The sequence below is a fragment of the Drosophila nasuta genome, chromosome 3, assembly GCF_023558535.2.
Source record: "Drosophila nasuta strain 15112-1781.00 chromosome 3, ASM2355853v1, whole genome shotgun sequence".
NCBI classification, from domain to species: domain Eukaryota; kingdom Metazoa; phylum Arthropoda; class Insecta; order Diptera; family Drosophilidae; genus Drosophila; species Drosophila nasuta.
Genome location: NC_083457.1, coordinates 44,181,970 through 44,466,022, shown reverse-complemented (window position 1 = coordinate 44,466,022; position 284,053 = coordinate 44,181,970). Strand labels below are relative to the sequence as shown.

Genomic DNA, 284,053 nt, shown 5'->3' with positions numbered 1-284,053 from the left:
TATTCGTTGATGAAGAACTCTTAGTGGTGTTTTCAGTAGTTGAGGAGGAGGGCCCTTTGGTGGAGCTATTCGTTGATGAAGAACTCTCAGTGGTGCTTTCTGTGGTTGAGGAGGAGGGACTCTTAGTGGAGTTCTTCGTTGATGAAGAACTCTCAGTGGTGCTTTCTGTGGTTGAGGAGGAGGGACTCTTAGTGGAGCTCTTCGTTGATGAAGAACTCTTAGTGGTGCTTTCAGTAGTTGAGGAGGAGGGGCCTTTGGTGGAGCTATTTGTTGATGAAGAACTCTCAGTGGTGCTTCCAGTAGTTGAGGAGGAGGGACTCTTAGTGGAGCTCTTCGTTGATGAAGAACTCTCAGTGGTGCTTTCTATGGTTGAGGAGGAGGGGCCTTTGGTGGAGCTATTCGTTGATGAAGAACTCTTAGTGGTGCTTTCGGTAGTTGAGGAGGAGGGCCCTTTGGTGGAGCTATTCGTTGATGAAGAGCTCTTTGTGGTGCTTTCGGTAGTTGAGGAGGAGGGACTTTTAGTGGAGCTATTCGTTGATCGACAACTCTCAGTGGTGCCTTCAGAAGTTGTGGAGGACGAGTTTTCAGTGGAGCTATCCGTTGATGGAGAACTCTCAGTGCTGCTTTCAGAAGTTGTGGAGGACGAGTTTTCAGTAGAGCTATCCGTTGATGGAGAACTCTCAGTGGTGCCTTCAGAAGTTGAGGAGGACGAGTTTTCAGTGGAGCTATCCGATGATGGAGAACTCTCAGTGGTGCCTTCAGAAGTTGTGGAGGACGAGTTTTCAGTAGAGCTATCCGTTGATGGAGAACTCTCAGTGGTGCCTTCAGAAGTTGAGGAGGACGAGTTTTCTGTGGAGCTATCCGATGATGGAGAACTCTCAGTGGTGCCTTCAGAAGTTGTGGAGGACGAGTTTTCAGTGGAGCTATCCGTTGATGGAGAACTCTCAGTGGTGCCTTCAGAAGTTGAGGAGGACGAGTTTTCAGTGGAGCTATCCGATGATGGAGAACTCTCAGTGGTGCCTTCAGAAGTTGTGGAGGACGAGTTTTCAGTAGAGCTATCCGTTGATGGAGAACTCTCAGTGGTGCCTTCAGAAGTTGAGGAGGACGAGTTTTCTGTGGAGCTATCCGATGATGGAGAACTCTCAGTGGTGCCTTCAGAAGTTGAGGAGGACGAGTTTTCAGTGGAGCTATCCGTTGATGATGAGCTCTCAGTGGTGCCTTCAGAAGTTGAGGAGGACGAGTTTTCTGTGGAGCTATCCGATGATGGAGAACTCTCAGTGGTGCCTTCAGAAGTTGTGGAGGACGAGTTTTCAGTAGAGCTATCCGTTGATGGAGAACTCTCAGTGGTGCCTTCAGAAGTTGAGGAGGACGAGTTTTCAGTGGAGCTATCCGTTGATGGAGAACTCTCAGTGGGGCGTTCAGAAGTTGAGGAGGACGAGTTTTCAGTGGAGCTATCCGTTGATGGAGAACTCTCAGTGGTGCTTTCTGTAATGATATCGACATCTGTTGTACTAGTTTGCGAACTCGTTTCCGTTGTATTATCAGTTGCTCACGCAGTTGTAGAAGCGGAAAATTGATTCATTATTGTTCAATTTAATTACCTGTGGTTGTATATGAAGGAGGTGGCGGTGATGGTGAATATGGTGTTGGTGACGGAGAAAGTGAACACGGTGTTGTAGTCGGTGTTGGCGGCGGAGGAGATGGCGGAGAAAGTGAACAAGGTGTTGTAGTCGGTGTTGGCGGCGGAGGAGATGGCGGAGAAAGTGGACACGGTGTTGTAGTAGGTGGAGGTCTGGGGTTCCAAAGGTTTCCAAAGATATTGAATATAAGCGGTTTATACATGGAAGTGCTTTGATTGATGTTGAACTCATTTTTGGTGCCACCATTCACACACTTTTGTTGTGCTTCACTAAATTTAAATCCTTCATCGCAAGAGCTTTTGAACTTGCCCAAGACACCGAAGCATACGTAATATGAATTAGGATTCGTTGAGTCGATTGCTTTATAGCCAATTTGTCGATTCGTGCAGAGATCCAGTCCATCGGCGAAGACGATGGTCAACAGACCAATCCATATGATGCTAACTGAAAATTAAATATAATATTGTTTTATGGATGTTAGAAGAGTTGATAAATGAACTTACCCAGCTGCATTTCTCTAGTTTATGGTCAGTTACAGTTTGCGCATCTCGTATTTATAGCTAACTTTCTTAAGTATAAACAATTAACTGAAAGCTCTCAACTAAACATTTTTTCGTAGACAGAAATACATTTTACAAATTGCAAACTACCAACAAGTAAAACTTATGTAATGTTTACAATGTTTACAAATTTTAGTTTATAGATAGACTTACAAATTCTCTTGAAGTCTTAGAATCTTTGTTTTTATGTACAATAACAAAATGTGACACAAAATGTATTTCGTAGTAAATAATGTAAATTAATAAAATTTATTTTGGTATTAGTTTGGAAATAAAAGTATATTGATAAACTTAATATGTATAGTATATTAATTTCGTATATTTTTAGAATACTTGATATTTTATTTTAGTTAGTTTGATAATTTATTAAATGTAAATATAGACCTTAAAATATAATTATATAAAAATTGTAATATATTTCATATTATTTATCTAAAATATAAATAAGCAGAAAACTTTAGTAAGAGAATTGAAGTAGAAAAATACTTAAAATAATTACTACAATATTCTGTTTAAGCGACACATCAAAGATACACGTTTTTTTCCCCCAGATATATAAGTTCTTTAATATTTATGCTTTCAACATTGTTTAAGGAACTTTATCGTAGATCACACAAAAGATCACAGCGGGCAGTCTCAAGTCAAGTTGTATAGTTAAATTAATTTAAATACTCGTAGCGCGCTGTGCCAAAGCATAATCTTATAACATTTTTATACTCTTATAAATGCATCATTACAACCAAATTTTATTGGCAATCAAACAATGGCCACAAACTGGCCACTTGACGTGGGCTGAGAACCCGGGGAGATCGACCATCTGAGCGTATATAGTATAAATATATACTATATACTTGACTTGTACCATATACATTACTGATTTATGACACACCGACGCGATTCATTAAACACACAGCAGAAAAAAAAGAGGAGGGGAAATTCTTAGGGTAAAACATTGATTTTATTTGATTTTAATAGCGCCGACCCGAAAGCCGTGGCCAACTATAAAGCGGTTATAAAACGCTGCAGCTGATAGCATGGACAAAAGAACCGCTAACGCCATCATCAGTTTGACTATATAGCCAAGCGCACAGCATCCAGTTCCAGTTACAGTTCGAGTCTCTCTCTCGGGGTCTCTCAGTTAGGTCATAAATTTGTACAATTAAAAATTATGGTGAGTTTTTACAGTTCATATCACAAGAAGTGGGTATGGAAAATTTATGTGGCGTCGTCGTTGGGAAAAATAAATCAAAGAATGGGCCAAAATATCAAAATCAAAGTTAAACGTTTTTCTCCAGAGACCCTAAACCCAAAGACTAAAACTAGGCTGTAAACCTTCACGGGTCGCACCTAGAGCTGGGCAGCTCGTAAAAAATGCAAGTGTCAGACAGGTGAAGCTTGCCTCTTGACTCGCGTCCATCTCCCGTGGCGTTGTCTTAAATGCCACACATATTTATATTTTTATATTTTCTGTTCAATAAATCAAAACACTATTTATTCATTTTGAAATTTTAATTAGGCAGAGACACACCGCGACACACCCCGTTTTCTTGTTGTCCCCCCTCTTCAGTCCAGTGACAAGTTCGTAATAAAATAATTAGACCGCACGCAGCGCTGCCAACGCAGCTCAGCGTTGAATTGAATTCAAATCGATGTGGAAATGCAGTTGAGCCAAAGCACTGGCACAGCGATAAGCCTATTAAATCGTGACATTCCTCATAACTCAATCGTAAATCATACCGCATACGAGTAATGCAGCGAATACGCCCCTTAGTCCAAAAGTCCCGCTGTCCGGCCATAGATCAATGTGACTCGATAGCTCGATTGTTCGAGTGCGTGTTCGATTTTTAACGACCCAAACGACGTGCGCTGCATATTTTCGGAATGCACTACTCGCTGAAGTCGTAGTCACTGGAGTTGCTGTTAAAATCATGCATAATTATGAGCGAGTGTGGAGTACATTACAATTGTTACTCGGTTTGTAACAGTTTTAACAAGTAAGAAAGCTACAGTCGAGTGTACTCGACTGTGAGATACCCGCTACCCATTTTGAATAAAAGCAATATATTTTGCGGTATATTTCTCAAAATATACCAAATATACTACTAAAAACCAAAAGAAAAAATACCAAATGGTATATTTGGTATATCGATATAGTACCGCATTCAAAATATACCATAGACAGCACAATATACCAGACTGTCGGCCAAAGCAAATTAGACCCCTAGTAAGTAGGCGTTTTTACCCATACAAAAGTATTTCTTTAATAACTTCGACAATTTTTATCTGATCGTAACCAAATTTTTAGGAATCATAACTACTATAGTAATTATTATATATACCAAAATTCGTAACTCTAGCTTTAAAATTACGCTTGTTATTCGATTTTTTTTATTTGCGGGGGCGGAAGGGGGCGTGGCAAAAATTTGAAACAAACTTGATCTGCGTGCAAACATAACAAATGTTGTCGAAAAAAAATTATAGCTCTATCTCTTATAGTCTCTGAGATCTAGGTGTTCATACGGACAGACGGACGGACACACAGACGGACAGACACACAGACGGACAGACGGACATGGCTAGATCGTCTCGGCTGTTGAAGCTGATCAAGAATATATATACTTTATAGGGTCGGAGATGCCTCCTTCTGCCTGTTACATACATTTCCTGCCGGCACAAAGTTATAATACCCTTCTACCCTATGGGTAGCGGGTATAAAAAGTGTGGCTAAAGTTAATGTGTATTAATATCTATCTAGAGTTTTTTGTGTCAAATAAGTTCAATAAATTGGTTATATTATAAAATAAGATAGAGTAGTATAAGATACGATAGGATAGGATAGGATAGGATTGGATAGGATAGGATAGGATAGGATAGGATAGGATAGGATAGGATAGGATAGGATAGGATAGGATAGGATAGGATAGGATAGGATAGGATAGGATAGGATAGGATAGGATAGGATAGGATAGGATAGGATAGGATAGGATAGGATAGGATAGGATAGAATAGGTTAGGTTAGGATAGGATACGATAGGATACGATAGGATAGGATAGGATAGGATAGGATAGGATAGGATAGGATAGGATAGGATAGGATAGGATAGAATAGGATAGGATAGGATAGAATAGGTTAGGTTAGGTTAGGATAGGATAGGATAGGATAGGATAGGATAGGATAGGATAGAATAGGATAGGGTAGGATATTTATATGTAAAGCGCTATTAAATTTACTTTTTTACTTTTCAGCTTTTAATTTTAACCTTTGGGGGTATTTTGAGCAAAAAAGATGATGAAAAGATGATTTGAAGGCATCCCTGATTAAATGTAACATAAAATATGTTCTTAAGTTAAAATACAACATTTGAAGCGCTGTAAAGAAGTTCATATTTATAATAGGTGAAAAAGTATTATAACTCTGTTTGCTCAGCTTGCATCTACGTATATGATTCTTTGCCTTTACTTTATGGTTAATCTAATGTTTTTAAAGATAGGGTGTTCATTAGTCTCAAGCATTGTAATGCTTTGTTCATTCCTTAAATGACGAGCATGCATTATGAATAAAAGAGCATTGCAATCAGTCACATTTTCTCTAACTTCCTCCCTCAACAATTTTTTGGCTATCTTAACGCCTTGACAACTCGGAGGCAGTGTTGTGTAGGGTTAAGAGGTTTGTGTACTTCTATCGCTTTGTCTCGTTAAGTATCTAATAATCTAGCAATCCCTATGACATGCAGGGGAAAGAGGGGAGTAACTGTCTGTCGACTCTCACGCACTTATCCAAAGAAAAGAATCTTGCATGCCCAATTTCAAGTGTCACATCGCTGACATCGTTTGCTCGCCTGATGGCTGATGGCTAATGCCGTCCACTTGACAGCTAACAACCACACGATAAATCGATTGAATATTGCCCCCGCTTTCTCTCCCAATAGCTGGCAACAATAACAATACAGAGAAGAGGATTAATTTTTTTGGGGGGACACAAAAAAAAGAAGTCTTGAAAGAATAAATAAACACGATGCGCATTAAGATCAAATTACGTGATAGCCGAGCAAATGCCCATAGGGCAACAGAGACAGCAAAAGGCGTGCCTCGGAATGTGGTGGCAATGTTTGTCAATGCGGCATCAAGTTGCCGTCCAAAGATGATCGGACGAACGATCTCTTCTAGGGGCAAACAAATTGTATGCGTAGGAGCAGACAACAGATCAACACCCGGAAAAAAATGCGCGCGCGACGTGCAGTGAAAAACGATTATTAATAATGTCGAGGTACGAGGGAGGAAGGGGAAAGGGGAAGGAGGCGAGTGAGACCTGAACGAGATGAGATCAAGAGGCCAAATATGAGCTGAGGCAATGAAAAATAACGAGCTTGGCTAAAATATAACTAAACATAAAATCGAAATGGCAAACCGTTAATAAAAATGCAGCAGCATCAGCAGCAGCGACCACAAAACAGGACGAGGAGTCAACAATCTAAAGTTGGAGTTGCAGTTGGAGTTGGAGTTGGGAGAGAAGTGCGAGTGGCCGTTGTGTTGTCGACACCAGCAACATATGGCCATGGATATGTGAAAATGTTGGCGATTGAAATCAAACGCCCACTGGAACTTGAGCTGCAGCTAAGCCACTGCTCATGGTCATGGTTAGTCGCTGTTGCTGCTGCAATTTGCATAAACCCTGGCCACAACTGACAATTGACAACAAGCAGCAGCAGCAGCAGCAGCAACGAGAAGCTTTGCAGCCTGCGCATGCGCAGCGAAATTGTCAATTCGGCAACATGTTTTGTGGCAGAGAGTGGAGCATGGTCAAGTGCAGAAACAGGTTGCCACGCGGTGGCAGCCACTTCCTAGTGCTGCTGCTGGCTGCTGCTGTTGCTGTTAGATTTTCAAGTGCAGATTGCTGTCGTGGCTGCCTTTTTGTGCGACGTTGAAATTTGTAGCAGTCAGCAATCACACACACACACACACACACAGAAACTAGGAAAACTGTCGCACAACAAAAACGTTCTGTGTTTGGGGCCTTGGCTCTGGGGGTAATTGTTGCCCAACGCCAACGTGCCATGTCTTGGCAACATGTTGCTGCCGTAGCAGCAACAGCAACAGCAGCTGCTGCTGTTTGTTTTGTCGATTGTTTGATAGGCAGAGACTGATGATGACCATCAGAATGATGCATTTGTACACCCAAGAGTTTTGACGTGAAATCTGCACTCGTCGTCGTCGTCGTCGTCGTCGCCACTTGGCATAAATTTCGTCTGCCTTTTCCCACAACAGCAACACACGAGCACTCGTAGTCGAAGTCTGAGTCTAGCGCCAAGATTAATGCGCAACTCAATTGAATAGCAGAGCAGACTCCTTTTATTTTGTTTTCTTTTTTTTTTTGTGGCCGGAAGCGATGATCTTGTTAATTTGATAGTCTTGTTGGCCATGTTGCTGCCTCGGTTGAAGCAATATATCATCATTAGAAATTTGTGAGCTTTCGACGCATTCGAACACGTAACTTCATAATTGCAAAACTCGAAGTCTCTTCGCCTGCTGAGTGTGTGTGAAACGCCCACTCGTAACTCCAGTGCCCCACATAGCAGACAAGAGAATGCAGTCGCCATGCACCTGTGAGACAGACAGAGAGTGTGGCTGTTGTTGTTGCTGCTGCAGTTGCAGTTACAGTTAGTTCATGTCCACACGACTCGATGAGTGCACTCCTGATTCGGCTTGGCCTAGTCGTCGTGGCCTGGCAATTAACACTAAAGCAGCAACAAATCAATTTGGCGCGCTGTTGTTCGCTCAAGCTGTTTCCGCAACATGTTGCAGGAAGATGCGTACCAAATCGATTTGAATGCGGTTTGCGGGTTGTCGACGTCGAGTAGGAGGCCATGCCCCATGCGAGTCGAGTATGTTGATGCATTTGCCCCACACACAAACGCCAAAAAAAAAAACGAAACGAAACGAGCTGAAGAAAAATACTTTCAACAAACGGCAACTGCAGCAATAATTGCTCCACTTGAAGCAGCAACAAATCGTCAGGCACTGCCCAGGCTTAAGCTGCGGAATGTTCCCCCCTCTTTTCCACCGTCTTCCCTTTTGCCTTGGCAAACGCTTCGCGCATACGAAATGAGACAGCAATCGGAGACGGACGACTTGAATGAAGAGGTTTTCCGTTGCCATTTCGCTAGCCATTTTTTTCCTTGTTGTTGTTTACTCCTTTTGCTGTCTTCGTCTTCTGTGACTGCTGCGGCTTCTTCGACTTCTTCTTCTTCTTCTTGCCTTGCGTTCATTTCCATGCTCAATTTTCCAATGTTTCCTGTGCCCAGCTAACAGCAACAATAACAACAGCAACAGCAACAACATCGACGACAGCAACAACGTAGACGCCGGAATGCGTTGAGGCTGCACAAGCTGCAAACAATTGTGATTATCGAACGTGGCTGTGGCTCCTTTCAATACACTAACTTTGGGTGCATATGTTGAACTATTAAGCAGGCATAACTAGTAAACTTAGATTATAAATAATGTGTGGAAATAAGTCTTAGACTTTTGAAGTAAATATGAGAAAATACTGCAAACGTAAAACAATACATTTTGAAATAAATGTTTCAACAACTTTGCTGGAATTCAAGTGGCAACTGCCATAATAGCAGCCTAATTTAAACATTTTAGATTTTAATGAACGTAACCATGATAACGATACTCCCATCTTATCAATTAAATATCGTACCAAGTAAGCAAATTTGAGTGACCAACTAAGAAGAATAAATTGAAGTAAAATGTGTTCTTCCAAATAAACTGGAACTAAGTAAATAAATAAAAAAAAAACAGTAAATAAAATAAATAAAAACATATATTAAACAAATATATAAATACAGAAGAAAATAAACAAGTTACAAGTTGTTAACCAATAAAAATAATTAGGAGACATTTAGTCTGTTTTTAGCAAATTGTACTTTGTAGTTACTATTTCGCCTGAATTGTAATTTAAGTGAAGCTTAGGCAAAAGCTTAAAACATAATTTAACTCTAGATAATTTAAAACATTTTGTAGAATAATAAGCAGAAGAATATCCCTCCTTAATCTAAATGTTCACCTTTAGATGTGCCTAGAAATTGTAAAATAATAATATGAAGAAAATCTGTTTTCACCGCTATTTTGCTGTCTTTGTGCCAGCTAATAAGTAAATATCTTGAAAGCTACATTAAAGTAAAATATTTAACCTAAGGGTATTCAAAATTCATTGTATTATTTTGACCTGACATTTTGGCTTGTTTCTTGAGAGGATCGCCTGGTACGCCGGTGGCAGTTGGGGCAGTTCAAGCAGTCGATGCTTAGGATAGCAATCGTATTTGTGTTGCTCTCAACTTGGGCTGGTCGCTGGCTCGCTTACTTGCTTGGTTGCTTGCTTGGTTGCTGTTGCTCTTGTTGCTGTTGTTGTTATTGCTGTTGTTGATGTTGCTGTGGCCATTGTTGTTGTTTGTGTGGGGCAGCATCGCAGCAATATAAATTGCAGATTTCTAACGCAATTTTCATAGTTGCATCCTCGCAGCGACTTTGACATTGCCATTGTTGTTGCAGCAGCTGTTGTTGCTGTTGCTGCTATTGTTATTGTTGTTGCTATTGCTATTGGTATTGCTGTTGCTGTTGCTGTTGCCGTTGATGTTGATATCGTTGTGTGTGTGTGCAATTGGCGCTGGCTTGTTGCAAATTTCCAACATTTTTACTCAATTGAATATCTGCGCGTTTCTCAGCGAGTTCACAATAATTTTTAGTTATGATAATTTTCGGTTACTGCCACAACAATTGCAGATGCTTGCCTATCGCAGATCTAACCCACTTTTCAGTTAAGGAAGACTGTGAGAACTGAAAGCACAAAGAGCTGATATTGCGACACACATACACCATGCATAACATATATTCATGTGTATGGTTATTATTTTGGGGCGGAATAATATTTCTTTTCACCATTCAGTTGGTTCAGATAGACCACATAATAAATTTGTTACAATAGTCAAAAATGGGGTAAAGTAGTTTAGAATATCTATTTCATTTATTTTTCCATTAAACGTTAACTACAAAAAGTTGACTCCTATATTTTACATTAAGAACTTAACAAGTTAAGTTACAGATAAAGCTTGAAACTCAAATCTAAGTATGTATTTATAAATTGTATTAAAAAACACTTTTTTCAAAATTTATTTTGACCTAAGATTTCTAATCACAATCTGTGTTGACTTTAGTTGACGACTTATGTATTATATTATATATAGTGTGTTGTATCAGCTATACATATATATGTATGTACTTATTTTCTGTTTATGTACATAAAAAATTAGTCTGTTTTCCATATGATGTAATTGATGAATAGCGAAATTCAAGAAATAAGAGCCAATAGGGATTATAACAACGGGATCATTAAAGAATTATGAAATCAGACTGAGTTTAAAAACGTAATTATTTAAAAGCTTAAGCTTATGCTCGACTGTGGGATACCCACTACTTATTTTCAATCAAAACAAAATATTGCTGTTTTATTCGTACGAAATACCAAATAAATATACCAAAAAAATACTACAAATAAACCAACGGTCGTTTAAAATATACCATAAAGTACAAAAAGTTTAACTTCATTAAAATAGTAGTTTTAAATTAACAGTTAGATAGCTGTTTTATTTCAGTAATAATCTTTAACTAAAATTTAGTTATAGAATGATTGAATATGTTGAAATGCTCTTGAAAATACCGTCGACCAATTCCATTAATACTTAAATTAAATAGTGAATATATAATATAACATAAAACACATAAATCAACTAATAGCTAGTTTTTCCAATAGTTTGTAATCTATATAATCTCTTCAAGCACATGTTTTTAATGTAATAATAGCTAGGCATTTAAAGTATTTCAACTGCACAAGCAAAATACCTTTACATCGAAGTTTTCTCATAACTGTCAAAGATAACATAATAGTGCATTAGCATATATTGCTTGTGATTCTTTCCAGGACACCAACTAACCACATAATTTAGCAAATTTGCAATACGTGCATGTCTTGCATAACATTTCCTTGATCAGGGCGTATTCTGGCTTTGGCTCTGGTTGGACTGAGGGAGAGAGATACAGTAAGTCAAAGTAACTCAAGATATATTCAAGATACGCGCACTCAACTCAACTCAACTCAAGTTTATAGCATACGCTTTCAGCTGTGGTGCTGGGCGGCACACGCCCACGATAATATTAATTGGCCATTTGCTATGCAAAGCGCAGGCGATGCAATAAGAGACCGCAAGACAGGCGACAAGACACAATGACAAAATACACCAACAACAATAGCAAGAGTAACAGCAACAGCAACAGCAACAACAATAGCAACAACAACGACAGCAACAACAATAGCAACAGCAATATTCAATAAACGACAATTGCCATTCGCTGTTCGCATTGTTTGGCTCTGGGTTCTGCTTTCCCCTCTCTCCTCGCCCCTCTCTAGCTCTGGCCATGTCTATAACTCTGTGTCCTGAGTCTCCGTCTCGACTGCGACTCGTGCCCGGCAAGCAAAGTTGTCGCTGAATGGCAAACAATATTTGACGGCGTCTGACAGCAACTGTCATTTTATTAAATATGGTTTTTTTTGTGCTTTGCTTTTTGCCTTCTTGATTTACCGAACGACCAAGCGACAGACCGCCCACTCACCACACCCCCACCTCTCTCTCTCTCTCCCTTCGTTTGCCATATTCCATTACCAGACTTTTTATCAGCGCTCAAATCCCGTTGTCGTTGTCAGCGTTAACAAGTTATGCGACGCGGCGCAGCGATTAACGGCTGTGGTGAAAAAGGAGACTTGAGGGGGAGTTTTTCGTTGCAGTCAACGGTAGCCAAACAGATAGCAACAGGTGTTGCTCACCCCCTCTTACTACCTCCCTCTCTCCTTTCTTGCAGACTTGCGTTGCGTCACGTAGCAGCAGAATCATCAACATTGAACGTCAGTCAGGAGGAGCAGCAGCTGGTAATTGAGGTGGCAACTGGCTGGAGTACAACGGTATTGCTATTGCCTTTTGATATTCATTCAAGCTGGCGATTATTATAATGATGTCTCCCTCTCACTCCCGCCTCCCCGCATCAATCGAGGCGATTGATAAAAATACTTGCTGCACTTGCTGCTGCTGCTGCTGTTGCTGTTGGTGGCAGCTGCGTTTGAACAAGTGTCCGATTAGACATAACCCACGCAGCGCTTGAAGAGATTCTTTTACGAACGGAGGACATCAGGTGTATTTTTAGAATAATGCTAGATAGATTCATGTTAATATTTACAATGTATATGAGGTGTCTTTTACACACACTATAAATATAATCTTGCAGAGCGGAAAGCTTATTAAATAGCAGTGGCTTCATTTGATTATCACATAAGTTGTGTTATCTAAAAAGAACGAATTTAAATTATAGTTGTCAGTGGACAATTATTATTTGGTTATGCTTAAGGATTTTAAATTAAAATGAGAGAACAACTCTATCCCATAAAACACACTTAGCTATCCATCAGATCAATTTGAAATGCGATGCGTTCAATAATAACACAAATAATAGTTTGATGTCAAAAAAAATAGCAGACTGTTTTCAAATATGAATTATGATCATTTTTATATTTGTAGCAAACTATTTAAATTGTAAAAGAAGCATAATGTGTCAGCTAGTGAACCGATTTTGAGTGTTTCAAATTAATTGTATTGTTTTTAAATTATTAACATCTATTAATAAGGTTGTTCAAGTTCAAATAAATAAGAAATAGAATTGATGAATTATTGTATTTTGAATATTGTTAAAAGGGAGTCATAAATAAGAATTGTAGAAGGCTTATAACTAGATTTAAAATTTATTCATCGTTTCTTCAGCTTCAACTCAAATTCGTTTAAGAGTAAGCATAACTCCTTCGACTTCCTCCATATGTTGTTTGCTCATTTGAATAACGCTTCTACTATTGGTAGAATCGCATTCTTTTGTGCGTTCTCATGCATCCCACGCCAACTTTCCATCAAATGCTCAATTTATTCCCAGCTTTTGAAGCACAAATTTGTTGTGGTATTCTTTTTGTGGTATTCAATAACACCTTGACGATGGCTTTATGCAGCCAATCAGTGCTAAGTACATTTTTTTTTTTTTGGGTTGACTATTCAAGGTCTAACAATGGGAGCAAGAAGCATTACTCGTATATGCTGCCGCATAGTTGCATGCCCCGGCGGTTGCACTAATTGCGCTAATAATGGGGATTACCAGCAACCAGTGAAACCAGAAACCAGAAAAGAAGCCTGGCCAAAAGACGAGAACGAGACTGAGAATGAGACTGAGAACCCGAGTGCGACAAACGCCAACGCACTAATGGACGCTTTTGTGGTGCATTGCTAACGATGACAACAGCAGCGGCAGCAGCTGAGGTTGTGCAACCACTTTGGAGTCGACGACGACGTCCACTTCACTTCACATCACCCACTTGCCCCATGTTGATTGCGTTGAACGACGGCGGCTGCTTTTGGCCGCTTTTTTGCATGCGACGAGTGTGTGTGTGCGTTTATTGTAATTTCATTAAATGCGAAATGCTCGCAAAAATAGTCAAAACCACAATCGCAGCTTGCCACACAGTGCTGCACGCTGCTGCTGGACTCTGTCGTGGTGTGCAATTAGAGCTCAAAAATTATTACAGCATGTGGCGATTGGGTTTCTCTTCGCGCGCCGCTTAAATAGGTTACAATTTATGAGTGGCACTCGCGTTGTGGTTGCCACAAACTCTCTGTGTGTGTGTGGGCGACTGTGTGGCTACTGTTTTGTTGCCACACCCATGTGCCACCAGGTGACACTCGACTGCGCACTAGACTGGACTCGACTACCGAGTGAAAGTGCCGTGTCGAATCTTTAATTCGACCGATCTTTTGGTCATTTTGTGGTCAACTCTTTGACAAGCGACTCTGCGCAATTTATCAATTTATCACCGACGTAGTTAACCGCAGCAGCAGCAACAGCCAACAGCCTCATGCTCATGCTCAGTGACTTTCCCACTCTATCATCATAACAAATTAAAGTGCAATTTATTTTCAATTAGCAATTTGCGTGCGCTTGGCCAAAAAGAGAGTCGAAGCAAGCAAAAGTCCGCAAGCCCTTCAACTCTGCGTCATTTTTGATGCAGTGACAAACTAATGTCATTTCCCCCCCTTCCCCATGATTACCCCAAACTCTTCTCCAGCTGTCGTTGAAGTTGTCGGTTCTTCTGTAATGCCAAAGTCGCATGCAAATTGCGCAGCAAAACCGCAGCAAATTCATTAAAACAATTAGGGGCGGACGCAGCTGTTGCACACGGACACACGCCTCTGCCACAGCTTTTGCAGCCTATGCAGAACAGGTCCCACACTCTTCTCTGTCTTCAGTCTTCACTTCTACAGTGGGCTGTCACAAACTATAACTGCACTTCAATTAATTGGCATAACTACCCTGCAAAAAGATGTTTTGCTGTCTTCAAGGGGTTGTCCAACTTGGACTTGAACTTTCGCAATTGCTCATGCAAAACATTCAAGTCAAAGACTCCAGACAACAGCAGAAGAATTGCAAAAGCAAAAGCTGACGTGTCGAGTTGGGGAGTTACTCACAGACAGACGACCGATCATTTGATTGGTTGGGAAACTAGTCGAGTCAAGCGAATGAAGACTGCACTCATCACCATATCCCATCACAAGGGCGGAGCTTCCACTCATAATTATGGCAGGAAAATTTAAGACACTACTCAATACATGAGCTTTTCTCATGCGTGACTCAGGTAACATCCACTTTATTTGAAATAAAGAGCAACCTATTACATACAACCAATAAATTAAGGTAATTCATTATATTAGATGATAAGTAGAGAAACGTACTTCTCAGAAGCAATAAATTGCAACATAACTTACATTGCATTAAAAAAGCTATTACTTACAAGAAGACACTAGCTTTTGAATATTTTCATACTTTTCAAGGAATAATTTCATTAAAACATAATATGAAAAAGATAAAAATGTTATGAAGAATATACACATATTAGTGCATAAATATATTTATACAATGAGTACTTTAATATCTACTTAATATCGGAAGAGTTGTATTACATTCGTATATTTCAGAATAGTCCACTCTTACTATAATTAGAAACTTATACTACACTTTATACCAGGTCTACTTACAATAAAAGGTATACAGCAACTTAGTATGGGGTTCATGATATTTGCAAACGGAACAGTTTGTTTTTTAGCCATAGCTCTGCAAAATCCTTAAGGATCTAGCAAGGATGCACATTTTTGTAATCACAACAAACAGGACTATCGATTGGCATTCAAAGATTTTAAGGATAATACCAAAAAATGCACTTGAAATTTTTTCAAGGGGTAGGTGTAGAAAAATTGGCAAAACTTCAGAAAATCCGCCGTATCTCGGCCATTTGAAGGACGATCGGGATGTCCTTGGGCAGAAGGATAGCCCCTTTAAATACAAACCGATTGACATACCAAAAAGGACGAATGTCCTGTAAGCAACAAAGTTACAAGCTTAAAAATTCTGATTTACGATTATTATTATAATTATTTCTGATACAAGTAAGATAGCTACTATCGACTCGTAAGTATCGAGAAGATTGATAACTGTGAGATACACGTTACCCATTTTGAATAAAAGCAAAATAGTGTGGTATTAAGTTTAAAATATACCAATTTAATATACTATAAAATACTAAAAATATACCAAAGTACATTTTAGGTATATTAATACAGTATTAAATTCATAATTTTTTCAAAAAGGGCAAAATATATACATATATAACAAATCACAAATCTATAAAAATGTTCCACATTTATGATAAAGCTACTGTTCAGAATCTTATGATATGACGAACATTTTGTACGAGATCACTAAAGATTTCTAAGGTACTGACTGATAATAAAAAGTTTGAACTTGAACTTGACTCTTGAGATTTGCAAAACAGAAGTATTTTTCGGTACAACATTTAAAAATGACTTTGTATCCTATCACCATTTTCTTTTAAATAATATAATATAAATATTACTTAAATCTCTTAAATTGCTTCATTTTTAAAACGTTTTCTTTAACGTCATAAAAACACAACATTCTCTTTAAATCATATTTTAAACATCATTCCTGCAATTGCATTTATGTAAATAGAATTTCCCATTTAAATTTAATTTTCAACTCTTTATTCTCAGTGAAATATGTTTTCCTTTTTTAAATTCCTTTAAAACAAACAGTTGCAGATGCAACATTCATTTGTTTTTCTTTAAAATTGTAATTAGCAGTTATGACTTTTTTTGCACATTATATTCATTCGAATGTTTGAACAATTGAATTTTATAGTTAATTTTTAAATGCTCATTATTTAAGGTAAGCAATAAATGACACTTAGCCTTTATATTCCTTTCTAATTTTGAAAGCAGACTTATGTGTTATATAATGTGCATGTGATATTTATTGTTTTCACAATTGCTTCGTAAAATCTTTGGCTCTCTTGACATCATAAAAATCGCACATTTTCTTTTGGCCTTTGCTTAGTTTTAGGATTATGTGATATTTTTCTTTTTTAATATTTTCTTTTTTTTTGCAAGTTGCGAATATCTGCGAGAAACCATCGATTGCCGCGTTTTATGGTTTGATTAGGCAACGGATTTTAAGTGCTTGCTTCAGCTGCTGCTGGCACTTTCGGGTGGCCTATTGCTGAAGGAGTTGAAAAGGGGGAGTTATGGGAGTTGAGAAGTTGCTGCCGCTGGCAGTTGTCTCAGTTGTTGTTGCATCCAATAAATGTCAAGGCGTCTAGTTTATGTGACTATTAAAGAGCCGCACTGCAAAGCCGCTGCTGAAGATAATCCCAGTCCGATGACTTAATGACAATGCCTGACCACGTTGATGCTGACGATGCTGGTGCTGCGACGCGTGCGAAAAATCAACAACAAAGTTGAGTCTCGGGTTTGTTACGGTTCGGTTTTGGTTTGCTCGCTGCTCGCTGCTCGCTGCTCGACGGGGAGTTGTAAAATGCTGCAATTAAAAGCAGCAGCAGCAACAGAATGAAGTGAAGTGAAGTTGAAGTTGCAGAAGCGCCGCTTGAAATGTTAACAAAAAAGGCAGCCACAGCTGTCAATTATTTCGAGTACTTTTCACCAACGCCTCACGCAGTGCAGTGAAGAGTCGGAAGACTGAAGAATTGCAATGCAGCAGCAGCAGAGTCCGGAGACAGCCGGAGACCGAAGACTGCAGACAACCGACAGGCAGCAGCATCATTTGACAGCACAGCTCACAAAAAGGAAACCGAAAAAAACGTAAAAAAAAAAAATACCTGCCACAGCAACATTGAAGCGAGAGCGAGGTAAACATAAATATTGCCAACATACTCGCATGTTGCCCCAAACTGTCAAATTATTTCGATTCATGAATATTAACGCCCATCTGCCAAATGGGGCAAGGGCCAAGCCACGGAGGCAGCTTGGGAATACAGAATTCGCGGCTTCCACAACTTCCACAGCTTCCCATCTTCCATCTCTCAACCAAGCCAAGGAAGGAGCTATCCGTTGCTGTCCTCGTAATTGACAGCCGCACTTCTTCCTCTTCTGCCATCGCATTTTTTTTTTTGTTTTGTGGCGTTGCATTGCTTTGTGTTTGTTGCCATCCATCTCCCGGTGTGTGTGTGTATGTGTGTGTTTGTTGTGCTCTTTACCGAATTTATCAATTAATTAAAATTCGTGCATTTTATATGAAAATGAAAAAAATGAATATATATACATATATACGTATATTCATGGCAGGACATTCTGCCGCTGTTGCACTCGTAAATGACATTTTATTGCCAAGCTCCTCGCTCCTCACTCCTCACTCCTCTCTCCTCACTCTGATTTCTCCATTTCTTTCACAGCGCTGTCTTTCTGCAGTCGACGTCACACAAATTATGCAATTTTTTCGCCACAATTTTAACTCGTTTTCGGTGTTGGTAATAAACCGCATGCCAATTTAAATGCCCTGTAATCGCCATCGATGGGCGAAGGGTTACTTCAAATAGGCAAATAAAAATTGCAGAAATAAATTGTGAAATCTTTTAATTCAACACTTTTTGAAATAAATTTATGGATACAAGCCAAACGAACGATTTTCTATTTTACAATTGTATCGAAAATAATATGAAATTCAAAATAAAATAAATTATATTACTTATATTGCTTTATACCATATTTTTACATATAAGATTAATGAACCGAAAGCATTTGCAGTCAGTGCTTTAGCAAAAAATTTCTGTTAATTTTAATTATATCATACCCTTTTAAATAAAAATAAAATTCATGCAAAATCCGATAATAAATTTATAAATTTTGCAAAACATTAGCTCAACTATAAAACAATTTAAAAACTTACTTTTAGGGTATATTTGTAGTTGAGCAATCTCTCTTTTGTTATTTAACCTTTTTTTTTATCTGTTTGTCCTTTTGCTGCCAGTCGCTTTATATGGCCAACTGTCAAGTGAATGCGGTTATTGAACTTTATCGAAGTTATTAAACGGCCCAAATCTTGTAATTGTCGCAGTGGGACTTATGCCATTGTCCTATGGGTCAGATAGTGCGGTCATCAAGTCATATACACACTTATAAGTATGAACTTAATTATGGTGAGAATTTTATAAAATCATTGCGAATAATCTGGCATCTTTAAGTAGGCTTCAAGGGTATGAATGCGAAAGCGTGTCAGCTTCAATATGAATTTTAAACAAACAAAATGTTGTAATATAATGGAAATATATATTCAACTTTTTAATGTATACAAAATATAGTATTCATTTATCGTAAAAAAATGTTTAAAACAAATTAAAATTTTGAATAAAAAGATAGTATTAATTTATCGCAAATAAATGAGAATCAAAAATTAAATGCATCTTCTTGTTTCATTTCAAAAGTGTAATTTCATAATAAATATCAAATTTTGAAGTAAAGGATAAATCGAATAAAATATAATTCAAATATTATAATTTGAACTTATTAATATTCTTGTTGTATTCGTATGATATATAATCATTAATAAATAATTTGCTGCAAAATATTTTACGACATTAATCGAGAATATAATGCTTTGGCTGACAATTTGGTATATTTTGCACTCTATGGTATTTTTTGAATATAGTACTATATCATTATCCCAAATGTAGTGTTTGGTATATTTTTTTTTATTTTGAGATATGTTAACTTAGAATATTTTTTAAATAATATCGCAATGTTTCGTGCTCTATATAATAAAATAGTATATCAATATATCAAATATAGTCCTTGGTATATTCAACTATTTTTCAGTATATTAATTTAGTTTAATAATATATATGTATATATAATAAATATTTGTCTGATATTTTCTAAGAAAATTTGCTAAAATATTATGGAAATATTTAAGCCCAAACTTCTTAGTTCTTAAGGAAAATTGGCAGAAGTTCAATGCCATCTGACAAGCGTCTGAATTTTAGAAAGTGACAACTGCTTCTTGTAGTAAGTTGCAAGGTTCATTGACTTCCAGACTGGCAGTTGCTTGAGGTGAATGTGGCAAGCAAAGGGAAAGGAAAGGCAAGGAAAGGGAGGAGCTGTTACCAAACAAGGCATTGCCTAATTTTCCATGAGTTCATAAATCAATGTCAGGAGCAGGCGCATTGATTGTCTTCAATTTCGATGCAGCGTGGCAGCAGCTTTTGCTGTTGACCCAAAGCGAAAGCATGCGGCACCACCTAAGGATGCAACTGCAACTTTTAGTTGCACGAGTCGGCTACGTGTGGCAATTATGTTTGGTTCGCGCCGTGTTAATGTTGTTGCAACTGCCACAGCACTGAAATCGCTGCTGACGGCAACGAAAACTACGAACAACTTGCACCTCGTATCGGCATTAGACTCATTAGCATATTTGGCCATTTGCATTAACACCTTCGCTGGGATTATGTAATTCCATTTTGGCCAGATTCAAAGTTTTCCTTCTTCTTGTTTTTTTTTTGCGGTTGCGGTGTCTAATGTCCACGGCCATGTCGAAGCGTGACTCTCAGCGCTCTCGGCTTTCCCAAACATTTATTGTCCTTGTCTGCGACAGGGCGACACATGCTGCATGCCCCAATACGATGCTGCATGCTGCATGCTCCATAGTTAGCTGAATTATTACAACGCTGAACGTTGTTCGCCCCTCGACGATTTCGTGAGTGCATCTTATAATGCTATTAATTATTTGCATGTTGCACCTTAGAATGTCAGCGAGAACTCGCTCGACAACTGAGTCTGCCAAAATGCGTACTTCCCGCCAGTTGCCACAGCAACGCGAAATTTATGCCGGCAACACGAAGAAATTGTAACAACATGGCAATTTATTCCGCGCTCAAGATGTTGCTAAAGTTGCCAGCTCTCTTGATTATCTTTTATTGTCGAGAGAGAACTGGAGAAGCGACTACAGCGGGCGAGACTTAAAGTGCCCCAGTGACAAGTCCCTGTCCCAAGGTATTCGCCTGGGAGCTGGCATAACATTTTCAAGACTATTCCAACAGCCAGCCAGGCAGCAACCAGCAACAGTTGCAGCACCTTTTTGGCCAGGCCAAGCCATAGTATCAAGCAAGCTTTTAGCTCTCGACTCTACGAGAATGTTGCGAGGGAGGAGGGAAAGTGGTAGGAGGAGTGCAACCTCTGTTGCCGCATATTTCCCGACTCTCATTACAATTGCATTGAGAATTTGAATCACAAGTGTGAGTGTGTTTCCTCTACTCTTACATATATTAACATGAATATGTAGAAGCATGTTAGCGAGCGTTTACTTTACGGAAACGCTCCTTGCTAAAAGCTTTCAATTTGGAAAAGTGCTTTAAGATACCCAACACAAAATCCCAGTTGGCAGATTTAATAAGAATCTTGTTTAAAGAGGAGTTTGTAGATAATGTTGAATTCAAAAGTTGTTAATTCTTAATTCTGCAATTGTTGCTGCATTGGCTAGCGGTTGAAAAAGTCTGGAGAATGTCATACTGCAATGAAATATATTAAAATCAACTAGAATATTTGTTAAGTCATTTTATATGCGTAAATTAAGTTCTGAAATTAAAGTCATTAAAATATAACATATACAATGAATGGAATAACAGCAAAATTAATATTCAAACACTTTGCAGAAATGAAATGTAAATCATGTTTTTGTTAGTTTCAAACAAAAATGAGACGAAGCAAATAAAATTAGTGTATTATATAAAGAAGAAAATATATGTATTTTAAGAGTTATGATAAAATATTGGTACGTAATAATAATAATGAAATACAAAGTAGAAATGTGACTCCAGAACTTCACAAGTCTATGAGTATAAATAATAAAAAAAAACATTAAATTTATTTAAAGAGTTATGAGAAAACATTTTTGTTAGTGTGGAATACTTTCTGCTCGCAATATTAGTTGTTATAATTATGAGACATTTATTGAACAAAAAAAATGTTGTATAGAAAAATCTGATTTTAAAAAGTTGACAAACTAAGAATTATAAATACTGAATACAAATATTCAATGTTTTTTATAAGTTATTGAAAAATAATTTTATTTAATGGCTGAATAGTTACCTCTCCACTTATTTAATGTAATATTATTAAAACATTTGTTAAACAAAAAGGATGTTGATAATAGAATGATTCGACTCTGAAAAGTTGACAAATCTAGAAGTATACATTCTAATCAAAATAATGCAAGTAAATAAAAATGTTAACAAATTTATTTGAGGAAACATTTTTATGTAATAGCCAAATATTTTCTTCTCGCACTATTAAATGTGAAACCAGAAATAAAATCGACTCTAAAAAGTTTACATGTTCAGAAGTGGAAATATGGGAAAGCATTTGATGTAGAAGACCTTCCTTTCCCAATATTGCATGTGTTAATATATTCCTTAAACAGAAAGAGGCGTTGATTACTTACAGTTGCGACTTCACAAAGTTGATAAGCTTCGAAGTAGGCTAACCATATTCAGTATTTATTTACATTACGCTGAAAATAGGCTGCAAAAAACATGTTCTAATTAATGCAAATTCCCTTTGCTCATAATGTGGTTGCTAAGCCAGATTTTGGCTGCGTCAGCTTCTGACAACGGTGCTTGCTACAAGTTGATTAAATGAAAATACCAAAAGTGTGGGCAACAACAAAAACGAAGGCAACACTAACAACAGCAACGTGAGTGCAAGCGAAAAACCAAAGCAACGAGCATTCATCTTTGCCAATTTGCATTTCGCAGTTTACTTTTGCCATTGCAGTTGCAGAGATGCAGTTGAAGTTGCCGTTGTAGCTGCGGTTGCAGCCAGTCAAATTGCCTTATATGCCGCCTCCGCTGCAACTACAACTGCAACAGCAACAGCAACCACAACCGCACACAAGCAACATGCATGGGTTGGCGGGTTTTTGGTTAGCTCCTGTTCCTGTTGTTCCTCTTGTTCCTGGGGCACACTTTCCTAATTAGCTGTAGGCTGTCTGTTGGCGCGTCAAATTTGGGTTAACAATCGTTGGCAACAACTGAAACTGCAACTGCAAGGCAAACATTGTCAGGGCAACACGTTGCTGTAGTTGTTGTTGTTTGCACTTTGCCATCAAATTAATTAAGACGGAAGAATGTTGGAAACGTGGCCAACCAAAAAGTGTCCATATAAAGTCAAAAATTGGCCAAGGAAATGCGAATGGCTTGTAGACTAATTAGTCGATTATGATGCAACTAATTGTGGACCACACACAGACACTCTCCACACTCGAGTAGGACAACAAATTGACCTGCAACATGTTCAACAACAGCCATAAAGACCAACAACAACAACAACAGAAAGCAATGGGCAACCACTTGAACCGCCGAAAAAGAAACATGTTGATTGCTCTATCCAAAAAATTAATTGGACCACACACGACGACGACGACGAGTTGGACGTTGAACCACACAGCGCAGAAAGAGGCAGCAACAGCCACTTGATGCTTGAGTGAGAGCGAAAGATAGTGCGAAGCAGACAGAGAGAGAGGGAGAGAGAGAGGGAAACGAAAGGGTCACATGCAGCGCAGCGTCTAATTAGTGTGAACGAGAGAGAGCGACAGAGAGCGAGAGCTGGGATTGGATCGTGGTTCTGTGGGTGTCATATATATTTTAATGACCGCTGCGGGCCCACATCGATGGGTTCTTGATAACCACAGGCAGCCAGCGAGACGACCAAATGAAATGGCAAAATAAAAAAAAAAAATACTCAAACCGAAAAGCGGCGCGAATGACTGCATAAATCCATGTGAAATGCAACCGACTGACTTCCAGACTCCCTGACTGACTAACTGACTAACTGACTGACTGACTAACTGAGGGCCTGCTCAACTGGTCTATCTCCAAAAGATTTGCCTCGCCCCAGCCCATGTTGCCACTCGAGTGAGTGGCATGCAACCTGGCTCGAGCTGCGGCTCTGCAGCGAGATCTGCAACTTGCAAGTCGAGTCGTTAGGTTTGCAAATGCAAATGAGATATCGCCATATGTAGGTCTCCTGGGTGTCACTCTTAACCTTATTTCCAGTCCTCATAAATGGGAGCAACCTCGCTGTGGCAACAATGGGTGGCCCACAGACAGCACAAACACAGTCAGAGCAGTGTTGCCAAAATCGAAGCAGCTAAAAATAGCGTCAATTTAACGCGGAATGCGCCACATTCACTCGATTTGCCGATTATTTGCTCAGAGTTAACCCTCTAAGCCCCAAGAGTGCCTTGAGGCACTCATTTACATTGCGTTTTTGTGGAAAGTGGCATTAGAGGGTTAAGAGTTCACATCGCCAAGTGTCAATAATTCAATTTGTAGTGTTAACTATTCCAATAGAAATTAAAAATAAATTGGAAAATTGTTTGTAAAATATGTTATACACCCACAACGAATATTTATTATTTCAATTTATTTAGATAAATGAAGAAATGAAGAAAATGTAATACATGTATGAAAGATTTATTTATATTTTAATTTAAAGCATCTTGCTTGGATTTTTTCTATTGGTGTGTATACCAAACATAAATGCAAAATACAACTTTTCTACTGAAAGTATAACTTCTAAAGTAATTAATATTGAAACTAAGGGAAATCTATAAAAAAGAGCAGATTTAACAAAATATTCAGGAAATACAAATAATTGTTAAGGAAAGTCAATAAAAAGAACAGATTAAACAAAATATTTAAGAAATACAAAGTTTTCTACTCAAAATTCCAACCCAAAAATAAAGTTTGTTTTTTTATTCTTTTAATTTTTAATTATAATTTTGTAAGCGTTAGATTTTTACATATGTTCTATCTATATTAGAATGACGAATTATCAACAATTTTAATGAAAATATATTTAATATATAAAGAACAGTTGACATCGGAAGAGGCGGACGGACGGACAGACGGATAAGATTATAACCTCTAAGCAAGTTGTATTCCATAAGTGAGGTCTTTGGCACTTCTTTTTTGAATATCAAATGTAAATACCCTAAGTAAACATTACAATTTTATGTAGTTCACTTTAATTGTCAGCCTGACAATCCTGGCCGCAACCCTGAACTCAAGATCAAGCTGAAGCAGCGCTGTCACACCCAAAGCTAATGCCGTCCGCCTAATTAAACAGTTTTTTTTTTCGCTAGAGCTTATTTATGGGTTTATTACAACCGAGCCGAACATAACAGAGCACTGAATAAACTGGTAAGAAATGTATGCTGCTGCATGCCACAAATAGCCAGCGGTTGCATGCAGCACTGATGTTGCACGCATGTGCAGAAACATGTGTAAAGTTTATACAAATGTAAATAGAATGCAGGATCGTCGTCGTCGACTTGGTTGGTAGAGCGGTGCCTCTATTGTCGAGAGTCGCGAGTCGCGAGTCGCCTTGTAACAGAATACGCCCACTTTGGCAAACGCTTTGGCCGGTTGGCGGTTACGCCCCCAAGCGTCCCATAGACTCGCTCAGTTCTGGCTAGAAGAACAGAAAGAGCAGCAGCAGCAGCAGCAGCATCGTAAACTCAGCACGTAAATTATGATCAGCCAACGGCGTTGAATATTAATTGCGCCGCATCGAAATGAACAAAAGGCTGCAGCCACATTCCACCTAGACGCTGAAGTTGCACATGTGGCAGCGGTGGCAGTGGCAACATCAGCTCCATACATGGTGGCCAGCTCTCTCATGTGGACGCGCGCATCTGTAACGGTGCCTTTGATAAGCGTCGATAATTATTGAGCAGTCGCTGCTGCAGTCGCTGTCTTTGGTCTTCGCAAAAGATCTGCTCGCTCAGTTAGAGCTTTAATTAATTTCCAGGAAGTTTTGATCGCGCCATCCACGGCTGCTCACTGAACAGTTGACCACGTTGTCTGTAGCTTTCGTTTTCGCCATTGTCGCGGTCATCACTCAGCTGGAGAGTTGAAACTGAAGACGCAGTTAAAAGTTACTCCTCTCTCTCTCTCTCTCTCTCTCTATCTCTGTCAGTGTCAACACAGCGGCGACCCCCGTTGCTGCAATGCTGTCTTGCTGTTTAATGTATTGTCGCCAGTTCGAGATAGCTTCAGACAAGGTGTGGTCCACATCCAGCTACAGTTTGAGGTCCTTTAACGTGCTGTCATAGTTGTTTGCTTCTAACTTGAAATATTCGTTGCGGATGCGCCTCTTGACTGAGTGCCAATGAGCAACAGCAGCAGCAACTCTTAAATCGTTGACTCAACAACAGCAGCAACTGAGTTTTGCGACCTGGTTGTGGCCTGGCATTTTGTCCTGCGGCCACCAAAGCAGAGAATGCACTAAAAAAAAAACAAAAAGAAACAGAGACAAACATACAATACACACCACTTGCTGAAAACGAAACCTGAAAATTGTTTGTGTATTTATCATGGCCGACAAAGCGGCGCAAATCTCACAGCAACGAAATCACAAGGCTATCAAGAGAGCTACTACCAACACACACACAAAAGCAGCAACAAGACAATAATAAAAATGCCAAGCACAGTTGTTGCTTGTTCGCTTGTTGTTGGCTAAAATACAACCGAAACCGAAACACGAGTCTACACAAATCCATAAAAGAAACAACAACAACAACAAAATACTCTTTAAAAAAGGCTACAAAACAAAAAAAAGCCCGGAAGCAAGTTCGAAAAAAAAGTTCAGTTTATTGAATTCTTGCTTCGATCGCTGGCCAACAACAACAAAATAGTTTCTGCAGAACTTCGAGTATGTTGTATAAAATCTAGTATTGTAGCAACAATGTAACCACAGTGTTTGCTAAAAGTCGGCGTACACACTAAATCTGTAGCTTTAATTGTCATGCAAGAAAAAAGGGGCTTACAAGACAATTTTATTGAGTTGTTGAAACATTGCAGTCTGTGTAGTATTTAGTAGACATTTAAGCTGGATAAATGATATTAATGATCTGTAGGCAAACCAGGCAATGGGTAGAGCAACACTTTGTAGAGAGAAAACATTTAGATATATCAATAAATTTAGTTAACATGAAATTATTTTGATCGAAAACTCTTTGCGAAAATGTTGACAATATGTTAATAAGTATTTTCACGAAAATTTATTAAGAATAATTGTTGGAGTAAATTAAAAAAAAAAAATTGCTAAATTTAAGAACATTTTCAACAAATATTAAAAACCCACTCAAATATAATTGACTGTGAAATACTCGCTTCACATTTTCAAAAACGGGGAAAACAATGCGGTATTATTCTAATATGCCAAAAAAATATACCGAAGGTTATATCGATATTCAAAATATATCTTTGAGTGCAAAATACACCATATTGCGTATAATGTATTTTCATTTAATACTTATTTAATTATTAACTATCCAAAACAAAAGTACATTTATTATCTTATAGTTCTTATTTTCAATACATAATATAATGAAAATATGATTAGAAAACTATGGAACTATGATTAGAAACCTATCAGAAAAGTATTCAAATCTTATATTTATTTAGGAAATCAAAAGGAACAAAACTATGCAAATCTTATATTTATTATTAACTCTCTTTCTAAAAGAGATATTTTTTCCAAAGATATTTATGGCAAAATCAATACATAATACTATAATTAACAAGCTACCATATAAGTTAATTTGTAGCTCTATTCTATATACATTATGCTGATACTCACTGTCTGTTCACTATCTTAAATATCTCTACCTTGAGTAATTAGGCACGATTTCAAGAATAATTACCACCTGGTCGAGAGGCCCACATGTTTTCCGTTACAAATTGCCGCCGCATATTGTGATGTTGGTTCGATTGTTACTCGACTTTATCAAGCAACAATGTGCAGTACTTTATATTCAATAAAGAAGAATGAAAAAAAAAATCGTATATTGTATGGCGCCCCGAGCGGGTCATAAGCAATAAGCGTTCGTAGTTCGGAAGCGAATTAAGCGGCAAATAATAAATAATTTGAGCTCATAAAATGCAATAAAAAAGCCGCTCATAGCGCTGCGATTTATTTCATAAGATAATTTCAGACTAATTTGGTAGCATTTAAACTGGAGAATTATCGGCCACCCCACGTTTTCAATGTGGCCAGCACAGCGGGTTGCTGCACCACTCCAAACAGTGGCACCAACACCAGCACCACCAGAAACCACAGCTGAGTAATGGCATTGAAAACTGCATAAATTTTCGCAGCCATGTGGCACGCCCATTTCAAATCACTCAAACGACAACGGACAGCAAATAAAATATGCAGACATATGGCGAAAAATTGCAATGAAAAGAACCCACAAAAAAAAAATTAGAATATATTATGGGCATAGATGGATGTAGAGTGCTCCTGCTCCAGCTAAAAAAAAAAAATAGATAAATATTGGATAAAAAAGTTGCCAACAAGGAAGAACTTTAAGTTTGCTAAAGTTTCAAATTGATGCACACAGAACGCAGATAGATTGTGACAGCAATAGATAATGTTCAGTTTCAATTTGAATATAAATAAGATTGAACAAATCTATAAGTAAATTATATATTTTGAGGGAAAGTATTTAAATATTTCAGTGCTGCGGTTAAATTTAAATTGGAAAAGAGTTTCAATATTAAGTTGATATAAACTCAAAATTAAATTTGTTATGACAATGATGAACTAAACCATCATTTTTATCACAACTTTTTTATAAACACATACTACAGTTTGTATGATTTATGTTTCTTGCGATAATATAAAAATTGTATATTATTTAAGAAATACTTTTTTGGAGGCTATGGTTGACAATTTGGTATACTTTGAATATAATACTAATAATTTTTGTATTTTGTAGCATACCAATTCGGTATATTTTAAGAATCATACGGTACTATTTTGCTTTTATTCAAAATGCTTAGCAAGTATCTCATAGCCCAGCACACTCGTCTGTAGCTTTCTTAATTTGTTTCGTAATAAATGTACTTGTTTCCTACATTTTAATAAATTTTTTTGCTAATATGTTTAGAAAATTATATTATAGGTAAGAAATCATCTGTTGCTTAGTCTATTTGACCCTTTAACTAATGGTAACATATTACTTCTGTTTAACAGCTTAACAAAATTTAATCACAATCTCTTAAGCTTTACTATAAAAATTCTTTTGATAAGTTCCAGGACATTTTGCATAGGTACTTCTTATACCCAACTAGATCAACTACATAGTTGTAGTTATTCTGTTGACAACAGAACCTTTTGCACATGTTATAAATGACTTGCATTTTTGGTAACGCCTAGCTGTCAATCTCAAATATAATCAGAAATTCACAGGCTGCGCGACTTATATAATTTCTAGCCAAAACAAATATTAAATATCAATTGCTAGAGCTGTCAAATGTTGAGAACGAAAGCAACTGCAACCTCTAAAAGTGCAGTTCAATTTGGAAAAATTCCCATATCAAATTACTATAAAAAGAATCTAAAACACTTAAGATTGTACAGTTCTAATTCAAACATCAGAGAGTCATAAACAAAAGTGTAAAAATGGGCTTTAAATATTTGCAAGAATCAACTGCAGGAGAATTATTTCCGTCCCGTTATGCCTACAAATATCTGGAGCGAGGCATGAAGTTCGTTGGCTGGTTGCAACCTTCAAGAAGCAGTGGATTCTATTGGATCTATAAGCTGTGGAGTGTGATAATATTATTTACCATGGCCATCTATCTGCCAATTGCGTTCTTCGGCAGTTACTTTATTGATTTCGAAGGTTTCACACCTGGAGATTTTCTGACCTCGGTGCAAGTGGCATTCAATGCCGCATGCCTCGCGCTCAAGATCTTTTTGCTGGTGCCGCACATGGATCGCTTTGAGGAGGCCAAGAAAATGCTCGATGTGATTGACGAACGTTGCGTGCGGCAAGAAGATCGCGTTGAGGTTCATCGCTGTGTGGCACGTTGCAACTTCATCTACATGATTTATCAGGGTGTCTACTCCTCGTATGCAACATTGACCTATCTCAGCTCAGCGATTACGGGCTCAACTCCTTGGGGATTCTATTTGCCATTTGTCGATTATCGTGATGGCGTCAAGAGCTTTTGGATTGCAGCCACTGTTGAATATATCATTGGCTCAGCTGCTGTTTACTCCGATCAAATGATTGACATTTATCCGGTGATATTTGGTGTATTGCTACGCACCCATTTGAAGCTGTTAAGAGGGCGAGTTCGAAGACTGCGCACAACTCCCGGAGAGACGGATGAGCAGAGCTACAAGGAGCTAGTCAGCTGCATCAAGGATCATAAGTTATTGTTACAGTGAGTATAGAATATATTTTATTTTTTTTCTGATTATTTGTAAGACTACTTGAATTGATTTTGATTTTCTTATTAATTTATTTTTTAAGATAATGTGTATTTTATATTTACACATTAAGAAAACTGGAGTAGTATTAACTAAGAATGTGGAACTCAATAATAGCTAATTTGGGGTTTCTTTATATATTGATTTTATATATTTGGAACTATAATTATATTTTCATCTTATTAGAAAGATTACAATCTATAACCAATTTATGTTTATAACTTGTCTTAAGATCCATAGCTGCAGAATATTGTAATCTAAGATAGTTATTTCCAACAAAAGATTTGTCAACATTAAGATTTGTCAAGTCATTCGCAAAATATAGTTAAAAGCTGAAAAGCTATTTACTACATTTACTGCTCATATAAAAAGAACAAATCGTCATAAACTTTTGCCTTCTTTCATTAATGAGGTTGTTGTACATATTTTTACTTCTACAAATTCTATATTATGCTTATCACATTCAGCTATCAATAAGTAGAACGGACCAAATTACTCTATTTTACCCATTCCTTTTTCATTTTCCAATACATTGTTAATTCCCCATTCACTTGCAGATTTTGTGATGTGTTTCGATCCGTCATTTCGGGCACAATATTCGCACAGTTTCTGGTCATCGGCTTAGGCCTAGGATTGTCCATGATGAACCTGCTGTTCTTCTCGAATCTGCTAACGGGTCTGGCCACCTCTGCGTTTATCGTTGTGCTAATGATTGAAACATTCCCCTTCTGCTATATCTGCGAATTGATTGAAGAGGATTGCCATAAGCTGACCTCAGTCATATTCCATTCGAATTGGATTGATGCCAATCGGCGCTATAAATCAACTCTCGTCTATTTTTTGCATCAGACGCAGCAGTCGATTAATTTCATAGCTGGCGGCATTTTTCCCATATCGATGAAAACTAACATCGAAGTAAGTCGAAAAGGTTTTTTTGATAGTAAGTCTACAAAGTATTGTAACAAAAACTTGTTTCAGGTCGCTAAATTGGCTTTTACCGTGGTAACTGTTGTCAAGCAGATGAATATTGTGGAGAAACTGATGAAAGACTAAAAGAAGTCAAAGAACTACAATTCTAACATATAAGAACTATAATCTTTGCGAGCACAGCTGTAGATCACAAGTTCACGTTAAAATTTATGCTTAAAGGTTTGCAGATTTGACAAGAATCTTCTGCGGACAATGCGAATTTCGAATCGATCCCTAATCGCACATTTTGTGGCTTGTAGAAGAATTGCGCGTTGAGTGACTCATGGCAATGGCCATGGCAATTGCATTGTCCCAACGGGAATATGCTGCTTGATCGTTGAACTTTTTCGTTGGGCTGGCAATAAAACAAGCATTACGTATACGCACCGCAAGCACACACCAACAACAACAAAAAAGCAAATAAAAAAGTAGAACAGCAAATTGAATGTTAAGACGAACACGTACAAAAAGCAAATGCGGCATTAGCAACAGACTCTGATTTGGAGCCCCAGATACAGATAGAGAGCCACAGCAATAGCAACAGCAACAGCAACAGCTTCAGATACTTTGAGATAGAGATAGAAACGAACACGCACACTCGCATAAATCTATCTTTAAGATTTATGGCCCAACAGCGCCACGTTAATAGGCAAATGAGAGAGAATGAGAATGCTGAAATCTGTGTGTCTAAATGTGTGTGTGTGTGTGTGTGTGTGTGTGTGTGTGTGTGTGTGTGTGTGTGTTTGTTGGCCAGGTTAACTGTTAACAGTATGTGCAGTCTAGGCCAACTTGTGGAAATGGTAATAAAACTTTTTATGCACATTTATGGACGCTCTTTTTTGTTGTTTCTGTAGTATACGAGGTTGTCTTCAAAATGAATTATGAAATATTTGGCAATGCCTGAATGGATGTGGCATCGGCGTGGATACAAAAAAATATGTAAGAAAGCTACAGTCGAGGCTGCTCGACTGTGAGATATCCGCTTTTCATTTTTAATTCAAGCAAAACCTTGTGGTTTCAATTTTAAAATATACTAAATTAATATGGCGAAAAATACTAGAATAATACTAGCATTCGATATATATCTAGTATTTTTCGTTATATTTGGTATATTTATACGGTGTTACATTCAAAATATACCATGGGAAAAAATATTGTGGCATTATATAACAAAATGCTTAATTAATATACCAAAAAATACAAAAATATACCAAAAACTATATTTGGTATCTTGATATACTACTATATTATACAAAGTACAAGAGATTGCGGTATTATTTTAAAAAGACACTAAATTAATATATATAAAAAATACTAAAATATATACCAAAGACCAAACTTGGTATTTCAGTATAGTTTTATATTGAAAATATCATAGACTACAAAATATGACAGATTTTCATCCAACGTAGCCCCGGCACAAAGCTAAAATACCCTTTTACCCTATGAGCTTCGGGTATGAAAACTCTCTCCTTGACTCAGTGCGGCTCACGGCATGCATTAATCACGGCCATGTCGGTAAAAGGACATGGCCAGAAAGCTGTGCTCCGCTCTGCTATGCTTCGCTATGCTCTGCTCTGCGCTATCTGCGTATGGATAAATAAATAACCGCAGCTAAAAACCTGTAGCCCAGGCCCATAAAAATTGAGTTATTAAAATAGCCAGCTGCGACAGGTGCCGCCGAAAGATAGACCATAAAGCGAGACAGAGCTAGCGAGAGCAAAAATAGAAAGAGAAAGAGAGAGAGAGCGTGAGCGCGCTTAAAGTTGGCAATCAAAGCCAATGCAGGTCAATTGCGGCCAGCTACTGTTAACACACATATTCATTCGCATGTATTTTCATTTCAGTTTACAAATGTTACCAATTTTCAAACATACAACAAAAGCGTGCCAAGTGGCGCAATACAATAACAATGGCCAACTCTTCTACACTGGTTAACAAGCAGCACTTGTGTTCCCCAAGCTTTCACTTTAACAAATTTATCGACAGCGCAAAAACTTTGTGCTGTGATTCTGTGTGTTAACTAGTGTAATTTTCGAGAATGCAACAGCAAAACAATTACAGCTGCCAGTCGCTGAATGTTGGTCCAATTACGAATGCGGTTCAACGGGAAGGCACTTAGCCTGGCCCAAATCGTCAGATGACAGCGTCAGAGAGCCAACAGTCGACAGTCAGAGTCATGGAGGCGTCGCGCTGTCGAATATTTTCCTGGCGCAAAAAAAAAAAATACCGTCGAGAAAGCGCGATAACATTTTAACACACAAGGCAAATTTCATGCACACACCCAGCAAGCAACACACAACACACAGCACAACACAATATCCATGATAGAGTCGGAGCCAAAAATTGAAGCTGCCGCGTTCTCAGCTTTTTCTCTTTTCATTTTTATCATCAACGAGTTGCAGCTGAAGCTGTTGCTGTTGCTGTTGCTGGCGAGCAGCACAATATGACCCTTGGGTCTGTGTTGTGGATAAGATAAATGAAATGAAGTTTCAGTCAGCAAATATGTGCTCACATGTATGTGCAGCTGATAATGCCCTTAAGTGCTATACTCGATAGCACAATTGTGCTGCTAAGTGAAGGAAACTCTTCTCTACTTCTCTGTTTTCTGCTAACCCTATCGAGCAGAACACTGGCTAATCATATCCCATATCCCATAACCATGCCATAACTGTCTTCGCATCCTCAACTCTGTCATGTAAATAGAATCATGCATGCCACATGACCCAGCTGACCCATTTACCATTTACCATTTTTACCATTTCACAGCGCCACAATGCCAATAAATTAGCATATAAGAAGAGACAGGTAAGCAACTCCAAAACTCCAAGATTGAAAGAACAACAACTAAAAAAAAACACACACTAGAGCGAAGGCAAATAAAAACAGGAAAAACGAAACGGTGCACAAACATAAAATCTGCACATGAAAGGATTTTGGCACAAATGAAAACATAAACAAATACATTTTTAGAGTCTGTGTCACACACAAAAATATTCTCAGCCAGATGCCAGGCTCCACCCACACACACACAAAAGCACTCAATGAGAACTACTAGTTGCATGGCTTCCTAAAAGTAGACTACGATTTCTATGCTTACGAAAGCTAAAGCAAGTGGGTGGATAGATTTCATTATTATATGTATTATGTGTGGTTAAGTGATAATATAAAATTACTCACTTTACTTTTGGAGTTTTGTAGATAGATTAGTGTATAATTTCATTGCATTTATATAATGTCACCCTCATAATTTTTATGATAAATACATTTTTTTTTATATTATATCATTATTGAATATTATATAAATAACTGCATTGCCATTTAATTATTGTTCTTTATTGTATTCATCGACACACTATTAGTCATCTTGAAATATTTAATTATTCTAAATATTATATTTAAAGTATTTGAGTTGGTTCATTGAATCAATGAATCAATGCTACACATTATTTAAGCAGTTGACATGAATTTAAAGAATTTTGATTTTATTAATAATTTTAGATAATAAATGATAAATGTTTAGTAAATCTTAAAATTTAAGTTAAAGTTAATTTCACAAGTCTCATATATAAAATATATTTACAAAAGTCCAACTCTAACTTAAATCTTCTATTAAATTCTACAAACTTTTGTTACGCCTTAAATGCTGCCATCTGCATTAGAATTTCCGGCTACAGGGTATAAAAATGTAAAATTTATTTAATTTGAAATATTCGTTGTGTTTTTCCTTGTGCCGTTTTATGATGCATACACAATTTGCCAAAAGGATTTGCTTGCGAAAAATCCGCAATACATGAATACAAAAATACAAAACACACAAAAGATACAAAGTAACAAAACGAAAGAGAAGAGAAATTGTTAACTAAGCATTAAGTAAAACGAAGTCTAGATACGCTTGCATTAAACATATTACAAATTGAATGTTTTATATATGCAGCATGTCAGATATTAAATTAATGCAGCTGAGATACGCATCTGTAGATTAGCAGCTGCCACAATTTAATCGCATGCCACACATAACTGCACTTGGTGAGAGCATAAAAAAATACACATTTCTTTTTACACATGCAGCAAAATCAACTGAATTTACAATTACATACACACAGAGATAAAACAACAACAGCAAAGAGACAATGTACAACGAAATTTACAAATAACTTAACAATTTGCTTTTGGCCCTGTTGACGTGGTGCCATGTGGGCCAAGGGTGAAGGGCGAGCGACCGAGTCATCACGACGATGATGATGATGACGACAGCAACAGCAGCAACAACAACAACAGCAACTGCAACAACAAAGTCAACAGCAGGGAACAGAGAACAACAACTGCTGGTGAAAGTTAAGGCCAATCATTGCAGCCAATGCCAACAGAGTGACATCAACAACAACAACAACATCTCAAACAACAACAAGAGCAGCAGCAGGAATTGCTAACAGAGACATGAATTTCAATACGTACGAGTTTAAGCTCAAGTTAGTTGGCATTGGGTACCATATGTGATACACGAACCCATTGATAATCATCATACCAAAAGTCAATTCTCAACCTGAGTTTTTTTCGCTGGACACAATGCTAATTTTTTGTATTTTTTTGTACATATTTTTGTTTGTTAGCATTCTCTGAAATTTTGATCAACCTGCCATAAAAGGACATTGCTCTGTTTGCATAACAACAGTTAACAGAAGGTTTTCTCTTGATTACTTGTCCGATATCTATTCTTATCTTTCGGTTTGTTAAAATCATTCTCATACTTTCATATCTCTGATATCTGCCATTTTTGTTTAATTTAAAGTTGCATTTTGGCTTATCCATAAGCGATTCATCATGAAATCCACCCCAGATCTAGAAATAAGCCAGCTCCCATAAATTATATAGTTGCAGCTTATATTTTTACCCATCTTTGTTGGTCAAAAAGGGTTGCTTAAGTTTTAACATTCGTTACATATGGAAGCACCTTCTCGTCTGATGCTTTAGTCATATTTATTTTCCTGAAATATTTTCTTCCTTGTAAATTTTCTTATCTGAAAAAAATTGAATAAGAGATAGGTCATTCAGACAACTTTATAGTTATATTCCTTTTCTCATCTGCTCCTATCTATTATCTTTCCTTACTTTATAATCTATTTATTTAAAATCTATTTATTGTTAAGCAAAATTAACATAATATTCGTTTTGTCTAATCAATTACCTCCTTTGCACTCTACTTTACTAATTTCATAGAGTATCTTTACGTCTTCTAGTTGAGCAACTTTTCCTTCCCTGTAATATTTCCTTCGTTGTGAATTTTCTCATCCGCTCCTATCTCTCAATCCATCGCCCATTTTCGACTTGAACTCGTCATAAATTTTAATACACATTTTGGTTTGCAAATTGCTCAAAAGATGCATTTCTCGCGGTCTTCCCCGCAGCCCTTTATCTCTCTCCCTCTCTCTCCTCTTCATTTCTGCCCACTTTGTATCTTTGCCTACAGTTGTCTTTGCTGTTGCTGCCGCTGCTGCTGTTGTCCTTTTGCAGCGACAACTGTGACGAGCCCGTCAACTTTTGATTGACTGGCTAAGTTCTACCGTTGTGGCTCTTAGCTTGTACACTCGTTGGCTTTTGGCTCCTTCTATATCCCAAGCCTTCTTCTTCTCCACTCTGAATCCCTTTAATCCTCTCCCCCTTTCGTAGCCACTCACAACGCACTGGGATAGAACGGCAGCAAATTGCATAATTTTTACATAAATATGCTGACGTGCATTCATAATCATAAAAAGGGTTAAAATTCCATTCTTTTGCTTCTCCTTGTGTTCCAACCATTCTTTTGTTATCCCTCAGCTCTTAGCTCTCAGCTTGTTGCTTGTTGCCCAGTTATTTATTTGGCCGCCTCATACTCTCGACTACGACTATAGTAAAGACAGACATACAATATTCCATATAATATGCAGCCTAATAGGCATTCGCTATAAGGTCTTCCATCTCCTCACTCGCCAGTTTCCAATTGACAAAATGTATGCAAAGCTAAAACAACAACAACGAAAACAACAAGCAGATCGGAGTGCATAAAATATTTATGATATCGTATTGTATTGGCATTATTTTCAGCTTGAATGCCAACTTATAAGTCCGAAACTACTCTACATGAATTACCAATGCGTAAAAGTGCAGACATTTCTTATGGATAATACAGCCAAACATATTCCTTGCTCTACAGGTGCAGTCAGCATTTGGCAAATCCACAAATTCTTTGCCTGAAATCGACTCTTTTATTTAGCCGCTGCTTTTCCTTTGAATATTATAATTACTTTTTTTCGATGATGAAGCTGTAGAAAGAGAATTTGCAAAATTCTTGGAAAATATGCGGAATATTTGGGAATTCGATTAGTGAAAAGCTTATTGTTAAGTATCAAAAAGTGTAAAAGGTTGAGAAGATATTAGTTGGTTAATTATTGGAAGCAACTTTATTTCGCTTTTTAATATTTCTGTATTTTATTAGGCTCTAAAATAGATCAGTAATGAATAAAAATTTGTGTTTTAGCATAAATAATGAAACGTTAAAAACAAGAATAAACTGTATGAATCATAGACATCTGATGGTCAACCTTTTGTTTAGATTATAATCTATTTAAAATTGGGATCGATGAAAATCGAAAAACAAGTGTAATTTTGAAGCGATACAATACAATAACATCTAAAATCTTTATATCTCCTAAAAATCAGATACAAATTCTTGAAGTTCTTTTAAGAAATACTTTTGTATGGGCAAAATTTATGAAAAATAAGCACCTGATTAACTAGTTTGAATTTCGATTGTAAACTGCATTGAATTGAGTCCATAAATTTATAAATAAATTTATTACAAAATTATATTTATTTTATAAGTTAAATCTATAAATAAAATAAATAATTAAGAGTAACAACAGCTAGTGTCTTTGATTCTAAACAACTTCTTTGCTAATAACTAATAGTTACAATCTTTCCAATATCAAAGCATCTAGTCACTTTCACTATTTTCTTTAAAGAATTCTTTAATTCTCTTGTTCCTACTTTAACCACGCAACTTTAACATGTTTTCCTTCTGCAGTCGTGTGAAATATATGGGTAAGCTATGTGACTCTAAGGGTCGGCCATAAGTTTAAAGTTGCCAGCAGTCTCCAATACTCGTAGCAATATTCTTTGGTGCCAAGGCTGTGGATGTGTGTGCTTCGTATCCTTCCTACTGCCCATCCATAACGCACATTTGGACAGTTAAAAGCAACGAGCTGTGAGAGTCAATTGCATGCAAAACTGTGCCATTGTCAGTACGATGTTGTTGCTGCTGCTGCTGCTGTTGCTGCTGTGACAAAGGCCTGGCCATGACTATGTGACGACCTAGGGATAAGAATGGCGCGATGAGCGTTGGCGGACAAACAAGGGCAACCACAAAATGGCCACCGCAACTACAACAACAGCAAGCGTTGGCCATAAACGACATGTGCGGGTCAAAAAGGACGCCCCCACAACGGAGCAACAACCAAACAGCTGCAGCAGGAGAAACATCAACAGCAGCAGTAGCAACAGCAGCAGGATGATGATGATGGCGACAACTACAAGCAGCCAGGCCAATGAGGCAACCAATGAAGCCGCACTAAAGGCGCGCCCTCTAGGACCCTTGTCGTCTGCCGCCTGCCAACAACGAAAGAGAGCTCGTGTTGTTGCAGCAACAGCAGCAGTAACAGCAACAGCAGCAGTAACAGCAACAGCAATTGTCGTTATAAATGGCAGTCATAATAAGTGGGTTAAATGCCCAAGCGAACATGCCTGGCCAGAGACTGGGTCTCTGTGTCAGCTGGAAAGTGTGGAAAATGTGTGGCACAGGAAAAACAGAGGCAAGCGAAGAGGAGTGTTGATTCGTTGTTGATTTTGTGTCTTGTGGTTGCGGTTGTGGTTGAGAGTGTGTGAGGGGCACAAAACTAATTACCGATAGTTCAAGGGGTCACTTGTTGTCCATCGACAAACTCTTTAAATTGCAATTAAATGCCACTTGGCAGCCAAGGCGACGGCGGCGTCTTGGCAAGCACAAGCAAAATTGAGCTCGAATTCGACCCGAACTGAGGCGATTATAAAGCAATCAAGCACTTGGCTTGCCTTGCCCCCGGTTGCCATCTTGCCACAACCACTGGGAGCACATTCACAGCATTCACATCATTTGCAAAATCATAATTCGCGTGTTAAGCGCGCATTAGTCTCACGTTGATTTATCACAGCAGGTACAACACAGCTCTCTAGAAACTGGGTCTGCGTCTTGAGTCGAAGTCTGGATCTGGATCTGGCACTGGCTTTGACTCTGATTCTTAGTCTGGATCTGGGTCCTGGCAATCGCTGCCTGCCTGCCTTCATCTCTCTATTCACCTCTCTCCTGCTCTCTGGCATGCGGTTTTAATAACCGAATTCGCAGCTAATTTGAAGCAGAAAGTTCAGAGCCAAAGGCATGTGGGTGCATGCGATGATGCCTTAGAGATGACAGCGTGATTTGTTGCGTGAGGTAGGAATCTAGGTGTTAAGTATATAAATTCTAAAATAGTTGTAAAATAATTATATAGTAATTTTCTAGTCGAAGCCTTTTTAGTCTTTACTATGCAATACAAATTCAAAAGAATAAAAACTAAACAAAGTATGTTATGTTCAAGCAAAAGCATCATTTTTTATTAGCCGTCGATAATAAAATACTACAAAAAAGTTTTACAAGTTAGAAAATATATAAATATAAAAATATTTATGATGTATGCTATGAATTCAAAGCTCCGTTGAAATTGTAAATTTGTAAAAATTTATTTTATTTATTTATCTATCCTGACTATTTCATTTTCTATTGTTATAAAAAGCAATTATAACAATATAAAATATTTTATCTACTACAAAATGGAAACAAATTTAATCTGGTATATTGCGCACTATTGTATTTTGAAATGTAGATTACCTAAAATTGCCTTTTTTAGTATTTTTGAGGAAAACTAATTTAGTATATTTGAAAATATCAAGTCAAAGTCAAATAATGTATATTTAATTTTAAATTGATGCAATAATTACTAATACTTTGTAAATAAGATTGAATAAATATAAATAGGTCTCTTTCAATTTAAGGTATGGTTCTTAATAAGAATGTCATTAAAATTAAATGAATGTAAACATTACTAATACGTTGTAAATGTGATGTATTTGAAGATTACATTGAACAGTAATCTGTTAAGATAAATATCTTCGAATACAATCCCAGTTAGTGGCTGTATCTGTGATCTAGTATATCGATGCTTGACTGTATTGTAATACCCATATGACTGCTGCATTTTAGTTAAAATGCAAAGTCAATTGGCTGCGTGGCACTTTATTTTTGCCTGCCACATGGCTCATCTCTAAGGGGCATACATCAAGGCAGCGCCTGATGCTCGGTGTCCCTGCCCCTGTCTCTGGCTCTGTATCTGTATCTGTGTCTCTTTGGCTTTGCCAGCTGCGCATTCGTTAAGCCAACGACTTACTTTTTCGGCTGCTTCACAGCGGTGCCTCTTCCTCTCCCATCTGCTCCCTCTGTCCCCCCTCTTTATGAGTTTTGGCTGCAAAGTGGAGCAAATTTATGCCCAATTTCATGCGAGTGGCAAATGATTTATGCGACAGGCCGTTGCAATTGCCAAAAAGGATATGTGCGTTGATTTCGCCTGGCCCCAGGACAAATAACTTCATTACGTTTCTCTCTCTCTGTGAGAGCTTCTCCGGCTTCGTCTGCCTTTGTTTCTGCCACGGCAAAAGGTTGCCCCCTGTCTCCGCTTTGGGTAATGATGTGCCATGTTGTTGTTGTTGCTGTTGTCGATGTCGTTGCTGTTTGGAATTGGGTTTGGATTTGGTATTGGTATTGGGATTGGTATTGGGATTGGGATTGGGTTTTTTGGGATTGTAAAATATATGCAAGGCAAATCGCACGATTCTCGTGATGTTGCTCATATTTGGGCACCGTAACAAGCGATGCAACACGCGACAACAACAACGGCAATAGCTTGTGAAGAGCAACAACAACAGCAACAATTGCTGCGGCAACTAGCAGCAACAACAACGCGCGAAAATCACATTCTACTTATGGCGTGAATTTCGCGATCGTCTGTTGAGTATTTTTTCTGCATTTTTTTCAGTTTTTTTTTGTTTTGACTTTGGCACTTGGCACAAACGAAATTCGATTCAAATTCCCAAATTCAAATTTAAATGCAACTTCGACGACAGCAGCAACAGCAACAACAACGACATTGAGGCAAGAAATTGGCAGGAAGTCACGCCATTTGAACCATTTGTTTGTTAACAATAAACCGTTAGCAACATGACGCTGATTACACATGCATCCATGCTAAATGACAACATTTATCATTAGGAGGACAGCAGCAATTCCAACATCAACATCAACGGCAATAGTAATAGCAATATCAACTTGCAACAGCCACAGAAATGTGGCACCAACGATTTGCCGATAATTGCGCAGCAACTGCATCGCAGTTTCAAACTCATTGGCAACTGTCGGCTTAAGGGATTCAATTGACAGGCATTGCCAATGCCCCGATCAAAATGCCCCTAAATCCGTTGCATGCCACAGGGCAGCAGTGGTTGTGGTTGCTCTTGTTGCTGTTGTTGCCACGCACTTAATTAAGACGACAAGTGAACGACCTTAGCTGTCAGTGCGATGCATGTGGCAAGCTGTGAATTGCGCTCAAAATTGCTGTGGATCAGCGTCTTAACTTATTAAATATGTGGTTTAAAGTGCAGCGGGATATCAGCTCAAAAGGCAGCTTTGCTGAGCGGAGCTAAGGCATGAGATACATTTCGAAGAGGTGTCTCAGAGGGTTCCACGAAAGTCCAAGCATACTGCAGTAATTTCTTAATTGAGTATCATTCTTTTCTGAAAAATATAGAATGAAAAGAGTGAGGGAGAAAGATACGGAATGATGCAATGCGTAAGATAGATTTCAGAATTGAAAATGAGTAAATAATATGGGCAAGAGAGATGTATCTTTAATATTGCATTACTTCTTAAATTTGGTGATTGTCCTATTTAAATACAACAAGAAAGATATAAGTTAAGTGTGCGCGACTATGAGATACTCGCTACCTATAGTGAATAATCCAAGGCGATATTTATTTTAAAATATCTCATATTAATATAATACCATAAGATCTCTTCATTTATGAATATTAATAATTTCAAAGTAATTCCTGCAACATAATTCTCTGAAGCGAGAGTGAGAGCAGAAAAGAAAAAAAAGGAAAGACAAACAGATATTTCAAGCAATACGCTTCTACTTCATCTGGTTCAACCCTCTTTTTGCTTTATCAATTCCTCATGAACAACTCCGCCGTCGTTTTGACAAACTGATGCGAAAGCCAACCATTGATTAGCCCCATAAAAAGCACACAAATCTTCAGAACTGCAGATGAAGTTGAAGTTGAAGCTGGCCTCTCTTTCATGGCTTTGGCTTTGGCTTTCATGTCGAATCGATCAGCAACTGGTAAAAGAGAACAAGAACAACAAATAAAATATGTTTTGTGTATTAATAAAAGGCCAGCCACAACGATTGCACTTCACACCTCATTGAGATTGGCCATAAAGATGCCTTAATAACTCAGCTAAGCTGGACAACGATCCAAAGACGACGACGCCACGAAAAGGATGCCCCAAATGGAGGCATGCCTCTTCCCTCTCGACTCCTTGGTCTGCTGTCAGTATCGTTTATGGCTGCCCATATTTAATTTGCCGCTTCGCGTCGATGGCCAATTGAAGCGTTTCGATAAGGGGCCAAATTCATAAATATGAAAATGGCTTCATTTCGTGCTCGATTCAAACTGAAATCGTGTGTTGTTGCGATGCCTTTTGGACTGTGCTGCGTTGGACTTTGTGGACTGTGTCGGTTCGCCCTTGTTCATATCGCTTAAATTAAAACTTAAATTTCAACACGCTACTCACTGCATTGGCGATACGGGGCCATATTTTACGGCCAAAGCAAACACAATAACAATAACAGTAACAGTAAGAGCAGCAACAACTGAGGCAGCAACAACTGAGGCAACAGTCAACTCAGTGGCAAGCTGACAATGGGAAAGGCGTTGCAGCTTTATCTGACAAATGCGCGTATATCTCGAAAGTTGTTGTTGATGTTGCTGCTGCCGCCGCTGCTGCTGCTGTTGCTGTTGCTGTCGCTGTGCTGAAATGTGGCAGCAACATTCAAAGCCAAAACGAAAACTGACCCTCACATTCATTTATCAATGCGTCTGAATATGTCGCCGTTGCAACGCGTTGGCCAGGAAGAAAGTGCTAGCTGCTAGCCGCACCTCTAACTAACAACAACGGTTGCTGCTTCATGTTGCTGTCGTCTCCAACAGCAGCAACAGCCAACAACGATCGTCGTCATAGAACCGAAGCCGGCTTGTCTTGATCTACTGCCGTCCAGTTGCAGTTTGCTGTGGCAGAGCGTCGGCTACTTCATCATCATCTAAAATGTGCGGCGCGTAGTCAAGGCCTGACATTTTTGAGTCGTTGTTGGGCGCTGCCATAGACAACAGCAGCAGCGACAGCAGCAGCAGCAAAAAGGTAGCAACATCAACAAGAGCAACAATAACAAACAAACTGGGCGAGCGAAGCAAACGAAGCAAGCGAAGCCTCTCACAATGATTAATTGACTTTCAAAATTGCTGAAATTTTTAATTTATTATACGCGCCAAAGTGATTAATCAGTAGACAAAGCTGCGACCAAGGGAGCGACCAACAGAGAGCTGGGCTCAGACTGGCCCAAGTAAAAAGGTAAACAGCAGCAGCAGCAGCAGCAGCAACCACAGCAACAGCAGCAATCAGAGTCAACGGCAATGCACGTAGGCAGCAAGCTGCGGCGACGAGATTGAAAGTGCTGGACAGCAGCAACAACCACAGCAACAACAACAACAACCACAAGTGGTTTGCTTGTTTTTTATGATGTCGCTGGCAATTCTTTTGCTGCGCATCAGTCAGCGTCAAAGACGTTTAAAGCTTTTAATTGCCGCCACTGTAGTGATGTTGTTGCTATTGCTGTCGATGTTTCTGCTGCTCGTCTGCTCGTCTGCAACATGTTGTTGGCTTAGCTTAGATTATTCAAAGCACTTTGATTGAGTTTAAAGCTACACACACACGGTTCTCTTGGGGGCGTGTCTGAAGGAGAAAACCCTCAATATGTGTATTAATTAAAGTGAGTGCAACAACAAAGGAAACATAAATTTACCAATAAGACACTTTCATTGTGTCGAAGCATACAAAACTTCAAAACCGTTAGTTTTCGGCTGCGTTCCGTTTCTCATTTCTTTAAGGCTTTTGATGTTTGGCGCACAGACACATTAACATAAATATGAGCTTGAGATAAGTGCGCAAACACACCCAAAGCGCCTCCTTCTCCTCCTCGAACAGATTGAGGAGAAGATGGAGGAGGAGGCAAGGCGGCACATCTGCATCTGGAGGCCAAGACTCCTTGGCTCGCATTGACATGCGTTAGACAGCCAACTCGCGAGTCGCAGAGTTGAGAGTCGAGAGTCGAGGGGCGTGACCTGTTGCAGCGCGATGGCAAAAAATAAAACAGCAACAACATAACAAGTAAGAAAGCTGCAGAGAAATGTGATCGACTGAGAGATACTCACATTTTATAGGATCGATAACAGACTGGGTCTTCAACTAATTTCCTAACTCCAGCTTTAAAATTTCGCGAGTTTTCTCGCGAAGACGAATCTACACAATTATTGTCACCAACTTTGGTGTCTAGTTCAGAAGAATATTTACATATTCTATGGTCTTAATATTTCGTTAAATTTCTTCCGATTTTGAATCAGAAAGAAGCTTTGTTCAATTCTGAAATAAATCTCCATAAAATCTATTCAATTATTGTCACTAACTTTGATGTCTAGTTCTGAAGAATATTTACATATTCTCTGATCGGAGATCTATCAACATTTTTCTTTAACACACAATCATAATTCCCTTTCTTACACTTCAAGCTAGCGGGTATCGAAAAGAGAAAAGTGCGCTGCACTTTGGAATCTCAATAGATAGATCGTAAACACAATTACGTTTTGCGGTCAGAGCAACATAAAAGTGGGTGTGGCACAAGCGCTGTGGCACAAACGCCGGCCACATATTTGACGCATCGCTGCAGCAACATTCAAATGTTTTGGTGCATCGCAGCTAAGCTAAAGATGTGCCAAGGCACTAGACGAGGCAATCAAATGAAGCAGCTTCATTGCCATGATCAGCCTGTTGCTGTTGGTGTTGCTGTGGATGATGATGTGGTTGCTGTTGCTGTTGCAGTTGTTGCTGCTGCTGATGAGTAGGACAATATCAAGGCTTGTTGCCGTTGTTGATGGGGCCCAATGTTTCGGTCAGTTGCCATAACGAATCGCACAACACATTAAGGGTTGTCTGCTCCCATGCTCTCTCTCCCTCTTAGTATGAGCAAGTCAAGAGGCGGCGGCAAACAACGCGCAATTTATAAAATGTCTTAATTTTGTACGTTGCCATTGCCACAGCAACATTGGCAACAGCAACATTCGGGCGGGCGTCAAGCGAAAAACGCCGCAGGAAGGCGCAACTTGTAGAGAGTCCAGTCCGGTGAAGTTCGGATCGTTGCCAGTTGGCTAAAATGACTGACGCTGATGCCTGTCAGTTGGTCAGACAGCCGGCAACTTGTTGCTGTTGCTCTCACTGTATTTTGCTGTGTGTGTGTTGCTGCTGTCGCCTTCATCAATTGTGTTGGTGCTGTGTTGTTGCTGGCGATAAATTGCATTTTAAGCGCATTTTCCCTGGCATTATTATGACTTTATAAACTCTGCGGGCTTTATGCCATCGCGCACAATGGGCACTTTGCATTCGCCGTTGTTGTTGTTGTTGTCGATGTTGCTGTTGCTGTTGTTGTTGCTTTCTCACCGCCCCATGCAACGCCTATTGCAAGCAAGGTGTGAGCTATTTTTATATATATAAAAAAGATATATATATTTAGTGAATATCCCTTTGATTGCCTCTGTGGAGAGTCAGGGAAGTAGAGAAGAGCGTTGGGCTGGTCCAATCGCTTGGCCACTTGATGTGCTGCTGCCATGTTGCCTCGTCTGTGCTCGTAACAAGATAATTGCTTAATTTGATTAGCAATTGTTGCTGCTGCTGCTGTTGTTAGTATCGCTGTTGTTGCAGCCGCCTGCTGCAGCTGTTGCTGTTGTTGTTGTTGTTGTTGTTGTTGTTGCTGCTGGCGGCCAACGCACCGCTGGGCGTGCAAATTGCTAACAATTTTGATATTTAAATTATTGAGCCTCTTACCAAGTCGAAACGCAACACAACGCAACGCAGCTCAAGCTGAACATCAACAGCTAAGGCAACAGCAACAACATGACAGCTCAATAAACATTCCATCAAGAATGGAGTGTAAAAATCCAATTTTCATAAGTGGCCGCCAGCCAACCATTCGACCAGCCAAGCCAACTGATGACCACTGACTACTGTCCACAGTTTTGTCCTCTCTTCCTCTCCCTCTCTCCTCTCTCACTCTCTGTGTCCCCACTGTCCTCGTCCTTGTCCTCGTCCTTTGCTTTGCATTGGCATTGAGCAAAATGGCATAAATTAGCAACTGTTGCTATCCCGCGAGCAGCAGCAGCAGAGGCAGCAACAACTGCAGCACGCTGACAACCAGTTCCTAATTATGAAATGCACTTTTTATAAGTGCACTTAATTTGTCAATTATTCCAAAGGGGGAAATATACTACACACACATACAAACATACAGACAGAGCGACCTTTACCAAGCATAAGGTAAAAATATAATCAAGGAAAAATGAAAAAGTCAATGGGTAAATGTACTTTGTGTGTACGAATTATTAACTAAAATTAAATAAGTAGCTGAAGAGCACACTTAAAAATTAATTAGTTCTATTTTAAGTACATTTAATGTGTAGAAAAGTATGTAGACTATATATATTTATATGATAAGTATGCATTTAAAAGATATTTTTTAAAAACATAGACTAATTTATGAAATCAAAATAAACAATTACGCCAAAAAAGTAATTCTTTCAAATATTTCGATAATCCGATAATTACAAGTTTTTGGTCTGACCCACTTCCAACTTCCGGCTATTGATAAATCTAATATATTTTTAATGATTATTGACAACGTTTCAAAATAATCCGTTCATTAGTTTTCATATGACACTGATATCTATGCCGCTTCTTAGACTGATTTGGAAGCAATGAACTAAAATAAATTTCTAGTATTGACTAAACATTGTCTTTTTTAAATAGAAAACAAATGTTTAAGAAAAGTATGTTACATTCGTTTTTTAAGTCTGAAAGCTTCTTAACTCAAGAATAATAATCTACTCTATATTTATATTACATTATATAAGTTATTTAATTTGAATCGCTAAAAAGTTTTTTAGTTTTCTTTAGTATATTTTAAATGTTATATTATATCAATATACCAAATAAAGCCTTCGATATATTGTTACTATATTTGTAGACTATCTCGCAGATGTGAAAACTCCACTGTAGTTTTCTTAACTGTTAAATATTAAATAGACTATGTTTTTAAATAATTTATGAAGTTAATGAAAAAGTACAATGAATTCTCTTTTTGTGAATTAAATTCTCATTTTTAACATGACAGTAAAACATTATAATATAATAGTTTTGTTAATATTATTTAGCTAATATTTCTAACATACTTTCTTCCTTTTGTTAAGCTGCTTGTATTTAATCACTTGATGAAAAATAGTTTCAGAAGCATAATGAAATTACCCACTAATCAGGTGAGTAAGATGATAGCTCTACTTTCATAAACTCAATGGTTGGCCATTTCTCAATTTGCCGCTGCAATTGCAAGACTTTTTCGATAAATTTTGTGGGTAGCCGCAAGAGATGTGCTAAAATTTGATATTTTAATAAATTAAGCGCAACGAAACTAATGCAACCAACACCAGCCGTGACGGCTATTCGGGAATTCAAGAGGCCTCCAGCGGAGGAATCCACCTCCCCTCTCCTGATTTAGTGACCATGGAGATTGGAAGATCAACGATCCAGTAGCTAAAGTTGGGGCGCTGGCCACAGATGCCTGCCAACTGATTGCAATTTGAAATATTCAACGAGCGCTGAACAAGTAACAGGAACAAACGACAAGAACTTCTGTTTGGTCGGACAGATGGGCGGACAACTCGAGCAGCCGGTAGAGAAAGAGGAAGAGAGAGGAGTAAGGAAGCTATCTGGTGGTAAGGCGACCCAAAACATGATTGGCATTCGCCCAGGCTTAGAGACCCAATCCCAGTCGCTAGCTTGACCAGCTTAGTCGCCAGTCAGTGTAATGAGCACCTCTCTCTCTCCTCTCTTTCCTCTCTCCCACACACCTCCCGCTCGTGTCTCTCTCTCTCTCTCTCTGTATTTGGGTATGCGAACCCACAGCAACGAACTTGTACCTACCTACCAGCACGATCAGCGATAAGTTGAGCCTCTGCTCATATACGAAATGGTTTTAAATTTTTCGTCTAGTGTTTGATTCTTATTAAAAGATTGGCGAAAGCATCTTACAAGCGAATGTCGTTTAGCTCTTCTCCTAGAGACAAAAACTAGATACGATGCGCTCTTGCCTCAGCCAGCAGGCAAACCTAACTCAACCCAACCCAAAATCCAAATCACACTCCATTCTCCCCATTCAGCGTAAAGGAGAGACTCCTGCATACAATTAGCCCACAACAATTTGGAGGCACAGAAATGCAAAATGTGCTTGTAATTTATTTAAATCTCGCAACGAAGCATCAACAGGTCCATTTCCACTTCCACTTCAAATACTCTCTCGGCTCTTATGAGCCATAAGTCCAATCAGCAAAATAATCAGCAAAAAACAGCTAAACGACAAACAGCACAAGCTGATGCTGAAGCTTAAGCTCTAAGCTGAAGCTGAGACTGAGACTGAGGCTGAATCAAGGCTTGGCAAGGCCTCTTCCATTCATGCACTCTTGCCACTTGACATTGCCAACAGGCAACACAGACAACAGACAACAGGCACAACTCGCAACACTGGCAACCGAAAGATGAAAGTCATGAGGCTTATATGTACTTTCCAAAGTGTACTGCCATTGAGTGGATAGTTTAGTTTTGTGTGCAATTCAATAATGACCAATTGAAGTTGAGTTTATGATCATTATTATCACATCGTAAAAACAGACTTTATTTCAGCCTATCAAAGAGAAAAAAGCAATAGTTTATGTACAAATGATTACAATCGCTTTTATAAGTACTGAAATTGTACATGAGTATTATAAACTCATAACAAGAAAAATTAGTAGAATTGTTGAATATTTGCAATTATGGTAAAAGTGGCGTTAATTATATTTTTAAAAAGAGAAGTTGGAGTCTGAATGTTTGCACCTGTTTTATGAAAAGTGTTAAATAAATAAATTAGTTTAATTCTTTAAGTATTAATATGGATAGCGATGGATAAATAAACCAAACAAAATAAGAACATACAAACTTTATATAATTCTTTCTTAGCGATGAGTTTGGAATGCTCTATTAGAAATAATCTTTTCATACAGATTATAAGATAATTATATAAGATTATATACGTATAATTATAGTATATAGTATAGTTATAGTATATAGTATATAATTATATTTATGCTGAACTTTTCGTAGAGATACTTAATATTTCTAAAATTATCTCGTTAATATTAAACAAGGATCCACAGACCCTTAAGTAACACCTTATTGTTATTTTGTCAGGCGACTATTAAACTCGAACTTCTTCTATGCTTCCAGATATGTAAATTAGCTAGAATATGAAATGTTTCGAGATAATCAATAGGATTTTGAAGGTACCTAATGTTACTTATTAGCAAATTAGATACATTTGTATTTATTTCCAGATGATCAATAAGATTTTTGAGGCACTTTTTGTTATTCATTAATACATAAAGTGTACTTTAGCTGAACAATTTAAGAAGATCCCAGAATCAGGGGATCTTTAGCTTTTAAATGTTACTATAAATGAGAGAATCACTACTAATTGTTATTTATTATTACGACTACGAAACTCTAATTATTTGTACACTTTTATCTTTGCAAATAAAGTAAATTTTTTAAATACTTCAATAGGATCTTTAAACGAGCAGAAACTTGCTCTTCGTCAACTTGTTAGTTATTTATAGCTTCTAACAGTTTACAAATTGCTTCTCACGTGAACTAGACTTTTAATAACAAGAAACAGTCAATGCCATCAAGATGATACACGTACTCGTATCTTTTGCAAATTTATGTGGTCGACTCCAACTGTTGTGGGGCCAAATCATGAATGAAGCCTGCCCCAAATCGTCGTATATGAGTATGTGTGTGTGTGTGAGTGTGGAACGCAATGCAATTACTTATCACAGTTGGAGTTGGAGTTGAATCCGAAGTTAGCAGCTAGAGAGAACTGAGAGACTGGCATTGAAATTACTCCACAGTACTTCACAGGCTAACCGAATAGACCAGACCACGAGAGTTAAGTTTGAGTCAACGTATGCAAATGGCAAATGGGAAATGGCAAATGCCATGTGTCTCTCGCTCTCTAGGTGCTATGCTGTGCCGTGGACACGACTATTACCTGTCACATTGTCAGGTGATTGCGAAATTGTTGCGTTACGCCAGTGCCCAATGCCCATTGCAACAACACCAACACCAACGACAACGAAGACAACAGACAACAGACAACAGAGCACATCGCACACATTGGCCCAATGGGCGCGACGGCCTTTAAATTTGTGGGAAACATCAACTGCAGCTAAGTGCCGGCCCATTGATGAGGGGCCCCCAGTTGGAAACGTGACTCGAACGTGACGTTTGTGCAAACAGGAAGATTCAACTGACAGCGGCAATAGTCCGCGGCAGCAACAGCAACAGCACCGGCAACAGCAACAGTTGGCGCTCTTGGGACTCTTAGTCCCAAGTCCAAGTCCAACTCACTGTCACAGTTACAGACAGACAGACAAGAGTTAATACAGTTCAACTCAAGATGGAGCTGCAGTTCGAGTTGCAGTTGAAGTTGCAGTTCGAGGTGAAGCTGATCTGTAGTTGAGTTGATTGCCAGCGTCGCACAGTGGGATCGAGCCTCAAAATCTTATAGAATATTGCCAAGCTCATAAAATGTTAAGATAGTTAAGTCAAAAATGATGTGAAAAGATTATTATTATTTATACATAATGTATAGTGAATTAATAATATAAAATATGACTATATAGGTCTTTACGTCGTGGAAATAAACTTATAAGGAAAACATATTAATCTTACCAATAGTTCAGAAAAGTTTATTTATATTACCATGTCGTACTTTCTATCACTATGAATATAAATAATACTTATAAACTAATGCAAAAGTGTCTACATCACTTAAATTCCACTAAAATATATTAATTCTAATGTTGTATAATAACTAAGATTTTTTGAATCTTTTGTTTTGAAAAAGTTTGTCTCAATTTTCTCGTATTATATTATTATATTTTATCTGAAAATCATATATTGAATGAAATATTATTTGGTGTTATTAAACTTACGGCCATAAAAATTCAACATAATATTAGAAAATCTTTAAAAGCTTTACATATATGGTAGATTGGAATAATTAAAATTATTATTGAATATTCTATATTACTTTGAAAAGGTTTTTTCGTTATCCATTTAGCACTCGTAAATTAAGATTGTAAAGTTTTATAAACATCATCATTTTCAAAATTTATAAAAATGATATCAACTCTTAAGGTCACATTACATCTATGTGACCCACTGTGCCAACGTTGCTGGTGGTCAAGGCAAAAGGCAACTGCGAAACCCAAATCCAAAACGGTATTCGCAAAATTACTCGTACTTAAACGTTTGTTATTGTTGTCGGTTGTTGGCCAACGACTTTGAATGCGTTCAAGCTTCAACTGAGACTGAGACAGCGGCTGAGACTCAGGCAGCGACTTCGACTGCGACTGCGACTGAAGTTAATGTTGATGTTGGTGATGTTTGGCAGAAAGCCGCAATGTCTGGGCCAAGGCGTTTTCGCCAAGTTTTCGACTTTATCAGGGCGCTTACATCATCTGTGGCGAACAGAGAGCAATGCTCAGGCTTTCAAATCATTTGCATTGTAATATTTTACAATTTGCCGAACCGCAGACTCAATGCGTAGGCCGAGATCAAATGGGCACCATGTCGAATGGAGTGAGCTCGGCTTGGTGTGTGTGTGTTTGTGTAATTGATGAAAGTCTCAAATCGCTATTAATGTCATCGATAACAACATGCTGAATGCGGACTGCTGAAAGCAGACTGTCCGAGGAGAGAAGAAGAGGGAGGGAACAACTGTTGCATCTGCATGTGGTGGGTCCGTTTCTGGTGACGACCCAAGCTAGACGTTAGCACAGCGACTTGAGGCTCATAAACATTGGCGACACAAATCAAAACATGTCACAAACAGTTGCTACGCCTCAAAAATTCTTGGAAAGCGTTTTTCTTCGTTTACTTCCTGGTGCCAACTGTCAACATGTCTCGCTTTGAGCCCGACTAGGTTAAGTTCTTGTTCCCGTTCGCAGTCTCAGCCCTTTGGCTGATTTATGAGCCGCGTCAATCGCGCTCAAGCCTAAGTAGCTAGCCAAACAATTACCAAGTCATAAACGTTGCCCATAAACCGTCTCTCTCTGCAAACAATGTAACTGCATTTCTGCAACTCCGTTTCCCCTTCTGTCTTCTCTCCCTTGTCTCATGGGAAAGCGAGACACACACTCAGTCAGTGATCAGATGTCCTGCTTTCTGCTCACAGCCACAGCCAACGCCTTTATTTCGGCTGTTGAACAAACACTCAAGCCCTAAATGACGGCCCATTGTATTAACGTGGCTTATCGCCACGAAGAAAGCCTTTTAATAAACCATATACGTGCATTTAATGTGCAGACCGTGAAGATTCGTCGACGCATTCTTCAACAACAACTAAATAATCACTAAAGCAAAACTTTAGACATGAGTAATATGAAAATTGAAAAACATTTTAGCGCAGCAGAAAAATATATGAATGCGTCTTTTTTGACGGATTCCAAGAAACAGCCGAAAGCCAAAAGAATTCCCAAAATGAAAAGAACGAAGAGTAGTTACACTTCTTTTTTATTTTAATTCACATTTTCTGTAAAGATCTTAAAAATATTAATAAAATGTTAAATCATTTAGGTCCGGGTAAAGTCTTCTTTACTATATTATGCCGATCCCCAGCTGCTTCGCTTGGTGTTAACTGCAGCAACATTGTGAAGCCCAGCAATAACATTGGTAGAAAAGCCTTTATCCCTAGCATAATGTAAAACACTTTAGCTCTTTAAAACTGCGTTTTATTAACTGAGTTGTCATTCTTTCCCTAACACAAAATAGAGTTTTTAACAAAATATAATCAGATACATCAAACGGAACCAATTAAATTAGCTCTGTAGTAGAGTGAAGCCAACACTATGCCCACATAATGTCATTACCTCTTTATACAATCAAAAAAAAAAAGGATTTAAACAAATAAGCAAACAACAAATTAAATCGAAACCAAAATACTTGAATTTTGTAATACAATTACCAGTATTTATTTCTATATATTTGACATCGTTACAAGCTTCTTTTTCAAATTATAAATCATTCACGCCGGACGACGACAACGACCTGCATGCACCTCAAAGCCACTTGGACACTGGGGCTCCCTGGGTAAGCTCCTTTTTAACACCCGATCTGGAAAACAATCCTCATTGCTCAATGTAAACGGTAACCGCAGCAAAGTTGTAAAGCCCAGCAATAACATTGCTAGAAAGAACTGCAATCTTAACATATTTTAAAAAAAAACACCTCTTATTCAATCTAAGTTCTCAAGACTGACTACAAATGATTGCCAAGTTTTCTCCGCTTGAAATATTAAAGTATATTTGCAAATATAAACAAACACACATCTAATCCGCATCTAATTTAATTAGTTATATTCCATTTATAACAGATTGAAGCCGATCTGTGTCCATATAATGTCATTACGCCTTCTCAAGAATGCAGATCAAATTATAAAGAGTGTAAACAAATAAATGAAAAATAAAATACTTACCTTTTTTTACTATAATTACAAGAATATATTCTTAAACATCTCTGAGATCGTTACAAGCTACTCCAGCAAATTGTAACAACTCTGTAGTGTATTAAAAATGATGTGATGCGATATCTGTAAAGAGAGCCTGACGTGGAGACGTGCAACCGAAATGGCCCAAAGCGCGATACTCAACACTTCAAACAAGTTTTTGACACCGCAAACTGATTTGCTCAGTCAAAGAAAAGAACAGAAAAAAAAAAAACAAGATTCTTTTGAGCAATACATAAAATGAAAAAGGAAAACTTTTTATATTGGCCATTTCAATTATCTTAATGCACTTTAATATGAACAGGCAGAAACGACGTGAACTGTAGAACTGAAAGAAACCCTTTTTTACCGTTTGCTGTTGGCTCTCTGACGCACCTTTTAGCCAGTGTCTGGCAGTCTTCTTCTCTACGTATGTGATTGTGATTATCAGCTAATAAGGCATCAATAAATTTTGGTAAGCAGCGAACTCTGCAGCGGCAGCAGCCGAAAATGCCATGAGGTCTCGGGATCGCCTCGAGATGATGCCGCAGATTGCGCCAGGCAGATTGCAATTAATTTGCAATAACTTTTGATAAATGCTCAAGTGTTGCCTTTTGTTGTTGTTGTAGTTGTTTTAGTTGTTGTTGCTGTTCTTATTATTATTCTTCTTTCCCTCAGCTGGGTGTGTGTCTGTCTTTGTAAGCAGGAAAGTGGAATTACCGTCGCCCGATAAAGAGTTGACGCGATTAAATGCCAAAGATTGCATAAAGGGGCCCCATAATAACTACCGTTAACAATGTGAGCCACAAAAAACTTAAGCAACTTGGCTGAAAAGTTAACAATTCTTACAAATTTAACAATTTTATCAACAGGATAAACTTTTATGTACAGAGGGTAAAGGATGTACTATTTAAATTTTAGTTAAAAAACTAAGATCAAATAAAAATAATGAAAACAAATTTGTTGAAAATAAATACGATATTGAAAATTAATAATCTCGCAAGCGATATATTATTATAATAGCAAAATATAATTTGTTTCTGTTTTAGTAAGAAGACTACCGTCAAAAGTGCTCGACTAAGAAATACGCACTATTCATTAAAAAAAAAACACATGGTATTCATTTTAAAATATACCAAGTTAATACACCAAAAATACTAAAATATACCAAATGTTATATATGACATATTGACATAGTACTTCAACAAAATATACCATAAAATGAAAAATATACCATATACCAAAAATACTAAAATATACCAAATGTTATATTACATATGATATATTGATATAGTACTTCATAAAAAAAAATATACCATTGAATGAAAAATATACCAGATTGTCAGAAGTAATAAAATCATTATTCAACAACTTTTCAATAATCTATTTCAATTGGTCTCCCACAATTGCTACACTGCGTAGAAATAAAATGTTTTTCAAATTTGTTGTCAAGCAATTGCACAATTTATGGATTATTTATTGATTTCATTAACAGCTGCTAAGTTTATAAGAGTATGATGTAAAAAGAAATATCTGTGCATTCCGTAATTCCCTTTTTTTTGCAGCATACAAAAAAAATCTCAAAAAAAAAGGTAAGAAAAAACGATGCCAAAGGCTATATCATTTTATTAACTTGCCATCAAATTTTATATGCAGCCGCTAAGAAAAATACCAAACGATCAGCATAAAAATCGCATGCGACAAATTTGCCAATGCCGTTGCAGCAATGCAGCAAATGTTGCAATGTGGCAAGCAACGTTGCACAGTTTTCTGCTTGAATTGTGAGAGAGTACGAGAGTATGCTGGAAATTTGAAAAATGTCATCAATAAGCGAAAAGTTAATAAAAAAATAATTAATTTAAGCGAGCAGCAACTGTTGCTGACTGGTCTGGGCGGGTCGCAGTCTATTCATCCGCATGTGGATGTAGCTGCAAGCGCATTTAAATTGAATAAAAGTCGCTGAAAAGCCAAACCAACTGACAACGCCTCAAAAACATTGGGGCAACGGCAATGGCAACTGTTGCTGCGGCAACAGCAACTGCTGTTGCTGCTGCTGCTGTTGTTGCTGCCGTTATGCGCTTAACATCTTGGCATCCAATCAATTAGTTTTTATGCGCTTCATTGCCAAGCGCTGGCTGTTCCTGTCCCAGGCCAAAGAGCTGGCCAAACCCAGAGAGCTCCCTTGCCCCCGCTCCTCGGACGAAGCTATGGCTAAGTCGTCAGCAGTGTCAGCAACAAATTGGCGAAGGGACAACGACAACTACAACGACGACGATGATGACGACGACGTCGACGACAACTCGCAGCTGGCAACCAGCAGCTTTTGCCGCCAGCTTCTACTAAAACGTAATGCGCCATACTTTCTCAAAAAAAGCAACAAAAAAAAGTATAAAATTGAGGAAAAAAAAAAGAAAGAAAACATCAAGAGCTACAGCTACATTCGATGTGAACCCAGAGTTTGGAACAAGTCAAGAGTGAGAGAGATATTCAAATGGCTTTCAAATGCCAACGAAATGTGCGCAACTTTTGCGGTTTTCAACGATTAACAAATCAATTTGGTTGCTTGCTGCCTCCTTTCGACTCGAGGTTTGGGGTTTCGAAGCTTTTGTTTGCACAAAATGCAACACCTGCTGGTCGTTGTTGTTGTTGCTGTTGTTGTTGGTTATGTTGATTTTACTCGTAGCTTAGCTGAAGGCCAAGAATACCCGCTAGCTGACACCTAAGCAAACGAAAGACGAGTCGAGGGGAGAGAGAGAGGCTGGGCAGATCGACGACAAGCTGCATAAATGCATGAGGATGGGCTCAAGAATCGCATCTGCATTTTGTGGCCAAAACGAACTCGATGCCAATGATGGCATGCCATTTTGGCCATGTCATTGCCGCCTGTTGTTGCCATTTGTTGCATTTGCCATTGTTGCTGTTGTCCAAACACAACTGAAGTGTTAAAAACATTCCCATGTCAGGTATTAGCAATTTAAGTTAACCTCCGTCCCGCCAACGTTCTTGATATTGTATTTGGATTGACGTCAAGCTAACTCAACATATTTTTATCGCTACAAAGCATTGCAACAAAGTTTTCAATGCATCGAAACTAATTTACCGGGTGTACCAATCATTCTTATCGCATACATAACTCTCTTAAAGATGTTGAAGTGCTATAAATTAACTTGTTGCAGTTCGTTGAATTTGACATTTTTGTGTTTGTCCAAAAACAACATTCCCATGTTGTTAATTTTTCCCATTTAAGTTAATCTCTAATGTTGATAATGCAATTGAGCTGTCGCCAAACTAATTCAACATTTCATTATTCTGCAAAGTTATGTTACACTTTCAAGTTGCGTCATCATTCTTAAGGTGTCCGAAACTCAAATAAATAAAACTTGGATTTCTTGAGTTTGCCAATTCTTCGCAAGTTCTACAAAATGATGCAGCTTCAGTTCCTGTTTGTCGGTCTGACTTCTCTTCTGTATCACGGAAGTGTCCAGGCTCAATATTCACATAGCAAACTAATTATAAATGGTGCCAATGCAGCTCCTAAACTAATTCCGAATCAAGTCTTTGTTGACCAACGGCTATCGGATTCAATGTAAGTGAATTTGAGCAAGTTAATCATTTATACCGCTAATATTTCATTTATCCCTACAAAAAAAACATTAAGCAAAACAATAAAGGACACAAATGATTTCAAGACTCAGCTGGCGAATGCAGGCGAGAAGCTGCCACTTGGTGTTCACCCTGCAAGAAGATTGAACCCAAGCTTAAGGAACTCGCCCAACAATATGCTGACAAGCTTATTATACTCAAGGTTGATGTTAACAAGTGTGAAGACATTGCTATGGAAAACAATGTATCCACCATCCCCACGTTCCTGTTCCTAAAGAACTCCGAGAAAGTGGATCAGTTTTCCGGAGCAAATGCCGCTAAACTGGCAGATACTATTGCGAAGCACATTTAAACAACGCATGAAATGTCTATTAATGGATTCTATATAACAAATACACTAACAACAAATTCAAGAATACCTCTAAAACACAATTCACTTAACGTAAGAGTTGTTAAAATTATTTTTACGAAAAAGTAACATTCAAAATTAAATTAAATGCCCTTTATTTTATATTACGCTCAACACATAGCGCAGAATATGGTTTTTAAAGTAATAACAATTAACGTAAAGTTCGCCTAATAAATAACAATTTAAAAATTAATACTAAATCGAAAAACATTGTAAAAGACAACAAATGGAAACAGCAAGCCGAAACAATAAAATACAAATTATAATGTGACAATGTCAGGAGATGCCATACATATGACATTATTATATGTCCGTCCAATAAGCCAGACAGTTTTACCATTTCTTTACCCTTAAGTTAACCTCTATACCGTTAATATTCCATTCGAGTCAACGCCAGTTTAACTCAACTCTATTTAAAAGAGACATACAACATTTTTTACTCTACTATTAATTATTATTAATCTATTAATTTTTTGTTTTCAACAAAGTACTTACCTAAGCTTCAAAGTTAATTTGCTAAAATAAATGTGTCCCAACTCCATATAAAAGAACTTGAATTACTTGCACATGCCAGTTATTCGCAAGTTCTACAACATGGTTAAACTTCAGTTACTGTTAATCTTTCTAACTTCTCTTCTCTTTCAAGGAAGTGCGCAGGATCAATATTCACCCACCAATCGGATAATAAATGGAGAAAATGCAGTTCCCAAACAATTTCCGTATCAAGTCTATTTTGAAGAACATATTAATTACGATTGGGAAGGTAATTGTGGGGGGGTTATAATATCGAATAGAACCGTCCTCACAGCAGCTCATTGTATATCGGATTCAATGTGAGTCAAATCATTAATGTTATCTGGCCAATTTAATAAAATTTTCAATCTATATTCAATTACATCAAGGGATGCTTTTAAAATCTACTTTGGAACTGTCGACAGAACCAATATTTATGAAACGGGACAACAACGTTTGATAGTAAAGCGAAAGAATATTATCGTTCATCAAGAGTATGATCCACACGAATTTCCCAATGATATAGCTCTGATCAGATTACCAGCCGAAATTCTATTTGATGAGTATATTCAGCCTGCTAAGTTGCCTAATCCAGACAAACTATATGATAACGAAGTTGGAGTTGTTTCCGGTTGGGGAGAATTTGATAGTAAGTTTATACAATGTTCCTCATTTTCAAAATTTTCTAGATATACACATTCTTTATTGTAAGGAAATTCCGGGAATACGCCAAACTATCTACAGTACGTTACTGCAACCATATTCCCTTATGAAGAATGCAAACCACTTGTACACAAATACGAGGGATTACACGCATCATTCCATCCAACATCGTATATTTGTTCGAAGCCCAGTCAAGGCTGTACATGTAATGGCGACTCTGGTGGCCCATTGGCAATTCGGAATGAAGATGGAACGAGTACTATAGTGGGCCTCACATCGTTCGGTATGGATGGCAATTGTGACCCCAATACGCCTACCATTTTTACAAGAGTCTCATCGTTTTTGCAATGGATAAAAGAAAATGAATGAAAAATATAAGAAAATAAGAAAAATTAGTAAATAATAAATCAACAAAAATGTAAATCATTTTGTAATGAGCTTATGTGTAAAAAAATTTAAAATAAAAAAAATTACCGAAGGTTATATTTTGTTTATCGATGAAATTCAAAATATACCATAGAGGTTCACATTGGAAGCCAAAGCAGCAAAGACCCTGTTGCCTCCTTCTGCCTATTACATATGTACATACATTATATAATATGATTATGGGTAGCAGTATGCAGGTAAAAATTTAAAGTCGATTAACAGAAACAAAAATTTATTTGTTCTTCTCGTTCCTTCCAATCTTAAGTCCACTTCCATACAGCGAAAGTTGATACTATATTTGGATTGACACCAAGTTAACTCAACTCTATTAAAAAGATAACAAACAGACTATTGTCTGTATCTACTCTAGAAAATTTTAATTTTCCGCTTTCAACAAAGTTTACCTAAGCTTCAAAGTTAATTTGCTAAAATAGCCATCGTTCTTATCGCACATATAACTTTTCTAAATGTGTCCCAAACTATGTATATATAAATGAACTTGAATTACTTGCGCGTACCAGTTCTTCGCAAGTTCTACAACATGGTTCAACTCCAGTTGCTGTTAGTCTTTCTAACTTCTCTTCTATTTCAAGGAAGTGAACAGGCTCAAAATTCACCTTCCAATCGGATAATAAATGGAGAAAATGCAGCTCCCAGACAGTTTCCTTATTAAAATCTACTTTGGAACTGTCGACAGAACCAATATTTATGAAACGGGACAACAACGTTTGATAGTAAAGCGAAAGAATATTATCGGTCATCCAGAGTATGATCCGCACGAATTGCTGAATGATATAGCTCTTATCAGATTACCCGCCGAAATTCTGTTTGATGAGTATATTCAGTCTGCTAAGTTGCCTGATCCAGACAAACTATATGATAACAAAGTTGGAGTTGTTTCCGGTTGGGGCATATCTGATAGTTTTCAAAGGTCATACACTAAACTAGATATTCTTTATTTTAAGAAGATTCCTGGTATGCGAGAAACAACCTACAGTACCTTAATGTAACTATATTCCCTTATGAAGACTGCAAAGCACTTGTGCACAAATACAATTACGCAAAGTTCTTTCCATCATCGTTTGTTTGTTTGAAATCCAGTCAAGGCAGTCCATGTAAAGGCGACTCTGGTGGCCCATTGGCAATCCGGAATGAAGATGGAACCAGTACTATAGTGGGCCTCACATCGTTCGGTGTAAGCGAAACTTGTGAGCCCAATACGCCTGTTATTTATACAAGAGTCTCATCGTTTTTGCAATGGATAAAAGAAAATGAATGAAAAGTATGAGAAAATTTGAAAAATAAATAAATTATAATCATCAAAAATGTAAATAATTTTTTAATGAGATTCTGTTTAAAAAATTTAAAAATTAAAAAAAATACGGATTTTTTTACCCACCTCTTTACGTTTGAGGCACGATAAACAAGTAAAAAATCTAAAGTCGAGTGTGTTTGCATTTTGAGATACACGTTACCCCCATTGAATATGGTATACTAAATAATATACCACAAAAGACTAAAAAATACCCCGGACCATATTTGGTATATCGATGAAGTACTACATTCGAAATATACCATAGAGGTCATATACCAGATTGTCAACCAAAGCGGCAAAGACCCCATTTCCAGTAGACGTAATTTAACATACAAAAGTGTTTCTTTAATAATATGTTATCTTCAACTTTTATCCGATCTGAATCAAACGCTTTTTATTTAGCTTTTGTCGATTTGCGGAGCGAAAGTGGTCGTGTCAAAAATTTGAAACAAATTTGATCATTATAAGCGCTGTCGAAAATAAAATTATATTTCTGTCTCTTATAGTCTATGAGATATATGTATATGTTCTATGTTCATATAGACGGATTGACAAAAAGACAAATGGACAGACGGACATGGCTATATCGTCTCGGCTTTTGACGCTGATCAAGAATATATATACCTAGTGAGGTCGGAGATAGCTCCTTCTGCCTGTTTGTTATATGATTATGGGTAATAGGTATAAAAAATTATACAATTTTGAAAAAAATTTACTGGAAATACATTGAACGTTATGGAGCTATTCTTAAACGCATCATCTATAAAATTAATACGAACAAAAATTAATTTTTTCTTGTCGTTCCTTCCAATCTTAAGTTAACCTCCATACCGCGATTTTTCAATTTGAGCTTCAAAGTTTGCTTAAATGGCAATAGTTCTTATCGCACACATAACTCTTCTAAATGTGTCCCAACTCCATATAAATGAACTTGAATTACTTGCGCGTGCCAGTTATTCGCAAGTTCTACAACATGGTTCAACTTCAGTTGCTGTTAGTCTTTCTAACTTCTCTTCTCTTTCAAGGAAGTGAGCAGGATCAATATTCACCTTCCAATCGGATAATAAATGGAGAAAATGCAGCTCCCAAACAATTTCCTTATCAAGTTCTTACTGAAAAACTTGTAAATTATAATTGGGAACGTAGCTGTGGAGGTGTTATAATATCGAATAGAACCATCCTCACAGCAGCTCATTGTATAAGGGATTCAATGTGAGTCAAATCTATATATGTATTATATCTTATCACTTTAAAAGATATTCCACTCTTTCATCAAGGTATGCCCGTAAAATATACTTTGGAACTGTCGACAAAACCAATATTTATGAAACGGGACAACAACGTTTGATAGTCAAGAGGAAGAATATTATCGTTCATCCAGAGTATGATTCAATCCAATTTCTCAATGATATAGCTCTGATCAGATTACCAACCGAAATTCTATTTGATGAGTATATTCAGCCTGCTAAGTTGCCTGATCCAGACAAATTATATGATAACCAAATTGGAGTTGTTTCCGGTTGGGGAATATTTGATAGTAAGTATACACAATGTTCCACATTTTCAAAGTACATATACTAAACTAGATATTCTTTTTTTTAAGGAGATTCCCAGAATACGCCAAATAATCTACAGTACCTTAATGTAACCATATTTCCTTATGAAGAATGCAAACCACTTGTGCACAAATACGAGGGATTCCACGCAAAATTCTTTCCAGCATCGTATATTTGTTTGAAGCCCAGTCAAGGCAGTCCTTGTCATGGCGACTCTGGTGGCCCATTGGCAATTCGGAATGAAGATGGAACGAGTACTATAGTGGGCCTCACATCGTTCGGTATGGATGGCACTTGTAACCCCAATACGCCTACCATTTTTACAAGAGTCTCATCGTTTTTGCAATGGATAAAAGAAAATGAATGAAAAATATAAGAAAATAAGAAAAATTAGTATATAATAAATCAACAAAAATGTAAACCATTTTGTAATGAGCTTATGTGTAAAAAAATTTAAAATAAAAAAAATTACCGAAGGTTATATTTTGTTTATCGATGAAATTCAAAATATACCATAGAGGTTCACATTGGAAGCCAAAGCAGCAAAGACCCTGTTGCCTCCTTCTGCCTATTACATATGTACATACATTATATAATATGATTATGGGTAGCCTATTACATATGTACATACATTATATAATATGATTATGGGTAGCAGTATGCAGGTAAAAATTTAAAGTCGATTAACAGAAACAAAAATTTATTTGTTCTTCTCGTTCCTTCCAATCTTAAGTCCACTTCCATACAGCGAAAGTTGATACTATATTTGGATTGACACCAAGTTAACTCAACTCTATTTAAAAGATAACAAACAGACTATTGTCTGTATCTACTCTAGAAAATTTTAATTTTCCGCTTTCAACAAAGTTTTTACCTAAGCTTCAAAGTTAATTTGCTAAAATAGCCATCGTTTTTATCGCACACATAACTTTTCTAAATGTGTCCCAACTCCATATAAATGAACTTGAATTACTTGCACATGCCAGTTCTTCGCAAGTTCTACAACATGGTTAAACTTCAGTTGCTGTTAATCTTTCTAACTCATCTTCTCTTTCAAGGAAGTGTGCAGGCTCAATATTCAGCTTCCAATCGGATAATAAATGGAGAAAATGCAGTTCCCAAACAATTTCCGTATCAAGTCTTTTTAGAAGGACGTATAAATTGTAATTGGATAACAAATTGTGGTGGTGTTATAATATCAAATAGAACCATTCTCACAGCAGCTCATTGTATATCGGATTCAATGTGAGTCAAATCATTAAAAATATCTGCACATTTTAATAAAATTTTCAATCTTTATTCAATTATATTAAGAGATGCCCTGAAAATCTACTTTGGAGCTGTCGACAGAACCAATATTTATGAAACGGGACAACAACGTTTGATAGTCAAGAGGAAGAATATAATCGTTCATCCAGAATTTGACCTAAAACAATTAATTAACGACATAGCTCTTATCAGATTACCTGTCGAAATTCGATTTGATGAATATATTCAGCCTGCTAGGTTGCCAGCTCCAGACAAATTATATGATGACGAAATTGGAGTTGTTTCCGGTTGGGGAATATTTGATAGTAAGTATATACAATGTTCCTCATTTTCAAAATATTCTAGATATACACATTCTTTATTGTAAGGAAATTCCGGGAATGCGCCAAACTATCTACAGCACCTTAATGTAACCATATTCCCTTATGAAGAATGCAAACCACTTGTGCACAAATACGAGGGATTCCACGCAAAATTCTTTCCAGCATCGTATATTTGTTTGAAGCCCAGTCAAGGCATAACATGTAATGGCGACTCTGGTGGCCCCTTGGCAATTCGGAATGAAGATGGAACCAGTACTATAGTGGGCCTCACATCGTTCGGTTTAGAGACCACTTGCAAGCCCAATATGCCTGACATTTTTACAAGAGTCTCATCGTTTTTACAATGGATAAAGGAAAATGAATGAATAGTATGAGAAAATAAGAAAAATAATTAAATAATAATCAATAAAAATGTAAATGATTTTGTAATGAGCTTCTGTGTAAAAAATTTAAAAATTTTAAAAAATTACGAATTTTTTTAGGCAGCTCATTACGTTTGAGGCATGTTGACTATGACACGATAAACAAGTAAAAAAGCTGAAGTCGAGTGCTCTCGCATTGTGAGATACCCGTTATCCATATTGAATAGAAACAAAACAGTGCGGTTCTATTCTTAAAGTATACTAAATAATATACCACAAAAAAAACTAAAAAATACCGCAGGCCATATTTGGTATATTGATGAAGTTCTACAGTCGAAATATACCATAGAGGTCATATACCAGATTGTCAACCAAATTGGCATACAAAAATTGTTTTTTTAATAATATATACAACTTTTATTCGATCAGAATCAAACGCTTTTTATTTAGCTTTTGTCGATTTGGGGATTGAAGGTGAGCGTGTCAAAAATTTGAAACAAATTTGATCATTATAAGCGCTGTCAAGAAGTTAAATATATAATATGTCTGTCTCTTATAGTCTATGAGATATAGGTGTCATACAGACGGAGGGTCAAAAAAGACAAATGGCGGACGGACATAGCTATATCGTCTCGACTGTTGACGATGATCAAGAATATATACCTAACGGGGTCGGATGGTTCCTTTTGCTTGTTAATTAAATTTTATGATTATGGGTAGTAGGTATTAAAAATTATACAATATTGAAACAAAATTACAAGACTTAAGGTACACATAAAAGACAATTTTATTACAGACTATGCAATTTGAATCATTTAAATATCTACTTGATTTGCAATCGAGTTGATCAGAATGCATAATCTATAAAATTAATACGAACAAAAATTTATTTTTTCATGTCGTTTCTTCCAATCTTATGTTAACCTTCATACCGCGAAAGTTTATTTTTCTGCTTTCAATTTGAGCTTCAAAGTTAATTTGCTTAAATGGCAATAGTTCTTATCGCACACATAACTCTTCTAAATGTGTCCCAAACTTCATATAAATGAACTTGAATTACTTGCGCGTGCCAGTTCTTCGCAAGTTCTACAACATGGTTAAACTTCAGTTGCTGTTAGTCTTTGTAACTTCTCTTCTATTTCAAGGAAGTAAACAGGCTCAATATTCACTCACCAATCGGATAATAAATGGAGAAAATGCAGCTCCCAAACAGTTTCCTTATCAAGTCTTTATTGAAAAACATGTAAATTATGATTGGAAACCTAATTGTGGTGGCGTTGTAATATCGAATAGAACCGTCCTCACAGCAGCTCATTGCATAAAGGATTCAATGTAAGTCGAATCATTAAAATTATCTGATCAATTTAATAAAATTTTTAATCTATATTCAATTATATCAAGCGATGCTTTTAAAATCTACTTTGGAACTGTCGACAGAACCAATATTTATGAAACGGGACAACAACGTTTGATAGTAAAGCGAAAGAATATTATCGGTCATCCAGAGTATGATCCACACGAATTGCTGAATGATATAGCTCTTATCAGATTACCAGCCGAAATTCTATTTGATGAGTATATTCAGCCTGCTAAGTTGCCTGATCCAGACAAATTATATGATAACGAAATTGGAGTTGCTTCCGGTTGGGGCATATCCGATAGTAAGTGTGTAGAATAATCAACATTTTCAAAGGTCATATACTAAACAAGTTATTCTTTATTTTAAGGAGATTCCTGGTATGCGAAAAACAACCTACAGTACCTTAATGTAACTATATTCCCTTATGAAGACTGCAAAGCACTTGTGCACAAATACAATTACGCAAAGTTCTTTCCATCATCGTTTGTTTGTTTGAAATCCAGTCAAGGCAGTCCATGTAAAGGCGACTCTGGTGGCCCATTGGCAATCCGGAATGAAGATGGAACCAGTACTATAGTGGGCCTCACATCGTTCGGTGTAAGCGAAACTTGTGAGCCCAATATGCCTGGTATTTTTACAAGAGTCTCATCGTTTTTACAATGGATAAAAGAAAATGAATGAAAAGTATGAGAAAACTTGAAAAATAAATAAATAATAATCAACAAAAATGTAAATAATTTTTTAATGAGCTTCTGTGTAAAAAATTTAAGAATTAAACAAAATTACGAATTTTTTTAGCCACCTCTTTACGTTTGAGGCATGTTGACTATGGACACGATACACAAGTAAAGTCGAGTGTGCTCCCATTGTGAGATACCCGTTACCCACATTGAAGAGAAACAAAATAGTGCGGTACTATTCTTCAAATATACTAAATAATATACCAAACAAAAAATATATATACATATATATACCTCAGGCCAAATTTGCTATATCGATGAAGTACTACATTCGAAATATACCATAGAGGTCATATACAAGATTGTCAACCATTTTTAATTAGCCATACAAAAGTTTTTCTTTAATAATATCTACAACTTTTATCCGATCTGAATTAAACGCTTTTTATTTAGCTATTGTCGATTTGCGGAGCGAAAGTGGGCGTAGCAAAAATTTGAAGCAAATTTGATCATTATAAGCGCTGTCAAAAAGAAAATCACATTTCTGTCTCTTATAGTCTATAAGATATAGGTGTTCATACAGACGCAGGGACAAAAAGACAAAGGGACAGACGGACATAGCTATATCGTCTTGGCTTTGACACTAATCAAGAATATATATACCTAATGGGGTCGGTGATGGCTCCTTCTGCCTGTTATGTAAATTATATGGTTATTATAGACTTGAGGCACACATACAAGACATTTTTATTACAGACATTTGAAGTTGAATCATTCAAATATCTACTTGATATGCAATCGAGTTCAGTAGTATGCAAGTAAAAATGTAAAGTTGAACTTGAAATCCGTTGAACGTTATGCAGCTATTCTTAAACGCATAATCTATAAAATTAATAATTTTACTCATTCTTATCGCATACTCATTCTTATCGCAAAAAAGAGTTATGAAACTTTTTTAAAGGTGTTCCAACCGTATATAAATTTACTTGGATTTCTGTCGCGTGCCAGTTCTTCGCAAGTTCTACAACATGGTTCAACTTCAGTTGCTGTTAGTCTTTCTAACTTCTCTTCTCTTTCAAGGAAGTGAGCAGGATCAATATTCACCCACTAATCGGATAATAAATGGAGAAAATGCAGCTCCCAAACAGTTTCCTTATCAAGTCTTTATTGAAAAACATGTAAATTATGATTGGAAACCTAATTGTGGTGGCGTTGTAATATCGAATAGAACCGTCCTCACAGCAGCTCATTGTATAAAGGATTCAATGTAAGTCAAATCATTAAAATTATCTGATCATTTTAATACAATTTTTAATCTACATTCAATTATATTAAGGGATGCCTTTAAAATCTACTTTGGAGCTGTTGACAGAACCAATACTTTCGAAACGGGACAACAACGTTTGATAGTCAAGAGGAAGAATATTATCGTTCATCCTGAATATGATCCACACCAAAGACTTAATGATATAGCTCTGATCAGATTACCAGCCGAAATTCTATTTGATGAGTATATTCAGCCTGCTAAGTTGCCTGATCCAGACAAATTATATGATAACGAAATTGGAGTTGGTTCCGGTTGGGGCATGACTGATAGTAAGTTTGTAGATTAATCAATATTTTCAAAGGTCATATACTAAACTACATATTCTTTATTTTAAGGAAATTCCTGGAAACTGACAAGCAATCTACAGTACCTTAATGTAACCATATTTCCTTATGAAGAATGCAAACCACTTGTGCACAAATACAAGGCATTCCACGCAAAATTCTTTCCAGCATCGTATATTTGTTTGAAGCCCAGTCAAGGCAGTACTTGTCATGGCGACTCTGGTGGCCCATTGGCAATTCGGAATGAAGATGGAACTAGTACTATAGTGGGCCTCACAGCATTCGGTACGACCATAACTTGTGAGCCCAATATGCTTGTTATTTTTACAAGAGTCTCATCGTTTTTGCAATGGATAAAACAAAATGAATGAAACAAATAAATAAAAATTAAAAACCGTATGATGATTTTAAAATTCTGTAGTAATGGTGTACTAGGTTTATGATCGTTGCAAAATAAATCGATATAGAATAAACTGCAATTACTGACTCCAAGCTAAAAGCAATTTTATAGCTTCGTCTAACAATGTTTTTCAATATAGAATGTGATTCTATATAAAAGTTTAACATAGTATCGTTCACGCATATGAATAACCTAAATGTACTTAGTTTTAGTCAGCGAATTTAATATTTTATTTTATTTGGTTGCAATGTTACAATCTCAAAATTTCTATAAATGTTTACCAGATTCTTGCAAATATTGAAGACCGATTTTTTTACAACTTTATTAAAAATAATTTATAAATGTCAAAAGAACACAACAGCACCTTTGTAGAGCCTATAATATTATATCAGTAAACCCATAATCATGTGTGGTCCCTATAAACTCACACTCAATTTATTTTTCTGTTTGAAACAGTTCGATATTTGGCGAAAATTGAAAACTAATGGAAAATAATTTGAAAAGTAAGCAAAGGTTATATAAATTCATATTATCTATTTTTGTCAGTGTGCAGCTAATTTGTGTCGCCTTCAATTTCGCTTATCGACAAAACTAATTTACGCCACATAAATCCATTGTCACTACCGGGTTATTATCGGATTCATAAATCTTAAAACCTTCCTCATATTGAGTACTCACTATAAATGCGGGAGTATTTCCTACGACTGTCAGTTCATCTTCAATAACTAAACATGGTTCAACTCCAGTGGGTGGTAATCTTTCTGACTTTTCTACTCTATCAACGGAGTACTCAAGGACAAACTCCACCAACGGAACGTTTTCTAAGCGCACGTCCTCAACAATTTCCTTATCAAGTTTTCATTGAACAACGTCAAGATTGTGAATGTGACCCTGCGAAAAGTTGTGGAGGTGTTATAATATCGAGCCGAAGTGTGCTCACATCAGCAAGTTGTGCTGGTGATTATTCAGTGTAAGTAGTTTTTAATTGTAATCTAGAAAACATACTTTTCAATTTACAAATTTAGGGAAGCCCTCAATCTTTACTTCGGTGCAGTGGATAGAACAAATGAAAAGGAAGTGGGACAACAACGTTTGACAGTGAAGCGCTGGAATATTTTCGTTCATCGTGAATATGATCCATACCAACAACTCAATGATATAGCTCTCATAAGACTCCCAGTCGAAATTCGATTTGACGAATTTATTCAGGCTGCTCAGTTACCTGATCCTGAAAGCCTTTATGAAAATGAAAGTTGTATTGTCTCTGGTTGGGGCGACGGTTCAGGTGATTGAATATCATTTTGCAATTTATACACTTATATATTTTTCTTATTTGTAACAGGGTTTGCTATTTCACCTCGCCTTCATTACTCCAATGTTACCGTTTTGTCCAATGAAGAACGCAAAACAGTTGCTCACCATCATTGGACTGGAAAATTCTACCCAGCGTCATGGATTTGCTCAAAGCCCCATGAATGCGGTCCACACACAGCAATCTCAGGTGACCCGTTGGTCACAAAGAATGATGAAGGGTCAAATACTGTGATTGGTTTAATATCATTTAATCTTTCATCGAAGAAAAATCCAATTGTGATCTCCACAAGGATTTCATCATTTTTGCAGTGGATAAATCGATTTGAAGAAATCAATCCATAAATTATAATAAACATACGTGAATATTTTCATAGTCAAAGTTGTATTTTTTATTATTTTCTCTATAAGTAGAAGACCGAAAACTAGAGCAAAAACAAAATACATATTACGGATCTATCAAATGTACTATTTATATCCCCGGTACCTAAATGGGTAATGCCAATGGGTATAGCTAGTGCGGACAGGCAGAAGTAGGCATCTGCGACCTCAAAAAATATAGATCAACGCCAATAGCCGAAACGATATAAATGTGAACTTCTATCCGCCTTTTCGCCTGTCCTTATGAGCAACAAGGTCCCAGAGACTATAAAAAGTCGAGCTATATTTTTTTTTATAAATACTTAAACAGCTATCGTAATTTCAAAGCTAGACTCGTGATTTTTCATACAAACAATAATAATAACAGTGTTAGTGATTTTTGATTTCTCAAATTAAATGCGGTTAGGTAAAAATCTTATAAGTTGATCAAGAAATAATGCTATACGGGCTCCAATTGTCGAATCTTTATTGCTTGGGCTAAATATATTTTGGTATATTTTGCACTCTATGGTACATTCTGAACTTGCAAGTATAATATGTATCGATATACGAAATAAAGCTCTGGGTATATTTTAGTAATTTCTATGGTATATTATTTTCATATATTTTACCTATAATACCGCACTGTTTATTTTTGAAAATGACCAACGGGTATTGCACAGTCGAGCACACTCCAGTGTAATTTTCTTTTCCATTTATTTTTTGAAAGGATATTAAGCAATATTAACATACACTAGTTGCATAAATGATAATGAATATTACAGCAGATTAAAACGCAGTCATAAAGATAAGGTGCACTGACAAAAAAAGACCAAGTTCTAAAATCAAAAACATTTCTCTTAAAAAATGTGTTCTGGAAATAAGACCACATTAAGAACAAATTCTTAAAACTAAGAACATTAAAACTGATCAACATACAACTAAATAAAATAACGCAACTAAATCATAAAATGGTAAAAAAAAAAATGTAGTCAAATAAAATAAAAAAAATAATTAAATAATAATAAAAAGAAATAAAATATAATTTAATACAATATTTTTTAATCTTATAATAAGATTTTTGGTCGCTAACCTATAGGATTTTTTTCTTCTTATAAATAAGAACTTAGATCTTATATTTAATGTTCTTGAAGTCAAGATATGTTTTCTAACATTAGGATTTCCATGTTCCTAACAAACTTTTTACACCAAAATTCTTGGCATCAAGACCAACCTCTTTAATTTTAGAACTATTTTTCCTGTGTGCATACAATCTTCTTACTGAAGTATTTACATATTTGTCAAAGTTGTAAAAACGTCTTATCTATTTAAACAACTGTAAATAACTCAAACTCACCAAACGCAATTTCAGTTGCACTGCTATATAAGCATGGTGTTCTATTCGCATTTGTCAGTTGTTCTTTAACTATCAATTTTACAATGAGACGGCCTAATTGGCAACTGATCATCGTCACATTTTTACTGTACCAAAGGAGTATTAGCGGCCAAGATACTCCTTCCAAACGCATTGTAAAGGGTTTCAATGCAGATCCTAAACAGTTTCCATATCAAGTATATATTTTGAATCTGGAGGACGGCCGCTCTCTCTTCGGATGTGGCGCTGTTATAATATCAAATCGAATTGTTCTTACAGTTGCTCATTGCATATCCAAAGAAATGTATGTTGAAATGTGAGATAAAATATTTAGTCCAAATAATCAACTTCTACAATTTGTTATAAAAGGAATACTATGGAAATTTACTTTGGAACTGTGGACACATCTAATAAAAGGGAAGTCGGGCAGCAACGATTGATAGTAAAAGCAAAGAATATTTTCGTACATCCAGAATATGACGGCAATCAACATATCAATGACATAGCTCTCATACAACTTCCAGCCGATCTGCTATTTGACGAGTATATTCAACCTGCCAAGTTACCCGATGCAGACGAACTTTATGAGAATGAAAGTGCTGTTGTATCTGGATGGGGTCAAACAATTTTCAGTGGTAATACTATGATTTTTTAGGTCGAACTCATTTTCAAAATATTAATCTTTATTACAGGTCCACAATCAAATCATCTGCAGTATTATAATGTAACTGTGTTTTCAAACGAAAAATGTAAAAATTTAATGATCGCTGTTTCTAAGATTTTTCCGACTTCATATATCTGCTTGAAACCAAGTCAAAGTACTCCATGTCATGGCGACTCTGGTGGTCCATTGGCGATTCGGAATGAGGATGGTAGCCACACTTTACTGGGTCTAACATCATTCGGTAACCCAGGGTGCCCAACTAATTCACCTGGTGTTTACACTCGAGTATCATCGTTTTTAAAATGGATTAAACAATATGAATAAATACCACATTCGAAATAATTAAAGCTTTGCAATATAAAGCATTTCCATCGAAAATTATTTGCTAGAGTGTTTTTGTTTTTATACCCTGAACTCATAGGGTAAACGGGTTTTATGACTTTGTGCCTACAGGAAATGTAATATAACAGCAGAAGAAGGCATTGCCGGCATACAGAATATATGTATATTTTTAATCACCATGAGTGCATGTGATCAACTTGTTCTCAGATACTATAAAAAGTAGGGCTAGAATTTTTTTGACAACACTTCTTAATGTTACACGCAGATCCAATTTGTTTTTGAGTTGCGTTTAAGAATAGAAAAAAAAGATGCGATTAAAAAAGTGTTTTTATACAAACAATAATAACAACATTGTTTGTGATATTTATTTTCCAAATTATTTGCGATTAAATAAAAGAAAATAATTGTTCGCGAAAAAGAAAAGAAGAAAATTATATATTATTATAATGGTAATACTATGATTGGTTAGGTCGAATCCATTTGCATAATATGAATCTTTATTATAGATCCACAACCAAATCACCTGCAGTATTACAATGTAACTATGTTTTCAAACGAAGTGTGTAAAAATACAATGATTTTTAAGATTTTCCGGCATCGTTCATCTGCTTGAAGCCAAGTCAAAGTACTCCATGTAGAGGCGATTCCGGTGGTCTATTGGCGATTTGGAATGAGAATGGAAGCCACACTTTACTGGGTCTGACATCATTTGGTATAACAGGTTGCCCGATTAAATCACCCGTTGTTTACACCCGAGTATCATCGTTTTTACAATGGATAAAACAATATGAATAATTGAAAAATTTTGTATTTTCAAAAAATACTATATCTATTTAGTAAGTCCTTGTTTTAATTAAGTATGGTGTCCTAAAAACTGATAAATTGTAACGAAATCAGAGCATAAACAAAAATACCCATCTAAGTTGTTTGGAAGAACCTTCTTCTCTTAGTCTTTAGAAGATTGCTCAGTAATCCAACATTATTGTGCAAATTTTTAGATAAATTTTAGATGAACTACTACTGTTCAAACCCAACAAACAAATATATTGTTATCCTAAAAATGTAGATTAGAAGCAGTCTGTCCACACGTTTTTTGGGTTCAGTTAAATGGTTGTCCTTAAAAACTTTATTATCTGAATGAACAATTAAGTTATTAGTTTTGTAAACAAAAATTAAAATCAACCAGAGATTTCAGTATGATTTTTTATCCACGACAAATACGACGAGACTCGAGTATAAACCGAAGGCCTATTCGTCTCACACGGTCCTATGACAAATGATGCAAGTCCCAGTAAAGTACTATGGCCATCAGGGTTTTTTATAGCCAATGGACCACCAGAGTCTCCTTTACAAGGTGAGCTGTTACTTGGCTTTAGACAAATATATGATTGTGGAACAATGCTAGGAGTTCTCGTCAATTCTTTCAGCTGTGTTGCACATTCATCAAGCGATAAAACGCCGACTACGTAGTACTTTAGAATAGCTGAGCCAGTGTTTGAAGCTGTTGGAAAATGATTATAAGAAATCAGTAATTTAAAATGCATATGTTAACGTACATTCTGTGTTGCCCCAGCCAGAAACAACTCCCATTTCATTCTCATATAGATACTTTGGATTTGGCAATTTGGCTGGTTGAACGTATTCATTGAAGTGTAGTTCGACAGGCAGCTTTATCAGGGCTATATCATTGATGTGCTGAGATCGATCCCACTCTGGATGTACTACAACATAAGATCGTTTGACTATCACGCGTTGTTGTCCTGGCTCTGTTGGATCCGTTAAATTTACAGCGCCGATAAAAATAAAAATTGCAGCTCTAAGGCGGATAAACTTAGTTATAGTTGATATCAAAATAACTTAATGATAACTTACACATTGTCAGCAATACAATGGGCTGCAGTTAGGACCGCTCTGCTGGATATTATAACGCCGCCACAAGTTGGAAACCAATTGTAATTCTTAGATGTATACAAATATGTTTGGTAGGGAAATTGCTTAGCGACTGCATTCGAGCCATTCACAATGCGCTTCATTGGCTCAGATGCCACCTCATTCACTTGATAGAAGAGAAAAGTTAGGAAAATTATTTGCCACTTTAACGAAGCCATGTTGAAAGGTTAAAGAAGAACTAAGTGTAATAGGATATGCTTCCGAGTATTTATAGCAACCGAAAGCAATTAGTTATAACAACTTTGTTGCAATCAGGAAAGAACCGTCACTGTGTATTCATTTTATTACCATTCCACGCAACTATGTTTCTTATATAATTAAATTTTGTAAATACAAGTCTTCTATAATACGTTTATGTAAATATGCCAAAGGACTATCGACAAATAAGTGATCTACACCTTTGTAATTGAAATATTATACTTTCGACCAATAAGTGCAACTACTTTAGATTTTTAATACATGATATAAACCTTCGACTTATAAGTGTATATATAATACATTTTTCTAAATATGCTATAAATCTTACGACCTATAAGTGCAACTAAGTTTGTTCTATAATACGTGTTTGTAAATGTGATATAAGAATTTCGACCTATAAGTGTTATGTTATACATTATTGTAGATATGATAAAAGACTTTTTATCTATAGGTGTTCTCTCAAAAATTTGTATACCCGCTACCCATAGGGTAGAAGGGTATTATAACATTGTGCAAGTTCTAAAATCAAAAACATTTCTCTTAAAAAATAAGTTCTGGAAATAAGACCACTTTAAGAACATTAAAACTGATCAACATACAACTGAACAAAACGCAACTAAATCATAAAATGGTAAAATAAAAAATATGTAGTAAAATAAAATCAAAAAAATAATTAAAATACAATATAAATAAAATAAAACAAATAAAATATAATTTAATACATAATATTATACTTTTCTATTCTCAATATTTATTCCCAATATTTGATATGTTCACTTTATATTTTTTAATTTTTTTCTTGAAATTCTGTTATATTCTAGAAATTTGAAAATATAAATTATCTGCATTATTATTCAACACTTTCTACTATTTTACATATATTAATCGTTGTTTTTTAATATGTTGGAATATATTGTACTCGATATACAGCATATTTTTAATATTATTGGTATTTGTTAGTATATTGTTAATGCTCTCGGTATATTTTTTTTTTATTTTTTTTTTTACTAAAGGTTTTCTTATTAACTTTCATGAATGTTTAAGCAATCTCAATCTCGCAGACTTCAAGAATTACTTCATACTTCCATTAAAATATGTTCTTCCTGAGGTATTTGTATATTTGGCCTTATCTATTTAATAATACTATAAATAACTCAAAGTCCACATTTCTACAAAATTGTTACACGCAAATAAATACCTTACATAACATTACGCAAGAGGTTAAGCAAATGTAAAACATACTCAGTTACTCTACTATATATAACTATGGTCATGCCTTGGATTTGTCAGTCACTCTTTAACGAACAATTTTAGCATGAGTTAACTTATATGGCAGCTGATCATCGTCACATTTCTATTGTACGAAAGAAGTCTCAGCGCCCAAGATACTTCTTCAAAACCCATTGTAAAGGGTTTCAATGCAGATCCTAAACAGTTTCCATATCAAGTATTTTTTAGAAGTCTGGAGGATAACCACTCTAAAGGAACATGTGGTGGTGTTATAATATCAAATCGAATTGTTCTAACAGCTGCTCATTGCATACCTAAAAATATGTAAGTTGAAACGTGCGATAAAATATGTATATACATATATACATAGCTCAAATAATCAAATTCCAAATTTTATTGAAATAGTAATGCTGTTCAAATTTACTTTGGAACTGTGGACAGATCAAATGAATTGGAAGTCGGGCAACAACGATTGATAGTAAAAGCAAAGAATGTTGTCGTACATCCAGAATTTGACTACAATCAACTTATAAATGACATAGCTCTCATACGACTTCCAGCCGATCTGCTATTTGACGAGTATATTCAACCTGTCAAGTTACCCGATGCAGACGAACTTTATGAGAATGAAAGTGCTGTTGTCTCTGGTTGGGGTCAAACAACTTTCAATGGTAATACTATGATTTTTTAGGTCGAACCCATTTTCAAAATATTAATCTTTATTACAGGTCCACAATCGAATCATCTGCAGTATTATAATGTAACTGTGTTTTCAAACGAAAAATGTAAAAATTTAATGATCACTCTTTCTATGATTTTTCCGACTTCATTTATCTGCTTGAAACCAAGTCAAAGTACTCCATGTCATGGCGACTCTGGTGGTCTATTGGCAATTCGAAATGAAGATGAAAGCCACACTTTACTGGGTCTAACATCATTCGGTAACCCAGGTTGCCCAACTAATTCCCCTTCTGTTTACACTCGAGTATCATCGTTTTTAAAATGGATAAAACAATATGAATAAATAGCACATTCAAAATAATTATAGCTTTCCAATATAAAGCATTTGCATGGAAAATTATTTGCTAGAGTGTTTTTGTTTTTATACCCGGAACTCATAGCGTAAAAGGGTTTTATGACTTTGTGCCTACAGGAAATGTATATAACAGCAGATGAAGGCATCCCCGTCATAAAGAATATATGTATATTCTTAATCACCATCAGCAGCCTGTCAGTGCATGTGCACACCTTGTTCTCAGATACTATAAAAGTTAGTGCTAGAATTTTTTTTGACAACACTTCCTAATGTTACACGTAGATAAACATTGTTTTCGAGTTGCGTTTAAAAATCAAAAAAAATTATGTGATTAAAAAAGATTTTTTATACCAACAATAATAACAACATTTTTTGTGATATTTGATTTCCCAAATTAGTTGCGATTAAATAAAAAATAATAATTGTTCCCGAAAAAGAAAAGATATTATGATATATTAATAAATACTGACGCGGTATTTTTCCATTCTAGCGGGAATGTTAATGAAGAATAAATCTCAGTCATATAGAATTAGTTCATACTATTATTTCCAATAGAAGAACTTCTTACTGAAGTATTTGTATATTTGTCAAAGTTATAAAATCATCTTATCTATTTATGTAACTATAAATAACTCAAACTCACCTTACAATATTTCAGTTGCACTACTATATAAGCATGGTGTTCTTCTATTCGAATTGTCAGTTGTTCTTTAACTATCAATTTCGCCATGAGTCTACCTAAATGGCAGCTGATCATCGTCACATACTTACTGCACCAAAGAAGTATCAGAGCCCACGAAAATCCTTCATAACGCATAAGATATGGATTCCCTGCAGATCCTAAGCAATTTCCATATCAAGTATTTATTATAGGTCTGGAGAATTACCACTCTAAAGGCACATGTGGTGGTGTTATAATATCAAATCGAATTGTTCTTACAGCTGCTCGTTGCTTAATAAGAAAATTGTAAGTGGAAATTTTATCTCAATATATAGCCCAAATAATCAAATTTTATATTTTACAAAAAAAAAAGTGATGCTGTCGAAATTTACTTTGGAACTGTGGACAGATCCAATGAATTGGAAGTCGGGCAACAACGATTGATAGTAAAGGCAAAGCATTTTGCGTACATCAAGAATATGACAACAGTCAACATCTCAATAACATAGCTCTCATACGACTTCCAGCCGATCTGCTATTTGACGAGTATATTCAACCTGCCAAGTTACCCGATGCAGACGAACTTTATGAGAATGAAAGTGCTGTTGTATCTGGTTGGGGTCAAACAACTTTCAATGGTAATACTATGATTTTTTAGGTCGAACCCATTTTCAAAATATTAATCTTTATTACAGGTCCACAATCAAATCATTTGCAGTATTACAATGTAACTGTGTTTTCAAACGAAAAATGTAAAAATTTAATGATCACTCTTTCTAAGATTTTTTCGACTTCATTTATCTGCTTGAAACCAAGTCAAAGTACTCCATGTCATGGCGACTCTGGTGGTCCATTGGCAATTCGGAATGAGGATGGTAGCCACACTTTACTGGGCCTAACATCATTCGGTAACCCAGGTTGCCCAACTAATTCACCTGTTGTTTACACTCGAGTATCATCGTTTTTACAATGGATTTAGCAATATGAATAAATGAAAAATTTTGTATTTTCAAAAAAATACTATATCTATTTAGTAAGTCCTTGTTTTAATTAAGTAAGGTGTCCTAAAAACTGATAAATTGTAACGAAATCAGAGCATAAACAAAAATACCCATCTAAGTTGTTTGGAAGAACCTTCTTCTCTTAGTCTTTAGAAGATTGCTCAGTAATCCAACATTATTGTGCAAATTTTTAGATAAATTTTAGATGAACTACTACTGTTCAAACCCAACAAACAAATATATTGTTATCCTAAAAATGTAGATTAGAAGCAGTCTGTCCACACGTTTTTTGGGTTCAGTTAAATGGTTGTCATTAAAAACTTTATTATCTGAATCAACAATTAAGTTATTAGTTTTGTAAACAAAAATTAAAATCAACCAGAGATTTCAGTATGATTTTTTATCCACGACAAATACGATGAGACTCGAGTATAAACCGAAGGCCTATTCGTCTCACACGGTCCTAAGACAAATGATGCAAGACCCAATAAAGTACTATGGCCATCAGGGTTTTTTATAGCCAATGGACCACCAGAGTCTCCTTTACAAGGTGAGCTGTTACTTGGCTTTAGACAAATATATGATTGTGGAACAATGCTAGGAGTTCTCGTCAATTCTTTCAGCTGTGTTGCACATTCATCAAGCGATAAAACGCCGACTTCGTAGTACTTTAGAATAGCTGAGCCAGTGTTTGAAGCTGTTGGAAAATGATTATAAGAAAACAGTATTTTAAAATACATATGTCAACGTACATTCTGTGTAGCCCCAGCCAGAAACAACTCCCATTTCATTATCATATAGATGCTTTGGATTTGGCAATTTGGCTGGTTGAACGTATTCATTGAAGTGTAGTTCGACAGGCAGCTTTATCAGGGCTATATCATTGATGTGCTGAGATCGATCCCACTCTGGATGCACTACAACATAAGATCGTTTGACTATCACGCGTTGTTGTCCTGGCTCTGTTGGATCCGTTAAATTTACAGCGCCGATAAAAATAAAAATTGCAGCTCTAAGGCGGATAAACTTAGTTATAGTTGATATCAAAATAACTTAATGATAACTTACACATTGTCAGCAATACAATGGGCTGCAGTTAGGACCGCTCTGCTGGATATTATAACGCCGCCACAAGTTGGAAACCAATTGTAATTCTTAGATGTATACAAATATGTTTGGTAGGGAAATTGCTTAGCGACTGCATTCGAGCCATTCACAATGCGCTTCATTGGCTCAGATGCCACCTCATTCAGTTGATAGAAGAGAAAAGTTAGGAAAATTATTTGCCACTTCAACAAAGCCATGTTGATAGGTTAAAGAAGAACTAAGTGTAATAGGATATGCTTCCGAGTATTTATAGCAACCGAAAGCAATTAGTTATAACAACTTTGTTGCAATCAGGAAAGAACCGTCACTGTGTATTCATTTTATTACCATTCCACGCAACTATGTTTCTTATATAATTAAATTTTGTAAATACAAGTATTCTATAATATAGTAAATATGATAAAAGAATATCGACAAATAAGTGATCTACACCTTTGTAATTATAATATTATACTTTCGACCTATAAGTGCAACTACTTAAGTCTTATAATACATCTTTGTAAATAAGATAAAAATACTTTCGACTTAAAGGTGTTCTGATAGAAGATGTGTGAGTTCTGATAGAAGATGATAGCAGCCTTCCGATCTATAGGTGTTTTATAATACATTTTTGAAGTATGATATAAACCTTCGACCTATAAGTGTTCTACAATACATTTTTCTAAATATGCTATAAATCTTTCGACCTATAAGTGCAACTAAGTTTGTTCTATAATACGTGTTTGTAAATGTGATATAAGACTTTCGACCTATAAGTGTTATATTATACATTTTTGTAGATATGATAAAAGACTTTTTATCTTTAGGTGTTCTCTCAAACATTTTTATACCCGCTACCCATAGGGTAGAAGGGTATTATAACTTTGTGCAAGTTCTAAAATCAAAAACATTTCTCTTAAAAAGAACATTAAGAACATTAAAACTGATCAACATACAACTGAACAAAACGCAACTAAATCATAAAATGGTAAAATAAAAAAATATGTAGTAAAATAAAATAAAAAAAATAATTAAAATACAATATAAATAAAATAAAACAAATAAAATATAATTTAATACATAATATTATACTTTTCTTTTCTCAATATTTATTCCCAATATTTGATATGTTCTCTTTACATTTTTTTATTTTTTGCTGGTATTCTAGAAATTTGAAAATATAAATTATCTGCATTATTATTCAACACTTTGTACTATTTTACATACCATCGTTGTTTTTTAATATGTTGGTATTTATTGTACTCGATATACAGCATATTTTTAATATTATTGGTATTTGTTAGTATATTGTTAATGCTCTCGGTATAATTTTTTTTATTTTTTTTTTACTAAAGGTTTTTTTTTATTAACTTTCATGAATGTTTAAGCAATCTCAATCTCGCAGACTTCAAGAATTACTTCATATTTCCATTAAAATAAGTTCTTCCTGAGGTATTTGTATATTTGGCCTTATCTATTTAAAAATACTATAAATAACTCAAAGTCCATATTTCTACAAAATTGTTACCCGCAAATAAATAACTTACATAACATTACGCAAAGGGTTAAGCAAATGTAAAACATACTCAGTTACTCTACTATATATAACTATGGTCATGCCTTGGATTTGTAAGTCACCCTTTGACGAACAATTTTAGCATGAGTCAACTTATATGGCAGCTGATCATCGTCACATTTCTATTGTACGAAAGAAGTCTCAGCGCCCAAGATACTTCTTCGAAACGCATCGTAAAGGGTTTCAATGCAGATCCTAAACAGTTTCCATATCAAGTATTTTTTAGAAGTCTGGAGGATAACCACTCTAAAGGAACATGTGGTGGTGTTATAATATCAAATCGAATTGTTCTAACAGCTGCTCATTGCATACCTAAATATGTAAGTTGAAACGTGCGATAAAATATATACATATATACATAGCTCAAATAATCAAATTCAAAATTTTATTGAAATAGTAATGCTGTTCAAATTTACTTTGGAACTGTGGACAGATCAAATGAATTGGAAGTAGGTCAACAACGATTGATAGTAAAAGCAAAGAATATTGTCGTACATCCAGAATATGATGGCAATCATTTTATAAATGACATAGCTCTCATACGACTTCCAGCCGATCTGCTATTTGACGAGTATATACAACCTGCCAAGTTACCCGATGCAGACGAACTTTATGAGAATGAAAGTGCTGTTGTATCTGGTTGGGGTCAAACAACTTTCAAAGGTAATACTATGATTTTTTAGGTCGAACCCATTTTCAAAATATTAATCTTTATTTCAGGTCCACAATCGAATCATTTGCAGTATTACAATGTAACTGTGTTTTCAAACGAAAAATGTAAAAATTTAATGATCGCTGTTTCTAAGATTTTTCCGACTTCATTTATCTGCTTGAAACCAAGTCAAAGTACTCCATGTCATGGCGACTCTGGTGGTCCATTGGCAATTCGGAATGAAGATGGGAGCCACACTTTACTTGGTCTAACATCATTCGGTAACCCAGGTTGCCCAACTAATTCACCTGGTGTTTACACTCGAGTATCATCGTTTTTAAAGTGGATAAAACAATATGAATAAATAGCACATTCGAAATAATTATAGCTTTGCAATATAAAGCATTTGCATAGAAAATTATTTATTATTAGTGTTTTTGTTTTAATACCCGGAACTCATAGGGTAAAAGGGTTTTATGACTTTGTGCCTACAGGAAATATAATATAACAGCAGAAAAATAATACAGAATAAATGTATATTTTTAATCACCATGAGCAGCCATGTCTGTCTGTCAGTGCATGTGAACACCTTGGTCTCAGATACTATAAAAGGTAGGGCTAGAATTTTTTTTGGTAACACTTCTTAATGTTACACGTAGATCCACTTTGTTTTTGAGTTGCATTTAAGAATAAAAAAAAGATGCGATTAAAATAAATGTTTTATACAAACAATAATAACAACATTTTTTGTGATATTTGATTTCCCAAATTAGCTGCGATTAAATAAAAAAATTATAATTGTTCGCGAAAAAGAAAAGATATTATGATATATTAATATGTACTGACGCGGTATTTTTCTATTCTAGCGGGAATGTTAATGAAGAATAAATCTCAGTCATATAGAATTGGTTCATACTCTTATTTCCAATAAAAGAACTTCTTACTGAAGTATTTGTATATTTGTCAAAGTTATAAAATCATCTTATCTATTTATGTAACTATAAATAACTCAAACTCACCTTACAATATTTCAGTTGCACTACTATATAAGCATGGTGTTCTTCTATTCGATTTGTCAGTTGTTCTTTAACTATCAATTTCGCCATGAGTCTACCTAAATGGCAGCTGATTATCGTCACATTCTTACTGTACCAAAGAAGTATCAGAGCCCACGAAAATCCTTCAAAACGCATAAGATATGGATTCCCTGCAGATCCTAAGCAATTTCCATATCAAGTATTTATTATAGGTCTGGAGAATTACCACTCTAAAGGCACATGTGGTGGTGTTATGATATCAAATCGAATTGTTCTAACAGCTGCTCATTGTATACCCAAAAATATGTAAGTTGAAATGTGATATAAAATAAATATATCAAATAATCAAAATTTGCAATTATTAAAATAGTCATGCTGTTCAAATTTACTTTGGAACTGTGGACAGATCCAATGAATTGGAAGTCGGGCAACAACGATTGATAGTAAAAGCGGAGTATTTTTTCGTACATCAAGAATATGACAACAGTCAACATCTCAATGACATAGCTCTCATACGACTTCCAGCCGATCTGCTATTTGACGAGTATATTCAACCTGCCAAGTTACCCGATGCAGACGAACTTTATGAGAATGAAAGTGCTGTTGTATCTGGTTGGGGTCTTACATCTTATAATGGTTATACTTTGATTGGGTAGGTCGAACCAATTTTCATAATATGAATCTTTATTACAGATCCACAACCAAATCACCTGCAATATTACAATGTAACTGTGTTTTCAAACGAAGAGTGTAAAAATACAATGATTTCTGAGATTTTTCCGGCATCGTTCATCTGTTTGAAGCCAAGTCAAAGTACTCCATGTAGAGGCGATTCTGGTGGTCCATTGGCGATTCGGAATGAGGATGGAAGCCACACTTTACTGGGTCTAACATCATTTGGAATAACTGGTTGTCCAATTAAATCACCTGTTGTTTATACCCGGGTATCATCGTTTTTTACGATGGATAAAACAATATGAAGTATGAATGAAAAATTTCATATTTTCAAAAAATACTATAACTATTTAGTATGTCTTTGTTTTAATTAAGTTAGGTGGAGCATAAACAAAAATACACATCTAAGTTGTTTGGTAGAACTTACTTCTCTTAGTCTTCAGAAGATTTCTCAGTAACCGAACATTATTGTAATTATTTTTTTTTTTTAAATAAACTACTACAATTCAAACCCAACACACACATATATTGTTATCCTAAAAATGTAGATTAGAAGCAGTCTGCCCACACGTTGGGTTCAGTTAAATGGTTGTCATTAAAAACTTTATTATCTGAATCAAAAATTTATTAGTTATTAGTTTTGTAAACAAAAATTAAAATCAACCAGAGATTTCAGTATGATTTTTTATCCACGACAAAAACGATGAGACTCGAGTATAAACCGAAGGCTTATTCGTCTCACACGCTCCTACGGCAAATGATGCAAGACCCAATAAAGTACTATGGCCATCGGGGTTTTTTTTATAGCCAATGGACCACCAGAGTCTCCATTACAAGGTGAGCTGTCACTTGGCTTTAGACAAATATATGATTGTGGAACAATGCTTGAAGATCCCCCTCAATTCTTTCAGCTGTGTTGCACATTCATCAAGCGGTAAAACGCCGACTACGTAGTACTTTAGAACAGCTGAGCCAGTGTTTGAAGCTGTTGGAAATTGATTAGAAGAAAACAGTATTTTAAAATGCATATGTTAACGTACATTCTGTGTTGCCCCAACCAGAAACAACTCCCATTTCATTATCATATAGATGCTTTGGATTTGGCAATTTGGCCGGTTGAACGTATTCATTGAAGTGCACTTCGACAGGCAGCTTTATCAGGGCTATATCATTGATGAGTTGAAATCGATCCCACTCTGGATGCACTACAACATAAGATCGCTTTACAATCACGCGTTGTTGTCCTGGCTCTAATGAATCCGTTAAATTCACAGCGCCGATAAAAATAATAAATGCAACTCTAAGGCGGATAAACTTAGTTATAGTTGATATCAAAATAACTTAATGATAACTTACACATTGTCAGCAATACAATGGGCTGCAGTTAGGACCGCTCTGCTGGATATTATAACGCCGCCACAAGTTGCATACCATTCGTAATTCTTAAATGTATACAAAAATGTTTGGTAGGGAAATTGCTTAGCAACTGCATTCGAGCCATTCACAATGCGCTTCATTGGCTCAGATGCCACCTCATTATTCAGTTGATACAAGAGAAATGTTAGGAAAATTATTTGCCACTTCAACGAAACCATGTTGAAAGGTTAAAAAAAGAACTAATTGTAATAGGAAATGCTTCCGAGTATTTATAGCAACCGAAAGCAATTAGTTATAACAACTTTGTTGCAATCAGCAAAGAGCCGTGACTTTTTTATTAATTTTATTACTATTGCACGCAACTACTTTTCTTCTATAATTAATTTTTGTAAATATAAGTCTTCTATAATAAAATTTTCTAAATATGATATTAGACTTTCAATCTATAAGTGTTCTATAATACATTTTTGTAAAGACTTTCGACCTTTAAGTGTTATATTATACATTTCTGTAGATATGATAAAAGACTTTCGATAAATAAATGATCTACACTTTTGTAATTGTAATATAATAACATACTTTCGACCAATAAGTGCAACTACTTTAGTTTTATTATACATCTTTGTAAATATGATAAAATACTTTCGATCTAAATGTGTTCTGATAGAAGAAGTGTGAGTTCTGATAGTCAATGATAGCATACTTTCGACCTAAAAGTGTCTTATACCATATTTTTGAAGTTTGATATAAACCTTTGATCTATAAGTGTTCTATAATAAATTTTTCAAAATATGCTATAAATCTTTCGACCTATAAGTGCAAGTACATAAGTTTGTTCTATAATACATTTTTGTAGATATGATAAAAGACTATCGGCCTATAAGTGTTCACTAATACATTTTTGTATTTAAATATTATATTTGTGATAAAAGAACAATAAGTAGTTGCACCTTTCGACCAATAGGTGCAACTACTTACCTTCTATAATAAATATTTCTAAATATGATAGTAAACTTTCGACCTATTATACATTCTTTTATACATTTTTGTAGATATGATAAAAGATTTTCTGCGTACATGTGTTCTCTAACACATTTTTGTATTTACGTATCATATTCATGATAAAAGACTTTCGACCAATACGTACAACTACTTATCTTCTATAATACATATTTGTAAATATGATAGCAAACTTTCGACCTAAAGTGTTTTATAATACATTTTTGAAGTAGGATATAAGCCTTCGACCTATAAGTGTTCTATAATAAATTTTTCTAAATATGCTATAAATCTTTCGACCTATAAGTGCAACTAAGTTTGTTCTATAAAACATTTTTGTAGATATGTTAAAATACTTTCGACCTAAAGGTGTAGTGATAGCATTTGTATATGTTCTGATAGAAGTTGATAGCAAACTTCCGATTTATTAGTGTTTTATAATACGATTTTGAAGTATGATATAAAACTTTCAACCTACAAGGTGCGACTACTTTTGTTCTATTATACATTTTTCTTAATATGATAAAAGACTTTCGACGTATAAATGTTCTATAATATGCTAAAAAAAAAACTTTCGACCTATAGGTGTAACTAATATTCTTCTTTAATACATTTTTGTAGATATGATAAATGACTTTCTACATATATATTTGTGTTAACTTATACATTTTTGTATTGACATATCATATTTATAATAAAATACCAATGAGTAGTTTCACCTTTCGACTAATAGGTACAACTACTTATCTTCTATACAGTCAGCGCCACAAAAAAAGCCGCACTTTTAAGGGTTACGAATTTGTAACTTTCAGGGCCTGTGGTTTCATTATATGATTTCGGAATCGCCCAATTTTTTTTTTAACAAGTTAATTGATGGTATGTTAATAAAAGTGCATACCAACTTTTATTTTAAATTTGCTTTTAATATTAAAAAAAATGTTGTTTTTGGTTTCACCCTAGTTTTAACGACTTTTCACTATTATGGCAAACTTAATGAAAAAAATCATAAAAGTAATAATAATGAAAAAATTCAACAAAAACTATTTTTTTCCAATTGAACACCATACTAACTATAAAAAAAATGTAAATCTAGGCAATTTAACATTAGACATATTTTTTTAATTTAGCTTAATACTTAGAAATGCCGCCTTTGGCCTTAATTACAGATTTTACCCTATGGGGCATAGAATCGTAAATGGAACACAAATATTCCTTCGTTATATCGTGTATCCATACTTTTTCTATAATTTGTTTTAGCTCCTCCATAGTTTTGGGCTTTCGCTTTCTTATTTTGGCCCCCATATAGGCCCCAACATTCTCGATTGGACTAAGGTTTGGGCTGTTTTCTGGCCAATCCAACGACTTAATGCCCAATTCTTTCTTCAAATTGGACTGATTCTGATTGGTCAAGAGTGCTATTTTCAGATGAGTCCAAATTTAATCTCATTGGATCTGATGGAATTCTCAAGGTGCGCCGTAGACGTGGGTAACGGTTTTCTGAAAATTGCTGCATAGCCACAGTAAGGCATTCACCGTATGTTATGGTATGGGGATGCATATCCAAATATAAAACTGAATCAATTTTAATGGTTCAGGGTATGGTCAATGCAGAAAAATACAAAGAAATAATTTTAAGTGGAGTCGTGCCTAGCATTGAGTCCATAAGTGAAGAAGAAGAAGAACCCATTTTTCAGGATGATTCTGCACCTTGCCATCGAGCCCGATCTGTGAGTTATTCAGTGTCCGATTGTTATCAAAACAACTTATTCAGATAAATTTAACATTTTTCTATCTAAAGATAACAAATTTGAAGGAGGAATTGGGCATTAAGTCGTTAGATTGGCCAGAAAACAGTCCAGACCTTAGTCCAATCGAGAATGTTGGGGCCTATATGGGGGCCAAAATAAGAAAGCGAAAGCCCAAAACTATGGAGGAGCTAAAACAAATTATAGAAAAGTATGGATACACGATATAACGAAGGAATATTTGTGTTCCATTTACGATTCTATGCCCCATAGGGTAAAATCTGTAATTAAGGCCAAAGGCGGCATTTCTAAGTATTAAGCTAAATTAAAAAAATATGTCTAATGTTAAATTGCCTAGATTTACATTTTTTTTATAGTTAGTATGGTGTTCAATTGGAAAAAAATAGTTTTTGTTGAATTTTTTCATTATTATTACTTTTATGATTTTTTTCATTAAGTTTGCCATAATAGTGAAAAGTCGTTAAAACTAGGGTGAAACCAAAAACAACATTTTTTTTAATATTAAAAGCAAATTTAAAATAAAAGTTGGTATGCACTTTTATTAACATACCATCAATTAACTTGTTAAAAAAAAAATTGGGCGATTCCGAAATCATATAATGAAACCACAGGCCCTGAAAGTTACAAATTCGTAACCCTTAAAAGTGCGGCTTTTTTTGTGGCGCTGACTGTAATACTTATTTGTAAATATGATAGCAAACTTTCGACCTATAAGTGCTTTGGAATATTCAGCAATTTAAGTGCTGAATGCGAGGCTGAGAGTCCATGGGCGTTGCATGGCAAACGCATTGGCGAAACACGCCCAAAATTTGACACAGACAAAAGCCTAAACAAATATGCAAAGCCAAAGCCCACTCAGCTGGCAACAGCAACAGGCAACAGCAACAACAACATGAAACGTTTTGTGTCACAAAATATTTGAATGTAAAGTGCGCGGCTCCGCGCGACTTGCAACTTGAGAGTCTTGCAACTCTTGGCTTTTGCTGTCTCTATTCCTTGTTGCAGCCAGCCAAGTGGTGCAAGTGCCACCAGTTCCCCAGCCAACAGCATCGATGCCTTAACTGACGTGCGCCTGCGCGGCTCTTGCCTCCCCCTTCGGCCCCCCGTGATTGTGCCCCTAGGTCGGATCACTAATTGGTCACGACAGCAGCTAGCGTTGAGTTTTGAAAAGCGAAAAGTAAAATCCATTGAATTTGGCAACGCTCGATTGCCATTTGTTGCTGTTGTTGTTGTTGCTGTTTGTTGGCCAGCTGAAACCTTCAATTTTGGTAGCCAGACAGCGAAAACAAAGCTGCCCCCCAAAGACACCTGCCCCCTTCGCGTCCGCCTTCTGCCAACTGCCAACTGCCGCCTGCCTCTTGATGGGGTCTTAAAGTTTAACATCGCAATTGATTTTAGTCGTCAGTTTTGTGGGCTTTTGATTTTCGTTATTAGTACTGTTGTTGTTGCTGTAGTTACTCTTGGCTTTTGCTATTGCTTTTGTTGTTGCACTGATGGCGCAAACTTTAAGCATTCAACATTAAACTGTTCGATTAGTTTTAGTTTGTTGCCTCTTTTTTTGCTGTTTGATTTTATGCAATGGGTTTTTTTATTCGGCTTTTTTTTTTGCTTTGCCAAATTTATAAACGACTGCATTGAATTTTATTATCGAATATCAATTTGAATGCATTTTTAATCATTGTTTTATGTTGGGCCAAATTGAAAATTATTATTCTGACTGTTATTAATTCAAATATTTATTGTTATTTAATAATGCACAATGCGGCATGACGTAACAGCCAAAGTGCACTTGCAGCTTACCGCTGCATAAATTGAATTTTAAATTACAATAGATAAATTAAATGCGGACAAAATACAAAGGGACCAGGAAGAATTAGAATTCATAGTATTGTTTTGGCAATAATACGTTTTTAATAAGAGCAAAATTAAGATAGATTATAGATTTAAGAATTTTATTTATGAGTTGGGTAATCATTTTCAGATTTAAAATATTGCTGAATATAAATAAGTTTGACAACGATTGGCTTGTTCAGTTAATCCTTTCAGAGCCGAATTAAATTGCAGTGATTTTGCAAATGTTTGAGGTGGTATTAAAAATAATATAGAAATGAATAAAATACTAAAATTAATCGACACTTTTCAAATGTTAATATGAACACCAAAATAGTAGTTTACTAAGCTCAGAAAAAAAACCAAGTAAAAGGGCTAAACGAGTGTGCTCGACTGTAATATACTTGCCACCCATTTTTAATGAAAGACAAACGGTACGTTTTTAATTTTAAAATACACCAAATTAATATACTACAAAAATACTGAAAACATACTAAAAAATATACAATAAAGGGCAAATTATACCAGATTATTTAGTCAAAGCAACAAAGGCTCGTAGTAAGTAGGCGTTTTTTGCCCGTACAAAAGTATTTCTTATATAATTATCCGATCTCTTCTAGAGACATAACCTGAAAGTCCTATCCTGTATTCTTAAGCTTTGCATGAACATAAGAACCAAATAGTTTAATTTTTAAAAGCACAAATATAATTAACTTCAAACCAATTACTTAAAATCCAGCTTAGTGTATTTCATACTGATGTAAATTGGTTTATTCAGAGTTTTGTTGATGTAATACAAAGTATATAAAGTGTGGTGCAATTCATTTGCATGTTGCGTTGTGTACAGACCAACTAACTATCGAACTAACTACATATTGACACTTTTTCCAGATGAACATACTTATAGCCTATAAATATTTATCTTTTAGTTCGTTTAAAGTTCTCTTTAATTTTCTATTCAATTTCAATTGCTTCCTGATCCATTACCTAACTAATTGATACCTCCAAGCTACCTTGTTTTCTTGCCAGCACATAATACTGCAATGAATCAGGATACATATTAATAAAAACTTTCCAGATTTATCTCTTAAATCCCAGTACTTCCCGATTGCTTTGCATATGCTCTGCCCCCTCCCCTAAGCCCCCGTCCTCTTGATCTCCATTAAACAATCTGTCTGTTGTTAATGTAATTTTGTGATAATTTATTGGCTCGGTTGTTGCAAGCACACAATAATCGAAATTTTCGGCAGTCGCCAACGGCAACTGTTGCCAAAATAATGGAAAAAAAGAAGGTAGACAACGTCATTCATCAAATAAAATTTACTTAATGAAATTAATAAATAAATTATGATATAAATCTTGTTACAATCGCCGTAGCCTTATGAACGAAGCCGCCGCCAATATTTGTTGGTGTTGCAGTTGCCGCTGTTGTTGCAACGACAACTGCAGCAACAAACAGCAACAGCAACAGCAACATTTTTATTAAAAGCTCTAAATTATTGGCAGTCGCATGCGACGGCGGCAACAAAGCAAACGAGGCTGGACAACTGGACGAATGGACAACTTGCCACATGGAGTCGAGAGCCGAGAGTCGAGCGTCGAGCCAAGTGGCCTGTGCCACATTAACGAGCAAATGTCAATTTCGCAGCAATCTTTTTGCAATTTTTGTGTTTTTAGTTAATAATTTTTGCTGTCCAACTGTCGGCAACAGCAACAGCCACAACCAAAGCCACAGCCACAGCCAAGGGGCAACAGTTGCTGCTGCTGTTGCCGTCGTCGTTGTCAGCGATGCGCGTGCGCAGAAGCAACGACAACAACAACAATAACATCGAATAACAGCAACAATACGTTGCACATACGTAATGTGCTAAAAAAAAATATTTGTGTCTTGCTAAAATTAAGTTAATTTATATTTTTTGCCGTAATAATTTTAATTGGTTTTTCATCGCATTGCCGAGGGTAGCTTAGTTATGCTGAGACTCGAAATTTTATTTATAGTAATTGTCGATTGCGTAGTTGACAATATAATTTAGATGCCTATTTAAGTCGCTAGGTGGTCATAAATGTGTCAATGCAATTAGTGGTATAACCAAAATTTCTAAGGTATATCTATATAATAAATATACTATAACATTTAAAGTAGTTTTACAACTGAATTGATTCCAAATTTCTGCTTACTTTTTACTCAGTTGAAATTGTTTAGAACACTTCATAAATTTAAGTACTTTTTAGAACATGTTATTATCTTTTTTTTTAATCTGTTCATAATTTGTAATTTAATAGGAAAGAGACATATTTTTTGAAAACATTAGATATAATTATTAAACTGTTTTCAATAGAAAGAAGTTTTGAAGCCTTATCTTTTTTTATTATATTATGAGCTTAGGAATAAATTTTCTATTTTTATATAATGTAATTTTCTTCTTCCTAAAAAAAATACCAAAGTAATTTAAATAACACTTCTTTGTATAAAAGAATTTAATATTAATATTAATTTTACAACTTAATTCATTATTCATTTCAGATTATATATTATACAATTGAATCTACATTATGTTTTATACTAAAATTGATTATAACAGTTCATAAATTAAAGGAATTTATAAGAATTTATTTGTATTTTTCTTCAATTCTTATGTTTACAAGAACTCGTCAAACATTTACCATCAATATTAAAATATTATCAGATGAAAGAATTCCGAAATAATTATTTCTGTTCCGTGATGACTCAAAGAATAAATTTGGTAGCTTTCATATTTCCAATTTAAGTAACATATCTTAGTTGGAAAGAATGGAACAATAATAGTAATAAGTAGGAAATTTCACAGCTGAATTCATTATTTTTGTTATATATATTTGCTTGCTCTTTACAGAGGTTATGTTCAGCTCTCAATCAAGATTGTTAGAGTATTTATACATCTAACTCACAAATTTGTATTGGACAGTTGATAAATTTTTTGAATTTTCCGACGTATATTTTGTGATTTTTGTTGCATTTTGTTGGCACGTAAATGTGTCAAATATTGACAATTTATATAAGTAATGCACATAGGTGCCTAGATAGCTGTCTAGATGAGGGGGCGGTTCAAGGGAGGTTTAAGGGGGGAGCGAGAGGGGGAGATGGAGCATAGGCGATTGGCAAGAAATATGAGTTAAACGCGTTTTTTAGGTCGATGCCAATTTTGTGTTTCTTTTTTCCTTCTGCAGTTTGCAGTTTGCCGTTGCTGTTGTTTGTATGTTGCTGCATTGCAATTTTGATTGCTGTTGTTGCAGTTGCTGTTGCCGTGGTGGTGGTTGTTGCTGCTGTAAACAGGAGATTGTTATTTGCAACCCGCTGTGCGTACACCGCAAACTGGACAACTTAATTTGGCTAAAGTCGCTTGTTAGTGTTGCCAGCGAGCCTATAGAGTCATGTTGTTGTTGTTGTTCTTGCTGTTGTTGCAGTTGTTGCTGTTGTTGTTGAAGCTGTTGCTGTTGCGGTTGTGGTTTCGCTCTGTGATTGCCGTGTTGCTGCTGCAGCATCACTGTTGCACATATGAGTGCAGTGCAGTGCTGTGAATAAAGATGAAGTCTGCCCTCCTTTCCCCTTTCCCTCTTGCTCTTCTTCGCTGCCTCCCTCCCCTCGACAGTTCTACAGTTGTCAAAATGGCATTGGACAAGTTTATATAAATCTTTTTTTATTTCCTTTTCTTTTCTCACTCAGCTTGTTATTGTTGCTCTGGCAATTGCTGTTGTTCTTGTTATTGTTGCTGTTGCTGTTGTTCTGGAAACGGCAACAATTAGAGGAACAAGCAGTTATCAAAGTTAATAGAACATTGCTATGCATAACCAGACATTCTTCTTGCTCTTTTTTGTCAGCCTGGGAACATTCCTGGAGCGTTGTTTAGATTGGGAAATTCTTAAGTTTAAATTGAAATTAATGTTAGAGATTCGACTTCAACAAGATTTATCAAATGGTATTTATTTGAAAGGAAATTTTAATTGATATGGCTTTGTTTACGACAACTTATAAGCATATCTTCATAACATTTTATAATAATAATATACTATAATATTCAACTGTTCTGCAGTCAATCCCATTATATTGAGAACTTCCTTTAAACATCTTCCTCATATACTAATTTACCTAATATACATACATATATGTATAATGATTGTTGAAACTTATTCAAAAATCGACTTCTATTTATCATTATTTATTATATATAAAAAAGAATACATCATAATTATTTGCTTTTTGTTTATAACTACTTTACTACTAAAAGAAATGTTATAAATTCAAGATTTTGATATTAGTACACTAAAATATAGAAGTAAGTTAATTTCATTCTTCATTTCGATATCATTTTATAAGAGACCAAGCTTTTATTAATAGGACCTTCTAAAGAATGATTAGCGATAGCTTTACAAACTGAACTATAGGCTATTTACATTTAAGTAAAAACAATAATGGAATTTCGATTGACATGAAAATTTTGCAACGTGAATCTAATATTTAAAGTCTTTTTAGTATTTCATAATATTTCATTTTTAACCTCATCCATAATATTCAACTTTGATCGTTTATATATTCAAACCTTCATTTCAAGTTAATTGCCCTTTGCAATTTCACTATCAATTGCTAATGACTTGCGTTTATTGCCAGTTTGCCAGTGCTTAAAACTCACATCCAATTACTTTAACTAGTCGCGTATTTTGCAGTCATTTGTTTTGCTTTTTTTATGGTGTTGTGCGGTGTCTGGTCTTTGCTTTCGTCCTGATCGTCTATCATCCCTTTGGCCACTTTAATTACTCATGCCTTTTGATTAATTTGTTGACTTGCTTAGCTTAATAATTGCCACACGAGCAACGGGACAAAAAAAGAGATGGGAAAAGAAAAGGCAACTGCATTGCGGCGGCGACATTTTGCCATTTGCCACGCCAAGAGTGTGTTGCAACTTGGCTGCAGCTGCAGTAAGTTGCAACAACTGGAAAGTTGTCGCGTCACATGCAACAAAACGACATTTATCATGTTAACCTTTGAAGTGCATTTGTCTAGACGTCTTCAACGAGAGTTGCTGCTGTTGTTCATGTTGTTGCTGCTGTTGCTGCTGCTGTTGTTGTCGCACCGGCGTTTCCTGCCGCCAGTTATGACAGCAAACGGCATTAAATACAAAAAAAAAAAACACACATACGGAAAAACATCAGAAAGCAACAAGGAATCATAATAATTTGTAATAAATTAACGCCTCGTGTGCACAGCAACAACCACGACAGCAACAACGACAGCAACAGCAACAGCAACGCCTAAGCAAAAGTCGGCATTGGGTCTAGGAGCAAGGATTAAAACACGCCCATGGCCCAAGCCCAGAGCACAGAGCACAGAGCAACTGCAGCCGCGCTTCCTCGTCATCTTCATTAAGTCAAGGCGCGTTGTCGTTGTCGACTTCACATCACAAACACACACACACACCCATCCATACACATATGGAGACAGGTAAGTGGTGCCCAACTCCCTCTGGCCCATATCCTTTTGTCTAATTTCACGCTGTCGTCTCTCATCAAAGCCTGACGCGCGTCCCCGGCGAGTAATTCATCATTTCGCGTGACGTACTCGCCTCCAGCTTGCAACGGCAACAGCAGCAACACACACACATACAGCACACACACACACTCACACATACATAGAGACATAAATTCTCAAGTGCCAAATGCATTTTTTATATGCCTTTGACTTGCCTCCAACTTCTGGCAATGGCGTGACAATCGACGACGCGACGTCTCCAACATGTTGAGACTCAAGCTCAGTGCTTTCTGCTCTCTGCTCTCTTCTCTTCTCCACTTCTCCCCTATCTTTCTCCATCTCCACGACATACTCGTACTCCATCGAGTCCATACGCCATGCTCAAGTCTCGGCAGCGTCGTTAGCTGCTAATTATTCAAATTAATTGTTTAGCTCGAAAGACACGCGCACGCGCAACTCAAACGCCAATCAAAGGCGACAGTTGCCCAGGCCAAAAAAAACATACAGTTGAAGCTTTTGCTCTTCTCTCTTTCCATTGTTGTTGTTGGTGTTGTTGTTGCTATTTGATGTTGTTTTCTCCTGCTCATGTTGTTGCCGCTGTTGCTGTTGCTGTTGCTGCTGACGTTGCTGTTGCCGTTGTTATTGCTTGCTCTCTTAACGACCTACGATTAAAAGTTGCTCCTCAAAACACAAAAAAAAAACCCTTTGTGACCACTCCGAATGCCATTTTCCAGCGTTTTTAATTGAGTTGTTTGGGCGTCTCTGGAGCTGCCACTAGAGATGAGCGCGTGTCGTGACACGACTAGCAGAGAAAAGGATTAAGAAAGGAGCTGCACATAGCTCAGTACTTTTTGGAGAATCCAGAATATACATATTCGTTCCGAGCCTGTGAGAAATATTACTTCTGTGGTATAACAAGAATATTTCTTGAATATATAGACCAATTCTGTTTTCTTTTTCGAATTAGAGTTATAACCCTTCCAATTTTTGTATTCTTTCGGACTTATTATTGTATCCCTGCTATAATATTTTGTTACATTAATGTTCATTATATAAAATAAAGTAACAAATAAGAGAGTTTCTTAATTAAATGTAAATATTTATCGATATAATACGAACATTAATGTTTTAGACTTTTCTCCAAAATTTATTAGAATGTTACACTTATTAAAAAGAAAACATAATTTAAAGAAACTTCATATTTCCATTTTAACTTTTATTTACAGAATTTAATTTAAGCTTTTGATATTATTAACATTTCAGATCATGAGTATATTCATTGAATAAGTGAATATTTGAAAATTATTAGAAATTAGAAACGCCAATTAGCGACATAATTTATTAATTTAAATTTAATAAAACTTACATAAATAAGAAATAATAATAATAAGTAATATGAAATATACTATTAAGATAGGATAAGGTAAATTCCAAATAACATATCATTATTATTCATTCTTTGAATGTAAAAACCATTATGTCATTACCAAACAACCTAATATACTATTGAGATAAGATAACATTTCATTATTTAACATCATTTATTTATAAATATTCCCAAATTAAAAGACTTCCATTGTTAAACTGCCGCTCATCACGCTGGCAACTCTAAAACAGTTTGTATGTTAATTCTGGATTACGAGTATATTTGGCAATTATAGTTCAGGCTGGGAAAGTACTCGAGTACCCATGCTAATACTCATACTCGCATTTGAATTCGTATTCGTACCCACTGACTGGGGCAGTTCCTTTCGAAACTGCCAAACAAATAGAAATGCAATTTGAATGCAAAGTTTAATTTTAACAGTTTTCGTAGTTTTGCGACTTGTTTGCAAGTTCCAATTTAGGTCGCCTCAATGGCATCGCCTGTTAGCTAGCTTGGGCAGATAGTTAGGTAGGAGCATATACACAGGTAGGTAGGCAGGTAGGTTGGGATACCTGTCAGTGTTTTGCAGCCAGTGGAACTGACAGTGGGAAATGCAAAATGAAACTCCCAACTGTCTCTCTGTCTGTGTGTCTCTCTGTGTGCTGTTGTTGTCGTTGATAGACTGCCAGCAAATTGGCTCTAATGGGTGTTAGTTTAAGGAGGAGTTTCAATATGCAACTGCCAATTTGAATTAACCGCAATACAATTCAGTTAATGCAATCCAAACTCGAAGCTGCTTCTCATACTTCTCTCAACTACACAATTCGGGCAATTGAGTTGTTTTCCAGCATTCCAACAGCTTCTCATATTTTGCTGATAAAGGCAACAAGTCCAACAATTTTTACTTTGTTTTTTTTTGTTGGTTTCTTTTGGGCAAAGGACGAATGCAAAAGCGAACAACGACAACTCCATTTATTTGCTTTAGCTTCAAGCAGTTGTTTTATGTACTCGTACTTCAACAAGGAGACAACAAAATTGGTTCGAGTGTTAGCTGTTGATGAGCTGCACGATACCCTGTAAGAAGAGTAACAAGAAAGAAAGTAAAGAAGATGTCTTAGTCATCTATAATGATATTTCGCATGATTTCTATAGATTATAGTATTTTAATATAACATATTTTAAACATATTCAGATCCTCTAGCAAAAGGATAAATCAAGTTTCAATATGCTTTCATAAGAAATTCAGATTTTTTTAAAAACTCATACTTTGATTTCTAAAAGATTTAGTATATTAATATATCATAGTGTGAAAATTGGAATTTCATTAACAATAAGATAAATCTGTAATCAATTTCAGCAACAAATTCTTCATACAAAATTCCGATTCTTGTATAAAGTTTTTCATGGATTTCTATAGAAATATAGTATTATAATATAATATAAGTAAGTAATAAGTCATTTATGTATCAAGTCTTCTCAACATAACTTTCAAACTAAAAGCGATCAGACGGCTCCAAAGTAGTCTTTCTATAGCAACTAAAAAAGTTTCGACTACTATATTTTATAGCACGTCAATTAACACCTCATATCGTCTAATATACCGCCTGCTTATTATGTGATTGGTTTACAGGGTATACAAAAAGTAAACTGGAAATGGCGACCACATTTTTTTGCTTCTGCCCAGCTAAGATTAGCATCGATTTCTGGCTACTGTTGTAGCGACTCTTGTTGAGGCAGTTGTTGTTGTTGTTGTTGTTGTGGTTGCCGTTGTTGTTGCAACAACAGTAGAGGTTGCTGTTGCTGTTGGTGTTGTCAAAAGCGGTTATTTTGGGCTTAAATGGCTTGGAATCAAGAAATGAAATGAAATCGGCAGGGATAAAAATTGCTGTTTGGCCTCCGCCAAAAATGTCGACGATTATGACGACTTTTTGAGTCACAGCGCCAAAGACAAACAGACAGTCAGAGAGACTGAGAGACTGAGAGACGGACGGAGACAAAGTTGCAAAAACGACAACGAAAACGTTTTTGGGATAAATGTTAAAAGGAATGTTTATGCAAATTAGAAGCGATCGCCGCCGCATCTGTTTGATGTCCTTTGCAGAATGAATTGCTGCTGTTGCGACAAAGGGAATGAAGGTGCCTCCAGCTGCTGCTGCTGCTGCTGCCACAGATACTGCCCATGATAATGACGACGATGATGAAGTTTTCGATGACGATGATGAGATCAGAGAGAGAGCTCACAATAAGCGTTGCCAAAGCGATTTTTGGCAACACGAGTAGCAGCGACTCCGACTTTGGTATCGCATTTAATCTCTTCCTGGCAGCTGTTGCTGCCAAACGGTAGCCGCAATTTGGCATAACATTTGTGGCAGCAACAACAACACAACAGAGACTAAAAGTCATTTGTTGTCAGTCTGAGCAATCGTAATCGAATTGCAATTATCATCGAAATTCGAAACATGGTAATTATCTGGCTTGTAATTAAGTTGGCTCGACCTTTTCCTTACAAGCGTCGAAACTTGTAAATCTCTATCGCTAGAGTTTCCATTAAAAGAGAAACGCACTAAAAAAAATCGAAATTGTTATCGAATCCGGCAATCGTTTAATCTATGCCGATCGGAATCGAATCGAATGTTAAAAACGTCACAAAACCATTAAACGAAGTCCGCAGCTCTTAACGCAGATAATTTGCGATCATTTCGCGTTGATGATGCCACATTGATGATGAGATGATGGCGCTGATATCGCGCGAATTGCCAACGATAACGGTCTAAAGTCCACTCTCGACTCTGTGCAACCTGCCATGCAAATATTGTCGCAAAGAGAACCCAAAAATAAAAAACCTGTCACACGAAACCTGGCAACAAGAACGACAACAAGAACGTCGCAAACGACGACGACGATAACAACAACAACAACGACGTAGAAGACTCATCGGCCTCTGTCCAGATCGTGTAGATAGTTAAGATCGCTTATCGAATTGAGTTATGGCAGAGCTAAAAGCCTGCCAAAGTGGGTTTTGATGTGTGTGCGTGTCACACACAAACACACACACACACTCTCTCGCACACACGCACAACATTATTGCTACTAATTTGACGACCTTGCCACTTGCATTGCGTTTGTTCCAATTAAAATGCAAAACTAATAAATACTCGCGCCTCAAACGCGTAATTCACTTTCAGTTTTCCAGTTTCCAAACAAATTTGCACCTGCCACTTGCCAATTGCAATTGAAAGTAATCCGCAGAAATGTCGAAATGTTATCGAAATCCAAGTTTCAATTCAATTGGCAATTGCCAAAATAAAAAAAAATTATGCTTGTTGTTGTTGCCGCCCCCTGTGGCGCTCAAATTGAATATCGTGGCTGAAAGTGAAGTTCGGCAACGAAACCTAAAGTTGTTATTCCTTTTCTATACCCGGTACCCAAAGGATAGAGGAGTATTATATCTTTGTGACTCCATCAAATGTATGAAACAGGCAGAGGAAGGCTTCTCCCACCCTAGAAAGTTCCTGATCGGCGTCAACAGCCAACACGATCTAGCCATATCGTCTGTCTGTCCGTCTGTCCGTATTAGCACCTAGATCTCAGAAACTATAAGAGATACAGATATATATCGAAAATCGATGAAAATCAATTAGAAAGCGTAATTTCGAAGCCATTGTCTTGTACAGACAATAATGAAATGAAAAGTTGGTTGCGATCAAATAAAGTTATGGAGAAGTTATATACGAAGTAATTTGGTATGCTTTGGCTGACCATCTGGTATATTTTACACTGTATGGTATATTTTGATGCCGTACTCAACACACCTCAATACTCAATAAATAGCTTTTTTGTATATTTTTAGTAGTTTTTCGGTATATTAATTTGGTATATTTTTAAAATTAATACCACACTTTTTGGCTTTCAATAAAAATGAACAGCGGGTATCTCACAGTCGAGCACACTCAACTATAGCTTTATAACTTATTTCTCATTGCCTCTAATACGACTATGACATCCACTAATAACACAGTCTCTATCCGCTTTGTAAGGGCACTCGACGCTGGGCGGGCTCAGAGCCAACTCGAAGTTCCAAGCTCCGTTCACTTATGGAATCAAGCCAAAGACTCCCCCGCGAAGTCAACTCGAGTCGAACCGAGTCGAGTCGAGTGCAACGGTGAAAAGTCATAAGAGCCAGAGTCAAAGCCAAAATATGGTTTGTTTTATATATTTTTGCTTTTTTTTTGGGTTCAAGCTGTTGTTAATGGCATGGAAAAATGTCAAGCGAAACCATTTAGCTGCTAGCAAAACGACAATAAGATTGGCTTAAGTATCTTTTGGTTGCTGTTTTTGGGTTAGTTTTCTCATGAACGTATTTGCTGAGAGACAGCTAAAATCAAAAGATATGTTTTATCTACTAAATAGCAGATAGAAATGCGATATTATTAAACTGGTCACTTTCACCAAAAGCAAGAATAAATTAAAATTTAATAAAATGTTTTAAAAGGAGGCAATTTGCAGTTTACAGTCAAATTGTTGGAGTCCCTAAAGGCAAGAACAAAATCAATAAAAATAAAATGCTTGAAAAATATGCAAGCTTCTGTCGAATTTTTAGAAACCATGATTTAGCCATTTTGAATTTCATTTACTAATTTTTAAAGGCCAATAAATAAACTAAATTAATTTTTATATGACCCTTTATTCCTCCGTTCAATATAAATACTGAACTTATATGCTATTAAAAATGCACTACTATATTTATTGATCTCTTTTCTGATTGCATTTAGATTTAATTAAAGTAATTTTAGGCAATGAAAACTTCAGTGGAGATGCTAGATATCATTTATTAATACTGGAGCACGCATTTAACTAAATTGATCATAAAAATATGTAAAAATTTAATAAACAAGCTCAATATTAAAGTCACCTTAGATTTTTGAAAGGCTAAATTTTTTTCTGTAGGAAAAACATGTTACAACAACAATTTATTGAAATTAGAATATAAATTCATTAGTTAAGAATAAATTTCTACAATGATTTGGATTGGTCATTTTTTTAAAATCAGTAACATATTCGTAATTTCAGAGTGCAAATGTGATTAAATTGAATTTAAAGTGTCAAACCTCAAATCGATATTCTACATACTCAAATTTAGATCGCATCTAAGAAAAGCAAAGTGATAATTGTTAGCATACTATTTCTATCATACTAAATACTTTATATAGAATACTCAATATTTAAATTCATAAAGCATATCTTCAAAATCTATTTCACTTTTTCTTTGCTTCACTAATTGCTGACCGAATGTAAAAATTCAAGGTTTCAAATTAAGTTGCTGAAAGCTCAATCCTCTAGCATTTTTTAATAGTCCAGCAATTTAACTTTTGTAAAGTGCTTCTCTAAGAGTAATAGAGAGTATTGAATTTCTTTGCGCTTTGAGAAAGTGAGCAATCAACTAAATTGAACGTTGAGCAAATGATTTTCTTTGCAACATTTGAATATCAAGTTGATGCTTTGATAATTTACTATGGTAGTTGAGGCAATTAATTTGAGTATTGTTAGCCATCCGAGGAGTGAGTCCAAAACACTGTGCTAAATGCTGCGAGTTGGCAATAAAACAAAACTGAAGGTAACACCAACAGTGCAACATTCGCCGCACTCGACACTCGACTATTGCTGTGGCAGTTGCTGTTGCTGTTGCAGTTGCAGTAAAGTCTAAGCGTACCGCAGAGTCGACGAGGAAAAACAAGTGGCCATAAAATATAATAAAAGGAAGTGCTTAAAACTACCAACAATAACAACAACAGCAGCAAGTTTGCGCTGGGCACTGGGAAGCTTGGTGTTTGGTACTTGGAAACTGGGAGCTTGCAACTTGCAACTTGCAGCAGACGTTGCTGTGGCAGGACTCCTTTTACATAGTTGAGTGTCTGAATTTATTACCCGCGATCTAACACGATTTCTCGCACTTGTACCTACAATAATCATTATATTCAAACACACACACACACAGAAATTTACAAGCGCCAAAGCTTTTTGCATATTTGGCATGCAAGAGGGAAAAACTGTTGAAGAGAAAAAAAAGGTAACAAGTGCAGAGTTAGAGTCAGAGCCAGAGTGCAGAGTGCTCATGGCTGCTGCTGCTTGAGAAACTGGTCTGATCCGAGTTGAAGATGCATCCCAGAGCACACACTAAAACCCATTTATGTAGCTCTATCTATACCTAGAATATGTCTGTGTATATATCTTCTATATAGAAGCGTAGTTAGAGCCACATGTGAGTGTATGCGTGTAGTTAGTTTATGTTTCATATAATTTGCCTTGGGCAAACCCTGAGAGATGCCACCATCATGCACAAACTGCTATGTTGCATTAATGAGCAGCAGGCAGCAGCGACAGACAACAACAACAACAAACACGAGAGATTGCAACGAAACAAATCTTAAGCACAGGGTAGACTAGACTAGAGTGTTGGCAAAACTGCAATTAAAAGAAAGTGTATCAAGGAAAATAAGTGGAAAGTGTAATCCGCAAAAATTGCTTAATTACTTATCATTAATTCTAGCATGTTAATATTTTTCAGCTAACCTAAGAAAGCTGTTAAGTTACATAAGTTAATTATGTATTAGTTTTAATTTTAATAGTAAAATATCTAAACTTTTTAAATAAATATATAAATAAAATGAAATCTAATTAAAGTTGCTCGAATTGTTTAATTACTTCTTATTCTTCTTTTTAGCAACTTCCAATTCATAATTTTCTTTAAAACCTTATGTATGTACAATCATCTAATATGGATTTTTGCATATTGTGGATTTTGTCACACTTAATAAAGTTGTTTAATACTTTATTATTTAATTTAATAATTGAAATTAATAAGCTCACTTATTGCATTCATAGATTGATGACTTTTAGAGCTCTTATGTCAATTTAAGGCAATTATCATCGAAGTCGCAATATATATTATATTACAAAGGAAATTTTAAAAGATATTGTAAATGACAGTTTTGGTTAAGTTTCATTACCACAAATGCCATAAGAGACAATTTATTATATGTTAAACTAACAGTTGGTGTACTTCTAAAACTTTTTTTATTTAATTGGTAATTCTGATGATACAATATATGTATTAACGTCGAAGCAAATAAAGATTCTTGACAAATTCCCACAGGAGCAACATTTATAAGAGAACAAATGAGAAACAAATTGCTATTATTATAATTCAATTACAATACTAACAATGTAAGATTAAGTAATGTTATAAGAAATATTATAAGGTTTTGGATAGAGGAATAGACCATATTCTCTAAAATTGTCTTCCATCAGGACAAAAATATCTTGCTCATTCAAATTTCTTTTAAAAATATGAAATTTGTCTTGACTTACAGTAAGTATTTTAAAAAACTCTTTATAGACTCGGGTTACACACAAAACTCCTCATTACAGCATATCTAGGAGTCTAAAAGTATATCACAAGTATTTGAAGGAAGTGAATAATGCTGCAAAGTTGCCACTAGTTTGATTATTTTTTTGTAGTAGCATCTCGCTTGGTTCGCTTGCAGACCAAAAAAACTAACTCACAAGAACAGCAACAACAAGAAGACAACAACTATGGAAGCTTGTCTATAAATATTTTGTGGCTGGCATCGAGATGACTGAGAAGGGGAGAAAAGAGAAGAGTATGGTGTAGAGTATAAAGAAATTCAGGCATGAGATTACAATCGCTTGTAATAAATACCTTAAGTATCACATATATCAGTAACCCAAGGACGTGCATCGTAAGTCAAGCTGAACATTATTATTAAGCGGAGCCACCACCAACAGCAGGCGCTGTAAAGTGGAGGAGAGAGAGAGATAGAGAGAGAGAAACGGGAAGGGAAACTCAAGCAACTTGACTTACGTGCAACAATTTAACAACTTAATTATTGCTAAACTACGTCAGCAACAACAACATCCACAACGACAGCAGCAGCAACAGCAGCAGCAACCGAAGCAGCGAACGTGAAAGACAACAACATATAGACATAAATAAACAACGGTGCGTATGAGTAATATTCGTGGCGGCAAAGTCGTGGCGAGGCTGAAATAATAATAATAAGGAGCCTGCCAAAAAGATTGCAATGCGCGATATACACAAAGATGATCATCAACAGCTAAAACAACAACAACAACAACTGGAGGCAACCTGAGCCAATTGGCTGCACTTTGAGAGGAGGAGGAAGAGAGAGGAAGAGTCAGAGTCATGTGGCAGGGATTGTGCAAGGAACGGAACGAAACGAAACATTCGCTTGTCATTGAGTAATCTATCGACAGCTTGGCCATTTAGTCACACACACACACACACCCATACATACACATTCTGAGCGCTGAACTGTGTGTGAAAATTAGCATAAAAACGCAATTTTTGAATATTAATGTGCAGTTTGGTTCGTTGGTCGTTTGGCGGTTGCCTGCAACATTAAATGCAACTGTTGCTGCCGAGCTGCGGCAACATCATCGCCACCGTCTGGGAGGCGCATTGCGTGCAAGGCCAATAAGAAGAAGCAACGGCAAAGGCAACGGCAGCAGCAGACGTTGCCACTTGGCTTACTCGTTTTGCCAACTCGAAGTTGCAACTCGAAGTCGCAACTCGGTAATCAGATCCCCTGGCATTGATAACAAACACAACACTTGCTGTGGTTTTTGGCGCTATCGCATAAGTTGCATTCTGCCTTTTTGCATCTTTCACTTTTCTGTTTGGCACGCATTTGCTCTCCCCTTTCCCCTCCCTCCCCTGGAAACTCTAGATTAAGGATTAGTTATTATTGGACTGTTGCACAGCTTGAGAAATGTTTGTGTCATGTTTTTCTGCTGTAATCTACAAAACGCACAACTTCCCACTCGTTTACCTCAACGCCTGACTTACTCACTCCCTCTCTCTCTCTCTCTCTCTCTCTCTCTCTCTCTCTCTCTCTTTCCTTCTCTCTCTTTAGCTGTTTCTCTCAATCTTTCCCTGTAATCTTTGGCTAATGCATTTCACCGACTGAAACAAGTCGCAAGCAACTGCTAAATGCTACTGTCAATTGTCAAAATATATAAACCAAATGATTTCGATAGTAATCAAACTAAATAAGCTTCATGAAATTAAATTAAGAAAATAAATACTTCAAAAAATGTTTCATATCTTTAAATCAGATTTCATTTCAAATTTGAATAGAGTCCAAGCAGTATTTTAAGCAGTGCACATAACACAGACAAAGCAGTGCAATTCAATTAAAAACAAAACCCCAAAAGTATGCAATATTATGTACTCACATAATATGTAGGAGAATAATAATATAGAAGAAACTAATTTCAATTGAGTACAAGGACTTCAACTCAACAATAATTAAATATTTATTATTTCAAAAAAATACAAATAATATTTGAGGAATCTAGGAAATAACTTTTTGACGGCATAAATTTAGAATTTCATTTCAAGATCTTGATGAATTTGACACACATACATACATATGTACATTTACCATTTAGTTATAGTAGTTATCATACTCTTTTCTATTTGAAGGACTTATAGATAGATCGTGTTGCTTTACTAAATTATGAAGACTAGTATAAAAACATTCTCAGCGTAAGAGGAAACAATGATAATTGAAAATTTTTTTAATTAGAAATGTGCTCAGAGTCCAAATATGCAATCACTGATATAGTGAGCTGAAATACATACTTATTTATTTGCATAACATTGATTAGCTGTTGCCAAAGCATTTGGAATCTTATCTAAAATCTATAACAAATTGTGGGGCGCGACCCACTGAAAAAACTTGCTGGCGCCATCTATTGTGCAGTAGTACAAATAAGTAAGCATGCTCTTGGCTTCAATGTTAGTTACTCTCAATGGCCGCTAGGTGGCTCACACTTGTAGTCAAGACAAGAACCTACGCAGCAGTGCAGAATTTTAAGCTAAATGAAAAGTAAACAAATTGCTGCACATTTCAATTAAATGTTTACCCGTTAAACATGCTTGATAAACAAACACTATTTGTATACTTTGCTGATACAAAGCAAAAAATGATATCAAATACGCTGCTGCTAGTCGAATATAGATTTCACCAGAAACAATGCAATGTCGCGACGCTAACTGAATCATAGTTAAGCAGAAAACTCACAATGAATGGTTGTTGTTGTTGTTATTGGGGGCGGGGGCGAAGAGCAGATCAAACAAACAGAACGCGACGTCAAGTTCATTAACCCAAACAAAACACGTTTCGACGAGTGCAGCAGCAGCAGCAAGAAGAAGAAGAGGAAGAAGTACTTGCTGTTGTTGCCCAGATTTCACAAGGTAGGCCAATGACGTCGTCACAATAGCCTCGCAGAGGTCGGAGAAGAAGAAGACGCAAATGTGGGTCAAACACTTTCACAAAATCCGCGCTAATTGCATTTGCCGGCGGAAGTCTCCCATCCCCCCTTGCACTCTCCACATACGTTGATTCAATCCACACTTGCAGTTGTGCAATGTGCGTTGTCTATGGGGGGTCTGCGAGAGCAAAAGAGAGAGAGAGAGACACATTGCAGAATTGAGCATGAATCACTAGCAAAAAAAACCACTGAGCGTGTGTTGTCTGTCACGAACGCCGCTAAAAGTTGTTTGGCGCCTCTTCACCCGGTTCTCTAGTGACCGCTCTCTCTTCATTTCTCTCTCCCTCTATCTCTCTCTCTCTCTGTGCAGTGCAAAGCTCAGGTAAGCATCGACGTTGTGACGTCACAGGCGCGTTTGGAATTGGTTAATTTATGTTAATCGAATTATTCAATGGCATTCACTGTGAAAATTGCAAACTTGACTCCACTTAAGAAACGGGTATGTGGAATTTATTGTCTAGTTTGGCTAACATTGATTATTTTAACTATATTTGCATTGTCTTGTAGTAAAAATCGAGTAATTGAATAAGTATTACAAATAATTTTTAATTATTTTTAAAAATGGTGAACAAATGTAATAATCATATGCTATGATTGAATAAACAATGGAACATAAATTTCAATATTTTCAAATATGGAGAAAAATATTCAGACAATTCATAAATAATAAATGATATTGAACAAAAATTTAAATAAAATCGTATAAAGTAATTGGAATGGTTGAAAATAATATTATAATATTTTCAAATATGAAGAACAATTTCTAAAAATTCAGAATAAATCATATATAATAAATAGTATTGACAAATTTTATAAAATCATATCAAATAATGGAAAGAACACTCGATACCAAAATTTGAAATATTTTCAAATATAGAGAAAAGTATTCACGCAATCTTCAAGATAATAAATGGTATTGGAGACAAATTTAATAAAAAGTAATTGAATGAGAAATCAAAAACTATTTGCAATATTTTCAAATATTGAAAAAAATAATTATAAAATTCAGAATAAATCATAAATAATGAATGGCAGAAACAAATTATATTTATTTTTTTGTTTTCCAGCTATACAACTTATATACAACTTTATGCTGCTAGTTACTAACCTTATATTTCTATATTCTTAATATGCTCTTTCTTTTTATATATAACTATTTTATTTTATTTTATTTTTCAATACTTTAAAGATGACAGCTGAGTGATTTACGAAAAGTAAACTGAAGCAAATTTTGTATGTTGAAAAATGTGTTTAAAAAAGTTGATATATGTTATGTATATAGGCTGCAATAGCTTATAATCTTTCTAGTAGTAAAATAGCTGTTTATATGTTAAACAAACAAAATAAATAAATATGAAAACCACAAATTCATATCCACATATATAATAATTACTGAGTGTTCGAATCATATGATTTGTATAGTATTAATGTGCTTTCAATAGTTTAAGATATTAAGAGTGTTTAAAAGAGAAGAGTTCATTTTGGGAAATTTCGAGGTCTAGTTATAAAAACTGTTCTGGAATGTGTCCTCTATATAATTTATTATTTTAAGTAAAGAATTACTTGCATCTTGCTGCATTGCTGATGCTGCTGCTGTTGCCTTGGCAGCTGGCCAACTTTATAGTGAGTGTATCTACAGACTCGTGATGTCTCTCTCTCTGTCTCTCTTCCTGCCCCCTCCCCAAGTGCTTGGGCAAGTGTGATCGGAGGCACGTGTGCCACGCAGAGGTCCAAATAGTTGTGCCTCCAAATACGCACACACTCCTTACATAGATACCAGCCAGATATACCGATAGATAGGCAGCTGTTGCAGTCACGCGGCTGCAACCACCGCATAACAATTGCAGATCGAAAAGTATCTGCTGGATACAATTTGTAAGCAGCAGGCATAAACTGAGTAGCTGTAAATGTAAATGCTAATGTAATGCACGGCACGAGGCACAAAACTCACCCACAACTCCAGGCACAACAAAAAAAATCAAATAAAGCCTAAAAATAGCCAACAACAACAAGAAGCAAAAGAGGCAGCGCAGAGGTCACCTTGAATAAGGCGCAAGTTTAGCTGGGAACCCAAAAAAAAAAAAATAAATAAATGAATAACTCTGGAGCGGAAGAAACTGAGCGAGAGAGAGAGAGGAATAGAGCGAGAGCGAATTGGGAGAGACTCGCTTTGCTTTCACAATGCCGTTTAGGCCATTTCGTCATTCATCCTGACCGGCAGCTGTTGGCAGCGACGTCGACGTCGCCGTTGACGTCGACAGCTGCTGCTGCTGTTGTAGAGAGCGGCTACAAAATCCAGCGGCGGCAGCAAAATTCCAACGAGTCTCGCGTGTAGCACAAACAGTTCGCAACGAGCGCGCAAACTGAACGGAACGTCGACGACCTCTAGCTAACATAATAGCAATCCAGAGGCGCCACCGCAAATCCATCCAACACATTCAATTCAAGTGAATTCCAAATAAAACCGAAAAACCAAAAGTAAGCAAACGCAATAAAAAATACAATCATAATCAAGCATATCAACGTTCAAAAAAAGTTCACAAGTGTTTATACCTAAGCTAATTTCCTGTGTTGCAAAAAGTGCATTCAACTTTCTGGCCAAAAACGCCCTTGGCCTTGTGCTAGGGCACTTCCTGTCTGCTTGCCCCCTTTTTATGGTACATTTGTTGTGTGAGAGTCACTTTCACTTTCGTTTTCCTTTCGCAACGCATGCGTCGAATTTTCCAACCCAAAAATCGAAAAACAGCTGTGCTGAAATTTTTCTTTTCATTTTCCGTTTGCTGGTAATTCCGACACATTTGACTTTCACAGAAGGTCATTTGATATTGCCTGTTCTGGCCTGGCCTAGTTGCTTGCAACAAGTGAACTTGTCCAGTGTTGCATGACGAAACCTCGATAAATCGCATGAAACTGTCACCAGAATGACCTCATATCAGTTATTTTAACTACGAATGTTTCAAGCAGTTCCACAGAATACAATCTCTAAAAAAAAACAGTACGCTGATTTACTGAAAAGAGTATGAAAAAGTTAGTTTGCTATGAAAATGTATAGCAATGTCAGCAGGGGCGTTTTCAGGCCTTTAATATTGAATGTTGAACTAACTGTTCCATTAGAACTCAGCATTCTCTAGGCAGATCTTGCTGAAATTTCACTGAATATCTTCTTAATGTTATAGCTGAGGAATTTTCTTGTAATTGAGATATTGTCATTGCTCCCTTTGATTTTTTATAATTTCTATATTAGGACAATTTGCTGAAACCCGTTAATTTTGTTAATTTGAATTGCAACAGATATCTTTAGTGGTGTAGGTGATGTATTTCATTTAGCTATTATACAAATTTAACTTTTACTTTAAATTTCAACATTATTTTACTGAAAGATCACAAGAATTAAATTTTTCTCTGTTCAAATTCGTAGTTTCTCTGAGATATTAAAATATCCTTATCCATATAAGCAGCAGCTAAGACAAATGTGTTACCTGAAGAAGAATTACAAGTTTATTTTAAATTTTTAACTACTCTATTCTATTTTCACTTGAAGAGCTGCTAAATAGTTCCAGTTGAAACTTAAAACGTCTTGTTGTTGTCCGAAATTGTATGCGAATTATAAGTTAAATTTGAAAAGATATCGGCAAATTAATATTTCATTGACAAAAGTTGGCTAAAGAAGAATTTTAAGTTCATTTGAAGTTTATATACTTCTCTTTTCTGTTTCTACTTGAAGAGCTGCTAAATAGTTCCAGTTGAAACTCAATATGTCTTGTTGTTGTGCGAAGTTATATGCGACTTATAAGTTAAATTTGAAAAGATATCGACAAATTGATATTTCATTGAAAAAAAGTTGGCTAAAGAAGTTCATTAAGTTCATTTCAAGTTTACATACTACTCTTTTCTATTTCTGCTTGAAGAGTTCTAATACAAACTCAAATCAACTTGATTCTTCTTGAAGTTGTACCTGATACAGAAGTTAATTTTAGAAAAGAAATCGATTAACTCTAGTCATTAAATTTCTCATACTAATCACATTACTTTGACCAGCTTTCTTGAAAATTAGTTCCTCATTATATTGAATCATAAATCGGTAAATAGTCTTGCAAAACAAGCGATAATCACGCTTTTTACAACTCAATTGCAGCTGTATTTCGAGTTGCTGGTTACGAGTTGTTATTCTGGTCAAAACCGCACACTTAATTAGAAAAACTCTCAAGTTCAGGGTAAGGGCAATACAACGAAACGAAACGAAGCTGAGTGCAATTTCTTAATTAGAAACGTGCTCAGCTCAGTGCTACAATATATAATCGCTGAAATAGTTTACCCCTTTAAAACATACATATATATTTGCATACTTGGCTGATAACTGATAAGCAGCTGCCAATTGTTTTGCAATCTTATCTGGGAATCTAATGCAAACATTGGCGTCCGACCTACTGAACCCAGAAATTGGAAATTGCGATTATGGAGGAGTGTACTCAATACATACGTCATGAAGTTTAAAATACAGAAATAACGCAAATATTATTCATTTCTGGTATCGTAATTAAGTGTGCGTTGGATTAGCAATCGATTGTTCAGTGCGGTAATTAATGGAATGACTTATCGATTGATAAGGTAAACTTTATTTCCGATTCTAATGATGATTAGTTGAACATCATGATGAGGTTGTCATATCATATCAAGTCTCGAGTACTTCTGCGAAATTTCTTAGAAGGTCTTTCTGATAAAACACAACACCCATTACGACGGGGGTTAATGAGGTTTTATTAGCTCGAATGCCAAATTGAATTCGTGTGTGTGTGGCATGTGACGATGGTTTTCCGCCCCCTCTTCTTCCTCCCCCCTGCAATTCATCCTAGAGTCATTCGCATATAAAGCGGACAGCCACGAGCAAAATAGAAATTATTAATAATAATTTGTTTGTGGCGGTTTTCGGCAAAAATGTTGCGTAGAGGTTTCACTACCATCAGCTATTGCTCTGGCTGCTGTTGCGTGTCTGCGATAGATATGACCTTCATGAAGGTTAAACAACGCCGACACATAGGTCTGTCTCCGTCTCCATCTCCGTCTCTGTCACTGTCACTGTCTCTGTGAATGGTTGATGAATGAATGCGCGTGTGAGTGCCGCTGATTTTTATATTCCACTTTTACTTTCGCTTGGCATTAACTAATTCTCGCTAATTTGGATACTATACAAAAAAATAGAGAACTTGGGCACGTGACAAACACAAGTTGATACTAAACAAACGGAATCACACTGAAATCCCAAATGATTTGCGATATCACCAAAAGGCAAACCAATTAAACAGGATTCCGTGTGCTCAGCCTAGATATATACCTTTGTGGTTTGAACTTCAGCTTTAATTCAATTCCTTGCTAAAAAAAGTAATTCCCGCAATTCATTCGCTTGTGATCAGAAATCACCGAACACCAAACCACTAAATTTATTTACCTTGCCAGGGAATTCTGTGCCCAAGGAATTTTGTGGCCAGGGAATTCTGTGATCCCTGTGCTTAGCCTAGACATTAACCTTACTTACTTAAGTTATAATCATAATTCATTTCCATGCTAAATAATCATTCTCTCTTTTTTACTTAGCTATGGCCGCCGTCAAGGACAGTCTGTTGGCCCAAGTGGCTGAGGTGTTGCCCAGCTCGGGACACAAGGTCACCGTTGTGGGCATCGGCATGGTGGGCATGGCCAGCGCCTTCAGCATTCTCGCCCAGGGTGTCTCCAAGGAGGTCTGCCTCATCGATGTCTGCGCCGACAAGCTGCAGGGTGAGCTCATGGATCTGCAGCACGGCTCGAACTTCCTCAAGAACCCACAGATCACCGCCAGCACCGATTTTGCCATTTCGGCCAACTCGCGTCTGTGCATTGTCACCGCCGGAGTGCGTCAAAAGGAGGGCGAATCTCGTCTGTCGCTGGTGCAGCGCAACACTGACATCCTCAAGAACATCATCCCCAAGTTGGTCGAAGTAAGTGGTGCTCTTTCCCTTCTTTATACATTACTAATACTGTCTTTCTTTCCACTCTACAGTACAGCCCTGATACCATCTTGCTGATGGTCTCCAACCCCGTCGATATCATGACCTATGTGGCCTGGAAGTTGTCGGGTCTGCCCAAGAACCGCGTCATTGGCAGCGGCACCAACTTGGACTCCTCCCGCTTCCGTTTCCTCATGTCGCAGCGTCTGGGCGTGGCACCCACCTCCTGCCACGGCTGGATCATTGGCGAGCACGGCGATAGCTCGGTTCCAGTTTGGTCTGGTGTCAACATCGCTGGCGTTCGCTTGCGTGAACTGAACCCGACTTTGGGCACCGGCGAGGATCCAGAGAAGTGGAATGAACTGCACAAGCAAGTGGTTGACTCCGCTTACGAGGTCATCAAGCTAAAGGGTTACACCTCCTGGGCCATTGGTCTCTCCACTGCCTCCTTGGCCTCGGCCATTTTGCGCAACACCAGCAGCATTGCCGCCATCTCCACCTCCGTCTTGGTGAGTTAAGAACTTTTTTCTGTTTTTTTCTTATACTAATTACATTCATCTATTTCTTCTTCAGGGTGAACATGGCATTGACAAGGATGTCTTCTTGTCGCTGCCCTGTGTGATCAACGCCAATGGCGTCACTTCCGTTGTCAAGCAGATTCTCACCGACACCGAGGTGGAACAGCTGCAGAAGTCGGCCAACATTATGGCCGATGTCCAAGCTGGTCTAAAGTTCTAATTTAAGTCAGCAAACAAGCAAAGTATTCTTTGTCTCCACCAATGTTTATTTTTAGTCCATTTCTCAGACACATTATTTATTATTTAAAGTATTTCTTTTGGGTTCGTTACAAATAAATTTTAAAAACTTAAGTTTTATTCTTAAAGAAAACATCAACGATTTACAATCATTTATCAATTGTTAACTATAAAACTGTTATTGCAGTTGAAATTTGTTAAAATCTTGCAAAGTACTACTAGAAATTCTAGTTAGTATGCTAAACAACCATCGCTACCTCAGAAACTAGCGTAAATCTTGAATGGCTTTGCACCACGACGGGCATTAGTCATATTTATCGCATATTTAAATGATTAAATCATATAGTCAAATTTATTATAATTGTATGTTGAGCACCTAGTTGTCTTCTCGCACACAATTAAAAACAAAAATTAAAATTATATGGATACAAAATGAATTCACAATGAAATATATCGATAACTATGCTATCAACTCCACAAACTTAAGCGTTCGAAAACTTCAATGAAAAAGAAATGAGAATGAAGCTAGGCAAAGGCAAGTCGGATATTGAATACTCTTATGAATCAACTCTTGTGGTAACTTATTAATGAAGATGATTGAGTCTCGAAGAAACATGGAGAAATAGAGGGAGAGTGTGAGAGATAGAGACAAGAAACATGGAGAGATAGAGGGACAGAGTGAGAGATAGAGACATATAACAAGAAGCTTTCACTTATCGTTAGTCTTGGCTTCATTCATAAAGTAGATAATAATATAATCATTATATGTCTACCAAATCTTTTGAAAGCATGGCATAGCAAAGCTGAAACTGAATTCAAGTTTATAACAAATTTAGTGAGAAGAGATAATCAAATACTCAACATACGCAACCTTTTCTTCAAGAAATATCTAACTTTTTCCTAAATGAACCAGAAGTTACTTGATATATGTATGTGATCTATGATATGATATATGATCTTCTACGATCTTTCACACATTGGCTTAAAGACACTTGCAGCAGGCTTCTTAAATACCTTGAAAGAAATGGCAAATTATATTTTAGTAAAACTGAATCTTCATTTTTATCATTATTATGTCAACCATTTGACAAATTCATTCAATCTTGTCAGCTTCAACATATGTGCTGCCTATAAAGATCTTCTCTACAACAAGTTTCAACTAGACATCTTTAATGTTAAGCTTGTCGATAAATAAACGGCAGCTTTTCAATAAATGAACTAGATATCTTGAAAACCGAGACTGTAGTTTATCAAGAAGTGAACGGACAGACAGACAGCCGGATTTTCATAGAGTATTTCACATTTGATAGTCAAATTATGTGCCTACAAGTAGCGCATGCTAAGCGTTTGCTTGTTGAGGCACGATTCGACACGATAATCAATCGACTTGTAGATAGATAGCTCAACGAGTGTTATCTTAAGCGACAGAAAGCGCTTATCTATGTGACAGTAGTGGGGCGAGACGTAAGCCAGACACTTTTTCAATTCCAAGATTCGACTCGAATTGAGTCGAACGTGCAAAATGCCGAATAAAGCAACCACCCCAAAAACTAAACTGAACTGAACTGAGCGATAAGCTAGAAGATAAGCGAAGCTCAAGCTCAGTCTTAACGTGGCTATAAAAGACGCTGCAAGTGCGCAGAGCTGGCCAAGTCCAGACCAGTCCAGCCATGAGAGAAGTTCAAAGAATTAGCCAGCGATTGGCATTTGTTATAGGCTCTGTACTGTTCCTTGGGCTGATCAGAGGAAACTCTGCCTCAGCCAGCATCAATCGCATACAGAAGCACAATCTGGAACTGCTTTCAGAGCAACTCAATCGCGGTTGGCATGCCTTCTGTAAGTCGAAGCATCTCTGGAACTAATTACTTACTTATTAAAGATAATCAATCGATTTACAGGCGATGCACCTGTTGATGAGGGCGTCATGGCCTTGTTCGATGGCATCAATCCCAGCGATGCGCGTCTCCATGTGATGACGATCACCAATCAAAGCATTCAACTGCCCATCAAATCCATACCGGAAATTCGTGACTTTGACATCAACCCAGAGAGAAGAACTTTAATTTATGTGAATGCCTTTCACACCGCAGACAGTTATTTCAGTGTGCAGGAGCATTTGATGCTGTTGCAGACAACGCGACGGGATTTGAATGTCATTGTTGTGGACTTTGCCACCAATGTGGCACAATTGTATTACACGGTGCGGCATCATCTCTCCGTTCATGGCTATTCCATCTACAAGTTGCTCAGCGCTCTTACAGATGCGGGAATTTCTGCCGAAGATATCACACTCGCAGGACATTCGGTGGGTGCAAATATTGCTGCTTTAGGTGCTGATCTCTATGCGAAGAGTAACAAGCGGCAGGTGGCACAATTGATTGCCATCGATCCGGCCACAATGTGTCGCACCACCGACATCTTGGTGCGTCAAGGTGTTGCAAGTCGTGTGGTTGTGTTGCACGGCGAGGGCGATGTGTTTGGAGTGCGAGTGCCGTTGGGTCATGTGGACATCTATCCCAATGGCATTGGCTACTTTCCGCGCAAGAAACTTCAGCCGGGCTGCGAGACCAAGATCTGCAGTCACATGTATCCATTTGTCTTGTTCATGGAGGCACTCATCGAGGGCGTCATGATTCCGGCCACCAAATGCGAGAATTGGGCCAAGTTCAGGCAGGGCGATTGCAGTTTTGAGAACACTTTAAATATTGGTCTCATCTATCCACCGAATGCCAAGGGTCTTTACTTCTGCATGACGCAGCCGAATCCTCCATTTACGTACATGGAACATGGACTCAGGTACAAGACGCGACAGCCAGAAGCAGCCAACGTTCAGGCTTAGAGCCATCGAACAGCGGATTAGCTGTGGCTTAGGATTAACAGTTTGTTTTTATATGCATAGTTTTAGTATAAGCGAAGGGTGTAACGAGTGAGCTAATGCAGCTTAGATAAACATTATTAAAGTACTTATTTATGAGCATTTTGGGCTTATTATTTCATTTAAACTACCAAAAAAGATGCCTAAAATAATCTCTGGATTATTTGTACAAACATTGCTTAAGGTATGTTATTCCTTACAAGTGTCCATGAAATATATCAATTCAAAATCAATATCAATTTCAAACGGCATCATTCCCATGCAAAAATGTCACAGCCTGAAAGTATGCAATATTTTAGTGCACAGACGCAATGAACAGTGCTGCCAAGTTTTATAAAGACAAAGCCACATACTACGCCATGTAGATACATATTTATATACTTATCATAATATTTGCAATGACATTATTAGTATATCATAAAGAGCATACATTTCAGTTATACATTTTTAAAACTATTAGCTTGTGTGTTAAGAACAGAAATTAAATATTATCACTCTCCAAGCAAAGTAGTTAATATCTGATGATCTAATGAAATAAAGAAAATATTCCAGAAGAGGAAATGTATAATATTTTGTAAAATATAAGGAAACATACTTTATTTACTTTTTTTACTTTGCATAAGGCATTAAAACATTAATTGAAAATGTACTTTTTAGCTAAAAATAATAAATAATAAACAAATAATGCGAAACAATTAATATGAAACAAACTTGAATACTCAAAACTGTTAAAACTCATATTTTATTTCTATAATTATAAGAAATTATTTCACTAAAATAGTTTGCTAAGTATTTATTTAAATTAAAGTTCTTTGATGCCGTATCAAAGAGAAGATCTTAAATAATTTTAAACAAACGACAATACGAAAAATTGTTTAACATATTCATTTACAATAAGCGGAAAATTATCTTTTATATGTACATTGAATATACATAAGTTCCAATTTAGCTGCGTCATTTAAAGTATAGTTCATCGGGCATTTATCACACTCTGCAGCCCTGGCTTAAAGCGCAACTTTGCCACGCTTTGGCTTCTCTAGCGCTCCCTCACTCAATGCATTTCTCTCTCTATCGCTCTCTCTCTCTCTCTTTTTGTCTGCTTTCCACTCTCGCGCTCTTTTTGAAACTTGGCCTTTGTCTGCTGACCAAGTTGAAACGTTCTCTCACTCTCGGCCGATCTCTGACTTACAAATCAGCTGATGTCCAAGCCAGAAGCCCCAAGCCAAAAGCATAAAGCACATTCGGCAATTACGCTCTCTCGCTCTCTCTCTCGGTAACTATTGCTCTCTGTACACGCACACTGCAAGCTATGAGAGCTGACAGCCACTATGCTGCCTCTACCTTTGCCTCTACCTGTTGCCAACACAGTTTTTTGTTGTCTTTTGCTTTTATTTTTTTTTTACCGAGTTTCGACGCTGAAAAAATGTGAGTTAAGAGCAGACGGCGCTCAGTCTTGGAGCGCAGTTTAGTTGAGTTTAGCGTGCTGTCTGGTTGTGTCCGGCAAAAGCAACGGCAACGGCATCGGCATCGGAATCGGAATTGATATCGGCATCGGCATCGGCATCGGAACGAGCTGAGGCAGCGATAAACCCGTCGGGTGCCCCGTCGGTATGTTACAAAGCTAAACCTAACGCCGCTTTGGCAGCTCCAAAAACTACAAAAAAACTCTCGTTGTTCACTCGCCACCGCGTTGATCGTGCGGAACAATCAACCCAGCTCCGAAAAATACAACAACAACAAGACACAGACGTGTATAATCAACAAATAAAATGTCTAAGCACAAGTGTGTTATGTACATCATACAACAAATGTTTATAAATAATGTGAAACACAAGTGCATTTAGTGACTAAACTGAATTCAGAAATACAAACATCAAATTGAACTGCAAAGAAGATCTCGCTTAAAGTCAGTTCATCAGATACACGCATCGGATAGATACGTGTATCTATTGGCTTGGTGAGTGCGAGTTTGAGCTTCAGCTTGTATCTATGTACGTGTATCTGCATCTGTATCTGTTAGCGCGTGTCTAGAGCTCTCGTCTCGTTTGGCTCTTCGTCTCTTAGGTGTCGCTTGGCACACATACACACACACACACACACACACACTGAGAAATGTGCAACTTCTCCAAATTTGGTTGCAATTTTTCAATTGAAAAATGTTAAATGAGTTCTCGACAAGTGACATCAGAGAGAGAGACTCGAGATAAAGCAATCAATTACGCAATTACACAATCGATCGAGTAAACAATAAAAATAATCCATAAATTTGCGGAAAAGTGCACGTAAATAATACATGAAATTTTATAAATGGAAATCATTAAAACAAATTACAAAACAATAAACAAAATGCATTTGGCAATCATTAATTACGATTTTATTCACTCGTCTGATTAGCATCATTAATCATATCAAATTCAAATCATTGTAACAAGAAAATATTCCAAAATAGTTGCCAATTAAATATAGTATAAAAAAATAAGCAACCACAAATTAAACGACTATTTACAAGTTTAGATTTCAATAATATAATGATCACGTTAATTTTCAATAATTAAGCCAAATTAATACCTCGAAAAAAATGCGTTTAAATAGCATTAACGATTTTATGGAAAATACGAGTAACAAACAATGCAAACAAACAACAACGACCTATCATAAACAAGTATCTAACATACAATCTTTTTTATTGTGTGCTAATGAAGTTGAAAACTCCCACTGTCCGAAGCTCAATTTGAAGCCCAGAACGGGCTTAAGAAAAGTGCAAGTGTGCAGGTTTGCTTCGTCGATTCGAGTGGGGAGAAGAAGAAGCCACAAAGAAACGTCAAGAATGCTCGATTAGGAAATACCTCTTAATATTTGCTAGACAATTAACATGAAATATTCATCAGCCATAACTTGCTAAATATCGAAAGCATTGTCAACTAAATATCCTCTTTAATTCAATGCTAAATTCTTGTGCAATGCATCACAATATTTAATATCAAATATAGGTTAAATTGAAATTGACTCATTGAATAAACAAATTGTAAACATGTTAAAAGCGCTTGCGTCAAAGAAAGTGAAAAGCGCGTAATGGATTTGTATAAAAATCAACAACAAACAACGTTGTCAACGCTGAAGACCATGACCAATATATCTTCACTTGATGATGAAGTTGATGGGGGCGACACGTCGTATACGCAATTTCCTTTATACAATTGCAATTTCAGTGCGCTCAGTATTTTTATCTCAACCTACGAGTATTGTTGAGATCTGTCACAAGATTGCGATGCTGTCTTAGATACGTGTGTGTGTTTATATCTAACATATCTTCTTGGGACAGTTCTTGGCTTCGGTTATCTTTTGGCCGCATCGTGGGGTCATCATTGGTTACACTTTTTGTTTTATTTCTATGCAAACAGATAAGCTGTAAAACTGCTGGCAAACTAATCTATTAGTTGTGAATTGTGTACTCGGCACGTGCTTGGCCCCTAAAATAAAGTCGTAAAAAAATGTATTCTCCGACCTGCAAATATTGCTTATTATTTTAATAATTCTATGGAAGTGTGTCAAGGGGACAATGCTGTCGGAATAAGCGGGTGGCTTGAGCTTAAGCTAATGATTAAAACACTCCCGAAGTCCGGAGAAGTGCAATTAACCTACAGCGTGACTATGCGAGAGAGTACTTAGAAAAAGCCATTCAAGATGCAATTCATGGGCATCATCATGGGCATGGGTGGAGAGCCAACTAACCGGTTAGTTAGTACGAGTTATTCAAATCTTCTCGCATACATTTTCCCCCCGATTTAACATTTAGTAAATCGTAGTCGAAGTCGAAGTCGTTGTTGCGATTCTGTCAACGTTTGTTGTTTATAAACGAAATTAACGCGCTTAAGTGAAAATTTAGCGCCCTCTTCACATGTGGGGAACTTGTTTCTCAGCAATCTCTACTCCCCATATATATACAATACTTGGTCCGATCGACAGTTTATAAATATTTTATGCAAATACTTGGGACTCGACTCGAGTGTGGATATAGTCGTAACTGTAGGGCAACTGGTTTTGCATCCCACCCCAGACAGATATTCTACAGATATCAGCGAAAAAATAAAACGAAATGAGGAAAAAAATAAATAAACCATTCAATCATTCCATCCCAAGCGAATTCGCTCAATTAATCAAACTAAAATATCTTTAATCAAGCAAAAAGCCATGCGAAACGGCAACAATGCTGACTTGGCACAAAAAAATAACGAAAAATAAAAAAAAAAAACATAAATATAGTAAGAAATAAAAGCAACAAGCAATTTTCGGCAATCTCAAGGTTTTTTCGCCGTAAACACTTAAAGAGAATACAACAACAAACACGTGTGTCCCATATTAAAGCCAGTCTAAAGTGATTACGTCCGTGTGTGTGTGTGTGTGTGGTTGTGTTTTTGTGTTGTTGGGGAAATCCTGGTTGATCTTAAAGTGCGAAGATAAAAACAAGAAGACCCTCAAGGGCTACAAGTGAACAGCAAACAAAAAATCCCCAGCATCAAAAAGTAATTCGATTTTGCGGTCGTATTACAACATTGCCGAAAACAAAAAACTTCAAAATGAATAAGCCAAAAAAATAAAATATATAAAAATTTATATAATAATAAATAATCCAAAAAATGAAGCACAATAAAAATATATGAAAATTAATGTAATAAAATAAAATATAAAAAGTAGTCAAATACAATTTTTGCAAACTCGATAATATAAACTGAAAAAACAAAACTTAAAAATTAATAAAAAAAAAAAATAGATATGAAAGCAGTAAAATATAATTTTTATAATTTGATATATTCCTACAAAATAAAATTGATAGTGAATAAAGTAAAATAGCAAACAAAATAAAGAATAAATAACAAAATTGAATATAAAGAAAGAAATAGTAAAATAATATTTAGATAATTTTATTCTTTTATTTTATAAATTGGAAAATTATAATAAAACAAAATAAAATTTAGAAAAATGTTCAAAATGAAAATGGCTAAAAACTTTAAAACATTTACTAACTGAATTTATATAGCAGACAATTACAATAATTGTTTACAATTGCTTAAACAACGAAAGATAAATTCTGTAATAAATATAAAGTGATTGCTAATAAATTAAATTGTTACAAAAAGGAAAAACAACTTACATAAATTTCACCAAAAGTGCATTAAATTAAATCGCATGTAAAAATAATTCAAATGAAAGACAAAAACAACAGCAAAAGCAATAACAACAATTTACAACAACAAGAACAACAATAACAATAAAATAAAATCCAACGCCAACGAACACTTGGGAAACGTGTTGGAATTTAAGTTTAGCTATTTTTTTCTGATGTCGTTGTCGTTGTTGTAGAGTTGTAGAGTTGTTGTTGTACTTTGTTGCTGTCGATTGTTGTTTGCAGTGTATTTGCATGAGTTGCACTTGTGTTGGTGAATAATTTTACAGTTATCTGAACGTGTGTCGCGATCGTCGCGCTCTCACTTATTGTTCATTTCAGAAGAAGAAGGAGAAGGAGAAGTCGACGAATTCACCTGCGTTAACAAAACTACAACAACAACTACGAGTGACTGCAACGGGGGGAGAGAGAGAGAGAGGGAGAGAGGAGAAGAGAGCGCTGTCGTCAATGCGGCGACGACGACGTCGACTTCGATGCCGCGCTGTCAATGTCGCGAAGCCGAACTAAATTCGCGCTCAATGAATGACGCCCAACTTAGCCTCGCCAAAAACAAAATGAAAACAAACTGAACTACATAAAACAACAACTACAGCAACTAGTAAAATCTAACTAAAGTATAGTAGACAACAACAATGACCGTCTCATATGCTGGCGAAGTGCCAAATGGCAGCAGCTTTGGCTGCTTCTGGAAAATCCTCTGGAAGTGAGTATATATAATACTTATGTATAAAGTAGAAAAGATCTGCATAGAAACGCCAACGTCTGTCTGGGCAATTTTCGCATTAGTCATGAGTGTTTGTCCGAGTAATTAACATCACATATGAGTACAACTCTGAGTACAATACACAGTTACAGTCCACAGTGCACACACACACACACACACTCAGATATTTTTTAGTTTCCAGTAGCCAGCGACTATCCCAGTCAAGTGCCCATTGCCAGTAGTTTGTTGTTTTGTTTTCTACTAGTTACATTTTTACTTTTTTTAAGCTCGCATTAATTGTTTCTAAAGTGCAGTCACTCGTAACCAAAACAGCGAGCGGTCAACTCTCGTTTGTTTTCAACTATAGCGAGTAGCGAGTAAAAGACAAAAAGAAATCTACGATCTATAAATAGTATTACTATACTATACAACCTATATACTTAGTAAACAAATCGACAAAATGTAAACAATTTACTTCACAGTTGTTTCGATCTTATATTATTACCATTTGTGTAAACATTGTGCTTAAACAATATTTGCAACGCGTAAAAAAAATCTGATAATTACATTTTGCAATAGGGAGTTATCTAATAAATCCATCAACAAAAGCTCATTAAAAATTTCTATAAATTACATTTTCAACAAATTTTTTTGTTATCTACTTCAATGGGGAATCGAATTCGGATTCAACTAGTTCCGAGTAACTTTTTTTCTGTTATATTTTTAGCTGACTGTAAACAGAGAAATTTTAATTTTTAATTATTCACTGTCGGACGTTTAACGATTTCACTTTTATACTTTTGTACATTTTGTGCATTATTAACCTGTTTTTCAGCTTAAAAGTTACATAAAAAAATATATACAATGTTGATCGTAGAATTATAAATTTTCTTTAGAACAAAACGAAAAAATATAACTACTCTTTAATTAGCTTCACGTGTAGTACTTTAGTTGAGGAATGCTTAAAAGCCACTTAAATTCATTAGGAACTCAGCAGATTGGCATAGAACATATGATATTATTATTAATAATAATGATAATACCCCATATTATACAATACTAATCACGCATCGTGCAACCCAAATATTATTAACATAAAGACCTTGGATGAGAGATGAGACAAAGACCCCAATAAGCCGCAATTCCAGTTTCATTCTCTCAATCAAAACACGCAGCTTGGAGGTTATACAGATCATTAGATGTTCAGATAGTATCATATCACACAAAAGCAAAAACAAACGAAAAACCCCACCAAATACATTGGAGCTGTCATGAAAAAAAAAAAAACAAATAAAGTCGCAGAACTAGCGACCCATTAAACTCTAAAATATTTTGAAAAGAATTTGAATAAGCGATATGCGACTGATTTGAGTTAAGGAAATAGATACCTGTTGTCTATCTGTCAGCTGGGAAATTACAAGTCCCCAAGCTATAAATTATATTTAATAATCTCTTAATCGTGCATCTCTATTTTCTGTTTATGTTTCGTTTCGCAGATGGCGCGGCAGCGTTTACAAATTAGTTTGGCGTGAATTAGTCGCCTATCTGTGTTTATATTTAACCATTAATGTCGTCTACAGATTTGCTCTGACTCCCAGTCAGCAATCGTAAGTATTAACTAGACTTTATTTGATAGATATATGAACTATTTGCTTTGCAGTCTATTTCTTAAAGTAAGAACTTATTTTGGCCTACAAATGGAGAGCATACCCATGTCCTTTGTGCTGGGCTTCTATGTGAATCTCGTGGTCAAACGTTGGTGGGAGCAATATCGTCTTTTGCCCTGGCCCGACACGTTGGCCCTGTTTATCAGCGCCGCCATTCCAAACTCCACAGGTGGTGTTAACGTAAGTGGTTCCACTTTAATTACAACGCTTCACTAATTCATCTCTCTCTCTCATACAGAACGAAACGGGTCGCCTAATGAGGCGTAATATAATGCGTTACATGGTCCTGGCTTATGTCATCACCCTGCAACGAATTTCACTGCGTGTCAAGCGTCGCTTCCCCACCACACAGCATCTCGTGGATGCGGGCTTAATGCACGAATCCGAGATGAAAATCTTCGAGGCCATGAACCAGAAGAGTCCCATGTCCAAGTATTGGATGCCGCTCGTCTGGGCCACCAACATAATCAATCGAGCCCGCAAGGATGGCCTCATTGCTTCCGATCATATTGTGCAAACGATTCTAGTTGAGTTGTCGGACATCCGACGTCGCTTGGGCGGTCTTATTGGCTACGATACGGTCTGTGTGCCATTGGTCTACACTCAGGTGAGTTGAAGTATGGAAAAAATATAACCTAGGGGGCACCCGGAATCGAACCAGGGACCAGTCGATCTGCAATCGAATGCTCTACCGCTGAGCTATGCCCCCGAGATGAATTCATCACTACGAATTGCGATTTTTAGTCACAAACTGCCTCTCTGCTTCTTTCTCCTCTGCCAAAATGTGCGAATTCAACAGCACCAAATGAATATTCCAAAAAATATTAAGATATTCCGAAGGCTTTACTTGGCATATCGTTCTACTACTACCTTCAATTTGTTCACTACTAGCGTCGTCATAGATTTCCTGTCAGCACATAGTTATAAAACCCTTTGTGGATGCTTTGTAGAGGAATTGTCGCAAAAAATATAACATAGGGGGCACCCGGAATCGAACCAGGGACAAGTCGATCTGCAATCGAATACTCTACCTCTGAGCTATGCCCCCAAGATGAAATAAAGCCTCCGAATTGTGCTTTTGAATCACACACTCGCTCTCTGCTTCTTTCTTCTCTGCTGCACAGATGTGTGACTCACAAGGTTATGTCTGACTAAATCAACATTCAAATACCCTGTAGCAAACAATTATGTATTTAGCTGATAAGCAGACACTTTTTTCTCAATGGTCTATCACTTAAATCAAGTCCGAATTTCATCATAATTTGCTAGCAGTTAATCGACCCGTTGCATGAATCACTCTTTCAGCTGTTGTTTGTTTTTGTTTCTGGCACTTTTATTAAATTTCTTTGAATTACTTTTTCAGGTGGTTACCCTCGTGCTCTATACGTATTTCGTGGCCGCTCTGATGGGTCGTCAGATGTTGCCCAATGTTTTGGATAGCAAGGGACGCGAGGATCCCGATTTGTATTTTCCATTATTTACCATATTACAGGTGAGCCAGTCAAACAATAATAATAATAATAAAAATAAGAAATGCAAATATGCATATGAATAATTTGCACGTTTTGCATTATTTGTCATAAATCATAGACATTTTCACGTCTCGCCGTTTTGCAAAAACATTACAAACAAGTAAGAAAGCTAGTCGAGTGTGTTCGACTGTGAGATACCCCGATATACATTTTTTGCCGACACAAAAGTATTTCTGCAATAACTTCCACAATTTTTATCTGATCGCAACCAACTTTTCAGAAATCACAGTTATTATAGTTATTATTGTATGTACCAAAATTCGCAGCTCTAGCTTTAAAATTACGCTTGTTATTCGATTTTTGTTGATTTGCGAGGGCGGAAGTGGGCGTGGAAAAAATTTGAAACAAACTTTATCTGCGTGCAAACATAACAAATTTTGTCGAAAAAAAAAAATAGTTCTATCTCTTATATTCTCTGAGATCCAGTGTTTCATACGGACAGACGGACAGGCAGGCGGACAGACAGACGGACAGACAGACATGGCTAGACCGTCTGAGCTGTTGACGTTGATTTAAGAATATATACACTTTATAGGGTCGGAGATGCCTCCTGTACTCTGTTACTACATTTCCTGCCGGCACAAAATTATAATACCCTTCTACCCTATGGGTAGCGGGTATAAAAATTGTGGTTTTTTGGATCATTAACGCAACTGAAATTGAAACTAAAACAGAAATTGAAACGCCAAATGAGTTAGAGGGAAGGTGGTAGGGAAGGGTAGACAATGGGTCGCTACCGCTAAACGCGTAATAACGATATGCATAATATATATATAGTAAAAGATATCTGGGCATATCGAGAGACCGAGATATACCTTACTCACTGCAGTCGGTTGGCTTTTTGCGGTTTTTGCCCCGAGTCGAAGGCAGATTTCAAGTGTTTTGCGTTATGTAAACGACTCGGAAAGAGTCACGTTCACGTTCGAAATAATAAATTGGCATTTTCGCTTTTGTGTTTTTGACGATGGCATTTTTTCGCCTCAGATAAAAATCAGCGACAAGTGTTTTTCAACCATGTTTAGGAGCTGTCATTAATAACTGTTAATTTCATTTTGCTACCTACGATGTGAGACAGTAACAGCCACAAAAGCAAATATCACAAAAGACCAAACTACAAAACAGAGAAAAAAAAAGTGAATGGAAAATCATTCGATGTGCAACTCATATGAATACTCACTACCAGCGAGTTTGCTCGCACTCACATCACTCACGATTGTGCAATCTATTTGCGTTTAATTAATTCCATTTAATTACAATTTTATTTTCTCTCCTCTCCCATGATCATCTTATGATCTTATCATTGAATTCACAGTTCGTTTTCTATGTGGGCTGGCTGAAAGTCGCCGAGGTGCTAATTAATCCCTTTGGCGAAGATGACGACGATATCGAATTGAACTGGCTCATTGATCGCCACATTAAGGTGAGTTTATAACACTTTTTCCAGAGAATCGCTTAGTGAACTACGAAAGTTATTCTTCTTAACCCGGAACTTAAGAATTGTTCTTCTGTCTGAACGAACAAGAGAATAGTATAACCAATTGCAGTAGAGTTTACTTGTTAGTCAATCGTTAATATACTTGGCAAATACTCACATGCTGTGCTCAAATATGGCAATGATCGAATTCAAAAAGTATTACCACCAAGGGGGCACCCGGAATCGAACCAGGGACAAGTCGAACTGCAATCGAATACTCTACCTCTGAGCTATGCCCCCCGAGATGAATTATTCACTCCAAACTGCGATCATGAACCACAAACTGCCTCTCTGCTTCTTTCTTATCTGCTCACAGCTGTGTGACTCAAAATATTAACAAAATCAGATGTGCGAATTCAACAGCAGCCAGTGCGGTATTCTTAAAATATACCAAATGAGTATTCCACAAAAAATTAAGATATACCGAAGGCTTTACTTGGTATATCGCTCTACTACTACTTTCAATATGTTCACTAGAGTCGTCATAGATTTCTTTGTGGAGGCTTTGAAGAGGAAATGTCGCAAAATATATAACTTAGGGGGCACCCGGAATCGAACCAGGGACAAGTCGATCTGCAATCGAATACTCTACCTCTGAGCTATACCCCCAAGATGAATTAAACCCTCCGAATTGCGCTTTTGAATCACAAACTCGCTCTCTGCTTCTTTCTCTTGTGACTCAATATAATAAGAGCACTATACAATTATATATTTGGATGTGGTCTATCAATTAAAACAAGTGCAAATATCATCATAATTTGCCAGCAGATCGAAACTAGGGAATTTATTGTGATTATATTAAAACAAAAAAAAAAGCTATTAGCATTATCATCTCAGCAGCTTCACTTAAACAGTCTGGAAGGCAGCAAAAAAGAAAAAGCCCAAAAGTAGAAACCGGAATTGTTTTAAATGAATGTCAAACTTCAGTCAATTTGATATTCAATGTGAATTGGCATATGCATTAACAAAAAATATTTTAATTAAAAATGTTCGCAAATGCGTTAAGTAAACAACGAAAATAGATGACTAGGGGTGTTACCCCCGCCCCGCCTCGCCTCAAGTTAAAATATCCAAGCTGTAATTACTCCGTAGACAAAAGCCAATAGATAACAACAGTTAGTTGGCAGTCATAATACTGTCAACATTCGTTGCAAATTTATTATCAACTAACATAACACACAAGTATTTAAATGTTTTTGTTGTTAGTTAGTTTTGCGGCCTGGACACTATATCAAATTGGGTTGCTTGACATATTCTTCGCAGTTGTTACGTGTGTGACTCAGCGAAACTTCTTGTGATCAAAGGAAGAAAACAATGTTGCCACGCGCTAAATATAACAGGCGTTAAATACTCAATGACAGTGGAGGTAAATTGTGACAGGTTTCGGCTACAACGACTTTGATTGCGCGCTTAAAATAAGCTTAGAAGTGCGAAAAGGGAACACAGAAGAGTTCTAACAGTTCGCTTAGAGCCGCCAACTTTTTGACAAAGTGCTGCCAACTTAATTGTAAATTTTGTAAAATAGTATGGTCACCTTGTGCCCAAGCGCTGCCAACTTGACGCTAGAGTGCTGCCAACTCAATTGTAGACAAGTAAACTGAACAATGAAATAGAACTTTATGTACAAAAAAGAAAATTAGAATTAGTCTGAGATAGAAAGTGTAAAATAGTATGGTCAACTTGGATAAATGTGAACATATTACTAGAGTGCTGTCAACTCAATTGCATCCTTAGGAAAAATTATCCCGAACAAAGTTTGTTAACTAAAACATGAAGTTTAATGTGAATTTTAAAGCTTAGAACAAATTGGTCACTCCTTAGCTACTTGCCACATTGAAGCTGCCAACTTGTCTTATTATTAAACTTATAAATCAAACGTTACCTAATAAAGTGGCTATTAAATGAATCTAAAAATAAACCTTGACAATCAATTCAATGATTGCAGCTTTTGATTTCCATAAAAATACTTTTATGGATGCAGTGTACTAAACCAAAGTTGCGCTTAAAATATTTACGATCTTGACCATATAACAGCTGAGATAGGAATTAGCGATCGCCTGCTCAGCTTATATTGAATTTTTGATCAGATAATATGAAATTCTGGCCATTTTATTTTAGGGAATAGACTAGTCTGCCTACTTCAATCAGTTGCAGTGCTTTGTTGGGGGATTTTGAGGTTTGTTTTGCAGTTTATTTTATTTTTTGTTGTGCAGCTTTTCGCATTGGGCTCTGAACTTGCTGCTGTGCGAGGAGGTTTTTGCATGTGTTGTACAATGTGTGTGTCTGTGTCTCTGTGTATCTCAGAGTTTTGGGGTCTGCTGCTGTTGCCGTTTGCTGTTGCTGGTTGCTTGCAATTATTTACAAAGCCAACGGCAGCAGCAACAACAACAGCAACAACAACTACAACACATTGGCAAAAGTAAATTGAAAACAGGTTTTCTGTTAAAAAACATTGAAACCTCTTTTGTAGAGCTTTTTTATCATTGAATGTATTTTGTTATTTTTTTTTTTTTACTTTTTCTGTAGCTGTGTTGTGATTTTGTTTTTGGTTTTTTCCTTTTTGTTATGATCAAGTTGGAAGCAGAGAGTTTTGCCTCGAGAATTTTAGGCACGGTTCAGAATGAAGAGAGGCGACGAAAACAAAAGAAGAGTTGTTTAGTTTTTTATGATCTGACGTTGAAACGTGACACTTGACAATGAGTGAAAAGATCATAAAATAGAGCAAAAATGATTGTTTTTCATTTTGTTTGGTCGTGGGTTGCGCTTAATTTGCATTATGGCATTATGAAACAATTAAAAGACATGAACAATTTCACTTTCTGGAGCGCGAGTGTGGGGGAGTGTGTGCATGTGTGTGTGTGTATGTGTGGTTCGATCGCCGCTCGTGTCTGTGATGTAATTAGGTTTTTCGCTTTTTATGTCCGCAGTGTGTTTTGTGGGTTTGTCGAGTGCCATCCCCGTCATCAGAAATGGCAAACACGTTCTCCACTCAACGATCGATCCACTTTCGATCTTTACGATTTTGTGGCATGCGCTAATTTCCATTTCCATTTTGATTTCAATTTCGATTACAGGCCGCCTACATGATTGTGGACGAGATGCACGAGGAGCACCCCGAGCTGCTGCGCGATCAATACTGGGAATGCGTAGTGCCCAAAGAATTGCCCTACACGCTGGCCTCCGAGCACTATCGACGCGATGAGCCCAAAGGATCCGCGGAGAAGTACAAGGTGAAGAAGGAGGATGCCATGTATGCCAACATTATACCAGGAGGCGGCAAACGCATGCTCAGCGATGATGTCTATGCGGATTATGTGAGTGGAAGCAATTCAAAATTGAATTCCCAACTAATCACTGACTCTTCCCTCATTGCAGGAGAGCGTGGACACGCCCATGGTGGAGCGACGCAAGAACAATTGGCTGGTGAGGCAGCTTTCACGCATGGGATCCATGCGCAGTCAGTCGACGGCTTATTCATCGGGAGGTTTGCCCTTCAATCGCAATCGCCTGAACTCAGTTTACTCTAGTCCCGAGTCAGGCATGCCGCTGTCCATACTGCAGCAGCAGCAACTGCAGCAACAACACCAACTGCAACAGCAGCAGCAACAACAGCAGCCTGGCTCACAGCAACAACAACAGCAGCAGCAGCAACAGAGCAAGCCGAGTCTCTATGAGAAGTTTGTGCATCGCAAATCGCTGCGTGCACAGCGTCAACTGATTAAGCAGAGTAAGTAGAGATCGATAGTGAATATAGATTACAACTTCAGTTATAAAATCAGTTTGTAGGACAGTGAATATATTTGCTTAGGCTGAGTTCTACATTGAATTTCCTTCAGCAACGCAAGAATAAGTTACGTAAGATCAGTTTTTAGTGTTGCGAATTCGTTAGTTACAATTCAACATACTTCAACTGCTTTAAATTGACATTTCTATGGCTATAATTTACTGGCTTCTCCCACTTGTTTATTAAGTAATTCGAAAGTCATGGAAATTTTCTTATGTAGGACGAAGTGTGAGGCTCTTAAGAGCGACTGCGGAAATCACCTTAACAATCGATTGTGTTTTAAGCAAAAAGGTGCACATTCATCTCTTCAAAATTAAATTTTTTGTTGTACTTTAAAGTAGCTTGTTTTTATAGCCACTATCAATTACACAAGATAAAGCACACACGAAACAAATGCATTTGTTAATAAGTTACACTGCATTTTGCATTGTTATTGATATTAATGCAAATATCTTCTAGAAGTAGTGCTAATCAACCTACTAAGTCTCTCGATGTATTGTAAGAACCTGAAAAACTTCTTTCACATATGATGTTTTCTTTCTTTTATAAATTTCAAAGTACTCAAATTACTCACATCGACGAAAAATCAAATTACAAACGTAATTTTATTTTATGTTCAAACAAACAGACAGAAGAAGGCATCTCCGACCACATAAAGTATATATATTCTTGATCAGCGTTAACAGTATACCGTATATGGATATACCATATATAGCCTTTGGTATATTTTAGTATTTTTTGGGCGCACTCGACTGAAAGCAACACTTACTTGTTAAATATATAAACAACATAAACATAATGTTTAAAGATTAGCACATTTGCATTATTTATTCTTAGTCATCATATTCATAATTTGATCCTCTGGAACGTGGATTTATGTCAGACATTATTTCTTGACACTCGGCTGGTTTTAAGCCGATGGCAAAAATTACTGCTGCTGCGAGATAAATAAACGATGTGAATTTCATTTTCTCTGATTTGATACTGTTTCGTATTACAGATTAACATTTTCCTAAATGTAAAAACAAATCCACATATTTCCGTAACGAAATAGCAAAATAAATCAACAATTTATTGGCAAATTGTATTATATGCGCTTATAGAGCAGATAAACTGTTTTTTAGAACTGGAGCGAATTACTAAAGCAATTTTTGTTTAATTTTATTATATGCAAACAAATTCGAAAGGTTCACAAAATTACAACATTTTTGTTACAGTTGATGGGTTGTCGAGTTGTCAGGACTAATCCCAAAAGTCAGGCCTCAATGTGGGTCCTTTGATGGGCCTCATAGTTGTCAGTTTTCTCCCACATTCAGCTGGCTGCAAGCCAAAAGCTAAAATGGCAACAGCCAGGAAATAGCCAAACGATGTTAACTGCATCTTTTCTGAATTAAAATTGTCAGTCCACATCATTGTCTTGAGGCTTTTATAGTTTAGCAAAATGTAAAAGCTGGTATTTGTGTTACGAATTGGCGAGTTAATTACATAAACTCCTTATTGGTATATCAAATTTGATTATATGGAATTGTATTACATTCGCTTATAGAGCAGATAAACTGTTTTTTAGAACTGGAGCGAATTACTAAAGCAATTTTTGTTTAATTTTATTATATGCAAACAAATTCGAAAGGTTCACAAAATTACAATATTTTTTTACGGTTTTTTGATGCGTTGTCGAGTTGTCAGGACTAATCCCAAAAGTCAGGCCTCAATGTGGGTTTTTTGATGGGTTTCATAGTTGTCAGTTTTCTCCCACATTCAGCTGGCTGCAAGCCAAAAGCTAAAATGGCAACAGCCAGGAAATAGCCAAACGATGTTAACTGCATCTTTTCTGAATTAAAATTGTCAGTCCACATCATTGCCTTGAGGCTTTTATAGTTTAGTAAAATGTAAAAGCTGACATTTGTGTAACGAATTGGCGAGTTAATTACATAAACTCCATATTGGTATATCAAATTTGATTATATGGATATTTCCAGAAGAGAGTCCACCGATCCAAAGCAGTTGCAGTAAATTCATTTCAAACATATACATTTAATTCTATATAAATTATTTATATTTAAAATTCTTTCACTTATTTTGATAGATCCATTCTTTTCATTGTCGATATAGTATCTAGTATTTTATCTTATAGATAAAATGATTTTATTTCTTTTAAAATGTTAATATTTTATATTTACTCGGAATTTTCGCACCGTAATTCGACTCATGTATGGCTAAATGCAAAAATAAAAAAAAAACAGAAAAGAAATAGTAAATATTTTAAAATTAAATAAATGGCAAAAGCGACTACGATCCATTAGCTTATAGGTACAAATAACTTAATGCAAAGAGACAACCTCAAAACTCACTTTTGCTTTTCGTCACGTAATCAACTCGGTCGATTTTCACAAAATGGATTCTTAATTATAGTGCTGTTGAATCACTACAAAAATATACAAAAATACTTTTATAGAAGTGTCGTTTAAATTTGTATTAGTTTATTATTATTGGAAAAGTCCATAAAAAAACACTAAATTATTAATCAGATAATTGTTTTCATAATTAAGACTGTACCAATAGAAACTCAGTGTTTTTTAGAAAATAAATTTAACAACATGGTAATTTTGTAAAGTTTATTAATGATTTATTCAAGTTTTGATAATGTAATGAGAAAGCGGATGTCCGTTGTGTCTTTGAAGACATTCGGCGAATTGGAAGTTAGACACCAAAAAGGCCGCAAGAAAAAGTAAATGTTTGTACTTCATTGTTTCTGAATTGAAATTGTTCTTGTGCTTGTTGGTTTTATAGTCAACAAGTTATATAAGATGGCATTTGCGTAAAAAATTCATTTTATTCGGTTATAATATTGTTTTGTTAGTCTTTTCTATAATTTTTCTTTTCTATGGTAGTAGTCTTGTTATTCTGTAGATAAAGTTGTTTGCAAGTAGTTTTCTCATATGTAAAACGCCTTTCCACCTCTCACAGATTCCAAGCTTAATGGGCTGAGCATCAATGTGGCCAAGACGCGACCGCGAATTCCCACGCCCGAGGTAACCAAGGATGGCAGCACTAACACAGGTAAGTGTTGTATCTAAACCTAAATCGCACACACAGCAAATGCAATTATGAATCGCACCCCGTAGCAAGCAGTGCCGTCATTATGGCTCCACAGCAGCTGAGCACGCAAAGCACTGGCGGCATGTATCCGTCGTATCACAGCACCACGAGCACAGCGGGTCAACTGGGCAACGATGGCACCAATAATCTGCACCAGGACAGCGGCCAGGTGCTGGGCACATTGCTGCTGTCGCCCATCAAAGAGATGGATAGCTCATCATCGAATAACACTCTGATTCCAGGGCATCCGGCAACAGCGGCGCTCGCCCAGGCTGTCATGCCCACTCGCTTGAAGGATGGCTTCACAGCGACCAGTAAGTGGCAATTGGAAATGCTTAAGTAGAACTCAACTAACTAAAGAATTCTCTTACTTTCAGCTATGCCCGCGGAGAGCAATATCACCACACTCTCCTTCCCCTTCACGGTGGCCACCAGCGGCCCTGGAGGCGAGACCATGCCCACTGGCACCCTGAGCATTCTGCCACTCACAGCCAATGCTCAGCTGCCGACAATTACGACAACAGCAAGTGGCTATGATCCCAACGATGTCATTACCACGATACCCGTCTCGTTGTCCATCCAACGTTCTCCCTCGAGTCTTTCGATCGTGGAGCTGACGGGCGTTGGCGGAGATGTTGGCGATGGTGGCCATCATCATCATCATAGCAGCGGCTCGAGTAATGGCAGTGGAGGTGGCATCACCACCACTGCCTTGTTGTCGGTGAAGCCATTGAATGGCCCCGCTAACAATATATCGCGCAACAATAGCTTCAATGTTAGCCTCAATCTGCAGGATGCGAATTTCTTGCGCTCCTCTGTGCGCTCGGCAGGACCCACAGATTCGCTGGATGCCACCGCCAGCTCAGCAACAATACCCATGCAACGTGGTGGCAACAACAAGGATTCGGCAGCACAGACAGCATCCACAGCAACAGCCACAGCCACCTCGGCGCCCTCAACACTGGCCAAACAGAAGCCAGAGCCGAAGCATGGAGAAGTCTATGTGTAACGATGATGATTACAATGTCGATAGCTTTTTAATTGAACAGAGCTTGTAGTTAGGAATTAAGCAATTTGGCGAATATTTAAAGCCACCCGGAACCATTTGAAAGATATTAAATTAGAGAAGAGTCGAGTTTGAAAAAAACAAACAAACACATTACTCGACCTAAGTCCGAGATATATTTTAAAATTTAATCACATGTCAGTCTTTAGTTGTTAATGGATTCCTATTCTAACGATCCATGTATATAATATATATCTACTTATACTAGTTGCTATTTGTGTTGCCTAATGCTAACTGAAATTTGAAACTTGTTTTTTTTTCGTGGCACTTGCCATAATAAGCTAGTTTTGTAAGCGAAATATATATGAGCAATTTTTATCAAAAATCCCTATCGTGTAAATAGAAAACCAACACAATATGTGATATGCGATTTGTAACAATTAAGTCTCGATAAATGTAAGCCGTGTATAATTCTGATATCAACATTATTGCTATTTTACATACATACATACTATTATTGCCTAAGCATTGTTTATAAATATCGAGTAGCAATAAAGAGAAATTAATCATTAAGGTCATGGCTACGAAACACGAAGATTCCAATTAATATGGGTCACAGAGGTATGCGTAGAAGAGAGCCACACTATCGAGTATAAGAGCAGTTAGAATTCTTTGCCCATTCAATTGGAAGCTCAATTAAAACATGTTGATCACAAACTTAAATGGACCGTTTGTCAGCGATCGGCAGTCAGTAGCGCTGAGGCGATCGTCTGCAACGGTCGAGGAATAAAACTCAATACTTGGATAGCAAATTTGTGATAAGAATTCTTTAAGGATAAAAGATTCAAAGTGCCAAAGTGTGCTAGAGGTGAATATAATGCTGTGAATCAATCAACGCTGTCAATGTCCTGCATATTTCGATGATGATGATGTACTTGAATGATTTGTGATACTAAAAAAGTTATCTGTGTGCTTGAGTGCGATGGCACCTAACTTGTTAACCCTGAGGTCAATAGAGAAAACCTAAAGGCAAGGCAAACAATCTTGCAATGATTCTCGCAGCGTTGAATCTAATTGAATTAACCTTTTTGGCGTCTCTGGCGCTGCGCTTGTGTATTGAGAGTGTGTCTTGTGTGTGTGTGTGCTAAGATCGATGGCCTATTAAATGCTAATATCTATTCTTAGTTAAATCATGGATCTCGACGAGGCATCCATCACAACCAGCGATGAAAAGTCGCACGAGGAGGAGGCGCCCATTGCTGCGGGCTTGGAGCCAACGGCTCCCATCAGCTTCTTGCAACTGTTTCGCTTCTCCACGTACCTCGAAATCTTTTGGCTCTTCATCGGATTTATTATGTGCTGCATTAAGGCGGTAACATTGCCAGCCGTCGTCATCGTTTATAGTGAATTTACTGCAATGCTCGTGGATCGTGCCAAGAAATTTGGCACCAGCTCCACGGTTCATGCTCTGCCTCTTCTAGGAGGTGGCAAGATTCTGTAAGTTGAGGTTATATGTACATATGTATACTCTAAGAGGTTGTGAACACGTACTTCAAAATAACTACCATAGCTTACAGAACAGTGAATTTATGTGATTTTAAATTTTGAACTTCACTTATATCAGAATAGAATAGGATTATGTAAATTATAAAAAAAAAAATATGTACTTTTATTTACGATTTAAACTAGCTAGTGAAGATTTGCAAAAAGAAAAATAACAGCTGAATTGCACCATCAAATTTTGTGATTGCAGCCTCCTAGGTCATACCTTATAGGCTTTGATATTATTCTGATAATCAATAGAAAACTATTCAGCAGCTTGTTTGTCAAGGCGGCTAATAAACCAATACATATTACTATATCACTATAGCATTGAGTAATGATTTGCAAAAACCCAGCCTCATTTTGCTATGAAATACTGTTACCAATGTTGTAAGAATTGCAGACTCCTAGGTCTTACCGCTTAGACTGCCCGATGATAGTTCTTTCAGTGAATCTGTCTGTCAGCTTTTACTCACAACTTTATATATATAGACTATAATTAATATCAATTGAAAATGTCTATGACTACATAATATAACATATCTATATTTACCACTTCAAACTTTTCTTTTGCTCTGCTCAGCACAAATGCCACACGCGAAGAGAACAATGATGCGCTCTATGATGATTCTGTCTCTTACGGCATTCTTTTAACGATCGTTTCGGTAATCATGTTCATCTCCGGCATATTTTCGGTAGACATATTTAATTTTATTGCTCTGCGTCAAGTCACTCGCATGCGCATCAAACTCTTTGAGTCCGTGATGCGTCAGGACATTGGCTGGCATGATCTGGCCACCAAGCAGAACTTTGCCCAAAGTATGACAGAGTAAGTATAAATCTTATTTATATTAAGTATAAATTTCACTCTTACTTCATCTAGTGACATTGAAAAAATACGCGATGGCATCTCGGAGAAAGTTGGACATTTCGTGTACTTGATTGTGGGTTTCATCATCACAGTTGGCATATCCTTTGGCTATGGTTGGAAACTGACGTTGGCTGTCAGCTGCTATATACCGCTAGTGATTGTGGTCAACTACTATGTGGCCAAGGTGGGATTGCAATTTACTTTGTTGTTGTTCAAGTATATTAATACAAACTCCACTCAGATTCAAGGTACATTGACTGCACGAGAGCAGGAATCTTATGCCGGCGCTGGCAATTTAGTAGAAGAAATCCTTAGCGCCATACGCACAGTGGTTTCGTTTGGTGGCGAGAAACAGGAGGTGGAACGTTATGAGAACTTTTTGGTGCCCGCTCGCAAAGCCAGCCAATGGAAGGGCGCCTTCTCCGGCCTTAGTGATGCTGTGCTCAAGTCCATGTTGTTTTTGTCCTGTGGAGGTGCCTTTTGGTATGGCGCCAATCTCATTATAGATGATCGATCGGTGCCTGCGGAATACCAGGAATACACGCCAGCCATTCTAATGATTGTATGTTGAAAAGTTAAAGATATATTTTTTCCATACTTTTCCCAACTCTTTTTATATATTTTCAGGCCTTCTTTGGCATTATTGTAGGGGCTGATAACATTGCTCGTACTGCTCCGTTCCTGGAATCTTTTGCCACTGCACGTGGCTGTGCTGCGAATCTTTTTAAAGTGATCGATTTGCAATCCAAGATTGATCCACTGTCCACAGATGGCAAGCTTTTGAACTACGGTCTGCGTGGCGATGTAGAGTTCCAGGACGTTTTCTTTCGCTATCCTTCACGTCCCGAAATCATTGTGCATCGCGGTCTAAATATCAAAATCAGAGCGGGACAAACTGTGGCTCTGGTTGGCTCCTCAGGCTGCGGCAAGTCCACTTGCATACAGTTGCTGCAACGCTTCTATGATCCCGTCTTTGGCTCTGTGATGTTGGATGACTTGGACATCCGAAAATACAATATACAATGGTTGCGCTCCAATATCGCTGTGGTGGGACAGGAGCCGGTGCTATTTATGGGCACTATAGGTACTTTAAAGATATCTCTAAAGTATACAATAATAATTCACATTACTATAATATTTTCTATAGCTCAAAACATAAGCTATGGTAAGCCGAATGCCACGCAAAAGGAAATTGAAGCAGCTGCCACACAAGCCGGCGCACATGAGTTCATCAGCCATTTACCGGAGGCAAGTGAGGCAATTGGAAAAGAAAATTTCAATTAAAGTTTTTGATTTATTCCTTTCAGAGCTATCGCACCATGATTGGAGAGCATGGTTCACAACTATCGGGAGGACAAAAGCAACGCATTGCCATTGCCCGGGCTCTCATACAGAACCCCAAGATATTGCTGCTTGATGGTGAGTTAAAATACCCGATTAAATTGCATTCAATTTTTATCACTATTTAAGCACATTTATCTCAGAAAATATGAGTTAGGGTATATCCGGATAGAATGCTATTGACATGAAATTAGAGAATTAACCACAACAATATTAATGTAAATTTCAGCACACATGATATAAAACATATTCAGAATGCTTCTAGGCAATCTCCTGGCTATACAGCTAATAATGTGTATACGGTGTTCCACTGACGATCAGACTCAGCTGTAGCCTATTCCTTTAATTTATTTTACAGAGGCCACCTCAGCTTTGGATTACAATTCGGAGAAGTTGGTGCAACAAGCTCTGGACTTGGCCAGCAAAGGACGCACCACAATTGTGGTGTCCCATCGTCTTTCGGCTATACGTGGCGCTGACAAAATTGTGTTTATACACGATGGCAAAGTACTGGAGGAAGGCTCACACGATGATCTGATGGCACTGGAAGGTGCCTACTACAATATGGTGCGCGCTGGCGACATTAACATGCCAGACGACGTGGAAAAAGATGATAGTATAGACGAAGCAAAACGTAAGTCGAAGTACTCGTTATATTATATACGAATCTTAATTCCTCAACAAATTTTGCAGGCAAAAGCCTCGCACTCTATGAGAAATCCTTTGAGACAAGTCCACTGAACTTTGAGAAGAACCAAAAGAACAGCGTGCAATTCGATGAACCGCTCGTTAGATCCCTCAAGGAGAGCAACAAGCAACAGGAAGCAATCGCTGCCGATAAACCAAAATTCTTCAACACTTTTGCAAGAATTGTTCGCTTGGCACGTCCCGAGTGGTGTTATCTCATTTTGGGTGTCATTTCATCCATTGCAGTGGGCTGTTTATATCCCGCTTTCTCTATTATATTTGGTGAATTCTATGGCGCATTGGCTGAGCTCGATGAAGAAGTCGCACTCAGTCGCACTGCCGTGTTATCCTGGGCTTGTCTCGGCATTGCTGCTCTCACGGCTTTAGTATGTTTCCTGCAGACGTATCTTTTCAATTATGCCGGAGTTTGGCTAACGACACGCATGCGTGCCTTGACCTTCAAGTCGATTGTGAGCCAAGAGATTGGTTTCTTCGATCAGGAACAGAATTCGGTGGGTGCTTTGTCAGCTCGATTGTCCGGTGAAGCCGCAGGTGTTCAAGGCGCCATTGGCTATCCATTGAGTGGCATGATTCAGGCCTTGGCCAACTTTGTCTCTGGTGTCTCGGTGGCCATGTACTACAACTGGAAGTTGTCGTTACTCTGTCTCGCCAATTGCCCCATCATTGTGGGCTCTGTCATAGTGGAAGCCAAGTGAGTGAGATTAGATTATTATCTGAGAGAGTTGGGAATTACTTTATTCACACTTTGCAGAATGATGTCGAATGCCTTAATACGCGAGAAACAAGTCCTGGAGGAGGCCTGTCGCATTGCCACCGAGTCTGTGACCAATGTGCGCACCATTGCTGGACTGCGTCGTGAAGCTGATGTTATCAAGCAGTACACTGAGGAGATTCAGCGGGTGGAGATTCTTATTAGACAAAAGCTACGTTGGCGCGGAGTGCTTAATTCTACTATGCAGGCTTCGGCCTTCTTTGCCTATGCCGTTGCTCTCTGCTACGGCGGTGTTTTGGTCTCATGGGGTGAAGTGCCTTTCCAGGATATCATCAAGTGCGTTTCCTATTATTTCCCTTTCTCTTGTACCTTCTCACTTAATTTCTCTTTAGAGTCTCGGAGACACTACTCTATGGCTCCATGATGTTGGCCCAATCATTAGCCTTTACTCCAGCTTTCACTGCCGCTTTGGTGGCCGCTCATCGTCTCTTCCAGATCCTAGATCGCAAGCCACGTATTCACTCGCCCATGGGCACCATTAAGAATACGCTTGCCAAACAGCTGAATCTCTTCGAGGGCGTGCGCTATCGTGACATTAAGTTCCGCTATCCCACGCGTCCAGATGCCAAGATTCTCAATGGTCTCGATTTGGAGGTGCTCCAGGGACAAACGGTAGCTCTGGTGGGTCACTCTGGCTGTGGCAAGTCCACGTGCGTGCAGCTTTTGCAACGCTACTACGATCCCGATGAGGGCACCATTGTAAGTGTCTACCTAGCATTATTCATTTGGAAATTTAAACCTATTAGGTATTACTCTAGTCACTATCGTTTTCGGGAAATTGTAAAGCAAGTTAAATTAAAACTTATACTTTTTAATTGCACATTCTTAAGTTAAGATTGTTTGGTTAAAACAGCTTATTTTAGGGAATATCAGATGGAAAATTCTTGTATTCAAATATTTACTCCAATATCATGGGTGACATTTTAACAAATTTTCGATCTTGAAAAATATGTAAAACCATGAATTCAAACTGAAATCTAGACTTATAAATCTCAAAACAATGATTTAAAATGAAATCTTCTTTCAAGAAGTTTTTAGAATTTTATTTATTTAAATTTCTTTTAGATTGTAAAGTTTTCAAACTTTAAACTTTTGTTTTAGTCTCTTTGTTCCTAAAATGTATCCTATGAAATTCTAATTATTATATTCTTATAATTGACTATAGTACGAAAGTTCATGCTCATTACTAATACGTTTATTTTTCTTACAGCACATTGATCAGGACGATATACAGCAGGACTTGACGTTAGATGGTGTGCGTCGCAAGCTGGGAATTGTTTCCCAAGAGCCATCGCTCTTTGAGCGCACCATTGCGGAGAACATTGCCTATGGCGACAATCGACGCTCGGTGCCCATGGCTGAGGTGATTGCTGCTGCAAAGAGCGCCAATGCGCACAGCTTCATTATTTCGCTGCCCAATGGCTATGATACTCGCATGGGGGCACGTGGCACTCAGTTATCTGGCGGACAAAAGCAACGTGTGGCCATTGCACGTGCTTTGGTTAGGAATCCCAAGATACTGCTGCTCGATGAGGCAACTTCAGCGCTGGACTTGCAGAGCGAGAGGGTAAGAGTCCCTTGAATTATAATTGATCAATGATTCACTTCAATGAACTCTCACTCTTTCTTTTTTTAGTTGGTTCAACAAGCTCTGGACTCGGCGTGCTCGGGACGCACCTGCATTGTGATTGCCCATCGTCTGTCCACGGTGCAGAATGCGGATGTTATTTGTGTGGTGCAAGGCGGACGCGTTGTGGAGCAGGGCACGCACTTGCAACTCATCTCCCAGGGTGGCATCTATGCCAAGCTTCACAAGACCCAGAAGAATCATTAAGCATTTATCGACGTTCTTTTACTACAGTTTTATCCTATGTCACTTTCTCTAACAATACACATTTATAGCAATGCAATTTTGTACAATAAAGTATCTCACATTGATTAGAAGATTGACTGCATTTGATTGGGAAATATTTGCGATTGCCTTAAATCTTTATCTGATTTAAATCAACAATTTATATTGCCATGTTTTGCGCTAGTTTTTTGCGCATTTGAATTACACTATAGCGCGAAACTACGAACTGCATCTGAAACTATTTCGTAGATAAAGTATCTTTGTGTCAACACTAGATAGAAACGAAGGTAGATGTCAATGGCGCGATAATACTGATTATGACCCTTGATAAGCGTTCAAGTTATGTCTGAGTTCTTTACCAACGTTATCGTACTTATTATGGGCAACTTATGTAAATTGCAACCATAAAGGTCTATCCCAAAGAGAACGAGAGAGAGATAGAGAAAGACCGTTATACAAATACTATATAGAACGTGTATATAATCTGTGATAGGAATTTTCATGCAAATTTGCACAGACAACCTCTGTTGACCCATTATTGGCCAGTAAATATTTCGAATATATTGAAAACTACATTTCTGCTACTCGTTTGAACACCTTGCCGATGGACGCACACATTTCCTCAAGTCATCGTGAACCTTGAGAAAAATCAATTCAATTGATATTAATAAACTAAAAACCAAAAAGACGAAAAAAATGAGAGAACCTCAAATGCTCTGGGAGCGTCGAAGAACATTTCATGCTCTCGACTCTTTTGGGCGATTTGAACATTAATAGAAGCCGAGAATTGATAAAAGACGAACCTCTCGGCGGCTGTCTGAACAGTTCGAGACAATATTTCAAACGGTGCGGTAGCCAAAAAATCTTCTCGTGCAGTGCAAAACCGCCAGTTCGAATTTATCAGTGCACTTCCATCGTAAAATAAAAAAAATCAAGAACCAACAAAAAAGTTGTAGTTACTTAAAACTGAACCCATCAACTTTCTTACTATCTTGACATAACTCCCAGTGCAGATCGCGTGTTGAGATTCGTTTTTGCGTCAGACGAATGCGATAACTATCAATTGACCCCTAGGGTAAGTGCTTATAGGCGAAACTTTCAACTCACGTCATTGCAATGACAGAGCCCAACATCAGCGCCGTGGCTGAGGCTGAGACGGTGGCCAATGAAACATATAACTACGTGGAGCCCAAGAAAGCCAAGGAGAAGGAACCCTCAATCAACACAGTCAGCTACACGCATCTCTTTCGCTATGTGGATGGCATCGATTATCTGCTCCTCTTTTGCGGCCTCATTGCTGCCATACTGCATGCCTTAGTGTTCCCCATTGCCATCATCATCTACAGCGAACTGGTGGCCATGTTCATCGACAGAAATATGGGCAATGGCACCAGCTCCACGACACATGGTCTGCCCTGGTTCGGTGGCGGCACACAACTGTAAGCCAGTTGAAATACTCCCAGGAAAAAGACTCTAAATATTCCCTTTCTCTAGTACCAATGCAACTCATGAGGAGAATATGCAAGAGCTGCGCAATGATAGCGTCGCCTTTGGTATTTTGATGACTTTGGATTCGCTGCTCATGCTTTTCTCTGGCATGACTTTTGTCAACATTTTCAACCATCTCGCTCTCAAGTTGACAGTGCGCATGCGGCGCGAGTTTTTCAAAGCAACCATCAGACAAGAAATTGGCTGGCATGATATGGCCAAGGATCAGAACTTTGCAGTGCGTATCACTGAGTAAGTAGGCAGCAAGCAATTAAGAGTTTCATCAATGGGTTTGATCCCATAAAAAAGTTAAATGGAAACTAAGGTCAAGACAAAAAAAAATCTGAATAAATTGTGAATAGGGTTGAACGGGGTTGTAATAAACTAACTAAATTAAAAATTATGAATGAAAGATATTTAAATTTATGTTTCTCTTAAAATATTATATAACATACAAAATATATATATATATAATTGACACAACATAGACCTATATATATATATATATATATATATATATATATATATATATATATATATATATATATTAATGAGCATCCTCTCAAATCAAAATATATAATTCATAATAAATGCCAGCTCAAGTCTCAGTCTACAAAATTTGGCAATAAATTCTATGATCCAAAAAAATACTTTATGTTATAATATCAATTAGGAAAATATTAATATGGTCGAATATTAATAATTCACTCTAAACAACAGAATGGAATTTGAAATCCATCTCAACTTGAATAGCGTAAGTCAAATAAAAAGATTTTTATTAGTGTTCATATGACTTAACAATTGATATAATTTCGTTAACATTCAATTTGAATCGTATTATTATAATTATTTCATCCTGTATTTCAGCAACATGGAGAAAATACGCACTGGCATGGCCGAAAATCTGGGACACTTTTTGACCATAATGTTTGATGTGGCCATCAGTGTGATCATCTCGTTTGTATATGGCTGGAAGTTGGCGTTGTCCATGTTCTTCTACATACCACTCACAATGGTGGTGAATGCTGTGGTTGCTCATGTGAGTATATAGTTTATACTTGCATAATGTCCTATAAAGCAGAACCATTTTTGCACAGTCCAAATATTTACATTTTAGCATTAAATCAAATATTGCAATCAATCAATTATTCTTACTCGAAAATAAGTATTTATAGCTCAAAAATTCCGTTAAGTAAAATCAATTTATTTTATTTTAGAAGACGAACGACATATAGTACAATTTTAACATAAATGGCAAGATAAGAAATCTTTCTCTATTAACTGCAACTATTTTAAATTGATGACTTTAAATTCGCATATCTCCACTGTGTAATTTATAATTGGAAAGGCCAAATCATTTATACAATTTAGTTAAGAAATTTTTGTCTATTCTCTTATTAAATTAAAGAGCAACTCTTCAAATTAAATATATTTCAAGTTGCAAATCACCACAATGAAATTTATGCAATTAAAATCAAGTAACCGGTCGTGTCAATAATTGCATGTTAATGTGTTTACCACACTTCCTTTAAATAATAATTATCATAACCGTTGCCTCCCAAAAACAATATCTCCTGTCCAACAATTCCTTGCTAATATTCTCTATTCTCTTTCACAGTACCAAAGCAAGCTAACGGCGAGGGAACAGAACTCCTATGTGAAAGCCAGTTCCGTGGTCGAGGAAGTTGTGGGTGCCATACGCACTGTGGTTGCCTTTGGTGGGGAGCGTTCCGAGTCCATGCGCTATGATAATCTGCTGAAGCCTGCACTCAAGGCGGGCAAGTGGAAGGGCGCCTTCTCGGGCCTCAGTGATACGGTGATGAAGGCCATGATGTTTATTGTGGGTGCTGGCGCCTTTTGGTATGGCGCCAATCTCATTTTGTACGATCGCAGACCTGAGGTGCCCATTCCGGATAGGGAATACACTCCTGCAGTTGTCATGATTGTCATCGCAGGCATTATTGTGGGCGCCAATCAACTCTCACGCACATCGCCCTTCCTCGAGACCTTTGCCATGGCTCGCGGTTCGGCGAGCGCCATTTACGATGTCATCGATCGTGTCTCGGCCATCGATCCGCTGTCTAAAGCGGGCAAAATCCTCAACAACGGTCTGAAAGGGAACATCGAATTTCGCGATGTATTCTTTCAGTATCCTGCACGCAAGGATATTATTGTTCTGAGGGGACTCAATGTCAAGGTTAAGCAGGGACAAACTGTTGCTTTAGTGGGCTCCTCGGGCTGTGGCAAGTCCACTTGCCTTCAGTTGTTGCAACGATTCTATGACCCGGTCTTTGGCCAAGTCTTTGTTGATGGCGAGGACGTGCGCAAATTCAATCTCAACTGGCTACGCTCCAACATCGCTGTGGTGGGTCAGGAGCCAGTCCTCTTCCAGGGCACAATTGGTGAGTCTCAATGAATATGTTAACATCTCGATTTGATAAATATTCCCTTCTAGGTGAAAACATACGTCATGGCAATCCGCAGGCTACGCAAAGGGAAGTCGAAGAAGCTGCAAAAGCAGCGAATGCTCACAACTTTATCATTGCTTTGGATAATGTAAGATTCATTGATTTACTATGAATACTGACATGCAATAAAAGCATTTTCATTAAGGGCTACGATACGCATATTAGTGAGAAAGGCGTGCAGCTCTCCGGCGGACAACGTCAGCGCATTGCCATTGCCAGAGCTCTGATACAAAAGCCAACAATACTTTTATTAGATGGTGAGTATTATTTTAGATGGTTTGGCTTCAATTGCCAAATAGTTTATTATTTTATTTCGTTTAGTACATATTCTAGTCCCGAAGCTTATAACTTATACAACATAAAACATTATTGCTTTCGTTTTTAATTTATTTTTAAGCGCTTAAAGACTTTCTCATTTGATTTCGCTATTCATTAACGAAGCAATACCCACTTGTCACGAGTAGTCCGTGTTGAGTGAGGATATGTTACGGTCATGAAACATTCAGCTGTTGGTAAGCCACACGCCAAAAAGGCTAAAACGACAAAAAATATTAACGATTTGAACTGCATTTTTTCGGAATTGAAGTGACTCTTGTGACTTCAACAAAGCTCGCTTTTATAGTTAACGAAATTACGTATTCGCGGAATTCGCGGAACAAATTTAAAAGTGAATTAGATATACCAAATAACATATATTAATTCGTAGATTCCATTATGTAAACTTCAGACATTTTTTCTTCCCCTAATAATGAATAACTAATACACCACAATCTAAATTTCAAATCAAACTATTAAGAGACAAGATTATTATGATTTTGTGTCAAATAACATAGTTTATTTTTTTATTCAAATCACCAGAAATATGAATAGAGCCAAAGATACTTTTATTAGAATATACTTTTTATTAAACGGTGAGTAGTCAAGAGAATTTTAAAACTTACCAAACGCAAAGATTAAGGTAAGAAAAATAAATATATATTATACTTAAATTGTTCATAAAAATTAACGCATCCTAGAATAATACTTAAACGAGATAATATCAAGTTGTTTTAAATTTGTTTAAGTTTCTTTTAAATTTTTGCCATCCATCTCGGAAAGTAAAAAAAATCGAATATCAAGAGTATGTAAATATAATAGCTTAACAACAATTTTTATGAATTGTGATAATTTGGTTGCGATTAGATACAAATTTTAGTTACTTTAGAAAATATTTGGTATGCTTTGGTTGACAATCTGGTTTATTTTGTATATCGATATACCATATTTTTTTCCTGAATCAAATCATTTATAGTATTTAATTGAAATCATTTATAGATGATTTATTCAAATTTGCATAGCACCATAACATATAGCCTTCGGTATGTTTTAGTATTTTTCAATTAGTATTTATCAATTAGCCCGCTACCGAAACTCCGCTTCAATTAAGTCAATGGTATATTTTAAATGTCAATATTACCAAATATAGCCTTTGGTATATTTGAGTATTTTTTTAGTATATGTATATGGTACATTTTAAAAATAATACCGCACCCCTAAATAGAAATAATCAAGCGAAATTGATGTAAATTTCATTTAAATAAAATTAGATTACTGTATAATTCTAGGGAATTTAGTTTATAAAAGAAGTTGACAGAAATCCTAATCACATAAAAATAAAATTGCTGCGCTTCGATACTGGCAAGCAAGAAGTGAATTATACATCAAGGTTTAGAAGGATAAGTTGAAACTTATAAGTCTAGTTACTAAAGTAATAGCTGGAGAGTCTTGTATAATATAAGTTACACTTTACGCACACTACAGTACTAACTGCTTACAGAGGCCACCTCCGCACTGGACTATCACTCCGAGAAGCTGGTGCAAGCTGCCCTGGACAAGGCGTGCAAGGGACGCACCACACTGGTGGTGTCACATCGTTTATCCGCCATTCGGCATGCGGATCAGATTGTTTACATTGAGAACGGCAAAGCAGTGGAGCAGGGCACACACGAGGAGCTCATGAAGCTCTCGGGATACTATCACAAAATGGTGACAGCGCATGAATACGATGACAAGGCTGATGAGCTACTCAATGAGAGCGTCGTGCACCAGCCAAACGAGCGCAAAAAGTCCCATGATGCTGAAGACCTGCCCAACCCAATGTTGACTGCAATCGATAAGAATGTGGAGTTTCAAATGAAGCGCTTGAATGGCGACGTCAATCCGTCGAAACAACTTGAGACTGATACTGCGAAGCACACAAAGAGCACCAGCTATCCACGTACATTCCTGCGCATCCTGGGCTGGGCTCGACCCGAATGGGGTTTCCTCATCATTGGCACCATTTGTGCCGGACTCTTTGGCTGCACCATGCCCGCCTTTTCCGTTGTGCTCGCCGAGCTTTATGCCTCGCTGGCCGAGACCTCAGACGAAGCTGTGCTGGCTCACAGCTCATCCATGTCCATAGTCAGTGTAGTGATTGGCATCTGTGCCGGCATCTTTTGCTTCGTGCAGACCTTCTTCTATAATCTAGCCGGAGTGTGGCTTACATCTCGCATGCGGTAAGTTATCCCAATTAATTAACTTCAATTTCAATTTAAGCTTTTACCATTTATTCGGAGATTTATGAATGTTCTTTATTTACTATTTAGCGATTGTCCAAATAGTTTATTATATTTTTTCAATTAGTATATGTTCTAGTCCCGAATTTAAGAACTTAAACAAGATTACACATTATTGCTATTGTTTTTTTTTTTTTATTTTGAAGTGCTTAAAGACTTTCTAATTAATTTAATGGTTTCCGTTAACGACGACCATTCAGAGTAGGACGGGGACGTGTTAAGGTGCGCCCGCATACAATTGTTGGTAAGGCACACACTAACAAGGCTATAACGGCAAGAAGAATTGATGATTTTAACTGCATCTTTACTGAATTGGAGTGACTCTTGTGCTTTAGTTTAGCTGGTTTTTATAGTCAAAGAATTTACATAAGAAGGCATGAGCAGAGCCAATTCATAAGTCAATTAGATATGCCAATTAACATGCTTTAGATTTCATTATGTATACCTTCTATAAAGAATAATCGTGCTAAGGTCAGGAATAAAATCTTGAATCTATATTGTTTGTATTTCAAAATTTAACCAATTAGGTTTATTCATAAATCGAGATCGAAATCTAGATTGCCCAATCTTGATAATCGTGTTTCAAGAATAGAAAAATCGAAAAATGTAATCAAGATTGCAACATTTCAAATCAATATCAAATGATATAGATTAATTATAGATTTGATATACTTGGTACATGATTGATTATGACTCAAATGAAAAAAACTTAGTTCAACATTATATTCTTGTTTCAATAATAGCTAAATCTTAATAATGAACCAAAAAGTCAAAATCTTAACTCAAGATCAAATAATCTTAAACTTAGATTGTTTAAAACAAAAAAAAAATTATTACGTGCTTCTTTATCCATTTATGTATGTTGTTTTTCTTTTTTTAATATTAGTTTACAATTATAACACCCATTTCTTATATGCGAACCGACTTTAACCCAAGACTATAGTCATTTTACTTTATTTTTTCTCAAATAAAGATTAAGCAATACGAATATCAAATCAAACTATTACTATATGCAAATATTCTGACTCTTTTAGAACTTAAACAAGTTTCTGCATTGTTGCTATTGTTTTTTTATTTATTTTGAAGTGCTTAAAGACTTTTCCATTAATTTAATGATTTCCATTCACTAGGACGGGGAAATGGTCGGGTGACGCCGCATTCAATTGTTGGTAAGCCACACGCCAATAAGGCTATAACGGCAAGAAGAATTGATGATTTTAACTGCATCTTTACTGAATTGAAGTGACTCTTGTGCTTCAGTGTAACTGGCTTTTATAGTCAAAGAATTTACATAAGAAGGCATGAGCAGAGCCAATTCATAAGTCAATTAGATATGCCAATTAACATGCTTTAGATTTCATTATGTATACCTTTTTATCTTTTTATGTATGTTTTTTTTCTTGTTTTAATATTAGCTTACAATTATAACACCCATTTCTTATATACGAACCGACTTCAACCCAAGGCTATAGTCATTTTACTTTATACGAATATCAAATCGAACTATTAGGATATGCAAATAATCTGACTCTTTTGGAACTTAAACAAGATTACACATCGTTGCTATTGTTTTTTATTTATTTTGAAATATTTAAAGACTCTCATTAATATAATGGTTCACGAGAAGGACGAAGTGTTACCCATGCTGGTTTGATGTAGCCGCATACAGTTGTTGGTAAACCACACACTAAAAAGGCTATAGCAGCAAGAAAAATTGATGATTTTAAATGCATCTTTACTGAATTGAAGTGACTCTTGTGCTTCAGTGTAACTAGCTTTTATAGTCAAAGAATTTACATAAGAGGGCATGAGCAGAGCCAATTCATAAGTCAATTAGATATGCCAATTAACATGCTTTAGATTTCATTATGTACACCTTCTATAAACAATAAACATGCTGAAATCAAGAATAAAATCTTGAATCTATATTGTTTGTATTTCAAAATTTAATCCAGAAGGTTAATTCATAAATCAAGATCGAAAATCTAGATTGCCAAGTCTTCATAATCCTGTTTCAAGAATAGAAAAATCGAAAAATGTAATCAAGATTGCAAAATTTTAAATCAAGATCAAATGATATAGATTAATTCTAGATTGATCTTGATTATGACTCAAATGCGAAGATGAAACAATCTTAATTTAAGATTATATTCTTGTTTCAAGAATAAAAAATCTTAATAATGAACCAAAAAACCAAAATCTTTAATTAAGATCAAATAATCTTAAATTTAGGTTGTTTAAAATAAACCAAAAAAATGTATACGTGCTTTTTTATCTATTTATGTATGTTGTTTTTCATTTTTAATATTAGTTTACAATTATAACACCTATTTCTTATATACGAACCGACTTCAACCCAAGGCTATAGTCATTTTACTTTATTTTTCTCAAATAACGATTGAGCAATAGGTATATCAAATCAAACTATTAGGATATGCAAATATTCTGACTCTTTTAGAACTTAAACAAGTTTCTGCAATGTTTTTACTATTTTTTATTTATTTTGAAGTACTTAAAGACTTTCTCATTAATTTATTTGTTTCCGTTAACGACGACCATACTGAGTAGGATCTATCAATCCTGGTTTGGTGAAGCCGCGTACAGCTGTTGCTAAGCCACACGGCAATAAGGCTATAACGGCAAGAAGAATTGATGATTTTAACTGCATCTTTACTGAATTAAAGTGACTTTTGTGCTTTAGTGTAACTGGCTTTTATAGTCAAAGAATTTACATAAGAAGACAAGAGCAGAGCCAATTCATAAGTCAATTAGATATGCCAATTAACATGCTTTAGATTTCATTATGTACACATTCTTTAAACAATAAACGTGCTAGAATCAAGAATAAAATCTTGAATATATATTGTTTGTATTTCAAAATTAAACCAAGAAGGTTTATTCATAAATCAAGATCGAAACAAACTATTACTATATGCAAATATTCTGACTCTTTTAGAACTTAAACAAGTTTCTGCATTGTTGCTATTGTTTTTTCATTTATTTTGAAGTGCTTAAAGACTTTTTCATTAATTTAATGATTTCCATTCACTAGGACGGGGAAATGGTCGGGTGACGCCGCATTCCGTTGTTGGTAAACCACACACTAAAAAGGCTATAACGGCAAGAAGAATTGATGATTTTAACTGCATTTTACTGAATTGAAGTGACTCTTGTGCTTCAGTGTAGCTGGCTTTTATAGTCAAAGAATTTACATAAGAAGGCATAAGCAGAGCCAATTCATAAGTCAATTAGATATGCCAATTAACATGCTTTAGATTTCATTATGTACACATTCTTTAAACAATAAACGTGCTAGAATCAAGAATAAAATCTTGAATATATATTGTTTGTATTTCAAAATTTAACCAAGAAGGTTTATTCATAAATCAAGATCGAAAATCTAGATTGCCCAATCTTGAAATTCAAGATTATAATCTTGTTTCAAGAATAGGTAAATCTTAAAAATAAACCAAAAAGTCAAGATCTTAACTCAAGATCAAATAATCTTAAATTTAGATTGTTTAAAATAAACCCAAAAAATTATTACGTGCTTTTTTATCCATTTATGTATGTTGTTTTTCTGCGAACTGACTTCAACCCAAGACTATAGTCATTTTACTTTATTTTTTCCCAAATAAAGATTAAGCAATACGAATATCATATTAAACTATTCGGATGTGCCAATTAAAATTTTGTATTTTTCAACTACTCAAATCGTCAGAAATGTGTATAGATTTTTCCAGAAGTTAAACGAGATTCCACATATCATATATTATTTATTAAATGCTTTAGTTTTAATTTCTACGGAACCAATTAGGACGAAGAGTCGGTGAATAGCTGGGAATTTGATTGGAACATTCTGCTGTTAGTAATCCATTCGCAAGAACAGCCAAAACGGCAAGAAGACTTATAGACTTGAACTGCATCTTTTCGGAAATAAAATGACTCTTGTGCTTTAACGAAGCGGGCTTTTATAGTCAACGAAATTACATAAAGCGCTGGCGGAACAAATTCAAAAGTAAATTAGAAATACCAAAAATATATATTAATTCGCAGATTTCATTATGTAAACTTAAAAAAAAAATTTTTTTTCCATTACAATGAATAAGTAATAAAACTCAATCTAAATCTTAAATCAAACTATTAAGAGATACGATTATTACGATTTTGTGTAAAAAAAACATTTATTTTCATTTTTCAATTATTCAAATCATCAGAAATGTGAAGAAGAAGACATTTCACATTCTATATTTTATTTATTAAATGATTTAGTGTTAACGTTTTACAATGATTGGAGAGGGGGTAGGCAGAGGGGCCAAAAAGGCTAAAGCGCCAAGAAGAACAAACGATTTGAACTGCATCTTCTCGGAATTAAATTAACTATAGTGCTTTAAAAAAGCTGACTTTTATAGTCAACAAAATTTCCTAAGAAGGCATTCGCGAAACAAATTCATAAATAAATTAGATATGCCAAATAACATACTCTAATTTGCAGTTCTCATTATGTACACCTTTTTTATTATTAGTAACTTTACCATTTCTCCCCCTAATATGAATAAGTAATAAAAGCCAATATAAATCTCAAATCAAACTATTAAGATTTCTAAGGCTCTGTGTCAAATAAAATATTTTATGTTGCAAGTATTCAAATCACGAGAAATATGAATAGATTTGTCCAGAATTCCAAGTTCTACTTTTTAATTATTAAATGATTACATTTTAACGTTTTACATAGATAGGAAAGGGGGTAGGCAGAGGGACCATAGCACATTCAGCTGCTGGTAAGCCAAAGGCCAAAAAGGCTAAAACGGGAAGAAGAACTAAAGACTTGATCTGAATCTTTTCGGATTTAAAGTGACTCTTCCTTTTTTCCATAACAATGAATTAGTAATAAAACTCAATCTAAATCTTAAATCAAACTATTAAGAGATACGATTATTACGATTTTGTGTAAATAAAAAAAGCATTTATTTTTATTTTTCAATTATTAAAATCATCAGAAATCTGAATAGATTTTTTCAGAAGACATTCACATTCTATATTTTATTTATTAAATGATTTAGTGTTAACGTTTAGTTAACGTTTTTTTACATAGATTGGAAAGTGGGTAGGATAATGCACCATAATACATTCAGCTGTTGGTAAGCCGAAGGCCAAAAAGGCTACAACGGCAAGAAGAACTAAAGACTTGATCTGCATCTTTTCGGAATTAAAGTGACTCTTGTGCTTTAGAGAAGCTGTTTTTTATAGTCAACAAAATTACATAAGAAGGCGTTCGCGGAACAAATTCAAAAATAAATTAGATATACCAAATAGCATATATTAATTCGCCGATTTTATTATGTAAACTTCAAACATGATTCCTTTTTTTCCATAACAATGAATAAGTAATAAAACTCAATTTAAATCGTTAATCAAACTATTAAGAAATATGATTATTACGATTTTGTGTAAAAAAAAAAACATTTAAATTATTCAAATCATCAGAAATATGAATAGATTTTTTCAAATGACATTTCACATTCCATATTTTATTTATTAAATGATTTTGTGTTAACGTTTTACATAGATTGGAAAGGCGTTAGGCAGAGGGGCCAAAATGGCTAAAGCTCCAAGAAGAACAAACGATCTGAACTGCATCTTCTCGGAATTAAAATAACTATAGTGCTTTAAAAAAGCTGGCTTTTATAGTCAACAAAATTTCATAAGAAGACATTCGCGGAACAAATTCATAAATAAATTTAGATATGCCAAATAACATACTTTAATTTGTAGTTCTCATTATGTACACCTTTTTTATTATTAGTAACTTTACCATTTCTCCCCCTAATATGAATAAGTAATAAAAGCCAAGACTCTGTGTCAAACAAAATATTTTATTTTGCAAGTATTCAAATTACTAGAAATATGAATAGATTTGTCCAAAATTCCAAGTTATACATTTTAATTATTAAATACTCTATTTGGATAGATTGGATAGAGGGTAGGTAGAGGGAACATAGCAGATTCAACTGTTGGTAAGCCACTCGCCAAAAAGGCTAAAACAGCAAGAAGAAACAAACGTTTTGAACTGCATCTTGTCGGAAATAAATTAACTATAGTGCTTTAAAATAGCTGACTTTTATAGTCAACAAAATTACATAAAAAGGCATTTGCGGAACAAATTCATAAGTATATTAAATATGCCAATTAACACACTTTAATTCGCAGATTTTATTATGTAAACCTTTTGTAAAAATGTTTTATTATTTTTTCCACAAGATTGTTTGTGTTTTTGTTTGTTTTTTTCCAATTCAATAAGAATATCAAACAAACACTATAAGGATATGCAATTTTTATGATTCTGCGACAATTGAAAATATTTATTTTGCAAATTCTCAAATATCTAAAAATGTGAATACAATATTTCACATTCCATATTTTAATTTTGCGTTTGTTTTAACGTTCAGAACGCAAGAAGAATAAACGTTTTGAACTGCATCTTTTCGGAATTAAAGTGACTATAGTGCTTCAACAAATCTGGTTTTTATAGTCAACAAAATTACTTAAATTCAGAAGTATGTTACATCAGATATGTCAATTAACACACTTTAATTCACAGATTTCATTCCTTTTGTAAAAATTCATTATTATTAGTCCACATTTTTCACAAATAATGATTAAGCAATTAAAGCCAATTAGAATATCAAACAAACAGTATAAGGATATGCGTTTTTTATGATTCTGTGACAATTGAAAATGTTTATTTTGCAAATACTCAAATTTCTAAAAATGTGAATACAATATTTCACATTCCATATTTTATTTATTAAATGCTTTTGGTTTAACGTTTAGACAAGGTTTGTGTAAATTGGAAAGAGTGTTGTCCTTCCTTTCCAAATGACACATTCAGTTGGTGGTAAGCCAAATGCCAAAAACGCTAAACCGGCAAGAAAAATTAATGATTTTAACTGCATATTGAATTGAAGTGATTATAGTGCTTCAACAATGTTGGCTTTTATTGTCAACAAATATAAATAAAAAGGCATTCGCGGAACAAATTCATAAATGAATTAGATATGCCAAATAACATACTTCAATTCGCATATGTTATTATGTAAAACAATGATTAAGCAATGAAAGTCAATAAGAATATTAAACAAACACTATGCGATTTTTTGACTCTTTGTCAATTAAAAATGTTTATTTTGCGAATGCTCAAATCTCCAGAAATGTTAATACCAATAGCCAAAAAGTCTAAACCGGCAAGAAAAGCTAATTTCAACTGCATATTTTCCAAATTGTAGAGACTCTTGTGCTTCAACGTAGTTGGCTTTTATGGCCAACGAAATGACATAAGAAGGCTTTTGTGGAACAGATTCATAAGTGAATTGGATATGCCAAATAGAACACTTTAATTCGTACATTTCATTATGAACACCTGTAAAATTGTATTGTTATTTGTAGTTTTAGTTTATATACCCAATTACGATTAGGCTGCTGTCAACACGAACTAGAATAGAATATACGATTAATTTGTTTTTATCAATTATAAATTTGAGTTTGCAAATATTCAAATTCCCAGAAATGTGAGTCGATCTGTCTGGAATATTTTTAACGTAATATACCGAATATAGGATTTAGGTATATTGTAGTATTTTTCAGTACATTAAGTTGGTATATTTTTATAATGATAACGCACTGAGTTGACTTTGTTTTGAAAATGGGTAACATGTTTGTACTTTAAGTACAGAAACAATTTCTGTTGAGACATCATGTATTTTGAATCGATTGTTGTCTTCACTGCTCTATACAGAAAGTATTTGATTTTTCAAAATAAGTAGAAAAAGTGTATTTCATTAGCTATTATTTTCATACTTCTTATCATTTGTGGCATGTCTTATTTAGATTATGTGGCAGCAAAAAAGGTCAAACAAAATGACAGTCAACAGAAAAATTATTTTCCTATCTATCATTGGCTTGTCCTCATGGCAACCCTAAGAAAATATTTTTGAATCCTTAAACGTTAAATATATTTTATTCATTTATTTTCTTTTGCAAGTACTCAAATCGCAAGAAATGTGAGGAGCTCTTATTCAGAAACTAAACACGATCTCACCTTACATATTTTATTTATTAAAAATTATAGATTTAAGGTTTAGCCCCTCCAAGTAGGGTGATAAGTCTGTGGATATTGGGGAGGCGTTGGTCTGGTATTCCAACATTCTGCTGATGGTAAGCCAAACGCCAACAAGGCTAAGGCGGCAAGAAGAGCTAACGACTTCAACTGCATCTTTTCTGTGATACACTTTTGTGCTATATCGAGACTTTTATAATCAACAAAATTACGTAAGATGACTTTCGTATAGCAAATTCTTTAATGAATTAGATACACCAATTATTTATCAGGCATATCACAGAAATTTCAATTGATTAGACTATACATGAACTTTTTATACCCTCTACCCATAGGGTAGAAGGGTATTATAACTTTGTGCCGGCAGGAAATGTATGTAACAGGTAGAATGAGGCATCTCCGACCCTATAAAGTATATATATTCTTGATCAGCGTCAAAAGCCGAGACGATCTAGCCATGTCCGTCTGTCCGTCTATCCGTATGAAACACTGGATCTCAAGACTATAAGAGATAGAGCTATAATTTTTTTTTTTCGACAGCATTTGTTATTGCGAATTTTGGTATGTACAATAATTACTATAGTAGTTATGATTCCTGAAAATTTGGTTGCGATCAGATACAAATTGTCGAAGTTATTAAAGAAATACTTTTGTATGGGCACAAACGCCTACTTGCTAGGGGTCTGAGTTGCTTTGGCTGACAATCTGGTATATTGTGCCGTCTATGGTATATTTTGAATGCGGTACTACATCGATATACCAAATATTCAATTTGGTATATTCTTAGTATTTTTGCAGTATATTCGGTATATTTTGAGAAAAATACCGCAAAATATATTTCTTTTAATCAAAATGGGTAGCGGGTATCTCACAGTCGAGTACACTCGACTGTAGCTTTCTTACTTGTTTTTATTGGCTTTGCTTTTCTCCCTTTTAGATCGACGACCTTTGCCTCCATTATGAAACAGGAAATGGGCTGGTTTGATGAAAAGGAGAACAGTGTAGGAGCGCTCTCGGCTCGCCTCTCTGGCGATGCAGCAAGTGTCCAAGGCGCCATCGGATTCCCCCCTCAGCAATATTATACAGGCGCTGACCAATTTTATATGCAGCTTTTCCATAGCATTTTCCTACTCATGGGAGCTGGCATTGGTCTGTTTGAGCACAGCGCCGTTTATGATCGGATCGATTGTGTTCGAGGCGAAGTTTAGCGAAAAGTCCGCCATGAAAGAGAAGAATGTGCTAGAGGAAACGAGTCGCATTGCAACCGAGACGATAGCCCAAATTAGAACAGTGGCCGCATTGCGTAGGGAGGAGGAGCTGATCAAGGTCTACGATGAGGAAGTTGATCGCTATCAACAGCAGATCAAAAAGCGGTTAAGGTGGCGTGGATTGGTCAACTCAATGGGCACGACTTTGATGTTTTTCGGCTATGCGGTGACCTTGACTTATGGCGGTTTTATGTGCGCCGAAGGTCGCATCATATTCCCAGTGATCATGAAGTGCGTACGAAGATAAACTAATGTTGACTTTTTAATAAGTTGTATTGCTTTTAGAATTGCCAATACGATGCTGTATGGATTGTTCATATTGGCTCAATCCTTGGCCTTCACACCTGCCTTTAATGCAGCTCTGCTTTCGGCCACACGCATGTATGAAATGATAGATCGTCAGCCACTGATTCAATCACCAAATATTGTGGAGCCAAATGGCAATCGTAATGGAGTCTTTAAGACGAATGCTCTGCAACAAGGTGTCAGTTACCGCGGACTTAACTTTGCGTATCCCTCGCGACCCGATTACTCAGTGCTGCAGGACTTTAATTTGGATGTGCTGCAGGGACAAACAGTGGCGCTTGTTGGCGCCTCCGGTTCGGGCAAATCCACGTGTGTGCAGCTTCTGATGCGTTACTACGATCCCGATGAGGGCAAGATAGTAAGTTTCGCTACTCGATAAATACACTTCACAATTTTTAATTACATTCGCTTCCTTAGCTCATTGATCAGGAGAGCATACACCAGGACATGGAACTTAAGACGCTGCGTCGTCGCTTAGGCATTGTTTCACAAGAGCCTTCGCTCTTTGAGAAAACCATTGCGGAGAATATTGGCTACGGTGACACCTCACGCTATGTGCCCATGCAGCAGATTATTGAGGCGGCTAAAATGGCCAATGCCCATGACTTTATCATGTCACTGCCTGCGCAATATGAAACCATGTTGGGCGCCAAGGGTACACAGCTCTCGGGCGGACAAAAGCAACGCATTGCCATTGCACGAGCCATGGTGCGAAATCCCAAGATACTTCTGCTGGACGAAGCCACCTCTGCGCTGGACTTACAAAGCGAAAGAGTAAGTTAAAGTACAGCTAAAATAAATCTATTATCTCTATTCCGTTTGTGTTTTCTAGGTGGTACAACAAGCGCTTGATTCCGCTTGCTCTGGTCGTACCTGCATTGTGATTGCTCATCGACTGTCGACTGTGCAGAATGCGAACATTATTTGTGTGATTCAATCCGGTCGCATTGTAGAGCAAGGCACACATTCCCAGCTGCTGGCGAAGAATGGCATTTATGCCAAATTGTATCGCAGTCAATCGAAAACCAAATAACGCGCATAAGTATGCAACAGTATTTTCACAAATGTCATAGCCCAGACAAAAACCTATGCGCATAAAAGTATACTACAATTTTAGGTACAATATATTTGTAAAGAACAATGTATAATAAAGACGTCATAGAAACTGCCCTAAATACAGTGAAGATCGCTTAAATTAAATTATTAATAAAAAAGAAATTCGTGCCACACAAAATTAAAAATTCAGACAAAATTGCTTTTTAATTCTGTTGGGTGTATAAAATTTGCGAGCTTTGCTAGAAATGCCTCAGTCTATTTGATCAATGAAGTTCCGCTAATGGTTTTATCTTATCACCCATTATTATTTACTTGAGAGCAATTAGTTTTTCCGCTTGAACATTATTATGCAGACACTTTAGTGCCGCATTGCGTTCTATGAAGTTCGCTTGTCTTTGCACAATGAATATTCATTTAATAGGTGCTTTAATTTTAAGTCTCTGCTGCTGTAAGTAAACTCGATATTATCAATTAAACAGTTAAGTCAAGTAATTTATTCACTGTAGTAAAAGCGGACGCAGACACAATAGTCAAAGTTTGCCCTTTGGAGAGCTCTTGCCTTAATGTGACTGAAAAAAGTGCAGTCTGTGCGTACGATGAGAAAAAAAAGCTGTATTCGGAAATACGCTTCAATATGCCACTTGAAAATTTTCAGTTGTCTTCAGAATATAGGTATTATAATCCCTCGATATTAACTGCTCTTATAAAAAGTGACTTTTTCGTATAGAGATCGACGACTATAGTGAAATCTATTGCACGATGGAGACATATTTATGCGAGGAATCTCCCGAATACGAACGTTGGACAATTTTCTTTGGCCACGAGAAAGATCGATAACACCTATGACGTTGGATGGTGAAATAGGTGTGAGAGCAATTATAATATAATACGATGATAAAACACCCCCCAAAATCCAAAAAGTATTAAATAAAGCGCTGCAGACGGCGATCAATTAAGTGAATTGGTGTGTTTGTCCGTGACGTCAAACGTATTTGCCCAAATAATCAGATTCAGCGTGAGACAAAATGACGCCTCGAGCCCCTTTTCCTCATTACTCTTTAGCATTTAGTTTCGCATGGGTTGTGAGCCAATAGCCACGAGCTGGGGTCTGCTCGGTTCGGATCTGGTCTGGTCTGGTCTTCTGGTCTTCTCAATGGGGCTGATAGCTCTCGCGTAGGCAGGGCACTCAGTAGTATATAAAATCTTATGATTCTGCTCAAACTTTCGCAGTTTATCCGATTAAAGCAACTGAGACAAACGGGGATTTTTTTTTCGTATTTCGTTCGTCTGCTTTTTCGTTTCACCCGTTCAACGATGTGCCTGCTACTTTTGCTTGGTTAGTCTTGGAGAGGTCAAACTTGACGTCTAAAGCAACGATTGATAACTTTTATTTGTAGCTCTATGCGTGGGCATGATCGGCGCTCGACCTTTGACCTCAACGGAACAACCATCACAAGGACGCCATCCCGATTGGCCCGGAGTACCCGATGAACGCTTGGCCGATGCTGAAGTGGATAACGCCTACGAGTTGTTCAAGTGGCAAACCGAACCATCGACAAGTGTGAAAAATTCTAAAGTCGATATGGGGTCAATAAATCGTGCAATGACTAATGAACTACAAGCCAAGCTCAATAATGCCTAACGCTTATTTTGTGTTGCTTACGTACTTTAGTATTAAATAAGTTGTTTAGAGAAAAAAATAAATACAAAAAATTGGAAAATAAAACAACAACTATTTTGGTGAAACGTGCAATTCGCTGGTTCCTATTAAATTCCGTCAAAAATCACGTAGATTGTCATATAAAGTTCGTTGTCGCACTCTGAGATGCATTCAGTTTACTTTACGCTCCAAGTATTGACAATGTTTCTAGCCAAGTTCTTATCAGTCTTGCTTATCGCTTGTGCCCTGGGTATGTGTGTCAAATGTTTATGTTTGTTAGTGCTATAAATTGGCTTAATACGTTAAACTCCTTTTGCAGCACAAGCTTTGCCACAGGATGATTTTAGCAGTGAAGATGATCGTATTAATGAAATCAGCGCCGAACTCGGCCGTAAACTGATCTTGCCCAACGTTGATCGTCTTTTCAGCAGTGCCGAGGATCGGGAGTCAACAAAACAACGCGAATCCCCATCGAATAACATCAATAGAAAGGTGACAGAGACCACGAAGAGTTCGAAGCATGCTCATGGCATGATCACATCGATGCTCAGCTTCGTTAGCAGTGTACTTAATTTTGGCAAGACAATTATACGTAATGAATAATAAAGTTATTTTAAGAATGTACAATTAAATGTTGTTAATTATGTTAATTATATGATGTATTTCTTGATTTTTAGGAAGATTTTGTGTTTTTCAGTTGTTATTGCATATTTGTAAATCATTTATTTTTAATAATTGCAAAAATTATCGAAAGTTATTGAAGAGTTATATAATGCTCATTTCTGTAAGTTTTTTTTAATATTTTTTGAGAAAAAAGTTAAATAGATAATAAGATAAATTGTTAACAAATTTTGTGGCTTTCAGAAGAAGAACTTTGACGTTAAAAGGCTCAAGATTGTCTCTCTTTTTGGTCTATTAATAATTTTTAACGTCTAGAAGATATTGCTATTATTAAACATTAAAAATAATTATTCATTTTATAATCAATTCTATTCTAATTATCGACAACTTATGAAATATTGGATATTTATGATTGATGTATCAAAATTAAAAAAAATAACAGTCTAGACATTAATTAATGATGCACGTGCCGAAGATCGGTCTTTTTCCGAGAATTAAAATATTTAATTTTCTGAATAATTATTAAGTTTCATTCAAATTACCAGCTCTCAACAAAATATTGAAGATTTTTAATTGATATATACAAAGAAAAAAAGCATATTAAAAATAGATTACCTTTAGTCTGCTAGATAATTTAAAAAAATAAAGATCGATCTTCTCCCTATATTTTTATAATTTAATAACCGTTTCATTCAATTTACAAACTAGCGACAATTGACATTGTGAAGCAATTAGATAGAAACTTGGACAAAGTTTTTCCAATTTGTTATATGTTGTTAAATGTTATAAGAGGGAAGCGCAGGGTAAGCAAACTAAAAGTGTTACAGCTAATAAACACTGTTTGAAAAACAAAAATAATTTGTTTATTTTGTTTGTTTTGTTTTAAAAATTGTAAAGCTTAAAACGAACCTCGTAACAAGCCAGATATTAATTTCATTCTTAATTATAGTTATTTCGGACATTAACATAAGATTACATGTCCAACAAAAAATTGCCAAATTCTCGAAAACAGAAATCGAAAGCCATTAATAGTGGCAGTAACTGTTGATTGTGCAACGGTGCAACAGTGCTCAATAAGCTGTTTTGTGGCAGCCACCCGATGAACAAGGTTAGGCTTGCAACAGAGAGCGCGGCAAGCGGCAAACGTGTTCACACTTAGTTTAGTTTCCTTTAAAAGCGGTTTTCAAACGAAGTTATCAAAGAAATTCGAGCAACACTTTGGAAATACAAACAAAAGATTTAATTAACATCTCGCTAAAATGGATTTTATGTTGATTGTACATAAAAGTTTTATGTTATGCATATGGAGGGGTTTGTTGATGTGCACAGGTACGTAAGGTAAATACTACGAATATATTTCTAGGTTCTTAACTAATTCGCCTCGAGTAAATGATATTTAAACATCTTGTTAAGTGAATTCATGTTCTGGGACAGCTCATTGCAGACACGCACAACGCAGCCTTTGTTTTTATTACACATGGAAATAGAGAATTATAATACAAATACAGATGCGGATAGAGAAACTATATTGTATGCCACACTAACCCACTAGATATTTGATCACTTTCAACAGCACCATGACGAGAACTGCGTCGATGCACACGCGACGAGACTTAGAACCAAATTGAACGCCAAATCAAAAGCACAACTGCGAATAAATAAATGAAACGCCTCGCAACCAGGTGAGCGACTCGAACGCCAGCTGCGCTGCACAGTGGTACAGTAATTGAATGCAGTCAAGCAAAAAAAGTAAACAAACAAACTGTTTGCAAATAGCAGTTTGCTATATGTCAAGCAATAAATAAACCTTGTTCAATGCAAAAATAAAATATTATATAAAAACACTTATGGGATTATATTTTCCTATTCAGTTTTTTTACTTTATGGAAATCAAGTTGTAAAATAAGAAAATGTTATTACCAACTAATAAAAAAAACCTTTTCAAGGGCCTAGATAAAATGAGCACAACAGTTTTTATATTTATTAAACTAACAACTTAATATAGGAGATGTACGAAAACAAAACTACTGAAAAATTAGCTAAGCTCAAATATCTAATTTTTTGATTGTGGAACTTTTTTATTCAACTTCCACAATCAAAAAAAAGTATAATCTTATATAAAGACGCTATAACCCATTTATTAAATGGCAGTTTTAATTATTAAACAAATTTGTAAACCTTGAATTTGCAAATAAATCATAATTACTTCAAAAAAAAACTTAAGACACCATTTTTAAAAAATCATTTTAACAAAATAATTACGAATCAAAAACTAAGCTATGTGTAAACATATCAAAGAAGAATATTATCATTTATCGTTCGCAACAAATACGAAATAAAACTAAATATTTAATAATAATAAAAAGTATGCTTATTATCTGAACGATACATATTGAACGATACAATTTGAGCGATAAGTAGTCAACGCTATGGTTCGAATATGTTAAATTGACCGTTAATATTCAAAGTTAAATTTCAAAGCGAACTTACCATTTTCGTAGCTTGCAGCCCACTGTTACAGCTAAGCGGACATGATAAATCAAGAACTTCACGTTGATGTTGCAATCGAAGTGTCTATCGTATGTGAACAGTCTACACACAAACACACATACGCGCGAATAATTCCAAAATACATTGTAAACACTTGTGTATGTGTGGTTATAAGCATATTTTATTTGATTTGCATTTTTTCGGCAGGCACTTAAAACGTTCGTCGTTTGCGTCTGCGTGAATTGCAAGAAACAGCATCAACAGTTTAAGCTTCTCAGCATTGGCATTACGATCTAACGATCGGCAACGACGACAACGCGTCGGCAATAAATGCAACAACAACAAGCAATAAACGAAAACGATGCTTATTACGTCATGAGAACTCGTTTGCATCCATGGAGCAACAACAACAGCAGCAGCAACAGTGGCGTGCAGCGACTCCACAGTGTGGCTAAATTGAGGCCAAAATTCGTCTTTATCAGTGCGATTATTTTTGTCATTGCAAAGAGTTCCATTGGCTGCGCTTACAACCAGTTTCCTCTTTAAGAAACAATAACAACAACAACGCGGCAACGTTGTCAACACTGTGCCGCCAAATCAACTTTGCCGTCGATGTGCATTGGTCATGAATTTTACAGTTGGTTTTTTTGATCGTGATTTTCAGCTACGACGCCAGTTGCTTAGGTTATTTAATAGCACTAGCAATAAACTTCAAGTTTTTTAGTTTTTTTGGCTCTACAGTGATTGTAGGTTGAGTTTAGTTTCGATTTTTTTTGTTGGTCAAGCCTCAACGAGAATTGACTATTCAAGCCGATATTCACCTTCGCATGAAGTTATTTCGCACAGACACCATGCACAATATCCAATTAATTTCGACAGCTTTCGGTTTAGTAAGCGCACGTTACGAGCAGCCTTCTAATGCCTAGTAAATAACATTAAATATATTTTAATTTGGAATAACTACGTTTAATTTCCGTTTCAATTTTCACTTTGCGAAGTGCCAAAAAAGAAAGCGAGCGAATCAACTGATTCCATAGCTTGTAATCGCTTCGGAATATCGATATACACCAAAATAAATCGATGCTGTTATTACATTTGCCTATTGACATGTTGTTATTAACATAAATTCAATAAGCGCAGCCACGCTGCTAATTGGCAGTCACGCATAGAAGGCGGAGTTAGAAAGGTGGTCGGTTTAATTGGATTATAAAATTAATTGCTATTTGTGTCGCACAACGCAGCTGGACACATGGAACACAACTCTTGTCCAAAAACAATATTTTGCACAAGTATTGACGCCTGTAAAAAACGTATCAGCAACTCCAATAAGAACTACAAACACCCAACGACTTTAGTTCACAATAGACAATCAGTTAACGGTTATTTGCCAAGAGCAGCGCAGCTAGTTGGCTCTCTTTCGTTCTTTATGGCAGCCAGCTACTGTTTTGATGCTCAACATGAGATTGCAAACAAAACAAGCCGGCCGGCATTTTAATGTAGAGAGCGCCACACAGCGTTAATTAAGAGAGAAAGAGAGAGAGAGAGCACAAGCAAGAAACTTGAAATGGGAAGCCGAAATATCAACGAACAGTGCAAGCAAAACAAACGCGGTCAAAATCATTATCGCAGTCTCGGTCTCGACTCTCAGCTGTGCGATGAAGTAATAAAATGGGCCGGGATCGCCGGCAGCCGACGGACGACACGAAGCAATCTTCGTGTTCGGCTTCGGCGACGAATCCATCAGACATGAGAGATTAAAGTGCAGACACATTGTTTTTAGTTTTTTGTGGGGGTACCGAGGAAAACTTCTCGCTGCATGAAGTTCAGTTGCTCGCGACGAGCCATCCAGTGCGGTTGGATGGGCTCTTGAAAAGGAATACGAAGAAGAAAAGAATACAAAAGTGAAAAATAAGAACAGTGGCAAAGATAAGAAAGTGGAATACATAAGAACTGTGCGAACCGGAAGTGCACACAATAAAAGGACATTCATTGTCAGTGCGTGAGCGTGCGTGCGAAAGAGAGAGTGAGAGTGCACAATGGGGCGGGTTATGGCCCCATACAGTGCAATGGGCGTGGCCCTTGCATTGTGTTTGATTGTTGCGCTTTGTAATGCTGAACTGACGCCGCCATATTTCAATTTGGCCACTGGCCGCAAGATACATGCAACTGCCACATGTGGCGAGGACACCGATGGACCCGAACTCTATTGTAAATTGGTCGGCGCAAATACGGAAAATGATCACAACAAATACTCGGTTATCCAAGGACAGGTAGGATCCAATAGGAATATACTATATGCTAATCTCAAATGGAAAATTTCCATGCTTTTCATTCTAATTTTCAAATGCATACATATGTATGTACATACATTCATATGTGCAACACATGTGGGGCACATTCAAATTTGAAATTCTATTTTTAAACTGAAGTTTCTTTTCGTTTTTTTTTGGCATGTGTTCCATAGGTCTGCGATCATTGTGATCCCAAAATACCGGATAAGAATCATCCGCCAGAGAACGCAATTGACGGCACCGAGGCCTGGTGGCAGAGTCCTCCCTTGTCCCGAGGCATGAAATTCAACGAAGTCAATTTGACCATCAATTTCGAACAGGTAAACACAGCAGGCGAAAGAAGAAAGGTGTAGCCCAAAAAAAATCGAAAAAAAAAAGAAAAAGATACATACAAAAGAATCTGGGGAGAAGTCAATGCAATGTTCGAACAATCTGAAACAAGCTGAGACAGGCGCAGACACGTTTGCAGACAGCTCTTCTTGTGAGAGAGAGACAGGCTCGTTAAATTAACGTTTTTAATGCGTTTCCATTTCATTTTCGACGTGGACGACGACGACACAGCGAAAAATCTTGCTGAGCTGTTGAATTGTGCTTCTTCTTCTTTATGTTGTGACTTGTTCCCTTTGGAGTTGGGGTTATCAGCTCTGACATATGTATCTGTGAGAGTGTGTGTGTGTGTGTGTTGTCTCGGTTTACAAGCTCGCTTAGAAACCGTCGCAGAGCATTGACTTTTCTTGGTTTTATTTCTATACCCTGCAACTAAAAGGGTTAGAAGGGTATGATAATTAGCTGAGATATTATGATAGCGTTGTTTTGATGGACAGAGACTTATAAATTATAAAAACTTATGTTACTAAATTTAGGGACTATAATGCTTATTGCAATGCAATCTAGAATTGATGTAAACTAAATCAAAGACAACTACTAAATAATTCCAGTAAATTTAGTAAAAAATTTAAAAGATTTTTTGAAGAATTTTAGATTTCCTTTAATTTTCCATAAACATGATTAGAAGTTTGAAAGACTTTAAGAAAAATATCTTATCTTAAGAAAAAAGTTACTCGGTATCTTACAGTCGAGCATTGTAGACTGTGCCTTTTTGACTTGTTTCCGTAGCCGCGATAAGCAGTCGAATAATTCTTCTTAGTGCTCCAGCATCCAAATGAAACCATATTATATATACTACATACATACATATATATACATTCTCGAAGCTGATAGCAGACAATTGAAACTATGCTCGCACGTACTTATCACTACAAAAAAGTCTTGAATGGTTCTATAAAAAACACTTTTGGGGTCACACCCGTCTTATCGCACTTGCAACGGAAACACTCGGATCGCACAAGTCTTTAGAAACTATCAAATTAAAACATTTAGTTGAACATATTTCTACTTTTTTTGCCTCGTGGCTGGGGAATGAAATGAGATCATCTAACATATGAAAATGCAACGCCTGCACAAATGTGCATAATTCTTAATGCAAAAACGAGCTGCAGTATTAATAGACTGCTTACGACAGCCAAAAAGATTAGTGTAGAACTTATTTACAAGACTTTCAAGATAAATTAAAGAGAAGAACGTAAACCTGAGATAATAAAAAAATTCTTTAAAAGATATGAAAATCCTCTTTATACATAGTTTTAGTCATTACAAACAAAATTCAGAATTTCTTCATGCTTCAGTCATTCATCGAACCTTATATAATTCTAAAATGTTCTCCAATTATAGGTTCTTAACAAAATGAATTCCCAAAGTCTTATAAAGTGAACTAACAAACTACACATGTTTACGCAAAAAATTCAAAATCACAAACAGTATCTCAAGCATACAATCGCAAACTCAGTATATGTATGTATATACACACATATGTAAAGACTTTATATACATATGTACCCACGATGTTTGGTTCGTTTTCAATTGAATTCAAATTGAAAAGCAAACAGAAAACCAAAAAAAAAAATCCAAAATAAACAAACACACAACGGACGCAGATAAATTTAGTACACTGGAGGAGAGCATGGAGTTAATTCTCTTTAGAGTGATCTCATGCAACCTCAGTAGATACACATACATATTTACATAACTATGCACATAAACACAAACACACGCACACACAGTCATACAAATAGTTTGTGTACACGACGTTAATAAATTTTAATGAATTTGTGCTTTTGAGTAGACTAATTTCGCGTCCCCTAAGAGAAGATGTATGACAAGCGTGAAGAAAAAGACCTAGACTAAGGGGGAGGTTTTAAAAGTAAATCTAAAAAGTAACATAAGAAATACATATGGGTTACGATTAAAATTCTATCAGCTTTAAAAATATAAAGAAGATACTAAAGTACATATTGTCATAGGAACAACATTTTAACATTTAACATTTGTGTAGTATTTATATATTATCAACATTAAAATTCTATCAGCTTTAAAAATATAAAGAAGATACTAAAGTACATATTGTCATAGGAACAACATTTTAACATTTAACATTTAACATTTGTGTAGTATTTATATATTATCAACATAACAAGAAATATAATATAATGAATATAAATATAATAACACAGTTATATTTAGTTCAGATTAGTGTTTAAACTAATCTGAGAATAAAAATCAAGTTTTAATTCATAACAATTGGGGATGCTATTAGATATTTTAGAAAAAAGTAGAAACAACTTTATTTTTGACATAATAAGGAATTACTCTGAAGAGATAGGATAGTTAAAGACAAGATAAAAAGTATTTAGTTGAAGAATATAAATTCCTGAAGATATTTTAACACTCCTATAAGTTTTAAATCGAGGACCAATTTATCTAGAATCATAAAAATCCAAATAAAATTTAGATTAAAATGTAACTTGATTTCTACGCTACGCAGGAATTCCATGTCGCCTACTTGTTTATTCGCATGGGCAACTCGCCACGTCCGGGTCTCTGGACGCTGGAGAAGTCGATGGATTATGGCAAGACCTGGATGCCGTGGCAGCACTTTTCCGATACGCCCGCCGATTGTGAGACCTACTTTGGCAAGGACACCTACAAGCCAATTACGAAGGACAACGATGTCATTTGCACCACAGAATACTCGAAAATTGTACCGCTGGAGAATGGTGAAATCCCCGTGATGCTGCTCAATGGACGTCCATCGGCAACGAACTACTTTAACTCAACGGTGCTGCAGGAATGGACACGTGCCACAAATGTGCGCATTCGTTTGTTGCGTACCAAGAATCTGTTGGGTCACTTGATGTCGGTGGCACGCCAAGATCCGACGGTCACACGTCGTTACTTCTACTCGATCAAGGACATTTCGATCGGTGGTCGTTGCATGTGCAACGGTCACGCAGACACCTGCGACGTCAAGGATCCCAGCAGCCCAGTGCGCATTCTCGCCTGTCGTTGCCAGCATCACACGTGTGGCATTCAGTGCAACCAATGTTGTCCTGGCTTCGAGCAGAAGAAGTGGCGTCAGAACACCAATGCGCGTCCCTTCAACTGCGAACGTAAGTAGAGTCGATTACTATGTCTTTATCTACCACGGTTCTAATGCTTCTCTATTGATCCATTCTTAGCCTGCAATTGCCATGGCCACAGCAACGAATGCACTTACGATGAGGAGGTCAACCGCAAGGGTTTGTCCCTGGACATCCATGGACACTACGATGGCGGCGGCGTCTGCCAGAATTGTCAGCACAACACCGAGGGCACCAACTGCAACAAGTGCAAGCCCAAGTTCTATCGCCCGCGTGGCAAATACTGGAATGAAACCGATGTCTGCAGTCGTAAGTTACAACGGAATATTATTTGCTTCTCTGTATCATTACTAATCACTTTGCCTTCTTTTCAGCTTGCAATTGCGATCTGTCGTATTCGACCGGACACTGCGAGGAGGAAACGGGCAAGTGCGAGTGCCGTGCTGCCTTCCAGCCACCCAATTGCGACTCCTGTGCCTATGGGTAAGTTAAGGCTAAATGGTTGTCTCTCTCAGTTTCCAATGGTCGTGACATCTTTTAAATATTGGTTAGGCTCTGCCTTTGTCTGTGTAGATTTACTCCTAACACGTTCTGCTACTCCTCTAACTCTCAAACTCTACTTCCTTGCAGCTACTACAACTATCCGCAGTGCCGCGAATGCGAGTGTTACTTGAATGGCACCAACGGCTACAACTGCGAGGCTATCAATGGCATCTGTCCATGCAAGAAGAACTTTGCTGGTGCCCTGTGCAAGGAGTGTGCCGAATCCTACTATGGCTTTCCCGAGTGCAAGGCTTGTCAGTGCAATCAGCAGGGATCGATCAACAACGATTGCGATATCGTCTCTGGCAATTGCACGTGCCTCAGCAACTGGGGCGGCGCTCGTTGCGAACGTTGCAAGGATGGTTACTACAACGAACCAACCTGCACATGTAAGTCGTCTGATTGATAAATCAATCTCTAACAGATCTAACGGTTTCCATTTCCTTTGCATTTCTCATTCAGATTGCGACTGCGATCATGAAGGTACCGAGCCAGAGATTTGCGACAAGCAGTCGGGTCAGTGCATCTGTCGTGAAGGATTTGGTGGACCCCGTTGCGATCGCTGCTTACCAGGATATTACAATTATCCCTATTGCAAGCCTTGCAACTGCTCCACCACAGGCAGCTCGGCTAACACCTGTGACAACTCTGGCAAATGCAGCTGTCTGCTTAACTATTCCGGCAAGCTGTGCAACATGTGCAGCGCAGGATATTACAACTATCCCGATTGCTTACGTGAGTGTCTTAAATTGTCATTTATTTATTTATATTGTATTTTATTTAAAATTTGTATCTATTGCTCAAATTAAATCCTATTCTAAAATGTTGAAAGAAAAGGGTATACTACAGTTTAAACTTGACTGCAGTTTTCTTTCTCATTTATTTTATTGATTGACTAATTAATAATTAGAAAATAATCAATTTTTTTAATACCTTACAGCCTGCAACTGCGACGAGCATGGCTCCGAGGGCGTTACCTGCAATGAGAACGGTTGCTTCTGGTAAATTCATTTGATACTTCCATCAAATCTTCTTCTTGCTAATCTTTCCACCACTTACAGCAAACCCAACTTTGATGGTCGTCAATGCGAACGCTGCAAGGAATCTTTCTACAACTTCCCCGCCTGCGAGGATTGTAACTGCGATCCCGCTGGCGTCATCGATCAGTTTGCCGGTTGCGGTTCTGTGCCAGTAGGTGAACTCTGCAAGTGCAAGGAACGTGTGACGGGTAGAATTTGCAATGAATGTAAACCGCTCTATTGGAATTTGACCATTAGCAATGCCGAGGGTTGCCAGGAATGTGATTGTTTCATTGACGGCACCATCTCCAGCCTGGACACCTGCGCCTCCAAGTCCGGCCAATGTCACTGCAAACCTCATACAACCGGACGCAGCTGCAATGAATGTCGCGATGGCACCTTCGATCTGGATGCCGCCTCGCTGTTTGGCTGCAAGGATTGCGCTTGCGATGTGGGCGGCTCCTGGAATAGCGAATGCGACAAGGTCACCGGTCAGTGCAAGTGCCATCCTCGCATCAATGGACGTGCCTGCACACAACCCTTGACCACCCATTACTTCCCCACGCTGCATCAATTCCAATACGAGTACGAGGATGGTTTGCAGCCATCGGGTGCTCAAGTGCGTTATCAGTATGACGATAAGGTCTTTCCGGACTTTAGCAGCAAGGGTTATGCCGTGTTCAATGACATTCAGAACGAAGTACGCAACGAGCTGACAGTCTTCAAGTCCTCGTTGTACCGAATTGTCATTCGCTACATGAATCCAAATGATGTGAACGTCACGGCCAGCATTCTGATTCAGTCTGAGAATCCCCTCGAGGTGGATCAAAAGTAAGAACCTTGAATATGACAAAATGATAAAGAATATGTAGAAATTTCGGTCTCATAGATCTTGCCGTTTGGTAAGAGCTAGGAGGTTCGAGTTTTGAAACTTGTTAGTTTACAAATTATTGGAGTTCATCAAATAATTTACCTAATATTCATTCCACATCTTTGTCTCTCTCTCTTAGCGTTAAGGTGCTGTTGCGTCCCACAACGGAACCCGAATTTGTCACCGTCGCCGGACCCCAGGGCAACAAACCCTCAGCTGTTGTGCTAGATCCATCGCCTTCACCCTACACCTTCATCACCAGGGCCAACAAGAATGTGATGCTCGATTACTTTGTGTTGTTGCCAGGTGCCTACTACGAGGCATCGATCCTCACACGCCAGATTGCCAATCCCTGTGAGCTGGGCAACATGGAGTTGTGTCGCCACTACAAGTACGCTTCCGTTGATGTCTTTGAACCGGCCACCGTGCCTTTCGTTGTGGATAGCGATGGTAAACCGAACAAGCCCACAGAGTTCTATACCGACTCCGAGCATCTGCAGATAACTGGCCATACGGGAGACATTCCAGTGTTGAGCAACAAGCAGAAGGAACTCAACTATATTGTTGATGTGCCGCGTAGTGGTCGCTACATCTTGGTGATCGATTACATTAGTGATCGTAATTTCGCGGTGCCCTATGATATCGAGCTGCGCGTGGGCAAGGATGAGAATTCGCTCTCCTCAGTGTATCTCTATCCCTGTCTCTATTCGACCGTCTGCCGTACGCCCATTAATGACGATGGTCGCGAAAAGTCATTCTACATTAACAAGGATGATTTGATGCCAGTGACGCTCTTCGTAAGTTATTAAATTTAGTATTTATATAGTGTAAAAACTATTAAATTTATTATATTGTATTATATTATTACACTATATTGTATATACCAAAAATAATCTTTACACATTTTCCTCTTCTTTTTAATAGACGGAGGACGACGACGAATTCCGCGCGCCCATCATTTCAGTGACTGCTATTCCAGTGGAAGAGTGGTCCATTGACTTTATAAATCCCAGTCCCGTTTGCGTAATTCACAACAATCAATGCGCCGCACCCAAATTCCGTTCGGTGCCCGATTCCAAAAAGATTGAATTCGAAACCGATCACGAGGATCTGATTGCCACCAATAAACCAAACTATGCCGTCATGGATGAGCGTGTGAAACTCATCTTTTTGGATAGCCGTCAGAATGGTTCAATTGTCGTTGAATCCAAAGTTGCTGACCCGGGACGTTATGTCATCCTGGTGAAGTACTATCAGCCCTATCATCCCAAGTATCAGGTGCTCTACACTCTGACTGCTGGCAAGAATCAATACGATGGCAAGTTCGATATCAAACATTGCCCCTCCAGCTCTGGTTGTCGTGGTGTCATTCGTCCCACTGGTGATGACATGTGGTTCGATATTGAGGATGACTTTAAGTTTACGCTGACGGTGAGTGGGAGAAGAAATGTTGCAATAAACATCGGATTTATATACCAATTATTTTGCAGAACTCTCGCCCTCTTGGTGTTTGGCTAGACTACTTGGTGGTGGTGCCATTGGAGCAGTACAACGACGATCTGCTGGTGGAGGAGACCTTTGATCAGACCAAGGAGTTTATCAAGAACTGTGGTCAGGATCATTTCCACATCACCCACAATGCCAGCCAATTCTGTCAGAATGCTGTCTTCTCGCTGACAGCGGACTACAACAGCGGTGCCTTGCCTTGCAACTGTGACTACGAGGGATCAACCAGTTTCGAGTGTCATCCATTTGGTGGTCAGTGCCAGTGCCGCAAGAATGTCATTGGACGCCAGTGTACGGCTTGTCGTCCTGGCTTTTTCGGTAAGTTATCTTTGGCCGGAGAGTGGACTATGACATATTTTTATGTTTTATCTTTATTTGTTTATAGGCTTCCCTGATTGCAAAATGTGTGATTGCCCGAGCATCGCCATGTGCGAGCCCAACACTGGAGAATGTCAGTGTCCCACCAATGTCATAGGCGCTCTATGCGACAAGTAAGAATTTTACATCAGCCCCTTCTCATTTTTGCTTTTCAATCAAGCTTTCCCTTTTTTCCCTTTTTGCACTGTAACTTTTCTTTTGTGTTTGTTTCTTACATTTACATACTTTTTTCAGCTTCTCACTTTCTTTTCGATTCCTGTAGAAAGTAATCTCTACACAAACTTTTCATTCATTTAACTAGTCATTTATATCCTCAAGCAGAAGATCCTCATTATCACTATTAGGATTTCTTGTGTTCCAACTTAACCTATCCGCCTTACTTTTTCCTACCTCATCTGCTTTCCTAGCACGTCCGGTGCTCCCCAAATTCATCCCAAGCAAAGTTACTCTGCTAATCTAATACCTTAATTGCAGATGTGCGCCCAACACTTACGGCTTCCATCAGGTGATTGGCTGCGAGGAGTGCAACTGCAACTACATGGGTATTGCCAACGGTAATCAGCAGTGCGACATGTTCAACGGATCCTGTTCGTGTCGTGACAACATCGTTGGCCGCGCTTGCGATGGTTGTGCCAATGGTTTCTACGAGTTCCCCAGATGTAGCATGTGCAGCTGCCATCAACCCGGTACCGAACTGGAGGTGTGCGACAAGATCGACGGCAGCTGTTTCTGCAAGAAGAACGTGGTGGGCAGAGACTGTGATCAGTGCATCGAGGGTACTTACAATCTGCAGGACAGCAATCCCGAGGGTTGTACCACTTGCTTCTGCTTTGGCAAGACCTCACGTTGTGACAATGCTTATTTGCGTGTCTACAATGTCAGCCTGATGAAACGGGTTTCTATCAATTCGGCAGACTTCCAAGAAAACACGATTGATTTCGAAGTGTGGGATGTAAAGCCAGAGGATTTGATGTTGAATGAGACGACGCTGCAAGCGGACTTCACGAGCCGCGAAGTGAACGATCAACGTGTCGCCTACTTTGGCATGCTGGACTATCTGCTCAATCAGAACAGTCATATCTCTGCCTATGGCGGTGATCTTGCTTACACCCTGTACTTTACCTCCGGTTTTGTGGGCAAAGCAATTGTGGCTCCCGATGTTATTCTGTTGAGCAAGAATCAAGTGCTCGTGCATCAGAGCTACGAACAGCCCAGCAGTAATTTGGTATTTAAGAATCGCCTGGAAATGATTGAGAGCAATTTCATGACCCAGACCGGTAAACCTGTGAGTCGTGCCGACTTTATGATGGCTCTACGCGATCTAGAAGCGATTTTGATACGTGCCAATTACTGGGAACAAACGCTGAACACACGGCTCTCCGATGTCTATCTGACGCTGGCCGATGAGGACACCGATGGCGAGGGCGCGTATAGTTTGCTGCCCGTAGAGCATTGTCACTGCCCGCCCGGGTACAGGGGACACTCATGCGAGGATTGCGCCCCCGGCTATCATCGCGTAGACAACGGACCCTATGGCGGTTATTGTGTGCCCTGCGAGTGCAACGGTCATGCCGAGACCTGCGATTGTGCCACTGGAATCTGCACCAATTGCACGGACAATACACGCGGCGATCACTGTGAACAATGCGATGTTGGGTATTATGGTAATGCCACTCACGGTACACGACACGATTGTATGATCTGCGCCTGTCCGCTGCCCATCGATTCGAATAACTTTGCCACCAGTTGCGAGATCTCCGAGTCAGGCAATGAAATCCATTGTGAGTGCTTGCCGGGTTACACGGGACCGCGTTGTGAGTCGTGTGCGAATGGTTTCTACGGTTCTCCCGAAACTGCTGGCGATGTCTGCAAACCGTGCGAATGCTCGGGCAACATTAATCCTGCGGAGCAAGGATCTTGTGATACACGCACTGGCGAATGTCTGCGCTGCTTGAACAACACCTTTGGCATGGCGTGCAATCTGTGTGCTCCTGGCTTCTATGGCGATGCCATCAAGCTGAAGAATTGCCAATCTTGTGATTGCGATGAAATGGGCACGCTGGAGTGCGATCCCTATGAGGGCAAGTGCAGGTGCCACGAGAACGTCATTGGTGAGCGTTGTGATCAGTGCAAACCCGATCATTATGGCTTTGATTCTGGCGTTGGCTGCCGCTCTTGTGACTGCGGTACTGCCTCCAATTCGACGCAGTGCGACCAACACACCGGACACTGTAAGTAAAACAATTTTAATATAAAAGGGTGAGGAAGTCACTATCTATATGTCAGTCTGTCCGTTCATGGAAAATTAAAAATTGTATGCGAGAAACATTTACCAAATATACTTTATTTAAATATATTTTTAATATATATTTACGATTATGGTATATGTTTGTGGTATATTTTAGCGATCCTCATCATCTTTTATATTTTCAGTGCGATCACTGTTACTTATACAATTTATGTATATTATATAACATTTTGAACATTTCTACTTCTTTGGAATATATTTAGCTTATTAGAATTTAATTTTAATTACACCCTCCTTGCTTTTCAGGTCTCTGCAAACCTGGCGTCACGGGTCGTCAATGCGATCGCTGTGCCGTCGATCACTGGAAATACGAGAAGGAAGGCTGCTCGCCTTGTAACTGCAACCAGGGCTACTCCCGCGCCGGCACCGGCTGCAATCCGCAGACGGGACAATGTGTCTGTCTGCCCGGTGTCATTGGCGATCGCTGCGAGGCGTGTCCCAATCGCTGGGTGCTCACCGAGGACGGTTGCATGGAGTGCAACAATTGCCATCATGCTCTGCTCGATGTGACCGATCGTCTGCGCGATCAAATTGATGGCGTACTCCAGGACTTCCAGACCGTGACAATGGCATTCTTTACTACACAGAAGCTTAACTATTACGATGTGCTGGCCGATGAGTTGGCACCCAAGGTGACGAATCTGGATCCCAACAGTGTGAATCTGGCGCCATCGCGTGAATTGAACAGCGAACTGGAAGCAGCCAGCAAGGCTTACGCCAAGCAGGTGAATCAAACGCTCAGCAATGCGTTGGATATACGACAACGATCAGGAGTGCTCCTGACCAATGTTTCAACCGTGCATTTGGATGCCTTGGATAGCGTGAATCAAGCACGAGAAGCCCTGGCTGCTGTGGATGCACTTTCTCAGAATCTGGAGGCGACGGCGACCACAAAGAGCGGAGCTGCCTTGGAGGAAGCACAGCACATACTTGACAAGATCAATGGCACTCAAATTGAGCTGCAATCCAATGAGCTTGTGCTCGACAAAGCGCGTGAATTGTACGATGAGGTTGACAAACTGGTCGAGCCCATTAAGCAACAGAATCGCAGCCTCAATGCGCTGAAGGACGACATTGGTGAGTTCAGTGACAAGCTGGAGGATCTCTTCAGCTGGAGCGATGAAGCGCAAAAGCAGTCGAGCGATGTGGAACGTCTGAACGTGGCCAATCGCAAGGCCTACGACAACTCCAAGTTCGATACGGTGTCGGAGCAGCAACAGGAGGCTGGCAAAAACATTTTGGAGGCCGGAAACTATTTGATCAATGGCGAACTGACGCTCAATCAGATTGCCAGCAAGCTGGAGGATTTACGCAACGCTCTACAGGAACTCAAGGAAGTCAACAAGGGTGGGGACGAGTATTTGCCCGCAGTCGAGAGTCAGCACAATGAAGCCGACGAACTCACTTTGCAGGCGGAACTACGCGCCGTCGAATTGAGTGCAAGTGCCGCCAGCTTGGCCAATCAATACACGGATATGACCGCCCATGCGGAACCGGCGATCCAGGCATCTACCGCGTACTCAGACATTGAGGAAGCCGTCGAGGCTGCCAAGGAGTTGGGCCTGAATGCGGCCAACGCCGCTGAGAATGCTGTAAAGATTCAGAATGGCATTGAGGAGCGAGCGGGTACATCGGACAAAGAATCCGCCGAGTTATTGCAGAAGGCACGTCAATCGCTGCGCAAGGTACAGGATGATCTGGAGCCACGTCTCAATGGTTCAGCGGGCAAGGTGCAGGAGATTTCGCAGTTAAATGCCGCCACCGAAGAGCAGGTGAAGGACATTAACATTTTGCTACGCAAGCTGTCCAACGAGACACAACGTGACATGTGGAAGACTTCAGATACGAATGCGGGCGATGCGCTGGAGATACTGCAAAATGTGCTCGAGACGCTGAAACCGGTGAGCGGACAAACACCCAAGGAACTGGACAAGGCACGCAACATTAGTCGCGATGTGGACATTACCAACAAGGACGTTTCGCAGGCCAATAATCAGCTGGATAGCGTTGAGGTGTCTGTGCCCAAGCTCACCGAACTGGCCAACGAGATTGAGGAGCAACAGCAACATGTCAGTGAGCAGAGCCAACGGCTCGGTCAAGATATTGAGCATCTGAAGCGACAGATTGAAACCGCACGACGCATTGCCAACAACATCAATGTGGGTGTCAGGTTTACGCCTAGCACAGTGCTCGAGTTGAAGACCCCGGAGAAGGCGCCGCTGCTGGCTACAAAGACAAAGCTCTCGACATATTTCAGGACGAATGAGCCCAATGGTTTCCTCTTGTATCTGGGCAATGACAACAAGACCAGCCAGAAGAACAATGATTTCGTTGCTCTGGAGATTGTCAATGGATATCCAATTGCCACCATTGATTTGGGCAATGGTCCCGAGCGCATCACAAGTGATAAACATGTCGCCGATGGTGAATGGTATCAGGCCATCTTCGATCGCGTCGGTTCTAATGCCAAGCTCACCATACGCCAACAGTTGCCCAATGGCGAGATTGTCGAACACAAGAACGCCAACGTTTTGGAGGGTGCCAACAATGTGCTGCATGTGGATCGCAATAGTCGCCTGTTTGTCGGCGGTTATCCGGGACCTTCGGACTTTACCGCACCCGATGACATACGCGCCAGTTCGTTCCGCGGTGATATTGAGGATTTGCGCATTGGTGACGAGAGTATTGGTCTTTGGAACTTTGTGTATGGCGAGGAGAACAAACAGGGCGCCGATGAACGTACAGTGTTGGTCGAGGAAAAAGCGCCCGTCACCGGTTTGCGCTTCAAGGGCAATGGTTTCGTGCAATTGAAGGCAACGCCCTATAATTTGAAGTCACGTTCGAGCATTCAGTTTAAGTTCAAGGCTGCCAAGGATGCAAGCAATGGTCTGTTGTTCTTCTATGGCCGCAATAAGCATTTCATGTCCATTGAGATGGTCGATGGTGCCATCTTCTTCCGCTTCAAGCTGGGCAATGGCATGGTCTCATCCGGCAGCCAGGATCGCTATAATGACAATAAATGGCATCATGTTGTCGCCGAGCGTGATGGTCGCCAAGGTCTACTCAAGGTCGATAATGTGTTACTCTTCCACGACAAGGCGCCAGCGGATGCTGATGCCGAGATGCCCAAGCTGCAGCGCATGTACTTCGGTGGTTATCCTGGACGTCGCAATCATTCGGATATTGTTGAGCAAAACTTTGACGGTTGCATCGATGAAGTATCCATCACTGGTTATCGCGTGGATCTTACTCAGTATGTCAATGGCACCGGCTTCGTTGAGGGTTGTCCCGACAAGTACTCCACCTCGTTGTCTTATGCCCCGCATGATTATGGTTTCCTGCGCATTGCAAATGTGTCATCGGAGAACAAGTTCGATGTGGTATTGCGCTTCAAGACCAAACAGCCAAATGGTGTGCTCTTCTATGCCGCCAATCATGATCAAAGCTCCACAATTGGCTTAACACTGAATGATGGCTATCTCACGTTGAACAGCATGGGCAGCGAGTTGGTTGTGACCGAGCGGCAGTTCGATGACGGCGAGGATCATGTGGTCACCGTGCATCACGATGCCCAACAGCTCCGATTGTCTGTTGACGATGCACAGGACGCGCGGTAAGTTAGCTCCCTTGATTTTGTAGTAGACTTTAATGCTAAAGATCGACTCGGTTCCTGAAATACTTTTTAGTATTCCTGAATCGTAGATTCTGATTTACTTTAATAATGTGCCGATTGAGTATTAATTATTTTGCTCCAAGTAAAGAGGAAATTTGAGGGATGTGTTGAAACAATTGCTAAAAAATGCACGTATAACTTCAATATTAGCTTAGGTTCAAGTCTCACCAAATAATTCTATCGCTTCGGTTCTCCTTTGAACGGAAGTCTCTTATTAAGGTTTCCTGTTGTACCCTTTTGCAATCTTGCCTAATGCTTTTTCCATTCCCTAACGTTTTCCTAGGCTGCCTGAAATTCCCGCACCCCTGGAGATCCGAGGAGGCGACATCTTCTTTGGCGGTCTGCCCGACAACTATATACCACCTAAGAGCGCTATCTCAACGCTGGCCTACTATGTGGGTTGCATCAACGATGTTACCGTCAACGGCGAGATTATCAACTTTGCGGACAGCGCGGAGCGCAAGAACGGCAACATCAACGGTTGTCCACAGGACATTCTAGGTGCGTAAGCTCGTCGAGTTACTGTGTTCGCACAAACTAACTAATGCTCTCTCTCTCTTTTTATATGCAGCCTACGAGCCTAGCTTGCTGTCCACCTACTATCCCTCGGGTGCCAATGAATTGGAGCCGCCATCACCAGCTAAGGTTCCCACCAGTGTTTTTGTGGCACACACAACAACGACAACAACAACCACCGCAGCACCCACAACATCCACTACAACGACAACCACAACTACTACCACCACCACCACCACAACCGCCGCACCGCCAGTTGTGATTCCCGAGGAGAAACCACTGCCACCGCTAGGACCACCGACAACACAGCGTACGCTGGTGGCAAAGCCACGTCCAGAGCCCAATTTGCCAACGGATCAGCGCTGCAAACTGCCGGTGAATCCCAACTATGATGTGGACTTTGTCGAGGCTGGCTATCGGTTCTATACACTGCAGGATCAGCGTCTCGAATTCCATTCGCTGCCCGTCAAGGTGCGCAAGCACTACGACATTAGCATCTCGGTGCGCACCAACTATCCGAATGGTGTGCTCTTCTATGCTCCCGGCCAGGAGGCTGGTGACTTTATTGTCGTCTATCTGCTCGATGGTTATGTCTATCATCATGTGCATGTGGGCGCCACCATTGACGCCAAGATCGTCAGCGAGGAGGACATCATTGATGGCAATTGGCATACGGTTGAGTTTATGCGCACAAATCACAGAATTATTTTGTCCATCGATGGCAAGGAACAGCCGGGGGCTGTTGAGCTGAACGGCGATCGTCAGCCGCCAACCTTCAATGTGAACTTCCCCATCTATGTGGGCGGTTATACCAAATATGTGGAGTCCGATATCAAATTGATTACAACGCTATCCGGATCCACGTCCTATTACAATGGCTGCCTGCGTGACATCAAGTTCAATGGCAAGGCCTTGGAAACGGAGCCCGTGGTGCACGATGTTGTGCCCTGCACGGATCAAGTGGAGAGCGGTGTGTTCTTCCACAAGCCCACGGGTTATGTGAAGCTCTTTGAGCGCTTCTCCGTTGGCTCCGAGATACTGATCAACTTTGACTTCCGACCACGTGAACCAGACGGTTTGCTCTTCTCGGTGCACGGCAAGAATTCGTATTTGATTCTGGAACTGGTGGACAACACGTTGTTCTTCACAGTCAAGTCGGATACCAAGAATGTGGTGGTGGCCAACTATACACTAAATGACAACGCCAGCTTCTGTGATGGCAAGTGGCGCAATGTTCAGGCCATCAAGTCTAAGTTTGTCATCACCATTGCCGTTGACTACGTCAGCTCGCAGCCGGGTGTTGGCAACGAGGGATCCGCGGTGACCAAGACGAATCGTCCACTGTTCATGGGCGGTCATCATGCGTTCCAGAAGGCGCCGGGCATCAAGACCAAGAAGACATTCAAGGGCTGCATTGCCAATGTCCAAATCAACAAGAAGCCTGTTGTCATTACGCCCAATCTCATCTTTGGCGACATCTGGCAAGGAAGTTGCCCCAAAAACTAAGTTACCGAAGATGATTCCCACGGACAAACGAGACAACGATTACCCGATTCATATGGAAAGTTAGCAAAACGTGGAGCGATGACAACATTCGATTACTATTGAAGGACAACGAAAAACGAACAAATCCCACAACGAACAATTAACTCGACGAACTGACCTCTAAACTGAAAGTTCTATCAATTGTTGAGTTTTCGGTAAAGCTGCTCGTCGTAAAATTATATACTATATCTAAGTCCAAAACTTGTGCCAATTTATAAAATCTACAGATTTGTAATCATGTCAAATATAATTTTTTAAAAACTTGTCTTGAATAAATGTAAAAATAAAGTAAAGTACATATTTAAATGTCTTTCTTTAATATTATCTTTACTATCTAAAGTAAAGTTGAGATCGGAGTTTTTTTCTATTATAAATAATTGAATGAACGCCCTATAAAAGTTGCCAGTTATATTCATTCCTGACTTTTCTAAACTAAACTCTAAATTTAAATAATTTCAAAACACTTGTTTTACGATTTTGGATGATTATTATGTTTTACATACATATTTATTTAGTTTTCCAGATAAGTTTACACAAAAATCTCTCTATAGGAGAATTGAATGCACAAGCTTCAGCAATTGCGAGAACAACAATTCTGTTACTCCCGAAATCGCCGCTTTAACATATTCAAATTGTGTGTAAAGGATTTTTGTTGTTATATCAATGTATACATATATTCAAATAGATATTTTGTAGTAAATTTGTGTGTCGTACTGATAGAGTTGGAGTTAGTGTGGAGAAGAAGTTGTTGTTATTGTTGTTGTTGTTAAAAGGAAAAGTTTGGATAGTGTAATGTGCCTAACGAAGAGTTCCATATTTTCTGACTGTGTGGCTGTGTATGTGAGTGTGTGTGTGTGCTTTGCCGGTCTGCTGCTTATGACTGTGTATGTGGGTGTAAGTATATAAGTGTGACTGTGTATGTGTGTGTTAGTTGTAAATTAATGGAAATTAAAATTTACTAAATTTGTTTAAACGAGCATATCGAATGAGAACCTAGTTTTGTATAATCTTAATAATATATATTTATATATTTTTCTATGTGTGTTTTTTGTCTGTGTTCTTGTGTATGTATGTGTGTGTGTATAATTGTTGTTGTTGCTTTTTATTTAATTTATTTATTTCATAATCTTTTTCTGCTTAAACGCTAATCACTAAGATCACCCGAGAGAGATACAAACGCACGCGAACGCGACCGAAATTCCGCGATGAATTCGGTTTAAGGTACAACGAAATCACGATTTATTTTTTCATTTAGTTCTTTTAGTTTTGCTTTTGCTTTCAGTTATATATATAATTATGCTTGATTGCTTCTTTTATTGGGGACTCGGGGGCGAAAGTCCCGTATTGTTAGTAGTAAATATATATACAATTATATATATATATATATATATTCATTTTATTTGTATTTACCGCGACGCGAACGAACGACCCGAATTTACATTATTATCACACGTTCCCCCTTGGTTGGTTTTCTTGTAGTTTTCTCCGAAATATAATTAATACTATTACTTATATTTACTTTTGCTTTCTTTTTGTTTTTGTTTTTTTTTCTTTTCTTGTTGAGTAGTAGTTTTTTCTGCTCTTCAGCTTTTCTTTTTGTTATACGTTTTATATATTAGTTTAGTTTAGTTTGTTTTTTCTTTTGTTTGATCCGCGACAATTTCAAAGACTTTTGTTTTCCTTTACACCTAATCGTTAAAAATTTGTTCTGTACAAACAACAAGATAAATAATATGAAAGGTAACAACTAAGTATACAAAAAGTCAGGAAAAAAAATTAAACATGCTCCTATACAAAATTATATAATACTTTAAAAAAGTGATCAGTCAATGGGTTGCTATGTTGTTGTTGTTATTGTTGTGTTTCATTTTTATAATTTTACACAAAATAAATATGATTACATTATTTAGCATAATAGCATATTTCAACGGAATTCTAATCTCAATTTAAATTTGTTTTATCGTAAACTTTTTGTTGTATTTATAACAAAACCTATAAAAACAAAAGTATTTAAAAAAAAAAAAACAATCTAATCTGTATAGCATATAAATATCATGTCTCGTATACATTATATAAGTAAATTTGTATCAGTAACAGTTGCACTATTATTATTGTTTATACGTTTTTTTGTTTGTTTTATTACCCGACGATTTACGAATTACGATATACGATACGAACGAACGAGCGACGATAATACGCGAACGCGAAACCGTTAGAACCCGAGACGCGATTTTTATTCGTTTATTATAGAAAGTGTTGGGCTTTTTGTTTCTTTATTATTGTTGTGAAATTTGCTTTGATTCGCTTGATGATTCATTCATTGCATGGAATTGAACGGAGAGTTTTTCATTTGATTTATCAGTCTTTGTTGATATAAAATATTTGTTTTAGTTGCTTCTGGTGGTCCGATGATTTTCAATGTGATTCTGATACGATTTTGATTTGCAAATTTCACAATAAGAAACCCAACGACTTTTGTTTGTTTTGATTACCGATTTGTTTGCTTTGAATTACTTTCATTCTATTATATCAGACTAAAGTTAACGCGAGACGAACCGCAATATCAGTTATAAATTAGAAATTATAATTACCAATAATTAGCCGTAAGTAAACACAGTATATATCAGCATATTCAACTGGTGTGTGTTGGATTGGTATTCAGTGTGTGTGTTTTGTGTGTGGATATTAGTGTGGAGATATAGTATGTAATATAGTTGTAGTATTATGGTTTTGTTTTGGCTTGTGTTATCTATTCATATATAGCACTGGATCCGGTTAAGTACGGCCGGAACACACATGTAAATTATTATTATTATTTTTACTTGGATTCTACTTTACGATTCTATAGAAACGGACAGACAATGCTTCAAATCCAGATTCAACAGAACGAACCCTAATAGTTCAGCGTTATATAGCTATAGTTTGCATCGGTTAAATGTATCTCTATATATATGTAAATGTGTATGTGTGTGTGTGTGTGGTGTATATGTGTTTGTGTTTTTGTGTGTGTATATGTGTATAGTTTGACTTTATAAGTTGAATTTTCAAATTGTTTGTAAATGTAAAGTTTAAGAAACATTCGAATGTGCATCGAATCAGCTAATATATATATATATATGTCTAACATCGGTCTGCTACTGTGCTTACTCTAAAGTTTAAAGACGACGACACGCTTACTCGCATACTTGAACATAATTGTCTAGTTAATAAGTTTGCTTATGTGTGGATGTTGTAGTTGTTGTTGTTGTTCTTGCTCTTATTCTTGTTGTTGTTGTGTTTATATTTCCACCTCTTAGATTTGATACATGGTAACCAGACGCTCGGCCAGAGATGACGGGAATTGTTCCACAAATCGACGCCAGTTCTCCTCTCCCACTTGTGTCTTGAAGCCGTGGAGGATCTATCATAGAGATTTAACTATTTGTACAACAATTCACATTGTTTTTAGAGAGTTTCACACACCTTTTGGATCATCTGATGCAGATCCTGGGGCGGACTAACCCATGAGGCAATCGCATCGCAGAAGAATATGAAATCGGGCACTACGCCAGCTGGATTTACAGTGATCATGTGACACATTCCCCTAAAGGCCGAATCCTTTTCGTCATTATCTCGTATGTGACGCAGCGATGTGCACCTGTTTTGCAAATAAATAGGAAAATATTTAAATTGGATTAAATACCAATGATTAATGAACATTGAGCATGCCTCAGGCAAACACTCAACAAAAAGAAAAAGTAGAAATAAAATCGTGATAAAAAGTACAAAGTAAAGAAAGAAACACAAATTTTAGTATTGTATACAGTTGCTACTAGTTTTCGAAAGATAAGCAATTAAACACAAATTTAAGAGTTAGGAGGCAAAGAGTAAGTAAGTAAAAGAACGTATAAACTATATATTGATATGATAAATAAATCGTGTTACACACCACTGTCGTACAAATTCGGGCAAATAAGGAGCCACTTCAACTGGGCACACATAACCTAGACGACCGATTGTTATTGCTAAAAGAACAGAAAAATATAAATAAATCAACTGAATAAATTATATTACATTTATTTGTAATCGTATTTGATATTTGCACACTCAACATTTACATTTAATGCATATAATAATCATATGTGTGAGTGTAAATGAAATTGTCAAAGTCATTGTTGTTGTCGTTGATGTTGTTGCTCTACATGCAACGTTGAGATGAGATGCGAAACAAATATTTTAGTACATAGATACATACATACAGATGTGAGTATAATTAGCATAATTATCTCTATCTAGTATATATACCATTTTAGAGGGGACAGTTGAGGCGAGGGAGGGGCGGATATCAAAAGCATTAGAGTACTCACCTGTATTCTCCAGCAGCGTTTTTGGTGTATTCGGGCGATTGATGATGATGAAGAGATCGGTTAGTACAAGATGTATGTACTGCTTGGTTTCCTCACCTTATTTATAAACAATAAACAAAAACAAATGTTCTATTATTAGATCGATACTCTTGCTGACTACAAGTTTCTATCGTTGCTTACCCAATTTCATGCAAATCTCGCCAATGGCCCAAGTCGCATTGTTGCACACCGAAATGAAATCAGGATTCAAATTTTGACCCAATATCGGAAAGAATTCAGCCATAAACGGATGCACATGCGGAAAACAGGCCTTGGTCAAATCGCCCAGCAAAGCAAACGATGATTGACGCACCTATAGAGCAAATACAATATGATTAACAATTGAAAGAGAAACATTCAAGTGTACCTAACTTTAAATATACTTGTGGTATGTAGGTGTTTTGTATTTTTAATCCATAAAAACATGTATAAACATTCTTTCAAAAACCATTTGAAATATGTTTACTTTTGTGTGTAAAGAAATTCTAGCCTCTACTTTGTTTATTTTATTTACGAATTGTGATAGCGGAAAAGGCGCAGACAGTATACAAAATAAACTTGATCGGATGGAAGCATAAAGAAACGTAATCATCAAAGTGTGTATAGCGCAAGCTTTATAGTCTCTAAGATTTCCGTGTTTATACAACATAGAGACAAACAGACCGACAAAAATAGACAGTATAATTTAATTACATAATTAGGCAACTAGTTCTTATCTTATCTCCTAAACGAACTATTCTGTAAATACTTTATAGCTGCATCGTATAGCTTAGCATCCATATTCATAATATTTGAATATATCTATATTCCTCTAGCACTCACCTCGGGCAGCACATCCTGCATGCACTGATAAAGCAGATGCATAATGTTGCTGTTAGCCACCAGGGTCTCGATATGTCGATCCAGACCCTCAGCCAGGCCGGACAACAGATCCAGGGCAACAATCATGCGCTCCTTATCGGGATGATCGAATGTGTGATTCTGCTTGCAGAGCTAAAGTACAAATTACACAAAATTATTAACAAATTCAACAAGTTTTAATTTTTCAAGTCGTTACCATTTCCTGGTTGATTGTTTGCTCGATGAGCGATATGCATCTTCTGTAGACGGGATCGCAGTAGGGCAGAAAACCCGATTGCAGCGCTGTGGCAATGCTGGACAGACATTCGAGCAGCGGAAACAGATCCTTGTCATCGTCTTTCAGCAAATTCCACTTTTCAATTAGCGGCGGCATCAAAATATCAATATATTGCGGCTTATTCAAATGATGACCCACCGAATCGGCCAATGTGCCAACGGCATCGTACAAAATCAACAGATTCTTGTGCTGATACTTGGAGAAGGCAAACACCAGTGTTTTCAATATGTACTCCAAGTACGGCACCAGTTCGGTGCATGCCTCCTCCTCGAGTGTGGCAAATGCCGAGCACGCTGCCTCCTGGACACGCTTATTTGAGTCCAAAATGCGCTTCAACAGCTCCTCCATCAGCGGTTTGAGGTATTGATCATGTGGCTGATTGACCACCCAGTTGGCATAACGCGACAGCGTCCAACAGGTGATGGAGCGAACCAGGGCTTTCTTGTCCGACAAACAGCTAATCAGATAGGGTATCAATTCGGGCAAATGTGGAATCATGCCCTCCATGCAGCCCTCGGCAATGGCGCCCAGAGCCAGAACGCCGCTCTCCTTGATGACCCATTCCTGATGGAACAGTGTGTCCTTCAATATAGGCAGCACAATGGGCAGCGAGTCCTCGCGGAAAACGTTGGCCAGCACATCAAGGGCGGCAGCGCTACATTTGCGCAAGTTCCATTCCGATAGAGAGCTATCATCGTCGAGGCCATCGTCGAACTCATCGTCATCATCTTCGCCGCCAGCCGCTTGATTTGCCTCGCCGCTTTTGATGGTGTGTGTGCGAGATTTGTGGAAACGCGGACGTATATCCTCTTCGCGATCCGGCACCATATCGTCCTCCTCCACATTGCCCTTGAGCAGTATAATATCAATTTCCGAGTAGCGCATGCCACGCACCAAAACTGGGGCCAATTGTGGCAGGTAAGGAGCAAGCACATCTTTGCAAATACTTTGCTCGGCAAGTGACAACCAAAACTCCGAAGCCTCGAGAGCGACGCCCTCATCTGAGTCCTGAGTCCGCAGCAGCATATACTAAGGACATAAAAAAAGGAATACATTTAGATGTGCAAAGAATATTTTATGAAGTCCTGACTCACCTCGATAATCTGCGACATGTGCGGCATCAAGCGATCCATGCGCACCTCAAGCAACATGACCAGACCATGACAGACATTCTTGCGCACCTCGTGATCTTCGTCAGACGACAGATTGAACAGATTCTCAATGAATGCATCAATATGCAGCATCAACGCCTGCGATCGATTGATAATGAATTGATTGATGCACGCGATGGCATGCGAGCGAATCTTGGGGCTGTTGTGCTTAAAGTACTGCAAGAACTTTGGTATCATCACATTCAGAGGCCTGTTGAGTGCTGCCGAATCCAGAATCTCAGCGGAATCTTCGCAAATCTTTTGCAGTGCACTAAACGCACCCTCACACACATTGTAGTCCTGATTGTCGAGCATGTCGCATAGCGAGGGCAGCAATTGTGGCCAATTCTGTAGCCCACCATTGCTGGCTATGGTTGTGATCAGGATGCCAACGGTGGCACGGATCAGGGGTGAAGCATCGCCAACAGCCTGCAGGCATTCGTGTTTAATGTACTCGACAATCTCCGGTTGCAGGGTACTGCCATGCATACGTATGTTGTTCTTCAGGATCAGGCCGCTAAGGGAGCGTGTGGGTTCATCTTCTGTTTTCAATTTGGTCAGCACATAGATCAGATAATTGTTGAAGTCTGGATAGCGATTGAATTCCTCCAATTTCTATAACAAAATTATGTTTAAAAAAAAATTGCGTGTAGAGATATCGAAATTGGAAACTTACCATTTGCACTGCCATTTGAGTCGCTGTGTCGGGTGACTGAGATTCTTTCAAGATCGATATGATCTGCTGCAGTCCTTCTGCCTGCGGTTCCCACGTCATGGTTAGGCTGAGATGCTGCATTTATAGTGAATTCATTAAGTATATTAGCCACATTAACCAACCAACCCCACCCACAAAAATCGAAATCGAAATTCTAAGCGAGTTGAACGCCCTCTTAAAGGGTAGTACAACTAACGAGTCACTTTTGTCCGAGGCCATCTCACTCATACACAGGCATTCTCGCTCACACGCACACACACACACACACATGCTCAGTTATACAGACAGCGTGAAAAAAACACACACATAATGTGTAATAACTACTTGAGGCTTGCTGCACTGCCGCCATGTTCTTTGCATTCATTTTCATTAGCTATTTACCACCTGGTTTATTCACTAGTATTGTGTACATAATTAGCCATTTACCTTCAAGAGTTTCGAATGTGCGTTAAAGCTAAATTTGCTGGGTATACTTGATAAACCCCTTAATTTTCTTCTTTTCACTCTTTCTTTTGCCTCGCCAGACGAAATTTTTTATATGGTGCTCAAGTGTGACCGACCGATGCGTGGTCGTAAATTCAACTGATGTTTGAACGAAAAATCATACAAACAATATACCAGCTGCCAAATATGCTTGTACGGCTACACTTTTTGTTCAAAATTAAAAAAAAATAAGATTAAGAATAGCATTACACAAAAAAAAAAAAATTAGAATTCACCTACAACATTTTTTACGATATTCGCATAATATCCTCAAACTAAGTAGATTTTTAATTTTAAGAAAATCGTCCTCAAATTAAATAGATTTTCAAATCTAAAAATTACAATTTCATAAATTAATAATTAAGAAATAACTGAAAACGACATTTAAATTTTGCACAAAATTATTTGCAATTAAGCTTCACGAAGTAAGGCAAATATTTCATAAAAAAACAAATTAAACATATAATAATATTATACATGTGGTGACACTGGTCGTAACAGAACAGGGCTGTTAAAAATACTAAAATTATATCGATAACATCCATGTCGATATCAATCATAGTCGCCATTTTATTTTTTGTTACTACAACGTTGAAGTCGACGACTAGGCCGTGTTGCTGCCAGAAAATTCCGATTTTCATATTAATAAACAATAAAAATTCTCAAAATAAATATAGCGTTTGACCACAAACAAAAACTAAAAATAACCGAGCCCTTCTGTCTTTTGTGCATTGGTCCTCAATTGCGTTTTGATATTGGTTTGCCATTGGTGAGTAAAAGTTCATTGAATAAATGCAAAGTACATGCAAATTACACATGTGTGTGTACAGTACTACAGTACAACAATAGTGCGAAGAACGAGTTAAATTCGAGAAAATCAACGCCCAGCGGATTAACACTGCAACACTGCTAATTAGTATAGTTTTAAAGAGCTAAATAAATAAAACGAAAAAAAAACGCAAATGGTTACGAAGCCATTCATACATAGAAAGTGCTTTACCCTGAAATAATCGATAGCATAGTTTGTTGTTTTGCTGTTGGTTACGCTGCTATCGATTTATCTGCAGTCTTTGAACTTGAATTGTTTGTTATATATTTAGGAAAAACACGCTTGCGCCACACACATTAAATACAAACATAACATAAACGACTTTCTTAATAATTAGGCAATAGTCATAAGTAAGAATATACATATATAAAACGTAATCAATATTTTAAGCCGCGCGATCGAAATATATTCGGACGATTGCCGCCGAAACCATTTAAGCGATAACTAGGCAAAGCATTACCGTTGTTATTATTGAAATTATTGCCAGGCAACGGTTGCGGTGGCAGAGACGACGGCTGCGGCGTCGACAGCGGCCCACGATTGATGCCCAGACCATTGTTGCGCAAGCTGGGCGCAACATACGGACGCTGACTGGTGGAGACGCCGCCAGCGCCTGCTCCAGATATTGAAGGTGATGGTTGCGGTGGCAAAGGCTGAGGCGGCAACGGCGGCTGCGACGGAATTTGTCCCTGTACAATGGGCGGCACAATTGAGTTGACTGTGGAATAGCTTGGCGGCGATTGCGGTTGCTGTGGAGCAGCTGGTTGTTGAATCTGTGTGCGCTTCGCTAGCGCTGGAGCCAAATAGGGATGATTGATGCCGCCGTTGTTGCCGCTGCTGTTGCTCTGTGGTATGTCATAACTGCGACCCGATGGCGTTGTCACCTGTATGCTGTTGTTGGGCGGCACGGGAACAGCACACGGCTGCTGCTGCTGCTGCGGCGGCTCCTCCGGTTCGGGTTTTGTGTAGTCATAGCCATTGGGCAGCACTTGGACATAGTTCTCAAAGAATTGGCTCACCGTGTGCATCGGTGTCGAATAGTTAACATTCACCAGCGAACGCTTTGTCTGCTCCAGCTCTGGCTGTTGTTGCTGCTGCTGCTGATGTAGCTGCAACTGCTGCTGCTTTTGCCTTAACTCCTGCGCCTGCAGTCGCAATATGTTGGCCTGCTTGATGTGCGGCAATAGTTCGGCATCTCCCTTGATCTTCTCCACGATGGCCTCGTCACTGTCGTCTGCATCCTCGGCATGTTCGCTGGTCGCCTTTTTTGTTGGTTCTGGCGCTGACTTTGTTGTGCTTTCCGTTGGCTTCTCCTTGGCGTCCTTGGCAGTGCCCGTCTCCTTTTTGGGCTCTATGCTCGGCTTGCGATTGACAAAGTCAAAGAGATCGTCTATATCGGGCACATCGGGCAGCCCGCCATAGGATTCAAAGTTATCGCGAAATGCATTCGCCCATTCCTCGTTCTTATGCAGCTCGGGATTAATGGCCAGCTTCACTTGCCTGTTGCTTGTTGCCGCACTCGATGATCCCACATCGCTCACGCCCACGCCGCCCACATTCTTGATCACTGTGATCGTCTTCACACGTGTGCCCTCCTTGGAATCAATATTGGTGGCCGCATAGCTTAGACTAAGATCCCGCTTCGCTGGTTGCTGTGCCGGCTGTGGGTCCAGCGCAGTTCGATCGTTGCCCTGCGGCGGATACTTGATGCTGATTATAGTGGTGCCCTGGGCGCCGACAAGCAGAAGCAGCCCGAGTGCCGACATTGCCTTTAAATTTAAGAGACAGTTTAGTTTTGTGCTCATGGTTAGTAAGGCCATGGAATGATAGGATCATAACAAAAATCGATCTCTAATTTCTATAGCCTCAAAATTGGTTTCTTTAAATAAATTTGATTTCTATCAGTTCCAAGTATGATTTAACTATTTCTCAAACTTTAAATTAGTATTTAAGGATGGATCATTGAAAGCGCATCACTAATTTGTTTGTAGAGAACAATGACTCTAAGAAGTATTCTTCCCCTTAGACTTTGAAATCTATTGCCTCATTTTCTTTTACTTAATTTTCTTTCACTTTCAATTTAAATTGTGCTCATGGTTAGTAAGGCCATGAAAAGAAGATAGGTTCATAAGGAAATCGATCTCTAATCTCTATAGCCTCAAAATTTGTTCTTGAATTTTGTTTATTTGAATAAACTTCATTTTTATAATTTTCAACTATGGTATAATAATTTTCCAAGAATTATTCTTAACTTTTAATTAGTGTGTATCACATGTATATTATTGATTGGTAATGTCCTAAAGAAAGCATCTCTAATTTTTAGCAACTCCGTGAAGTACTTCGTCTTTTTAATTTATTGTTAAATTCAATGAATTCAAAAATGTTTTTTTTTACTGATTTCTATCATTATTTTCACTATATCTTTAAAATATTTTCTGTGCCTCACAATTTCATTAGAATTGCTTTGTTTTCACTCATCTTATTTTTTCCGAGTATTTTAGAAATAAATTATGCATTTACTTCCTGAACCCTTTGAAATACATTCTGATAATATCCAATACGATCGATTTCGAAGCGTATGAATAATGTTTGTGGTTTATACCAGCATTTATAATATTTTTTTTAACACTTAGATATGTCTAATGTCTATGCCTAACTTTGCTCACTTAGCCCTAAGATTGCGGTACTTGCGGAAGCTTACAGATCGGTTGCCAATGTCTATCGTATAAGATTACTTTTAAGATCGGAAGTGCACAACTTGTGATATAAGCTGAAGAACCATAGCAACTAAGTGTATATCCGAAATCCGAAAAAAAATTGTGAGCTGGCTTAAGATCGGGTATGTAATAATGTTTGTGCTTTTTTAAGAGATCTTTATATACAGTATGGTTCTATATAGTCACACAATAGATCGCATAGCTTGGGGTGTTACATATTTGTAATGTTTCATAATAAATCACACTCACAATTGCAAATTTCATAACGATATATTGAATGAATACTCAACGCACGCGCCGACGTTGACGATGACGGTGATGGCGATGACGGTAACGCGGTCAAATCTTTTGTATAACTGCAGCCCAAAGAGCCAACAATGGCTCTTTTTATATAGCCAAGCGGAAGGAGTTGGAAGAGTTTTGTTGTGGGTTTCCTGTAGTGTGTTTTGGCGTTAATCAGCTGCAGCAGCACTGCCAAAAAGCAAAAGCAAACAAAGTGGATAACTGAAAACAGGCCGTTGCTACAGACTCCCAGCTCCTCCTGTTGTTGCTCCGCTTTAGCTTTGGCTTTAACTTTGGCTTGTATCAGTTCCAGGCTGTCACTTAATGTGTGTTCGCTGCTTATTTTCATTTGGCTGTCGTTTGTTGTTGTCGTCGTCGTCATCATAGTCATTGTTGTTGTGTGTTTGTTGTGGCACTTGTCGGGGACCGACTGGCGGCAATAGCAATTGAATTAAAGCTACATAATCGCTTTCCCATTACGTTCAATCTGAGCTCAACTGGTTATGACGCGCATTTCTTTTTGGGAAAGCAGTTAGCGTTTTGCACACACACACACTCACACTGCGACATCATTAACAGGTAATTGAGTGCTACTAATGAGGAAATTGAAACGTTTAAATCGGTAGCGACAAACTGTTGGCAGCCACTGTCTAGCTAAAATGTTCACTGAGCTTTTAGCCTAGGGATATAGCACACTAGCTTACTTTACTAGCTTTTCTCTCTTCTCTTCTCTCTCGCTCTTCGGAGGCGACCTTCAATTTTGGAGCAGGAAGGTCGCATTGTTTTTTGGGTAAGTGAAAGATATGTGGAAATCTTTCTAAAACCATTTCAACCAGTCTCACACACAATCGCACAAATTTCACTTTGCTCAAAGGAAAAACTAGTTTTCAATTATGCAATAGCTCGATGCCGTTTAAAGCCTAAAACTGTTATGAGAATATGTATGTCCCAGGATGAAAATAAAAACGCATTTATTTATTTTTTGCTGTTAAGATTTTCCCCACAAGATAACCTGGACAGAGTGCACTTATTTAGTTTTGGGTTTCCAGGCAGGTTTTTCAATTTTCTCAGGAAATCGGTAAGCAAGCTCGGTTTTGTGCGTTTGATAAATAATGACAAATAAGTAAATGTTAGTTTATTAGTATGCCAAATGTGCCAGCTGCAAAGCTTAAGGCGAAATAATTGATGAAGCATTGAAAATCTTTAATGCAAACATTTCATTTAATTGCTATTAAAGTAATGTTTCGCTTTTAATTGAGACAGTAATAAATAACTTTTGAACAAGATTACAAGATTTGAGATATAGATTGCATTGGAGAAATTATATGTGTAGATAATAAATTAAATACAAATTAAATGTATAATATATTAGATGGCAAAGGAGAAATTAAATAAGCTGTAGATAATAAATGTAATACAAATTAAAAGTGTTGTGCATCAACTCTACCAATTATTCAAATAAAGTCGTGTATTCATCGCTTCAATTATTGATTACGATATTTTTAAATTACAAAATAGTTCTTTTGGTCCTGCCACTATTATAATAATACGATATGCAGTCTAACAAGACTTGTCGAATCAAAATTATAGCTCTATCATTTATGGTCTCTGAGATCTAGGTGTTCATACAGACGGACGGACAGACAGACGTGGCTATATCGTCTCGTCTGTTGACGCTGATCAAGAATATATATACTTTATAGGGTTTGAGATGCTTCCTTCTGCCTGTTACATACATTTTTCTACCCTATGGATAGCGCTTAAAAAATAACACTAATGATAAATTGTATTCTGATGATATCTTAGCAATAAGCAGGGCAATATTAAGTCTTGATAATGTTCTTAAACTTCAAGATCAAGGTAAACCGAGAATCCGATAAAAAGAGAACATACTTGAAGTATTGTATACAAATATTATAGATTCTTATCTTTGTCTGCCTAACCAGCTATTGTATGCGTAAATATAACATACATAGCTTTATATATGATTATTTCAGAAAACATTTTATCGAACCTTGAAGTCGAAAAAAAAAAGAGTTGCGATCGTAACTTCAGCTCGATATTTTTACGATAATTTCGATAAAAATAAATTTGGCAATAATTCAAAAAACTGTGGATCAGTCTTTTCTTTGGTCACACTTTTTTAATATTGATTTGTAAATTTTAATTGAAGTTTCCTATAACACACAAATTTGATTTTAAATTTACTGATCATTAGAAGCGCTTAGCAATAAAGAAAATCAAGTTGGTAAGTTTAGTAGTATTAAATATGATGAGTCAGAATTTGTTCAATCATTTCAAAACAGCAAAAATATTGAATATTTGCATGTTAAGTAATTGATACCAATAAAATATCCTTCAGAATGATCTTTAGGTTTTATAATTTTAAAGATTTTTGTTTGCATATTCTCCATAAGTTGTTTTATTCTCATTTCAGATGCCGTCTTCAAACTGTATTAGAAACGCGTAACATAATCCGATGAGCAAAAGGAAGGAATCAGTTTGCTTGAGAAGCGTTGTTTTAATTCTAGATTGATTTTCGATCAGTGATCGAGAGGAGAGAATTAAAGAGTAAAGAGAATATATCGAAATAAATAACTGAAAAAAAACAGAGTGTTATAATATCAAGATGAGTGTCATTATTCGTTTGCAAAACTTGCCGTGGACGGCAAATGCGCGAGATATTCGCAATTTCTTCACGGGCCTCTCGATACCAGAGGGCGGTGTCCATATCATCGGTGGCGAAATGGGCGATGCCTTCATTGCTTTCAGGTAGCTAGCAAATGTCTCTCATATTCTCTATACAAATATATTTTCGCGAATCTTGCTTAATATTGATTGTAGCCCAGCACCATAATTTTTCTATTTTAGTAATGTTTTTGCCAAACACTAAATACTACGTCTCAACAATATATAATCAAATTGATATATTTGTTGATTAGTAATAGACTTTCGCCAAATAGTATTTAAAGTTACCATAATGTTGACACATATCAGAAAGTTACCGTTTAGTATTTATTTTACTTTAGCTATGTTTTTGTTAAACACTAAATGTGTCTCAGCAAATGTGCCTTTTGGCAAATAGTATTTAAATATACCGTAATATCACATCATATGAGAAATTTACCGTTTCCAAAAAAAGACTTGCGCATTTGATAAATGGGTCTTCTTTTTTTTTACAATTAGAATTGGACCATTACAAAAGTTTTATTATACAATTTCATTGAATATAAAAATTATCTCGATTGAGCTTTTCAAATTAAATAAAACAGTAGTCAGAGTCAGAATTTTGATTATAAAATAAATACACAATTGTAACGCTCCATTCATATACATTTTTTTAATAACAATTGAATTTTATTTTGCTCAACTTAAATTTGATTCACTTTAAAAATCAATGAAGTTCATAGCAAATTAATTAATTTCAGTAAATGTAATATAATGTCTTTTTGCAGGCGTTTGCCTTTTAGAAAGTGAGGCACTATTTTAGCGATTTCCGATCTGATGTTACTTTTCTACTAGCATTCTTTACATCAGTTTATAGAGTTTTATTTGTTTCTTTTCTCTTCTCTCTCCAATTATCTACAGCACCGATGAGGACGCACGCTGTGCCATGTTGAAGGATCGCGAGAAGCTAATGGAGATTCAGGTGCGATTGTTGCTCTCGTCGCGCGCCGAAATGCAAAAGGTGATCGAGACGGCGCGCAAAGTGAGCGTAGCAACTGCTGCGGCGGCAACTGTTGCCGCTGTGCCAGCCACCGCAGTAGCTGCCACAGTGGCTGCAGCTGCGGCTGCCGTAGCCATGCCCCCAGTGCCACAGCCGCCCATCATTGGCAGTTTCATTAGTCAGCTGCAGCAGCAAGTGCAGCTCAAGCAGCAATCAGCCGCTGCGCCAGTTCTAGCAGCAACCAGTGTTGCCACAGCAGCAGCTGCAGCAGCAACAGCAACAGTTCCCTCTTTTTTGGCTTACCAACAGCAGGCGGGCGTATCGCTGGCCGATGTCTCCAGACACTCGCCCACAGACACGTCCCATTTCAATGCGCGACGCTCTCGCAATCATATTCACAGCAACAGCAATGCCCGACATAGTCGCAGCATAAGTCGATCGCGCAGTCGCAGCCGCAGCCGCTCGAGCAGCAGCGATGACAGTCGCGATAGTCGTGACAATCGCAACATACGCGATCGCGATGCTCGCGATCAGCATTATCATCGCGATCAACGTGGACTACGCAAGCGACGCGGCGATCTGCGTGGCGACAGCAGCGAGCGCGACTTGAAAATGCCGCCAGCCAAGCCGGTGTTGTCGCCATGGGCCATTGCACCAGCAGCTGTTGCTGCTGTGGCGCCACAGTTGGGCATGATGTCTGTGTTGCCGCCAGGGCTGCAGAGCTACAGCAGCAACACGACCACCAACAACTACAATCTCAATGTAGCTGCGCCTTCGCAGCAGCAGCAGCAACAGTTGGCTGAACTATCAGCCGAACAACAGCAACAGCAACCGATTGCCTTTGCCAATGTCAATCCGTATGCACAAATGTATCCGCAACTCTTTCAGCAGCAGCAACTGTTGCTGCAACAGCAGGCAACCAAAGTGGCCGCGGCCTTGTCGCCAGGCGGCAACAGTAACAACAACGGCAACACAGCAGCAACCACAACGGATGCTCTGGTAGGTAACAACGGTGGCAACAGCAACTCGGGTGCGCCTGTCGCCGAGACGTGCTACATTAAGATTAGCGGCATGTGCACGAGCACCTCGTACAGTGATCTACGCAAGTATTTTGCCGGTCTCTACATCCCACACAATGGCATCAAGATTGTGAGCGGTGCCAACGGGGCACGCACCGGGGTCGCCTACATTGAGTTTTCTCGTGTTTCGAGTGCCCAGAAAGCTTTGGCTCGCAACAACACCATGTTCCGGGATCGTTTGCTGCAGATTGTGCCCATCGGTGATGAAGAGTTCGAGCAGGCGGATGAACGTTCTCAACGTGTTGGCAGCAACAGAGAAAGCGGAGCAGCTGCAACAGTTGCTGGCAATCGTGGTGGTGCAGCTGCTTCGGGGGCACAGCCAACGCTCTTGGTGCTCTATGTGGAGGATCTGCCGCAGCTGACCACCGAACAGGACATTATGAAAATGTTCTCGGCCACGTGCACCATTGTGGACATATTGCTGGCACCCAGTCCGAACAATCGTCGTGAGTTTGTCGCCTTTGTGTTGTTTGCACGTGAGAATGAAGCGCGTTCCGCTTTGGAAGACACTTCGAGGCATTATATTGGCTTTAGAAAGTTGCGTGTGCGCGGCAGCAACCAGGTGGAGATGCAGAATGCCAAAGAGAAGATGCGGAGAGCCAACGAGCAGCTGCAGAAGGAGGAGCAGCAGCAGCGTGAGGATGCTGAGCGCGAACAACAAAAGCAGCAGCAACAACAACAGCTGCAGCAACAACAGCTACAGCAACAACAGCAGCAGCAACAATTGCTGCAACAACAGCAGCAACAGGAACAGTTGCTGGCGTTGCAGGCCAAATTCAGCAGCGATCCAAGACGACGCAACAACAATGAGCCTCAACAGCAGCAGCAACCACAGCTGCAACACAACAACAATAACAACAACAACAATATGCCTCCCTTTGGCAACATGCCTTTTGCCTTTCAGCAGCAACAACAGCTACCAAATAACAATGCCAACAACAACATGCACAACAATGGCATGCACATGAACAACAACAACAATATGGGACCAGGTCCATTTGCCATGAACAACAACAACAACAACCAGCCACCGCCTCGCCAAGAGGATGTCTTTGTGCGTGTCCACAACTGTGAATATGCCACACGCATCAATGATCTCGGCGAGCTTTTTATGACCGAAAATCTGCGCATCGAGCACATTGAGATGCTCTTCAATGATCGCAATCAGAGCGCCGGCGAGTTCATTGTCGAGTTCGGGGATGCGCACAATGCCAAAATTGCCATACGTGAGTTTCACAATCGTCGCTTTCGTGGGCGTGGTCTGCGCTTGGCGCCCATCACGCCGCAAGAGATTGCGGATCGCATGAATAAACCGTTTATGAACTATTTGCCCGGTGGCAATGGGCCACGACAAACGGACAAGACACCAGCGCCCATGCAACAGCAGCAGCAACAACAACAACAGCAGCAGCAGCAACAATCGTCGCGTCGTCGTGGTCCAAGTCGCTTCGATGATGCTGACAATCGCAACAACAACACTGGCAACAATCCTCAGCAATCGCTGCCACCGTCACATGACAGCGACGACAGCAACAGCTCCAAGCAGCAGCACTTTAATCCTTTTGCCGCACGTGGTGCGGGTCCCGATGATCTGCTGCCGCCTCCTATTACTGCCCCGCTTATGAATGGTGGCGATGGTCCGCCTGCTAACAATGTCAATGATGATGGCATTCCCGAGAAATTTACGCGTCCTGGCTGCGTCGTCGCTATGCGTAATGTGCCCTTCAAGGCGGATCTGAAGGATATTCTGCGTTTCTTTAGCGACTACAAACTAAGTCCCGAGGATATTCTACGGCGTTTCAATGACGAGGGCAAACCCACGGGCGATGCTCGTGTTGCCTTTGAATCGCAGTCGGAGGCACGTTCCGCTTTCGAGTCACGGCGACGAAAGCAAATTTTTAATCGCACTATTTATTTGGATATTATTTAAAGTGGTGTTCGGCACTTCGAGTTTTAATTGTAAATACAACTTGTAATTTGTAGTTTTAAGGTTTTTTTTTTAGGGACACCAAACACCATCACCACACAGACATCAATGTTAAGCCAAAGCTAATAAGTCTAGTATGTACAGAACAAATTCAATAAATACGATATAAAATGGAAGAATAACAATTTTGTATGCTTAAAAGATTTCAGAGCATTCCAGAATTTCCAACGGGTTCAAGATTATCTCAGAAGTACTTAGACATATACAGGAACAGAATACCAGAAATATATTCAACACAATCTCTGAAATGCTTACTTTCATAAGATGAAATCAAATCCTAAATATACCTGTTTTATTTGGCGCAAAAAAGGTTCAACAAATGCTCTCGATTTAAAGGTAAGAAAGGATAAAACGAGTTTCTGATCTTAAGCCCAAAAAGGATAATATTTCTAAGACATAAAAAGGGTTCAAGAATATCCCAAAAAGGTTTTAATACTTAGACGTAGAAAAAAATTAAATAACCCGAAATCGCTTTATACTTAAACATAAGAAGGGTTCGTCTCAATCCCAGAAATTCTAACGTTTCGTAATACAAAAAAGGATAATAATTATGAAAAGACCAGCACTTCCTAAGACTAAAAAGAGCTCAATAGAATTCAAGAATTGCCTGTTATAGGATTATTAAGGGATGAAGATGATCCCCGAAATGCCCACACTTCTCAAGCATACTAAGAGATGTATATAATCCATGATGTTAAATCAGAGAGTAGGCATAAAAGGCTACCTAAAATCGTTATTTTCCTAGGCATAATTCTGCAGTTGAATGACCTGCGACTTTTTCAGCGATTCACGGCACAACGGACACTCGTCACGTTCCTCAAGCCATTCGAGTATGCAACTCCAGCAGAAGAGATGACCACACGGCGTTAGACTGTTATTTTGTCGCGGCTCCATGCAAAGAATACACTGAGGAGCATCTCCTGCTGAAGACTTGACACTCGACTCGCGCTGCAGAAAACGTTTTCCGGCCTGCTTGATGGCCTCCAGTTGCTGGCGCTTGTGCTCTTTCCACGTCTCCCAGCCACCAATGGCCAGCGAGACGGTCACTTGCAGGAATGTAATGATGCCCAATATTTTGTAGCCATACAGCGAAAACTCAGGCTGCAACCAGTGCCGGATTAGCACATAGTTGATGCCTGTGGTGCGCTTGGACAGCTGATATTTGCTGGCGTCCAGATAGAATAGAGACTTGTGCAACGCCTTAATGTAACTGGGCGATTGTCGCATGCGCTGAATGAGGTGTTGCAGCTTCTTCTTGGCATCCGGAACAATCTCTTGGTGCTCAGCTATGTAGAGTTCCAGTTTTTGCAGCAGACGTAAGAACAACGCATCTCCACCGAACTCTAGTATAATGGCCATCAGTTGGAGCTGTAATAATGTAAGTAATGGATTAGCTACGATTTTATTTAGTATCAAGGACTTTGCTAACCAGTCGACTGGGAATTTGCTTGTAGTTGCCATCCACTTGTATGATGCCTGTGTATTCCTCACCCAACGTTTGTAGGTTATTGACAGAGGCGAAGCCATGGTAACTTAACTGAGCTAACAGTTGGCATAACTGATTGTACTTGATCCAGTTGCGTGGCCCGGTTATTCGCAATATATCTGACAAGTCCTCGGCCAATTCGTTGGTGTAACGTGCATCCTTTTGCACGGAGCGCACGATTTCCGGTTGACGGGCACGGGCGTTACGAAAGTCCATATTGCACTTTTAATTTAGCGCCTTAGTTATATTTACATTATTCGAGCAGCGCCCGCAACGGACGTTCAAAGTTCGACTAGATAAGAAAAAGAAAAGAAACAAATGGGTTGTTTTGATTTCATGGCAATAACTTTTGCGCGAGTATCGATAATGTTATCGATATGACAAATACTACAGCTGTTCGCCTTGCGACAGCTGTTCTTGCGTGGTGCTATAGCAAACAGTTTTATACAGCGTTTTAGAATAAGTGGCCGTTGTATTTCGGTTTATTTTTAGTATTGTAACTTGCTTACAATATTGTAGTTTTAAATAAAATGAGTATTCAACATTTCTACATTATTTTCCCCAGTTAAACATATTATTTTCTGATGGTAACTTTAAAATTAGTATATTATGATTAATTACAACTTGGCTAATTAGCAGAAATGTAATTCGGTATTTTTGAACTTCAAATGCTGTCACCAAGTCTACATCCACATTCTGTGAATAAAATGCCGTTACTAGTTTATTGATATGACACTTTTTTGAAAAACTATATTTTTAATGGGAATCTGTGCATATATATTTTTGTAAATCTCGAGTTATATTCAATTCTCACGTGCTTTGAAAAACCATACACCACACGAAGTGTAGCCGAAAGTCTATTATGTGGGTTTCGGTATTTTGGTATATACCTTTGGTGTTAAAACGTATATTTTTTAAATTTTGCTTGTGGGCACATTCCGACACAGGTGTTAAATAAAACAGAAAGAAGAAAAGTCAGAGTGAAAAAACAAAAAATTTAAGTCCGCTTCCTAACGATTTTGCTAAGCAATACGTTTAAATAATTAATTGGTAATTACAAAAACCGTGTGCTGCCAATACGTGCTATATTAAATTCGAAAGTGATTACGTTTCTCCGTCTTGCAGCAGACACCACGAACGTCGTGTGTTCGCGTCGCAGCGACATAGAGAAGAAGAAGAAAAATTAGAGTAGCAATTTGTTGGGAGCTGGCAAATTAAACGGAATTTCGGGCTGTGAAAAAATAAAGAAACGCAATAGCAAAATCGTGAAAAGTTGCATTTATAAAAAGGTAATTAACTTGCATTAACGTGTTTGCGTAGCTAACTGTTCGTGATTGTGTGTGTAAAAGTTGTTTTCCCTGAGATGGACGAGTTGCAAGCTACAAAAAAATTCCCATTTCGATGACGAAATTTGCTGAGTATGTTTGTGTGTGTGAGTGCGTGTTTTTATTTTCAACGTCGTTATTTTTCGCATTTGATAAGCAGGTGTGAGTGGGCAATATGAACACATATAAAATTGCATGAGGGTATGAGTGTGTGTGCTGTGATAAGCAAAGAGAAGTCGCCCTCTGCTTCCCCCCTCATAAAGGTCGCATATGTTGTTGGCATTTAAGCTGCATACATGTACATGTATTTATTTACAGTGAATTTTTGGCCAATAATTTCATGAAAATCAATTTAACAACTGCTAATACTGAAACCCCACAAAACGAGTCGTGTCCAAAAATGTAATTAGCACTGCCTTCCAATTTTGTTGTTGCTGTTGTTGGTTTTGATTTCAGCCCATACTCCCACACACACACACACTAATGCGTATGTATGTTTATACATATACAGTATATGGCTTTTCTTGTCTCTCAAAAACGCTTCCGCGCTTCGTACGCCACTTCGATTGGCTCGCATTGGAGACTTGAAGTGTATGTGGAGACTTTTGTGCTTTGTGCCAATATATAAATGAGACTCTTGTATATCTTCACCAACAGCAACTTGTTGTTGCTTTTGCTTTGCGTCTGTGCTTTGCTTCTTTGCCTCGACTTCTTTTGTTTCTATTCTCCTCTTTCTTCATTCAGTCTTCGGGCCATTTTAGCTATTTTAACTACTTATTGCTCTGCAGATTTGTTTCGCCGCTTTACCCTTCACACTTTTTGGGTTTCAGTGCCATACAAGACACTTTAAGTATTTCTCGTACTCTTCATATACGCATTGTTTTCAGCTCGTTTAACGTGCAATTTGTATTTGTGTTAGCGCCAATGAGAGAGAGTGGGAAAGAGAGAAATCAGTACGCTTTAACTTTCAAGTTCAGTTCCAGTTTTGCATTGCTTTGAGTCATTTGCGTTATTTCTGGCATTTATCTGGCATCTTACTTGTTAAGCAAACCTGATACTCATGTCCATTAAACACTAACTAAATTCGCTGAACTGCCGCAATAAAATTTCTAAATAATTCAATACCAAAAAAGTCACAAAAAGTCTCCAATGCTGGTTTCAAGGATTGTTTGTTCTCCACTTCCATCATTCATTTTTATCGATATCAGCTGATTGAGTTATGCATCTTCCATCTCTTTCTGGCGCCAGGCTATGTTCTGTTTACAAATATTTTGAGATGTGACCATATTTCTAGAGCAATTGAGGTCAATTTCCTAATTTGTGATACTTATACAAATAAATAACCACCTTTAATTATATTTTAAAATTCGCGCATAAAACAATTTGACTTGAGGCGCCTCCATAATCTAAAATTATAATTTATAAAGAAACTGAAAAATAATAATTAGTTCAAACACTTAAAATTTATAAATCCACTTAAAAATAATGAATTATTAGTGGGTTTTTACTCACAATTAAACATTACCCTTGAAGAAGAGTCTTACAAATCATAATTAAATCATTACCGTATAATTTTTATAATAAAATTATAATAAATACGTTCTCCTTATCAATTCTCTGATTGATTTCGGTTGAATGAACGCAACCTGATGCTGCTTAATTCAATTGTCCGCTGCAATTTATATGCAATATAAGTATATAATGTGCGTATAATTATCAATGCACGTCTTAATGCATATTTAATTGGCTCTTAGCGACGCTTTTCCCTCAGTTCAGCGAGTTCGCGTGCCTGCACCTTGTTTCACACTTGTTTATTGATTGTTCGCTTTCCTAGGTGTTGTTGTCGTTGTTGTTTACCTAGTCGCGTCGTATAATATGCAATATATGTATTTGTTCTATTGGCACACATACTTCTAGTATATATAATCGATATGGAGCAGTTTGAAGTGACCCTGAGTTTGGTAAATTTCCATGCCCCTGAAAGTAAAGTTTTGCCGAGTTTTCTGTCTACCTAATATATATGTATAAATGTAATGTTGCGTTGCGTGTCTCTCTGTCGCAATGTTGACTATCATCATGACGACAGCAATGATGACGATGATGGCGATGATGATGATGATCTAATGCGTGCCTCTCCATTTAGCTGTATTTTCGTTGTTGACCCAATTTAGTTGCAACTCGCTACGCACACAACACACAAAAGATACAATTTTTAATTCTGTGAATCTAGCGTGCCTCGTTGTGTGGCATGTTTACAAACTAGAATTTACTTATGCTTAGTATACATACATAGCTAATAATAATATCTAATGTAATTTCATCTAATTTGTGCGCTTTGTTATTTGCGTTTGTTTTCCTTTTTGTGTGGACAGCATGAGCACAACGCCGGCCAGTCTCATTGAGGCGGCAATAACTGTGAGCAGCGTCGCTGCTGCTGTTGTGAGTGGCAACGGAACTGCTGCAACAACAACAACCGTGAAACCGAATACGAATTACGTGGTACAAATGAAAACTCCAGCTGTTGCACAGGAGCCATTGGATCCACTCCTCCATGTGGGCGATGGCATATTCCTGCAAACGAAGACCGCACAGGTGCTAGCCGGCGTATTTGTCTGGGCAGCGCTGTTTGTCACATGTCAACAGGTAAATTGGACATTCTCTCACGTCGAAATTGATATTAATCGTGTGTCTCTCTCTCTCTCGCTTCTATTTGCAGATCTATCAGCATTTGCGCTGGTATACCAATCCACAGGAGCAACGTTGGATAGTTCGCATATTGTTCATTGTGCCCATCTATGCCACCTATTCGTGGATTAGTTTGCTGTTCTTCAACTCGGACAATGTTTACATCTACTTCTTTACGGTGCGCGATTGCTATGAAGGTGCGTTATCCCATATTATATATGTCTCTTAGTTCAATACTAATCTTCCCCTCTTGCTTTTAGCCTTTGTCATTTACAACTTTCTGTCGCTGTGCTACGAATACTTGGGCGGCGAGGGCAACATTATGTCGGAGATACGTGGCAAGCCCATAAAGACATCGTGCTTGTATGGCACTTGCTGTCTCAAGGGCAAGACCTACACTATTGGCTTTCTGCGCTTCTGCAAGCAGGCAACGTTACAGTTCTGTTTGGTTAAGCCGCTGGTCGCCTTCATCATCATCTTTCTGCAGGCATTCGGACACTATCACGATGGCGACTGGAGGTCTGTACACCCACAATCGCATGCTAATCTATCACCTCCTGCACCCAACTCATACATCTTTCTCCTGTTTTTTGTGTATTTACAGCGCCGATGGCGGTTATATTTACATAACCATCATTTACAACATTTCCGTCTCGCTGGCTCTGTACGGTCTCTATCTGTTTTACTTTGCCACACGCGATCTGCTGACACCCTTTGAGCCCGTACTGAAATTCTGCACCATCAAATCGGTCATCTTCTTGTCCTTCTGGCAGGGCGTCGGCTTGGCCATTCTCGAGAAGGCTCAGGTCATATCGCCCATTGTTGACAGTGCTGGCACTGTCACATCGGCTGGTACCGTTTCCGCTGGCTATCAGAACTTTTTCATATGCATTGAAATGCTTTTCGCTGCCATTGCGTTGCGTTATGCTTTCCCCTATCAGGTGAGTGAATTGCTGACAAGATTTGACAGGTATTTATGTGCCATAACGATATTACAGTCAGCGAAGTGTATATAGAGTATGTGAGTCGTAAGATAAGATACGCGCGTTTTATTGTTTATCAACAAGTGCAAGTTTTTGTTTCTATAGTTTCACAATCAGTGTCAGCGAGTGAAGAAATTTAACTATCTTTTTTTGTTTCTGCCTCGTGCGAAAATACAGTCATGCCTGCCAAATGAATCATGTGGTAGATTCCCAGTTTATTATTGCCATTGAATAGATTGATAAATTGCTATTTAATACTACATGTTTGGTGTATTTAATAACAATATTGTTAGGGTTGCTGTTCAGATTAACTATGATATCGTAATGACGCTTAATAAGTACTTTGTTGATAAGATTACTAAACTAGACTATTTTTAAATAACCTATTCTCTGTATTTTCTCTAGGTTTATGCGCGCAGCTGCATTGGTGATGGCCATGGACGCTCTGTGACTATGCAATCGATTTCCAGCAGTCTTAAGGTAAGTCGAATTAGTGCGAATTTCATTCACTAAGATGTTGTTGTACTTTCTTAGGAAACCATGAATCCCAAGGATATTATGACAGATGCTATACACAATTTCCATCCACAGTACCAACAGTACACACAATACAGTTCAGGTAAGTTGCGTCTTTCACACGTTCTTCTTTGAGCGTTTTTCTTCTTCTTTCGATCTCTCTTTTCTATCTTGAATGTTTGTTGCCTGCGCTCTGTAGCTATTGTTAATCTTATCTTTCTTTTTTTTCTTACTTTGCTTTCATTCACACATAATTACATTATCATTATGATTTACATTTTTGTTTCTATTTCTGTTTCTTATCTTTTGCAGAAGTAACCTCAGCTCAGCGTTACGAAAAACTGTAAACATAAATAATAAAAACTAGCGATGCCGCGATAAAAATACTATTTAAAAAAAATTGAACGAAACAATGAAAAAGTAACATAAAAAAAAAAAAAAAACAAGAAAGACAAATCAAGTGTACTTATAGCTTACAAAACGACACCACAGTTGCCTTTTGTTGCCGCTTTGAACACTAAAAACAACAAAAAAAAAATATAAAGATTAACTAAAATACGTATTAGGCCTAGTTTACACGTACTTAACAAAAGAATGCGCGCACTCAACAAAACCCAAAACTAAAATTGCCTAGTTACCTTAGAGTTCAATTATGGAACTCGACATAAATTGAATGTTTCTACATATGTGTATTCTTTTATCAATTCTTTTATATTCCTCAATATTCTTGTCCCATCTGATTTGCTGATTATTGTGTGTGTGTAATCCTTTTTCATTATATTTACGTTTACGATTTAAGCATTTTATTCAAACTTATTTAAATGTTAATTGTAACAAGAAAACAAAAAAGACGCATTCTAATATGTTTAATATAACTATTATACCTAATGGATAATATTGTAAAATATTATGTATTTGTAAACAAAGATTTTATTACTATATGTATTGTATGTAATTATTTGTATAAAATGGCAATACAAACAGATCAGATTCAAAACGGAGCTTAGCTTATGTCCAAAATATGAGCCCAGATTAGCAGACTTCGCAGACTCAATAGGCTAACAATTAACCATAACAATTAACTTGGCAATTTTGGTGAATTTTCCATATCAGAATCTTCAAGGAGAGCTCTCAACTCCTTGAAGTTTTCTTTACACACTTGATGTACTTAGCTTATTATGCATTTAACGAGTATACAAATATATTTCGATTACAAAATTCTTTAGCTCAAAGATACAAAAAAAAAACGAAAAACATAAAAATCTGGTTGCTTCTTTAATTTTCTTTTGTGATAGACTCAAATCGAAAGCTCGTGCTTATGTTTTTTTTTTCTCTTATTAACTTTTGTAAATGTTTAAACAAACTGTATAAAATATATCTTATAAATTATCTGTATTAAATAAATGTACAATAAGCTTAACAGCGACGTCTTTCCTTTGCTTGCCAATATTCTGCATGTTTTTTAAAGGCATGAGTTTCAATCTCCTCCCAATTTGTACTTAGTACTTGTGTCAATCATTTAGTAAATAACGAAATTCGTGTGCAGGTGGCAAGAATTCGCGTGGCATTCGCGTGTCGAGCTACGATCCCGATGATCCAAGCAGCGGCGGTGGAGCAACTCAAGCGGCATCCATGGGCGGCACAAATGCAAACGGTGGTGGATACAATGCGGTGGCAACTGGCGGTGGCAACAATGGATGTGTGGCACCCAAGACTCTTGGCAATCAACGGAAATTCCTGCCGGGTGGACAACGTGTGGCGACCATCAGTCAGAACTACAATGAGAAGACCATGCTGCTAAGCAGCGATGATGAGTATCAGTAGATGAGGATGGGAAGTATGTGGATGAAGGGGAAGGAACAGATAAATTCTGGTCACGAGTCGAAAGAGTGTAGTTCCATGTTTTTGTTTAACGAATTGTTCGTTGTCTTTTTCTGGATTTTTGATATTTGGTTTTGTTTGACAACCTCCAAAAGGTTTTGATTTGCTTGTACAATAATCTTAAGTAGCGCAACCGCAAAAAAACAAACATGAAAAAAAGATAGGAAATTAATTATATATTTATATGTATATGTACTTACTATATATGTAATAAACGGAAAGTACTTTATATATGCGTCGGAATGTGTATGTAATGTATGACTAATCAATATGAGATTACTTTGTATTTTTACACAATGTATTGTAAGTTGTTTATCTCGGATGACAGTTTAGTTGAGTAATACAATACGATCAATTTAATAATTCAATTCACCTTTTTTATAAATCGTTTGAAAAACTTTGTATAAATCAAAAAGAAGACAAAAATACTTCACCTCTAGCGTCTAAAAAACCGTCGTTGAGCAAATCTACAGGCTGCTTATACAATAATTAAATAAACTTCAAAGAACAAATATGTATTAAAAATTACAAATTAAACAAAGAAAACCAAATAGCAAAACGAAACGCATAAATACAAACCGAATATATTTATAAAACTGTAAGAAGCAAATTTTTAAAAAATAACTGCAAGTAGGAAAGCAAAAATATGCCGGAACCGGGTAATGAATAAACAAACAAGATACAAGATGAAAATAAACTAGGTGAATACGAACAATATAAGAATTGAAAGAAACACTTTCACATTAAATTAACAGATATGGATACACGGAATTGTAGACAAAAACTCCCAAGCAACAGAAATGTATAAATCTTTTACCTGTACAGAATATGATATAGTACGATAAAACTGATACACAATATTTATTTAAGCAAAATTGAATGAAAAAAGAACACACACAAAACAAATTCCAATTCCACACTACAGTCTAGCGTATTCGAAAGGCTTCTCAAACACGATTAATTATTAATTAAGCAAATAAAATGAGAACAAGTTTGAAACTGGAAATGTACGCTGAAACGATGATGATGGGCAACTGGCAATGTCAAATTATGTATGTACATGTAATTTTATGGTTCACTGTGTGTAATGCGAACCAACGACAAACAAATGTTTTTATGTACATTTATTTGTTAAAACTCTATAGAACAAAAATAAAGTACATAAATGTCAAATAAAATACAACAAAGCAAAGAATTTTATTTTTTTGAATTTTCGCTCGTTTATCAACACTACTCGAGGTCAACGGATGTTGTGTTATCGATAACGATAGGTAATGAAAATGTAAGTGGCGCGCTTTATTTGAATTGGCAAGGCGTTCTATGGAAGCTATCGGACAATTGGTAATTGAATTTAAAATAATTGTTGAAAGTGTTAACAGTTGTTTAAAGCAAAACATATGTTGAATTTACAATTTACTTGTTTATGTTATATTATTTTTAAACAATTTTTTTTTAATTAAAGTAAAAAAACCGTACAGTTAATGCTAATGGCGTAATTCTTTAATATACGTGCTTTATTCGTATACCAAATAGATTGTTTTTAACATAATAGGATATTTTAAATTAGCATCATATTTGTAATAAATCATATATTAGTTTTATTATAAAAAGTAATTTATTTCTTGATTATGGTGCTTATACATTTTTTAATTTTTTATGTCAACATGATTTGTTAGTACTATTTGTTAAGGCAGTGAAGCTCATAAATATAGTTTCAAAAATTATATATAGAATCGTTAAATATAATTATGGACATTATAGATATTATAAAGAATTTTCCTAACTTCAGTTTATTGGAGTTAATTTAAGATAAATATAAAAAGTAATATAAATACATAAAATATTCAAGTGAATATATATTCAGGCAAAAGGAGATACTTCCGACCTTACAAAGTTTATACATTCTTGATCAACAGCCGAGACAATATAGCCATGTCCGTCTGTATGTTGGAGCCCCCTGGATCTCAGAGACTATAAGAGATAGAGATATAATCAACATCACTTATTATGTTTACACGCAGATCACGTTTGCTTTCAATTTTTGCCACTTCCAGTTCCGGCCCACAAATCAACAAGAATCTAAAAATAAGCGTTAACAAGATAGCGTCGATTTCTGGTGCATGGAATAGTAACCACACTATTTATGATTCTTGAAAGTTTGATTACAAGAGAGAACAACAATTGTAGAAGTTATAATCGAAATACTTACTACGCATCTTAGTAGCTTAAACTGACAATCTGTTATATTTTGTTTTTTTTTTTTACAGTATATTTTTTGAATGTACTACTATATTAATATACCAATTATAGTCTTTGGTATATTTTTGTGGTATAATAATTTGGTATATTTTTAGAATACTACCGCACTGTTTTGCTTTCATTAGTAATGGGTATCTCACAGTGTCTTACTAGTTTTAAATATATTTTTTATTTCATAATGTATTTTTAAAAAAAATTAGAAATAACCGTGCTGATATTTGATATTTACATAGACAACTAGTGTGAATATTTGGCAAATTGTTTGAAATTTTGCGTAATTGTTTTGTTAACTTAATATCTTAATTGGCAGCCAACTGCAGATGTGGCACATATGTATGTACAGAGAGCAGTAGATGAGCTTGGTGCATGGCAGAGAACAGCAGAGCACATCATAGCAGATATATGGTGTATATATACACATATAATATTGCAACTGTTATGTCATTTTGCTTGCATAAATTATGATGTTGTGTGGCAAAGGTAACGGATGTGCAGATGTGGGGCAGAGTCAGAAGCAGCCACAGCCACAGCAACAGCAACAGCAGCACCAAACATAATCGATATAGCGACTGACTGGTTTGAGGATATTACACACGCACACACACACACACACACATATACATTTCCTATTTATGTGTGTGGCAGCGCACGTAAACGGAAACCGAACGACAATCGCACATTTCCCAATAATTATATTTCAATGCATCAGAATTTCAGCATGACAGTTGTCTGGTTTCCGCATACGCATGCAGCAACAATCACATCATCGTCGAGCATCATCCTGCCAGTTATGCGAGTGCGTAAGCGAGACAGGTATAGAGTGGGGGGTGTGTGTGTGTGTTTGTGACACAACAAAGAGCGCTCTCAATCCATGCCCATGTCGTTGTCGATGTCGATGTTCAATGCCCACGCTTGGTCATTATCTGTTTAACAGTTCCACATTAACGACGCGCAGCGACGCGACGATTCCAACTTCTGCCTGGTCATGGATACACTCTGGCAATTTCAAAAAGGGGGAGGCATCGACTGCCTGACTGCCTGGCTGACTGACTGACTGACTGACTGACGCCATATTGTGCCATACATACAGACAATCAACGGAAAGCCGTTGGGCCAATAAGTTTATTACTTGCCTCAATGCATTGACCATCAATTCAGTCAGCATTGATACTCAGTGTGTGTGTGTGTTAGTGTGTGTTGAGGGGTGGTTGTGGGTGTATTTGCTTCCTGCTCAAGGACTGCCACACATATTCATTTTGAATGCGAGTTTATCGTTCCGACAACCACATAAATATATACGCATACACGTACAACGCACATATCATATAGAGAGAGAGAGAGAGTATAGAGTATAGAGTGGAGTGAGCCTCTTTCGCCGCAGGACTTCCTTGTATAATTCATGAAATGCACATCATTCCCACAACCTCAATTATGACTACCATTCAGCAATGTGTCCGTTAACACACTAAAGGTTCAATGAGATAATACATCGTATACATATATTGTATATTGTACAGTATACTTTATGTATAATACGTATACGCACTGTAATTGGTAATAAGAGCTGTGTCGAGTCTCTGTCGACTCTATCGACGTGCTGCGGCCTTCTTTATGGGCTTTTGTATTTCCATGCAGCAGAAAAAACAATTTCATGTTTTACTTGTCACTGAAACTTATCGATTTCGATAAATCAAAATACAACTGTTCAAATGGAACACATTAATCAATGCGGAAAGGCGGAAAAGGTAATGATAGAAATAAGTACACAAATTATCTGCTGTATTGGTTATTATTGCCACTATCGCTGGCATTTTCACAGTTCCCTTTACAGCCAATATAATGATTTTCATTTCTTAAAGACTTGAATTAAAACATTTATATATGCTTAAAAAGTAATTAACATTTTACACACAATATCCAACAAATTAGAAGAATTACATTAAAAAGAAAAACTTCAAGAATCGTCCTCAAGAAAAAATCAAATCTTACACTACATACACTACATACATAATTGAATTCATAATTTAAATACAAACTATTTAGACATATAATTTATATAAATACAAAAATGTAAGCCCTTGTCTTTTAAGTTTCAGGCCTCTGCAGCTGGTTTTTTAGAAATAATTTGCGTTAAATTATATAATATTTAACTATTATAAATAAATAAATAAGTAAACCATTTTTTTTACAAAACAACTGGGAAAAAATACTTTCTGCACATAAAATATATTTATTTTTTTACTTTTTTTTTGCAATACAAAAATGGAAGCGAGACTAAACATTTCAGTACACTATATTTAACATTAAAATTTTGAACTTATAAACTCAAAACATAAGATTCATCCTATAAACTTAAACTTAACTTCTTCAGGCTCCAATTTCAAAGTATTAAAATTTTTGCGCTTCTTCTTTATTATTTCTGTTATTAACTTAATTTCACCCATGACATTTGTTGAAATACAAATAGATTTCTGAATCAACATTGATTAAGTCTTAATACTTTAAAGGAACTAATTACTTCTTTTTTTTGTCTAGAATTGTTTTATTATAATATTTTATTTATTATTATATTCATAATCATAGATTAAAAATGCAATAAATAAAATGTGAATTTATATATTTTTTTAATGTAATTTTCAATAACATTTAGGTTATATTGCCCATATCTTTCAATTAAATAATAAATATATTTTCACATTTGATTATGTTTTCTTTTGCATAAATATTTGATGTGAATTCCGAAGGAACTTTGCAGCCAACGGTTTAATTGGATCAGCTTAAATGTATAATCTTTGTGACATGTGCTTACATGAGCACGATTACGAAATTACGCATACGTCATGTTGGGCATTGATGTTTTGGCATTTATTGTTGCAAACTCATTGCAAGACAATCAACAAATTGTTATTTGTTAAATGGCATTGCATTTTAATTGAGTTATTGTGCATTTAAACACGTTTACAACACAACAACCACATGCAACTAAAACACGTCACAGCGTGACGAGCCACAACAATCTGAAGCTGAAGATGAAGCTGAAGCCGGGTAACTAGAGAGGGAAGCTGAGACTGTGACTGTGAACTGTAAACTGTAAATTGTAAACTGTAGCTGAAAACAATGTCGAGCATGTTAAATGGAATGGGAATGTGTGTGTGTGTGTGTGACAGACGCATTGTGGCTTATCCTTGTTGTTGTAGCACTCAAAACTCACACACGCTCACTTAAAGCGTCATTATTAGCACAACAGTGAACATACACACACACACTCGCACACTCGCACACACACACACGCACACGCACAAACGAGTCGACCATTATGACCACTTGCTGTGAGCTCATCGTCGACCAGGACGTCGACGTCGTACTCTCGTGTTGACATACTTCTGCCAACAGTTGATCTTGTGGCCTACCGCAGGCATGCGGATTTAATCCATAAAGGATACGCACAAACACAAACACACTCATTACAAGTGCCCATGTATGTGTCGGTGTGTGTGTGTGTGTGTTTGTGTGTGAGCTTGTGAAATTTTAAGCACGTCCGTTTTGGTCTAACGAGCCACGTTCCATTCTCGTGTGGCTGCCGCTGCTGCTTCTTCTTCTACTATCTCGTCTCGCCTGAAAGTAGGCAACGAAATCTGTTGAAAAATTTTGCAGGCGAGAGAGCGAAAGAGAGAGAGAGAGTGAGTTGCCTTTAGTTGTATTAGTTTACAAATCACACGTAATAACAATTGACACAGACACGCCCCCCCCACACACAACACTGACACCGCCCACAAGCTGGCCCATTATGCGACATTTGTTTGGCTTTTGGGTTAATTAAAACTCACACACACAAACACATGCGCATAAAATGAATTCTGATTCCAGCACAAGTTGCAATTAGATGAGGCATAAAATGTGGTCAACTGCTCTGTGCGTGTGTGTGTGTTTGTGTGTGTTTATTATGTGTTTGCCGTGCGGCGACTTAACCGTAAACATTGCAAATTCTCTTTTTGCATAAAATTCATTTTTAATTTCATTTCATTTGGCCAGTAAAAATGATTAACGCTGCGCTACACATGTAAAATATGGCTTAAATTCGAGTTTGAGTGTGTGTGTGTGTGTAACTGTTGAATAAATAAATTAAAATCAATAAAAAAAAGCGGGATGACCACAAAAGCACAACTGTGTGTGTGACTGTGTGTGTGTGTGTTAGTGGACATTTTAACATGCACATTATTACAATTAAAATTAATTTAATAATAAATTTCAAAATAATTACAATACACTCGCTTAAATAAACGTTTGCGCCGCGTGGACAAAAACAAAAACAAGGGGGAAAAAATATAATGGCATTTAAATATATAAAAAACTGTCATGTATACATATGTAATGTAATATGTACTCTCGTATACATACGATACATATGTATATACGTATGTTGAATATCCTCTTTTTTTTCCGTGTTTGCTGAAATGTATGCTGGGCAATCTGCTGCAACTCTAGCGGTCAGCAAGGTAAAAGCCAACAATTTGAATAACTCTTTTGCACCTTATTGAGGGCCACACAACTACTCTATTAAGTTTGTTGTGCAACTTCATAACTATTATAGTTTCGTGGGCATATTACTTTCATAGTTATTATTTTAATGTCAGTTGCAAGCAGTATTAGTTTGCATAATACGATAAATCCACATATTTCTAAGTTATTACTTTGTAAGTTAAGTATATGTAGCACAGAAATTTCTTTGATTTATACCTTACTACATTTAACTGATGTTTAACTAGATTAAGTTGTGATGTGTTCTTAATATAATATATAAATATCCCTTGTCAGAACTGATATCAACTCTTTCGGGACTACTTGGACAATACGTCCCAGCAATTTTCAAACTCCTGTATTTTAATCAATTTTAAACTATTCCAAACATAGCTTTAAGAGTCTATTTCATAATGTGAAAACAAAAATAATGGTAAACATCGGCATATATAAGCAAAATTGACAATGAATTTCACAACTTCCGTAAAATTTCGTCAGTTCGTTTGCAAAATTTGACAAAAACACATGTGTAAGCGAAGTGCGAAGTGTAAGTGCACACTGTTTGCGGTTTTCTCCGAGAAAAATGTCCCATATGTCCCACCAAAAAATACATATTGGGATTATATGTCCCAGGATAAAAGACCGATTTAAGGATTTTTAAGTATGCAGTACATTATTTTTTTTAGTCACCTTTGCAAAAACATTTGCCACAACTATTTTAGATTTTAAAATAAAACTCCGTCCCGAAAGGGTTAAAGTTAGGAATGTTGGTGCCACTCGCATCCTTTTGAATTTGATTAAAGACCACGAATAAAACTAAAGAACCAAAGTGCTTAGATTTTTTTGTTTGCATGTCTGGTATAATACTTAAAAGTTTTATAACTATCTGCTTCAATAGTTTTCATATCGTAAGTAAGAAAGCTGGTTAAATAACAAGCACACATATAGAAGAATTAAAAACATGTATATTGTGACCCAAAAAGATTTTAACCCGTATTAAAGAGTTAACCTATTGTTTGGTAGAAGATTTTCTGATTTTTAACTTACACTTATTAACTGGCCTCCACCGCTAATTTAATATATTAAACTAATTCTAAATTCAATAGATAAATTGTGTGCTTTAATATATACTTATTCTTTTTGTCATATATTTTTAGATATTATTATAAAAACACTTTTAATATTCCCGTTCCCATTAATGGATTTAAACAATTGTTAAAAATGTTAAGATGAAATACTGCTTTATTTCTGTGAAATATTTAATGTAGAGCATATCACTCTCAGTGTGCTCTACTTAAAATTTTGCATTACAATGCAACATTTACGCTGCACTTTTCACAAGCGTCGCATAAATAAATGGCACACACACACACACACGTGCATGCATGAGAGCATTTGCTCGCTCTCTCTTTCGCTGGTTGTTTTTGCCCTCGCTCGCACTCTTTGTTTTTTGTTAATTTGTATGGAAAATCACTTTTTGCGAAAAACCCATTTAAAAATTACGCTGTTTTTATAAGGTAACAATGCATACAACAATTTACACACGCGCACGATGCAAATTTGCATAACATTTGGCCCGGGCCAACACGGCGTATGAGCGACGTAGGATGTGACACAGCACCCACACACACACACACACACGCATAGAGACTCCCTCTCTCTACCCCTTGGTGGAGTGGAAAATGGTTTGCCCAAGCGTATAAATTCACATAATAAGTCTGTGTCGGTGTCGCTGTCGGTAGATCTGTGAATACAGCTGTGTGGATGGTTGCTGTGTGGCTCTCGCTTCTGCTGCTGATGATGATGATGATGATGCCACGGCTATAGCTACAGCTAGAGCTCCTGCTTGTGCCCCCGTTGCTCTTATTGTTATCGGAGTTGATGCGCAACAACAACAACAGCAACAGCAACGAGAGAAAGCATGACAAGGATATCATGCGCCTGCCTCAACACCCCCCCAAAATGTTGCTGCTGGGTCTGCGTTGATTGGAACTCTGCGCTTTGGCCATGGTGCATGGTAATGGGCAGTGTAATGACATGTGCAGCCGGGCCAGACCAGGTTCCACTTCCCTTTCCCTTTCTCCTTTTCCATCGCTTGGTCAACAGTCGACTGGCTGCGGTTTCAAATATTGCAAAATTGTAAATGTTTTATGCCTCGCTTTTGCCTTCCTCCTCGCTCAACCAAAGTTGTGACATCTGCCAGTCTGTTGCTGTTGTTGTTGTTGTTCTTGTTGGTTTATTGTAAATTACGTACTATAAATTAAAATAACACACTCGCTAAATGTGTAATCACAGTTGCCTGTTCTACTCAACTCAACACAGAAATTTGCTTTTGCTTTTGTTTGTTTCAATTCGAATTCGAATCGTTTGTTTATAGATTGGCTTATTTTGTTAATGAATTAAATAAATGAAAATGTTTGGATTACAAACACACACACACACACAGTCACAGGCATTTTGAGTGCCAATTATCACACAAGTGCTATTTATTTGGTTTCGAAAGCAAAGGACTTCGAGTGCTTTCCCATTTGATGATTTCTTGCATTCGAAATTTATGCATTTAAACAAGATTGATTGAAGGATAATAAAGGAAATGCAGTTCTTCAATCGAGTAACTATTTTCGATTTGATTATGTCAGTTTGTATTTTGAGGGAATATTAAATAAATTGAATATATAAGCAACTCAAATGAAATTTATTATTTATTGGTATTTCAACTGCTATTCATTTAAGCTAACTTGTCAGTCAATAACTATCAATAACAGCATTCCAAGTTGTTATGATCTAAATGTGTTCGAACAAGTGTTAAAGTTGACATTCTAACTGAGTCAGTTATAAAGTATTTACAACACAAATGATATATCGATCAAGAGAGAAAACTTAATCAGCTGTGAGTTCATTAAAGTTGTCAAGTTGTTGAGTTGTTATGTCAGCAAGTCAACTTAAGTCGAGATAAATTGTTATTTAATAAATCGAGTGTTATGTGCGCTAAGTTGCAATTATTATCTCTTAATTATTTCACTTTAAAATAGATAATATATCAGTACATTTAATTAATGTTTAGTGGCATCTTTCCCTAGGGGTGTCAAGTGCATCTTTAATCATTTCAATTAACTTCAATATCTTTCTTCTTCAATACTTGATGGGTTATTTTGTTGTCACACGTTCGTGAGATGCATTTTGTAATCTTATATTTTAATCGATCTAATGATCTTTAAGAAATTCTAAAATTTGAGGGTATTTGTTTGGACTAACTCGGTGCACTGTGACGTCTTCATGTGCACACTTAAACAGCTATTGAAATTGAAATCTAGTTAATCTTCAATTTAATTTTATATTAGGCCAACAATTCAACTAAAATTAAATTGGATTTGTATATAGAAAAATATTGAAAAACAATGTTTTATTTGTTATTACTTAAATTTAACTTTGTATAAACCACAAAAATGATTAAGTCATTTATGAATAAATAACTACTCAAGTTAGAATACATTCTAGGCCTTTTAAAAATATTGATTCATGAGTTTCGATTTTTATTTGTTAAACAACTTAACAGATAAACAGCTATTCAGCTAAAATTAAACTAAATAAATAGCAAATTTATTTAATAAAATCTGTTTGCTGCAAGTATTTTAGTTGAGTTAAATGTGCAATTTATTTCAAGGCATTGATCTCATTTGAGATGCTCGCTGAGTTATTTCAATTGCAAAGTTTTCCAGCTGCCGCGAACTTTAAGCAGACAATGTGCGGCCAAACAGCGAACAGCGAACAACAACAGCAACAACAACAACAATCTGCAACATGGCATCTACAGACACAACAACACAGCAACAGAGTAGAGTCAGAGTCAGAGTCAGCGACTCCTCATGAGAAAGTTCTCATGCCATGGCGAGGCATCATCCATTTGCTTTTTGTTTCATGTTTTGTTTGGCGGCGAAATTGCGTTGAATGTTACCTGCCATTTGGCAGCACATACAGCAGCAAGTAGAGGTAGTGGAAAATGGAAATCGAAAGAGGCTAAAGGTTGATGAGGGAGAGGGAGGGAGTGAGGGAGGTAGGGAGGCAACGACAACATGAACTTGAGCCGCTGTACATTAAGTAAATGCCGCTGCCTATGTGCTTTATATAGGCGACTGTGAGTCTATATATGTTTGAATATATGTATAGATGTATGTATATAGTATGCATATGCAAGCCAACCAACATTATTGCTTCTACACTGAGAGAAAAAATCTAGATTGAAAAAATCTTGATTTATGATTTTTTCGATCTTAAAAAGAACAATTTTGAAATAAGATTATTAGGTTGAAGCAATCTTAAATCAAGATTTTTATACTGAATTTGCATTTCATTTTAAAATTAAAATCTTGATTCTAGAATGTTTCATTCTTGATTGAGAAGTAGATTGCAAATCTAAATTTAAAATTTTTTCGATCTTAAAAAGAACAATCTTCAAATTGGATTTTTGGGCTATAACAATCTAAAATCAAGATTTGTATGCTGAATTTGCATTTTAAGATGATAAGCATTTTATTGTAAGATTCAAATCTTGATTTAAGAATGTTTTATTTTGGATTGAAAAGAAAATTGCTAATCTAAATAGATTTTTTGGATCCACAAAATAAAATTTAACTCTTGTTAGCTCATTAAGTAAAGACGGTAGGTTGGTCTTGAGTTCGAACTCTAATCGGTTCGTATATAAAAAAGGTTTAAGTGTTATAATTGTAATTAAATTTTTGTGTTGTATTGAAAAAATTAAACAACAACGTACACAAATGTGTAAAAAAATATTTAAAAAAAAACACGCAATCTATATATTTCTTTGGTTTATATTAAACAATCTAAATTTAAGAGTTTGATCTTGATTTAAGATTTTGCCTTCTTGTCTTATGATTTTCCTATTCTTGAAACCAGATTATTATCTATATTTTTTGTATCGATCTTGAAAAAAACGTGCTAAAATCAAGAAAATAATCTTGAATCGAGACTGTTTGTTTGTTAGTCAAAATTTAACCAAGAAGGTTAATTCTTAGCTTGTCTTGATTCAAGATTGTATTCTTGATTTTAGCACGTGTTTTCTTTCTGTGTGTGGCCTGAACAACCAACAGAGCACCGAGAACAGACAACAGACAACAGACACAACAGAGAACAGATAGAGCCAGGCTAAAGGTGCTCGGTGCTCGTCGTTTCAATGCTTTTTGTTGGCTGTGCACGGTGTTCCTTTGGCGTTTATGTGTTGGCCCGTTTTGCTGGGTTTTGGTTTTTGTGTTTGTTTGCCAGCCAGTCTGCCAGTTTGCCAGCCAGTCAGTCAGCCCAAGTTGTATCCTACATCCTGGCAGCCGCAACAGCAGCGGCAGCAGCATCAGCAGCAACTTTTCCATTAAATCTTCTGTCCGTTCAACGTCCACGTTGTCCTCATCGTCGTCGTCTCGTCGTTCTCTCAACCTTTTCAATATGTGTTTTAAGCGTTTCCCTTTAACTCTCTGTTTGCCATTGTCATTGTCTAGACTCCAGTCTCTTTCGCTCGCTCTGTCTATTGGGCACTTGCCCACACTGCGTATGCACAATATTTAGCCACAGTAAACTTTGCAATAATCATACGCACCGTTGTGCAAAAAAACAGCAACGAAAATGCAAATTTCAGCTCCCATCTTTTTCTGCTTTTTCTTTTTACTGTTGCTGACGGATGGACGAACAAACGGATGGAGTTCAAAGCTCGCAATGTGCAAATAGATCGAGCGATACTCGAAATGCACAAGCAAAGTCCTTTTGTATTGATATTTGTATTTGTATTTGTGTTTGTGTATGTGTTTGCCTATAAATAAACGAGTTGCCGTTGTTCTGCTGCCGCTGTCTGTTGCTGTCTCCTCTTTGTATTTGTTGACATGTAATTGCAACTAAATATTTTAAATTGCTTTAAAATAAAGCGACACCTTCTCCATCTCTCTCTTTCATTGTGTCTTTCTGTCTTGCTCTCCCAAAAGGTTATGCAAATGACAAAGTTTCCTCGTTGCAGGATGCGCACACAGAACAGTGGATGCTGCATGCAACGTTGTTGGAGTAAATAACATACATAAAACTCGTATTTATACACAGCATACGTGTAAACAGACGTCGAGGATGAACAGACAGAGCGAGAGAGAGAGAGGGAGAGAAAGGGAGAGAGAACGAGAGACCAACGAGAGTCCTGAGACCTACAGCAGGTCCTGTTTGCATTTCACATTCAGCTGCGTGTTAGTGTCGGCATACCTGTATCCTTCCCCCTCCTTCCTCCCTCTCACTCTCTCCCTCTCTCACCCATTCTCTCGCTTTCTGCTCTGTCTGCGCTTCTGTGTGTCGAGTGATATGTGCAAATGCTTTTATCATCGGCAATTGTTCAACGAGAAATAATCATATCAACTCACCAAAATAACCAACAATTAGAAATCCTGTCTGCAGGATACGCTGTCAATTTTAGACACTCGTTTCAAGTTAAATTCACCAGAAATGTGCATTGAAATCTTCTCTAAATAGCGTGTATTAAGTTCACAATTTCGAATTGGAAATATAGAAATACTAAATAGCTTAATTTATACAGACATTTCAGAGTTTCTAGCTTAGTTTAGCTTAGCTTTGCCTAATTAATATTATATTACTGTTCAATTGCTGCTGACTATTTGGGTGCTGCTGACTAATGGGTTCGAATGATTTAAAATGATAAAATATTTTACAATATGTTAGGGAATTAATTAACATTATTAATTGAAGGATTGAAGAGTTTAGTATTATGGAAAATGTTAAATAAACATAAAAATAAAAATAAATAGATACAAGTTGTAGGAACTCAAACAAATATAATATTTGCTAGAAGAAAAATTAATCAACCTGACGCATATCTTTAGATTAGTTCTGCAGACAAAAAGAAGAAAATGGTGAAATATTATTTACTTGTGATTCCAAGGAAGTGCTCTCATTTTATTAAACTAAATACCAATATATACTTATTTTTTCTTTTAGATTATTTTGAATAACTTTAATATAAAATAAATTCCATTTATTGTAGTAAGAATATATGTTTAAATTAAATGATAAACATAGTAAAAAGGAAGTTATCATATAACATAAAGTTGCTTTTAGAATGATTTGAAACTTGATTCGAATTTCCTAACAAAGAATTTTTAAATAATTCGATTGAACTAAAAGATATGTAAAATATATTTATTTATGTAAATTTATTTAGATGATAAACATGTTGGTAACTAACTGAAATGAAATATATAAAATTTATCTCAATTTATTTGTTATGAGATTGAAATTCAAGATAACAAAGAATCTATAATTATTTTTATAATATATGTATATAAAAAATATATGCAGTCGATAAATTTAAAATTAAAATGAAAGTTTTCTTTCTTAGATACAGAGACATATTTTTTAAATGAAAAGAAGTTATTCTCATGTGTCACTTTATTCGTTGAAAAATTAAACCATAAAGTGATGAAAAACTTGAACTTGAGAACAAAGTATCTATAATTATTTAATGTTAAATCCCAGCATTAGCTTTCTAGTATTTCATTGGCTGCCTAATGAGCATAAAATTCTTATTATTAACTCTTAATGATGCCAATAAACCAAACAAAGCAGCAAAGAGTTGAGTCGATGCTTTGAGTTTTGGCATTTTGTGGACAGTTAAATGGCGATTAGCTGCAGCTGAATGCACATGTTAGTTAATTAGTTGCTCATTTAATTGTGCAAGCTGCGAGTACTCGTATTTATTTATTCGCAGAGTGCGAATGCGACTGCGAATGCGAATAGGAGTAGAGTAATTGATGTCGCTGGAATGGGGCATGAGTCGAGTTGGCGCTGTAATTAACACCAAAACACCCAGTGAACATGTCAGCAGTCACTTAAAGCGAAACCGAAATGCGCCAAGACGAACCGAGTTGAGACCTTCAATCATCAATCAGTCAAGTAATCAATCATTCAATTGCATTTTTTTTTTCAATATACGAAGGGGGAAACTTGTTTTTTTTTTCTCCTCAACTGCAGCAGCATTCACGATGACTCTGACGGCCACATTGGCCACATTCTTGGGGCATCATGAGACGACGTTGCAGTGGCAGTGGCAAGTTGCAAGTTGCAAGTTGTCCCAGAGGCTGTGAGAATATGCAACGGGGAGTCGTCGTCGTTTAAGTCATAAATAGTTACTGCCAATGACAGTTATGTGCAAATATGAGCCATATACTCACGTTTATCTCATCGCTCGCCTAATCATCATCATCATCAAAAAAAAGTTGACCAACTTGGCTTAATTAATTAGGCGCGTGCGCTAATTGTTTAGTGTCCTGCTTTGTGTTTGGCTCTTCTTCTGCGCTTTTTTGTTGTTGTTGTTTTTATTGGGAGCTGTTTACAATTAGCCTTAACATGCGCTTTGGCGCCTGCGCCATCGAAACCTGTTTTTGGCCGTTTCGCTTGCACGTTGAAAAAAGAAAGCAAGTGCAGCGAGTTGGCGCGTGATTTGCTTTGACATTTAAGCTGCGCTCAATGGCATAAAATTAATTAAGAAAATTAATAAAACATTTGCTTTTTAACATAAACTCGAGCTGCCAGCCAGAAATATTAATTAACTCGACTCCGTTGCCATTCGCCATCGCCATCCTTTGTCATCGTCCTCCAACTGAAGTCGGAGACGGAGTCAACATCGCATCGTCGGAGTTGGAATCGTTGTCGTCGTCCACACTGCGTTATACAATAATTAAGTTTTCAGCACCTGCGTGCGCGCCAACTTGCAGTTGGGAGCTGCAGCTGCTTTGCAAACCACTTCGATGTCTGAGCCAGCCAGTTGTGGCAGTTGAAGCAGGAGCGCGCTGAGGGTTTTAGGCGCCAGTCGATAGGGCCGCTATCAAATATAAAACAAGTGAGAAAGCTACAGTCGAGTGTGCTCGACTGTGAGATACCCGCTACCCATTTTGAATAAAAACAAAATATTGCGGTATTTTGTTAAATATACCGAAATAATATACCACAAATATTATTTTAAAATATGTCAAATGGTTTTTTTTGCGATGGTACTAAACTCAATATATAATAATTGTTTAGACTGCAAAATATACCAGATTGCCATCCAAAGCAAATAAGACCTCTAGTAAGTAGGCGTAGGCTACCCATTTGTAGGGTGGACAAAAATTTGAAACAAACTTGATCTGCGTGCAAACATAACAAATGCTGTCGAAAAAATTATAGCTCCATTCTCTTATAGTCTCTGAGATCCAGTATTTCATACGGACAGACGGACAGACAGACATGACTAGATCGTCTCGGCTGTTGACGCTGATCAAGACTACATATATTTTATGGGATCGGAGATGCCTCCTTGTGCCTGTTACATACATTTCCTGCCGGCATAAAGTTATAATACCCATTTACCCTATGGGTAGCGAATATAAAAATAACTAATTGCGTAATACTCAAATAATAAATAAATATCAAATTGATAAACTGCTGACATTTGCATGGTTTATGGCATATCAGTTTTATGTTTCATACATATTATGAGTAGTAGCAGAAATAATACAATTAGTCCATAGAATACGATATACCAATTTGCACAGAATATAGAAATTTGTCTCGCATCAACTTGTTTATATAATTGTGCTGCTATAAAAGCAAAACAGCCACTCGCACAATCAACTAGTACGATTTAGAAAAGATGCAGCTGCATATCCTATTTTCACTTGCAATTATTGCTTTAATCGCATTTGGCTTACAACCATCAGAATGTCGTGATCCAGTAGTCACCACACCGTGGTTACGAACTACTACTACCCGCGGCGGCGGGCGCGGCCAAGGGCGCAACCAAGGGCGCGGAAGAAGAGCAATTCATTATATGAATTGAAAGTCTTCCATATTAACATATGACAAACTATCAATTTACTTTCAATGTTCAAATAAATAAAGAAAGATTCAACAAGATTATTTTCAACATTTTAAAAATTTGAAAAACGATTACGCCTGCTTATAAAGAAATAACTCAATAGGTCAGTGAAAAAAATATTTAAAATATTTATTTTTCGCTTCCCCCGCGTTTCTTTCGAAATGCTAACGAAAAAGTTCCGTGCTTATGTTTGGTAAATGAGTTCAATAAATGTAAAATTTTTGGAGGAAATTATAAAAAAAAGAAGAGAAAAAAACACGTTCGTTCTTGGGGATATTGAAAATTCTCAAGTAAGAACGTTCGAATAATTTGAAGTCAGTTTTAGAATTGCTTCAAGAACAAAATGTTCTTAAATAAAGGGCTGTTGAGCGTAAGCAGTGGAAGTGGGCGTGGCAAAAATTTGAAACAAACTTGATCTGCGTGCAAACGTAACAAATGCTGTCAAAAAAAAATATATATATATATCTCTGAGATTTAGGTGTTCATACGGACAGACGGACATGGCAAGATCGTCGTATATACCTGTTACATACATTTCCTGCCGGCACAAAGTTATAATACCCTTCTACGCTATGGGAAGCGGGTCTAATGAACCATTCCGAAAATAAATAATTTAATAAAATATTTAGTGAAGAGTTCTAAACAAACAAATAATTAAACTATTAACTTAGCCTTACCATAAATTTCAAAGGAAATTTAAAATAGGAATTGTCAGTTGAGTTAGAAATGGCTGCTGTTAAAATTCTTTTCAAAGATTATAGTTTTTAAAACCATTTTGTCATTTTCCTTTTTTTACTTGTATTATAAATCTAAGTCGCAATGTTTTATATTTTATTCACTTTTAATACATTTCTGATTTAGTGAAGTCTGAAATCTTAATGGTTATTATAACTATTTCCAATTCTTCATGTTTTTGTTTATTATGAAAATTTCTTTTAGCATTTTATTGAATTTGCATTGAATACATTTTAAATCAATTGATAAATACATACACCGAATATTTGGTCTGTTAAATGTCAAGAGAACATTTAGGCAAATATCTTATTTGCATTATCATCTTTTATTTCTCAAGAAGTAACAAATTATATTCTTTCATTGTACTTTATATTTGATTATTTAACACCATTTATTTCATTAATGTCAATTTAAGATCATATTTGATATTTTTTAAAAGGCTTATTTATATAAAAATATAAAGCAGAAGTTCAATCAGATTTTGGTTATCCCTTTTGTCCCTGTCGTTGGGCCATCGTAGACGCAATGGAACCAAATTGACACAATGCTGTCCAAATCTAATTATATAATATGAAATTGTTATTATTAGGTAAGTAAACTAGGAAGTAAACTAAAACTTTACTCAGACTTACAAATATTAAATATTTAATGAACTGTTGAAAGAGCTTAATTTATGTCGCCTATAAAACGATTTTTTTTATTTCAGCAAAACTGATTGAAATTTCAATTTCACGCACTATTCACAAAATAAATAATATAATAAAATATTTAGTGACGAGTTGCATAACTTATAAGCTTCAGTTAGTGCTAAGAAACAAATAATCAAAATATTAACTTAGCATTGATATTAAAAATAACTTAGAACAAAGCGACTAATAGAAATTTATTATATGAACATATTTATATTTAATTTTATTAATAAGTTATAATATGTATTTCAGACCATTTTATTCGTAAACTTATTAACGTAATTTTTCAGTATCTAGCAGTTTAACGTAAAATTTATTTTCTTTATTAATAAGTTAAGTTTTTATAATTAGTTTTTTTAATGTTATGGATATGTATTATAGTTTTTTATTTGTAAGATTATTCATTTTCATTTATTATTATTCATTGTATTTATTTACTATTTTATTGTTAATTTCTTTTATATGATTATTGTTTAACAAAGATATATTTATGCATTGATTTTCATTCTTTTCATTTTTATTTTATGATTTCATTAAAATTTTATTCTCAGGTTTATTTCCCTTTATAATACTTTAAGGCCCGTTCATCACCGCACTGCGCTCCTGTGGTGTTATCCAAAAAACTGTCGCTTGATCGGTTGCCTGCCACTGTTGGCAACTGTGGCGCATGTTTGGGCCATTTTACAAGCGTAGCCAGTTTCAAATTTCATTCCTGTTGCCAATGTCTGTTCACTGATCATTCCCCCCCTCCTCTCTCTTGCTCTCTTTTTCGATCTCTTTCCCCAATGCAGTCTGCGCGTGTCTGTGTGTGTGTTGACGTGTTGTTGCACATGCGCATTAACCCGGCCACAAATTGTAATTACCACAACGCATTACAACATAATTCCCAATTGAGTCGCCGCACTCTTTTTCGCATATTTTGAGTGTGAATTTAATGATACGGAAGGCCAACAAAAGCGGCACGATATTAACGCTCGCCCAGGCTAAAGAAAGTTGCTTTAAGTGAAGGGCAAATGGTTCTCTGAGGAACGCGTCTGACTTTTGGGCTGGTAATAATAACATAATAGCCCCCCAAATATTGTTTTTGGCATTGGCATTGGAATTCAATTAGCAGACGGCGCAGTTAACTCACTCACATGTGAAAGGTTCAACTGCAACTCCAACTCCAACTTCAACTCAAACTTCGAATCCATGTTCCCATCTTCATCTCCAAACTGCATCTTGATGCCTGGGCAACTGCTGTGTGCAGTGGCCATTTCCACTTTGAGGTCAATAGTTTTTGCAAATTGCTGTTTGTTGTTTGTCGTTTTGACCAACCGGCTCAGGTTTTGGCCCTGTCTCTGACTCTGGTCTCTGGTCCCTGTCCCTGTCCCTGCACTTGACCAGTTTAGATTCTCTTTCGCTCTCAGCTCTCCTCGCTCTCTCTCTGCTCTCTTTCACACACACGTGCAGTCGACCAGTTTGGTTGGTTTCCTCGGCTGCTCTAGACAAATTGCTTGGAGCTGAGCTGAGCTCAGCTTAGGCCACATTTAAACTCGATGTCTGCGCCATGGAATCCAGAAGATGCCATCAGGTGTCGAGTGTTTTGTCAGCTATATTTGCGTTTGGGCTCAGTAAATGGCAATCGAGTTGCAGCCAGAGCGAAAGACGACTCTCAATAGAAACTGAGCACGATTGTCAAAATACGCGAAATCCGGATTGTTGTTCTCATTGTTCGCAAGTTGAATCTGCATCTGGAATGCAATGCAAAGCAAGCTATGCAACAGCAAGAACTCAACTAGATCTGTGGAAATGCAAAGAATGCAACTGCTGAAATCTAATTGAAATAAATAAGAAATTGTCTATTGACAATTGTTTATTGATATTATTTAGAAAGGTTATGGTTATTCTAACTATTTGTTATTGTTGTGTTATGGGAAGCATTTTTAATGTTTTATTGAGTTAGATTTGGAATGCAAAATTCTATTATTGCAATCGCAAATCTAATTGAAATAAATAAGAAATTGGCTATTGACAATTGTTATTGATATTAATTTCTTTTGCTTATGGCTTTTATAGCTTTTTGTTATTGTTATGTTTGTTGAATTATGAGAATAAATTCTTAGTGTTTTATTGATTAAGTCTTTGAATGCATTTTTCTCTTATTGAAATCTCAAAACTAATTGAATTCAAAATGAAATTGTCAGTTATTGCAACTATTTGTATTGTCGAACTTCATTGTTTTTATTTAAACAATTTTAATGTTGAATGCAATTTTTCTTTTATTGAAATATTACCAAAAATTTCATTAAAATAAAATAGGAATTGTCAGTTGAGTTTTTTATTGCTGCTGTTGAAATTCTTTACAATGATTATATTATCTTATAATTATTTTGTCATTTTCCTTTTTTACTTGAATATGAAATTAAGCCTCAATGTTAGATATTCATTTTGAATACATTTTTGATTTAGTTAAGTCTGAAATCTTAATGGTTATTATAAATAATTTTTAAAATGGCATGGTTTCATGTTTATCTTGAAAATAACATTTAGCATTTTATACAATTTGTATTGAATGCATTTTTTTTGTTCTACAAATAAATGTAGTAAAGATATGATCTGTTAAGGGTCAACAAAATATTTATGCACATGTATATCTAGGCATTATCATATTTTATTCCACAACAAGGAACAAATTATATTATTTCATTGTACTTTATTCTTGAATATTAAACCGCATATGCAACAATTTTATCAATGAAAACACGACAATTTAAGATCATAATTTGAAGCTGACAAAATTGATTAGCAACAGTTCCATCAGATTTTGATTATCCCTTTGGTGGTCCAACCGGATACGGAATGCCACCAAATTGACACAAGACTGTCAAAATCTAATTATATATTATGAAATTAATATTATTAGCATACTGAAAGGTAAAGTAAACTAAAACTTTAATCATACTTACAAATATTGAAGATTTAAACAGGATTTGCTTTACTTCTGTATTCATGATGAACTGTTGAAATAGATTGATTTGCGTTGCTTATAAAGAGATTTCAACTAATTTCAATTTCACGCATTTGGTTTCACAGTTAGACAGTTCACAGTTCATAAAATGTACATATTATGTACATTAGACATTGTTCACAAAATGTACATATTATGTAAATATATACATTTGATCAACTGCGTCTAATTGCGCTATGTTTTTTTTGTCTGAGGGTCCGTTTTATTTTGTGATCAATTGTAGACCTCGGTATATTTTCGTATTCGTTAGTATATTATTTTGGTATATTTTATGACGAATACCGTACTATTTTGTTTTTATTCAATATGAAGCAGGTATATCACAGTCGAACACACTAGACTGAAATTCTAAAAGTTTAAATTCTTCAGTTTTTTTTTTGACGATTTGTAATTTGGAAAGTTTTTATGCTTATTATGAAAATATATGAAAATACCTCATATTTCATTTTATTGATTTTTGTATATGATTTTTTTTATTGATAGTCAATAAAACATTTTAGATTTCAATTGAATATTTTACCATATTTCTAGGCCTTATCATCTTATTTCACAAAATGTAACATTATACCATATAACATAATTGTAGTACTTTATACTTATAAATTTAGCAGCAAATAAAACTATTTCTTTAATGTAAACACGTCACTTAAAATTGACAAGATTGATTATTTATTTGCATTGCAAATTTTTTACATTATTGTAGTAGTTTATTCAGACATTAGTTATCCTTTTTTTTGGGACATCAAAGCAATAACGGTACCCATTTGACACAAGATTGTTAAAATCTAAGTACATTACAAGCAATTAACATTATTAGCATACTGAAAGTTAAATAAGTCAAGTAAATATAATTCAACTTACAAACATTGAATATTTAAACAAAACTCGTTTCAAAATATTCATAGTGAACTGTTCAAATAGATTTAATTTTGTTGAATATTAAAAGATGACGGCAAAAGTGATTTAATTTCAATTTAACGAATTCCGTTTCACAATTAGATACAGTATTGAAATGTATTTAGAGAGTGGAAATCTATTTAGTGCTAATTTAATTTATTTATTTATTATAATATGAGCTTGTATACAAATTAAATAGTATTAAAAAAATTCAGAAAAACTTATGCAATGTTTAAATAAGAATACAAATTGCTGATTGAACATTATAAGTTTTCCTTGGATAAATTTAATTTTTTTATTTTAATATAAAATAAACTATATTTCTCTGTTTGACAAAAATATGAAATGGAAGACGAAATTCATTCTCAATTGCTAATTTAAAATTATTATTTAGTGACATTTTTTTTAAATATTAAATAGCTAATAATTATGAGTTTTCATGATTGAAATTTTGTTTTTTTTTTCACTTTTAATAATCCAAATCAATTTTCTTTATTTGGCAAATATTCACAATTTCTGAATTAAAATTGTTATTTCGTATATATATTTTCATATTTTGATTAAGATTTGAAATTTACAATTCTTTATTTTTATTTAATTTTATTACTAATAAGTAAAATTATTTTAATTTATTGTTTTATTTATTTGTAAAAGTATGAAATAGAATACAAAAAACATTAATTTTTTTTAATTTTTTATTTTGAAAGCATATAAAAATCAGTGCTGTAATTTTCAATGCATCTCTTGGCAAATCAACTCAATTCATTGCTGCCATCTGCCACAAGTTTGTGACCAGTTTGATTCGCTTTTGTGGGAGTTTAGTTTCGGCCAAGAACTTGACCCATGTCTAGGCTAGAGTTTATTTAGTATGAGGACAAAAGACTGAAACTCGTTTCAATTAAAATTCTTTGGCTTCGACAAAGGAATACAACAAAAACAAATACACAAGAAAAAAGACAGTCGAGACACAAAAGCGGCAGCCAAAGACAAATTAAAGTGGATTATGAGCCAAAGTCGATGGACCACAAATAAATACAAATATATATATATGTAGTATGGTATACATATGTATATATGTATGTGAGAGTAGAACGATACCTTTGAGTTGGATTTTGGTCTTGGCTTGGCTTGGCTCATGTTGCGTGTGTGTATCTGGCGCATTTAAGTAAATTTTTGCAGAAATTGGTGCAAAAGACAAAGAAAAGCACATAAAATAATAACAGACGCAATCGTCGACGTCGCGTCGACGTCGTCGCCAGGCGACTTCAACGGCCGCCGGGCCAATGACTAAATGACTGACTAAGTGCCAAAGGGTACCCAAAGGGGTTGGGGGAAGGGATAGAAGGGGATGGGTATGAGACAGAGACAGGGATGGGGAGAAGCGTCGAGGTACGAGGTTCTCTCTCTCACTAAATGCGAAATCGAAACGAAAAATCGAGAGGCAAAAATATAAAATACGAGTGCGGCCGCCGTCGTCGTCGCTCATTATAAATTTTTTTAATCGGCAGTGCAAGGAAAAAACATCAAAGATCCGTCGACTTGCGACTTGCGAGTTGAAGTTGGACTTGCGACTTGCGACGACGAAGTCGATCCTGCAGCAAGTTTAAATATTTAAAACAAAGTCTTGAAGCTCTGGAGGCCTGTGCATGGCTTTAGGCCTCCCTACCTCCCTACCTCCCTCCCTCCCTCCCTCATCTCTTCAATGTCTCCTTCACCATCTCTTCCATCTCCATCTCCATTTCCATCTGCATCTCCACTTCCATCTTCGTCTTCGTCTCCGTTGTTGCTGACTGGTACGACATTCCAGGCGCGCGCGTTCCACCTTCGCCTTCGCCTTCGTCGTCGCCTTCGCCTTCGTCGTCGCCTTCGCCTTCGCCTTGTGCTCAGGCCGCATCCTCCATGGTCGCACACACATAATTTTTTCTTTCTTTTTGCTCGTTTTACTTTTTTTCTGCACTCTGCTTGTTTTTTGGACCTGTCTACATCCCGGTCTTTGGGTCTGTCCTTTTGTCGCTGTCGCTGTTGCTGTTGCTGTGTTGGTGTGTTTTGCCGTCTTGGTTTCGGTTTCGGTTTCTGTCTCCATCTCCGTCTGGCAACTGTTCGTATTTCACCTGGCACTGTCCGTCTGTCCGTCCGTCCGTCTGTCCGTCGGTCAGTCAGTCAGTCATTCAGTCATTAAATGCCCTCAAAATGCAAACAACAACAACAACAACTTTAAGTCGAGGACAAGTTCCAAAAGCAACTCACGCATTTTTGTTATTCCTTCCTTGCTTCGTATTGTTGTTGCTTTATTTATTTAATATTATTATTTAATAAACATTTTTGACAGCGATCTTCCCTTTTGTTCGCTTTTCATCTGTTTGACTGACAGCTGTTGACAGAATGAGATGCAAAAGCTAAGTGAGAGAGAGAGGTAAATAGCCTTTAATGCCGTTGATCATGCAACCTCATGCCACATTGTGTTATCCACAAAGCCATCAAACAGATGCACAACAACATTCAACATTCGACAGACGACATTCAACATTCAACATTCAACAACAACATAACATTCAGCTATCGAAAAGGTGCTCAATCAACTTGAGTCTCGATAATCGAATGAAATAATTTAATCATTTTGCGTATTGTTAAACATTCATCAACAATAAACTTGCTTGTAAGATAAATGCATAATTAATAATAATATTTTTTTTTCGATTTTATGCATATGGCAAAACAGTTTTTGAGTATCAGAAACTTTTTCATGGCATAGTGTAAACAATAAACTTGACTGAAAGATGAATGTATCATATTTAAGAGTTATTTTGAGAATTGTACAAACGACTATTTTAAAACATATTTTCATTATAAGTACAACATTTATTTTTATCATTTCTTTAACTAATTATTTTAAAAAGGGATTTTTCAAGCTCGAATACAAAAATATGGTTTGTTACACTCTAAAATCAAGACAATTAGGATAAGAGCACTTTACGATTAAATTTCTAAAGTAATTACGATTTTAAGTCCTCAAAATAAGAGTATAATTGTTGCTAACATTTACATGAATAAAGCACACGAACATATGTACAATATTCCTAAATTAGAAATTTAAATAAAATACTACATTACAAAAAAATAAAATTGTAAGATTCCCGCTAACCATTTTGAATAGAAGCAAAACTGTTCGGAATTTTTCCTAAAATGTTTCATATGAATATATCACAAAAATACTAAATATATACTAAAAGTTATATTCGGTATATTGATAAAGTATTACATTAAAATTATACCAGTAAGTACAGTTTCTTATCCATACAAAAAATTTCTTAAAATATATCATATGAATATATCACAAAAATACCAAAAATATACCAAAGGCTATGTTTGGTATTTTGACAAAGTATTACATTAAAAATATACCAGTAAATAGATTTTCTTATCCATACAAAAATTTTCTTATATAACTTCTACGATCATAAAGACTATAGTTAATAATACGAGTATAATTGTTGATATTGTTTACGTGATTAAAATCATATGAAGATACATATGTGTATAATATTCCTTGACTCGGAATCTAAATAAAATATTGTATTACAAAATTGTATAATTTATGAAAAAATAATATCAATAGACACTTATTCATATTATTCATTGTTAAATTGTTAAAAGTGTAGAACCTAATTTAAAACAAATAAGAAAGTTACAGTCGAGTGTGCTCGACTGTGAGATACCCGCTACCCATTTTGAATAAAAGCAAAATATTGCGGTATTATTTTCAAAACATAACAAATGCTGTCAAAAAAATTATAGCTCTATCTCTTATAGTCTCTGAGATCTAGTGTTTCATACGGACAGACAAACAGACGGACAGACGGACATGGCTATATCTTCTCGGCAGTTGACGCTGATTCTACGTGTTACATACGTTTCCTGCCGGCACAAAGTTATAATACCCTAATGTTGTAAATTATACTTTACTTTTTAAGAATTTTCAGAATACAAATGAAATTAATTTTATGATAAAATTAATGCATTCGAATTTTTATTAAAACTAAAGTAAGCATTAATTTTGTAAATTTTATTCACGTTGTAAACCATTCCTAAGAAATTAAACTAATGTTTTAAACGTTTTTAATTTGATTTCACTATAATTGAAATATTCTAATTGAATTTCGAATTGTGCCTTGGCAATAGCAATTGAGCTTAACTTATTTATATTTATTTGTCACAAATTGTATCAAATTATTATCCAATCACTTAGGCAAGTGCCTTTTGATAAATTATCTATTATTTTGTGGAAATAATCTATTGACTTAATCATGCTTCAACATTTAATTTCAAGCTTCGACTTAATTTGACATCGTTTATTTCATCAACAACAAATTGTTCAATCGCTGCTTATTAAATGAAAAGATGAATGGATTCTGGATGAATGCAATGTGTTCATTTGTTCTTGTTGAGCTTTAGTATCTTTGCATCTGTATCTGTATCTTTATCTTTTGCTGTTGCACAATTTACATGCCACAGTGCGAACACAGTGGACAACTGCTGCAAATTGTGCGTGGCAGGAAGCAGCTGCTCGAAATTCTTGGAAATTCGCATTGCGGCGTTTCGTTTCGTATATTTCGGACAGTCGAAAGCAGCAGCAACAAAAAGCACAACAAGAAGAGAAACAATAATAATAACATAATGTGAAATGCTGCCTGTTGCGTGTTGTGTGTGTTTACAAGTCGCCGCCAACGTAGCAAATATAATTTAATAAATTTAAATGAGACAAACGAAAGACAAGCAAGAACAGCAACAACAACAATAACAATGATGACAAGCTCAAAACAGAAAAGCAAGAAGAACAACTTAAACGAACAAGAGGAAGACAACAACAATAACAACAACATCATTAGAAGCCGCTGCCAAAACTGTGCTCTGGCTTTGGCTCTGGGGTCAATAGTATCCATGGAATTCAATGCTTTTGCATTTGGCCAAGAGGCTAAGCTAAGCTAAGGCACAGAGAGATGTTGTTGTTGTGTGTGTGTGTGTGTTTGGCTCCATGTGAAATGCTCTCATGGGCACACAAGGAAGCGCATTTTTAAATGCCAAAACAAATGGAAAAATTAAAGCCAACGAACGACGAACGGCAGCAGAAGTAGCAACAACAGCAGCCAACGTAAAACGTAAGTAAACCTGGCTAAGAGACACACACACATAGATACAACCACAGTTAAACACTCTCTGCCTCTTGGCTGTAAAAATGCATCTAAGCTGCTTTGCTTTTTTGCCAACTTTTACCAACTGGTTTCTTGCATTGCCTCCTCCTCCTCCTCCTCCTCCTTCTTACTCTCCTTCGTGGCTAACTCGATGGCAATTCCCAGATTTTTTTTTGTTGCAGCTCCACGGCAGCCGCAACACTTTTATTATATGCCTTCATCTAATAAGCTAAGCGTGGCGGGGGCAACGCGACGACGACGGCGACGACGACGACATCGGAGAAGCTAGCTTTAGCTGCTGCCTCTTGCCTCTGGTTGTGTCTATTGAGCTATCCGTGTCCAATTGCAAAGCCCAGATACATACACATGTTGTTTGGGGACTGGACGCGTCGTCGTCGTTGTCTGTTGTTGGGTTCATTGGGTTCTCTCTCTCTCTCTCTTACTGTGTGTGCTCGTATCGAGTGCGATGATCACCAAACATGATCATTCAACTTTGCTTTTTAACGCCAAATAAAATAAATCAAATTCCAGCCCGGTCGTCGACTACACAGCAGCAGCAAAAGTATCTTCTTCTACTCTAGCCCAGGAAATGCCAGACAGACACCTTCACAACAAAGCTCGCAACTCGCCATAAAATGCATCTATTACCTGTTAAACTGGGAAACTGAGAATCTGCATTTTGTTGTGTTCTTACCCAAAAACGGTTAAAGCTCGCAATTATTTTCGCTGTTTGATTTTGACCTGCCCCAAAAAAAAAAAAAGAGCAGAACAGTAAAAAACCCAACTTCTAAGTGACGATCGTTGTTGTCGTTGTCCTAGAGCGCGCATAATATAAACATTTAGAGGAATGCCAAACTAAACACACACAGTCACGAAATTAGTAAGTAAATGAAACCCAACACCACTCCAAAAAGCCAAACGAAACCAAAGCAGAAAACGATACAGAACTTCAACTTGAATTCGTAACCGAACCCGAATCCGAACTTCAGCTCCCAGCTTCAACTTCCAGCAACATGCTAAGCCGCAGATTAAATTCAAATAAATCGACATGCTCGCCTGGAAATGAAAACATTCACAGAACAACATCGCCAGCAAACAACAACAACAATGACAACAACAACAACTAAGTTGAGACACCTTGAAATATGTGACTTCCAAGTAGTAGATATTGAAATACCCTGCAAGTTGAGAATCAGCTCGACTATATAACACAATAAATTTAAATGTAATCATAATTTTTGACGACAAGATGAAGAGTAAGAAATATGCTTATTATAAATCTTTTCTGATTTTTATAAAACTGAATTTTCTCTTCAAATTCTAGAATCAAAACATTACAATACTTATTTGCCAAAAAACCGAAAATTTCCGTTTAAAAATTGAGGAATTTGCAAATATTTGATTTTGAATAATATTTCTATTTAGTATTTCACTATAAATTAAATACTCATAAATAAAAGAAATAATACTTTTGAATAATTGAATGACGAAACAATACATGTTTTTTTTTACCGAAAAATATTTTTTTGTTATTTAAGTGATAATTTGATTGATGAATTATCTGAAATTTTGCTTTATACAACTTTGGAGTTTTCAACATAAACAAACATAAAATCATAAATTGTTTTCATTCTTTAATGTGACAATTTATTCTAAGAATTAGTTTGCTGAACTATCTGAAATTGTGTTTCATAAAGGAATTAAGTTGTTTATATTAATTTAAAATAAAATTTAAATTTGTTGTCATATTTTTTATATTTTTTTCACAATTTATTTTAGAATTTAGTTTACTAAAGTACTTGAAATTGAGTTTCGATAAATTATAGAATTTTTTATATTAAATGAAATGAAATAAAAATGTTTATATTTTATTGTGACAATTTATTCTAGCAATTAGTAAATTTTTTTGAATTTTGTTTCAATAAATTATAAAATTGTTCTACTTCGATTTAGCTGTATTATTTTAAATATGAAATAAAAATATATAAACATATATAAATGTGCATTTAAAAGCCTAATTAATTTCAAATTTCGATTTAGCTGTATTATTCTAAATATGAAACAAAAATATATAAACATATATAAAAGTGCATTTAAAAGCCTAATTAATTTCAAAGTTTCTTTAGCTTATTTATAAGAAAAAATAATATATTAGATGATATTATTATTATTATATGATATGGAATTAGGATTATCACTTTGAAAGTTTCGTCAACTTATATTTATTATATAATATTTTGGAATATATTATGGAATTGTCACTTTCTTTTTTTGGAACTTGTGAATTTCTTTTTTATTTTATTTTATTTGATTTCAATTGGAATGAATGCAAATGGCATTGATGGCTTAACATAGGGTAAAAGTGCAGTAAGTAGAAGTAGCTACTATGATCTCTATTCTTAGCATTGGCAATGGCAAAATCGAGCTTAAAGCCTGCTTTGGATTTGCGTGGTTATGGTCAGACAACGACAGAGACAGAGCAGAGAAACAGAAGGCATAAGAGTCGAATAAAGAGATGAAGGAGGAGAAGGGGGAAGGGATCACAACGGTCGCAGGGCGCAGCCAATTTGCGAATATTTTCATTTCAATTGCGCGCTGCAGGATGAGTTCGGTTTGTGCCACATGTGTGAGGAGTGTGTACGAGTGTGTGTGTGTGTATTTGTGTGTTGCAAGAGCGTCGTCTGCTGCTGCTGTTGTTGTTGCTGCTGCTGCTGCTGCTCGGCCATTGACACAGGTCACACACGTACAGGCAAGGCCAGCAGCCGTTTTTTTTTGTTGTTGCTGCCTGGACTCCAACTCAGACTCAGCTACAGATTCAAGCGATTCAAGAGCCCAAAACGTCACTTGGTTGCATGATCTATGCTAAGAGTTTAGCTGGCTCACCTGTGCTGTGCTGTTGCTGTGGTTGTGGCTGCTGCCTCTTTTGGGTTCTCAAGTTCTTCGGCGGACTGCGGGTCTCGGTTTTTGGGGCCTGATCCACTAGCTGAGGCCATGGATCAAGGCAAGGCTATCATTAGTGGCAGCCCGAGGCAAAAGAGGCTGCTCTGTGTTAGCAGCCTTTTTTTTATGCATCATCGCCTTTTGTTTGCGAAAAACTTTCTTAAATTCTTTAGCTGCTGCTGTTGCTGTCGCAACGTCGACAGCGCTGTCGACGCAGACTAGTTTCGTATCTTGAAGTTGAAATAAAAATTATTTACGATCGTTTTGTCAGCCAGAACTGGAAGAGACAGAGCGAGAGAGAAAGAGAGAGAGAATGAAGTGGAGTGTCCAGTGGCCTGGCCACCTTCAACACAACTGTCGTTCATCTCTCTGTTGCAAGCTACCGCCCCGCCTTGCCACTTTGCCACCTTGCTGCACTTGCTGTTGCCGCTGCTTTTGCTGTTCTCAACTTTGTTGTATTTCACGCTCATCAAACAACCAGCGACAACTGTTGCATCTACCTCTCGGACTCTTGGACTGGTTCGCTTTGCTCACCATCACCATCATCATCAGCAGCAGCGACAGCGACAGCAACAGCCAACAACGTTCAGCTTTAGCCGCTGTTTGCGTGCCGCTCGGTTAATCGGCTATGAACAGTTATCGGACTGGTTTTATTGGGTAGCATTTGTTATATGTGTAGCGGCTGCCTCTGTCTGTTGCTCTTGCTGTTGCTCTTGCTGTGGTTGCCTTCGACTTCCAACTTCAAACTCTCGTGTCTCCAAGCTCCAACTCCATCTCTGACTCTGCGATTCTTTTTTTTCTTGCTGTTTGCTGTTTGCTGGCTATTTATATTGGAATTAGTGCGCTTTGAGGCGATAAGCGTTGTGCGTTTTATAAGCGTGTTCATTTGGAAATTTAGATAGTAGCTGTGAAACAGTTTCAACTGTCAAAAAATATCTCTCGCTCGTTGCGTTTTTAAGCATTGCCAATTACTTAATAAATAACTGCATTATTCACTTGCATTGCCGTTAACTATCGGAATGTGTTTGTGGATATTGGCTTTGCTTTGATTAATGCTGGAATCCGCATTCAAATGTTACGCAGCTATCGATAACAGTTATCGAAGTGCAAAACTGTCAGCTCAAGTGGACTTCAAGTTCTGATTGCAGCTCGGAATTCAATTATGCGTATTTAGGAAGCTGAAATAAATATTCATTTTTAAGTGATTAAAATAAATTAATAAAACACGTTTTATGTGAAATAATGTTTATATCATATAAATATGTTACATCATTTTAAATGCAATATGAATTGAGAATAATTCAATTAGATGTATGGAGATCTTAGAGAACATTTTGGAGATTTATGAAAAACTTACTGAAGAAGGTAATCATTGAATTATCTATATATATAGTTAGATATACTTCATTTTATTAATTTTCAGTAAAAATTTGAATTTCTAGGGTATTTTGCAGTCATTTACTTATCTATATCGCTCCAAGACATGTTTTGGTGTAATTAATTACTATCTAAGTAATCGATAATAGATCGAACAGCTTGATTAGCAAGTGCGCTGAATTTAAAGTGTGGCTATTAAAAAATGGAAAATTAACTATCAGCAAAAAGATTTGTTATGAATTTTGTTATCAGCAGTTTTGTTTAAGATTGTTGTTGGCTTTATCTTTATGGATATTCGATGTATTCAGTGTTACAATCATAAATGATTTAATAAAGATTTTTTAAAGCTTGAGTTTAAGATAAACATAATAAGTTATACTTTATTCATTAAATGGTATTAGTAGTAGTAGAGTGTGCTCGGCTTTCAGATACTCGCTACACATTTTAACTAACTGAACTAACAAAATTTGTATACCACAAAACTACTAAAAACATAACAAAGGCTATTTTACAAGTGAAAAATATACCAGATTATCTTCCGAAGTATTTCCTAACCCTAATTCAAATTATCAGGAATCATGAGTTTCAAAATTCTGCTTCTTAGTTTCTTTTTGTCGATTTGCGATTTAAACTAACTTGATCTGCGTGATAATAAAGACTGTAAAAGAAAATATCTCTATCTCTTATAGTTTCTGAGATCTAGATGTTCATATGTACGGACGGACAGACAGACAGACAGACTATATCGTGTCAGCTGTTGAGGATGATCATTCTTTCTACCTTCTTCTGCCTGTTACACATTTATAATACCATTCTTCTCTGTGGGAAGAGTTACAGTTATATGTATAAAAGAACAATGTAAAGAATACCATTTTTACAGGAAGAAAATTCATATCAAGCACTTTAAGGTGTCGTAACTTTAAAGCATGTTTAGTAAGCTGAATATCTTTCGGATAACTTCTATATAATAAATTATTTATTTATATCTTTATTGAACAACGAAATCCTCAGCTCTATAAATTGATTATTTGACGCAAGTATTGCGTTGTATTTGTGTTGCTTTATTAACTGCTGTAATGTTTACCACGAGTATCCAATAATAATATTTGTATCATGTCAAATCCCGTCATTCGCATATAAAATTCAATAGCCTATTCAGCTGGCAGAAAACGACGAACGTGGAATGAAGTTAAGTTTTATGTGCGGCACTTTTGGAGGCACCTTGCAGGTGTCCACTAAATGAATTCCAATTTGTCGCTTGTTTTAAGCCTGCCGACTGCCGACTGCCGCCTGCCGCTTTTTCTGCTCTTTTTTTTGTTGTGGCGCCACCATCAAGAAATATTCAGCCAGAACAATTTAACACTCGGTCCCCACTCGCAACTCGTCTCTCTCTCTCTCTATCAGGACAATGCCAAGCTGAAAGGCAATGTTGGCCTTGGCGTTGCATGGCATGTGGAATGTGGCATGTTCAGCGGAGGAGTAGGGAAGTGGAAGAAGGGAGGCAGACGATGGCCGCAAAACTTGTGCTCGACTTGGAACGGTGCGTATCGAGAAGAGGTCCTTTGTGTGCATGTAAAATGTTATTTGGTAGTTCAGCTGGCGGTGCGTTTTACTATCTACACACACACACACACATACACTAACACCCACACCCACACACACAGACATAGACTGACTGGCAGGTTTTGTATTTATGGGTCGAGGCTGCTCGCTAGTGAGGCGAAGGTTGTCGCTGAGTGGGCGGCGAGTAGGCGAGGTCGTCTCTCCACGCGGTTCGTTGACAGCAACTATGTGTGTGTGTGTGTGTGTGTCTCTGTGTGCTGCTTGGACTCAAGCTCATCCCAATTAATGACCGACTGAGAGGAGAAGGCTGTTTTTGCCTGTGGCGAAGGTTAACTAAGCGCTGCTGTGACTGAAGGTTAATAAATGCTGCTTTAAAATATAAACACAAAAAGTGTTGCCTACATTTAAGCGCACTCCAAGACATGATTAAACACTTCGTGCCATTTGCGAAAAATCCCCTGTGTGAATGACGTCATTGTGTTGTCTTGTTCTTGTGCTGTGACGTAATTATGTTGCCCACTCCTCGAAATGTCTGCAAAATAAAATAGGTTCTCGGGCTCCTTCGATTGGCATTTAGATCGCCCACACACACACACAAGCTAACATACATACACACACACAGAGGTAATGTACATAAATATATGTAAATGCTTATAAATAGCTTCAGATATTCCACAGCTCATACTGCGTGCTTTGTTTCGTTCCAGTTCGTTCTCGTTCTCGGTTTCGTTCTGACTTTGTGTCGTTTTGTTTTCACAATATTGTTGCATACTTTGCGCCGCTCGACGTCAGCTCGAAGAAATCAATTGAAGTAGGCGACACGGCTAAGGTCAAAGGTGGAGCGAAAGCATTGAAATTGACATTTTACATAGCTTAAATTAATTGACTTCATATTTGCAAATACAATATGCTCTAAGCAAGCTGCCAACTTGCGAGTGCAATCAATTAGAGAAATATTTCGCGGGCAGCTTCAAGAGTTTTTCCATAATATTGAAATAAAACGGAAATTCATCTTAAATATTTTACTTAGATTACAACTTCTCTAACGTAGATATTTCTACATAAATATAAAGATAAAAAAAGAAATGCTGAATTTTATTATACCTTTTAAGACTCATCCTTCTTTGCACTGAAAAAAATTCATTCCTTATTTAAAATATTAGATGATTACTTATACTTATTAGTGAAATATTTAAAATATTAGACGATTACTTATACTTATACATTCAGCCTTCTGGCTCTTACCATATGAAGAATTTTACAACTATATTAAAGAAGGTTTTTTAATAAAAAATATAATATAACATACTTATAAATATTATGAAACACAACCATATTGTATGTAGAGGACAAGATTTCAGCCTTTGCTCTTAAATAGTAAATATAATTGCAATGATTGATTTAACTTGTTCGATTTAAAAATATTTCACACTTCTAGCTATTACCATTTTATTTAATTTCAAAATAAATATTTTTATTTTTTTAAATTTTTGTTTAAAAAAAAAATGGAAATACTTTCATGCTACCAAAATCTTAAAATTATGTTTAAGTTAGTTAAAGTAGAAGGTTTGAAGAACTCAGTAAATGTAATTGCTTTATCAAATTACCAAAAAATCAACAATTTTATAATTTTTGAATACAACAAGAATACAATTTTAAAGAGCACGGTCCTATTATATAACATAAAACATTTAAGCCTGCCAGCTATTACCAAGTCAATAGTTAACATTTTTTTAAAATTTTTAAATATAAAAATTTTGAAATATTGAAATTAAAATTGAAATACTTTCATGACAAACTCAGTACATGTAATGTTATCACATTACAAAAATTATTTCGGCTTTTTAGCGCTTACCAATTTAACTATTTTATAATTCTGTAATAACTTAGAAAACGAATGTTAAAAAACTCAAATACCTTTTTAACCTTCTAGCTGCTACCATTTTAAATATAAAGAAATGAAAACTGAGTTAGTGGAGTATTTTCAAAAAACTCAGCCAACTTTCCTCGCTATTACCATTTGGAGTATTTCACATTTTGCTACAAATCAACTTAAAAGCGTTTTAGTATCTCAAATTTCGGTGGCTTTTTGTGTTGTTTACGTACATTAAAGTTAATCAATAGATATTATTAAATTTGTGTTGGCATTTGTTGTGTGTTGGCGGCGCAACCCTCGTTTGTTGTGTCTATGGATTTAAGGTTTGCTGTCAACACGCGCAACCTGTCGCCAGTTGCCGCCTACCCTTTGACCCCATTCCACAACTCTTTTGGCAATGGCAATAAAAGCCACACGCATTCACCTTTGTGCCATCTGTTTACCCCGTCCACGCCTCCGCCTCCGTCTCTGTCCCTCCACCGCTTTTGACGCCCCTTACAGACACACACACATACAAAACCATAGAGATACAACGTGAGTGTCCACGCCCAGATTCACAATGGCAGCCGCCTCTTTTTGCCTCGTTTGCTGGCTGTGTTGCCTTGACTTGGGTCTCGCGACACAAATTGCCAGCGTTTTTGCATCCTTTGCCATATTTCTTGCTATATATACATGCTTATATAAAAATAGGAGAGTATGGGTGTGTGTGTGTGCAGAGTGTGTGTGTATATGTGTATTTGTGTATTTACAGTTATGTATGTAGCAACATAATTACATATTGTGCGCTGTCACTTTTGGTGCTGGCATCGCCTGCCACACGGCGCACAATGCTTTCCCTGTGTCAACCTCCTCCACCTCCTCCTCCTTCTTCCTCCTTTTGTCATTTGTTGTGCACACTCGCACACACATACACATAGAGCAACTTTGCATACATATAGAAATGGGAGCTTCAATTCCCTTGCTCATTTCTCATTCCCATTTCCTGAAACATTTTGCTCGACGTTTTGTTTTTAGTTGTTATTTATGTAATTATTAACATTTTCGCTCTTATGCTGCTTCTGCTTTCGCTGCTTCTTCCATTTCTTGTTTGTTGTTTTTGTTGTGGCTGGCATTGTCACTTTGGCGTCCTTGCTGTCCTTGTTGTTGTTGCTGTTGTTGTTGCCGTCATTCTGTTGCTGCTGTTTTCATTTAAATAATAATTTCATTGCGAACGCCTTCAATGAAGACTTCTGCGGGCATCTCGCCATTAAAAACACTCAGATGAATGATACTAGAAAGAGACAAGGATAGCGAGTGTCAGCGTGTGAGAGAGAAAGCAATAGGAAGTGACAGCGACTGGTGGAAAAGCTAATGAGGAAATGTTTACCTTTTGCTGTTTATTTTCGCTCTCTCTCTCTCTCTTTCTCTTTCGTTCGTGAATTTTAACGTTTTTTAACGTGGCGTATACGTAATGTGTATGTGTGTAAGTCGGCTACTAAGTATTTCGCTGACTAATTGGAATGCTGCGAGCATAATAGATCAAAGAGATTATTTTTATGAATTAATAAATGCTATAAAATACGATAAAAGAATAATTAATATGATACGCAAGCGAGTGTGGAGAATTCGCTGACAGAGCCCAAGACGAATTAAGTAAATTTGCCTTGCTATGCAACACTTTGGAATCGTTTATTTACACTGAGACATGCCAAATAATAAAGATATACTTGAAAACAATTATTTGTATAATTAATTTGAAACATTTCTTTTACTAAAACAAACGTAGATGCACTGCAAGAACTCACTATAAGTTTGATTAAATGATAAAATACGTGAAAGTATTAAGCAAATTATTGGGAAAGGAATTGTTTATCTATTATTTAACAAAACAATATTGAAAGCTTTTGAAGTGTAATACATTCAATAAGGTTTTTTTTTGTTCGTTAATTAGAATTCTGAAAATAAATCAAAGAAAATATTTCTTTTTTAATATTTATAGTAAATTTACTATATTTTTATTTAACATTTAGCTTTTAATAAATTTGCCTAAAACTATGATTTTATTTTACAAATATCTCACTATTTAAGTGCATCTAATTTGATAGCATTTGAACTTTATGATACATTTTGTATATATTGTATATTGATGTATCCATAATTATCAATCGAATATTTTTAAATTGATGTGGTATACCTAAAAACTAATACTACATTGATTGCTTTTATTAAGTGTGGGTATTTCACAGTCGAGCACTCTCGTCTGAAACTTTCTTTTTTTAGTCTCGATTTTTCATGTGTAAATATGTATAGAGCTATAATTATATATTCTGTGTATAGTTAAAAATTGATTTAAAATAAATTGAATTTATTATATTAGTCTCGGTAGATATTTTGATACGGATAACCAATTGGTGTCGGTAATAACGAAAAAAAAGTGCTTGTAAATTTCATTTAAGTGACTACTTTAGAGGTTTTCTCAAAATCCTACAAAAGATGAGATAACTCAGACAATACCAACTTGTTACTTTTTATTAAATTAAACAAAGTAGTAAGGTCAAATCAAATGAACTCAAAAATAAATAAACCGAATTTAAAAGTTTTTAAATGTTTTTAAATGTTTGCAATAATGAATTCGTTATGTATAATACTAGATTTTATACACGTTACCCATAGGCTAGGTGGATATTATAACATTGTGCCTACTCGAAATGTATCAACAGGTAAAAGGAGTCATATTTTTCTTGATCTGTATTCATGATCAGCTTTAACAGATGAGACTTCAAAAGATAGAGGTTTAATTTTTTTTCACAGCACTTTCACGAAGAGCAAGTGTGTTTTAAATATTTGACAATCTGTCATATTTTGTTCTCTATGGTATATTGGTATGAACGTAATATATATCAAATATAGTCTTCGGTATACTTTAGTAGCTTTTCCGTATATTCATTTGATAGATTTTAAAAGTAAAACCGCAATGTTTTGTTTTTTCCAAAATGGATTGCGATTGTTAGACAACAATTGATTTGTTCGTATATTTATTATTTATTATATTCAATTGTTGAATGGAACCAAAATCTACAGTATGAAAATAAAGCGAGATTAACGTAATTAATGAAAAATACAATAACAATATTATAGTTATAGTATATTCGGTATATTTGTGGTATATTTTTAAAATAATACCGCACTGGTTTGCTTCTATTAAAAATGGATAGCGGGTATTTAACAGCCTATAATTGTTGAATAAAATAAAAATATACAGTAAAAAATTAAGCTGTTATTAAAAAAAAATCTTTTATACAAATACATATATAATAATTATTTAGTTTAATTGTTTTGACAAAATGTATCTACTGAACATGATTGTTTCAAATATTATGTGTAGTCAAATACACAATTTACCATTTGAGTATTTACATAATTTATTTGCAAATGCCGTATAATGAAGGCTGTCTGTATTGATAATCCAATCTGGTGAGTTCGCATATAGGAATGTGTAGAGCTTAAGCTTCAGCCTCGGCATTCGATTTACAGCAATGTCAACTGAGTGGCTTTCGTATTGACATGCTTGCTTGCTACCTGTGTAACCTTTGGCAAGTAGCTTTAATATTTATATAGATTTAACACACACAAGCGAGCACATAAACGTTGCCACACACACACACACACACAGTGGCAGAAGCATATGTAGTATGTGTACATCCTTGGCATGCAAAATCTGCTCAACTAATGAATTCAAGCGTATTAATTATTACGCATACGCCACATTGTGCGAAGGACGTCGAGCACAGTCAACCAACCAACGAGCTCACCACCCTCACCTCTCTTTAATGCCACATCTCAAGCATCCTTCTCACTCCCCACACACACACACACACACACACTCTCTCTCTCTCTCTCTGGCTCACTCGAGCTCAGAAGCGCAAATTGTGCCAGGCGTTCGTTCCTCGTCCTCTTCGACATCGTCGTCGTCGTCGACGTTGTCGTTTTTGCTGGTGATGCTTCCTGTGCTGCCGTTTAGAGGCTGCCAAAAAACATTTATACAATTTTGCACGGAAATACTCACACACACACACACACATAGACACACTCCCACTTCCCACCCCCACACACACACACACACGCAGCGCATAAAAGTTTAAGCAGCGCAGCAAAAATGTTAAAAAGTTTCCACAGCATTCAACACACAAAATGGCACAAAAAGCGAGCAACAACTGCACAGAAAAAAACGAAAAACGAAAAATAAAATGGCAAGAAAAATCTATGAAAATGAAAATTAAAGCAAAAAAGACAATGCAAATCTGACAGCGAGCGCGGCGACCTGAAGTACCAGAGGAATGGGAGTGGCAGTGGGCGTAAAAATACTTAAAATTGAGCAAGGATGAAGCACTCGCTGTCTGCTGCTACTTTTTAAACACCAGCACAAAAGGGATAGAATAACTTTTTACCAACGAACGGGACGAATCTATTTTTGGAAACTAAAATATATGCATAGCGACCAACTTAAAGCTGAGCGTGTTATCGAATAAGAAAGGCACTTAGTTCATATAATATTAGGTGAAAACTGTTCAACAAATTGATAAATATATTGAAAAGTATTTACTATTTACAATATATAAAACAACAAAAAAAAATATATATATATATATACATATATAAATTAGACAAAAAGAAAATAATTTGCCAATTTTTTTATAAATTCTGAAGCTAAAAACGAAATTAAATTTGTATCTCTTTTTGTATGTGAATAATTTTAAAACTCTTAATATAATAATACACATTGTTATTTTAAATTAGCGAGATTTACGAATTATTTTATTTATTTTTTATTTTACAAAATTAACAATAATACAAAATAATATTAAAGCTACTTATTATTATGAATTATTATGATCATTTAGAATAAAAATACAAAAAAAAAAATTAAATATTATTTTTAAGGTTTTTTCAACTTTGGCAAGTATATAATTTTTCTTGGTGAAATTCGTAAATTCTTATTTTAATGATGAATTCATCCCCAATCGATACCAAAGATTGGGGTCGGGTTTGCTTTTTTGGAAGGCACTGTAGCAACTCTTGACGACATATAAGCGATGCTGTGTATAAGTAAGTTTGTTGTCGTTATCTCGTTGTCTCGCTGCCTCGCTGCTGTAACTGTTCTCGTTGTTGTTGCCTGCCACAATGAAGCGACTTGTTGTTGTTGTTGCGTTTGGTTGTTGCCTATGTTGTTGCTGTTGTTGGGTCTGGAGTTTCGGTTTCTGTTGCTGCCGTTGCTCCTACGTTATCATTCAGCGTGCAAGCTGTTTGCTCATTGTCTATTTATGCAAACACATACACATAAAAGAGAAGGCATGAATGAAAGATACAGAGAGCCAAAGAGAGAGAGACTGAGAGAGAGAGATAGAGAGAGAGAGAGATATGAGCACGTAAGCCAAACGCATTGAGGGCCAAACTGAAAATGGGTATTTCACAAGGAGGAGGAGTCGTGTCGAGAGTGGAGAAGGGGAGGGGAACACACACAATGCACGTGTGTTAAACAGACAGTTACAATTTGTATATCAACTGCGACACACACACACACACGAGGGATATGCATGTGTGAGTGTATCGCAGTGGCCCAAAAGTGTCGGCGGTTTGTGCTTTCTCCACACACACACACACAATGTTGATCTGTGTATGTGTGTCTGTGTGTTCGTCACGGTAAAACTGAAATTGACAATGCATTTGGTATGCCTTCCCCTTCCTTTCCCCTTTCCCCTCTTCGCACTGCATTGCAACACAAATTTCGTATGCAAACGTTGAGAGGCAACTGAAACTGATTGAGAAATTGCGTTGATTTCTTCGTTTTCCAAGGCTTTGCAACTAATGTGAATTATAGACTTGTTATAGAAATCTAAAATTCATATTAACGTAATACAAATTTTGAGTCTTGGAACTTAATAATCCTAAAAATAATTCTTTGAAATATAAATATTCAAAAAGCGATGTTTGTACGCTTCAGTCGAGGAAATGTGCTCGACTGCGAGTCTCCCGCTATGAATTTGTAACAAGTAAAACATCTCAGTATTATTGCTGAAGTATAATATAATAATATACCAAAAGAATACTAAACTATTTAATGGCTTAAATCATTTGGGTATATCTTGTTAAGTGGATATTAAATTGGTTACAGAGTACATTATACAATAGATTCGTTACACTAGTCCATATTTGGAATTTCTCAGTTATATATTTTGCATTTTTGTATTGCTTATTGCCCTAAGATTATACATATCTATATTATACTTAATCAAAAATATAATATAATGAAATATCATAAGCTGCTTAGCTTCTTTGATTCATAACCTGAGTTATTTTTGAATTTATAATATATTTTGAATGTAAGAGTATATTGATATATCAAATATACTAATTTCTAATATATTAAATTGGTATATTTTAGGAATAATACCGCGCAGTTTTGCTTTTATTGAAAATTGTTATAAGCAGAGACTCGCTACAAGATGCATAATGAAATAATTAACACCACCGATCATCCCAAACATATATTCTGAACCAATATCAAGTGCATAGCCGATTTAGCACATCAGCATCCAAGGAATATAGCGACTGCATATATCTATTTAAGTCGCTATCACATTTCTTTCTGGTTTTATCCAAATAAAATAAAAAGCATCGATTAATGTTCTTTCATCATTTATTATTGTTGCAGGATTAAATCATTTGGGTATATCGTGGCAACAATGTTGTTGGGATCTATCCCGGTCTCCCTGGGTGGGGTGGCCTTGGTCTGGTTGGCTTTGGTCTCTTAGTTTTAGGCCTGGTTGGTTTCCTTCCACATTCTCCAGGCTGCACAAGAAGCAACATGAAGAACAAAGCAACAAGAATCAAGAAGTTAATACGCATCTTCACTAAAGAAAACTGTGTGCTGCACGTTGATTTTATAGTGAGCTAATTTACGTAAGATCTGATTTATGGAATAATTATATAAAGAATTTGATATGCCAATCTTTCCACTTGGAGGTTAAATTATTTACACTCGATTCTCTACAGCACTTGAAATTCAGAATATCTCGGTTATATAGTTTCGAAATTTGTACTGCGTATTGCCCTTAAATTATATGAGGGAAAGTTTCTTACCTGAAATTTAATAGAATAAAATAATATATTCTAAGCTACACATTTTATTCTGAAAATATACTGACAAAACACTGAAATATACCACATGATGTAAGATTATTTATTTCTATATTTTAAATATTTTTTACAATGTTATAGCTTAATTTTGGCATATTTTTAATCGTCTTAAAAGTTTGGTGTTCATTTAAGATTTTACCTTTTGGGTTCAACTTAAAGATGCTTTAGTATTTTTTGCCTTTTAAACTGTCATATTAATAAACAAAATTTCATAAATAAAAAAAAAAAGAAATTATAAAATTAATACTTGTTTTTATATTTACATTTATATTTATTGAAACAAACATCAAAACATATTAACTGGGCGTTAAAACACATCGACATTTGTAACACAATATTTAGCATCCTCAGCTACTCGAGCAGAGAGCATGGAGCAGCCCAGAGAGAGGGGGCAGGGAGGATGACAGAGGGGAGAGAGACTGAGGCATCTCGGGGTCAGCTTTTATTGCCATCATGACCCGCAAATCGCACACAAAATCCGCATACAAAACTCACAAAAGCCTTGTGGCATCCCAAAAACAGTCTGGGAACAATATGATGCCACCTATGCGATATACGACGAGTGTGTGTGTGTGTGAGTGTGCGTGTGCGTGTCCTTTGCATGTCCTAACCAATACACATGCTGGTATCTGTGTAAGGATATGCTGCCCTTGTTGATCGCTTCTGTCGTTTCCTACAGCTTCGCTCGCTGTCTCTGTCTCTCTCTCTCTCTGTCTCTGTCTCTGTCTCTCTTTTTTCCTTCTGTCTCTGCCTGTGTGTGATTTACACTCTTTCGACTTCTGTGCGCCTGGCATTTTGTAAGCAAATTTTTAAAAATTCATTTCTCACATATGCAACACATTCACAGGGGTGTGCATGTGTGTGTGTGCGTGTGCGTGTGTGTATGCCACACACACATGTGTTGTTCCTTTGCTGACACTCTGCTGTTGACTCTGTTGCCTCCTGCTGCCTTCTCTCTCTCCCTCTTTATTTTTTTTTATCTCTGATAAACCCGAAGCCAACGCAATTTATACTCTTCGCACTTGCAACACTTGAACATGTGTGTATATGTGTGTGTGGTTGTGTGTGTGCGTGGCATTCTACCTAGCGTGCAGCTTATTAAGTTGTTGAATCTGAAGGCTTACTTCGAGTGTGCTTAGATTAACAATATTTATTCAAGTCTATTTAAATTTGTAATTTTTAAGCTCTTGGTGTTGCTCTCAGCTCCTCGAATCCTGTTGAGCGCACTTTTGTCAGTGGATAACTTGGTCAGTCGACTGGTCACAAAATTGAGCACTTTTCATTTAAGATTTGTAAATTTTTAAATATGTATATTTAATTTAAAATAACTGAAAACTCCATTTTGATGGTCAAAGGAATTAATTAGCTTTTTGTAAATTAAATATTTATGTTGTTTCTTTATTTATTGTATAAATAAATGACACTAGGCAAAACAATTTGATAAATATTGATTTATTTTCTTTATTCTTAGTTTAAATTATTTAAAATTCCTGAGAATTTGACTGCAATCGGATAAAAATTTTAGAAGTTATTTAAGAATTACTTTTGTATGATAATCTTTGGCTGATAATCTGGTATATTTTGAGCTCTATGGTATGTGTATTACTTCATTTATATACCAAATATGACCATTGGTATATTTAAGTATTCTTGCGGTATATCATTTGGTATATTTCAAAAATAATACCGCACTGCACTTTATTGATATACCGAATATGGCGTTCGGTATATTTTAGTATATTTGTGTTATATTATTTTGTATATTTTAAGAATATTACCGCACTGTTTTTGCGTATCATATAGAAGGAAATGTATGTAACAGGTAGAAGGAGGCATCTCCGACCCTATAAAGTATATATATTCTTGATCAGCGTCAACAGCCGAGACGATATAGCCATGTCCGTCTGTCCGTCTGTGTGTCTGTGTGTCTGTCCGTCTGTCCGTCCGTCCGTATGAAACACTGGATCTCAGAGACTAAAAGAGATAAAGCTATAAATTTTCGACAACATTTGTTATGTTTGCACGCAGATCAAAAAAATCGAATAACAAGCGTAGAGTTACGAATTTTGGCATATACAATAATTACTGTAGTAATTATGATACCTGATCATATAAAAATTGTGGAAGTTATTAAAGAAATACTTTTGTATGGGCAAAAACACCTACTTACTAGGGGTCTGAGTTGCTTTGGCCGACAGTCTGGCACATTGTGCCGTCTATGGTATATTTTGAATGGTGTACTATATCGATATGCCAAACATACCATTTGGTATATTTTTAGTATTTTTTTAGTATTTTCGGTATATTTTGAAAACGATACCGCAATATTTTGCCTTTATTAAAAATGGGTAGCGGGTATCTCACAGTCGAGCACACTCGACTGTAACTTTCTTACTTGTTATCTGTGGTTTACGGAGTTATTGATTAATTTTTTGAATAAATAGATCAAAAAATGCTGTTGTCGGTGTCAGTTGCAATTCTCTACTCGCTGCAGTCGACCATGAAGAAACTAATATTATTTGTTGCTCTCGTTGGATACGCTCAGGCACTTTCCTACTCCGATGTACTGGAGGAAAAATGGAATCGTTTTCAACTCGATTACACTAAGTTCTATGAGACTGAAGATGAATCATTGCTGCGCAGAAAGATTTTCGAAGATAACAAACGGATGATCGACAATCACAACAGAAGATTTATGGCCGGAAAGGAGAGCTACGAAATGGGCGTCAATCAGTTCACGGATTTACTACCTGAGGAGTTCGAAAGTCTAATGCTAAGTTCACTAAACATTACGGAGGCAGAAAGTCTCATCGACTCTAGATACATTGCTCCGAGAGACGTAGTTTCGCCGAGGAGCATTGATTGGCGCACCAAGGGCGCAGTAACGAGAGTGAAGAATCAGGGGAGATGTGGATCATGTTGGGCATTCGCGACAACAGGCACGCTAGAGGGTCAGACGTTTGTGAAGACAGGTCGGTTGGTCTCGCTTTCTGAACAGAATCTGGTGGACTGCTCGAATCGTCATCCATACAACAATAAAGGCTGCGACAGTGGCTCGACATGGAGGGCTCTACATTATATTAAGGACAATGGTGGCATCAATACGGAGTCGTCATATCCCTACAAGGGCATAATGCAGAAATGTCGATACGACAGACGGTACATTGGAGCCACTGTTAAAGGTCGTTCCCTGGTAGAAGGCAAGAGTGAAAAGAATCTGGCAGCTGTAACGGCATTCCATGGTCCCGTTGCAGTATCTGTTGACAGCAAAGGCATGCAGAATTATAAAGGCGGAGTTTACAATAATCCCAAATGTTCAAAAACAAAATCGAATCATGCGATAGTTGTTGTTGGCTATGGGCACGATAAAAGAGGTGGCGATTACTGGCTGGTTAAGAATTCCTGGGGCACAACTTGGGGTGAACGCGGTTACATTCGTATGGCTCGTAATAGAAACAATCAATGTGGGATTGTAAGCTTTGCTGTCTTTCCGTTGGTGTGAATTTAATCAGCTTTTTATACCTGCTATCTATAAGGTGTAAGGGTATAATAACTTTGTCTGTATGCAAACTTTATATAAAGAGTGTCATTGGGCTTTCAGCTATTTGATTGTTTTAAATTTTTATTAAAATATGTCAACTCTTTAGAGAGCCGAAGGATCTGTGAACGGGTTAATGTCTTAAATTAAAAAAATACAACATTTGAATAAATTAGCTAGTCTATCATACAGCTAAAATTTTCTGAATTTAATATGTTTAATTTTGTATTTAATTTGAAGTTGTAAAATATCTCATTTTTAATGAAAGCCTTCCTAGATTATTAGTATTTGTTTCATTTGTGTAACTCAAATTGATTTTATATTACAACATTTGATCAATAATATTCATTATTTTCACTCAAGTCTAAACAATTTTTATACCCGCTACCCATAGGGTAGAAGGGTATTATAACTTTGTGCCGGCAGGAAATGTATGTAACAGGTAGAAGGAGGTATCTCCGACCCTATAAAGTATATATATTCTTGATCAGCGTCAACAGCCGAGACGATATAGCCATGTCCGTCTGTCCGCCTGTCCGTCCGTCCGTATGAAACACTGGATCTCAGAGACTATAAGAGATAGAGCTATAATTTTTTTTCGACAGCATTTGTTATGTTTGCACGCAGATAAAGTTTGTTTCAAATTTTTGCCACGCCCACTTCCGCCCACGCAATATTTTGAATGGTGTACTATATCGATATACCAAACATACCATTTGGTATATTTTTAGTATTTTCGGTATATTTTGAAAATGATACCGCAATATTTTGCCTTTATTAATAATGGGTAGCGGGTATCTCACAGTCGAGCACACTCGACTGTAACTTTCTTACTTGTTTCTAAAGTATATTTTATTCGATAATTTTTATGTTCTTGGAAGCACCATCTCCCTTTTTTTTATTCTTAGAGGACATCTCAAAGACTTTCTTTTGTCTTATAATTTTTATCTTCTTTTCATTTCTTTTTGTTATTAGAAAAGTGATAAATGGAATATACAATATACATAGTACTTTGTTTGAAGAATTCGTAAATATTTCAAGCCACCTTTTATTTGATGTTGTCAATAATTTTCTGTCAATTTCACAATTCTCAAAGTGTTCTAATATTTATAGCGAAGGAGATGTACATTTGAGTATTAAAAATGAATAACACAAAGTATTTTTTGAACTATAAAAGTTTATTTATTTTTTTTTTTTTTTTTTTTTTTGCTTAAGTGGTCCATAGTTATTTAAAGCCAATTAGTTTGAAGGGCATATCCCAAAAAAATTACCGATTTCGAATGAATGAATTAGGCATCCGCATCATCGTTGGCTGCATCATCGTCATTAGCATTAGCAGCGTCAGCTGCTCCCTTGTTGGCAAAAGCGGCGCCAATAATGCACAAGGTGACCAAGATTGCCTTTAAATAGAAAAATTTTTTATTAGTTCAAATATTCTTCAGCAGTGAAGAGTCAAACTTACGAATAGTTTCATATTTAGATATTGACTGCAAACAATTGCTGACTGACTTTTTGCCTCAAATCTCGTCTCCTTTTATACGATCTCCGATTGTGATGCATTTGATGCACTTATTTGTTCCATTTAGTTTTAATTAACAATTTCATTACGTCTACAGCATTCGTCTCAATTGTCTAGACAAATAAGGTCACGGGAATCATATATAACAATAATATATAATAAATATTTTGTTTTGTACTTTAAAGGTAACTTCAATTATCAAAAATTGAATTCTAAATTTTTATTAGTTAATTCATTACAATGCTTCTCAATTTAAAGCTAAATTTTAGCGTACAAATGTTTCATATATCTTTTCTTTTTATTTTTTTTACTAATATATTTAGTAGAAAGGATTAAAGTGTCCTTAATTTTGTTTTGTTAATATATTCATATTTTTATACCCGCTACCCATAGGGTAAAAGGGTATTATAGCTTTGTGCCGGCAGGAAATGTATGTAACAGGTAGAAGAAGGCATCTCCGACCCTATAAAGTATATATTCTTGATCAGCATCAACGGCAGAGATGATCTAACCATGTCCGTCTGTCTGTCTGTCTGTCTGTCTGTCCGTCCGTCCGTATGAAACACTGGATCTCAGAGACTATAAGAGATAGAACTCTAATGTTTTTTCGACAGCATTTGTTTCCGCCTTCGAAAATCAAAAAAATCGAATAACAAGCGTAATTGTGATTCCTGAAAATTTGGTTGCTATCAGATAAAAACTATGGAAGTTATTAAAGAAATACTTTTGTATGGGCAAAAACGCCTACTTACTAGGGGTCTTAGTTGCTTTGACCGACAATCTGGTATATTGTGCCGTCTATGGTATATTTTGAATGTGGTAGTATTTTTGTAGTATCTTCGGTATATTTAGAAAATAATACCGCAATATTTTTCTTTTATTCAAAATGGGTAGCGCGTATTTCACAGTCGAGCACACTTGACTGTAGCTTTCTTACTTGTTAGTATTATTATTAACATTATTCTTAGTTTTATTATCACTATTATTATCTATGAGTAATATTCTAATTATTTTCTATCATTCCACTTACTATGTATAATAAATCTACTCAATTATTAACATACTATGATTTCTTAACTGCCAGTTAAGCCAAGCTGCATGAAATTTCACAGAATTTCACAATTCGGCACATTTAGTGTGGCATTACTTTTGAAATCTAATGTTAGCATTTGTGTTATTTGGGTGAGAAATTCATAAGTGTGCATTATTAAGCAACACAATACACAAACACATAGATATATATGTAGTATGTATATATTTGCCTGTGGGGACGACAGGTGCTTAGGTGAGTCCGCCTGCCTGCCTTTCCTTTCGCCTTCCTTTCGCCCCCAATTCAACGTTCGCCCTATGCGCCACTTAGCATTTAAGTGGGCGGCATTGTGGGCGACTTTGCTTATGCTTATGGTTGCTATCTCTCTCTCTAGCGTACTTCCTCGCTCTCTGTCGCTGTGAACACTCTCTGCTGCTCTTTGCTAAGACATTTTGGTAAATCTTCTTTAACAAGCGCAAGCAAAAGTAGCAACAACATCAAGCGGCGAGCGCATAAAATGCTATGAAAAAGCAAACGAAGCCGCCAAAACACCCACAAGCAAGGGGGAGAGGTGAGGAAGTGGGGAACTGACAAACTCAAACATAAGTTGCACACACACACACACACAGATACACACAGAGAGAACTGCTAAAGCCGCAGGAGCGGCAAGGACGTTGTGTTATAAATTTTATGAGCTTGCCAGCAGCAGTTCTACATATGTACGTATGTGTGTGAGTGTGCATAAGTGTATGTGAGTGTGTGTGTGTGTTGGCTCATAAAAATAAGTTGCACTCGTGCCACGCTTTCCACGCTTTTCTCACATTTCGTTTGCCTGCCACACGCTATAAAAAACTTTGCTTGGGTGTTGGCATTTCTCTCTCTATCGCTCTCTCTCTCTCTCTCTCTGTCTCTTTCTTTTTCTTTGTGTGTGTGTGGGAGTCCTTGTCTATGTGTGTGTGTCTCTTGGCAGTCAGTCAGTCAGGCATTGTTGTTGCTCTGTATATTTCCTTCAGCTGCCTCCCTCGCTGCTTGACTGGCAAGCGGAAACATAACCAGAAGGATAACGCTATAATGCCCCAGTGGTACAATACATACAAAAACATTTCTCGACTTCCCTCTCTCTCTTTCTGTCTCTTTCTCTCTCTTTCACGCTGCCTATATGTGTTTGTACATATCTTCTTGTCTTCGTCGCTTTTGTTAGCCACTCCACTGTTGCCTTTTTTAACTGTTGTTGTTGTTGTTGTTGCTACTGCTGCTGCTGCTTCTTCTTCCCTTCCCCCTTCCTACTGTTTGCCCTCTTCTCTTTGCCTACGCTCGTGTTTTTGGCTTTGGCTTCTCTCTCCTCAGTTTGTTATACATTTTTCTATTTTCTTTTTTTACTTTTTGTTCAAGTGAAATTCTGTTTTTTTTTATGTTGCTCTGCTTCTTTGCCGCAATATGTGTGTGTATGTTAGCATGTGTGTTTGAGTTGATGTGTGTGTATGTATGTGTGACTGTGTGTGTGTGTTTGCGTTGGCTATGGAAAAGCGCATGTGGTTAACAGTAAGTGAAAAAGGTCCTGAGCTCAGCTTTGAGGCAAAATCCGAAAAATTACACTAAACTGTTATTGCTTTCAATTAATTGTGTTGCACTTTTTAATTATTAAATCATATCAAGTATTTATTTAAGGCAAATAAAATTGTGAGTTTCATTTAGTTCACTTACTGTGGCAATTAAATGCATTTATTAAATAATAACTAAATAATATTATGAATATATTAAAATGTTGCTTATTTAACGTTTTTTTAAAATTTGTAAAACAGCTAATAATAATAATAATAATAATAATAATAATAATAATAATAATAATAATAATAATAATAATAATAATAATAATAATAATAATAATAATAATAATAATAATAATAATAATAATAATAATAATAATAATAATAATAATAATAATAATAATAATAATAATAATAATAAGCCAATAATATGAACTAATATCATCAATCTAGTAACAAATTTATAAAGAAAAAAAGTACTCACAAAATAAATATAAAACAATACAATAATGCCTAAAAATTTTCAAATAACGTTCAAAGTTTAATATGCTGAACATATTTAAAAATAAATAAATAAAACCAAAATAAAAATGAAATATTCAAAGTGTATATAGCAATTCATTAATTTTATAATTTTTTTAATAAAATATTAATATTAAATCTGAATTTTTATAACTTCATATTTGGTAGATCTTTTGTATATTTAAAAAATATGCAAAATTGTTTAGAAATTTCGAAATAAAAAATTTGTATATTATATATATGTACAACATTTAAAATATAATAATTATTTATGTAAAATGTATTTTAATAGTTTTTTAATTTTTTATTTATTATTTATATTTTATAACTTCTGTCTCAAATGCATTAAATTAGTTTGTCTGTTTATTTTCCCTTTTTAATTTTGAGCAGTGTGATCGCAAGTCGACTTAATTGATTGGCCCCAATTTTTCTGTGCTCTCTTTCGGCTGAAGTTTTTTTTTCGGTCTCGGTTTTTCCTCTTTTTATTTATATTTTTGTTGATGTTCATTGCGTTGCTTTTGCTGTTGCTTTTGCTGTTGCCTGTCTGTCGCCTCTGTCCGCCTGTTTGCGTGCTGGCTTGTTTGTTACTCTTGTGTGTGTTTTTTTTTGGTCCCTCTTTGGTTTATTTTTTGCGCTTCTCTATTATTTACAATTTTCTTTTGAGCTTGTTGTTGTTATTCGTTTCGTTTCGTTCCGCATGGATTTCATATAATTTTGTTGCTTCATTCATTGTTGGTTGCATGTTGGTTAAATGTGTAGCTCTCACTCTCTCTCTCTCTCGCTCTCTGTCTCTCGAGACTTATGCCAGCTGAAAGCTGTGAGTATTTCCCTGGGAATGGGAATGGGAAGAGGGGGAGTGTGCGATAAATGTCTCTCTCCATTCGCTGTGCATCGCATCACACGCGCATTCAGTGCAGCATTCGACTCTCGCAACTCGCCTTTGGCTGCCCGTAAAAGTATGCTACGAAAAAAAGCGAAAAAAAGAACGCATGAAACACGCACACGGCCCCAAAATAGAAAAGTAAACTTGCGTTGCAATTTTATGCAACTGCCACGCCCACACAACACTATTTACCGCCCATGCAACTGCTGCAGGATTTGATGGTGAAAATGATTTCAGTTTCAGCTTTTTTTTTTTTTTTTTTTTTCGCTTTTTTCACTTTTCTGCTTCACTCTTTTCTTTTTTACGATGACGCTGCCATTTCGTACGCTTTGTTTTGCAGCCAAGAAGGAGCGGATATGATGATGGGAAGGGGGAGGGGCAGGACAGAGGAAGGTGTATGAGGTGCAATGACAGCGACAGCAACAACGACAACAACAACTTGAACGCGAACGCAACGTGCGCGAAAATGAAATAAACTTTATATGCCAGTCGCTGGGGGGAATGAGGAGGTATGTTGCAAGGGTAGGGGAAAGGGGAGGGGGTGTGCCTGTGGCGGCGTTAACAAACTGCGCCCTTTTTGCCGACGTCGACGCGGTGACGGAGGCCAAGTTGAACAGGCGAGAAGCGCGTATAGCAAGTGGCAATTTCACGCGGCAAAACGAAGTTCGCCAAAAGCCAAGCCAAACGGTGAGAGGATGAGTGGAGAGAGGAGAAGAAAAGGGGATGGGGGATGACAGCTAGGGGTGGGGAGGGAAGTCACAGCGTCGTCTGTGCGCCCAAAAAAAAACACATTTCGTATTCAGTGCTCGTAAAGTAGAGACTCAGAAACAGAAGCCTAGGGGAAAGAGGCGGCAATTGGGATGCGTTGCAAAGAGAGTCAAGGAATGGAGTGAGAAGAGTAAGAATAAAAGAGGGAAGAAGTAGGGGGTAGGGGGTGCAGCTTGGCAGCAGTTTCTGCGAGCTGATGTTTTATGCGGTGGGTTTTAAAAATCTTGCGTTGATGTCGTTGCGTGCGTCGCAGTTTTCCATTGTTGTTGCTCTAGTTGTCGTTGTCGTTGTTGTTCCTAGAGTTATCCTCGTGGTTGTTGTTGTTGTTCTTGTTCTTATTGTTGTTGGACAGCTTCCACCTGGAGAGCACATAAAACCGAAACGAAACGAAACCAAGAGAAAACGCTATAACGCCTGAAATAGCGAAATGTTCAAATTGCAGCAGTAAAATTTGTGCCCAGCGCCATAAATGAAAAATGAAACTTGTCTCTGCTCCAGCGACTTTTGAAGTGCGCCAACATCAACGCCCAACGATGAATGCCATAAAACGCTTGGGAAATTTAAGTACAGTCTAAAACTGGGCTGAGCTGCAAAAACTTGGCCAAGGCGGAGCCATAAATGCATATCATAATGATGCCATATTCTCTTGATCAGCAGCCACAACAGAGTTCATTTAATAATGTCCTTCTGTCTATCCTTCATTCTTTCAATTTTGTACAACACTTTCCCTTACAAAAATCATATAATAGTTTGCATATTTATATCATATAGTTTGCAATATTTATATTATCCCAAAAGAATGAATAATTTGTATTAATTAATTGTCATCAGCATCGTCGTTGGCTTTAACATCATCGTCAGCTGCTCCCTTGTTGGCAAAAGCGGCGCCAATAATGCACAAAGTGACCAAGATTGCCTTTAAATTAAAGAATTCTTTTAGTTTGAATATTTTAAAACACTCAAGAGTCAAACTTACGAATAGTTTCATATTTAGATGTTGACTGCAAAAACTGCTGACTGACTTTGTTTGAATTCTTTCCTCGTTTATATCCGATCTCTGATTTTATACGCCAATTTTGTTCCATTTAGTTTTTAATTGGCAATTTTAAGTCTAAAGCATTCGTCTCAGTACGTTAGAAAGCAAAGGCGTTAACATTTTTTATGAATTATATAAGAGGATTTATATAACATTAAATTGATTTTTTAGTAAGTATTTTAATTTGAAATGTTATGGTAAGATTAAAAATACATACGAATACATTTTATTCATTTCAAATTCAACTTTAAAATATATACTTTTTTTATACATTATAAAAAGTTCAAATAAAATTTGTCAGCAAAGAATAGCTAATGAAAACAACAAATGCTACTAAATGCCAAGATAATTTATATCAGAAATTTAAGCAGAGTCCTGCCAAAAACGGTTGCCAAGCATATCTAAGTGGTTAAAGCGACGATATTAATGCAAAACATAATGATTATATATTGTTGTATGTCACTCGATATGTTCAATTTCTTCTCATTGTGCTAAGCAAATATAAAATAAAAGAGTAGAAATTAATAAAGAAATATGTATTAATGTTACTTTAAAATAAAAAAATTTTAAATTTCATTTACAATCAATTTTCAATAACTCTAAAACTTACACCATTGCTTGGATTTAAGTTGGATTTATTTTAAAATATATAAATTCTGAATTTGTATTGTTATAAAATTTAATGCATATATAATTTTCACTTGTGAATTATATAAAATGTTAATATATTTTTAAATCATTTGAGAAAATATTGTTATGATATTAAATTGCTTGTTTGTTAATGCAAGCAGAAATAATATTGAGATTAAATATTGGAAAAAAGTGTGAATAATATTCCGGAAAATGTTTTTATGCATGGCAAGTAATAAATATTGAAGTCGAAACATGGACGCTCATATTATTCAAGATTAGTCATAAGTGAGCTGCCAACTTGGCTGAGTAAAACACACAAACACATACTTACACACAAGCACACACACGTAGAAGGAGTACAAATTTCTTTTCATTTCAGTTGCCAGTCGCTGTGAGACAGGCAAACAAATGCGCCTCACTTCGCCTTGCTAGCTGCAATCGTTCCATGCATTTTTAATAGACGCTCTGCCATGAAAGAAAAACAGCAAGAAGGCGAAAAAAAAGAACGAAAATGAAATAGACGAAAAGAAAAGCGAGCGAAAAAAAAATGAGAATGAAGCGAAGAAAAAAGCATATTTGCCAGCACGGCGTATACGTAATTTTCGCATATTGCGTATACGTTGCAGCGCGTGGCAAGAAATGCAACGAATTTCACACTCACACAGACACACTCGAGGCTTATGTAAGCGGGTGAGTTGACAGTGAAGGGGAGGAAAATGAGGCGAGAGGGAAGAAATTGAAGCAAGCAAAAAGGCAGCGCTCTAGTGTCAACATTGTGCATGGCGGAAAATGCGAGAAAAGCGAGTGCAAGAGAAACAGTTCAACTCAGCAGAAACGCAGGGAGGAGGGGGGCGTTGTGGGCGTGTCAGTTTGCAGCATGGAGCGGAAGTTGAGTTACAAAATTAAATTGATAATATTTTTTACTCGTTTTTTTTCTCTTCATGCTCCTCTTGACTCTGCTGCTATGTGAACTCTGCATGGATATGTGTGTGTGCGTGAAAGAGAGAGCGAATGTGTGTGTGTGTGTGTGTGTATGGCAACAATGGCGACGTCGTCATCGTCATCGTAATGTGCACCGGAAACGCTTGAAGTACATTCACATGCCAGAGCAACAACAATAAAGAAAGGAATCTTCTTGGGATGAACAGAAGCAAGGAAGTTGTCTACAGCTTCGACTCTATATATTTATATATAGCACACTCTTTCTCTTCTTTTCTCTCTCTTTCTATCTCCCTATCGCTTTCTCTGTGTGTGGCAAGGACAACAGACGCCAATGCACTCAGCAGCAGCAGCAGCTAAGTGCGCTGCCCGTGGCAAAAATTGCAGCCAGCTCATGACTTTGCAACTACACACAACTCGTTGCAGACTGATGGGGCATGTGGCATGTGGCATGTGGCACGGTTGTTGCGATTTCCGGGGCCAACTTAATGCTCTTGTGGCTTTAAACATCGATGCATCAATGCTGCATCATATTTGAAATGTCACTAATGCCCAGTATCGATTCTAGTTTTTCTCCCAATTTGATGAAGTGACAAACAGCAAAACGAACATTGCAATAAAGCTGACAAAAGCAAATAGTAACAGGCCACCCACTTCTCTAGCAACTTTCTCTTTACCTTTTACGCTATTGCTGCCCTTTTTTTTTGCCACTGCCAATTGTCGCTCAACCCACGGCGACAACGCGGCGGCTGCTGTTAATATGACAAAAAGCAGCAGAAGAAATGCAAAAGTTTCCTCTTTGCACAAGAAGCTTGCCCCCGAACTGCAGACAAACTTTCTGTCCGGGTATTGCAACGCTTTGCTCCATGTAAAGGACCCCAAACGCAGCAGCAACAACAACAACAACAATAAGGACAACTCGACAAGAAAGCCAGACAAATTTAAAGGCAAAACCAGAAAGCAGCTTCAACGACAAAAGTTTTTCTCTTCTCTGTTTTCTTCGTTTTTTTTTTTTTGTATTTTTGCCAAAGAAACTAAATGAAATTTTCATGCTGCATGCAAAAGGCAATGAAGAAAACTTGAAAATGGCATCGCATCCTTTACCACTGGCATAAGTTTATATACCTTTCTCTATATATACATATAGAAGTATCTCTTCTCATACCTTGTGCCAAGTCAAAGTTTTGTGAGGTAGTTGTCTAAATTAAAGTTGCAAATTAAAGTTGCAAAGTTGCAAATAAACATCTGATTGTCACAAATCAAAGCATCAGCTGATGCGCCAAAGCCTTAATTAAGTTGGCAACTCCACTTAGCATAGCTCAACTGTTGAGTCTATCGAACGGGGAGTAAGTATTGCATTGATCCACACAGAGATGCTTTGAGCACTCACTAAGGGCAGCCATCTTCACTTATGCACTTTTTTTCACTGAGAACATTAATACATCAGACCAAAAATTTGCAAAGAAAAATTGCAAAAATAAATATAAAATAATACTGCAACCGAGAAAGGAATGCCAACACTTTTGGGCATTCGAGATTTTCTTTGTCCCAACTTGGATTGGCCGGCTCTTTTAGAGAATTTAGAATTGCTAAATTTTCTCTTTGCCACTGATTGGTAAGTAGTGTCAATCTGATTAGACCTTGCGGTAAAAATGTTATTTTATGCAGCTTATTGGTCATACCGCTGGCAATTGCACACGCTAGACCCTCCATAGAGTGTAATAGGTGTTGCACATTGCGGTCCTCGCCTTCCCCACCTGTTGAACAGGTGCCACTAGTGAAGCGCACGCGGATATTCACCCTAACCTGCAAGCCTAAGGGAGAATTGGTGAAGGCAGCGAACCTCGCTGCGAACAGCCAGCTAGAGTGGGAATAAGGCGATAATCTTGCGGCAGCGAATCTTCGCTGCAGATTATCAAACGGTATTCGATAGCGGCTCAGCGAAGGCGATACTAGAGACGTTCAAAGGAGCGTAGATCTTCCGGCGAGAGATCTACGGCTCCACAAAAAACACGCCGGCACCATCTGCATTGGATTGTTTTCGTTCGCAAAATGCACTAAGAGTGCCAACATGGTTTGCTAAATTGAATAATTAAATTGAATTTGTATTAGTACTTGTCAAAAATCGACTAACTCATTTTTTCGACTTTTTGTACAGCCAACATGGGGTTCATAGGGATTTGAAAGCCTGATAACCATAACCCTTTATCATCTTTAACAGCTAACATCAACAAGCATATATGCTACGACGGATTCATCAGTTATCAGGCCTGCTAACATCGATGGAAAGTGCGTAAGTACGGCATAGCCGTGTCTATATTATAGTTGATTGGGGTTGTGATTGTGAGGTTCTCAATTCCGTGTGTTCCGTGTTGGTTCTCTATCTTTCGTATTATTAAGTCATGAAGACAACCGTTTAAGTAAAACAAACTAACGTAACGATAAATAAAGGCTCAATAAATCAAGCACTATTGTTAACTAGAGATAATTTTTATAAACAAAATGAAGTATGTTTATTAAATTACTGTATATCATGGAGAAGAAAACAATAATGTGTTAAACTTTTAATTCTAATTGGGCACTGAATGTGCGAGCGTCTGAGATAATGCGAGATGAGTACTGTCCCTCTCCCCTAGTATTACACTCTGTCTACACTTTAATTTATGATGACTTACTACCCAGTCGAAGCCAAAGACCCACCCCAGCCCTGAACTGAGCCGGCAAGTTAGCTAGACAGAGTAGGCTTAGACGAGTAGAACCTCGTGGTGTTCGTCACATAATTAAATGGCGCCCAACTCGTGAGGCCTATGGAAAATGTGCCCCAAAATAAACATTTCCTCATCAAACTATTCATTCTTTTTATTGAAAACATAGATGTATGAATTTTCTGCCTTCTGGATTGGCTGTTTACTGATGAGAACGTCGGAAGCAGACCAGGCGAAAAGAACATACATAGCGGATTCATTAATTGATAGTGTTATCAATGAATTAAACCTGTTAAATGCAATTTTCTGGCCAATAATGTGATTAAGGAAATTTTTTGTAGAATTGGATGAATTTCGATTCTCTACCGAATCATTGTTAGGCCCAGTACACAATATTGTGTTGTGGTATTGAAATCGAGAATTGTTCAGTATTGGTTAATATCGATCTGTTCCTCTTTCAATCACAAACACTCATCAAATACGTTACTAATCAAAGTAGATTCAGACTCTCAGTACACACTTCGCATTGTCTTAAAATCGCATTGAAGGGTAAGTCCCAAACTTAAAAACTTAAAACTTGAACACTATATTATCGCATATCGTAAACTTATTTTTGTCAATTACCTTGTCAATATCGAATACCGTACTAGTTCACATTCATATTTTAATTCATTATGCCGGTTACTCGCAGCGACGAAAACCTCGCATCAGCTAGTTCACTAATTCTTTGCAAAATTTGCAATGATTTAAAATCGTCTGAATTTGAATTAGTAAAACCCCTTGTAGTCATAACTTTCACCCGAATGTATATCCAATTGGCTCAATACTAGCGAAACTTGTCCAACTTGCAAAAGCCGTGCAGGATAGGAGATATTTTTGGCTCAGAACAATCTGAAGGGTTAAGCATGCTTCATACAGTTGCAGCACCCCCAGTTTCACGCGAAGCCTCGGGAGCCGCTGGTACTAAACCACGAGATCGACCAAAAACAAGAGCTAATCAGAGAGAGAATCTCATGAGAAATGCCGCACAATCTCCTTCTTGGCAACAAGGGCAAGCTTAGAACAAAATGTACCTACTTCCAGGCAGCATCAAAATGCTGCGCGAGAAAGTCGCTTACCCCGAGCATCAACAGGAAGTACAACCACACCCGTTCCAGCTGTGTCTGAACAACGAGTTCAAGGACTTATCACTTCTTCACTCGATAACTTTCGAGCGGAACTAGTCGCTACTATCGCTGATCAGGTTGAATTTGCCTTTAGAAACTTAAATATTGCCGCCCAACCGCCAATAGTTCGTTCCGAGGAACCGCAATTGGAATGGGATAACGAAATTCCAGATCAGAATAACGAAGGATTGGGGCAATCAGGAAATATATCTGGTAGTCTCGATCGGCCTGACCGAATTTCCAGTACCATTGTTAATTGGCATCTTAAGTTCAGTGGTACACCAACTGATATACCAATCGATGACTTTATATATCGAATAAATTGCTTGACCTCTCGTTGTTTGAGCGGAAACTTTAATACGTTGTATCAGTTTGCGCACTTACTATTCTCAGGTCCAGCGTTAACATTCTATTGGAGGTTTCATCGTAGCTCTCATCATAGGAATTGGTATAATCTTTGTTCTCGTTTATGCGAAAGATACCAAAATCAAAGAACCGATGAAGACATAAAAGATAGCTTAAGACGCAGGAAACAAAAGTTTAATGAACCTTTTGATGAATATCTGGATGCGATGTTAAACATAGCAGATACGCTTAATTCTCGTCTATCCGATACCGAATTGGTCTCTTATGTTAAACATAATTTGAAACCAGATCTTCGACATGAACTATTACATGTCCCAATTTCAAATTTAGCTATCCTTCGTAGAGAATGTCACAAACATGAAGAATTCTACTCACAACTGCCTAAACATCAAAATCGATCGAATAACCCCAACCGAGTTATTCATGAGATTGCTTTAGAAAAAGACCTGGAGTCAGGCTCGGAAGATGAAGACTCAGAATCAGCAGATGTAAATGCTATGAAGTACTCTGATAATTTCAAATGCTGGAATTGCGATGAAATTGGTCATCGTTACCAGGATTGCCTGAAATCACGTCGTATATTTTGTTATGGCTGTGGAAAACTTGACACATATAAACCAAATTGTACAAAATGTAAAACCAAACAGGAAAACTCGCAGAAGGGTATTCGCTTACCACCAAAAGCGGATATCCGCAATTAAAAATAGAACCAAATTCTCTAGAGTATTCTCAACCACCTGCTATATCGAATAACTTACCTGACTTACAAATTCATCGACATTTTATACCTTATCATTTGCGATTAAGAAAAATACACACATCTCCGAAATCGCGTGCTGCTCATCGTATGCATACATTTTGGTCGAAAAAGCGTGTACTAAATTCTTATAGGATATCAGCTATCGTAAATAAAGACAACGATATACGACCCTTTACTTACCTCAACATTCTCGATCAGCGTTGTTTGGCCTTGCTCGATAGCGGAGCAAATAAAAGCGTGATCGGAGGAAACTTAGCAAAGTACATTCTTGAAAATAATATTAACTATCTTAAATCCAAAGGATTTGTTAAAACTGCTGATGGACAACCTCAAAAGGTCGCTGGTACCATTAATCTTCCAATCGAATATAATTCGACAAAGCAATCGTTTGAGTTCCTAATTGTTAGCGCCATCACGCAAGATGTTATTTGCGGAATTGACTTTGGAATAAATTTGGAATTTCTGTTAGTTATGTTAATGCAGTAACTGAATCTGAAATTGAAAATGAAACGATACCCAAATTGTCTCTTACAGTAATGCAAAAACGCAGATTACAAGCAGTTGTTGATTTTTTTCCGTCATGCGAAAGGGACGGCTTAGGAAAAACAACACTTCTTGAACATTCTATAGACACAGGAGATAGTACTCCCATTAAACAAAGATACTATCCCATATCTCCAGCTAAAGAAAAGCGACTTTGTGCCGAGATTGACCGCATGTTACGTTTAGGAGTAATAGAAGAAGCTTCGAACTCTGCATGGTCCTCGCCTGTGGTTTTGATTGTTAAACCTGGCAAAGATCGTCTATGTCTTGATTCTCGAAAGCTAAATGCAGTGACGAAGAAGGACGCATATCCCATGCCTAGCTTAGAAGGTCTTCTAAGTCGATTGCCATCTGTTAAGTGCATTTCCAAAATCGATTTAAAAGATGCCTTTTGGCAAATTTCTCTAGACAAAGAAGCGCGACCAAAAACTGCTTTTACGGTACCAAATAGACCCTTGTATCAGTTTACTCGGATGCCATTTGGCTTGTGTAACTCACCTCATACAATGTGTCGTCTTATGGATCAAGTAATTCCCTATGACATGAAGGAACACGTATTCGTTTACCTAGATGATCTATTGGTCATGTCCTCTAACTTTGAAGACCACTTACTGCATCTGACCGAAGTGGCAAATAGATTACGAAAAGCGGGACTAACAATAAATGTTACCAAAAGTCAGTTTGGAATACGAGAAGTAGATTACTTAGGCCATGTAGTAGGAGAAGGCACACTTCGAGTAAATCCAATGAAAGTGCAAGCCGTTTCCGAATTTCCGGTGCCACAGTCCAGACGCCAACTGAGACGATTCCTGGGCATGACTGGTTGGTACCAGCGTTTTATTCCCCAGTACTCAACGGTCATCTTTGAACTAACAGAGCTGCTAAAAGGAAAGAAATTTGAATGGAATGAAGAGGCCCAACATGCGTTCGAAGCAATAAAACATAGACTATGTGCTGCTCCGTTTTTGCGTCATCCCAACTATGAGTTGCCATTCATAGTGCAATGTGACGCTTCAACATATGGCATCGGCGCCGTATTAGCTCAACTTGATGCAGAAGGCAACGAACTACCCATTGCATATATGTCGAAAAAGTTGAACAAAGCACAACGAAATTATTCTACAACGGAATTAGAATGCTTGGCAGTTGTATTAGCCATTAAGCGATTCCGTATGTATATAGAAGGCCAATCATTCAAAGTTATAACCGATCATGCAAGTCTGAAATGGTTGATGAATCAAACAGACCTTCATGGCAGACTTGCTCGGTGGGCGTTAAAGCTACAAGGAATGGATTTTCAGATCGAACATCGAAAGGGCAGTCAAAATGTAGTCGCTGACACTCTTTCCAGAGCATTCGAAGAAAATGTAGATGTTGTTGAGCTCGAAATACTACCAGAGATAGATTTAAACTCGGATGCATTTCTCGAAAGTGATTATGTCGAGTTAAAAGAGAAGATGAGCAAATCCAATCTTCCGGATTTCAAAATCATAGACGGATATTTATATTACAGAGCAGTATTGCCTTCCGACGTCAGCGAAGATATTGGCGATGGCTGGAAACTGTACGTCCCTACATCTCTCAGAAATTCGGTGATAGTTTCAGCTCATTGTACCCCAACGTCAGCACATTGCGGCACAGCGAAGTGTCTAGAACGCATTCGTAGGCATTTTATTGGCCACGAATGGTAGTGGAAGTGCGAGACTTTATTAGCAAATGCGAAATATGTCAAACCTCAAAATACCCGACACAAAATCTAAAGCCGCCAATGGGTATTCAAACAATTAGTGAGCGAGTATTTCAAAGACTCTACATAGATTTCATAGGTCCGTTTCCACGCTCAAAACTTGGTAATATTGGAATTTTTATCATCCTAGATCATCTTTCAAAATTCACATTTCTTATACCAGTTAAGAAATTTTCGACTTTAATAATCATTGATCACTTGCGCAACACTGTATTTAACTGTTTTGGCACACCAGAGTTCATAATCAGCGACAACGGCACTCAGTTTAAAAGCCGAGAATTCGCTGCATTTTTGTCTTCGTATGGTATCAAACACATGTTCACTGGAGCATATTCCCTCAAAGTAATGCAGCTGAAAGAGTCAATAGATCCATTAATGCGGCGTTAAGATCATTTATTCGTTCAGACCAGCGAGAATGGGATATATATGTTAGCAGTATCAATTGTGCTCTACGCAATAACATACATCAATCGATAGGCGCGTCACCGTACTATGTTGTATTTGGACAACATATGATGACGCATGGTAAAGACTACACAGTACTTAAAAATTTGAATCTCTTAAGTGAAGGAACTGCTCGACTCGATCGTGCTGACAAATTTTCTAAAATCCGTGCTGATATTCACAAATATCTGAAAAAGGCATATGAAAAGAATCAGAGATCGTATAACTTTCGTACTAAACAACGAACCTTTGAAGTTGGCCAGACAGTAATTAAGCGTAACTGGGCACTGAGCAATATGGCACACAATTTCAACGCTAAGCTTGCACCAGTCGGCCTTAAGGCACGAGTAAAACGAAAAATTGGACAGGCCTTATACCTATTAGAAAATTTAGAGGGCAAGGAAATTGGTCAATTTCATGCTAAAGACTTGTGGAATTCAAAGAGTAACTACCTTCTTTCAGATTTTACGTCTTCGATTGAACTCTCGATTAAAATCTGCTGTTGTGAGGTAGTTGTCTAAATTAAAGTTGCAAATTAAAGTTGCAAAGTTGCAAATAAACATCTGATTGTCACAAATCAAAGCATCAGCTGATGCGCCAAAGCCTTAATTAAGTTGGCAACTCCACTTAGCATAGCTCAACTGTTGAGTCTATCGAACGGGGAGTAAGTATTGCATTGATCCACACAGAGATGCTTTGAGCACTCACTAAGGGCAGCCATCTTCACTTATGCACTTTTTTCACTGAGAACATTAATACATCAGACCAAAAATTTGCAAAGAAAAATTGCAAAAATAAATATAAAATAATACTGCAACCGAGAAAGGAATGCCAACACTTTTGGGCATTCGAGATTTTCTTTGTCCCAACTTGATTGGCCGGCTCTTTTAGAGAATTTAGAATTGCTAAATTTTCTCTTTGCCACTGATTGGTAAGTAGTGTCAATCTGATTAGACCTTGCGGTAAAAATGTTATTTTATGCAGCTTATTGGTCATACCGCTGGCAATTGCACACGCTAGACCCTCCATAGAGTGTAATAGGTGTTGCACATTGCGGTCCTCGCCTTCCCCACCTGTTGAACAGGTGCCACTAGTGAAGCGCACGCGGATATTCACCCTAACCTGCAAGCCTAAGGGAGAATTGGTGAAGGCAGCGAACCTCGCTGCGAACAGCCAGCTAGAGTGGGAATAAGGCGATAATCTTGCGGCAGCGAATCTTCGCTGCAGATTATCAAACGGTATTCGATAGCGGCTCAGCGAAGGCGATACTAGAGACGTTCAAAGGAGCGTAGATCTTCCGGCGAGAGATCTACGGCTCCACAAAAAAACACGCCGGCACCATCTGCATTGGATTGTTTTCGTTCGCAAAATGCACTAAGAGTGCCAACATGGTTTGCTAAATTGAATAATTAAATTGAATTTGTATTAGTACTTGTCAAAAATCGACTAACTCATTTTTCGACTTTTTGTACAGCCAACATGGGGTTCATAGGGATTTGAAAGCCTGATAACCATAACCCTTTATCATCTTTAACAGCTAACATCAACAAGCATATATGCTACGACGGATTCATCAGTTATCAGGCCTGCTAACATCGATGGAAAGTGCGTAAGTACGGCATAGCCGTGTCTATATTATAGTTGATTGGGGTTGTGATTGTGAGGTTCTCAATTCCGTGTGTTCCGTGTTGGTTCTCTATCTTTCGTATTATTAAGTCATGAAGACAACCGTTTAAGTAAAACAAACTAACGTAACGATAAATAAAGGCTCAATAAATCAAGCACTATTGTTAACTAGAGATAATTTTTATAAACAAAATGAAGTATGTTTATTAAATTACTGTATATCATGGAGAAGAAAACAATAATGTGTTAAACTTTTAATTCTAATTGGGCACTGAATGTGCGAGCGTCTGAGATAATGCGAGATGAGTACTGTCCCTCTCCCCTAGTATTACACTCTGTCTACACTTTAATTTATGATGACTTACTACCCAGTCGAAGCCAAAGACCCACCCCAGCCCTGAACTGAGCCGGCAAGTTAGCTAGACAGAGTAGGCTTAGACGAGTAGAACCTCGTGGTGTTCGTCACAGTTTATATAATGCTCGGTCAGAGTCACTTTTCGTCTACTTAGAGAAAAACTAATTTTTCACATTCTCGTTTTTTTATTTTTTCTTTGTTGAGCAACGTTGCGTTTTGCTAATTTTCCCATTATGTTCTTAAGTGCATTAAAGTTTTAGCGTAATTAGACGACAACAAATTTAACATAATAATAAAGTTTTATTTAATGGCAAATTTATGTATATATCATTGTGTGAGGATAACCAACGATTTGGGTTTGAGTTTAAAAAACTGGAAAAACACATCTTGTAATTTCTTTAATTGGTTGTAAAAAGTTTTCTGTCTTAAATAGCACTTCAGAGAGAAAACTCAACTAACAATAGACGAATCAATTTTGTATCATAATCTGATCGTATTAACAAAAATAATAAATATTAAGATTGAGAAAATATTAAATAAGTAAGATAGCTACAGTCGAGAGTGTTTGACTCTAAGAAACCTGCTACACATAGTGTGGTTTAACATTTAATATTCATCAAAAATACTAAAAAAAATATACTAAAGGCTACATTTGGTATATTGACATACATTAAAAAAATATCACTGTGTGCAAAAAATACCAAATTGTCATCCAAAGCAAGTAAGATAACTTCTACAATTTTTCAATCTGATCGGAAATAAATTTTAAGGAATCCATTTAGGATTGAAAAATTGAAGATATATATAGTTATAATTATATGTACCAAAAATCGCTTGTTATTAAATTTTTGTCCATTTGCGGAGGCAGAAGTGGGCGTGGCAAATATTTAAAATAAACTTGATCTGCGTGCAATCATAACAAGTGTTATTATAGCTTATAGTCTCTGTCTTATAGTCTCTGAGATACAATGTTTGATACGGAGAGATAGACAAACGGACAGACTGCTGTTGACGCTGATCAAGAATATATATATACTTTAAGGGGTCCGAGATGCCTTCTTCTGTCTTTTACACACATTTCCAGTAGCCACAAAGTTATAATACTCTTCTACCCTTTGAGTATAATAAAATAAATTAAACATAGCCAAATGAATTCATAATTGCAAATATTTTAAAACTTCAAAATTTGTTTCATTTTCTATCTTTGTCCTTCTTCTAATTCACGTCCTGGAGGTGGATATGGCCGCATACCGTCTATATTATTTCCTCTAAATGGAAACAAAGGAACAGCGAGATAAGTTAGGCACAAAGCGAGTAGAATCTTTGGAAAATAAAACAGCAATTTTAAAACAATATTGGTTTATGGAACATTTCACTTACAAATAATTTCATATTCAACAGAGGATTGTAAAGAAATATAAAGTAATCTGTTGGTATCGCCTGAGTTATGTCGTCTTTTATAGGTTAATAGCCACTAAATTAAAATTTGCACGACTTTTTCCGGTTATTATAGAATATCTGCCGAGACGAAAATAATAAATTCAATTTATTTAAAATATTTAACTTACAAATAGTTTCATATTCACAAACTGGATTGTAAAGAAATATGAAGATTTATGTCAGATTTTATAGAAGATTGGAAAAATATCAAAAGAAGTCACTTAATTGAAATTTAGACTCATTTTTTTGGGTTATCTCGCAGATTCTTAAAATTGGCGCGCAGTATAGCTCGAATAATTTTCCACATTTTATTTGTATTTTTAAATAAATGGTTTACAACATAATTTCATTAATTTACTCCAATTCCTTCTGGTCTAAAAAAAAATGCCAAAAAAAACTCTTCAAAAACAAGGGTTACAGTGGCGTTACTCTTATTTTTTAACTCTTACGGTCGGATAGTAAAGTATGAAATTATTCAAGCAACTAATATTAGGAGGTGATTCTGTATTTAGCCATTCCAGTAACTATAGCAAATCCATTTATATTTGTATTATAATTTGAAGTGTTAAATCGATTAGATCTATATATAATATAATCTAAATTAAATGCTAATTTTCCGCATTACTAAACAAGTTCTATAAAAGGCAATACACCCAAAGGGTTTAAATCAATTCTAAGTGGTAAGTTCTAAAATTTGATTATTATTATAGTTAATAACAAAGGCTTTATTTCGTTACAGGCATTAGTAATGCGTCTGTGCCTCATTTGCAGCGTTTATTCCGCACCACAATACACTAAAGATCCCTTCTCTCATGAAGATGGATTCTGGGGTTGAAGTGAAGTTGCTTCATAATTTAAAGTACGAAATTAATTTGATAGAAGAGCTGTTATTTTTTATACTTAAAGTGCGTAATAAACACATGTTAGTTTTGTAATCACTTATGAAGATAATTTGCTGACTCTGGCATCGGCTGTATACATTGTATTGTAATATTCGTTTATTTTGTAATTTGAGTAACTAGTTTATTATTCACTACAATTAATAGTTATAGAATTTTCCTAGTAACTTGAAATTATCGTTTAATTTGATTGATAATCATGAATGTAAGACTTTAACAAATATATATATATTACTCAAATTAACTTTTTTAGCTATTTTTATACACGCTGCGCAAAGGGTAGAAAGGTATTATAACTTTGTGCTTCATCCAATTTTATTTATTAGGCAAACAAAGTTTTCTCCGACCCCATAAAGTATATATATATACATTTCTATATATATATAAAAGAAAGTCGTGTTAGTTACACTATTTATAATTCAAGAACGGCTTTACCGATATAGCTGAATTGAAATTGATGAGGAGGTAACTTAGAGCCAGGAGAAAGACATAGGGTACCTACCAAAATGGTCTTACGTAGATAGATCATTAAAACAGTGTGCTCAATATCATCTTACAGAGCATTTACTAATTGTTTCGATTGTTTTAGCAGTATTGCGTGGACATGTATGTTAAAATAGAAACGGAACGTTTAACTTTCATTAGGTTGAACCAAGCCAAACTGACGTGCTACATTATATAATAGACTGCGACTCTTTTCCGAATCTTACGAAAAAACTGCAATGGAAAGAACTGAAGTAAGGAACAGCGCCGCTTCGAGCTTTTCAGTCACAAGAGCAACGTGAGGCATCGCCTGGAACGGCTCGATCGACAATCGTCGAACGAACTACAGAGCTCAACAAATAGATAATTTGCGACGCAGGACAAGAAATTTATTAAGTGCTGATTTGAATCGAGCAGTCGATTGTGCTCGACTGTGAGATACCCGCTACCCATTTTTAATAAGGGCCAAATATTGCGGAATTATTTTCAAAATATACCGAAAATACTAAAAAAATACTAAAAATATACCAAATTGTATGTTTGGTATATCGATACAGGACACCATTCAAAAAATACCACAGACGGCACAATTTACCAGAGCCAAAGCAACTAAGACCCCTAGTAAGTAGGCGTTTTTGCCCATACAAAAGCATTTCTTTAAAACCTTCCACAATTTTTATCTGATCAGAAATCATAACTACTATAGTAGTTATATTATATACCAAAATTCGCAACTCTAGCTTTAAAATTGAGCTTGTTATTCGATTTTTTTGATTTACGGGGGCGGAAGTGGGCGTGGCAAAAATTTGAAACAAACTTGATCTGCGTGCAAATATAACAAATGCTGTCGAAAAAAAATTATAGCTCTAACATATCTCTTATAGTCTCTGAGATCCAGTGTTTCATACGGACGGACGGACAGACACACAGACGGACAGACGGACATGGCTATATCGTCTCGGCTGTTGACGCTGATCAAGAATATATATACTTTATAGGGTCGGAGATGCCTTCTTCTACCTGTTATATACATTTCCTGCCGGCACAAAGTTATAATACCCTTCTACCCTATGGGTAGCGGGTATAAAAATTCATACCGAATGATATATTTAGTATAACGATATACATTACAAATTACATTCAAAATATACCAGAATGTCAACCGGCGGCAACTATCGCTTCTTGCCATATTGAACTATTTCCAAATAACAATTATAATAACCTACACAATTTGTATCTAATCGTAACCAAATTTTCAAATGTCGTTAAGACTAGAGATAACTCCTTCCGCCTGTTCCATATTATTCCAGTAAACACAAAGTTAGGTTACTCTTCTACCCTTATTGAACATTGCCAAAATGAATTCATAATTGCAAATATTTTAAAATTGCAAAATTCGTTTTATTTACGATGACTTTTGTCCTTAACCAGAACCATGTCCTGGATATGGATATGGTCGCATTGGGGGAAGAGGTTGTTGTGGACTTGCCATCGAAGGCACAGAGAGAGAAATAAGACATAAAGCCATCAGAATCTTTGAAAATTAGAAAAGCAATTATAATACAATAATAATTGAGTGATAACACGTTTTACTCACAAATAGTTTCATATTCACAAACTGAAGTGTAAAGAAATATGAATATATGGTATCGCCTGGGCTATGTCGTCTTTTATAGGATTCTTTAGTTAATTAAAATTTGCACGCATATTTTCTGTTATTAGAGTCACCGCATGGGTTAATACGAAGCAGAAAATCTACCGAGACGAAAATAATAAATTCAATTTATTTCAAATTTATTTTCAGACATATACAAATCATATATATACCATATAAATATACTAACAAGTCAGATAGCTACAGTCGAGTGTGCTCGACTGTGAGATACCCGCTACCCATTTTGAATAAAAGCAAAATGTTACGGTAATAATCTCAAAATATTAAAAATAAATATGCATGTATTCTCGATCGGGATTTGAGCTCGAGCACCACCGACCGGGTGGTTAAAAAAAAAGTTTGTACCTTGAGTGGGCTCGAACCTGGGCACCACAACATGCTCGGCTTGCACGAGCATGTATTTACGTATACGCTTACATACAACACATACATAGAAGGCGTTTTTGCCCATACAAAACTATTTCTTTAATAACTTAAACAGTTTTTATCTGATTGCAACCAAATTTTAAGGAATCACAAAATAACATTGTTAACATTGTATATTCCAAAATTCGCACGTCTAGCTTTAATATTATTCTTGTTATTATTGATTTGCAAGAGCGGGAGTGGGCGTGGCAAAAATTTAAAACAGACTTGATAACAAATACTGTCGAAATACTGATCAAGAATATATATACTTTATAGGGTCGGAGATGCCTCCTTCTACCTGTTACATATATTTCCTGCCTACACAAAGTTATAATACCCTTCTACCCTATGGGTAGCGGGTATACAAAGATCCACTTCACGCCACTTTCAAATTCCAAAGATCAATTAAAATTTTCCATTGCAATTTGAGGACTCAGCGTTAAAACACTAACACATACACAAAACATTACACAAATGTAAGTAATATGTAAATCGCAATAAGAAGTTTCTTGTTCAAACTCAACATATTGTAAAGTTAGTTTTTAAAGCCACTTTTATTAGACAGGACCCGCTTTCTTGCAATTCCCATAAAGTTCGTCTAAAAGTAAATTAAAATCAAATCGTTGGTTTTTTTTTATTTACCCTTCGTGTAATTAGTCCATAGAATATACCAATTTGCAAAAGAATATAGAAATTTGTCTCGCATCAATTTGTTTATATAATTGTGCTGCTATAAAAGCAAAACAGCCACTCGCACAATCAACTACGATTCAGAAAAGATGCAGGTGCATATCCTTTTTTCACTTGCAATTATTGCCTTACTCGCATTTGGCTTACAACCATCAGCATGTCAGGATGACTATGAGATTGATCCAGGATTCGCACCGCCAAGCCAGAGACCCAAGTGCGTTTTTTCATAAAAATAATAGCAATTAATCTCTAAATCAAAAGTCTTCTATATTAGCATATGTCTGCTAAAAGACAAACTATAAATTTACATTCAATGTTCAAATAAATAAAAAAAAAGATTCAAGATTATCTTCGACATTTTAAACAAGTTTTTGAAAAAAAGAAATAACTCAATAGGTCAGTGAAAAAAAAAATATTTAAAATATTTATTTTTCGCTTCCCCCGCGTTTCTTTTGAAATGCTAACGAAAAAGTTCCATGCTTATGTTTGGTAAATGAGTTCAATAAATGTGAAAAAAACAAAACGCGTTCGTGCTTGGGGAAATTTAAAATTCATGATTCAAGTAAGAACGTTCGAATAATTTGAAGTCAGTTTTAGAATTGTTTTAAGAACAAAATGTTCTTAAATAAAGAGCTGTTGAGCTTAAGCAACGCAAGTGGGCGTGGACATAACAAATGCTGTCGAAAAAAAAATATGGCTCTATCTCTTATAGTCTCTGAGATCCAGTATTTCATACGGACAGATAGACAGACAGACGGACATGGCTAAATCGTCTCGGCTGTTGACCTTGATCAACAATATATATAGGGTCGGAGATGCCTCCTTATACCAGTTACATACATTTCCTGCCGGCACAAAGTTATAATACCCTATGGGTATAAAAACCTACTCACTTTTAATGTAAGCAAACCCGTATGATAATATTTTGCAAATATACCAAATTAATAAGCCAAAATACGAAGATATTCACTTCAATTTTTTTTCAAATATTTAGTTATACACGTAATATATAATACATACATATATGTACATATACATACACGCATTGCAAAAACCGACAAAGAGAATACTATTTAGAATTTTTCAGGCAAGTTTGCTGGACTGTGAGATACCAGCCATCCACTTGCAATAATACTCTTCTACCCTATGGTTAGTGGATATACAAAATTAAATTAAACATTCACAAAATGAATTTATTGTAGCAACTGTTTTAAGACTTCAAAATTCGATTTATTTACATTGATTTTTTGTCCTTAGCCTGAAGGTGCTGGAGGTGGACGTATGCGATTTCCCCTAATTGCCATAGAAGGCACAGCGAGAGAAATAAGACATAAAGCCATCAGAATCTTTGAAAATTATAACAGCAATTATAATAGAGTATTGAGTGATAAAAAGTTTTACTCACAAATAGTTTCATGTTCACAAACTGAATTGTCAAGGAAATATGACGAAAACTGTTGGTATCGCCTGAGATATGTCGTCTTTTATAGAATATTGTAAAAACATCCACAGAAGTAACTTAATTGCAATTTGCACGCATTTTTTTCATATTAAAGAAATCCGTTATAGAATATCTTCCAAGACGAAAATGGTATGTTCAATTTACCACACTTTTTATAGTTAGACAGCCCAAGATCGACTGTGAAAAATAACGGTAGTAAAATCTATATCTAGAGATATCTACTACCTGTTTGGATAACGTCTCACCTACTACTAAGGATAATTTATTAATATGCATTTTAAAATTGCAAATACAGAACAATCAACAAGAAACTTTTCACGACACTCACACAAAGAAAACAAGTTAGAAAGCTACAGTCGAGTGCACTCGACTGTGAGATACCGGCTACCCATTTTGAATAAAAGAAATATATTTTGCGGTATTTTCTCAAAATATACCAAATATACTGCAAAAATACTAAAAAAATATACCGAATGGTATATTTGGTATATAGACATAGTACCGTATTCAAAATATACCATAGACGGCACAATATACCAGATTGTCAGCCAAAGCAACTAAGACCCCTAGTAAGTAGGCGTTTTTGCCCATACAAAAGTATTTCTTTAATAACTTCGACAATTTTTATCTGATCGCAACCAAATTTTCAGGAATCATAAATACTATAGTTATTATTGTATATACCAAAATTCGGAACTCTAGCTTTAAAATTACGCTTGTTATTCGATTTTTTTGTTTTGCGGGGGCGGAAGTGGGCGTGGCAAAAATTTGAAACAAACTTGATCTGCGTGCAAACATAACAAATGCTGTCGAAAAAAAATTATAGCTCTATCTCATATAGTCTCTGAGATCTAGGTGTTCATACGGACAGACGGACAGACGGACGGACGGACAGACGGACATGGCTATATCGGCTCGGCTGTTGACGCTGATCAAGAATATATATACTTTATAGGGTCGGAGATGCCTCCTTCTACCTGTTACATACATTTCCTGCCGGCACAAAGTTATAATACCCTTCTACCCTATGGATAGCGGGTATAATGATATATTGTGTTGATCGTGGCAAAAATAATTGCGATCATTTTAGGTATCTGAAAAGTAAAGAATACAGTTTTTCATTGAAGTTTTTTTATTTTTATTTTTCATACATAATACACTTCATTCGCATCAACTTCGTCACCAATTTGGAAGACAATGGATGGCGGTTCAATTTTAATTGGTGGAATCCTCCTGCCCGCCATCGAAGGAACAGCATAAGAAATAAGGCATAAAGCCATCAGAATCTTTGGAATAGAGAAAAGCAATTGTAATACAATATTAAGTAATAACACGTTTTACTTACAAATAGTTTCATATTCACAAACTCGATTGTAACGAAATATGAAGAAAACTGTTGGTATCGCATGAGTTATGTCGTCTTTTATAGAATATTGGGAAAACCTCCACAGAAGTAACTTAATTGAAATTTGCACGCATTTTTTTGCGTATTAAAGAAATCCACCACAAAATTCCAAGACGGAAATATTAAATTCAATTTAATAAATTTCGTTGTAGTTATATACGTAATATATTTGTTATAATAGCTTTATACTTACACACACACACATGTCCAAGATCGGCTGTGAAAAATAACGGTAGTAAAATTTCAATAGAGTGTCCTCGAATATAAGATATCTACTACCTGTTTGGATAACGTATCACCTACTTCTACGGATAATTTATTAATGTGCATTTTAAAATTGTAAATAAAGAAAAATTAACAAGAAACTTCTGCGTCTAGGAAATTTCTGGACAAAGCAAATGCGATGTTGTGTTGATTAGCCCAGCATTACGTATCAAAACAAAATGTTGCATCATTCGTAGTAAAAATAATTGCGATCATTTTAGATATCTGAAAAGTAAAGAATACAGTTATATTTTGCCTGCAGTTTATTTTATTTTATTTTATTTTTTTTCATATATAATACATGTCAATAGGATCATTCGCTATGTCATTCGCATAAACTTCGTCAAGTGGATCGAATTGGAACACAATGTCTGGCCCTTCAAACGTAAGTCCTCCAAATCCTCCCCCTCCCCCTTCCCCTCCTCCTCCTCCATGTCCACCTCCTCCATGTCCACCTCCTCCATGTCCACCTCCTCCGTGTCCACCGTGTCCCCTGCTTCCTTTCCCCTTGCCATACCACGGGTCAGCCATCGAAGGCACAGCGAGAGAAATAAGACATAAAGCCATCAGAATCTTTGGAAATTAGAAAAGCAATTATAATACAATAATAATTGAATAACAAAACGTTTTACGTACAAATAGTTTCATATTCACAAACTGGATTGTAACGAAATATGAAGAAAACTGTTGGTATCGCCTGAGATATGTCGTCTTTTATAGAATATTGTAAAAACATCCACAGAAGTAACTTAATTGAAATTTGCACGCATTTTTTTCGTATTAGAGAAATTCGACACAGAATATCTACCAAGACGAAATTATTAAATTCAATTTACTACATTTTTTATAGTTATACAGTGTATAATAAACATACGCATAATATATTTGTTGTTAAAAATAATAATGTACGCATAGATAAGTATCGATAACTAATATTAGCAGTGCATTAACATTATGTAAAAGCAGCACGAAGTGTTTTATTTTAACGCTTCCGCCAAGACTTTCCTGACGAACCAATTCGTCCAATATTTGTTAGATTAGCACACACGTGCCCAAGATCGACTGTGAAAAATAACGGTAATAAAGTTGTCCTCAAATATAAGATATCTTCTACCAGTTTGGATAACGTATCATCTACTGCTGCAGCTATGGTTAATTTATTTATGTACATTTTTAAATTCTAAATAAAGAAACTTCTGTCTAGCCACTCCTGTCTATCAAATTTCTGGACTACATTTTCACCACCCGCACACAAAGATAATGATATATTGTGTTGATTAGCCCAGCATTACGTATCTAACAACAAAATTTGCACCATTCGTAGTAAAAATAATTACGATCATTTTAGATATATGAAACTAAAGAATAAAGTTATATTTTGACTGCAGTTTATTATTTCATTTTTGTTCATATATATTCATTCATTTCAAAAGGACCGTTCGGCATGTTATTCTCTGCATTACT

General features: G+C 36.8%; 29 protein-coding genes, 10 long non-coding RNA genes, 4 other non-coding genes and 1 pseudogene across 54 annotated transcripts in view; 27 read left to right on the top strand and 17 right to left on the bottom strand.

Moving 5' to 3' along the window:
* The window catches only part of LOC132791189 (mucin-2-like), a 4,756-nt gene extending 2,580 nt beyond the window's left edge, over positions 1-2,176 (bottom strand). The window contains exons 1-3 of the mRNA XM_060800022.1: positions 2,144-2,176; positions 1,602-2,084; positions 1-1,485 (exon numbers count right to left, since the gene is read on the bottom strand). The exon at positions 1-1,485 is cut by the window's left edge and continues 2,580 nt beyond it. Of these exons, the coding sequence (XP_060656005.1) occupies positions 1-1,485; positions 1,602-2,084; positions 2,144-2,153 (1,978 nt within the window). The 5' untranslated portion in view covers positions 2,154-2,176. The remainder of the gene's footprint in view (positions 1,486-1,601; positions 2,085-2,143) is intronic.
* Positions 2,177-29,193: 27,017 nt separating this feature from the next.
* Positions 29,194-31,631, top strand: LOC132792100 (odorant receptor 42b-like). Its single transcript, XM_060801330.1, has 3 exons — positions 29,194-29,945; positions 30,549-30,906; positions 30,970-31,631. Exons 1-3 carry the CDS (start codon positions 29,257-29,259, stop codon positions 31,042-31,044), a joined length of 1,122 nt encoding a protein of 373 aa, XP_060657313.1. The 5' UTR covers positions 29,194-29,256; the 3' UTR covers positions 31,045-31,631.
* A 25,871-nt stretch (positions 31,632-57,502) lies between these two features.
* On the top strand, positions 57,503-58,035 carry LOC132788255 (thioredoxin-2-like; annotated as a pseudogene).
* Positions 58,036-58,664: 629 nt separating this feature from the next.
* LOC132790615 (chymotrypsin-2-like) lies at positions 58,665-59,751 on the top strand. Its single transcript, XM_060799197.1, has 3 exons — positions 58,665-58,925; positions 58,995-59,254; positions 59,318-59,751. Exons 1-3 carry the CDS (start codon positions 58,687-58,689, stop codon positions 59,635-59,637), a joined length of 819 nt encoding a protein of 272 aa, XP_060655180.1. The 5' UTR covers positions 58,665-58,686; the 3' UTR covers positions 59,638-59,751.
* A 473-nt stretch (positions 59,752-60,224) lies between these two features.
* LOC132792038 (inactive CLIP domain-containing serine protease A8-like) lies at positions 60,225-61,000 on the top strand. 2 transcript variants are annotated; one of them, XM_060801240.1, is made up of 2 exons: positions 60,225-60,597; positions 60,663-61,000. In XM_060801240.1, exons 1-2 carry the CDS (start codon positions 60,330-60,332, stop codon positions 60,971-60,973), a joined length of 579 nt encoding a protein of 192 aa, XP_060657223.1. In that variant the 5' UTR covers positions 60,225-60,329; the 3' UTR covers positions 60,974-61,000. The 2 variants fall into 2 exon arrangements, with proteins under 2 accessions (XP_060657223.1, XP_060657222.1); XM_060801239.1 differs by having other exon boundaries at positions 60,660-61,000.
* A 968-nt stretch (positions 61,001-61,968) lies between these two features.
* On the top strand, positions 61,969-63,046 carry LOC132790585 (chymotrypsin-2-like). Of its 2 annotated transcripts, none has more exons than XM_060799160.1 (3): positions 61,969-62,221; positions 62,287-62,546; positions 62,613-63,046. In XM_060799160.1, exons 1-3 carry the CDS (start codon positions 61,983-61,985, stop codon positions 62,930-62,932), a joined length of 819 nt encoding a protein of 272 aa, XP_060655143.1. In that variant the 5' UTR covers positions 61,969-61,982; the 3' UTR covers positions 62,933-63,046. The 2 variants fall into 2 exon arrangements, with proteins under 2 accessions (XP_060655143.1, XP_060655142.1); XM_060799159.1 differs by having other exon boundaries at positions 62,266-62,546.
* Positions 63,047-63,552: 506 nt separating this feature from the next.
* On the top strand, positions 63,553-64,586 carry LOC132791919 (chymotrypsin-like elastase family member 2A). The gene is made up of 3 exons (XM_060801047.1): positions 63,553-63,810; positions 63,880-64,139; positions 64,203-64,586. The coding sequence occupies exons 1-3, from the start codon at positions 63,572-63,574 to the stop codon at positions 64,520-64,522; spliced, it is 819 nt and encodes a 272-aa protein (XP_060657030.1). The 5' UTR covers positions 63,553-63,571; the 3' UTR covers positions 64,523-64,586.
* A 1,017-nt stretch (positions 64,587-65,603) lies between these two features.
* LOC132791922 (collagenase-like) lies at positions 65,604-66,616 on the top strand. The gene is made up of 3 exons (XM_060801050.1): positions 65,604-65,851; positions 65,921-66,180; positions 66,247-66,616. The coding sequence occupies exons 1-3, from the start codon at positions 65,613-65,615 to the stop codon at positions 66,558-66,560; spliced, it is 813 nt and encodes a 270-aa protein (XP_060657033.1). The 5' UTR covers positions 65,604-65,612; the 3' UTR covers positions 66,561-66,616.
* A 962-nt stretch (positions 66,617-67,578) lies between these two features.
* On the top strand, positions 67,579-68,587 carry LOC132791920 (chymotrypsin-2-like). The gene is made up of 3 exons (XM_060801048.1): positions 67,579-67,826; positions 67,896-68,155; positions 68,222-68,587. The coding sequence occupies exons 1-3, from the start codon at positions 67,588-67,590 to the stop codon at positions 68,539-68,541; spliced, it is 819 nt and encodes a 272-aa protein (XP_060657031.1). The 5' UTR covers positions 67,579-67,587; the 3' UTR covers positions 68,542-68,587.
* Positions 68,588-69,269: 682 nt separating this feature from the next.
* LOC132791921 (chymotrypsin-C-like) lies at positions 69,270-70,263 on the top strand. The gene is made up of 3 exons (XM_060801049.1): positions 69,270-69,540; positions 69,596-69,855; positions 69,913-70,263. Exons 1-3 carry the CDS (start codon positions 69,302-69,304, stop codon positions 70,224-70,226), a joined length of 813 nt encoding a protein of 270 aa, XP_060657032.1. The 5' UTR covers positions 69,270-69,301; the 3' UTR covers positions 70,227-70,263.
* A 1,391-nt stretch (positions 70,264-71,654) lies between these two features.
* Positions 71,655-72,661, top strand: LOC132791923 (chymotrypsin-2-like). Of its 2 annotated transcripts, XM_060801052.1 has the most exons (4): positions 71,655-71,920; positions 71,986-72,251; positions 72,309-72,340; positions 72,395-72,661. In XM_060801052.1, exons 1-4 carry the CDS (start codon positions 71,682-71,684, stop codon positions 72,602-72,604), a joined length of 747 nt encoding a protein of 248 aa, XP_060657035.1. In that variant the 5' UTR covers positions 71,655-71,681; the 3' UTR covers positions 72,605-72,661. The 2 variants fall into 2 exon arrangements, with proteins under 2 accessions (XP_060657035.1, XP_060657034.1); XM_060801051.1 differs by having other exon boundaries at positions 71,657-71,920; positions 72,309-72,661.
* Positions 72,662-73,721: 1,060 nt separating this feature from the next.
* LOC132791594 (collagenase-like) lies at positions 73,722-77,892 on the bottom strand. Of its 3 annotated transcripts, XM_060800580.1 has the most exons (5): positions 77,808-77,892; positions 77,680-77,750; positions 74,495-74,678; positions 74,179-74,438; positions 73,723-74,123 (listed from the first exon to the last, which is right to left on the bottom strand). In XM_060800580.1, exons 3-5 carry the CDS (start codon positions 74,653-74,655, stop codon positions 73,801-73,803), a joined length of 744 nt encoding a protein of 247 aa, XP_060656563.1. In that variant the 5' UTR covers positions 74,656-74,678; positions 77,680-77,750; positions 77,808-77,892; the 3' UTR covers positions 73,723-73,800. The 3 variants fall into 3 exon arrangements, with proteins under 3 accessions (XP_060656561.1, XP_060656563.1, XP_060656562.1); XM_060800579.1 differs by lacking the exon at positions 77,808-77,892 and having other exon boundaries at positions 77,680-77,771; XM_060800578.1 differs by lacking the exons at positions 77,680-77,750; positions 77,808-77,892 and having other exon boundaries at positions 73,722-74,123; positions 74,495-74,731.
* Positions 76,101-77,081, top strand: LOC132788254 (chymotrypsin-2-like; the record flags this gene model as incomplete). Its single annotated transcript, XM_060795585.1, has 3 exons — positions 76,101-76,324; positions 76,406-76,671; positions 76,729-77,081. Coding segments are annotated over 3 exons (786 nt in total), but the record flags the coding sequence as incomplete, so codon positions are not given.
* On the top strand, positions 77,759-78,730 carry LOC132791596 (uncharacterized). 2 transcript variants are annotated; one of them, XR_009632914.1, is made up of 4 exons: positions 77,759-78,003; positions 78,071-78,163; positions 78,225-78,335; positions 78,393-78,730. It is a non-coding gene; the product is annotated as an uncharacterized LOC132791596 (long non-coding RNA). The 2 variants fall into 2 exon arrangements; XR_009632913.1 differs by having other exon boundaries at positions 77,764-78,003; positions 78,071-78,335.
* Positions 78,731-79,004: 274 nt separating this feature from the next.
* LOC132788252 (serine protease ami-like) lies at positions 79,005-85,330 on the bottom strand. The gene is made up of 6 exons (XM_060795584.1): positions 85,081-85,330; positions 84,765-85,024; positions 84,574-84,709; positions 79,767-80,009; positions 79,451-79,710; positions 79,005-79,395 (listed from the first exon to the last, which is right to left on the bottom strand). Exons 1-6 carry the CDS (start codon positions 85,317-85,319, stop codon positions 79,073-79,075), a joined length of 1,461 nt encoding a protein of 486 aa, XP_060651567.1. The 5' UTR covers positions 85,320-85,330; the 3' UTR covers positions 79,005-79,072.
* LOC132791597 (uncharacterized) lies at positions 81,977-82,258 on the top strand. Its single transcript, XR_009632915.1, has 3 exons — positions 81,977-82,023; positions 82,081-82,112; positions 82,167-82,258. It is a non-coding gene; the product is annotated as an uncharacterized LOC132791597 (long non-coding RNA).
* Positions 83,092-84,240, top strand: LOC132791595 (chymotrypsin B-like). Its single transcript, XM_060800581.1, has 3 exons — positions 83,092-83,355; positions 83,420-83,685; positions 83,743-84,240. The coding sequence occupies exons 1-3, from the start codon at positions 83,117-83,119 to the stop codon at positions 84,027-84,029; spliced, it is 792 nt and encodes a 263-aa protein (XP_060656564.1). The 5' UTR covers positions 83,092-83,116; the 3' UTR covers positions 84,030-84,240.
* A 23,930-nt stretch (positions 85,331-109,260) lies between the features above and the next one.
* LOC132791298 (L-lactate dehydrogenase) lies at positions 109,261-113,811 on the top strand. The gene is made up of 4 exons (XM_060800169.1): positions 109,261-109,420; positions 112,535-112,914; positions 112,977-113,432; positions 113,497-113,811. The coding sequence occupies exons 2-4, from the start codon at positions 112,537-112,539 to the stop codon at positions 113,659-113,661; spliced, it is 999 nt and encodes a 332-aa protein (XP_060656152.1). The 5' UTR covers positions 109,261-109,420; positions 112,535-112,536; the 3' UTR covers positions 113,662-113,811.
* Positions 113,812-114,785: 974 nt separating this feature from the next.
* LOC132791296 (phospholipase A1 member A) lies at positions 114,786-116,642 on the top strand. Its single transcript, XM_060800168.1, has 2 exons — positions 114,786-115,514; positions 115,577-116,642. The coding sequence occupies exons 1-2, from the start codon at positions 115,349-115,351 to the stop codon at positions 116,515-116,517; spliced, it is 1,107 nt and encodes a 368-aa protein (XP_060656151.1). The 5' UTR covers positions 114,786-115,348; the 3' UTR covers positions 116,518-116,642.
* Positions 116,643-118,003: 1,361 nt separating this feature from the next.
* Positions 118,004-135,576, top strand: LOC132788491 (bestrophin homolog 1). 3 transcript variants are annotated; one of them, XM_060795930.1, is made up of 12 exons: positions 118,004-118,161; positions 122,060-122,441; positions 123,938-124,048; positions 124,102-124,288; positions 124,347-124,715; positions 125,472-125,600; positions 126,953-127,060; positions 130,189-130,428; positions 130,490-130,841; positions 133,866-133,958; positions 134,024-134,311; positions 134,375-135,576. In XM_060795930.1, exons 2-12 carry the CDS (start codon positions 122,371-122,373, stop codon positions 135,004-135,006), a joined length of 2,580 nt encoding a protein of 859 aa, XP_060651913.1. In that variant the 5' UTR covers positions 118,004-118,161; positions 122,060-122,370; the 3' UTR covers positions 135,007-135,576. The 3 variants fall into 3 exon arrangements, with proteins under 3 accessions (XP_060651913.1, XP_060651915.1, XP_060651914.1); XM_060795932.1 differs by having other exon boundaries at positions 118,009-118,161; positions 122,063-122,441; XM_060795931.1 differs by lacking the exon at positions 118,004-118,161 and adding an exon at positions 118,218-118,510.
* On the bottom strand, positions 124,746-124,817 carry Trnac-gca (transfer RNA cysteine (anticodon GCA)). Its single transcript has one exon. It is a non-coding gene; the product is annotated as a tRNA-Cys (tRNA).
* Trnac-gca (transfer RNA cysteine (anticodon GCA)) lies at positions 125,085-125,156 on the bottom strand. The gene has a single exon. It is a non-coding gene; the product is annotated as a tRNA-Cys (tRNA).
* On the bottom strand, positions 127,283-127,354 carry Trnac-gca (transfer RNA cysteine (anticodon GCA)). The gene has a single exon. It is a non-coding gene; the product is annotated as a tRNA-Cys (tRNA).
* Trnac-gca (transfer RNA cysteine (anticodon GCA)) lies at positions 127,652-127,723 on the bottom strand. The gene has a single exon. It is a non-coding gene; the product is annotated as a tRNA-Cys (tRNA).
* LOC132788493 (uncharacterized) lies at positions 131,695-133,323 on the bottom strand. Its single transcript, XR_009632631.1, has 2 exons — positions 133,250-133,323; positions 131,695-133,114 (listed from the first exon to the last, which is right to left on the bottom strand). It is a non-coding gene; the product is annotated as an uncharacterized LOC132788493 (long non-coding RNA).
* An 81-nt stretch (positions 135,577-135,657) lies between the features above and the next one.
* LOC132788490 (multidrug resistance protein homolog 65) lies at positions 135,658-142,181 on the top strand. Its single transcript, XM_060795929.1, has 14 exons — positions 135,658-135,871; positions 136,189-136,500; positions 137,129-137,374; positions 137,429-137,600; positions 137,658-137,978; positions 138,044-138,500; positions 138,564-138,664; positions 138,724-138,835; positions 139,116-139,391; positions 139,451-140,156; positions 140,217-140,513; positions 140,570-140,936; positions 141,448-141,804; positions 141,874-142,181. Exons 2-14 carry the CDS (start codon positions 136,196-136,198, stop codon positions 142,069-142,071), a joined length of 3,915 nt encoding a protein of 1,304 aa, XP_060651912.1. The 5' UTR covers positions 135,658-135,871; positions 136,189-136,195; the 3' UTR covers positions 142,072-142,181.
* Positions 142,182-142,903: 722 nt separating this feature from the next.
* Positions 142,904-159,516, top strand: LOC132789849 (multidrug resistance protein homolog 65). Its single transcript, XM_060798141.1, is given in 12 exon segments — positions 142,904-143,528; positions 143,584-143,829; positions 144,445-144,616; positions 145,196-145,979; positions 146,033-146,133; positions 146,191-146,302; positions 147,862-148,582; positions 157,696-157,822; positions 157,824-158,257; positions 158,312-158,690; positions 158,750-159,106; positions 159,165-159,516. Coding segments are annotated over 12 exon segments (3,957 nt in total). The 5' UTR covers positions 142,904-143,205; the 3' UTR covers positions 159,366-159,516.
* A 223-nt stretch (positions 159,517-159,739) lies between these two features.
* LOC132789850 (uncharacterized) lies at positions 159,740-160,343 on the top strand. Its single transcript, XR_009632743.1, has 3 exons — positions 159,740-159,836; positions 159,895-160,060; positions 160,116-160,343. It is a non-coding gene; the product is annotated as an uncharacterized LOC132789850 (long non-coding RNA).
* A 185-nt stretch (positions 160,344-160,528) lies between these two features.
* Positions 160,529-161,124, top strand: LOC132790199 (uncharacterized). Its single transcript, XM_060798659.1, has 2 exons — positions 160,529-160,724; positions 160,786-161,124. Exons 1-2 carry the CDS (start codon positions 160,595-160,597, stop codon positions 161,028-161,030), a joined length of 375 nt encoding a protein of 124 aa, XP_060654642.1. The 5' UTR covers positions 160,529-160,594; the 3' UTR covers positions 161,031-161,124.
* Positions 161,125-161,202: 78 nt separating this feature from the next.
* Positions 161,203-162,082, top strand: LOC132790201 (uncharacterized). Its single transcript, XM_060798660.1, has 2 exons — positions 161,203-161,298; positions 161,368-162,082. The coding sequence occupies exons 1-2, from the start codon at positions 161,214-161,216 to the stop codon at positions 161,649-161,651; spliced, it is 369 nt and encodes a 122-aa protein (XP_060654643.1). The 5' UTR covers positions 161,203-161,213; the 3' UTR covers positions 161,652-162,082.
* Positions 162,083-162,886: 804 nt separating this feature from the next.
* LOC132790202 (uncharacterized) lies at positions 162,887-163,333 on the bottom strand. Its single transcript, XM_060798661.1, has 2 exons — positions 163,215-163,333; positions 162,887-163,129 (listed from the first exon to the last, which is right to left on the bottom strand). Exons 1-2 carry the CDS (start codon positions 163,246-163,248, stop codon positions 163,041-163,043), a joined length of 123 nt encoding a protein of 40 aa, XP_060654644.1. The 5' UTR covers positions 163,249-163,333; the 3' UTR covers positions 162,887-163,040.
* A 2,647-nt stretch (positions 163,334-165,980) lies between these two features.
* LOC132792910 (laminin subunit alpha) lies at positions 165,981-182,594 on the top strand. Its single transcript, XM_060802448.1, has 17 exons — positions 165,981-166,429; positions 166,624-166,770; positions 169,332-169,956; positions 170,026-170,235; positions 170,301-170,409; positions 170,557-170,858; positions 170,932-171,204; positions 171,410-171,470; positions 171,531-172,319; positions 172,499-173,156; positions 173,284-173,790; positions 173,850-174,183; positions 174,251-174,356; positions 174,718-176,474; positions 176,798-180,164; positions 180,508-180,725; positions 180,796-182,594. Exons 1-17 carry the CDS (start codon positions 166,196-166,198, stop codon positions 182,244-182,246), a joined length of 11,148 nt encoding a protein of 3,715 aa, XP_060658431.1. The 5' UTR covers positions 165,981-166,195; the 3' UTR covers positions 182,247-182,594.
* A 1,279-nt stretch (positions 182,595-183,873) lies between these two features.
* LOC132792911 (transportin-1-like) lies at positions 183,874-190,261 on the bottom strand. Its single transcript, XM_060802449.1, has 10 exons — positions 190,101-190,261; positions 189,636-189,749; positions 188,903-189,574; positions 187,728-188,837; positions 187,493-187,663; positions 186,812-186,983; positions 186,632-186,727; positions 186,214-186,289; positions 185,748-185,922; positions 183,874-185,685 (listed from the first exon to the last, which is right to left on the bottom strand). Exons 2-10 carry the CDS (start codon positions 189,732-189,734, stop codon positions 185,578-185,580), a joined length of 2,679 nt encoding a protein of 892 aa, XP_060658432.1. The 5' UTR covers positions 189,735-189,749; positions 190,101-190,261; the 3' UTR covers positions 183,874-185,577.
* A 474-nt stretch (positions 190,262-190,735) lies between these two features.
* On the top strand, positions 190,736-200,831 carry LOC132794409 (AF4/FMR2 family member lilli). 2 transcript variants are annotated; one of them, XM_060804851.1, is made up of 4 exons: positions 190,736-190,926; positions 193,657-193,825; positions 196,423-196,757; positions 197,574-200,831. In XM_060804851.1, the coding sequence occupies exons 3-4, from the start codon at positions 196,615-196,617 to the stop codon at positions 200,659-200,661; spliced, it is 3,231 nt and encodes a 1,076-aa protein (XP_060660834.1). In that variant the 5' UTR covers positions 190,736-190,926; positions 193,657-193,825; positions 196,423-196,614; the 3' UTR covers positions 200,662-200,831. The 2 variants fall into 2 exon arrangements, with proteins under 2 accessions (XP_060660834.1, XP_060660832.1); XM_060804849.1 differs by lacking the exon at positions 193,657-193,825.
* On the bottom strand, positions 191,186-192,908 carry LOC132794411 (protein SCAR). Its single transcript, XM_060804855.1, has one exon. It carries the CDS (start codon positions 192,804-192,806, stop codon positions 191,364-191,366), a length of 1,443 nt encoding a protein of 480 aa, XP_060660838.1. The 5' UTR covers positions 192,807-192,908; the 3' UTR covers positions 191,186-191,363.
* A 293-nt stretch (positions 200,832-201,124) lies between the features above and the next one.
* Positions 201,125-202,540, bottom strand: LOC132794412 (peroxisome biogenesis factor 10). Its single transcript, XM_060804856.1, has 2 exons — positions 202,148-202,540; positions 201,125-202,086 (listed from the first exon to the last, which is right to left on the bottom strand). Exons 1-2 carry the CDS (start codon positions 202,418-202,420, stop codon positions 201,460-201,462), a joined length of 900 nt encoding a protein of 299 aa, XP_060660839.1. The 5' UTR covers positions 202,421-202,540; the 3' UTR covers positions 201,125-201,459.
* Positions 202,541-203,131: 591 nt separating this feature from the next.
* On the top strand, positions 203,132-209,825 carry LOC132794410 (transmembrane protein 184B). 3 transcript variants are annotated; one of them, XM_060804853.1, is made up of 9 exons: positions 203,132-203,254; positions 203,330-203,493; positions 205,902-206,172; positions 206,246-206,411; positions 206,475-206,733; positions 206,819-207,155; positions 207,603-207,677; positions 207,732-207,816; positions 209,260-209,825. In XM_060804853.1, the coding sequence occupies exons 3-9, from the start codon at positions 205,903-205,905 to the stop codon at positions 209,535-209,537; spliced, it is 1,470 nt and encodes a 489-aa protein (XP_060660836.1). In that variant the 5' UTR covers positions 203,132-203,254; positions 203,330-203,493; position 205,902; the 3' UTR covers positions 209,538-209,825. The 3 variants fall into 3 exon arrangements, with proteins under 3 accessions (XP_060660836.1, XP_060660835.1, XP_060660837.1); XM_060804852.1 differs by having other exon boundaries at positions 203,141-203,493; XM_060804854.1 differs by lacking the exon at positions 209,260-209,825 and adding an exon at positions 208,026-208,975 and having other exon boundaries at positions 203,143-203,493.
* A 20,563-nt stretch (positions 209,826-230,388) lies between these two features.
* On the bottom strand, positions 230,389-230,745 carry LOC132792695 (uncharacterized). Its single transcript, XR_009633034.1, has 2 exons — positions 230,657-230,745; positions 230,389-230,581 (listed from the first exon to the last, which is right to left on the bottom strand). It is a non-coding gene; the product is annotated as an uncharacterized LOC132792695 (long non-coding RNA).
* Positions 230,746-254,195: 23,450 nt separating this feature from the next.
* LOC132792937 (cathepsin L-like) lies at positions 254,196-255,431 on the top strand. The gene has a single exon (XM_060802477.1). The coding sequence runs from the start codon at positions 254,237-254,239 to the stop codon at positions 255,236-255,238; it is 1,002 nt and encodes a 333-aa protein (XP_060658460.1). The 5' UTR covers positions 254,196-254,236; the 3' UTR covers positions 255,239-255,431.
* Positions 255,432-256,433: 1,002 nt separating this feature from the next.
* Positions 256,434-256,890, bottom strand: LOC132791037 (uncharacterized). Its single transcript, XR_009632855.1, has 2 exons — positions 256,737-256,890; positions 256,434-256,674 (listed from the first exon to the last, which is right to left on the bottom strand). It is a non-coding gene; the product is annotated as an uncharacterized LOC132791037 (long non-coding RNA).
* A 5,410-nt stretch (positions 256,891-262,300) lies between these two features.
* Positions 262,301-262,714, bottom strand: LOC132791905 (uncharacterized). Its single transcript, XR_009632945.1, has 2 exons — positions 262,520-262,714; positions 262,301-262,459 (listed from the first exon to the last, which is right to left on the bottom strand). It is a non-coding gene; the product is annotated as an uncharacterized LOC132791905 (long non-coding RNA).
* Positions 262,715-275,012: 12,298 nt separating this feature from the next.
* Positions 275,013-275,780, bottom strand: LOC132792250 (uncharacterized). Its single transcript, XR_009632980.1, has 3 exons — positions 275,753-275,780; positions 275,244-275,381; positions 275,013-275,184 (listed from the first exon to the last, which is right to left on the bottom strand). It is a non-coding gene; the product is annotated as an uncharacterized LOC132792250 (long non-coding RNA).
* Positions 275,781-275,910: 130 nt separating this feature from the next.
* On the top strand, positions 275,911-276,238 carry LOC132793313 (uncharacterized). Its single transcript, XR_009633113.1, has 2 exons — positions 275,911-275,983; positions 276,043-276,238. It is a non-coding gene; the product is annotated as an uncharacterized LOC132793313 (long non-coding RNA).
* Positions 276,239-278,062: 1,824 nt separating this feature from the next.
* On the bottom strand, positions 278,063-278,331 carry LOC132792232 (uncharacterized). The gene is made up of 2 exons (XR_009632978.1): positions 278,283-278,331; positions 278,063-278,219 (listed from the first exon to the last, which is right to left on the bottom strand). It is a non-coding gene; the product is annotated as an uncharacterized LOC132792232 (long non-coding RNA).
* Between the last annotated feature and the right edge of the window lie 5,722 nt (positions 278,332-284,053).

Excerpts from the sequence above, each read along its gene's own strand:
- LOC132792910 (XM_060802448.1), top strand. The coding sequence starts at position 166,196 with ATGGGGCGGGTTATGGCCCCATACAGTGCAATGGGCGTGGCCCTTGCA. Across the intron at positions 171,205-171,409 it reads CAACTATCCCGATTGCTTAC|CCTGCAACTGCGACGAGCAT; the intron begins GTGAGTGTCTTA and ends AATACCTTACAG. Across the intron at positions 173,791-173,849 it reads ACTTTAAGTTTACGCTGACG|AACTCTCGCCCTCTTGGTGT; the intron begins GTGAGTGGGAGA and ends ATTATTTTGCAG.
- LOC132791298 (XM_060800169.1), top strand. The coding sequence starts at position 112,537 with ATGGCCGCCGTCAAGGACAGTCTGTTGGCCCAAGTGGCTGAGGTGTTG. Across the intron at positions 112,915-112,976 it reads TCATCCCCAAGTTGGTCGAA|TACAGCCCTGATACCATCTT; the intron begins GTAAGTGGTGCT and ends TCCACTCTACAG. Across the intron at positions 113,433-113,496 it reads CCATCTCCACCTCCGTCTTG|GGTGAACATGGCATTGACAA; the intron begins GTGAGTTAAGAA and ends TTTCTTCTTCAG.
- LOC132790202 (XM_060798661.1), bottom strand. The coding sequence starts at position 163,248 with ATGGTGCTGTTGAAAGTGATCAAATATCTAGTGG. Across the intron at positions 163,130-163,214 it reads AGTGATCAAATATCTAGTGG|GCTGCGTTGTGCGTGTCTGC; the intron begins GTTAGTGTGGCA and ends ATAAAAACAAAG.
- LOC132791923 (XM_060801051.1), top strand. The coding sequence starts at position 71,682 with ATGAGACGGCCTAATTGGCAACTGATCATCGTCACATTTTTACTGTAC. Across the intron at positions 71,921-71,985 it reads CATTGCATATCCAAAGAAAT|GAATACTATGGAAATTTACT; the intron begins GTATGTTGAAAT and ends TTGTTATAAAAG. Across the intron at positions 72,252-72,308 it reads GGGTCAAACAATTTTCAGTG|GTCCACAATCAAATCATCTG; the intron begins GTAATACTATGA and ends TCTTTATTACAG.
- LOC132792038 (XM_060801239.1), top strand. The coding sequence starts at position 60,330 with ATGGAGAAAATGCAGCTCCCAGACAGTTTCCTTATTAAAATCTACTTT. Across the intron at positions 60,598-60,659 it reads CAAAGTTGGAGTTGTTTCCG|AAGATTCCTGGTATGCGAGA; the intron begins GTTGGGGCATAT and ends CTTTATTTTAAG.
- LOC132791296 (XM_060800168.1), top strand. The coding sequence starts at position 115,349 with ATGAGAGAAGTTCAAAGAATTAGCCAGCGATTGGCATTTGTTATAGGC. Across the intron at positions 115,515-115,576 it reads TCGCGGTTGGCATGCCTTCT|GCGATGCACCTGTTGATGAG; the intron begins GTAAGTCGAAGC and ends ATCGATTTACAG.
- LOC132791919 (XM_060801047.1), top strand. The coding sequence starts at position 63,572 with ATGGTTAAACTTCAGTTGCTGTTAATCTTTCTAACTCATCTTCTCTTT. Across the intron at positions 63,811-63,879 it reads CATTGTATATCGGATTCAAT|AGATGCCCTGAAAATCTACT; the intron begins GTGAGTCAAATC and ends AATTATATTAAG. Across the intron at positions 64,140-64,202 it reads CGGTTGGGGAATATTTGATA|GAAATTCCGGGAATGCGCCA; the intron begins GTAAGTATATAC and ends CTTTATTGTAAG.
- LOC132792100 (XM_060801330.1), top strand. The coding sequence starts at position 29,257 with ATGAAGTTCGTTGGCTGGTTGCAACCTTCAAGAAGCAGTGGATTCTAT. Across the intron at positions 29,946-30,548 it reads GATCATAAGTTATTGTTACA|ATTTTGTGATGTGTTTCGAT; the intron begins GTGAGTATAGAA and ends ATTCACTTGCAG. Across the intron at positions 30,907-30,969 it reads CGATGAAAACTAACATCGAA|GTCGCTAAATTGGCTTTTAC; the intron begins GTAAGTCGAAAA and ends AACTTGTTTCAG.
- LOC132790615 (XM_060799197.1), top strand. The coding sequence starts at position 58,687 with ATGGTTAAACTTCAGTTACTGTTAATCTTTCTAACTTCTCTTCTCTTT. Across the intron at positions 58,926-58,994 it reads CATTGTATATCGGATTCAAT|GGATGCTTTTAAAATCTACT; the intron begins GTGAGTCAAATC and ends AATTACATCAAG. Across the intron at positions 59,255-59,317 it reads CGGTTGGGGAGAATTTGATA|GAAATTCCGGGAATACGCCA; the intron begins GTAAGTTTATAC and ends CTTTATTGTAAG.
- LOC132790201 (XM_060798660.1), top strand. The coding sequence starts at position 161,214 with ATGCATTCAGTTTACTTTACGCTCCAAGTATTGACAATGTTTCTAGCC. Across the intron at positions 161,299-161,367 it reads GCTTATCGCTTGTGCCCTGG|CACAAGCTTTGCCACAGGAT; the intron begins GTATGTGTGTCA and ends CTCCTTTTGCAG.
- LOC132791921 (XM_060801049.1), top strand. The coding sequence starts at position 69,302 with ATGGTTCAACTCCAGTGGGTGGTAATCTTTCTGACTTTTCTACTCTAT. Across the intron at positions 69,541-69,595 it reads TGTGCTGGTGATTATTCAGT|GGAAGCCCTCAATCTTTACT; the intron begins GTAAGTAGTTTT and ends TTACAAATTTAG. Across the intron at positions 69,856-69,912 it reads TGGTTGGGGCGACGGTTCAG|GGTTTGCTATTTCACCTCGC; the intron begins GTGATTGAATAT and ends TATTTGTAACAG.
- LOC132791920 (XM_060801048.1), top strand. The coding sequence starts at position 67,588 with ATGGTTCAACTTCAGTTGCTGTTAGTCTTTCTAACTTCTCTTCTCTTT. Across the intron at positions 67,827-67,895 it reads CATTGTATAAAGGATTCAAT|GGATGCCTTTAAAATCTACT; the intron begins GTAAGTCAAATC and ends AATTATATTAAG. Across the intron at positions 68,156-68,221 it reads CGGTTGGGGCATGACTGATA|GAAATTCCTGGAAACTGACA; the intron begins GTAAGTTTGTAG and ends CTTTATTTTAAG.
- LOC132794411 (XM_060804855.1), bottom strand. The coding sequence starts at position 192,806 with ATGGCCTTACTAACCATGAGCACAAAACTAAACTGTCTCTTAAATTTA.
- LOC132794410 (XM_060804853.1), top strand. The coding sequence starts at position 205,903 with ATGAGCACAACGCCGGCCAGTCTCATTGAGGCGGCAATAACTGTGAGC. Across the intron at positions 206,173-206,245 it reads TGTTTGTCACATGTCAACAG|ATCTATCAGCATTTGCGCTG; the intron begins GTAAATTGGACA and ends TTCTATTTGCAG. Across the intron at positions 207,678-207,731 it reads CGATTTCCAGCAGTCTTAAG|GAAACCATGAATCCCAAGGA; the intron begins GTAAGTCGAATT and ends GTACTTTCTTAG.
- LOC132788252 (XM_060795584.1), bottom strand. The coding sequence starts at position 85,319 with ATGGTTTCGTTGAAGTGGCAAATAATTTTCCTAACATTTCTCTTGTAT. Across the intron at positions 84,710-84,764 it reads TGGTTGGGGCAACACAGAAT|CTTCAAACACTGGCTCAGCT; the intron begins GTACGTTAACAT and ends AATTTCCAACAG. Across the intron at positions 79,711-79,766 it reads CATTGTATTGCTGACAATGT|AGCTGCAATTTTTATTTTTA; the intron begins GTAAGTTATCAT and ends TATCCGCCTTAG.
- LOC132790585 (XM_060799159.1), top strand. The coding sequence starts at position 61,983 with ATGGTTCAACTTCAGTTGCTGTTAGTCTTTCTAACTTCTCTTCTCTTT. Across the intron at positions 62,222-62,265 it reads CATTGTATAAGGGATTCAAT|ATATTCCACTCTTTCATCAA; the intron begins GTGAGTCAAATC and ends TCACTTTAAAAG. Across the intron at positions 62,547-62,612 it reads CGGTTGGGGAATATTTGATA|GAGATTCCCAGAATACGCCA; the intron begins GTAAGTATACAC and ends CTTTTTTTTAAG.
- LOC132788490 (XM_060795929.1), top strand. The coding sequence starts at position 136,196 with ATGGATCTCGACGAGGCATCCATCACAACCAGCGATGAAAAGTCGCAC. Across the intron at positions 138,665-138,723 it reads TCATCAGCCATTTACCGGAG|AGCTATCGCACCATGATTGG; the intron begins GCAAGTGAGGCA and ends TATTCCTTTCAG. Across the intron at positions 138,836-139,115 it reads CAAGATATTGCTGCTTGATG|AGGCCACCTCAGCTTTGGAT; the intron begins GTGAGTTAAAAT and ends TTTATTTTACAG.
- LOC132791922 (XM_060801050.1), top strand. The coding sequence starts at position 65,613 with ATGGTTAAACTTCAGTTGCTGTTAGTCTTTGTAACTTCTCTTCTATTT. Across the intron at positions 65,852-65,920 it reads CATTGCATAAAGGATTCAAT|CGATGCTTTTAAAATCTACT; the intron begins GTAAGTCGAATC and ends AATTATATCAAG. Across the intron at positions 66,181-66,246 it reads CGGTTGGGGCATATCCGATA|GAGATTCCTGGTATGCGAAA; the intron begins GTAAGTGTGTAG and ends CTTTATTTTAAG.
- LOC132792937 (XM_060802477.1), top strand. The coding sequence starts at position 254,237 with ATGAAGAAACTAATATTATTTGTTGCTCTCGTTGGATACGCTCAGGCA.
- LOC132791595 (XM_060800581.1), top strand. The coding sequence starts at position 83,117 with ATGAGTCTACCTAAATGGCAGCTGATTATCGTCACATTCTTACTGTAC. Across the intron at positions 83,356-83,419 it reads CATTGTATACCCAAAAATAT|TCATGCTGTTCAAATTTACT; the intron begins GTAAGTTGAAAT and ends TTATTAAAATAG. Across the intron at positions 83,686-83,742 it reads GGGTCTTACATCTTATAATG|ATCCACAACCAAATCACCTG; the intron begins GTTATACTTTGA and ends TCTTTATTACAG.
- LOC132794409 (XM_060804849.1), top strand. The coding sequence starts at position 196,615 with ATGAGTGTCATTATTCGTTTGCAAAACTTGCCGTGGACGGCAAATGCG. Across the intron at positions 196,758-197,573 it reads GATGCCTTCATTGCTTTCAG|CACCGATGAGGACGCACGCT; the intron begins GTAGCTAGCAAA and ends AATTATCTACAG.
- LOC132791594 (XM_060800578.1), bottom strand. The coding sequence starts at position 74,730 with ATGGCTTCGTTAAAGTGGCAAATAATTTTCCTAACTTTTCTCTTCTAT. Across the intron at positions 74,439-74,494 it reads CATTGTATTGCTGACAATGT|AGCTGCAATTTTTATTTTTA; the intron begins GTAAGTTATCAT and ends TATCCGCCTTAG. Across the intron at positions 74,124-74,178 it reads TGGCTGGGGCAACACAGAAT|CTTCAAACACTGGCTCAGCT; the intron begins GTACGTTAACAT and ends ATTTTCCAACAG.
- LOC132788491 (XM_060795930.1), top strand. The coding sequence starts at position 122,371 with ATGACCGTCTCATATGCTGGCGAAGTGCCAAATGGCAGCAGCTTTGGC. Across the intron at positions 127,061-130,188 it reads TCATTGATCGCCACATTAAG|GCCGCCTACATGATTGTGGA; the intron begins GTGAGTTTATAA and ends TTTCGATTACAG. Across the intron at positions 130,842-133,865 it reads GCGTCAACTGATTAAGCAGA|ATTCCAAGCTTAATGGGCTG; the intron begins GTAAGTAGAGAT and ends CACCTCTCACAG.
- LOC132794412 (XM_060804856.1), bottom strand. The coding sequence starts at position 202,420 with ATGGACTTTCGTAACGCCCGTGCCCGTCAACCGGAAATCGTGCGCTCC. Across the intron at positions 202,087-202,147 it reads AGCAAATTCCCAGTCGACTG|CTCCAACTGATGGCCATTAT; the intron begins GTTAGCAAAGTC and ends ACATTATTACAG.
- LOC132790199 (XM_060798659.1), top strand. The coding sequence starts at position 160,595 with ATGATTCTGCTCAAACTTTCGCAGTTTATCCGATTAAAGCAACTGAGA. Across the intron at positions 160,725-160,785 it reads GTGCCTGCTACTTTTGCTTG|CTCTATGCGTGGGCATGATC; the intron begins GTTAGTCTTGGA and ends TTTTATTTGTAG.
- LOC132792911 (XM_060802449.1), bottom strand. The coding sequence starts at position 189,734 with ATGACGTGGGAACCGCAGGCAGAAGGACTGCAGCAGATCATATCGATC. Across the intron at positions 187,664-187,727 it reads AAACAATCAACCAGGAAATG|CTCTGCAAGCAGAATCACAC; the intron begins GTAACGACTTGA and ends TTTGTACTTTAG. Across the intron at positions 186,728-186,811 it reads CGAGATTTGCATGAAATTGG|GTGAGGAAACCAAGCAGTAC; the intron begins GTAAGCAACGAT and ends TTTATAAATAAG.